At 46.6% G+C, this 288358-nt stretch overlaps 1 protein-coding gene across 1 annotated transcript; it reads right to left on the reverse strand.

Annotated features, from left to right (window-relative positions):
* Positions 1-14361: 14361 nt before the first annotated feature.
* LOC147729549 (sterol 26-hydroxylase, mitochondrial-like) lies at positions 14362-220829 on the reverse strand. Its single transcript, XM_086954442.1, has 9 exons — positions 220457-220829; positions 120213-120403; positions 91453-91652; positions 89235-89432; positions 53187-53350; positions 44867-45033; positions 42465-42546; positions 20767-20967; positions 14362-15180 (listed from the first exon to the last, which is right to left on the reverse strand). The coding sequence occupies exons 1-9, from the start codon at positions 220679-220681 to the stop codon at positions 15055-15057; spliced, it is 1554 nt and encodes a 517-aa protein (XP_086810568.1). The 5' UTR covers positions 220682-220829; the 3' UTR covers positions 14362-15054.
* Positions 220830-288358: the final 67529 nt, after the last annotated feature.

A 288358-nucleotide genomic window follows, 5' to 3' on the forward strand; every position in this document is an offset into this window, starting at 1 on the left:
TGCTGATTTTGGAATTGATTTTGTATTCTTTGTATACTTTGAGGTTTATCCTGAAAGGATTGTATTTGCATTCAAATTTGACTTTTATATAAAACTTTTAAACTTTATCAGTGTAAGTGGTTCTTCAGAGTGGCGTCATTTAATGGGGTTTGTCTAAACCTATGTGGGGGTTGTCTTTTACTCAACGACAGATACTAGCGGTCCAAAAATGATGAATGAGATAAATTATTAAATTGATCATAAATTGATACCAAAATCTCATTCCCCGCAGTTGGTAGCAGAGTAATGATGGTTATCTTCTTGAGGAAGACGACCTAGGCCAGGTTTAGTTTACCCCAAGGTCCCTAGTCATCGACGACCAGAAGAAGAATCCCTGCCGAAGAAGGTGCTGACGGTGCGTCGAGAGAAAAGCAGCAGAATCGGTCGAGAGTGAGTATAAGGGTCATGCGTTGTAAGATTGCGGTGTTTTATGTTGTACCTGTGTTGTAATGTCAAGCGGAGTTGAATGCCTGTAGTGTGATTGAGGGAAGGTTGTGAGCGCGCGCAACCGGATAAAATCTTATGTCCAGAGGGCTTAAGTGGTTCGGGTGTATCGAACACCCAGAGTAATTTGTCTACCATTTAAAGGGGGTCATGAGGTACCATTGATCGCCCGCAGACCGATGATAGGGGGAGCGTTTGAGTGAGTGTATGAGTAAACGCATGCTGGTCGTACGTTTACTGTGTGTAAGTAACCTATCAGTTGAGGCAAGCGTCCGACCGTAAGAGGAAAGACGTCTCGCCAGTTGAGGTAGCAATTACAGTTAGACTGTGGCCGTACAGTCAGAGAAAAGTGATCGCTTGGACGGAAGTAGTCATTTTTCGGCGTATGAATGAAACGCATGTGAGACCGCGAGACGAGTTGAGAAACGAAGGAAACTGCTGTAGAGGGAACAAGTGACGTCAGCGTAGAATCGCGCTGAGATTGGTCGGTTAGCGTAGAACAGCGTTGGGATAGGCAGATTAGTGAGAATCGCACAGGGATTGGTGGTTGTCATCAGGACGTAAATAAGGAAGAGAATTAATAAGAGAAAATCGTAGATCAAAAATGAAGTGCTTTAAGGGTTTAAGAAAAATCTTTAGGAGGAATAGAAGAAACTTATATGCTGGAGAAGAAGCTCCACCAGAAGGCACACCAGCTTATCATATGGCAGTAAATGTCGGTTTACACTCGATATTATGGATTTCCGAGTGGAATAGGCTAACAGAAGGGGAAAAGGAACTGACGTTTCCGAGATTCGGAACGTTTAAACTAGACGTGTTGAACCAACTGAAAGCGGTAATGCTTGCGACAAGACCTCTACTGAGGCCAACACAATTCGAAGCTCTTAGTGCATGGTTTAGAGCGGCACACGAGAAGAGTTTAAAGAGGCGTCAGGAAAGAGTGAGACGATCAGTAAAGGCAGTACAGGATGCCAAATGGGATGAGGAAGCTAAGAAGTGGAGAGTACAAAAGATAGAAGCGGACAAACTGTTCACCATGATAGAAGCCACGGGAGAAAGGAAACCTCTAGAAGAAGAAGATGAGGAAAGCGAGACGGAGGAGGATCTAATAGATAGGCTGTTAACAGATAGACCACCTCCATATAGCGGTGAATCCGCAAGTCCCATATTACAGCAAGGGGACGGAGCTAGATGGGGAGAATATAAATCGATCCCAGTAACAGAATGGGACTCTAACAAAAGTGAGGAAATACCTCAAACTAGTTCCGAACAGAGAGTAGTGGGAAGATTTGTGGTCCAGAAGGTGCCAGAGACGCAAAGCGCAAGGTCGTACCAAATGCCAGACGCTTTACAAGTACCTGTTACCATAGGCCCTATTGTGTCAATCTACAACCCAGAGGGGGTCCAGCAGGAGGAACAGGCACGATGGGACAGGGAAAGGGCAGAGATGGAGAATAGGAATAACACGATGAATCCTCAAAGACAGAGGTTAGCACCAGTGAGTCGGAGTACCCCATTAGATTCCGCAACAGGTCCCTGGATAGAACAAGGGGGTCAAAGAGGATCAATGGATTTGAGGGGACCGAAACCGAAATCCTATAAGGAATTAAGGGAATATCTGAAAGAATGGGATACTGCTGAAGAGGCTCGGAATAAAAGTTTAGACACAGGAGCAGAGTGGAGAGACCAGGATAATAAGATTCTCTCTCATTGTGGAGCTGGCGAAAGCAGCCCGGAGTGGGAGAGAGGGAGTCAAGGAAGCAGAGGAGATACTTGCCCTACTACTAGTGGCAATAGGCAAACGTGCAACGATAGGAGTGCAGGGTGTGGGGAAGTGCCTCGCGTCACCTTTAGTGAGGGAGAACAAAGGACGCAGGAGTACCGAAACACTTTCAGGTGCACACACCATACTCCTGATGAGAATGTGCAACATTGGAATCACGGGAACATGGAGAGTCGCGAAGGGTCTCGCCATGCGTCCGGTGATCAAGAACGGAGTCATGAGAATATAGGGAGTCGCGAAACGTCTCGCCATACATCCGGTGAACACGAAAGAGATCGCGGGAGCATGGAGAGCCATGAAGGTCCTTATCGTTTGTTAAGTGATACCATACAGCAAGCGAGTTACAGTGGTTTAGAACAGCACGGAGGATCCTATCTTGTATCTGGAGAAACCGAATCGAAAAGACGGAATGTAGGGTTGAAGGATGGAGCATTGTTCCACCACACCCCAAGGGAAGATGGAAAGGCTTGGGATTTAGAGAGGTGGGAACAAAGAGATGGAAGAAAGATTCCTCATAACTCACCTGTGCTCAGGCGTAGGGCGCATAGTGGAGGAGAGAGGGATGTAAGAGAACAACCTAGGACTGACGTACTGAGAGCCGAAATAAAAGCAAGACGCATAGATGTAATGAGTTTAAAATCAGACTTAGATGAAATAATTGACGGCACAGTGGCAATCGAGAGGTTAGAGCTGCACGCACCAGATGAGATACTGTTTTTATCCAAAGATGTTACTCGGAAAGCGAGAGCAGCTCATGAAAAGTTATCTGAATTGGCAGAAAGGTACATGATAGACATATCACGAACTAAGGCTTTGCAGGCCAATCATAGGTTGAATTGCACGGATCTAGATTTAGATGAGCGCAGAACGATTGGGCTGAGAGTACACATAAGGGAATTGGTCATGTGTATTAGAATATGGAGAGATCTGGATAGATGGGAGGAAAAATGGTCCAAGAAGGGATCTGTCAGACGGAGTACACTTGTGAAGTCTCAGGATACAGACCTAATGCGAATGGAAGCTTTCCCTTTGCGAGAAATCGCGAACGGAAACTACGTGCATGTACCATGGAGCAGGGGGGATTTAGCGGCATTCACTAATTCCTTCCCGAAGCTTAGAGAAAATCCAGTAGAGTGGTACAAGCAGGTAGAGAGATTCGTGAAGATCTCTAAGGTACTGTGGATCGATTTGAACACATTGTTCGATATCGTGGTACCCGGAGATTTGTGGACGGCATGCAAACTTAGTATTGAATGGCCCACTTGTGAGCCTCAGAGAGATACCCAGACAGGTGGTCCATCAGACAGAGTCATGGAAAAGTACGAAAGGGTAATAACGTGGCTAAAAGAGAAAGTGCCGGTGCAGGACATAGACTGGGTTAAGATAGATCGAACAACTCAGGAGCCTAAAGAGACAGTTCACGAATTCTATGAGAGGTTACTGAAAGCATTCAAACAGTACAGTGGATTAGACGTAATGGATCCTAAAGACATAGGACAGTTTGTGTCAAAGTTTGTTCTCGGATTGAGACCAGACATAAGCCTGATGATTCAACAGCATTTAATCTGTTGGCAGAACAAACCTTTAGATGAGATTCTGAGGTATGCAAGGTACTGTAGCGATGAGATAGACTCGAAGGCAAAGAAGCTCAAGGAAAAGCTAATGTTAGTACAGATGCAAGCAGCTGGAAAGGGTGGACAGCGACAACAGGGAATAGGAACGCAACCAAAGAAACAGAATAATCAGAGCAGAGAAGAGGAAGAAAGACCGAGACCGAGAATGGATATCGCAACACTGAAAAGGACAACCAGGTGTCATCAGTGTAACGAGGTGGGACATTGGAGACGCGAGTGTCCGTATAATATTGAGACAGGGGAATTAGAACAGGAGGAGGAAGAGGTACAGAATAACGTGGTTAAGGGAGCGACAGTCCCGAAGGGAAAGTTTATCAAAGGGGGGACTCAAACTCCTCGAGCCCCGTTTCCTCAACCGCCTCGAATTGCGAATGGAGGGAAAACCTATAGACAAATGCCATTATTCGTAGGAGGAGAAGAATGCTACTACGTTGATCCTCTTACAGGGCAACGAGTGAATAGGGAAGAAGATTGTACCTTAGGAGCAGCCCTGGAAGTAGATCAGAGGGGACCATACGTAGAGGCTGAAGTAGCTGGATGTCCTACGACCTTTTTGGTGGATACGGGAGCCACTAGATCCACATTGAGATCAGCGGTAGTCCCAGGTCTGCCGATATCAGGAGAGATGATTCAGGTGGTAGGAGTCGCAAACAAGAGGATGACGAATCCTCTGACGGAACCAGTGTCAGTAAAGATAGGGAATTACAGTGACGAACATCAGTTTGTGATCTGTGATTCTAGTCCGGTGTGTTTGTTAGGAAGAGATCTGTTGTGTAAACTGAATTGCACAATACATTGCACACCTGAAGGAGTAGAAGTGCAGACCAACGATGAAGATGCCGACTTCAAAGTTGTAAATTCGCAGGAATGCGTGGAACTATATCCTACCTTAACAGTGGAGGAGCTTCCACAAGATTTGAGGGAGAAAGTGTCAGCTGAGGTGTGGGATTTTACTGGAGAAGAAATAGGATTGATCAAGGGGGTAGAACCAGTAAAGATCATGGTAAGACTCAATGCCGAGTATCCAAGAACACCACAATACAAGTTGACACCGGAGACGATTGCCGGAATAAAGCCTGTGATCGAATCCATGATCAAACAGGGAATACTGAAGGAGATCCTGGGTAGTCCATGTAACTCCCCGATTATGGGTTTGCAGAAACCTAGTGGAAAATACAGAATAGTGCAGGATCTTCGAAAGATTAATAATATTGTTGTCTCATGTTGTCCAGTGGTACCGAATCCATCAGTGATATTATTTCAGATACCGTTCCAAGCTGAATGGTTCACCGTGATAGATTTGTGCCAGGCTTTCTTTTCGATACCTTTAGATGAAGATAGCCAGTATCTTTTCGCTTTTAAGCTGGAAGATCGCGTTTTAACATGGTGTCGTATCCCTCAGGGGTATGCAGAAAGCCCATCGATTTTCAACCAGCTTTTAAAGAGAAATCTTGAAAGTCTAGTGCTGCCCAAGAACTCAGTTCTAGTCCAGTACATAGACGACCTCCTAGTTGCGTCAGAGACAGAGGAAGCTTGCAGAGAAGACACCATCACCTTGTTAAATCACTTGGCCGAGAATGGGCACAAGGTGTCACCAAGTAAATTGCAAAATTGTAAGACTGAAGTGCAATACTTGGGCCACAGGATTGAAAAGGGGAAACGGAAGGTGTCTCCAGACAGAATAGAGGCGATTATGAAAATGAACGCGCCTACAACACAAAGAGAGGTCAGGATGTTTCTAGGCATGGTCGGTTATTGTCGACAGTGGATAGCCAACTTTTCACTGAAGGCAAAACCGTTATTACAACTGACGCACAAAGGAGTAAGTGATCCGGTACCATGGGACAAAGATTGTTTGATGGCGTTTTTGCAGCTGAGGGAGGACTTATGTCGCGCCCCGGCTTTGGGAATGCCTGATTACACAAAACCATTTTTGCTTTACTGCTGCGAAAGAGAGGGATGCGCTTTAGCAGTTTTGGCCCAGATTCACGGAGATGCGCGTAGGCCAGTGGCGTACTTTTCGGCTACATTAGATCCAGTAGCCGCAGCGTTGCCCGGATGTCTCAAATCCGTAGCTGCAACGGGTGTCAGCATTGAAAGATCGGAAAGTGTGGTGATGGGACATCAGTTAGTGGTGTACGTACCGCATTCTGTGGAATTGTTAATGACCAGGACTAAGACTCAGCATCTGACGAATAGCAGGCTCACACGCTACGAGCAAGTCATACTGGCTGCCGAGAATGTGACCCTAAAAAGATGCTCCGTCTTTAATCCTGCTACGTTGATGCCACTTCCAAATGAGGTGGATGATGAAAATTGTACAGATCATGACTGCCTTGATGTGACTGAACTATGCACCAAACCGAGACCCGATATCGTAGATGAGCCATTGACTGACCCTGATGAAATTTTCTTTGTTGATGGTTCATGTGTAAGAGACGATATTGGTCAGCTGAGAGCAGCTTATGCAGTTTGCACGATTACCAGAGTTATAGAAGCCGCTTGCCTGGAAGGAGTACACTCCGCTCAGGTAGCTGAAATTGTTGCTTTGACGCGTGCCTGTTTAGCAGGTAACAAAATTCGAGTCACCATATACACCGATAGCCAGTATGGTTTCGGGGTAGTTCACGATTACGGGCAGTTATGGTCTCAAAGAGGTTACATGACCTCCTCGGGTTCTCCCATTAGGAATGGAGAATTCGTGAGACTTTTGTTAGAAGCATTGCAAGGACCGACAGCTATTGCAGTGGTTAAATGCGCAGCGCATACAAAAGGTACAGATTTTGTGTCACAAGGTAACCGCTATGCGGATGAAGTAGCGCGTTACTGCGCAGAGCAAGGATATTCTCACACTGATGTGAAAGTGGGGGGAATTCAAGAAAGAACTGAATTGACAATGTTGTTAGACACTGTAGATACGTGGGATGAGCTAAGGAGTGTTCAGGAGAATGCACCAGATGATGAGAAAAAGGGCTGGGAAACAGCGGGTTGTGTGAAAAGCGAGATGAATTTTTGGGTCTCCGCCGATGGGAGAGCAGTTTTACCAAATGAACTTGTTAGTCCAATGGCAAGGAAATTGCATGGATCAGCACACATAGGGAGAGATGCCATGGTGAGAGTATTCAGACAAACGTGGTTTAACCCTAAGTTTAGAGTAGCGGCAGAAGCAGTATGTCAGCGATGTGCGATCTGTCAGCAACTAAACGTGGGAAAGAGAACACCAGTTACATTGAGTCACATTGGGAGGTCTGGGGGGCCTTTCAATAGAATGCAGCTTGATTTTATAGAAATGCCTCCATGTAACAGACTCAGATACGTTTTAGTGATCGTCTGCATATTTTCTAGATGGGTTGAGGCTTACCCTACACGTAGATGCGATACACTTACAGTAGCAAAACTGTTACTTAGAGAGTTAATACCGAGGTTTGGGGTGCCATCCTCTTTGGAATCGGACAGAGGAACTCATTTCAACAGCGAAGTAGTGAAAATGCTATGTTCAGCTTTGAATATTGATCAGAAGTTACACTGCAGCTATCGACCAGAGGCTTCAGGGATTGTAGAGCAAATCAACAGTACAATCAAGTCCAGACTGGCTAAAGTTTGTTCATCGACATCCCTGAGTTGGCCAGACGCACTTCCAGTGGTTCTTATGAGCATACGTAGCACACCTGATAGGAAAACAGGCCTCTCTCCACATGAAGTGCTAATGGGGAGAGCTATGAGACTGCCATCGGTTCCAACTGCAGCACTAGTGAACATCACAGACGACTTGATCTTGGACTACTGCAAGGGACTATCTGATGCCATTAATTCTGTGTCCCTCCAGGTCCAGGCTGCAGAGGTTCCATCAGCACAAGATTTGTGCCATGACCTAAGTCCGGGAGACTGGGTCCTGGTGAAGAAGCATGTCAGGAAGAACTGCTTAGACGTGCGTTGGCGAGGACCATTTCAAGTCATACTTGTCACGAACACTGCGGTGAAGTGTGGAGGCCTGCCAAATTGGATACACGCTTCACACACCCGAAGAGTGCCAACACCTCTAGAAGAAACAGCTCCTCTCTCGGATGAGAATCCGGCGGAAAACGGAGAAACCACAGAGGGGGAAAGCCAAGCTGTGGAGGTGATCGAAGAGGCTGAGACTGTGTTGGAACAGGTCGACGAAGGTCAGGACACTAGCGAGACCGAAGTCGCCTCAGGAGAAGAAAGTAACTGGGAGACTGAATCGGATACCGAACAAGCTGAGAGTGACCAAGAGACTGGTCCAAGAACAAGGAGCAGAAGAACAAGGAGTGACGAAGCCAGTTGGCCGGAGAGAAAGAAAAGGCCAAGCTCGGAAGAAAAGCAAGAAAGAACTCTTGTCCCGATCGCTGAAGAATCGGATCAGGAGGAAGAAACGACAGACTCAGGAACTGAGAGTCCACGAAGATCGAGAAGGGTACGTGTGCCCTGCAGAAGGTACGCCACCCCAGAGTGGACTTATCTAGCAGATGTCTTGGGGACAGAAATCTGGGAGAGTGAAGAGCGTGAAAGTAATCGATCTCGATCCATTTGTGGCAGTGGAGATATGGATGTTGACGCCTGGACTCGAGACTGAGGGATTACTGACTTTCACACTTCCCATACCCCCATACTTGAGTCGGATTAAGGATTTAGTGTTGAACAGATTACAATTTCCAACATTTGGTCATCAAATATCAGAGGAAGAAGATAAAGTCATTCGTTTTGAATTATTGGAACTTGTTGCAAGAGCTGCAGGTACAAGAATAATTGTTGATACATAAAGACTTTTGTATATAAGTTATAAAGAAGAAGATAACCTAGCGCCGAGTGGAAAGAAGAATAAAATTAGGGATTACATTTAGAGGACGGAGAAGGGTTAGGGTTGTCTGTTGTTAAAAATAAAGAGACACTGTTGCGAAAAAGAGACTTTGTTGATAAAAGAGCACTTTACAAACTGAGAAGAAAACAAGGCAAACTGAGGACTGAACTGAAAAACTTTTTCGCAAAAGAAAGAGTTGCGCTGTTTTTGACAACATGGAGAACGGCAACCCAAACAGAAAAGCTAGATGTATAATAGGTACGCTTATAGCGATAGTAATATTTCTCATAATTACAGTAGTGACAATATCATACATAATAGGACATGAAACCGATAAAGAAATAGCAGATGTAAAACTTGTAACGACTTTGAAACCTGCTCTTGTGGGAAAGAAGGAGGAGAGCAATGTTATACGTGAAAAGACGTTACTAGTAGATGAAGCTCGTAGATTACATGTAGACGAGTCACAGGGAAACTTTAGGTCAAACGCATATGCTAAACTGTTATACGAATATATCGATGCCATGGAGGCCAAGGATTGCTATGTATGTATGCAATTGCCGGCTTCTGTAGATGAGGGCATCAGATATCATCATCTCCCATTGACTTATGGGATAACCTGTAGTTTACTGCTTAGTATATTTTATGGTAGAGAAGGGTTTGAGTACTACTTTTCAAATTATGATTCGGTACTGCCAGAAGTTCCGAATTATAAGCAAATGAATAAGTGGGACTATTACAAAAAGGAGGATAGATTAGCCAAATTCTTCCTTCCTTGGGATACACTAGATACATCATATGCACGCAGAAATAATCTGACTTGCAAAGTGTCAGAAGTTGAGAAAAAGTTCATAGCACAAGTAGATGACCGATACCGAAGGCAGAAGATTCTAAAAATGTCAGGACAGTGGAAAACTGATTGGACCGAAGAAGAGAAGGCACATAAAAAGAAAGGGAGCAATGGTCCAATAGCATTGGATAGAACGCAGAAAGGAAAGTTATGTTTAACTCGAAGCAAGACATATTATGAGAGTGAATTCGTAGGTGAAGTTAATTGTGAGCATGCTTTTAAGTTAGAATATTATACGAAAGATTTTATGAAAGGGATGCAGGCTATTCCTAATGTATATTTTGTATGTGGGAGAAATGCCTATGTAAAACTGCCTGACAATTGGTATGGTTCGTGTTACTTGGCAATTGTCTTCCCCAAAATATATCATGCAAGGGATTTAGCGGTCATAGAAAGAAAGGCTTCGACAAGAACGAAAAGAGAAGTAGGAGATGCAGAAGTAGTAGGAGACGTATTTGGAGCGATGTTTCCTATGTTAGGTTTAATACTTAATGATGTTAAGATCAGGAGACTAGCTACAGTCGTAGATAGATTATCTGCAAGTACTGCAAGGTCATTAATGCTAATAGAAGGTGAGATGCAATCTATTAGAGCAATGGTTCTTCAGAATCGGCTTGCTCTTGATGTAATATTAGCAAAAGAAGGCGGAGTTTGCAAGGCTTTGAAGGTTCAGGAATGTTGTACTTATATTCCTGATAATTCAAAACCACTAGAAAAGGTCATAAGTAACATTACACAGATTCATCAAGAAATCGAAGATTTGACAAAAATAAATGTCTGGGAAAAAGTAGGTAAAGGAGTGGGAAAGGTTGGAAGTTGGTTTGCTAACCTTGGCAAAAGTATAGTGTGGTATATATTAAAACCTGTATTAATAGCATTAATTTGTATAATTACATTGTTAGGATTAGTAAAATTATATAAATGGTATAGGACGAACCGGTTACAAAGATCGATGAGAGAACAAGAAAGGAGATTAGCTGCTTTACAAGATCAACAGTATAAAAGCTTGAGAGCACTTGAAATGAGGAAAAGAGGGAATGATGTAACTAGTTCTGTTTAAAGGTGTTATTCAAATTGCATCTAGTGATGACTCCTAAAAGTCATCAAAGGGGGGAACTGAGAGAGCGCAATTTGAATGGAATATATATCGTAGTCATATTTAGACGCATCTATTATAAACGTAGGAATGAGACGTATATCGTAACATGAAGTTGACGACTATGGCGTAAAAGTTAACAGACGTGACCAAAGTAATATAGGAAATGTATAACTGTATTCACTTTAGAATGTATTAGATTTAGAAGGCCTGTATACTTAATGGGTAAATGTCGAAATGTGTAGAAGTGCTTACGAACAGAAGAACGTGCAAAGTGAAATTCATGTACGTGTGTAACATTAAATGCAGAAACGGCGAGAAATGTAACATGAAGAAATGTGCAAGGAGCATATATAATGAAGTAACAAATGAGAATATAAAGTTATATTCTATGTATGAGATTTATATTCTGTGTGAACTTATTATTATTATTATTATTATTATTATTTTGTCAATTTATAGGGCGCAACAGCTACCCAAGAAGGGTTTCCCGGCGCCTAGACACAGCTAGAAGCGAAAAGACAGAAACGGAGGGAAGTTTATGAGGGATTATTGTTCGTACAGCCAGGTCTTTATAAGCTTTCTGAATCTAAGGTTATTATCTTCCTTCCGAATGCTTGGAGGAAGCGTGTTCCACAGGGACGGTCCAAGATAGGCAAAAGATCTGCCCCCTGATCTTACACGTTTGAACCTAGGTACACAGAACAAGGCTGCTGTCTGGGACCGGAGGTTTCTCTTAGGTGTGTAGAGGCAAGCAAGGGATTGGAGGTATTTTGGGGCTCCTCCTGTTTTTATTTTGAACATGTAGTTCAAGGCCTTGAAGCGAACTCTGTTCTCAATCCTGAGCCAGTGAAGGTCTCGGCGATGGTTCGAGACTCCAGCGTGCCTAGGAATTTTACACAGGAGTCTGACCGCAGCGTTTTGCGCCACTTGTAGTCGTCCAATGACAGATTTATTTGCGCCTAAATATAGGATGTTGCCGTAGTCAAGCCTTGATGTGATAAGGGCATTGACTACGGTCTTTTGAGTTGACATAGGCAACATCCATAGGATTTTCCTCAACCATCTGGTTATGGTGAGACACAATCCAGTAACTTTGCTGGCCTGCTTATCCATGGATAAGGCGTTGTCGAGTACAAAACCCAGATTTCGAGCATGGGATACCGGGGTAGGAAGAGTACCCATCTGTTCTGGCCAATGCACGGGGTTCCAGAGATCTTTGTCTTTTCCCAAAATCAGGATTTCCGTCTTGTCCCCGTTCAGTTTTAACTGGTTTGCTGTCATCCAGTTCAGTATTTTTAGTAATCCTTCCTTGAGTAGTGACGGGGAGTGGGGACAAGAATTAGACAAGGAAAAAATGATTTGGGTGTCGTCAGCGTAGTTCATGAGCGTGAGCCCTAGCTTCCCAACAAGTTCTACCAGTGGTCTGAGGTAGATATTAAAAAACAGAGGGCTCAGAATGGACCCCTGTGGCACTCCATGAGCTGCGGGTAAGGTGTCTGATTCGGCCTGTTCTGATGTGATCTGAAAGGTCCTGTTTGCCAGAAAGGATTTGATCCATTCCAGAGCCTTTCCTCTTATGCCATTAGTGTGAACTTTATACTCTATGTATTAAAAGTATTCTACGTAATTGTATTCTATGTAAGATGTATTCACACATGAGCAAAGTATTTGCTAAAAGCGTTCATATATAAATATATGTTAAAGGTTATACTGTGTAGAAGAAGTTGTAGGAATGTTAGAAGAGTTTAGGTCATTTGTGATTATAACCTGACTAACCAAGGGTTCGCAGGAGCATAGTCCAATGTATGTAATTTAGTGGACTCACAGGAGTCGTGAATAGCTTCACATGAAGGTGCGAGCCGAAGAGTCTAGCATTTGTTAGATTTAAGGTGACAAATGTCGAACGAAGTTTATTGCCTAAACATGAGAGGAGACGATTGGAATTTGAGCTTTGTTTTGAATGACCATTCGCAGGATCTAGTAAGGTCAAGGAATCATGTTGTAAGTTAAAGTCTTGTTTAAGTTCATTTGACTTTTGATCTGAAAGTGTCAATTAAAGTCGCCAACAAGAAGATGAAGATGACATCTAAAGAGAAGGGTCAACCTAACGGACGACGCAAGAGATGAAGCAATGGAAAGAACCAGAAACTGACATCATCGGGGAAAGTCCGTGGTGGGCGTCAAGGGGCGTTCCACCCACACTGTGATTGTGTATTTTAGGGACAGCACCCCGGGGAGAAAGTAGCAATTGAAGATTAGGAACAGCGAGGCGAATTGCTCAGAGCAAAGGCAAGGGTAGATGCCTTGAGCAGATGCGCTGAGAAAGATCAGAGCGCAAGGGAGCAGTAGGCCGAGGACCCTTAGAAGAGCGGATGGGTAGGCAGAGAGGGTACTGCTTCTTAAACTTAAGTTACCTTTAGAGGCTAAGAGAGTTTGAACTTCTTTGGAAGTCAAACTGCTGACACCTTTTTAGGGAAAAAACTTGCGAAATAGGGAAGTCACCTAGTATAGAGTAGGGACAGACTTAACTTGATTATTTTTCTCTTTCTGTAGATGACGCAAAGGAACCACTTCACATCGAAACTTTAAATTGCTGATTTTGGAATTGATTTTGTATTCTTTGTATACTTTGAGGTTTATCCTGAAAGGATTGTATTTGCATTCAAATTTGACTTTTATATAAAACTTTTAAACTTTATCAGTGTAAGTGGTTCTTCAGAGTGGCGTCATTTAATGGGGTTTGTCTAAACCTATGTGGGGGTTGTCTTTTACTCAACGACAGATACTAGCGGTCCAAAAATGATGAATGAGATAAATTATTAAATTGATCATAAATTGATACCAAAATCTCATTCCCCGCACGTCTCTGGCACGAAGCCCCATCTGTCTTTTCATACCCTGCTTTTAGGTTTTATACGTGTCTAATCATTGTTTAATTCTTCAGAATCAACAATTTGCAGAAAAGGCCTTGGCACCTATTCACCAACTAAGGGGCCGATTAGGATGGCGGAAGGATTGCAGGTAGCAACCGCCGGCCCGGCATAGGCAATCCGTCCGCCATCCTCACAGAAAAGGGGGGTCCACGGCGGTCACCTTCGCGACCGGCGGAAAAAGTACATACATATGGTGGCGGTGTCTGCGAGACACCGTCAGCCATATTACAATGCCAGCGGTCCTATGCCTTTCCACGGCGGCATTGCTGCCATGGAAAGGCATACAATATGGAAAGGCATACATCTTTGCTTTGGGGGCTCGTTGCGGGCCCCCAGGGTGAAGGGGGTTGGGGGTGCACATGGGGGGTACCTATGGTACCCCCTTGCGTTTCAAAGTACAACGTGGCAGGCACCGCTCAGTGCCTGTCATGTTGTGCTTTGAAATGCACAACATGCATTTTTAGCATTGCGGCGGGCGGTGCTGAAAGCACCGCCCGCCGCAATGTTAAAAATGCGGGATGCACCCGCCACTGTGGCGGGTGCATCCTAATTCGAGGCACGGGACCTCCGCCCCTGTGGCGGACGGTCCCTTCCTCCGACAGGATGGCGGACGGACTTTGTCCATCCGCCATCCTAATAGACCCCTTACATTCTATGAAACTTTGAATTTTGTTTAAAAACAATAAACGAGAAGCAAACTTATCAGTTTCCATGAAACTTTGGCCATCCTTCAAACAAATCACTAGAGCAAGAGATTTGATTCACATGAAATAAGATGAACATTTATATCTAATAACAAACATATATAATTCAAAAAAGGGAATACCTAAAAGAAATAAACATGATAATCATACCAATAGATGAGCAGTATCCGAGGACCATTCAAAGAGGTCTGAAAGGAAGGTGAGCTATAGCAGACAAGGCTACGGCAGGAACTGAGTGTGTGTATGGATGTATGAGGGAGTAAGCGATGACTGTGTGAGTGATGAGTGAATCACTGAGTCAGTCATTGAAGATGTAAATGAGTAAGTGCATATGGAAGTAGGTTGATGAAATAGTAGGTGTAGTGATTTAGTAAGTATGAAAAAAGACTTTATCAGTGAGTGAATGGTAGTGTGGGTCAGTGAATATGAAGTAGGTTGGTAAGATAGTGAGCAAATAGGTAGGTTTTTGGGTGAGTGACCAATCAAATTGTCTTAGTACACACTACTGCCTTTTTAGGTATATCTGCCTGGAAACAAGCAGTGATTTTCTCAGTAAAGTCTATAGCTGAGTGTAACTTAGAAAATGGAGTAAAGCTAAGATAAACTCCTCAGTTGTGTTTCTGCCTTGGGAATTGGGGGAGGCCGATACATCATCGACGTCTGCCAACAAACAGCTGTACAAGATTGATTTGTCTGATGTAAGGCACCACTGGGTATCAGGAAGATCAAGAGCACGGTGCTGGCAGGGATCAGAGTGATGGAACCCTCTCGATGAACTGCAGGTTAACCGGCCTGTCTGCAGCCAGCACAATGCGTGAGATGTGCTTCACCTCCTCCCCTGTTGGGTCAGGTCCTATTTCAAACATCTGGATTATCTGCAAGGTAAAGACAGGAGGTGTGTTATTACAGAAGGCAGGATAATAGGGCATGCATATGACTGGGTCCACACTGAGGTGGCGTGGTGATACTGCTAATCCATGGGCATCAGGCATTTCTGTGCCAGTGCTCAACAAGAGATATCAGGCGTACTTGTGACAGTGCTCATCCATAGGTATCAGACATACCTGTGACAGTGCTCATCCATTGGTACCAGGCATACCTGTGAGTTAGATATGGGTTATCTAGTTGGCAGAGGTATGCACCTTGTCCAGGTAGGGACAACCACTCTAGTCAGGGTAAGCTAGATGCACACTATATCATAACTTGTGCTCACTTTCTGGTAGCTTGACACAGAGCAGTTCCAACATATCTAAGAGGTAATGTTTAAAGAATTTGTGCAACACAGCTCACCATGACAAAATGAAAGCACCACAAAAAGACTCCACACAGGGTTAAAAGAATATACACTCATTTTATGTGTAAAACAAGACCAAAATGACACAAATCCAATAAGTAAGTTATGAATTTCTAAATTAAATTAAAATATAGTGCTTAAAGTCATAAAGCGCATACCGGGGATATCTGGTTGCGCTAGACCCGGGCAAATCCAAAGTTCAGGCCAAATGCAATGGAGTACAGGCTGGCTATAGACTCACGCAAGTCCAGATGAAAAAGTACCTTGGATGGAAGATGTGTCGACGTCAAATACCTGAAGCGAGGAGCAGAGGAGGTGATGATTCATCGTTGATCCCTTGAATGTAGGTGATGCGTCAGTTCTGATCCGCACAGTTGGTGAGGCTTCATAGATGAACCCCTTTGCGAGCCAGGCGTGCCTCTTCGTCGAGCGTTGCCGTCCATCATCATTGAGGCAGTAAGTCCGAAATAATGTTGTTGTGCAACAACTGCATCGAAAGAGATGCACATGTTCTGATAGGCGCAAAGGTATTGATGCATGGATACTGCTGTGTCAGCATAGAAAAGTCACTTACCAGGTCCCAGGACCAGATAGGCACCACTTGGCAAGGCAGTACTCACAGATGGCAGAGTACAGGTGCTGTTGCGGGGTTGTAGGAAGTCTTTGAACGCCCTGAGACTTCAGAACAGACGGCAAGCCAGCAAGCCCTTTAAGTCACTCTGGGTTCAAGTGAGATGGGTCAAGTCCTTTCCTCAGCAGGGCAGAGAGGAAAGCATGTAGCAAGCAACAGGCAACACATCAGAGCAGTAATGCACTTCTTCCAGAGCAGCAGCCCAGCAGATTCCTTGTAGCAGCAGTTCAGGCTTTCCTGGCAAAGTTCTTCTCAGGTCAGAGAACCAGTACTTATACTCAGTTGTGCCTTTGAAGTGGGGTTGACTTAAAAGAAGGGTCCTTGAAGTGCAAAGTGGTTCTTTCTTCACAGCCCTGGCTTCAAACTGCCAGCAAGGGGTATTCAGCCCTTTGTGTGGGAACAGGACACTGCCTATTCAGGTGTGTCAGCTTCCCACCACCTTATAGTCTGGAGGAGCCATCAGATTGCTGATGAGTAGATAGGCACACCTAGCCTTCATTTGTTTGTGTGTGTTTAGAAGGGAATGCACACACTGTAGCTTGCACACACCCCAAATAGTCTGCAGACACACAGAGTAGTAAGAGCAGAGAAATGTCCACTTTCTAAAAGGGTCTTTTCTTATTATAGTAATGTTAAATCCAATTTTACCAATAACAAGGATTTTTCATTACCCTTCCAAAGACATAAAACATGACTAAACTTCTCGATTCTAATCAGGAATTACAACTTAAAAGTGTATTTAGGACTTCCCAATGTTAACCCATGAGAGGAGTAGGCCTCACAGTAGTGAAGAACGAAATTGGGTGCTGGTCACTAACAGGACAACCAAAACATAAAAGTACAGGACCTACCTTTTACTTACACAGCACCCTCCCGTATGGGCTATCAAGTGCCTACCTTAGAAGTGACTTATGTGTAATAAAAGGGGAGTGTAAGGCTTGGCAAAGGGTTTTAAATGCAGAGTTGAAGTGCTAGTATACTGCACACACAGGCCTTTAGTGGCAGGCTTGAGACAAATTTGGAAGGCTACTTGTGTGGGCGGCACAATCAGAGCTACAGAACCACTGGTAGAATTTAATTTACAGGCCTTGGGTATATGATATAATTTACAATAAATTTCAAAGTAAATTAAATATACCAATAGTGGATAAACCAATGTTTCCATATTAAGGGAAGAAGCACAAGCATTTTAGAGCTGGTCAGCAGTGGCAAAGTGCTCAGAGTCCAAAGTCCAACAAAAAGTATCAGCATAAAAGGACAAGCAGGAAGGTAAAAATGTTGGGGTTGATCCTTCAGAGACGACCATTTTCTAGCACTGTGCCAGTGCTCATCTATGTATTTCAGGCATACCTGTGACAGTGCTCATCTTTGGGTATCGAACACACCTGTGACAGTGCTCAATCAGGGATATCGAGTGCACCTGTAACAGTGCTCAATCAGGGGTATCTTGCGGCTCTACGACAGCAGTCATTCCACAATATCTTGCACAGCTGTGAAAGCACAAAACCAGTGGTAGTTTGCATCCCTGTGAAAATGCTCATCCAGTGATCTCTTGCATAAATGTGATAGCACTCACCCAGGTATCATGCCAAAATATGAAACAATCAAACTGCATTAGTATAGAAAGCAAAACCTTTAACATTACTGACCTCAACCACACAACACCTATATGTGCATTTTGTTTTCACAGAGCCCATGCACATAGAAATGTTGGTAGAACTTCATTATCAGAAGGGGGGGGGAAGCACACTGCCTCACCTCCCAGCACAGCTTATTTGAATATTAGCTGCAGTGTTTCGCCAAAGTTGGTGCAGATAGTGCTGTAAATCTCTAGACATATGTGTTTCTGGATATTATCCATCATCAGTATAGATAAAAAAAACTAATTTCATCAGGGGTTGCTGAAAAAGCTTTTAAACTTGTGGTAAAATATTACAGTTTTGTGACCGGAATTCGATCTCAAAACAGTATAAATAAATAAATAAATACATAACATATTGATTTGGTATTTGGAAGGGACGCCCTAAACATGACCCTTCCAAATACTAATTTGAAAATGCAAAATGTGAATAATATTTTGTACATTTAAAAAAGCATTTTTCCTGTTGCAAATGGACAGGTTCTTTGAATCAGGCTGTTTGTGACCGGAAGAAGGCTTTGTACATATAGGGCCAGATGTCTGATGCTTTTTTGAGGTCACTAATGGCACAATTTTCAGAATCTGGACTTTTGCAACTGCAAAATGCTTTTTTGTATGTACAAATGCCCAAATTCTGATTCTGCAACCTATCACCAAATCGCAAATTGGGTATGCGATTCAGTATTAGGAAATGGCGTGTTCAGGGTGGTCCTTCCTAAAAGCGACTCACAGTGGTATGTGTAAATGTTGTGTGACCAAAATGCGGCCGCAAAACATTCACATTTTACCACTCCGAGTTGGTGGTAACCCATTTGCAAATGAGAAGGGGTCCCCTTCTCCTTTGTGAATGTTGGGACTGCCTAGGCATACAAAATTAAAAGATAACTTTTCAATTTATATTTTGAAATGCGACCCGTTTTTCTTTAAGGAAATCACAGACATGGTCTTTAAGCAATAACAGACATGGTAGTCTCATGACCCAAGCAGGCCACCATCCCTGTGATTTTAGTGATTCACAAAGGGTTGCAAACCGAGACTTACCTCATAAATATTAATGAGGTAGGTAGATTTGCTACACACTGGAAATCGCAAAATTTGTAAAAGACACATTTGTATGTGGGTGTTTGCGATTCCCAAATAGCGAATAACAAAAAAATTTGCTATTTGAGAATCGCAAAGCCAATCCTATGTACGCCTCGCCCCTGAACCTTAGTCTTCTACAAAAGGTCCGACCATGTAACGGGGCTTGGAGAAAGCGCAGACCCAACATAATAGCCGCCGGATATGGGCCCAACATGCACTCATTGTGCTGTCAGCCACAGCCACACAGTCTCACCTGTGCTATTTCTGTACACATTTGATAGAAATACCTGACCACACTTTAGAAAACTAGTATCAGTAAGGAAATAATTACCCCCCAACCACTGATTTTGTGAGGTTATACTGGACAACAAGCAAATTAGACAAATCCTGCCTTGTGGAAAAAGATAACAATATGAGGCATAAGTTTGTGGTTGTGGGACACTTGTGGACTCATGTACATACAGTTTGGTATGTGCGTGATTTCTGCTAAACACAGCACCTACTCTATTCACTATCAGGGGAAATACCATGCTGGCTTCACCTGCAGAAACCTTTCTCTGTTCACCTGTCCTGCACTGGGGCATCGCTCAATGCAAGAAACAACGTCTACCCTATTCAAACCTAGCTGTACATTGTTCCTGTTCAGGCTCCAAAGAAAAGCTATATTCGGAAGCTGTCGGGAGGTGCAAAGTGTGCGACTCTAGGGATTTTGGGAGGAAAGATATGGAAATTTTTACTTTTGCAGCTCTCACAATGGAAGACAAGTAATGAGAGTTTGGATGCTGAGGCTGTGAAGGTGTCCTACAGCAGCCACAAATATTGTTGAGAGATTCTCTGCAGTTCACAGAATCAGGGTGGGGGAATGTAAGATCTACAACTTGTTGAAAGGGAGGCGGGGAAGATTTTCCATTAATGTCACAAAGTGAGGAAGAAGAGGTTATTCTAGAATGTTTTTCTTCTAGCAACCACACCATTTAAAATAAGCAATAGTAATGCCAATAGGTCTGGCTTTAAAGGCATATTGTAATATAGCAATAGCATGGGAATGATATGTATTCGTGTAGAAGCAAAGAACGGTACAATAATATTGGTGTTGGTATAAATTTGCCCTACTCAGATCTGTGCTGCTTCTAAAGAAATACAAGATAACTTTTCTAGTTATCTAAGGCACTTTAATAGCATTACAATGTCATGTCTGTGTCCCTGAAAGTTCAAGCACAGGCAGCTGGAAAAATAAACAAAATGATCACAGCTGTTTGGTGGGCAGGCCCTTGTTCTGCTGAAGCCCACAACTTATTGCCACTTAAAAAAATTACTTCTGACTCCTAACATGTGGGCATCTCCTTTCCCGATGATTCTCATATACTTGTCTGGCGACAGCTGCACTATCAAGACAGACCATAAAAACTATAGCTCGTCAAGTTGCAGTCTTCTGAGCTGACTTACAAACACTGCTAAAAAGCAATGCTCTTAGAAAACATAAAAATGATAGTAATGTCAACAATTGAGGTATCTTTGAATAGTGGCACTGAGACTACTTAAAAATGGCCACTAGCCAGGAAACGCAACATTTCCAATTGCAGCATTCATTTTCAAAAGTCATTGTAGTCGTGTACTCTGGTCCAATTGTTTAAATGTCAGCAAACCACTCCTTAAACTCATATTATGACTGATGCATTCAAGAGACCCTGCCTACTGAACGTGCCAGCTGATGCATCAGATCTTTCTACACAGCCTGATCTCCATCTCATGGTGGACTTGCATTCTCCGTAGAGGCATCACCTTCAAGTGAGGAACAGAAGCCGCCTACTCACCCGCGACAGTGCTAAGTGCATCTCCAGCTCTGCGATTCGACGGCCCACGCAGGCTCGTACCCCATATCCAAAGGGGATGGAGCTGAAGGGATGGTGCTTCATGCCTCCATCTCGCAGCCAGCGCTGGGGCAGGAACCGGTCCGGCTCTGGGAAGTTGAGCTCATCTCTGGAAAGTGCAAAGTGGCACATGACGAAGAGAGTCTGTTGAAAAAGAACAAAATAATGTAAATGTAAATGTGTGTATACTTGTAAAGCGCACTATCACCTAGAAGGTATCTTAGCACTGTATACCGCTGTGGAACCCTTCCTGGCTTTCCATGTGAGATGCCCCTTACTGGGCACCTCCAAGGTGAGGCCAGGCATCCTAGCGCTTTCATGGGCCCTTGTGGAGATTAAGCAAGCTATTGCCCAGAGTTGCAGAGTGGGATCCATGATTAGAGTAGGCACCTAGGCGAGATTTATCGAGTCCGTGGACATTGAGCCCAAGACCCTGCCGCGTCGGGAATTGAACCCTGGTCCCGGGCCAGACCTCTGCCTCAGGGTCTGCCGCTCTAATCGGTGAGCCACACTTTTCCACCATACACTTCTAGAAACGGTGAGGCTACATACACAGACACACTACGTACGGAGCCAATTAAGGGCCTGATAAAGAGTTTGGCAGAGAGTATACAGCACCACAATCTTAAAGAATATCTCATCCACTGTATCCTATGGCATTTGTAATATGGTAGAAGGAATTTGTGAAGGAGTAGTCCATCCACTAAACTTAAATCAGGTGGATGACCTAATTGTTTTAAGCATATAGCCCTGGTTTATTTCAGCAATCTTTCAGGTTTTTTTTTAATAACAGATTCTATTGAGTTTTACGGTACATGACGGGTGGTGCCCGAAGCATATATTTCGGATACAGGTTGTATGGGATCACTGACAAAATATCGATTACACTAATATAGAATTACAAAAATATCGAGGTTAAAATATCGACTACAAAAATATCGAATTCCTATCTACAAACAGCTAAGTACAAAAATATTGAATCAAAAATATTGTTTACAAAATATATAGTTGTTGAAAATATCAATTTTTTTTAAATGTCTTAAAAATAATTTACAATTAATGAAATATTAAAAATAATCAACTAGAGTAAAACAGAGTAAAATTTAAAGCTCTCATTACGATCTTTAAAATTGTCAAACAGGGAAACCCCCCTCTGCTACAAAACCTGACCTGCCCCTATGTTCCTAGCCGTGAGCTGCGCTCCTCCTACCAACTTCTTCTGAAAGTACCCCGAATAAAACGCTGTCGCACTGGAGGTCGCTCCTTCAAGGTCCTGGGACCCAAGCTGTGGAACGCTCTTCCTCTTCACATACGTTCCATAGAGTGCCTCTCGGTCTTCTGTAAGGCAATCAAGACCCTCCTATTTCCAGCCCTCTAGAGTAGCTCCCAGATCCCCCCCCCCTCCCCCCTTACGGTAGGGTGTGTGTTTGTCTATCAGCGCCGGGACGCCCCATTGCTGGGGTAGCTGTTGCGCTTTACCAAACCCAGGATAGAATAGAATAGAATAAAATATACTTAAAAATACTTCAATAACCTTAAAATTATTAAATAATTAATTTAAGTTATAAAAAAACATACCATTTTATTTTTTTAAACATATATATATATATATTAACATAATATTAATTAAAAAAGTACAATATTCCTACCGTAGGATAGCAGGAGGGTAAAATTTACTATTACCTCTCCAGTGAGTGCAACAGTAGGGAAAGCATTGGATAGCGTAGGGGTAAAAATTACTATTCTCACTCCAGAGAGTGCAACAGTAGGGAAAACGCTGGATAGCGTAGGGGTAAAAATTACTATTCCCACTCAAGTGAGTGCAACAGTAGAGAAAGCGTTGGATAGCGTAGGGGTAAAAATTACTATTCTCACTCCAGAGAGTGCAACAGTAGGGAAAACGCTGGATAGCGTAGGGGTAAAAATTACTATTCCCACTCAAGTGAGTGCAACAGTAGAGAAAGCTTTGGATAGCGTAGGGGTAAAAATTACTATTCCCACTCAAGTGAGTGCAACAGTAGAGAAAGCGTTGGATAGCGTAGGGGTAAAAATTACTATTCCCACTCCAGAGAGTTCAACAGTAGGGAAAGCGTTGGATAGCGTAGGGGTTAAAAATACTATTCCCACTCCAAAGAGTGCAACAGTAGGGAAAGCATTGGATAGCGCAGGGGTTAAAATGACTATTCCCACTCCAGAGAGTGCAACAGTAGAGAAAGTAAATATTTAATATATTAATAAAAAGAAATTAAATATCAATACCAATAAAAAATGTATTAAAAGTGATTACCAATTTAATATAATGTAAGAATGAATCAATTAAAAATACAAATACATATTAATTATTAAAATGCATTACCTATCAATACAAATTATTTACCAATTAACAATTGATTAATTAGCAATTAAAAATTAATTAACAAATAATTCACAATAAATACCAATAAATACATTAAAATATTTAATTAATTACAATTAAATTACTTTCCACCCTATTTCCCTATAAACCCACAACCCGCTACGGAAAATAAATGAATACAATTAACATAATTATCAATTAATAAAACGTATTTACCAATTAAAATAATTAATTACCAATTAAAAATTTATTAACAATTAATTCAAAATAAATATCAATAAATAAATTAAAATATTTAATCAATTACAATTAAATTACTTCCCACCCTATTCCCCTATCAACCCACAACCCGCTACAGAAAATACATTAATAAAAATAACATAATTATCAATTAATCAATTAATAAAAATGAATTACCAATTAAAAATTAATTAATTACCAATTAAAAATTAATGAACAATTAATTCAAAATAAATACCAAAAAACTAATTAAATATTTAATTAATCACAATTAAATTACTTCCTACCCTATTCCCCTATAAACACACATATACTAACATAGAAAACACTTAAAAAATCCAAAATTATTAAAATTTCGATATATTTTAATACCTATATTATCTACTTCGATATTTTGACTTTCTATATTTATAAAAATCGATATTAAATTACTTACCTTAAATTCGATATTTTTGTTGACTATATTCTGTCCATTCGATATTCTGTCCATTCTATATTTTTACTTCGATATTAATGTAATTCGATATTTTGAAGTCGATATTTTCTGTAGTTACTGGTTGTATGAGATAGTACCAATTTTATCCAAACAACAATATTGCCTGTGAACAGACAGGCACAATAACTAAACTTGGCACAGGTTACTACATGTTTTACTGAGGGAAAAATGTCAAGGTGTACTTCTGTAGGTGACAGAGCGACTCATCATATCTATCTTGATTTGATTGCCTGGTTTAAGGAGGGTCTGGGGAAGGCAGGGGAGGCATATCTGTGCCGCGGTATATTGCCCAACGAGACCATACTTCCTATGTTTTTGGTACAACGCAATTTCAGCCTGAATACATCTGTCAATGACCTTTCTCTACCCACCTATTGATGGCGGGGAGGTCCCCTTCTATGTTTGGGCAATGTCCCGCTTGGGAAGAGTGAGGCCCAAAAATAGTAATTGTTGTTTGTAGTGATTTCTTCCTATCCCTTCGATACTGTTAAGTAAGAAAAGCTTGGGATCGAATGGAAGTTGCCAGGACAGGACCCGACCCAGACAGGAATGCATTTTATGCCAGAACGGTTGCAGTGCCGCACAGCTCCAGACCGTGCAGTGAGTTCATTTTGTCATGTTTTTCTTTCATTCACTCCAATGTCCTTTAATGAGCCTTTCCATCCCCCCCACACATTGGAAGTGATGTTGAAAACAGGCACAGGAGGTAGGTAGGCTGATCTCTGCACTTTTGTTTCCTTTTGCGTTGTGTTATGTTCACCTTTTCTATGCGCCAGGACGCTCCTTAGCTGGAGCATCTGTGCGCAAAATAAATGATATTAACATAACGTCTTTGGAACTCCCTCCCACGAGATCTTCGTCTGGAACCCCACTACCTCCGTTTCAGGAAACGATTAAAAACACATCTTTTCCCCTAGCCCTTATGCTCCTCCCGTTAACTCAGTCCTCAGTCATGTCTCTTAGGTTCCTCAGCGCTGGGATACTTCCGGGTGACTATGCGCTTTATAAAAATAAATAATAATAATAATAATAATAATAACATAACATAACATCTCCCAATTACATGCAGCATTGAAGGATGACCGGGAGAAGATATCTCTGAGAGCACGGCAGGCAAAAGATAACGACCTACCAACCCTCTAGAAGACCAGAGAGAACCAGAGAGTATGTGTCTTATTCTTGCTGGCAATGCTAGGTTACTACACGTTCCATTCCTACACTGCGGAGCTGAACAGGATGTATCCAAGTAGATCATTGACGTAAGAGACAGGATACCACATTCATACACATGACCTGGACATGCAGGAAAAAGAGTAGCCAGAAAATGTAAATACCCCAAACTTTGAACCAAAGCAAGTGAAGCAAGGGAACCTGGCCCACTCACACTGTAGCTAGGAAAGTGGGGAGGGGGGGCTTACAACGCACCTGCATGCAGGGGCATGTAGGTAGGCCGTGGTGATGAGATTTCAAGATCTGTAAACCATTTGGAGATAGACTACTCTCAAACACTGTCTCTTCTAGGACAATCCCTAAGCCCAAGAAGAAAATAAGGCAGCATTGGTTTGTTGTGTTTGGCTGCTTTTAGAGAAACAAATGATTACAATCTGTGGTTATCCCATAAGCGACCCAAAATTCAGGCAGTGGGCAGGGATTTGTTGGGGTGATCTCTTTATGAGGGAAGGAGGATAAAGGAAATAGGGAAGGATGATACAGAGGCACATAATTTAGAGATATGGAACAATATGATTGACACACTAACAGAATATCCATAGAATGACGTGGTGTCAACTAATCATCAGTAGATACTTCCTGCACAGGAGGATGCAACTCTAGAGCCAGCAGGGTTGGAGCATGCGGCTGAGGCCTGTTGACCCAGAAAAGCCTCAAGGAAGGGTTTTTGTGGGGTGATGGAAGATTTAATGGGATGAACTGTGTACAATGAAGCTATTCATAAGGATGTGAATGAGGTAGAATGCAAAAAAGGCAAATTTTCCACAATTACTAAAAGTATTTACATTCAAAATTATAAAATGACGAAAAACCGGAAAACATAACGGCAGTCGGCTGACTGCAGCGGTGCTCTGCTCCGTCTCGGTCCCTGATGCCTGGTCTTTGCGTTTGCATTTGACTCGCTGAGATATGCGGGTGTTTTGAGCAAGGTTTTGGTATGTTTGTAATACTTTGGTTTTCGGGTCCGTGACAAATCTTGAACCAGGATTTTAGATCGTACCTCGATGTGCTTTGTGCAAGCGGCAAACTACGGAGCTCAGGAGGGAGGGCGCGGCGGCTCCGCGGAGTCGATCAGCTGCAGCAGCAGAGGTGAACGCCCTTCCCGAGGCAAGCCCACACCTGAGCTGCTGCGTTGGGAGCGAGCCGCCCTGGAGCTCCGCAGAACTAGGCGGATTCGAAGTCTCCGCAGGGACTCCCATATAAGCGGTTCCTGCTACAATAGCAAGTCAGCATTTGGAGCTAGTGCATTACCGCCTATAGTTTCTGACGTTTGTTTTGCCCAGCCGCTCACAGGAGCCTCTCATGAGGTCGAAGTTGAGGAAATAGCCGGTGGAAATGAATACCACGTTAAAGAGGTGAAAAACACCAGAAGCTACCGAGAATCCACAAGCTTACCTTTGGCACACATGAGCACTGCAGAGCCCGCTAGGAAGTTAAGAGGTAAGAGCGCAGCTAAGGGCTTGGTGGGGACCAGTATATCTCGTAAAAAGAGAGTTAAAGGCGCGCTGCAAGTTACTGAGGAGGAGGCTGGCAGGGAGGTTTCTGAGTTAGGAAAAAGCCCTCAAAACGGAGCAAAATCACACTCAGATCAGGAATCATCATCTTACCTCTCAACTGAAGTAAAAGCAAAAAGGGGCAGAAAACGCGGCAAGGTGAAACCCCCTACCAATTCCATACCTAAAATCACTCCATCTCTGCGCTCATACTTCAAGGTAGTTCCCCAAGTCCTGAAAATTGAGAAAGAACACCAGCAGTGCAGTAACTCTATCACGAAGCTCAACCCAGGTTCGGAGATCATGACTACCAATGGGCAGGTCTTGTCCCTAGTGGCAGAGGTCGCTTCAGCTAACTCTTTAGACAACCAGCTACAAATGGCTGATATTGGCTCCGCTCATATATTACAACTAGCAGAGAAGCCCTCTACAGAGGGAGATGGAGAGGGATTATTGCCCAAAAACCCAGCAGACCTAGGCATAAAAGACTCTGTTTTGATAGCTGAGGAAACAGTACTACCCTCAGAACCAGTAGATTGCTGCAGTGACCCTATCAGTGACCCTATCAGTGTAACTATCTCGGATAAAACAGTTAACATGGAAGACAATTTTGAAGCTGGAATATTTTCTGAACCCCCTTTGATAACGTCCCAAGAAACAAACGGCGCCGCAGGGTCGTGTCCAGAGACTATCTCTGTAGCTTCGAAACAAGTGATGTTTGCAGCACTATCTGCGGAGATAAAGCAAGGCTTTGCTGAGTCAGCCTCTAACCAGAGGGAGATAAGGAGTTTCTGCGAGTCTCTTGATGAGAGAATAGGTACCTTGTCGGCGAGAACCCAGGCGCTGGAGGAAACTGTGGGGCAAATATCGATGAGGGCCGAGGGTACCGAGGATGACATCACAAGATTAAAAAAAGAAGATCAGGCCCTTTCGGAGAGAATGGAGCTCTTAGAAAACAATGCAAGGCGTAGCAATATACGCATCCTGAATGTTCCTGAAGGAAGCGAAGGCACAGACATCAAGAGCTATTTAATCACTCTTCTAAAAGAAACTTTAAATCTTTCGCACTCTATTGAAGAGCTAGCAACAGACATTCAACGCATACATAGAGATCCTTTTAGACGCAACCCACAGCGGACTAAACCCAGGAAAATCCTTGTAAATTTCCTTGAAGGAGCATATCCTAAATCTAGCACTTAAGCTAAAGTCACAATCATTTAAAGGCTTTAATTTTCAGATTCACTCGGATCTATCCCGGTTCACCCTAGACAAACAGTGGGAGTTGGGCCGTAGGATGGATGCTTTTCGCAAATTAGGTGCTACAGTACAGATGGGTTTCCCCGCATCTCTCAAGATAATGCTAGATAACAAAATGTACAATATTAGATCAGTGCAGGCTGCAGATGAACTTTTACTGTCTTTTGGCAGCAGGAAACAGAGGGAATAGAACTGAGCTGTGTTGAAATATAGCCATAAAAGCACTTTCAACTGTTCTAATGCCTTAATTTATCAACGCCTCCATTAACCGAGTAGGGAGGATAGAATACAGAATAAGAAAACAAAACAGAAAACAAAGGAGTGAAATTGTCATGGGATAAAAAAAAAAAAGGGGGGGGGGAAGAAAGAAAAAGGGAAAAAAATATGATAAAAAAAATTTAAAAAAATACTCGCCCATAAAACATGTAGTTTATCCAAAGGCGAGTCACACTATAAATATAAGAGGCACACAAGGTCGAGACGGGGAAGAGCTAGGGGCACTTACTTCCGGAAACTTCCGGTTGGTGAGTACAGGGTTTTCCCAGGGGAGGAGGGGGGGTGGTCGGGAGGGCACGGGGGGTGGCGGGGCACAATCACACTTCAAATAACGAGCTCCAATCTTTCTATGTAAATACATTTTTGAATATAAGGTTTTTTACTCATCATAAGCAAAACAACATGAACTCTTACAAATTGTCATATAAATTGTCATATAAACTGTCAGTCTCACCAAGTAACCCAGACTCACACTATAATGAGTAGACTCAAAATATTATCCTGGAATGTTAATGGTCTCCGTACCAGGCCTCGTGCTAATAAAATCATGCAATATCTTCGAGATGCCGATGCGGGGATCATTATCCTCCAGGAGACACATTTAATCGATAGCGAGATACTTGAGTTGGTCGGAAGGAATAGATGGATAGAATCCTCGATTTCAACATCACAAGGATCTAATACGGGGGGGGGTCTCGATTCTTTTCAAGAAATCCGTAAGGTTTAAGATAATACAACAGAAAGTGGACTCTGGAGGGAGATGGGCCATTGTAGCAATAGAGTTAGGAGGAATGAAGTTAACACTAGTGGGCTACTATGGCCCAAATATTGACGATCCCTCAGCATTGGAATCCCTATTCAATCACTTGTTAAGATTCCCAGACCCGGTGATCATAGCGGGGGATTTCAATATCACTTTGAACCCACTTCTGGATAAATCCCCTAACAGTAGACAAAAAGTTATCTCTAAATCTAGAAACTGTCTTTTAGGTTTAATGAACCAGTATGGGTATATTGATATCTGGCGGTTTAGAGAGGGTCAAAGGCAAGACTTCTCTTTCAGAAACTCTAAGTATAGACATAAATCTAGAATAGATTTTATTCTTACCAGTAGAGCTTTGGTTGATGACATCACCTCAATACACTACATCCCAATACATCTCTCTGATCATTCAGCAATGGAGCTAGAATTAAAATTGGGTATGGCACCTCCTACAAGAATGTGGTCCTTTGACAGGTCTTTACTCTCATCAATAGAGGATATAGAATTTTTACAGTTAGAAACACGTTACTTCTTCAACACTAACAATGGCACAGCCTCAGCAGGAACTGTATGGGACGCATTTAAATGTACATTAAGAGGCCTCATTAAGAATAAAGTAGCTTATAGAAGAAGACAGTATATAGAGGAAGTAACCTCTATAGAGGATAACATTTTGACAGTTCAGTCTGATATCGACAGAATTGGGTTAATAGATAACCAGGACCTTGCTGTAAAACACGCAGAGTTAGATAGACTAAAGAATGCCTTATCGGCAATTCTAGAGAAACGTATCTTGCAGAGATGGGAGGCAAGTAAGCTCTCACATTTCCAATATGGGGAAGGGGCAGGGAAATTACTTGCCTGGAAAACAAAATCTGACCGGGCCCGAAACAACATTTCCTCTGTTACATCAGTGAGGGGTACCTTTTCCAGGGACAAAGAAATCAGAGAAGTTTTTAGAACTTTCTTTCAATCTATATACCAAGATGACCTTAATGTTACTCAGAATTACATCATGAGTTGGTTGGAAGGTATCTCTTTACCATCTTTAACATCAGAACAGAGCCGCTCCTTGGAAGAGGAAATAAGTATAACAGAGGTAGAGGAGGCTATAAGGGGGGCAAAGGGTGGAAAGGCTGCGGGCACTGATGGTTTGCCATGCGAAATATATAAAAAATTGATCACAGAGGTGTCTCCAGTCCTAGTAACTTTATTTAATCAAATTCTAAGAGACGGCGAATTGCCACCTGAATCATGGGATAATGCTTCTATAACCCTTATCTTGAAGCCTGGCAAACCCTCTTCAGATTGTGGCTCATATCGGCCTATTTCCATTTTAAATGCCGACTAGAAAATCTTTGCCACAATACTGGCCAATCGGTTGGGCCGGGTAGCGCCTGATATTATAGCTCCGAACCAAAAAGGGTTTATAAAAGGGAGACAGCTATGCGAGCTCACCTATGAACTACTAGGCTCCATAGATATTGCTATAAAAGACCCCTTTGTCTGTCCTCACGTTGGATGCTACCAAGGCCTTCGACAGGGTGAATTGGCTTTACCTGTCGGAGGCCTTGAAGAAGTTCAATGTTGGAGATAGATTTCGCAGAGCGATAAATCTGTTATATCGTTGCCCGTCTGCTTCACTTTTGATAAACGGTGGCCTAACGGAGCTATTCAGGGTTACGAGAGGAACTAGACAGGGGTGTCCCCTGTCTCCCCTCCTTTTTGATGTATACATCGAACCCTTTGCCCAAACCTTAAGAGACAATACACTCATTAAACCTTTTATTTTTGGTGGCTGGGATAAAAAGGTGGCACTCTATGCGGATGATATTATGATTTTCACTACAAGCTATGATGAAGCATACCCAGAGATAATCGATCTGGCTCTCAAATTTGGTAAAGTCTCAGGGTATGAGATTAACGCCTTAAAGACAGAGTCAATGTCCTGGAATATTAATACAATGGATAACAACGGGACATCCAAAACTCAATTACGTTACCTGGGGATAAACATAGTCAAAGACATTAACCGCTCACTGTTTTGGGTAAGGTTAACCTGGTGAAGATGAGTATTTTACCGAAAATTTCTTTTTTGTTTAACTCAATTCCACTTTTTTTTTATTCAAAGTCAATCTCAAATCTACAGAGCGCGATTACTAGTTTCATTTGGAATAGCAAGAGCCCTAGAATCTCGTGGAAAAAAATCAGACGTCGTAGGGAGAAGGGAGGGCTGTCTGGACCAGACCTTCAAATCTACGTATGGGCGTTCCAGCTCTCGCACACACGTATGTTGCTTAAAACTCCTACAGCTACAGGGATGGGCCTTTTTTTCTCTACACTATTGGACTGTGAAAGAGTAGACCAATCTGTTTTTTTGTTTAAATTTGGTGACCCTAAATTCTTTAAGAAAATAAAATTGAAAGTCTTACAAGGGATAGCATCTACTTGGTATAAAGTGAGGCAAGCGACCAAAGTGGGTTACTATGCTGGGAAGGCTCCTATATGGAACTTACCCGTTCCCCCTCCATGGACAATGGATGCACTTACCAATCCGCTAATAGAAGCTGGTATTAACAGTTGGGAAGATCTGTTTATGGATGGGTCTTTGCTTCCATGGGACTATTTAATTAACAAAGTAGGGCCAAGTCTGTCGAGATTTAAATATATTCAGATCTCTAGCTGGTCACAGTCATATAAAGAGCAACCAGCATGGATTAGTAAGCTACTTATAGGTGGTCATAGTGATTTGGTTACTTGCCTATTAGATAGCCCGGTGGCAAAGAAAGAAATTTCACGTTGGTATAATAAAATAATTGATGAAATAGATACCAACTTCCACTTACCGACATCATTATGGGCTGAATTAATGCCAGGTATAGATGTGGAGGAGCTCTGGACGGCCTCTTGCTCAACACTCTGGGACTTAGTTAAACCTGCGTGGCTTCGCAGGAACCACCTTTTTACTATACATAGGGCATACTATTCCCCGCATAGGTTAACCAAGTTTTCTCTAACGGGCCCGGTCTTATGCCCAAGATGCGGGTTAATCGCAGCATCAGACATCCATATGTTTTATGAATGTCCAAATCTATCCGCTTATTGGGAAGCTATTAGTAATAAGTTATCACAGTCTTTGGGTGAACATATTTCTATAGACCTCGCTCTTGTCATCTTTGGCCTTAGAAGCAAAGCCCGCAATGCCACAACTAATCTGCTATTTTATGCCATCCTGGCGGCACGAAGGGAGATATGCAGACATTGGAAAGATGCCCAACCACATACAGTGCACGAATGGCGAGCATCACTTCTTCAAATTTCCAAACTCAACCTCGCCAGGGCAGGAAATCCCAGTAGGAGAGCTTTTTGGACTATGCTTGGATAGTAGCAACAAGCCAGGGTTTTTTTTTTCTTTTCCCCCAGGTCCTATGATTAATGTGCGCATTGCCTACCCTTGTTTCCATGACCAAGTGTCATGGTGTTATGGGGGTCTCGGTAACTCGGGCACTATCTACTAAAGTACAGCCTTAAGCAAGATCATGTGTGGCCTGTGTGAATGGTGCTGCTGGGAATTGGTCTTCCTCCCTCCCTAATGAAATCTCCCACCAGCTATATGCTGAGACAGCACAGAACACGACCTAACGCTTTATTGCTTTGTGGCGGTTTTTAGTTTTGATAGATTGGAGCCATGCACGCAAATGAGGATTAAAAAATAAATAAATAAAATTATAAAATGACAAATGAGTATTAGTAACAACTCGATTTCAAATTAAAAAAACAACACTTGTCTCTAGGACTCAATGTGCATTGGTATGTCTGTCGGCATATGGGCATGAGTGTCAATATGACCATGAGTGTGTTGCTATGCGTATGTGACTAGTGATCAAAAGAGAATGGACACTGGTATCCGCAAAAAAACCAATAGTTTTTTGTATCGCAAACCCTCATAGACTTCCTGGGAAATGTCAAAGCGGTATATCTTTTCTCCGCCCCATCGGGAGTCTTGGCATAGTCATCGGGTCTACGATTAACGTGCAAATGCCTGCCTCACCAGAGGCTACTTCTGGTATTCTGCAGAAGTGTCCAGAGATGAAAAAAGGAATTTTTTTAAAAAAGGTAATGGCTAGATCAAAAAAATGAAAAAATTTTAATAAGTGCAAAGAAATAGCCACTCTTAGTAAAAATTCAATGTTGATATGTAAGTAGCTGAGTTATGAGGCTACTATATCTTTCCAAAGGTGTCGACATGTTTCAGCTCTCAGGGCCCACAGGGGTCAGGGGAGCTTTCGTCAGGACAAAAAACAAACATAGAACAAAAAAGAGAGAATCGCTATGTCTAACGCACACCCCTTATGTGTGAGTTACATTACAGAAAAGCTGGAATTTCCAAACTGTAAAGGAAGAAAAAAGCCGACAGATACTACTATCAGATGATGCAGTGGTCAAGCTTAGCAAGCATAAGCACACAGTAATCAAGCATTCATTATTTGCTAGTAAGGACTAACCTAAGTTTTAAGGCTAATCCGTGTTTATTTTAAAAAAAACAGAGAGGGAATAGGAGAAACAAAGAAGGGCTGTATCCTCAACGACGTCAATCCTTACGTTTCCAGTATTAAATACTGGAAACGTTATATTGACGATGTTTTGCTCATATGGGATAAACAGCTTGACCTTATGGCTTTTATGGAATGGCTCAATGGCAGAGACCCGTGGCTGAAATTCACGTATACATCACACAGCAAAACAATTGATTTCCTAGACCTGACCATTTTCTCTGAAAATGGCAAGTTGGAAACGAGGACATTTACAAAACCAACAGCTAAGAATTGCTTACTGTCCTATTACAGCTATCACCCTCGTCCCTTACGGGACAATCTTCCATACAGCCAATTCCTGAGACACAAGCGAAACTGCAGCAAAAAGGAAGATTACAAACAACAAGCGAAAGTACTGTGCCAAAAATTGAGAAAGAGGAACTACACACCGGCCATAATATCAAAATGTGAGAAACGGGCGAAGTACCAACCCAGAGACTGCCTTTTACAAAGTACACCCAAAGAACCAGTCAAAGATCTGGTCACATGTGTTACCACTTTCTGTCCAGCTACTTATGATGTCCAGAGACTCATAAGAAAGAACTGGCAGATCCTAACCTCAGGAACTCTGAAGTGGCCGAAGCCTAGGTTCGCAAACAAGAGAACGAAAAATATCAAAGATGTCCTTGTCCATACAAGACCGAAGAAAACGCCAAATAAACCTACAATGAGAGATGTACATATGATGCCAGTCACCGGACATTATCCGTGTGGCACGTGTGGAGTCTGCAAATTTACCACCTGTACAAAGACATTGCAATTGAATGACGATTTATTATGGACTCAGAGGAGCCATACAAATTGCAACTCCTCACACGTGATATACCTTATCACATGCCCTTGCCAAAAACAATATATCGGCATGACTTGCCGAAAAGTCAAACTCCGGATAGGGGAACACCGGAGCAATGTCAGACTGAAAAAAAGTACAACAAAACTATGTACACATTTTGTGGAAGCAGGTCACACATGTGACGATTTGAAATGGACTGTACTGGAAATGTTACAAGTGAAAGACCACAATGCTGAACAGATCCTTTTCAATAAAGAGCAAAGATGGGTTGACCGTCTGAAAACTGATGAAATAGGAATGAATGATCACATTCCCTGGCACCAACTGTACTCGTGATGTAGAAATGATATAAACTGTATCACATTGTGTTCTCATCCCGCCTAACCATACATAGTGAACACGTAAACATGTGCCTACGTACTAAACTGACAAAATGATTTAATAACATCTAAATGTAATAGAGGCCCTCTCTATATTGCCCGGCCCTAACGACTCAACTATTCGTTAAGCGATAAATTATCATTATTCCCATGATATTTATGAGCTTAAAAAACAATAACCGCATCATGTGGTTCAGTTAGGGTAATCTCTTCGGTCTATCTCATAATTGCCCACCATCTTACTACTGAAATAATAGTCCCTTTTCAGTGCCTATGACCTCGATAAACAAGCGCTGATCACAGACCCGCCCATAACCGGGGGCAGAGTCAGCACAAGGCTCCAGAGACACGCCGCATGGGTAAGAATGGCGTTTACATCATCCGCATCGAGATCCAAGGTAAGACTAGCGCTCACCACTAACGAGAGACGCCTCTGTCTTCCAAAACCAGTACAAATTCCTGCCGCGACCCTGACTCCCCGCTGAAGTCCGACTGCGGACTGCGCAAGGTAACATTTTGGGGCCGTGCATGGGGCGAAATGTAAAACTTGGTCACTGGCTATGAAGCACTTCACGAATGTTTTTTTGAATAAGCACGACTATGAAAACTAACCCGCCATAGGTAGAACCAGTGCCGCATTGATAGCCTGTGATAAATACGTGTAATTTAGAAATATTAGTGCATGCATATGACATACTATTGACGCTTGTCTTGTCAAGGCACGTGGCTGCATTTCTGTAAATGGGCATTAGATGAGTCTTCAACTTTCGTAGTTCGGATTCCTTAAAATTGAGCACGCGAGTTCACGGTGGAAACAACAGTTATATTGTAGTCTTCAGTTTCAAAGATAACACTTCTATTGATAGCTTATAGGTATATCCATTCACTACCAAGAGCTTCCATACCTATTCATTATCGAGTCGGACACGCAACATCATGGGCAGGACCATATGACCACTCCCTGACCAGCCCTTCTTTGTTTCTCCTATTCCCTCTCTGTTTTTTTTTTAAATAAACACGGATTAGCCTTAAAACTTAGGTTAGTCCTTACTAGCAAATAATGAATGCTTGATTACTGTGTGCTTATGCTTGCTAAGCTTGACCACTGCATCATCTGATAGTAGTATCTGTCGGCTTTTTTCTTCCTTTACAGTTTGGAAATTCCAGCTTTTCTGTAATGTAACTCACACATAAGGGGTGTGCGTTAGACATAGCGATTCTCTCTTTTTTGTTCTATGTTTGTTTTTTGTCCTGACGAAAGCTCCCCTGACCCCTGTGGGCCCTGAGAGCTGAAACATGTCGACACCTTTGGAAAGATATAGTAGCCTCATAACTCAGCTACTTACATATCAACATTGAATTTTTACTAAGAGTGGCTATTTCTTTGCACTTATTAAAAAATTTTCATTTTTTTGATCTAGCCATTACCTTTTTTAAAAAAATTCCTTTTTTCATCTCTGGACACTTCTGCAGAATACCAGAAGTAGCCTCGGGTGAGGCAGGCATTTGCACGTTAATCGTAGACCCGATGACTATGCCAAGACTCCTGATGGGGCGGAGAAAAGATATACCGCTTTGACATTTCCCAGGAAGTCTATGAGGGTTTGCGATACAAAAAACTATTGGTTTTTTTGCGGATACCAGTGTCCATTCTCTTTTGATCACTAGTTACTTAGAAAGGGGAAATGAATGGACCCTATTCTTCCTCTTCCCTCCATTTCAATTTTTTCGCTATGCGTATGTGTGCAGATCTTTTTGTATATTTGCATATATACCAATATCTGTCTATTTGTCTGCCCTACCTGTATCCCCTGCATGCCTCTTTTTACTTACCATGCCTCAACATGCACATTGTATGTCTGTCTGCCTGCACCTCTTTGTCTCTGTATTCATTGGTGTCTGTCTCTTTACATCCTGCACATCCTGTGTACATGTCTATATGCCTGCCTGAGTCTCTCTGTGGGTAAGCATGACTAACTGCCCCTATCTTGTATGTGCGTTTGTTTGTGAGTTTCATTGAGCATGCCTGTATGCCTTAATGGCCATATTTGCCTCTCTGTGTGTTTGTTTGCCATTGTATGCTCAAGGGCCTTATGCAGACTGAACAGTAATGTACTAATATAGTGATGCCTTGGTATGAAAGCAAGGATGAGGTTATAGTTTGTGCTGGCTGGAACTGATTTACAATATACAGTAATAGCAAAGAGGAGATGATTTGTTGATAGTAAGATGTTCTATTCAGCTATTTGCAGTGAGCTTAATTTGAAAACAACGATTGCTGCAAAGTATTTTGTGGTGAACCCTATACCTACCACAATTCACTCAAAGATCTAATAATAATGAATATCGCTGCCCCAATGTGGCTTAAAATACATACTTTTTAAACTAATATTTCCAAACATACCCCAACATGAGCCCCAAAGAGTAGTTAGCAGAACATGGGTAAATTATTTGATCTGGTCCTCGTGGCTGTATGTCCAGTTAGAAGGCAACTTTGGCTTTAGAAATGCAGCACAGATAATTACCCTCAATCGCCCACAAACATCGCTTTAGCGAAGGAATGCTCCAGCATGGCTCTAGTGCAGTTTATTTTCTATCCTCAGCAAGCTACACATAAGTGGTTGAGTTATTACACCATTGGAGTCTGCCCCCAGTTCTATTACCCCATAGGAGACTGCTCCCAGTTCTATTACCCCATTGGAGCCTGCCCCCAGTTCTATTACCCCATAGGAGACTGCTCCCAGTTCTATTACCCCATTGGAGCCTGCCCCCAGTTCTATTACCCCATTGGAGCCTGCCCCCAGTTCTATTACCCCGTTGGAGATTGCCCCCAGTTCTATTACCCCATAGGAGCCTGCCCCCAGTTCTATTACCCCATAGGAGACTGCTCCCAGTTCTATTACCCCACTGGAGCCTGCCACCAGTTCGGTTACACCATTGGAGCCTGCTCCCAGTTCTATTGCCCCATAGGAGCCTGCTCCCAGTTCTATTACCCCATTGGAGACTGCCCCCAGTTCTATTACCCCATTAGAGCCTGCCCCTAGTTCTATTACCCCATTGGAGAATGCCCCCAGTTCTATTACCCCCCAGTTCTATTACCCCATTGGAGCCTGTCCCCAGTTCTATTACCCCATTGGAGACTGCCCCCAGTTCTATTACCCCATTTGAGCCTGCCCCCAGTTCTATTACCCCAATGGAGCCTGCTCCCAGTTCTATTAACCCATTGGAGTCTGCCCCCAGTTTTATTACCCCATCAGAGTCTGCTCCCATTTCCATTACCCCATTGGAGTCTGTCCCCAGTTCTATTACCCTATTGGAGCCTGCCCCCAGTTCTATTACCCCAATAGAGCCTGCTCCCAGTTCTATTACCCCATTGGAGTCTATCCCCAGTTCTATTACCCTATTGGAGCCTGCCCCCAGTTCTATTACCCCATTGGAGCCTGTCCCCAGTTCTATTACCCCATTGGAGACTGCCCCCAGTTCCATTACCCCATAGGAGTCTGCCCCTGGTTCTATTACCCCAATGGAGCCTGCTCCCAGTTCTATTACCCCATTGGAGTCTGCCCCAGTTCCATTACCCCATCGGAGTCTGCTCCCAGTTCCATTACCTCATTGGAGCCTGTCCCCAGTTCTATTACCCTATTGTAGCCTGCCTCCAGTTCTATTTCGCATTGGAGTCTTCTCCCAGTTCTATTACCTCATCGGAGCCGGCCCCCTAGTTCTATTACCCCATTGTAGCCTGCTCCCAGATCTATTACCCCATTGGAGTATGCCCCAGTTCTATTACCACATCTGAGTCTGCTCCCGGTTCTATTACCACATCGGAGTCCGCTCCAAGTTCTATTACCCCATTGGAGTCTTCTCCCAGTTCTATTACCCCATTGGAGCCTGTCCCCAGTTCTATTACCCCATTAGAGACTGCCCCCAGTTCTATGACCCCATTGGAGACTGCTCCCAGTTCTATTACCCCATTGGAGCCTGCCCGCAGTTCTATTACTCCATTGGAGCCTGCCCCCAGTTCTATTACCCCATTGGAGCCTGTCTCCAGTTCTATTACCGCATTGGAGTCTTCTCCCACTTCTATTACCCCATTGGAGTCTGCCCCCAGTTCTATTACCCCATTGGAGCCTGCCTCCAGTTCTATTACCGCATTGGAGCCTTCTCCCAGTTCCCAATTCTATTACCCCATTGGATACTGCCCCCAGTTCTATTACCCCATTGAATACTGCCCCCAGTTATATTACCCCATTGGATACTGCCCCCAGTTCCATTACCGCATTGGAGCCTGTCCCCAGTTCTATTACCGCATTGGACTCTTCTCCCAGTTCTATTACCTCATCGGAGCCGGCCCCCTAGTTCTATTACCCCATTGTAGCCTGCTCCCAGTTCTATTACCCCATTGGAGTATGCCCCAGTTCTATTACCACATCTGAGTCTGCTCCCAGTTCTGTTACCACATCGGAGTCTGCTCCCAGTTCTATTACCCCATTGGAGTCTTCTCCCAGTTCTATTACCCCATTGGAGCCTGTCCCCAGTTCTATTACCCCATTGGAGACTGCTCCCAGTTCTATTACCACATTGGAGTCTGCTCCCAGTTCTATTACCCCATTGGAGTCTTCTCCCAGTTCTATTACCCCATTAGAGACTGCTCCCAGTTCTATTACCCCATTGGAGCCTGCCCCCAGTTCTATTACCCCATTGGATCCTTCTACCAGTTCCCAGTTCTATTACCCCATTGGATACTGCCCCCAGTTATATTGCCCCATTGGAGCCTGCCCCCAGTTCTATTACCCAATTGGAGCCTGTCTCCAGTTCTATTACCGCATTGGAGTCTTCTCCCACTTCTATTACCCCATTGGAGTCTGCCCCCAGTTCTATTACCCCATTGGAGCCTGCCTCCAGTTCTATTACCGCATTGGAGCCTTCTCCCAGTTCCCAATTCTATTACCCCATTGGATACTGCCCCCAGTTCTATTACCCCATTGAATACTGCCCCCAGTTATATAACCCCATTGGATACTGCCCCCAGTTCCATTACCGCATTGAGCCTGTCCCCAGTTCTATTACCGCATTGGACTCTTCTCCCAGTTCTATTACCTCATCGGAGCCGGCCCCCAGTTCTATTACCCCATTGGAGCCTTCTCCCAGTTCTATTACCTCATCGGAGCCGGCCCCCTAGTTCTATTACCCCATTGTAGCCTGCTCCCAGTTCTATTACCCCATTGGAGTATGCCCCAGTTCTATTACCACATCTGAGTCTGCTCCCAGTTCTATTACCACATCGGAGTCTGCTCCCATTTCTATTACCCCATTGGAGTCTTCTCCCAGTTCTATTACCCCATTGGAGCCTATCCCCAGTTCTATTACCCCATTAGAGACTGCCCCCAGTTCTATTACCCCATTGGAGCCTGTCCCCAGTTCTATTACCCTATTGGAGCCTGTCCCCAGTTCTATTACCCCATTAGAGACTGCTCCCAGTTCTATTACCACATCGAAGTCTGCTCCCAGTTCTATTACCCCATTAGAGACTGCTCCCATTTCTATTATCCCATTGGAGCCTGCCACCAGTTCTATTACCCCATTGGAAACTGCTCCTAGTTCTATTACCCCATTGGAGCCTTCTCCCAGTTCTATTACCCCTTTGGAGCCTGCCCCCAGTTCTATTACCCCATTGGAAACTGCTCCTAGTTCTATTACCCCATTGGAGCCTTCTCCCAGTTCTATTACCCCTTTGGAGCCTGCCCCCAGTTCTATTACCCCATTGGAAACTGCTCCTAGTTCTATTACCCCATTGGAGCCTTCTCCCAGTTCTATTACCCCATTGGAGCCTGCCCCCAGTTCTATTACCCCATTGGAGACTGCTCCCAGTTCTATTACCACATCGAAGTCTGCTCCCAGTTCTATTACCCCATTAGAGACTGCTCCCATTTTTATTACCCCATTGGAGCCTGCCCCCAGTTCTATTGCCCCATTGGAAACTGCTCCTAGTTCTATTACCCCATTGGAGCCTTCTCCCAGTTCTATTACCCCTTTGGAGCCTGCCCCCAGTTCTATTACCCCATTGGAAACTGCTCCTAGTTCTATTACCCCATTGGAGCCTTCTCCCAGTTCTATTACCCCATTGGAGCCTGCCCCCAGTTCTATTACCCCATTGGAGCCTGTCCCCAGTTCTATTACCCCATTAGAGACTGCCCCAGTTCTATTACCCCATTGGAAACTGCTCCTAGTTCTATTACCCCATTGGAGCCTTCTCCCAGTTCTATTACCCCTTTGGAGCCTGCCCCCAGTTCTATTACCCCATTGGAAACTGCTCCTAGTTCTATTACCCCATTGGAGCCTTCTCCCAGTTCTATTACCCCATTGGAGCCTTCCCCCAGTTCTATTACCCCATTGGAGACTGCTCCCAGTTCTATTACCACATCGAAGTCCGCTCCCAGTTCTATTACCCCATTAGAGACTGCTCCCATTTCTATTACCCCATTGGAGCCTGCTCCAGTTCTATTACCCCATTGGAAACTGCTCCTAGTTCTATTACCCCATTGGAGCCTTCTCCCAGTTCTATTACCCCTTTGGAGCCTGCCCCCAGTTCTATTACCCCATTGGAAACTGCTCCTAGTTCTATTACCCCATTGGAGCCTTCTCCCAGTTCTATTACCCCATTGGAGCCTGCCCCCAGTTCTATTACCCCATTGGAGACTGCTCCCAGTTCTAGTACCACATCGAAGTCTGCTCCCAGTTCTATTACCCCATTAGAGACTGCTCCCATTTCTATTACCCCATTGGAGCCTGCCCCCAGTTCTATTACCCCATTGGAAACTGCTCCTAGTTCTATTACCCCATTGGAGCCTTCTCCCAGTTCTATTACCCCATTGGAGCCTGTCCCCAGTTCTATTACCCCATTAGAGACTGCTCCCAGTTCTATTACCCCATTGGAGCCTGTCCCCAGTTCTATTACCCCATTAGAGACTGCCCCCAGTTCTATTACCCCATTGGAAACTGCTCCAAGTTCTATTACCCCATTGGAGCCTGCCCCCAGTTCTATTACCCCATTAGAGACTGCTCCCATTTCTATTACCCCATTGGAGCCTTCTCCCAGTTCCCAGTTCTATTACCCCATTGGATACTGCCCCCCGTTATACTGCCCCATTGGAGCCTGCGCCTGTTCCAAACCAGTGAAAATTCAAACTAACTCTTTCGGTCTTTCCTGAAGGGTTATTGGTCATCATGATTTGCCAGGATAGTCAGGTGGTGTTTCACCATCTGTCCTGGAGACTTTTTGTAAATTTAGCATCTGTGCTTGTTTTCAGAGGGGGTCGACTCAACACAGAGAGGGCAGCTTTGCGTTTGTTCTTTCACAAGTGTTGCCTTTTAGCAGGCTTTATTAGAAAGCAATTAACATATGATGACCCTATGAGTAAGAGTCGACATTAATTACCCTTAAAGTATCATTGACTGAGTATATTATATTGCTGAGTGCTGCCTATTAGGTCACAGAATCCTTTGGTTGATGTAAAATTGTAGTCCTACTTCCATGTTTGTGGAATGCCCACCCTTTTCCCGAAATATGGGCACCTACCAATTATTAAAAGAAAGTCCCACCAAGTGAGTTAGCCGGCCTGCTGTCCACCAATTCAGAAACCCAACAATGGAAGTGGATCCCTCAGTCACTGAGGAAGATCAGACTCATATCTCTGGACAAGTCCCAGCATCAGTGCTCAGCCCCAGCCCTGAAGCAAGAACGAAAAAACAAATACAGACTCACCTCTTTGGGGAAGTAATAATCTTCAATGACTATATCTGTCTCAATCCCAACCCTCGCATTTGCAGGAACAACAGGATACAACCTAGCCAATAATGAAAATATGATTGATTAGAGAAATGTAAACTCCTTTAGTTTCAAGATGCACTCGCTTGTAAAATGTTTGATTGCATCCATGCCCTCCCACTACCCAACATTGTTCATGCTGCTAAATTCCCTCTAGAAACACTCTCTGAACCGAGATGAAATTTAAATTATATAAAAAAAGAAATGGGTGAGTCTACAGTGATTTCCTGAGCTTTAAGAAGATGACTTCCGAGTAGAGGGATGAAAGAAGCAATGTCTAGAGGGCAGAGCCTTCAGGATGGCATGATCTACCATCCCTGTGTTTGTATCTTGATCTTAAACTAGTAATATGGTATGGTTTTTAAGTGGGTTTGGTGCGTCTTGGGGGGTGGCGGGGGGAGGGTTCTTGTTTTCTTGGTATGTTGTTTTGAAGATTCCTTGGGATTTTTACAATGTACCTGGAGATTCTATCTTATACCATTCCTTTGCACTTTCCCTTTTGGGTTATACCCATCTAGTAGGTTGAAAACTCAATAAAATGTGTTGTTAAAAAAAAGAATAGCAATATGGTCTTGTGCAGCCACGCTTAGTTGTCTGGGTGAATGGAAAGGCGGGAGCAGTTTGGCGAGGCAGGATAGAGCTTGTCCATAAGGGGCCGTGTGCAGGAGTCCTGTTACCCTGAATTCAATCTTCCTTGCATTGGAGCCAATGAGGCATCTTCATAGGGTCAGCCTAATCCACTCCAAGGATGAGACTCCCAGCAATGATTCAGGCCTCTCTGCTGTTTGAAGCAGACTTAAGTAAAGAGACAAGCATAAAATACATTGCATCATCAATTTGATAGATCAGTAGTACAGGCAGGACAGGTTTCTATGGAGTGAAATGTGTTTCCACCGACCTTATTCACTTAAGGATGCATTTTAGGCTTGAGTCAAGAAGTGGACCCAGAATATTGACATTATGGGTTTTATTGGGGTCATGAATGGAAGCCATTGAATGGGAATGCCCTGTTGTTTGTCTGGAGCTAGAGGCCGTATCCTAGTGCTAGAGACGCTGACGAACAGCCAGTTAGGTGCACCCAGGTTTAACATTTTCAAGACATTCTTTGACTTTTAGGAGATTTGCTGGATCTTTGCAGACTCTGATGTGAATCTGTAGATTCTCAGCCTGCTTGTGGTAACCCACATTGCAGCCCTTGAAGATTTCTTCCAGTAGTAGCTTATAGATGTTTAAGAGGGTAGGAGACGCAGCTGACGCCAAGGGGACTACGTTTATTATGAAGAGCTCAGCAGGGTTCAGAAGACCTAGTAGTTTACCTTGTGAGATTTGCAAAGCTTTCTTCATCTGTACATTTTTATTACTTCAGGAAATTTAGGAGCATATCACACCTAAGGGGCAGATCACGATGGCGGACAGTCCGTCCACCATTGTGGTGGTGACCGGGACCGTCCGCAATACATGCAGCAGTTCCTCACACCAAATCAGGATGCGACTGCCACCATGGAGGTCACATTTTGCATTTTAAAATTGCGGCGGGTGCTGCTGACAGCAGCACCCGCTGCGGTGTTAAAATAGCATGTTGTGCCAATTGTTGAAGAAAAGATCTTTAAACAGCTATGCAGTGCAACATCTCAACATAAGCTATTTGGTTAATCAAATAAGATTACTTTGCAAGAAATACTCTTAGCAGACAAATCCAGACTAGTTGGTACTGTGATATTTGACAAATACTATTCCACCAATAGTTGGTGACTGAACTGTTAATGATTGTACTTAAATACTTAGGGCCCGATTCACAGAACTAACTTAAAACAAAATCCTAAATTTACTACCATTTTGGTATTCACAGAAGGCACCTACTCATTTCAGTATTTACAGAAGTTAGGACTCCTAAATTTAGGACTCCTAAACTGAGTAAAATCCTAAATTTAAGAATTTCGGTATTCACAGAAGGCATTTAGGAGTCCTAAGATAGGACTCCTAACTTCTGTGAATACCGAAATGAGTAAGTGTCTTCTGTGAATACCAAAATGGTAGTAAGTTTAGGATTTTGTCTTAAGTTAGTTCTGTGAATCGGGCCCTAAGATCAAGCATTGAAGTCTTCCATTTCTTTTTGAACTGCATTGCAAGCATGTTATTCTATTTCTTCATTAGAAAGATTTGGGAAAGTATTGTGTAACCTGTTTGATACATGTCTGACTTTGTCAACAATATCTCATACACACAGTGCTATTCTAGGAATAATACCCAAATCTACTTGCTTCTCTTTCTGATGGCTCCCAGTTTAAACATGTACTTGCCAAGGACTGTAGTCTATTTTCTTCATACTGAGAGTTTACCGTAATGTCTCTTTAATAACTGCCTTCAGCAGGGGCATTTTGGAAATATCCTCCGCGGTAGGACTTCGGTCACCTGGTACCACACTGACCACCTCCTTGTACAGGTCTTCCTGAATCTCTGGCTCCCTGGCCAGATGGTACAGGGTCCAAGTCAACGTGTTGGAAGTCTAGGGGAAAGGAGCAAAAATTTGAAGTCACAACGTGATCTGCTGCTCTGAGAGTTTATATACTGACATGCATCCTGTACTGAGGACAACACACGGTTAAATGTCACCAAACTTTAAAAATATGAGTTGTTCTCATCAACGTTTGAAAATATCTCAAACTCAGCAGGCCTAATTGTTGCATTGTGCTTTATTTATTTTCATAAGTTCACTTTAAGAGTCTTGTTATTTTCCAAATGTCTTTGTTATGCCAGTTCCCCTCCCTTAGTTCTGGACCATTGTTGCAATCCAAGAATGATCCTCTGGAGGCAGGTCACATTGGTTTTAAGATGAAGTTTATCAGAAGATAATAGTCTCTGTTACAGGTTACAGATGTCATATAAATGAGGGAGAAGTGTGGCACAGCGGCCAGAGCGATCGATCCATGGCGGCAGCTCAGCTCAGCATTGTGTGACTCTGGGCAATAGCTCACTTAATCCCCATGACGGCCCCTAGCGCCTTGACACCCTTAAAGGGCTTATATTGTTGTGCTTTACAAATAGGAATTGTTATTATTATTATTTAAATGCCATTTCATTCCCTACCAATGACTCCTGCTGCTCAGCCCGCTCTCCAACTCTCTATTAAGCATTTGCTCTTTACACTTGGGAGGTTTAACTGCTTCCCTTTCCCATTCCTGATGGTTCAAACATAATACAATCCCCTTCTCTATGTCACTCTCTGAACTACACACACACTTGAGTCACACCGTTTCCTTTGTGGGCCCAGCCTTACTATTGAACAGAGATACTCCTTTCTTCCTCTCACTCCTACAAACACGTGGAAAGTGTCCTTTGCACCTACAATTGTTACACTCTTTTCCTACTGCAGGGCAGTGAGGTGATAAAGCCAAATGGTTGACACTACCACACCTAAAGGAAGTAACACTTTTGTCATGCTGTTTCCCAAATGGAACATTTTTCCGGTCTGCATTGTCCGTCATAGCACACACCTCTTCTGAAGATTTAACACTCTTCACAGCGCTATCTTGCGCAGATTTCATCCAAATTTCTGACTGTTCTATTGCTTTAGCAGTGGCAACTGCGTCTTGTAAATATGGGTCCCCCATAACCCATAGACGTTGTTGTACTTTTTTATTTTTAACATTCACTATAATCTGATCACCAATCATTTCCTCAGTGATAGCTCTAAAACTGCAGTGTAAAGCGAGACCCCGCAACGCCGTCAGAAAATCATCAAATGACTCGCATTCCCGTTGAGCTCTGGTGTAAAACTTAACTCTGTTCAATGCCAAACTAGAGGAAGGCGTCAACCTAAGCTGCATTCATAGCAACACCTCTTCAAATACATCACGCTTCCCTTCTCCCTAAGGAGGGACTGGTGGCAAAGTTCTAAAAACCAAGGGGCCTTCAGACCCTAAGCAATGAAGAAGTATGCCCCTCTACCTCTCCACACCACACAGTTCCCATCCATGGCTTTCATGTACATGAGGAGCTTCACCGTCCACCTTACCCAAGGTAAAGGAACATGCCCTTACATTGTAAAAACTTTGCCGGGGGTTCAAGCTGTATATTTCCACCCACAAATTACAGTAGAACGTGCAAAAATATAGGTAATGACAAGAATAAAGGAGGCTTTAGAAAATGGAAAATAACACTAATAAGCCCATGCCTTTGCCCATGTACAAAGTAAAAGGTCTGCTGTGTACATCAGCGATGAAGTGTACTACAATGTGCACATTCTAAATAACAAATGAGGGGCTTTTATATGCGTCTTAAAAGACTTGTGAAGCGGTAAAAAGTATGTTTCCAGCTCTGTGTATCGAGTGGTGACGAGTAGACACAGTACCTTCTACTTATCGACAGTACAGGAGAGGTACCATTTTTGATTTGGATGTAATTTTCCCAAACCTTTGCATGCATTTTTGGATTTTATGGTGAAGCTGTTAAAGCTCCCAAGTGTAAAGTGCAAGTGCCTAATAGGGAGTTGGAATTTATGGTAGACTTAGTGTCTCCTTGGACTATAATTGCTGAGGAGTATTTCCTACAAAAGTTTGGAGATATTAGAACTGTGGGTCGACCAAACAAATCGGATACTTTGGTTTTGATGGGTCTAATATTGAAATGAGAGGGTTTATGGAAATGGAGGTGATGTTTAAGGGTAGGTCAGCTCATATTACGTTGTATGTTGCTATAAAATGTGTGAATGTTCTTGGTTGGAACGATCAGTGGAAGCTCAGCATTATATTAAATCCTCGTAGTAAAGATCTGTACTGATGGTTGGTGACTCAGAAGATTGTTCTGAGTGTTTTCAGGAAAGGTGGGCAATTACCAAGAGTACTCTCATTGAATAAGCTTAAAAGCTGGGCTCTATCATTGAACCAAAAACTGTGGGGTGTACCCATTAACGTGAGAAAGGAGCTTAGTAGTACTCTTAAAGAGATGTTACTTGGAGGAATTAAGAAGGTAGAGTCTTCTGAATGGGTATCTCCCATAGGTTTGGCCCACAAAGCCGATAAAACTTGGAGATTATGCATCGACCTAAGAGCATTAAATGCAAATATTGTAGTGGACTGCCATCTTCTTCCCAACATCAATGAGGTGGTTAATATGTCGGAGGGGGCAGCAGTGTTTTCAATGCTAGATTTACATTTAGCTTACCACCAAATTGAGCTCAGTGTAGACTCCAGGTCTCTCACTGCCTCATAGTTTATATTAAGAGGATACCATTTGCCCTAGTGTCGGCAGCATCCTTTTTTTCAGAGAGCGGTGTTTCAAATTTTCAAGGGTATGGAATCTTTTGTCAAATGTTTTCAAGTTGACATCTTAATCTTTTCTAAAAACAAGGAAGAACACTTGGAACATCTAAGTCAAGTTTGTATGGAATTGAGTAAGTAGGGTTTGACCTTTAGGGAGGGGAAATGCAAGTTATTGAACGGATCAGAAGACTATCTGGGACACACATTGTCTAAAGAAGGTGTGGTACCGAAGCAGCCATTGGTAGATGTCATTGTCTATGATCCTGCATCTGATAACAAAGAGCAGTTGCTCTCGTTTGCTGGACTCTGTGAGCACTACATCAAGTTTATCAAGGATTTTACAATGAAAATGAAACCGCATAGAGAGCTGACACAGAAGAATGTGGAATTTACATGGGCTGGTTAGGCAGCAGCATGTGTTTCACTTAGTGAAATCTGACACTGTGGGAGCACCCACTCTAAAGCCTTTCTGTATGAACAAAGAATTCATAATTACAGTGGTTGCTAGTCTGCATGGGTTTGGAAGTGTTTTTTCACAGAAGTGTGCATGTGAAGAATGGAATGTGACATTTGCTTCACACACCCTTGGTGAGGCAGAAAGGAAATATGCTGTGATTGAAAAGGAGCTCCTAGCGTGTGTGTGGGCAGTGGAACACTTCCGTAATTATGTGTGAGGCTTACATTTCACTCTTAGGACTGAATACAAACTATTGATGTAGGTCTTGCCTCCTTGCGGGGGAAGAAGTGCCACTGCGCGCATTGCTAGGTTGATGTCTAAGCTTCAGTATTATAACTTAAAAGTTGAGCATGCACATGGGAAGAACATTTTTACAGCAGATTGTTTGACGAAGATTCCATGGGATGGTATGGAGGAAAGCAAAGAAGAAGGGGACATTGAAAATCTTGCCAGTATTGCTGATGTCATGTCTGAAGATTTTAGGGGTATTGATGAGGATATGGGGAAAATTGCAATTCAAGAGGATCTGTTGTTGAAGAAAGCGTTTTTGTGCGTCAAAGAACGTTATCCTAAAGGGTGGGGGATTCCGCCAGAATTCTATACCTATTGAAGAGTTTCTGAGGAGCTGATCACTTTTTGCTGTTAGCTCATGAAGGACATTTAGGAATTTCAGCTGTGAAAAGGTTAATCAGGGCTACTTTTTGGTGGCCAGGTTTAGATAGACTTGTGGACAGAGTAGTGTGAGATTTCAAAGTATGTGCAAACAGTGAAAAGATGCTTAAATTGGTACTGTTGAGTGGCCTGACTTTCCCTGGCAGAAAATAGGTTTTGCTATATTGGGTTCTTCGAATTTTTTGCCACGTGAGAGTAGGTTTGCTACGGTGGTGTTGGATTATCATTCGAAGTGGCCAGAGGTCAAATTTCTGCCTCATGTTACTACCGCTTCAGTGGTTGAATTCTTCTAACAACTCTTTGCAAGGGAAGGTTATTATGAGATTCTTATCACGGACAAAGGTGTAGAATTAAAATTACAAGAGATGAGCAGTTTTCTTAAATTTTGCAACATTTGTAAAGTCACCACCGCACTGTATGAACCTTGTAGTAATGGTCAAGTGGAATGGTTCAACCGTGTGTCGAAGGAGAGTATTTTATGGGCATGTGGTTATGGAGGAGAGTGAAAGGACAAGTTAAGGGAGAAGCTGTGGTCATAGCCCATCACACCCCATACCATCTCAGAGGTTAGTCCATTTAAACTCCTTAAAGGGAGAGATCCTATTTCTAAGCTGTGTCCCTGGAGGTTCCAGAGGAAGCAGAGTAATAAAGTTGCAGAAAAGATGAAGGATGAGGTAGCGTTGAGGGTGGAAGAGAAGCAGGAAACATCCAACATGCTTATGTTTCCAAGTGGAAGACTACATTTACTGATTTTGTTGTGGGAGACTGGGTCAGGATATGCAAACCAGGAGTTTTGTCCAAAAGTGAGTCTATGTTTGATAAAGCTATTAAAGTGGTTAAGGTCAACAGGAACAGTGTGGTCATTCAAGGGTGGAAAGTATGGAATGCTAGGAGGGTGGCTAGGTGTAAAGGTGGAGAAAGCGTGAAATGGTGGGATGATGTCCATGAGAAGGAACCAGTGGAAAATGTCGCTTCAAGGATCAAAATTAGTAGTATGTCAAGAGGACTCCTGGAAAATGTGTTGATTTTGTATAGATTGCAGTCTGCGTGTGGTGTTGTGTCAGTGTTTGTTTTGTAATAGGAGGTGTTTTACATGAAGTGTACATTAGTTATTTTCATAAGTTTACTTTAAGAGCCTTGATATTTTCCAAATGTCTTTGTTATGCCAGTTTCCCTCCCTGGGTCCTAGATCTAGAATGGTAGTGAAAGAGGAGTTTGACTGCATGACTGAAGGTGGGTAGTGTGCTGCTTCTACTATAAAACTTTACAAATGTTTTCTGGATTGGTGAATTAACAACACCAATTCACAAAGATTTGCCTGTGAGTGACTGTGTTTTACTCCGTCTGTGTTGTGAATTACATCTTAACTTCCAGGCCTTATTTACTAATCATTTCAGACAACTACATTACAAATCATAAACGATGCCCTCTGGACCACAGACATACCTGCATCCATTAGGACCTCCACAACCCTGCTCCAATTTAGGAAAGGGCTGAAACTAAATGAAGATGAACTTACCGTTCACCTCAACTCTCAGAATCTAGAATTCTTCCAAACACTTGTTGACTGTATCTTTGCCTTTTACCATGATCAGTGCTACGCAGCCGTTTGGCTAGGTTCACACTATCCACGTACAGACATTTTTTATTCCAGACTTTAGAATGATGCACTCATTATATTCCAAGGAATCAGAATTCATGCATTTGTATTGGCCAGAAATCTCAAAGAAAGGTCAAATAGCATCTGCTAGTCCATGTACTAATAGAGTCCTTTTGAGAGCATTTGTTAATGTCACTGGTAAAATGCAGATGACATTATTGAGTTTTTCTTCTCTTGATTATGTCTTCATATCAATGAGAATGTTGCCACTGGCTCCAGAATGTCTTAGCCAGGTTACCTTTACCTCTCATTCTCACCAACCTTCAATATTGCTCAATTGGCTCCTAGTGTGAAGTGAGTGCACAACGTTCAAAATTGTATTATCAAAAATAATATGTGTGGAAAACAATTACAGAATACAATTCACAGATTTTGACCATGAGTTTGGACACAGCTTTTTGATCATGTTTGTAACTACAAAGATGGTTGGTAGAGGAGTTGATCACTGTCTTGAAAGCCGGGGTGGTTCCACAACCTTCTTTTCCTTCCCTTGTGTGGTAGCTGCTTAAGACACTGTGAGATATTGTCCAAAGGTCTGTATCTTTTAACAACATAATGAAAATTGGTAGCGTCACTAAAAAAAATGATTTTACATTTCTATTAATATCTCACTCTATATTCATTTGTGAATATTGTTATTTATGCACAATCTGCTTCAGCTTGCTTGATGCATAGATTATTAGAATTCAATAGCCCATATGAAATTCAAGCTTATTAGCCGAGAGGGCAGTTTATCTATTGATAGAACTGATACGTGATGATTGACACTGATGGAGCGAGGGTGAAAAAAATATTTTTGTTTACCCCTTCTGAAGTTACTTCCTCATAACAGTAATATGTATTAATCGTGTGGTTTTGAAATTAACCAACATAGAATAGAATGCACACACACACACAAATACACGTGGGATACTAATTTGCTTGTGTTGCGAATCTAATCTACTAATTAGGTGAAATTGTTATGGTAATCTGGTACGCAAATGTCGTAATCTAATGAAAATCTATGTGTATAAGCTTTTTGTATATCTTATTGTGGCAAAAATGATGGAGAATTTAAGTAAACCATCCCTATTTGTGGCTAAAATGCTAGGTAATAACTAACAGGGTAACCTTAGAATGGGGGAGGTAAACAGAAGGGCTATACTTTGAAATTTAACGTTTACTTGTGTTTGTTTCTGTAATAGTTCCCATAAAGGCCCATTAGGCCTAACATGAAAAATGGAAGTTTGCGAGACTCCGAGATTGTCATGATCTACGCATGCGCGACTGTGCTCGAAAGAAGTGCAAGCAGCTTGTGCCTGTACAGCGTGGGTCAAGATCAGCATGGCCTGGATGTTCGGGCAAGTGCCAACATTTTGTATGTCCGCATCGTGAGCATGGGAAATCAGTCTGAAATAACACTTTAAAGGACACAAGTAAAAAAGACTGTTAGAGAACAATTGAGATTTTATTTTTTGTTTATAACGATGACTTGGTGGAAAAATGGACAATGACGAGATGAGGTTATGCTCATCCACCCCTTAATTCGACCAATGAGAATAAGCGAGGACCCTAAAAGTTGTGAATCTTAGATATGTTAGGGTGAAAGTGTATAAAAGAGGACACTTGGAAGTAAGAAAAAAGCTTGCTTTTGATTTTATTTTCACACCACGACATGCTGCCGGACTGACACATTTTTCCTATGGTGCAAAGACTTTGAAATTCTTCTTGACTTTAACTTTTGATGGGTGCGGACTCCGGATGGGAGGTGAACATCAAGAAAGAATAGAGAGGTGGTTTTGGGGAATTATGCTATCTTTACTCTGATGTCCGTGTCCTGAAATCTTGGTAATATTACTTTGACTTATTTTCTAAACTGTTATGCTAATAAATATAAATGTTTGAATGTATTTCTCTTTCTCTCTAGGTTATTGAATGTTTAAATGATTATTAAAATAGAGCGAATAAAGTAAGGTCATGCTAGGAGATTTAATCTCTAAATAAAATTTTAATAAATGGAGAATTAAGCTGGTCTTGTTGTCCATTAGTTAACTTTTCTAGCAGATCCATTGACAACAAATTGTGGGGTGTTTTTATGTTTCTTGAGAATAAAACCATGGTAATATTAGCAAACTACAGATGTATATAGTGTAAAAAAATTTAGTATGAAATAAGACACTCCGCTAGAATCCAGCAGTTCTCCTCTAGTTTTGACTAATCCTTGGAGCAGGGTGAATGTGTGTATAAATGACTTGTGGTGTTATGGGCCCCACTGACGAATAATGTGTGAATAGCTCCTAGGAAGTGTGGTGATGGTTTGCAGGTTTTGTTTGCAGCCGCGCTGGATCAACACCTTGCTGGCATTTAAACTTGATTCAGATGAATGTAGAGGGAGATGTAGTAGTGGAGCACTCGGTTCAGGTGATATCACTTGGAATCGGATAGAATTTCATTCAGCCCAGAGGTCCTCTGATGAAACTGTCTACTAGGGAGCCAGGGAGACTCTAGGCATACACTGTGTGCATCTGCTTGAAGGAAAATCAATCATGGCCAGCATCTCTCAGGGCCTGTGTTATAGAACAGATGCTATCATGGCCATGGCATAGGACCTGAATGTGGGTGATACATACCGTGTCCACTCCAGCCAGAAGTAGTTCAGCCATACTCCCACAAATCTCCTTGAGGGTCAGTTTCCCGCTGGACAGCAGGTAGGTCAGGTATTCAGCTTCTACCTCTTCTCCTCGTGCCAGCCGCTCTTGGAGTCTCTCCATCTTGTCATCTATAAGTTTTTTCCCTGCAAGTTACAAAATAGGGAAGCTGTTCAAATGCTGTCATTTCATATATGGACACCTTCTAAACTAAGGCGCCTGAAAGATCTTTCTAAATGTTAGCTGTTGTGCAACTCAATGACAATGTAGTACGGCCGGCTACATACCATCAAGTTGCAAGTATTACTTAAGCACCTCCTCATATGTTCATGAGGAATCCGGAAATATGTTCAAAAAAAAAGTTGACAGATGTAGTGGAACCAAAACCCCAAAGTTCACTTCAAAGCAGAATCATGGATTTTGCTGCTTCGGAGTAGGCACCAACCCCTCATTCAAGAAGCGCAGAGAAGCAATACAGTGTATGGTCATTGAACTGTTTCACATACCACATACCTGCACCATGCCCAGCGCTACGACCCCTGGCCCCCCTACACCCTGAAGATACACCATTGCCGAGCTCTACATGCTCGACCTTGGACACCACAGCAAACACTGCCACCACGCTGACCCACACTCCACGGTAGGACCTTTCACATGCACCCACTGCCACTTCACCTGCCACTGCACACACACCAGACCACGGACCAGCCCTACCCCATACACACCACGGACACCACCTGAAAAAAAAAAAAAACTTGCTTGTGCCCTAATCAACACCGGCTTACTATGCAAGCATTCCACCGAATTATGGGATCGCATCGCCACTCTCGGACCCGACATCGTCTTCCTCACTGAGACCTGGTTCAAACCCACATCTGCTCCAGACATTGGCACAGCTATCCCCGACATATAAAATTACTCACCAGGACCGCATTAACAAGACGGGAGGAGGAAGAGCCATCATTCTTAAAAAGACCATACAGTGTACCACCACCACCACCGACAATACCACCACCCCCATGGAACCATCAGAGGCACCCTCATATTCTGACCCCCAGGCCTTCTTTACAGTTTCTGCAACACCATTGCAGTCTTCATTGCGGCTCTAGCCATAGACTCCAAGGACTACACCTTCTTCAGTGAAATAAGTTTTGACATGAACGATCCAAATGACAAAAACACTGCACACCTCCTTGACAGTATGAGTAGCCTCAGATTGACCCAGATCATCCAAGACCCTACACACATTGCAGGACACACACTGAACCCAATTTTCAATGTCATAGAACTCACATGGACTGATCACTAAGTATGGGCGAATTTAGCGAATCAGCGGTTCGCGAATTCACGTGAAGTCGCAAACAAATCTACGAATTCGTGAATTTCCCAGCAAAATCGTGGATTTTTTTGCGACTTTGCACCCTACTTAACTGGAGTACTTTCTACTGGCTAATCAGTAAGTGCTACCTCGTTGGGTAAATGTATTGTGCTTTTCCTGCACTACAGCTGAGTAGGGCCAGAAGAGTTGCATCCAGTGACCATGTGTGCTTAACTTTGCCATCGCACCAGAGGGCGCCGGGGTCCCTCGAGTGAGCTGTCCATCATAGTGTGTAAAGGGCGGGAAGATGGTGCGCACCTCTAGTGTGTGGGCGGGCAAACAGGGGGGGGCTTCTTTGCGAGTTCACATGCCTCTTGTATGTATAAAAGGTCAGGCACAGATCAGAGCAGCAGATGGGGAGAAAGAAGCTACTGGTTACAGGAACTGCACGGGGATTGCACTCGTGAAAGTCAAGGATGCAAAGGCCTCGGGGGGCGTGGCCAACACCATGGCGTGCTAAGACGTGAGGCTCCGGAGCTCCCGGCCGGCTGCCTAGAAATCTGACTTTAAAATCACCCAACTCGCCATCTAAATACTGGAATCTGATCGGGGGGCACTCGTGCCCTCCAAGAGTGAAGAATCGAGAGGAATTTCTGTTCGCAGCGCTGTCTACACGGATTTTCGGACATCACTCTGACCGCCAAGCCGAAGGCCAGATGGCGGCCGCGACGCGCGGAGAGCGGCGGAGGAACTGACACCCGACCTCCCCACTCGGAGACCGTGCTCAGCACTCGAGAGAGAGGGCGACACTGACAGGATATCGGTTGCTGAATCCGGACGTCCAAGATCTGGACGCTAGAAAACTCAGAAGAAGATCCTCCCCCTCCCTCCCCCGCCAAGATGGCGACAGCGGAGCCCGCGGGGTGACACGAGTGGCCCGGAGCCTTTCCGGAGGTCCCTGGCCACAGTCCCGAGCACTGCCGCCTGCTACTTGGAGCTCGTAGGCCCGTGGCCTGGTTGTGAGCTCCGGAGGAGGAGCGCCACGGCCCCGACAGTCACCACCTACAGAGCGGCGAAGACCGAGACCCGCGAGGCCCTCGTGACGGTACTCTCAGCCCACCCGGAAGGTGCTATTCCTTTTGACCGGTGGGCCCAACGCAACGTTCCGGCAAAACATGGGCAAGAAGGAGATGCCGCCCAAAGGACCCAAGCAAGGGCCGATGGACAATTTTGCTGCGCCACGTTTGGTGACGGAGGGCCTTCCTGCTGCGCCAGGACCGCGCTCGGATACCGAATTGCTTATGGCAGCCATTCAGGCCTCGTGAACAGATATCCAGGAATCCAGAGCGGCCCTAGAGGTTAAGATTGGCGAGGTATGCTCGGAGGTGACACTTTTAAGACAGGACTTCCGAAATTTGTCCGACAGGGTCATCTCCGCAGAGACGCGGATGGGCGAGGCCGAGGATTCGATCACAACCCTTCGGAAAGATATGGCGGAGCTCAAGGCATCCCATCGCCAACTGCTCTGGAAGGTGGACGACGCCGAAAACAGAGCACGGCGGAACAACCTCCGCTTTGTCGGCTTTAGAGAAGGGATCGAGAAATCGGATATGGTGTCCTGCCTCCACACGTGGCTAATGGAAACCTTCCCAGCTATACAATTTTCGCCCTGTTTCATTATAGAAAGAGCACAGAGGCCGGGGCACTGGACATGCGAGGAAAGGACGTTCGGCCTCCCCAAAAGGTGCGGCAGCGACAGGATCAAGATTTGCCGCTCTACGATCCAATACGCGCTCGGAGGGTGAGGACGAGGAAGGACTTGATAGTCGCACATCTGGAGGCGAAGACGACGAGGATGGAAGTCATTCTGTACATCCGTTGGTGACTGAGATCCGGGTGATGGAACAAGACTTGTCTGGACAACATAGTGCACCCAAATCAGAGACCCAAGACTCCAAGTCTTAAACAATGGTGGCTTTGGTCATAGATACAAGCGAGCCGATGTCCCCTCAGAACACTGGTGAATTTGGAGAATGAAAATTGGCAGCCTGTCTTCGGGAAGCACGCAAGTTGACACGCCTCCCTGTTTTATAAGTTTTACGGTTTTTGGGTGCAGTAAAGGGAGGGTTGGGCAGGTGGGCGACAGGCCTACTCTTATGGAAAGTTATGTCCTGCTCTAGGATAAGACTGGAAGGGGAGGGAGGTGGGGAGGAGGGTGGGGGAAGGGATTCTCAAGTTTGTTTCAGTGGGGGTCCGGGTGGGGACAGTTGGGGGGGGGGGACCATTTCAGTTGGAAAAATGCAGCAACACGCACTGAGCATCCACAGCCCCTGCTCGTGCCAGAGTCTTACCACATGCAACCACCAAGTATTCCAATGGCGAGTACCGTAGGCACCCCACGTGAGGGAGGCAAGAGATTGAACATCCTGACATGGAATGTCAATGGTCTGGGCACCAAGATCAAGAGAGGCCTAGTGAATGCTTACATTAAAAGGGTGGACCTGGACATCATCTTCTTGCAGGAGACACACCTCAAGGGCACACAATGCGCCTTCATTTTTAGAGGTCGATACAGGGTTCTGGCACATGCGGGGTATACATCGGATTCCAGAGGGGTGGCAGTCATCGTAAAAAAGTCCTCACCATTCTGCATCACCCGCACTTGGCTTGACTCTCAAGGAACATACGCTGGAGTTCAGGGCACTTGGAACAGACGCACTTATACACTCATCTCTGTCTATGCACCACCTAAACTACAGTCTCGTACACTCACAGCGCTAGCTAACATACTCTTAGACACAGCTCACACTGTACAAGTGGTGGGAGGCGACTTTAACGATGTTATGGACTCTGGACTCGATATATCTGGAGACACCGCGAGAGGCGAGCACCAGACCACACTATGCAACCAAATATCCATTCTAGGCCTTACAGATATATGGAGGTGGCTCCACCCGACACAGCGAGCCTACTCGTACTACTCTGGGGCACACAGGGTGTTTTTGCGACTCGATTATGTCTTTATGTCCCGCCAGTATTTGGGGGTGGACGTCACTGCTGAATATAGGGCTAGGGGCATATCAAATCACTCACCCTTGTATGTGAGGGTGGGACAGAAGCAGGGTGGGGACACAGGTTCCTGGCGCTTGGCGGCCTGGGATCTGCAAAACCCGACCATACTGAGAGGCATACGAGCGGACATTAAGGTGTATATCGCAAAAAATGAGGGTACTGTAGACTCCAGTGTTACCCTCTGGGAAGCCCTAAAACCAGTACTGAGAGACAGGATAAAGTCCAGACTGGGGGAGGAAAGACGGAATCTCCAGGCAGAGGTCGCTGCCCTAGAACAGACTGTCCTAAAATGGGAAAGGGATTATTTGACCCATAAAAACACCGAGATTCTCCGGAGACTCCTAGATGCCCAGAAACAATATAGGGAACTGATAACCAATGAAGCGAAGACCCAGTCCCTTGCCACCCTCCACAGATTATATGATGTAGGGGATAAGTCAGGTAAACTCTTAGCGTGGCTCAGTAAAAAAGAGCGTGCGGCACGGTGGATAGACAGTATAAATACCACAGATGGCATCCCGGTTAACACCGATGCTGCGATAGCGGAAGCTTTTGCTAATCATTATGAACAGTTCTACGCAGCTCGCGCCCTTGCAACCCAGGAGGAAGCCTTACACTATTTAGACGGCACGGTCCTACCGGTCCTGCCCCCTGAGAATGTGGAGGACCTGGAGGCAGACATAACGGTGGATGACATCACGAACGCCATCGCCAGGCTGAGACCGGGCAAAACCCCTGGCCCTAATGGCTTCCCAGCGGAGCTCTTTAAACGTGCGGCGGATCTCCTGACCCGCCACCTTCGAAGCCTCTTTGCGGATGCCTTCAAGGAGGGAGAGCTCCCGCCAGATCTCGCTCTGGCTACGATCGTCCCAATCTATAAAGAGGGCAAACCACAGGAGGACTGCGCCTCCTATCGGCCCATTTCCCTGCTAAATACGGAAGTGAAACTGTTAGCAACCATCTTGGCGGCCCGCCTAAGAGCGGTCATTACAGGTCTGGTTCATTTAGATCAATCAGGCTTTCTACCGGATAGAGCAACTAAATTGAACCTTAGAAGAACACATAACTGGCTACAAGAGGTGAAGGGGCGTAGTGATCCACATTGGTTCCTTTCCCTAGATGCCGAAAAGGCGTTTGACGCGGTGCACTGGCCCTTCCTGTTTGCGGTGCTCCAAAAGTTTGGTTTTGGGCCAAATTTATTTAAATGGGTACAGCTTCTCTACGCCGCTCCGAGGGTCAGGGTGAGAGAGAACGGGATACTTTCACGTGAGTTCCAGATTCAAAGGGGCACTCGTCAGGGATGCCCCCTGTCCCCCCTCCTCTTTACGCTCACCATTGAGGTGCTAGCAGCCAGGATCCGACAAAACGACAACATCCACGGCTTTGCGAGCAGCGACACCGATTCGGCAACAGAAAAGATCTCGCTTGCTCTACATAACCAGACCAGAAACCTCCGGCCCAGAGCTTTTCTGAGAACTGGAACAGTACGGCGGACAGGCAGGACACAGAATAAACTGGCATAAGTCCGTACTTTATGACCTGGGGACACACAACCAGTGGGGGAGGTTGCCTGAACACCTATTGACGACCTCAGAAGGTTTCCAATACCTCGGGATTTATATCACCGTGAACGCGACCCTCTCGTTCCATAGAAACCTGGAACGGATCATGACTACTGCGGTGGCAGATATGGACAGATGGCGACAGCTCCCTTTAACGCTACTGGGCAGAGCGGCCATGTACAAAATGAACATCCTGCCGAAGTTCCTCTATGCCCTGCAAAACGAGTATTATCCACTACCAGTGACGGTCTTCCACAGGATACATGCGGACCTGAGATCCTTCCTTTGGCTAGGCAAGCATGCCAGGGTGGCTCTGTCCCCACTTCAAATAAATCAGTATAGTGGGGGGATCTCGCTTCCCAACCTAGAGGCCTACTATTGGGCAGAACATCTAACACCAATAAATGATTGGTTACACGCCCCGGCAGACCACCCAACCTACGCTCTGGAGAGAACAAAACTATTACCAAAAAACCTACTGTGCTATCGCTACGGGACCTTCAGAAGGGCGCCCCTCCTCCCGGCCACGTCCATAACACTTACTGCATGGACGAAGGCCACCAGACGCATGGGCTGGGAAAAAAGGCCCACACTGCAAACTCCGTTGTGGCACTGCCAGTGGTTAATGGAACTAAACAAACTGCGAGGTTTCCAAAGGTGGGATGACATTGGCATTTCTACTATAGGGGATGTGATAGCCAAGGGGGAGTTAAAATCTTTCCAAGCTCTTAGATCAGACTTCGGGCTACATACTACACAACATTTCAAATATCTCCAACTACGACACGCTTGGCGAGCCCAATACATCACACTCACAGACATCCCAGAATATGCACCACTGAAGGGGAGACTCCTTCAAGAACAGATAACCGAAAAAGCGCTCTCCATGACATATAAAACGTTAACTAACCATATGCTCGGGGATCTGGCAAAACTCAGGGCTACGTGGGAGGTGGAGGTTGGCGAGATGGAAGACCTGGACTGGGAAATAGTGTTGATGCATCCCTGGGAGGTGGCAATCAAGTCACGTTTAAGGCTTATTCAATTCAATGTACTCCACCGAACTTACTACGATAGATTACGGCTAAGCAAAATGGGGAGGGTGGAGGACCCGCGATGCCTTAGATGTCATCAGGGAGAGGGGGACTTCTACCACACAATATGGACATGCGACATAATACAAACATACTGGACACAAGTATTTAAGGAGCTAGAAGAGGTGCTAGGGGCCTCGATCCCGCAAGATCCCAGGCTGGCACTGCTGGGCATGACTACCGAGGTGGACCTGACCCGCCCACTTCTTACATTTTTAGTGCTTGCATTGGTGGTTGCAAAAAGGGACATCGCAAAACACTGGGGAGCGCCGGAACCTCCAGATCTGGAGGAATGGAGGAGAGGGTTGGATCTGTATAGAGAGACAAGGGAGGGAACGGAAGTGTAATTGCTGCTATTTTATCTTTTGTATATAGGTGTTGAGGATATCCAACTTGTGTTCTTGTTCGTTAGGGGGTGTGGGGGGGGTTCAGCAACAAAAAAGGGAAAAAGCAGATACTCGGAATGCCCGTTGAAAGCCTACATTTATATGTGAAACAGAGCCTACAGTGCTCAATCATGACTCGCCGCCTAACCCTCGGGATGTGGGCTAAATGGCCGTGTATCCTTCTGTTGACTATGAGATGCGATATTTGTGATGTATACCTGAAACACATGATTGATTGTCCGTGGCTTCCTGTGAATCTGCAATAAGAATTAAATTTATAAAAAAAAAAAGGATGCAAAGGCCTCCATCAAGCATCATAGCTAATTTTCGACTGTAGATATGGAGAGAAAGCACACCTGCCCAGCCTCGACAAAGCGCACGATTTTTTGGGGCTGATTAACTTTACCATCGCGCCGAAGGGCGCCGGGGTCCCTGGAGTGAGCTGTCCATCATAGTGGGTAAAGGGCGGGAAGACGGTGCACACCGCTAGTGTGTGGGGTGGGGGCAAATGGAGGGGGGCCTTCTTTGCGAGTTCACATGCCTCTTGTCATGGCAGGCACCGATCAGTGCAGCAGATGGGGAGAAAGAAGCTACTGGTTACAGGAACTGCACGGGGATTGTACTCGTGAAAGTCAAGGATGCAAAGGCCTCCTTCAAGCATCATAGCTAATTTTCGACTGTAGATATGGGGAGAAAGCACACCTGCTCAGCCTCGACAAAGCGCACAATTTTTGGGGCTGATTAACTTTGCCATCGCGCCGAAGGGCACGGGGTCCTTCGAGTGAGCTGTCCATCATAGTGGGTAAAAGGCGGGAAGACGGTGCACACCGCTAGTGTGTGTGGGGGGGGGGCAAACAGGGGGGAGGGGCTTCTTTGCGAGTTCACATGCCTCTTGTGTGTATAAAAGGTCAGGCACCGATCAGAGCAGCAGATGGGGAGAAAGAAGCTACTGGTAACAGGAACTGCACGGGGATTGCACTAGTGAAAGTCAAGGATGCAAAGGCCTCCATCAAGCATCATAGCTAATTTTCGACTGTAGATATGGGGTGAAAGCACACCTGCCCAGCCTCGAAAAAGCGTACAATTTTTGGGGGCTGATTAAGGAGTTACTGAATTTGAACTTCAACTCGGGCACCTGCTTTATCTATATCTGAAAGTGTTTCCTGTTCACGGAGCCTCGTTGTCTACTTGTAACTATTCTCTGACCCTGCTTCGAGGTTTGTAAATGGTTACAAATAAATTAGCTTCAACTTGGGCACCTGCTGTAACCCTGTAAGTGCTTCCTGAGCAAAATCCGTCCCGCTCGTGAATTCGCGGATTTTGCCGTGATTTCTCGCAATTCTCAGATCGCGAAATCGCGGAAAATCCACAAATTCCGCGAGCGGAACTAATTTTCCGCCCATACTTACTGATCACTCCATCATCTACTTCAGCATCTCCAGCCCCCACACCACCATCTCCAAGATGACCAACGCCCCCCACCGGAGGTGAAACAAAATCTCAGAGACCAGCTGGGCCAACGCCCTCAACACCTCCAACCCTGATAACGCCACCAACCTCGAACAGGGAGTGAAAAATTTCAACGCCTGGATCACCAATTGTGCAGATAGGATCATCCCCATCCAGAGCAACAACACCAAGGAACTTTTCAACATCATTAACAGCAGCCAGCGAAAACAACATCACACCCTCACAGGGGCTGTGTGACAACCTCGCCCACTTCTTCCACGACAAGATCGCAACCATATACAGAAACTTTGAACCCCAAACCACACCTACAGACTGTGTCAACAGATATGTTGACCAACATGAACCACACACTGACCACCTGTAATATCCTCTCCACCCAGACACCACCTCCACATGAAATCCATCCACTCGTGAGCTACCACAGATCCATTCCTGCACCACATCTACAACCTCGGAAACCAAAGGATTGGCCAAGAACTCGTCCCCCTACTCAACACCCCCATCACCACAGCAACATTTTCCAATGCCTAGTAACACGCCGAAGTCAGGCCACTACTCAAGAAACCCTCCACCGACTCAAGTGAACTCAAAAACTACCAGCCAATCTCCAAGCTCCTATTACCATTGAAGGTACTTGAAAAGATCAACAACAATCAACTCATGATGCACCTGGAGCAGAACCAGCTACTCGACTCCTCCTAATTCAGCATCCGCAGCAATCACAGCACCAAAACCGCCCAGTTCGCAGCCACTGGTGACATCCGAACCCTCCTCATCTGAGGAGAAACAGCAGCTTTGATCCTCTTCGACCTCTTGGCTGCCTTCGACACTGTATCCGACCACACACTTATTGAAAGCCTCCACTACATCAGCTCCAAGGGGACACACTCAGATCGATCACCTCCTTCCTCACTGGAATAACCCAGAGGATTCACTTCCCACCTTTCACCTTTGAATCTGGAGAGATCACCTGCAGTGTGCCCCGGGGCTCATCCCTCAGCCCCAAGCTCTTCAAATCATATATGACCCTGCTGGCCAATGTCGTCAGATTCCACGGCCTCAACATAATTTCCTATGCAGACGACACCCAACCCATCCTCTCACTCACCGACAACCCCACCACCACCAGAACCAACTTCCATAGTTGAATGACTGAACACAGACAAGACAGAAGTAATGATCTTTGGCAATAGCATCAACACATGAGGCTCATGATTGGGAATCTGCTAAACCTCACCTCATCTCCTGGCATTGGATGCCGCTGGCCGAGAGAATCCAGTTTAAGGCTATGTGCATTGCCCACAAGTCTTTCTCTTCTAGGGCTCCCCAATTCTCTGATTCTCCCTAAAAGAGCATTACGATCCGAGAAGAAACACCTGGCAGCCATACCCTGAGTAAATCGGAGTGGGGGGTGGCTGTTTTCATTCATGGTGGCTAAGGATTGGAATCTGCTACCTGACCACGTTTGGCTCGAGGCTATCTGTCCTTCCGTAAACTCCTGAAGACTCTGTTGTTCCCTTAATTCCTTTGTTGATTTTCGGTTGTCGGCTCTGTCTCTAGCGCTGGGAGGCCTTTGGTAGCCATGCGCTTTATAAGTGTACATTCATTCATTCATTCACATGGCACGATTCCTGGTGGCCATCAGACATAGGACTCGCACCCACTCCCTCCGACCATGCCAGCAACTTTGGAATCATCATTGATAACAAGTTCACCATGAAATCACATATCAACGCCATCTCCTCCACCTGCTTCCTCATTCTATGCATGCCACGTAACATCTTCAAGTGGCTACCCCTACACACGAGACGCACCGTGACACAAGCACTCATCACCAGCAGATTGAACTATGACAATGCCTTCTACGTAGGAATCATGACACACCTTCTACAGAGACTTCAGACCATAAAGAACGCTGCAGCCATACTCCTCCTCAGCCATCCCCGATGAACCCACATAACACCCCACCTCAGGAAACTCCACTGGCTCCCCGTACAGAAGAGATGCCAATTCAAGCTGCTAACCCACGCACTCAAGGCTCTGCACAACCGAGGACACTCCTGCATTAACCACCGCCTGAACTTCCATCAGCCATCGATAAGACTGGGGGCGCTAGAGGGCCCTGGGCAAGATGGCCGCGTTTTAGCGCAGCTCGACCGACTGTAGTGACCTTCCTTAAAGTATCCTGTGAATCCAGCCAGTAATCACTGCTGAAAAGCACAGAAATTGCCAACGATCCGCCGGCGCCATAATATTCGCCGTAAAATATCGACATTTGAAAACTGCAGGTGCTGCAAGCGACGCACCTCTCTGTGGGCCCTGACTCTCAAAATGCCGGCCTAGACATTACAACGGAGCCTGGGACATTCATTGCGGAGGAGCTGGGCGCTGTGCGGCATCGGAGACTGGGGGCCTTGTTGACAGAGGTGCGCCCGTGACTTTTGGGCTGCCCGGGCGTGAGTGGACTACCTGCTGCGCTTCCTCCCGGCTGCCATGCGCGGCTGACCCCCTCGGTGATTGGGCGCCCCTAAACGGTGGGGCGCGCTTCCCCTCTCAGTGTATCCTACCAGCAAAATGTCACATCGCTGTGCCGAACGACCTTGCTGTTGTGCCTGGTGGTGGCGCCTTTGATCTAGCGCAAGTGTGGGCTGCCGATCCAGAGCTACATTGGCCGGGCCTGCCTGGCCAGCCCCTTGAGTGAGTACCGCGGTCTGGGGCCGGCACTCCACTGCCTGCAGCTTTCCTGAATAGCCCACTCTGCCTGGGGACACCTGATTAAGCACTACATGTGAGGAACTATATTATGCCCATACATGGTAGGTGCTGCCGACTCCTCATTGCATCTCACATTGTCGGGTGCTAGAGGATGCTTGCCCCCCGGCCCCTTGGTGTGCCTCATGGTTCATTAGCCTGCAACAACGCTACAGAGGTATACTATCCTGCTGTGAGGCTTGCTTGATGGTGCATGGCGCTACAACTGCCCCAGGCCTTTGGGAGGACTTAGCTGTGGCACTGCTGGCCCAACTGGATGTCCGGTTGTGTCTGTGTGGGCTAGACCACCTCGAGGCCCTACTGGTGACGCTCTTCAACCTCAGTCACTCCGCCGCCTTTAGCTGAGGGTTGTGCCTGCTCTCCATTGCTGTTGACTCTCTCGTGTATATTGCCTCTCCTCTCTTCATGCTTGTACAAGAAGTATATGGACTCCAGTTGCAAGATGGGCAGGACAGAGCGCGGTCAGCCCCGTCTCACTTTTGAGCCTCGTAAATCCAGCAGGTCACAGCAGCGCGCCACCTCTGACTCCGAGGTGGACAGCCCTGCGGACAGTTTGTCAGCCATCGAAAAAATACTTGCTGCAGTCCAAAATAGTCTACAGAGTATAGATGGCAAGATTGATACTCCAAATCTGAGAATGGACCATATGTCAACTAAATTGGACAAACATGCTCTGCATCACGGTGAGGCAGAAACACGCATATCGGACACTGAGGACGACTTGCAGTGTGTGACGGCGAGGGTGGCGATAATGGAGAATGTGCTCGAGGTTATACAGGCCAAGAATGAAAATCTTGAGGCTCGATCGAGGCGCAACAACCTGCCCATTGTGGGGCTGCTGAGTCCACAAACACGGGCCGCCTTGAGACGTACGTAGAGTCCCTCCTGCAGGTGATTTTTGGCACGGAGAAACTGTCACCTGTGTTGATAGTTGAACTTGCTCATCGCTCCCTGGCTGCCCGACGGCCACATGGAGCTTCACCACACCCCATAATCGCGCGTCTCCTCAATTATAGAGACCGAGATGCAGTCCTCCAGATGGCCAGGGAGAAGGGGAGCATTATTCACGAGGGCAACTCTCTGGCTTTTGACCCGGATTTCACCGTGGCGGTGCAGGCGGCAGGTAAAGAATTCCAACCAGCAAAGAAAATATTACTGATAGAAAAGGTACCTTACACAATGCTATATCTGGCCAAACAACGCATTTAACTACATGGCAAGTCTAGAATTTTCACCACGCCAAAATCTGCACTGGACTATGCCAAAACACTAAAGCCCAAACCCAGGGCTTCTTTCAATCAAGACGATAATGACGCCGCTGCAGGCTCACAGTGCACCACGGACTGACACCAATGCTGAACGACTATGGCTCTAACTGAGGATATTGGTGCGGCCCTAGTGCCTGGTGCTCGATCGTGGGCAAGCTTGGCCTTGAATTGCGACCACCTTTCCATTTGTCTGGCGGCCTGAGACTGGACCTGGCAGATGTACATTTTTTAATCGTAACTGTTTTGGGCTCTTTGGTTGTTATTCCTGTTTTGTGGTGACTCCCCTATCATTCGGGACTGGAAAGTGAAATATATATCTCCGGTCACCTCCCGATACATCGTGGAGGTTTGTTGCGCTCCTGCGCTTCCCGAGGGGGTGTACCACATTGTTGATATGACAAGTTTTCTCTTTGCCGGAAACTGTTTGGGGGGTTTTGGGATGGCTTTGGCTGGTTTGGAATGCTGAAGTGGGTGGGGGATTCGGGTGGGTGGGGGATAGGGAATACGGGGCATTGTGGCTGGTAGCAACTGTGTTAAATTGGTACATGTTGGGGGAGGAGCCAAGCCTGCGACCGTGATGGCCGCACTGTAGCTCGGCTCCGTCAACCTTCCTGCCTGAAGCGCATATCCTGCACCTCATCCTGCCCCGAGGAGACTCAATCGACTAAATATGGGAAGGTGAAACTTTGCTGGCACTTACCGTCCGTCCCGGGGGCTCCTGGGTGCCGTGGATCTGGAGTTGTGCTCTTGTTCGTTCCGGAGCTTCCGCGGCGTGCAGGCCGGGGACTCGCCTGCGACGGTCGGCCGGAGTGGTGTGGAGAGGGGTCGGCTGAAGAGGCCGTTGTGCGGTTGTTCCGGTGGCGACTGACCGGGCCCGGTCTGGTGGCCCGAGGGCTCTGTGGCGGGGCGCGGCCCGCCTCCGACGGGGGTAGACCGTAAAGGAGGCTTGTCCCCCCCCTTTGTTGCCTTGTCCGGCCATCTTGAAGCCCTTCGCCCGGATTCGGCGGGCGGCGCCCGTGAGACGGTGGCGCCAGCGACCCCTGCTTTTTGGTGGCCCATCTTTCTGCACCAAGATTGCCATTGCTGGGGTTCGAGGAGACTCTGGTGGGCTTTATTCGAACGCCCGGTCCAGAAGTTAAGGAGCGGAGAGTCCCTGCTGCACTGACAAGATGGCCTCCGGCGCCCCGGGTCCCGGACCTGCTTGGGCGGCGAATCTAGTTTGTCGAACCACACGATGGCTGAGGCTTGTGAGTGTGAGCCCACAATTGGTGATGTCTTGGCCGCCCTATGTTCTTTGCGGGCGGCCATGGCCTTCGACGCTGTTGCGCGAGAGATATCGGTTCTGCCGCCATGCCTGTTGGCCCGTCCCCCATGAGTGCGGCTCGACTGGTGGTGTGTGCTGCTTTGCCCCCCTCGGCTGCTGCGGGGTGCGATGCTGCCGTGCACTTGCGAGATTGTATGTCAGCGGCCCCGAATCTCCAGGAAATTTCAACTGTAGCGAACACGAACGAGGGCCCCACGTTGGGACCCGCCCATGCCGGTCTGGCTGGGGAGCCCGGCAGATGTTTGGTTCGAACTGCTTTAGTGAGTTCCCGCGGCTGCCTTGCAGGGGCTACCTCACTGGTCTGGACGGCGGGGCCGCACCCAATCTGTTTGTTGCTCCTGATGTTGCTACTTGACAGTCTGGTCTGCCGCAGCCACTACTTGCTTTGCTGTCCGAGACTAGGGTCCTCTAGACTGCACCCTTGCCCTGCCTTGTTTCGATCCTGTGTGTACTCCATGCCGAACTGTTTGCTACCTACCACCTTATCACGTACGGAAGCCATGATTAGAAAAGGACAGGGGTGAGACAGAAGTGCTTTGCCGGACTACTGCTTAGTTTACGTGGATGAGGACTACCCGCAGCTGTGACAATGACCGATTTCTTTTCCTGTTCCTGATATTTGAGGTTGTGTCCTTCTCGCTCTGATGTGGTTTTTTAGCTGTGTTATGGCGGGGGGTAGGAGCTGAATGTTCGATTGCAGATCTCCTCTCCCACTGGATCCCTTTCCCCTTTCCCTTTTCTTCTTCTTTTGGTTTGTTGTGTTCTTTTTCTTACTTTCTGATTCTTCTATATTTCGGGTTCTATTTAGGGCGACAGGCACGCTGCTGGGGGGGGTAGGCCGTAGCCTTCTGCAGGGGTGCAGGGTGGTGTGGGAGGGATGGGGTCTTTCCGTTGTTGGTTTTCTTTTTTTCTTTAGTTCTATGGCTCTTTTGTATCCCTTTATCGGGGCGCTGTGTCTGCGCGCATCTTCCATGGAGTGTTAGCGGATAGTGAAGGAGTTGCCTTCCCGCTTCCACGATATTGACTGCACATATAGCATGTCTTACATGACTTGGCCCGATAGCGGGTCCTCCAGTTCTGCGTGCTTTACTCGCCGTGGGTGAGTGCAATGGCGCCGCGTTCTTTCTTTCCCTCTTTCTGACATTCTCTTCTCTACTCTACCCCTCCCCTCTTTCTTTCTTTACTGGGGTTAGTATAGTGGATGGTTATTACGTTGCTGCTCTGATTCTTCTGTTCCGTGCTAGCTCGCACTCAGGCGGTGACGGGTGTGTAGCGGGCCGTGGTGGGAACTGATCTGAAACGGGGCGACCATAAATTGATTCCTGTCAATTGCTGATATTATTTCCATTTATCACAGCCCCTTTGTATTGCTGCTTTACATATAGTCCGCCATGGGAATTTGGATGTCGAAAAGTTGCAATTGATCCTGCTATACTTCCTCTTATATCATAAAATTAACCTTCTTTAATCCTGCTTCTAGCGGTTACATTCGGACTCTTAATGTTTGATTGCTTGCCTGTATACTACTGGGTGACTGCCGGGGAACTTCAATGATGACTCTTGTGCGTTTATAATGTGTCGTGGCCGGCCTGATTGGTTGTAGGCCTGTATTTGTATGCCTCTATTCGCACAATAAAGGTTTTCAAAAAAAATAAAAAATTGGTACATGTTTTGTAATGGTACAGTAATTTTGAAATGTGGTGCGTATCACCTATTGTCTGTGCGCAAACTGGAAGGCCCATGAGAAAATTGTTTGTTTAACATGGAATGTGAGGGGGCTCAACTCTCCCAAACAAATTAGACAGACACTAGCCTACCTTGACCACCACAACATCAAAATTGTATTTCTGCAGGAAACTTACCTCACTTGCAACACTGCAGCACAGATAAGAACCAGATGTGCAGGTTGCCGTCAGGCCTCCTCATGCTCGACCTACGCTAGAGGGGTCCTCACCCTCATCAAGAGAAACTTACCCTTCACAATGATCTGAAGCTGCACAGATGGGGCGGGCAGATACGGGTAAACTAGCGGGGTCGCTCATTACAATGGTGAACATTTATGGTCCATATGTGGAAGACCCGGATTTTTATGAGAGCATTATCTCCATTCTATGGGAATGGCCTGAGGCCACCATACTATCGGGCGGGGACCTGAATACTCATTTAGACCCGAGCAGGGACAAGTCAAGTGTGGTAGCTGGTCACTCTCCTAAGTCTGCAAGAGTTATCAATGAAGGAATGGCAGAACTGGAGCTATCTGATGTATGGCGCCTGTGCAATCCAAATAGTCTGGCAGGTACACATGTGTTTACTGTTCACGCTAGGTGGTCCCGCCTAGATTACTGGCTAATAAGTAACGTCAGTACCACCTGGGTTTTGGATGTGGAAGTGCTTCCCTGAACACTGTCTGATCACAATCCTGTTAGACTCGAATTGCACATTCCACAATCCTTTGCCCAGCAGTTCATGTGGCGATTTTGCAGTGATGCACTGTTAGATCCTCTCTACATGCACACTATACGTGAGGCGATCACACAATACTTTGCATTAACACCTTGGCTGCTCAGGATATTCCTCTGCTGCGCTGGGCCATAATGATAACGGGTGTGGTCATGACGAGCTCAGCTCGTCATGAGCACACGAGCACCGTGCCTCATGACTAGCTGAGCTCGTCATGAGCACCGAAGGGGTTAAATAAGGGATCAGTAGATAGCGCCACCCCTCTCTGGGAGGCCTTCAAGGCCACGATACGTGGGGTGTGTATTAGTACGACCGCAGGCATTCTAAAAGACATACGTGGACAATTATCTCAGACTGAGCGTAGGCTGCAGTGTCTTGAGCGTGACTATGACCGTTCCCCTAGCCTGGCACTCCTCGCCCAAATTCAGGAATCCATCACCGAATATAATAAACTAGCAGGCAATGAAATTTGTTCCCTGTCCAAGCGCCATGTTGCTCGCACATACGGCGAGGGGGCAGACCTGGCCACACACTAGCGATTAAAATCAAAACCAGTGAAAACACACATACTAATACAAGGATAACTGACGACTCTGAGACAGACCACTATTCCACAAGAGACATAGTCTGTCAGTTCCAAGCTGCATACACTGACATGTATACATCAAAAACTGGTGCACAGGCTGCAGAACTCGACGACTATCTCTCCGATTTTGTGCTGGCGTGGCTTTCGGACGGTCACAGAGACTACCTCTGCCAACCTATTACTGAGGACAATATTAAAACTGCGATACAATCCCTTCCAAATAAAAGAACCCTGGTTCCTGATGGACTCACCAGCGAGTTCTATAGTTCTATAAGGAGTACGCAGAGGAATTGACACCCTACCTCCTTGAAATGTATGCTGAGGCATATGATGCGGCTCGCTCCCTGAGACGCTCCGTGAGTCCCTTATTATTACTCTGCTCAAAAAGGATAAACCACCTAATCGGTGTGATTCCTATCCCTCATAAACACGGATGCAAAACTCTTGGCAAGGATACTAGCTACTAGACTCACACCATTGTTGCCCCTTCTAGAGTTACCGAACCAGTCCGGCTTTATACCTGAGAGATCCACGTCGCACAACCTTCGTACGCTTTTTGCAATGTACCACATTCTAAATCCCGATCTTCAGGCTGCGACTGTGATGCTCGATGCTGCCAAAGCCTTCGACTCCATAGAGTGGAGTTATCTTTTTAGTATCCTTGGATGGATGGGTTTTCCATCACTTTTTACTCTTTGGGTAAGACTGTTATACGTCGCCTCTTCGGCAAGGATCCGTATTGAAGGTTTCACCTCAGACCCCATTCCCATTTGCAGAGGGACGAGGCAAGGCTGCCCCCGTTCGCCGCTTCTCTTTCCACTAATATTAGAACCACTCGCTTTTATTATCCAGCAGCGGCATAGAGCAGCAGCGCTGTAATTCGCTCACCGCCCTGTGAGCATCTCGCTGTATGCAGACCATATGCTGCTGTTTGTAAGGCAGCCACAGACTTTTCTATCCACATTGCTTAGAGAATATATCCGCTTTGGCCGTTTCTCTGGGCTCACCATTAACTGGTCTAAGTCACTCGTTGTACCACTCACTGTATCTACCGCTCCTCATGTGCTGGAATTCCCTCTATCGTGGTCAACAGAACCGGTGAAATATCTTGGAGTATGGGTCCATCGCGACCCAGATGTTGTGATTCGACAAAACTATTGCACTGCTGGCACGAAGCTAGAACAGCAAGTAGATAAGTGGATTTGCCTGCCGTTGTCACTTGCCGACCGCATGGCACTTATGAAAATGGTCGTTCTACCCAAATTCCTTTATCTTTTTAATAATATCCCCATAACGCTGCCCACCACATTGTTCAAAACGATTCATACGCTCCTAATTAAGTTGATTTGGGCTGGTAAACAGGCGTGAGTGAGCCTGTCGACCTTTATTTTGGATTATGATAGGGGTGGTTTTAGTGTCCCTGACTTACACCTGTACTACCACTCTGCGCAGGCTCAGTACGCATACTACTGGTACCGTACCCACAATTACATATTGCACGTGGCTGTGGAAGATGGCAACGCTCACCTGGTCTCTTTAAGTTCTATACTTACCCCCACATGCAGAGGTACTCCCCGCTCAGAAATCAACACCATTGACACCACTATCGTTGCTTGGCAGACACTGGGCCGTAGAGCAGGCAAGCTCCCGCTGTACACTCCACTTGTTCTGTTGGCACATCACGCTCTGATCTCGGTCACACAGGAGATGGGCGCTATGTGAACTCTAACCCCCACCGGCATTGATGAAATGCAGGATCTGTTCCCAGACGGCAGCTTTATGCAACCAACAGATCTCAATTATATCCAAAACCAAACACCTCTCTTTATCTTCACTATTCACAGACTTAGGAAGGCACTACAGGTGCACTACCCCACGTTCCCGGCGGAGCCTCCAACACTGCAGCCCCTACATGCTCTGCTTGCCAGCAAGACAATACACAAGTTAGTGACTAAACTATACCGAGCAACACGGGATGACACCACACTCCCACACAATAAGAGTCTGAAGCACTGGAATAAGAAGCTAGACCCACCACTTACACTACAAGACTGGGAATATTGTTGCCAGCTCACCAAATCACTCACATCTAACAGCAATCTGCACATAATCCACTTCAAGTACTTGCATCAAGTCTACCACACACCCTACAAGCACCATAAATGTGGACTTAGAGACCATGATAGGTGTAAGCGATGCAATGTCCTTGGGTGCGGACTTCTGGCACCTGGAGTGGGAATGTGGTGCGGTGGCGGAGTTTTGGAAACCTGTGGTCACCATATTACATGATATGACCAACCTTGCCCTAGAGTGCTCCCCACAGGTTTGTTTGCTGGGTCTGTTTCCATCCCTGCGAGGGGTGCTGTGCAGATTTATCAAAATAGCGCTATTTCTAGCTAAGCGCAGGGTGGCAATGTGTTGGGAGAGTCGAATCCGCACTTCAACCACAGAATGATAAAAGACTTGGTGTATTGTCGTAAAACTTTGGCCTTATATCCTGAAGAATTGCCCGCTACATCTCGACCCAAGGACATTTGGGAACCGTTATCAAACTATTTTAACTCACAGGCCACTGCTGCAGAATCTAACTCTGAGACATAGAATGGCTGTCCAACAGCATATTATCAGCACATGTTACCGCATTTCACTGTCCATCGATTACCGTGCATATATGCATTACTGTACCTTTTTCTGAATGCCGCATTTTTTATGTTTTATTTCTTGTTTGAAACAATTCATAATGCTATGTATGTATATTCCATGCATCACTATCAATAAACTTACACAGAAAAAACATTGATAAGCCTACGCTCTGCCTCCCTTTCACTTACCCATACTCCCTGCATCTACCGAAGCAGAAGCGGAAGACTCTCCCTCTCCCATGTCACACCAAGACCTTCAAATGGATCCCCCCTGAATCCAGAAAGACCATCACCCATACACTCATAACCAGCAGACTGGACTACGGAAACGCCTTCTACGCTGGATTCAACAAATCCCTGCTCTGAAAACTCCAGACCAACCAGAACACCGCTGCCAGACTAGTCCTCAGCATCCCACGACATGACCACATAACCCAGCACCTATGAGACCTCCACTGGCTCCTCGTCGAGAAGAGAGTAACATTCAACCTAATCACTCGCCTACAAATCCCTCCACAACACCGGACCCCAATACCTCAACGAAAGAGTCTCCTTCCACGCACCCAAGAGAATCCTCCGCTCCACCGACCTTACCCTCGCCAAAACTCTGCACATCCACAGAGCCAGAGCGGGTGGAAGAGCCTACTCCTACATCACGACAAAGACCTGGAACAAGCTCCTGCTCAACATCAGATGTTTCCCCACTCTGCACGCCTTCAGAAGAGCCTCAAGACCTGGCTCTTCGGCTGAATCGGAGCAGCATGACCTCCCCCCAGCTCCTTGAGACCCTCATGGGTGAGAAGAACGCTTCAAAAATCCCTGATTGATTGATCGATCGATTGATTGATTGATTGACCTGGAACAGCCTCCCCATGCACTTCCAGACCATCACCTTACTTCTGGAATTCGGAATGGCTCTCAAGACCTGGTTGTTTGACTGAGCCACTGGGGTCCGCAAGCAGCTGGATACCCTAATGGGTGATTAGATGCACTTTATAAATCCTGATTGATTGATACATACCAAATGTGCATCTGTTGTATTGCATAATATCAAACATGAATTACTGTTGATTAAGGCCCAGTCCAGCTAGCATTTCTAGCAGGGTTACAGAGACAAACACATGACCAATGGCTGTGCTCCATCCCACACATGACCAATGGCTGTGCTCCATCCCACTCCCTCTGGGCACAGAAAGGCACGTGCAGGAGGGTACTGCAGGAATGGCTGCCTGCCACAAGGTCATTTTCTTTGTCCTGGGCACCACTACAAGACACTGTGAATGTAGACTGTAGTACTATGCAATGAATTTGCAGCAGGATTTCCAGGTAAAGCCTGAGGACTCACCTGTTCATCTCTATGGAATGTCTGATAGGACATGTGCTGGTTGCGTGCTGAACCACAACCTTTGATCTACTTGTAATGTCATGTTGTGTCACATGAGTGATGGCATCAATGATGCTATTTTAGATCTCATATAAGAAGAAATGTGTGAGTGCATGAGTAGAGCTCTGGAGTGTATATCTAACCAATATTGACCAATGTTGGTGTTTTTACATTTCAAATTGTAACCAGAATATGGTTTCCATGGAAGCTTTTCAGACATTTCTATCATTTATAGGTCTCATTTGAGGAACCTGGGAGCATTTCCTCTATACCATCATGTTATATGATTGGGTATTATGTGTATTGGCCTGACTGGTGACTACTTCCATTGTAAAGCATGAGGCACATTGTACCTATATGTGCGCAGATTTACAACCTGCCAGCACACGGTACCCTTGCAGTGAGCGTGCCTTTAGGGGTGTGCCCCTTTTTGTCCTATTGGGGAATAATATACCAACAAGGGCATTAATACAGGCTTGTCAAATATAGACATGTTTATAAGTTGTGTGTCCTATGTTTTATTTTGTCTTACACAACCCTGACCCGTAAGGATAGGACAACTAATAAGTGGATAAAACCAAACTTCGCTTTTTCTAAGGTTCTGATGAAAGCCCCGCCCCAAAAAGGCCTAACCACAGGGGCTGAAACATTTCAACCCACATTAGTGTAAAAGGACACTTTATCCTCTTTAAACAAACAACCTTTGTCTTTTAACCATATAAAGGCACCAGTCTGTCCTTCAGGTATTTTTTATCTTTAACTAGTAGACCCCATTGAACCCATCCCTGTTTATAGCAAAACACCTTTAGGGTATTTGTAGGTCTGTAAAAAAAAACCTCTGGGTCGCCTCTTTGATGTTTGAGTTCACCCTGGCGGTTATCCGGCATTTGTGTAACAGGATATCAATCGAATGATATAATCCAAGCGTTAATATTGAAAAATTTGATATAAATATGAATAATGATACATTCATGTATAAAAATTAAGTTGCATCTGTGTTGACAAATTCGACCAATTACGAACTCCATGTCAACCCGACTCAGAAATACGTAGCTAGGCAGGCACTAAGACCCAGGCCCGAGGTCACTGATTGACAGGTCACAGGTGGGGTAGCACGTAGCTGGCAGACAAACGCACTAACAGGAAACCCCATATCAATTTCACAGATGGGAGCAGTGACACTACAATGGTCCAGGGAGATTGGTTCCAAGGAAGCACGCATGGCCTGAGGGTTACACACGTTCCCAAAACACCATAAAGTCAGATGTATAGAGTTAGGAACACATAGCCAATCAGGACAGAGCACACACAGTACACTTAGTGATCACACGCTTCCCATGCTGGACATCTGGACATGTTATCCACTGGCTGCCTTGCGTCCATGCAAGGCCGAAGCTCACCTGGATTCGTCATCCAATACATTAATTAACGTATCCTTGGTTCACATTTCTTACCAAAAAAGATCACCAGAACTGTTTTATGGGATTCAATGAATTGTATAAAAACCAATGTCAGATCGATTGTAAGTTGAGGCAGTTCTCAGACCCTAAGCTTGTGGCTGTTCTCCCAGCCACACTGTTTAATTAAACAAATTGTTCCTGTTTTGCTAAACAGCATTTGTCTCCTGTTTTTTCAAGGTATTTCAGGTTCAACAACACAAGGAACTTGTGGTCCAGTTCGCTACTGCCCTGCTGGCAATCATTTTCTGCCTGGCTCCCTGACGAAGGTACTGGACCGCAATCCCCAGAGCCCCTGGTTTGATGGGGACTACGGTTGTTTTTGGCTGTCATTGTTTCCGTGTTTTGCCATTTTTGTAGTTATGTTTTCTGCCCTAATTTCTGATCCGTTGTATTTCACTATTGTCAAATCAGCTATTTAAAAGTATTTTTTGTTGTGGATTCTATTTCTCCTGCCTTTTGCTGCTCCTGTCCTCCCACCTCCCAGCCAACCCCTCCCACCTCCCAGGACTATTTATAGAGGCAGCTGCGCTTCTGCACTGCTGGCACACCTAAGGCAAGCCTGTTTTCGCCCGTCCATGCCTGGACGGTACCCCACTCCAGAGCCCTTGGATCTTCCTCCCCACTAAGTTACACCACCACCGACCTCGGAGCCCTGGACCTTGGACGGACAAGCACCCACTGCTGGTGCACATCTCTGCGTACCACCAAAGGAACATTCTCCTGCCGACCTTACCACCTCACCTTCAGCACTGAAGCCGTCAACAACACCAGAGACACTGCAAACATGACTGCATTCGCCATATTGACAGAGACCACCACAACACAACTCCATCCTACTCTTAGCATGGTCAGTAGGTAAACAGTTCACAAAGATATGTGACTCTATCTCATCCCTCACTCTGGACATCATCTTCCTCACAGAAACCAGCTACACCCAGCCTCCCCACCGGCTACAAGATAACACACCAAGACTGAACCAACAAGCACAGAGGAGAAATTGCCATTATCCATAAGGACACTATCTGCTGCACTACATCCCCAGGTGACCCGACCCCAATTATGGAACAGACAAATTCGAACTCCACACAGATAGGAAAACCACCATCAGAAGCACACTTGCCCACAGACCTCTAGGACCCCCCCCCCCCGCCCCAGTTTCTGCAACAACATCCTGGACATCAACTCCTCTCTAGCAATCAACGAGACACACTACATCTTCCTTGGGGACCTCAATTTCCACCTTGATGACCCCAGGGAAAGCCAACACCACCGACCTCCAGGAAAGCATGAGCAACATCAGCTTCAAGCAGGTTGTCTCTGACCCCTCCCACATCACGGGACACACACTTGACCTCATCTTAACCTCCAGCGACCGTGTCAGATACAACCACGCCACTAAACTCACCAGGACCGACCACTACAGTGTCCACTTCACCGTCGCAGGACGCACCTACTCTGACAATATACCCCCAGATCCACATGTAGAGACTGGAAAAAAGATCAGTGGAACAATGACCTCCACTTCTACCTCCCAAACTCCACACACGACCAAGAACAAGCAGCAAAAAACTGCTCCCAGTGGGTCACAGAATACGCCAACACCATCGCTCCAGTTAAGACAGTCAAAGACCTGGCGAAAAGAGCTAGCTGGTTCACCAAACAACTGCACTCGCCCAAATCTAACTGTAGGCAACTTGAAAAGAAGTGGAACATCAACTAAAAAATGGAAGACCGCACTGCCTTCAGGACTGCACTCAACCAATACCACCGCTGCTTGAAAGAAACCAAAAAGAACATGCTGGCAGACCGCATTGCAGCCAGCACAAACCACAGCAAAGAACTCTTCACCTTCGTGAAGTAGTTCTGCAATCCCACAGCCCCCGAGAACAACATTACTCCCTTCCAGGACCTATGCGACAACTTATTCCATTCTATTGGTCTTGTATAGTGCGTAGCTACCAGGAGGCCTCCCATTGGTAGAACAGTCAGATAGGAGCTAAAAGTTCGTGTTAGCCAGCACCCAGCAGGGCTAATTGTTATATAGCCATGTGTTAATGGCCCTTGCGGAATATAAGTTTGCTGGAGACCAAATGCAGTTCCAAAGTAAGAGTGTTCCAAAGATTCGGGGCCTGACAAGAGAAACAACCTCACTGACTTTTTCCACACGTTCTCAGCCAGCTACAACAACTTCAAACACCAACCCTACACCACTGAAAGCGTCAACCAGTTCACAACTACAAACTCAATCCCCAAATATCTGCTTACCCACTGAAACCCTCTCACCACACAAGAAACAGTCTCCATCATGAACTCCATATACTTTGGAGCACCCACAGACCCATGCCCATGACACATCTTCAACCTCAGAAGCAAGTCAATCAGCAACAAGCTCAGAAAGGTCCTGAACACCTCAATTACTGCGGCCACCTTCCTAGATGACTGGAAATACGCCTAAGTTAGACACCTCCTGGAGAAACCATCATCTGATCCAACCGAACCTAAGAACTACCGGCCCCTCTCTCTACTCCCTTACCCAGCAAAAGACCTCGAGAAAGCGATCAACCAACAACTGACCCAATACTAAGCATGGGCGAATTTTGCGAATCTCGCGTTTGCGAATTTTGCGGATTTGCGAACTCGCAATCCGCAAAATCCGCGAATTCTCGCGAATTTGCGGATTTTTTTTTTTGTGTTCGCACGGGTTTCTGCCAGTTCGCGAGGGTTTTGTACAATTTCGCAAACGCGAACTTACCTGTCGGGTGGCAAGTTTTGCGAACTTTTTGTTTCTACGTGTCCAGCCTGTTTGGGACACTCTTCTTCATCACTGCCACTCTCTGTCACTACTGCCACTCTCTGACTACTCATGCCACCCTCTGGCCCACCCATGCCACCCTCTGTTTCATCACAGCACCCTCTGGTTGTCCAGTCAGTGTACATTATTGTGGCAAAGCAAAGCACACCTTCCCTGCCTCAAGTGACCTGAATTAATTTGGGTCTGATTAATGTGTCACAGAATATTTTTTTAGCTGGCACCTGCTTCTTTAGTGCTTCCTGATTAGTGATCTTTTGCACTTGCTAAGTGCTTTCATTGTTGCAAAATTAGTTACAACACCTGCCCTGCCCCAACTGACAATAATGAATTAGGGGCTGATTAATGGATTTGAACTTCCAGCCTGGCTCCTGCTTGTCTCCCTTAGCTGTAATTCAGGACCTATGTGGCATATGTGTAACTATTCTGAGGTTCAGAGCAGGGTCACGTAATAGTTGCAACTGGCAACTGAACTCTGGAGGGGCCCCTCAGGAAGCACTACAGGAAATGGCTACTAATGATGAGCCTGAACTTTTGAACCTGGTAAGTAGTTTCAGTTTTGCTAAGATCGTATTTCTGCAATTTAGCGCTTATTTGCGGGGCGCGAAGTTGTACTGGGAAGCCGCGAACTCACTCGAACAGTGCGAGCAAGCCATAAAATCCGCTGCTCGCGGATTTGCGGATTTTGCGGGAGATTCGCGAATCTCGCGGATTGCGAATTTACCGAAAATCCGCAAAATCCGCGAGCGAAACGGATTTTCCGCCCATGCTTACCCAATACCAAGAAGACTACAACTACCTGGACCCCACCCAGTCTAGATTTAGAGCTAACCACAGCACAGAGACAGCCCTGATCGCAGCAACCTGCGAAATCAGAGCCCTCCTTGACTGTGGAGAAATGCATACCCTCATCCTCCTAGACCTACCCGCCATAGTGTCCCACCACATCCTGATCAACAGACTTTACCACATATGGATCCAGAGAGACGCCCTCAGAGGGATCACCTTGTACATCACTGGCAGAATCTAGAGGATCTGCCTCCCACTGTTCACTTTAGAGCCCTGGTGGATCATCTGCAGAGTTCCCCAAGGATCATCCCTCAGCCCCACCATCTTCAACACCTACATTACCCCCCTGGCAGACATCATCAGATCACACAGAATCAACATCATCTCCTATGCCAACGACACCCAGCTCATCTTTTCACTGTCAGAAGATCCCTCCACCACCAAAGCCAACTTCCATAGCTGCATGAGGAACATCTTGGACTGGATGAAGGACAACTTGTCTAATACTCAACGTGGAGAAGTTCTTTGGGATCAACACCTCGCCATGGAACAGCACATGGTGGCCCGTGGAACTCGGTTCACCACCCACCCTGACAGACCATGCCCGCAACCTCGGCATCATCTTGGATGGCAAACTATCTATGAAGAAACAAGTCAACGCGATCTCTTCCACCTGCTTCCACACCCTTTGCATGCTCCAAAAACTTACAAGTGGCTCCCAGCCAATACCAGAAGAACCCTTACGTAGGACCTCATCACAAGCAGACTGAAGTATGGAATCATACTTATTCAACACAGCAGTGGAGAGGCAAAGCGTATCTATACTTATTTGTGACTTTAAATGCCATATATTATGGCATTTAAAGTCACAAATAAGTATAGATACGCTTTGCCTCTCCACTGCTGTGTTGAATAAGTTTATATGTTAAGACCATTTCTGGTGGCTGGTCTTAGGAGGTGGGCAAGAGTGGAAATTATGGTGCGCAATTGTTAACTGTTAGTTAGTGCAGCAACAGTGCCTGCCACCCCTTCTGTGTATGGAATCATACTCCACGGTACGCCTCATGCAGAAACTTCCGGTGACACAAAACTCAGCAGCAAGGCTCATCCTCAACCTCCTTAGAAGGACCAACATCACACCCCATTTCAATAAATTAGACTAGCTCCTGATTCAGAAGAGATACAGGTTTAACCGCATCGCTGCGGCGGTTATTTTCGCGCTACGCGGCTTTTTTCTAAAAGCCGCGTTAGATGACGAGCTCAGCTCGTCATCCGCACACGCCCCCCGTGGCTGATGACGAGCTGAGCTCGTCATCAGCATCGAAGGGGTTAAGATGCCTACCCACACGTACAAGGCCCTGAACAACCAAGGTCCTTCATACATCAACAAATATTTGACTTTCCACCAACCAAACAGACATCACCAATCCACCACCTTCTCACTCTCCTTACCCCACATATTCGCCGAACCAACAGGACACTCATTCTCGCACATGGCAGCCAAGGCATGGAACAACCTCTCCCTGCACCTGATGACCGCACCTTCGCTCCAGCTCTTCAGGAAGCAACTCAAGACCTGGGTGTTTGAATTATCACAGCACCACGCAGCAGATAATACTTGTCCAGTGTCTCAAGACCCTCGTGGGTGATTTGCCATGCTTTAAAATTGATTGATTGAGATGGAAGGGAAAAGGAGATTGAAGACAATCAGAGCAATCAAATGCATATAAAGTACTGCAGGGGTGTGTACCTAAACTCGTAGGACAGACACCAGCTATGAGAACTGTTGAAGAGGATCATGTTCAGACTCAACACCCACGCACACAAGGCTCTCCACGAAATGGGCCCGAAGTACCTCAACAACCACCTCACTTTCTACACACCCAACCGCCAGCTACGATCGGCCAGCCTCGCCCTCGCCGCCGTACCACGCATCCGCAGTGCCACCGCTGGAGGAAGATCCTTCTCCTACCTGGCGGCCAAGATATGGAACTCCCTCCCCATCCACCTACGGCTGACCCAGGACCACCTCTCCTTCAGGAAACAACTCAAGACCTGGCTTTTCGAGCAGTAACGGACCCTGAAGCACATACTACCTAGATATCATGACACTCTTAATAGTGGTTCTAATGTGATCCAAAAATGATAATATTTTGCTATATCTTGTGCACCTGTCCAGAACAATGCAGAATATTCTATTCAACTGAGCGGGAGTCAGAAACATGCATTGAATAATGCTATGTTGTATTACTTTAAAGAGGGCATTTTTTTGACACTGTTTTAGGATAGGCCAAAACCCTGCCCAACTACTACTCTGGCATTTCCGTATTAAGGCCACTCTCCCAACTAGATTTTACATAGTCAAAAAATCTGATTTGGTCATTGGTGTCAAAGTTGCACACAATGTAGTGATGGCCTTCCACGAACACTGGTTATGGCGGAGGGAGCTGCAGCCAAGTGACCATGACAATTCTGACCGCCATAATGAATTGGAGTATTTACTACACTGGAATGGGAAATTCCATCCAAAAAGTTTTGAAGGAGAATTAATCACCATCATCATACAGGTTGCCTAGTCCAAAATACCTGCCTGCAATCAGGTGCACCTATTAATGACCAAGACTACTTTGCTGAGTTTGGGAATACTCCACAGAGGTAGACTGGGATAAAAGCCACCTTCATGTTAGTCTTACACAAAACTCTGTGCCAACATCGATCAGGCAACCGTTAGAGGATGTTACCCGTCAAGGTGTGAGACGAGGCAGGGTCATCATAGCAAGGAGCAGCTTGGCTCTATGGGTCTCTCAGACCTGTGCTGTCTCCAATAGAGCACAGTCCACTAACCAGTGAGCCACAGATGGCAATCGGGCAGCTAGATAGTAGTTTCAAAAGTTTGGGACCTCACCCTCCTGAATGCAACATTGAAGTCTTCCCAGGGTGAGTCCCCGTCTCCAGAAATTCCATAGTAGAACGCTGAGGAGTATGTCAAGTTCCATAAAAAAGCTGGCTGAAGGCACACCAGTATTGTGGCAAACAGATAAAGGAAAAGCAGTACAATAACCAATTTAGCTGTGTCAATCATTCTCATAATTGATAACGGCAGCTTTCACCAGAAAGTCATAGATGCTGTACTATTCGAGATTAGAGAGAGACCTAATAAAATTGCCGTCTATTAAATCTGGGCACCAGGGATACTTTCTGACTCCCAAATATTTAAAGACTGTGGTATCCCTTTTCAGAGGTAGTTGAGGTGGACTATCAATAGCTCTGCTTCATGGAGCCCTCAACCGAAACAAGCAGGACTCAGCATAATTAATATAAAACCCCAATACTGCACCTACATTTCTGAGGGCTCAAAGGTTATAGGGTTGGTGGGACTCCGCAACCTAAAGATAAAGTAAAACATATTTGTGTAGAGGGAGATAGAATGATTTGCTCCACCCACTATCACCCCTTGCAGTGGGGCATCAGTCTGAACGGTGCTTTGAATGATTCCATCACCAGAGAGAACAACACAGGAGAAAGGGAGCAGCCCTGGCACACGCCTCTCATTACCCATATCCGCACGGAGATGACCTTGCCGGTCTTAACCGTGGCAGCTGGCTCAGCACATAAACAGCCGACTCATCCCTGTGATCATTGAAGTTCCACACCTCATAGTGTGCAAGACTGCAAAAAGATATTCTAGTCTAATGAGTCAAAGGCTTTCTCCATATCCATTTATGTTAGAGGTTTTATATAGTGCTAGCTAGACCCGGAGTTATCAGAGCGCTTTACATGAGTATCAGACCATAGTTGCAGGTTACACAGTTATTAGAGCCTGGCAAACATAGTTACATGTAAGGTCGAGACAAACAAGACGGACATATACGAAAGGGAAAAAGCAGGCAAGGGGAGAGATTCAGGGGAGGAGGGGTAGGAGAAGGGGAAGTAGAGAATGGAGGAGGGAAAGAGGAGGGGAGGGTGAAAGACACAGCATGGAAAGAGGAGGGGGAGGGTGACGGGACACAAACCAGTAGACGAGTCAAAGCTGCGTCCAAAGTCTGATAAACTATGATCCCAGGGGAAGTGGTATAATTTCCCCATCTCTGTAGCGAGAGGCTCCCTATACGCAGTGGATTCTCTCAGAGGGGTCTCTGAAACTCCAAGGCCTACATACTGGATCCTTCCCCAAAAAGGGGAGAGGTAGTGCTTTGGCAAGGGGTGCCATACCATACCTCAGCTGTGAGTGGCTCCCTTGACGCAGTGGACTCTCTCAGCTGGGACTCCAGAGTATAAATATTGGATCTTTCCCAACAAGGGGAGAAGGAGTGCTTAGTCAAAGGGCACAAAAGGGCAGGGGGCTAGGCGGTGTAGCAGGCAAGGGGAGAGGGGATAGGAGCAAAGGAAGTAGACAAAGAAAGAGAGAGTACTAAATGGGAACAAACAGCATCAGTTTAGGGGACAGACTGTTTTCTCTCTGTGGCCATGAGTTTGCCCCATTTTTAAGGTAAAAGCCTAGCACAGGCCATTCCAGAAGCTTTGCCATCCAGGACATGAAGCACACAGGTAGTAATTTAAATTATTTTTTTCACGATTCACAGAGGTTTATAGTACGCTGCACATCAGCAATCCAGATGTTTTCATATTAAGTTCTTGGGTGCAGAGGATGATGCTCAGTTCGCCATGCTGAGTTCCCCTGTTGTCGGCACCGGTGAGTCTTTGGCGACTGTGATGGTGAAGTAGGAGGAAACTATTATTTTGCTGTTTTTTGGGCAGCATAGACGAGCCCTATATCAGAACCAGTTTCTCTGGTGTTCAGAGTCTCCCCGAACTCAGTGGTGTAGGGACCTAGCACCCTCACCTCTTTTCCACCTACCATTGACCCACTGAGATGCCATTATTAGTCCCTATAGTGTCACTAACCTGAAAGACCCTCAAATGTGTCTGCACAGGGCTCCTAGAAAGCACAAATCCAAATTGAGCAGGATCTACCAAATCTTCAACAACCTGAGCAAACAATTAGCCAATACCTTACCTAGGATTGTGCAATCGGCATTAAAAATAGACCGAGGGTGGTAGGAGTACACCTCCAAGGAGATAAATGTCTGTTTCCGAAGGGGGCTAACAACGCCCCCTAGTGGTGAGGGGGGGCGGTTCGCCAGCCCAGCCTCTAGGTTCATTGCAAGAAGTTCAAATGCTTTTGCCAGAAATTATTTTAAGCAGGAGTAGCTGGCACAACTCATGACAGAGGCCATGTCCTGTGCCAATGTCCACAGGATATATCTATAGGGAGTACCCCATGCCTATTGAAAACTATGAACTGTGGGTCACACTATGACCAGCAAGCACGGAAGGGTACATGGAAGATGGTGTGCCTCAAAAGAACCCCTTTGTTTAAGACATGGCCCTGGGCCCTATGATCTCTGTGAAGGCATACTAACATGTATCCGGGCTCATCCTCTGATCAGGGAACAACCATACAGAGTGCCTCTTACAAGCCTGCTGCGTTCTTTATTAGATCCTCAGCTCCCATTCCAAGAAGCTCTTAACTTCCTCTTGTCATCCAAGCTCACTCTTATGGAACAACTACGTACACATCACATACTCATCTTCACCCTGGAACTCAGTATACTCAGATTCAGCCCCTGGCTGATTCGAAACTTAGGGCCTTATTTATGTGGCCCTACCGGCACTATTGCGCCACCCGAATGCCACTGGCATATTTATAAGGCCATGTAAAGCCCAATTACGTGGCTTTTCATGGCCTTATAAATATGTGCCCCTTTCATACAGAAAACTGCGTGAAAGGGACGATCCATGGGTGTTGCTGGTGGCGTGTCTAGGTATATTCATGCTTTTTTGACACTGCCCTAGATTTACGAGAAATAGTAAATAAGAGGTAGTGCCAAAGACTTTAATCCCCTTTACCTTCATTTCTTCTTGTTTGTTTTTTCCTCTTTCTATGCATGCTGCATTCTGCAGCATGCAAAGAAAGAGGAAAGAGCCTATGTGATTGTTTTTGTGCAGGAAGGTTTCACTTCCTGCTCAAAAATAATCCCCGCAACACAGGCACCCTTGAATGAGTGAATAAATACTTTTATTAGATTTTATTAAAAAATCATAAAAGGGTGGAAAACCACCATACATGAAATGTACATTTTGAAATAAAAACAGATAAGTATAAAACATACAGACGATACCATAAGTGAGTTTCTAGACAGGTAATGCTAAAACTTGTTTGGTTAGTTTTTCTTTTTTTTCCAGTTCAGTTGCTGCGGTTTTCAGGAATTTTGTGGCTCTACAGGACAGTTGGATCGATAGTCCTCCAAGGCATTGGATGACGGCTGCTCTACATGGCCTTATTTGTTCCTTCCTAAAGGCTTCCCAGAGGACCGTTCTTCGGGTCTCTGCCGGGGAGGGGCAGATGTATAGTAAGTGTAGAAAAGACTTGTCCCCTCCTCCACATAAGCGGCATTCCTTAAATTGACATGGGTATTTCCATTCTGGTGTCAGGTCTTGGTGCAAAGGGGCCTGCGTGGGCGCACAGCGGCCCATTTTGCACCGGTGCAGGGGAAAAAGAGGGGAATGCCTTGTATCTAACAGATACGGCACATCCCTGCCCTTTTCTTTTGCCATCGGGCAGCATAGCAGCAAGGCCTGCTGTGCTGCCCTATGGCAAAAACCCATAAATGAGGCCCTTAGTGTCATGAATGCAAGATTGCTAGATAAAAGAAGCATTGACTTAGCCAGTAGGTCTCGCCTTTCGGTCCTACTGCGTTGCAGTGTTTTATAGCCTTGCTGTATCGAATCCCTGATGCTGTGCAGCATGGCTAAAAAGACAAAGTAAAAGAAAGGTGCTATGGCAACGTAATCACAGCAATTATTTTGTAGAGGAGGGCACCACGCATGCATACGTCTACAAAATGACACAATCAGATTCAAAGTAGCGCAAAACAGAGAAAGCAGCACAGAGGACCAGGGATAGGAGGGAAGTGAGCTGGAGGGCCGGGGTGAGACGAAGAGCCTGGATGGGAGATAGCAACATTTAGGGCGGTATGAGGGGAGCTACAAAGAGGGTCTAGGTGACGGAAAGCAACACAGTGGAATGAAATCAACACAGAGGACATGGATGGATGGGGAGAAGAAGAATGGGGAAAGAGAACGAGAGCACGGGTGGAGGAAACTACACGTGCAGAATACATATATACCACTCAGAGATTAGACCGGCCAAATCAGCCTATTGCGCAACTAAGATTGCATCAGCTAAGCGCTCTGGCAAGGCAGTATTTTGGATTGTAGACTCTGTCCGCAGCCACACAAAAGGTTAATCATTCCCAGACTACCTGTGATTCTCTGACACTATCTTAAAGACACGATTATGACTGTACCAACCTCTCTTGATGATCCTATGATGGTACCTTTCCACCGTAGCACTGTCAGTGAAGACCCGCACCTGAGATAACTTTATCGTATTTCAGACCAGGAAATGCTGAAATCACTCAATGAATGTTCCTTGGGGTCACCCAATGATGCATGCCCGCCTCACATTTTAAAAGTTGGTGCTCCTCCTATAGTTTCCTTTCTTTAGACCTTATTAGATTCGTCAGTTGAGTCTGCATCGGGTCCAGCTGCTTGGAAACCGGCCATGGTAACTCCCAATTTAAAAAAAAAACCTAATGCAGATCTGTCAATTACTGCTAATTTCAGGCCCAGAACCTCATTGCCAGCCTTGGCTAAGATGTTGGAATCACATATCTTCTCTCAATTTAACAGATTTTGGAATGCTAATAATCTCATGGCTGCCACAAAATGTTACTCAAGAACAGCTCATAGTACGGAACAATTACTCCTTATGGTTACCATAAAGCCTGAAGCACATTTTAGACAATAACTGCACGGCCGCCCTCATATTATTAGATCTGACTACGGCCTTCAACACCTTTCCCAATAAAATCCTCATTCATCGCTTAGTTTAAACTGCTAATCGTTCCTCAGCCTCACCGATCTTCTTACTTTCGTTATCAGGCGGTGGAGCGGCCTGTTCTCTGCACCAGCAGCCTTTTCCCAGCAGAGGGTCAGGCAGCACTATGCTAGCCTTCACTAGCAGTTATCAATGGAACACTTCAATAAAGTCTTCAACACTAGTATAACTTGGGTGCCCTTTTCAGCTTCTGGCAAAGTCCCTATAAAGAAGCCGTTCTCTTCCTCTTCTAATGTAGGGGACCTTTGTGGCGGCTGCTGCCCTCACAATGACAGTATGATATTCGGGGTGTCATCAGGTGGGGATATTTTACCTGGGCACAACTCCTAGGTTGTGTCAAATGATTGTCCAGTCTGTGGCCATTCCACGCCTTATCGTCTTAGGTGGTTCACCGGGTACGTGTGCGACAGCTCATAGGGAGGGTTGTCTTAGGATTCTGGAGGTACCAACTGTTGTGAAATTGATACTTTGGCATTGGTATGGTAAGGCCTGTCATGTCTGTCTATCTATCTGCATCTGAGTTTTTGCAATTATCTACAGAGCCTACAACAAGTGGAGTCTTAACGTAGTATGATTTTCTTATCAACCTAAAACCCTCACCACAAAGTTGGCAAGCTTCATCTTAGGTCTTTTACTCTTCACCCACGGTTATGCGTGCTACCCTGTGATTGGGTCAAACCAGTCGGGAAGCTCTTAGAAAAGTAATGGCGCTATCTGTTAAAATTGCCATTTGTATACCTAGTAAGAAATTAAACACCTCAGGGTTGGTTATAACTGTTCATGTTGTCTTCGAAACCCTCAAGTCCCAAAGATCTTACGGGCCTAACCTTATGGAAATTCAGAACTACCTGGCACATGATGCACTGAGCTGTCTTATACGGGAGTTGAGGAAGGTTGCAATACCCAACTCCCCTGGGGGCTCTAGCCAAGGGGAAGCCTCATACTAGCACATGGCGCCCTGCTGACAGAGACAAACCCTCAGCACCAATACGCCACATGAATAGCAGAAACTCTGACCTTTAAAAGCAATGTAAACATTGCATACAATACAGAACTCACAAGTAATAGGGATCTTAGATAATTTTGCCTTTGGTTAAATAATAAATGCACTGCTTTACTAATACTTCAAGAGCATCCCATATCTGTGGCAGCGAGCAGCGCATTATACTATAAAGCTAGTTTATAACTTCATCCATTTATAATATATTGGAAGAACTGCTTTGCCTTGTCAAATTAAATGAAGTACAAATTATATAGTATATAATGTATGTTATCACCTGTTTCATCTTGAGGCCCTTAAATAAATAGCTGTTATCCATTTCATTGGTGACAACTTTATCTTCCTCAAAAGACTAAAATGCTGAACTGACCACACCAGGCTCTGAAACCAACCCAGAGGTTTCTGGAACAGGCACTTCAACTATTTAATAACAATGCACTTTTCGATAGCGCGCAATACTAGGTCTAAGTTGACTGCCCTGACGCTGCTGAAAGTCACGGTCGGGGGATCACCATCGATCACTATAGATGGCTATAGGAAGCGTTTAACTCACACCACCATCTTAGCAGCTTGTTTAGTGGATATTTTCTTTGCTTTCTTGCACTTTCTACATGGACCCAAGCCAATCTCCTTACCTTTTGTATCCACATAGCTTGCAGCTTGAGACTTACCAAATGCAAAGATGGTGTCCCAGCTCTCCAGATAGCGTTTCCAGAAGGGCAGGATGTCTCGGGTCCAGGTGGGCAGCAGCATGGTAAAGATAGAGTTCCGCATCATGCGGGCGATGGAGTCGATGAAGTTCTGCGTCTCAGGTGGGATCCGCTCCTCCAGGCAGCCGAGGCGTGTCTCAAACAAGATGGCTGAGATGCCTAGAATGGAGGCAATACATAAGAGAGGAGAGCAGTAGGGGACATTTGTTTTCCTTCATCAGGACATCCCGCTGAAGCAACAACGTGAATTTTAACTCCTGAACACCTTTTTCTGGGTAATTGTGAGCACTACAAACTAACGTTCATTCATATTTTCCATTTGTTTGTTTTTTATTTTTCCATACCAAAAGTAGTACTATTATTTTCTACTTTTCAATTGCAAATCCTACTTTTTAGAGCAATGGCAGCTAATTGTATTTGCAGAATAATAATGCACATTTATTTGCCATTAGCAAGCCTTTCTCTCGTTGCCTGTGTACTTCTTTTTTCCATCTCAGGAAAACCATTGAAAATGAAGCCTCAACTGTGGCGTCTGGAGAAACATCAAATGTAATATTTGAGTTCTCTCCAGGAAGCAATGCTCAGGATGTTTGCATGGAGGGACCGCCGCTGCCCATGTGGACGGTCCCTCTACCTCGGGGTGGTGGACGAACGCAGGTCCGTCCGCCATCCTAATGACCCCCTTAGTTCTTTCATCAGTTTTATGCAGAGGTAAAACCTCATGTTATCCTTTATGCAGAGTTATACTTTGAGGTCGATTAGGGTGTTTCCTTCATTTACTAAGTCTTTCCCTTACTTTTACTTTCTGTAATGACCATCGTCTTGTATAAACCCATGAGGTTTTCACCTGAATCTTGAAAAATGAAAAAGAAAGGAAAATGTTACCTAAAAGAGCAGCCGTTGTGTATCAATTCATCATTCAAAGACCTGGGTATCTAGCTGCAAGAGAGATATCAAGCATTGCAATCTTTTCAGAAATACTTTTAATTTGTCTCTTACTACAGACCAGGTGCAAGTTAGTGTGAAGTTGTGCCTGCTGTGTCAGACAGTTGTCCATCACGCTGGGCTGATGCAATTATGGTACTACGGAGCATATTACCAAGGGCCGGCGATACAATTATTGACGCTTTAGCGTCCGTTTTTCAGGTGCAAAGCGGCGATAATATTGTATTGTTTACAAGTACACGCTAGCGCGTGTTTCCTTAACTTAGCTCCCATTTGTCTCGCATTGCATCGATAATGAGATGCAAAGTAGGCGTGGCTGTGAAAACAACATAGGAAAATATCCCGAAGGCTGCATTGCTATATTAGCAAGGCATAGCGATAATTTAAATCGCGCTAACTCTGCTTTACCTCAGGAATTTAGCGTCTGTTAAATTCCTGACTAAGGCATACCTAACATGGGAGGTGGATTGTGGGGCTAAGGCCACGGAGCCTATCATCAAGCTTATTGCCGTTTTCCATGGAACATTGATCTATCGCCAAAGCGCTAAGCGTTGATAATACAGCGCTATCTTGGCAATATATTCCAGCGATAACCGGCGATAATTAAAAGCGACCTAAGCGCACTGAGTGATAATTATCGCTGGGGCTTGATAATATGCCCCCAAATCTTTACTGCGGGAGGAAATACAGGCACCAACCAACAACTCATAGCTCAAGTCAATTCTGAAAGCATAAGAATAAGATGATTAAGACCCAGACGTGGCTAAATTCGCTTTAGTTGGACTACTTAGCATATAGTAAATAAAATATGCCAAACTTGGTTATACACTCCTACTTGGGCAAACTTTTTTATCAGGCATTTGTCACAGCCAATTGCATACAAACCAAAAATAAATAACCAGGGCTGCATTAAGTACATTTTGATATAGGTACATTTTGGTAATTATGGAAATGTGGTCACAGGCTGAGCCTCCCGCATCAGTTGAATTGTAGTTCGCAAACTCACCTGTATAGGCACATATCCTACTCATACATTGGAAGGATGATATTCCCTTCTCGCTTCTGCGAGTTTCTGCCTAATCTAGTTTCAACTGTTGAAAAATGTGTTGATAAATGTCATGTGCAAGCGTGTGGCATCCACCTTTACCCTTTGGTTTTCTGGTGGACTGGCACAAATGTTCCTCATAGTAAACCAAGCAATGCCAAGCATGGCGATCTGATGTCCAACCCTTACCTTCAAAAGCGAATCTGTAGAGCACGTTGACCATGTCGTCCACCATCACACCTGATGGGCTTCTCTTCCTCACCTCCTGGAGCCGGGTGAGCAGGTCCGTCACCACCTCGTTGATGACCCCGGTGTACCGCATGGCCTCCACAGGCTTCAGCATCCTTTTGTTGAGGACAGTGCGGAGCTGGTGCCATCGCTCGCCTTCTCTGACCCAAAAGGAGAAAAAGTTTGATCCAACCCACCCTGATGGGGAACATCACACACTCCTTATGAAAAGGAACCCACCTCATTAAAAGTACAATCTACCATACAGAGAGTTATGCTGTATTTGCACGGTGTCGTCCAAACACAAATGGGTAAGACCAGCAGAGGCGGTTGTGCATGCATACACATTCACTATTCATGGGATGACACATAAAAGATAGCTCAGTGTGATGAGCGCTTACAATACTGATCAGCATTAAAACTGCAGGTCACAGGCTTGAATACTGAATCTCAGCCTTTCAACCTCCCAATGGAATGGACTTCTTTCTTACTTTCTTATTATTTTTTTGTTGTTGTAAAATTATGACACTAAAACAATCAGGGCAAGCTTTAGGGCAGAGCGACCTGTGCCACCTCACTGGGCGTCGAGCTCGGGGAAGGGGAGCGGTTCTCTGTTTGAAATATCTTAAATGTTTAAAAGCACCTGCTGTGAAGTTCCTTGTGTGTCCAGGAATTTTTCGGCAACAGTAAAAATCACAACATAACTCTGGTGATTAAGAAAACTGCTGAAGACAGAGCTTTGTCTAATGGTGGCTTTGACTCACTATAAAGTTAGGCAGAGAGTTAATGTGCCTGCTGCAATGAATGTCTGCTATGCAGCTCACAGAATTGTATTTTATGAGGATAACTCAGTGGGTTACTGCTTTTGTTACAGAGCTCTTTTTGCTACGCGCACTTCATAAATTACGATCCTAATATAGTACAGTGATCTATGAACTGTCATCTATGAGCTGCATGCAAATTACATTATGTAGGTTATAACATTTTGTTTTTTCACCAGTATTTCATTATTCTATAGTTGCTAAAAAGGGTTTGTATGAGTAGAAATAAATGTAAATTAATAAAAACAACCTCAACCACTGTGGTACATTTTAAATGCTGAGTTTGTGCTTCTCCAGACCAAACACTCTTAAAATACACTGCCTACTAGTATGGATGACATGCGATTCAGACACCTTCTAATCCGCATTGTTTTATGTAACATTTCCTATACACTGATTTATACATGTGTGATTTACTGTCTCTGTATAATGTGTGCAAAGGGAAATGCTCTGACACGCGACACTGGTATAAAACAAATGAAATACATATGAGAGGGGGCTATGGAGATATGAGGGGCACTGTTAGAGGGTGGTAGTGAGGAAATAAGTGGAGAAGGGGGAATCTGAGGGCACCAGCAAAGATATGCTGCACAGGGCACCCCCAGCGCTATAACTGGCCCTGAACCCAATCTAGTTCCAACATACAATTCATCACTGACGAGCATAACTGAGTGACTATAACATTACAACATCTGGGATTATCAGTCTAAGCTTTTAAAGAGACTAGCTCAGGTCCTTGATATGAAAATAATGTTAATTGATGCTGCCCTGTAGTAAATGGAGGCACCAGATATAAAAAGTGCAACACAAAAGCCAAAGGATAATAAACAGGCTCTGAAGAACTGTAATTATCACAAACATTGTAATCTACAGGAAGAAGAGACCAGACGGGACCAAGCCAGGCATCTCAGAAAGGAGAGTTATTCCCTGCATGGGGTGTGAAACATTAAACATACAACAGAAATGGAAAAAATGGACGGCCTTATTTATGAGGATGTGGGACACTTTTGCGCTGTCATTTCTTATGACGCATCAGTGGTGTAAAATGCACCATGTTGCGCCATATTTACAAAGTGACGCATTTAAGCAGATGCTCACTTTGTAAAAGCCTGCGCTACATTATACCTGTGTCAGGTAGAATTAATGCAGAGTGGGCGTTCCCCCATAAAAATCTATTGGATTTCACTGTGCCACTTCTAGGACGCCATTGCGTCAAAATCTTAGGCCAGCCTCACGACATACGTAAGACTGACACAGCCACATATAACAAAGGACTTGCCCATGTTTAATGACGCATTGCTGAAGTCGCGGCACTTTTGAGACACGCTCCAGCAATGCATTATTACTGCGCCTACAGATACGTCAGAAATACTGACGTATCTGGAACCCCTTGCGACATGGAGCGCTGTACATTAAATATGGCGCATTCATCATGTCACAAGGAGGGAGCAGTGAAAACTGTTGCATCGCTGTTTTCACGCAGCGATGCAATACTTTTAATAAATGAGGCCCGGAAAGTAAGAACTGGAAACTGGCAAGGGTAGATTGCAGATTTTCCTTGCCACTTGTATCCCCTGGGTATGCTAGAAAGATGGTATTCAAAAGTACACAAGTGGTTTGGGAAGTATCTGGCTGGGGTGGGTGGTTATATCCATCCGGGTGGCAGTAAGTGAGAGCATAGAGCAGGAGCGGCCCGTGGTTGGAGTGCTGCCGGGCGCTGACGTGATATAGAAAGAAAAGGGTCCCAGAACATAAGGACAAAATTAAGAAAATATGCAGAAAACTTTTCTTGTCATTTTGGGAACACAATGTTATTTAATCACATAGTGTTCAACAACATCTTAATGTACATTACATTTACACAATACTTTTCAAGGTTATAGTGCTCAAAGGTAGGGTGGGGGATGGGGTAGTGAAGTAATTGGAAGTAGTGAAGATTAAGGAATGTGACAAAGGTCAAGCATACGTATTGATATGCAAAGCAAAATTACTGCTGTCTTTCCAGGGGAGCCAGGCGAAAGTATATCAAATGTTGCGTTTATTTACATAGCCATACTTCTATAATTAGCGTTGTAAATCACACTTGTGGTAGAAGTTGGTGAAAGGGTAATAGTCTACGTTTCAACCCAAAAGGTAGTAGGGTCAGTATCCCTTACAAAGCGGGTCTTCTTCAGGACAGGGGGAGGGGATATAGGGCAAGCTTCATGTGAATCAATGGACGAGGTTGTGTTGATTAAAAGGCGCTGTGGGCCTGGGGGGAGTTAGACTCCTCTGACATGTTTAAGATCGGGCTAGGATTTAGAAAACAGTAATTCGTACCGCGTTTGCATGATAATGGGGTAGAAACCTCCGTCAAGGCTCCAAACTGCCGGCGTGTCAACTCCTTATGCTAGAAAGATGGTATTCAAAAGTACACACGTGGTTTTGGAAGTATCTGGCTGGGGGCGGGTGGATAAATCTATTCGGGTGGCAGTAAGTGAGAGCATAGAGCAGGAGTGGCCCATGGTGGGAGTGCTGACGGGCGCTGACGTGGGGCGGGGGATAGTAAACTACAGATTACGGCTGATTAGAGGTAAGTAAACATAGAAATAAATAAAATGAATTTCGTTGCGGGCGATGCATCGCATTTGCCCCTCACGAACAGTGTCTGTCAGGCTGACCTTAGTTCAGCCTGACAGACACTGCTCACTTTCAGTGCAAGCAGCCAGGAGCCAGAAATGGACATTTAGTGCTGGCTCCTGGCTGCCTGAGGTGAACTTTGCTGGGCTGAGCAAGTCACAGCTCCCATGGACATGACATCCTCAGCTCAGCAAAGGTCCCTGAGGCCCTCCCCTCAGAACCAGGGGTAGCGTCACTGATTGCCTTGCAACTGGGTGCTTCAGTTTTAAGCCCTGAAGTGCCCAGGGTTGAGTGTCTGGATTACCTGTGCCGCCGACTGAGTCATCCTCACTAAACCAGCCAGAACGAACACACCTACCAAATGAGCTTACACCACAAAACTCAGCGCTGTGAAATGCAGATGGAAATAACTGGAAAGAAAATGGTGCTCCAGCAGACACAATATTAAGCAAGCCATCTTCAAGTCTGCCACCACCTCCTTAAAACCGCGAAAGAGTCCTGGCACACTGCAGCGAGGCCTGCTCTAACCAGGCCAAGGAACTCTTCGATATCCTCTGAGAGTTCACCTGCCCTTCAGCCACAGAAAACTTGACCCCTCCCTCACAGGAACTCTGCGAACCACTTTCACAACAAGATAGCCACCATATATAAAACTGTTATGCCCCACACTACCAATCTCCTCAGCATCTCCACTCCCTTGAAGACAGCCACTGACCACCCACTCACCACACTGGAGCAACTCAGTACAGCTAACACCAAGGCCTTAATGAACTTCATCCACTAAGGAGCACTTACTGACCTGTGCCCCTATTGCTTTTCCACCTCAGAAGCAACAAGATCAGCCACCGGCTCACCGCCTTCCTCAACTCCACCATCTCTACAGCCACCTTCCCCAACACCTGGAAACACTCAGAGGTCTGACAGCTCCTCAAGAAACCCTCTGCAGACCCCAACAACCTCCAGAACGACCAACTAATCTTGCTGCTCCCATTCCCCACCAAAGTCCTGTAGAAGACCAGCAACCTACAACTCACCAAACAACTGCAGAGATACAACCTTCTCAACTCCTCCCAATCAGCATTCAGAACCACCAACAGCACTGAGGCTGCTCTGATCACTGCGACAGACAACATCTGTACCCTACTCAACAGAGGGAAATCAGCAGCTCTATTGTTTCTTGACTTCTCCACCGCCTTCGACACGGTCTCCCACCACACACTCATCAACTGTCTGCACCAGATCGGCAACAAGGACGACACTCTTAGATGGATGGAATCCTTTCTCATGGGGTGCATACAAGGGATTTACCTCCCTTCCTTTACCTCAGAGCACAAGCACACCATCTGTGGCTTATCCATCAGTCCCACCCTCATCCAACAGTCCCACCCTCTTCAACAGCTACATGATGTCGTTGTTATGTTATGTTATGAGGTATTTGTAGAGGGCGCTGCTACTCCAAGGAGTGTTCCGGCGCTGTCTCAAAATCCTTGACAAAGCAGTGTAAACAGAAACAGCAGACGCCTCCTTACTGTTGGAAGAGCCAGTTTTTTAAGAAGGCGCCTAAAACCAAGAAGGCCATGCACCTGTCTCAAAGACGGAGGCAAGCTGTTCCAAAGCTTCGCGGCTACTACCTGAAAAGAGCGTCCCCCCTTTCGAGACCGAAAGAACCTTGGCACGATTGTCAGGTGCTGTGTCGGAAACCTCAAAGTTCTAGATGCAGTGTAGGACTGAATTTTATTCCTGATGTAGGAAGTTCCAATATTGTGTAAAGCCTTGAAGGCTAGTACCAGGGCTTTAAATGTAACCCTTTTTAGGTCTCGCCTGTCGATGCGCATGCGCATCGAGCAAGCGAGACTATAGGGGCTCATCGACTCTTTATCTAACTGCAAGGAATCGTGGCGATTCCTTGCAGTGCCCGTGACTTTTAAGGTCAATGCGCATGCGCATTAAGCTTATGCGCATGCGCATTGACCTTAAAAGTCACGGGCGCGTGCACGTCCGTGTTTGTTTACCCTTGCCTACTCTCTCTCTCCCCTCTCCGCCCCCGTTCCGCCCCCTCCCCTCCCGCCGTGTCGCATTTCTCCTCCCCCCTCCCCTCTCTTCCCTCCGGCTTTTTTTTTTTTTGGTTTATTTTACTCGTTTATTTTACCCGCTCCGCCCCCTCCCCTTCCCGCCGTGTCGCATTTCTCCTCCCCCCTCCCCTCTTTGCAGTCTCCTTGTGTATCCCACGCTTTGGAGGGGGCCTCTCCGCTGTTGCTCTACCACGCAGTTGTACATCTCCTCTGCAAGTGCAATGGCTGCCAGTCCCAATTAGCCCGGCATCATGCTCATTAGCCAGTGAAGAGGTGAGGAGGGGGGTGTAAGGCTATGGTACTAGCTATGTCACTAGCTATGTCACTCTCCTGCGGTCTCAGTCTCTTCCTCACTAGTACCGAGTGGAAGTGAGCAGCAGTCCGCATGTATGCCTGACGTGCCTCGGGGCTCCTTGTGCCCAATGCAAGATAGTGAATCTCCGCCCCCTGTTTGTTCATCAACGTTCCATGGCCCCAATGCTCGCACCGACCCTCAGATGTTTCGAGGCCTCTCACAGTCCCAGTATGTGCTGCCTTACTCACGGTGGATGTAGTACCTCAATCCGTTGCCCCGATCTATTCCGCAGCCGCGCTTCTCAAAATGGCGCCTTGCAGTCTCAGTCGTCCGACTGCCATGTTGGACCTCGCTGTCTATGCCAGCACCGCTGTCTTGAATATATGGCGTCTCTCGCTGCTGTATTACGTGCACCCCCCCCCCCCCTTGTGTCACCTTGTGCACATGGGAACTCTCTGCCCTACGCCGATGGTCTCTACGTCAATTCCTCCCTACTGTATTGCTGGTCCACTATTTTCTGGTAGTGGCCGCCATGTCTCACCATGAAGGGCACCCCTCCAGGGAGCCGCGCTGTCTCAGAAACATCCGCTCACACAGTCCGGACAGTCAGCCATACCCAGAGTCCTTCCCAGTCTTTCCTTCCACACGTCGTGTGTTTGGGGCATTCCTTCCGATTCTCCGACCCTTTTCTTTCCCAGCGCTCCTCTCCGCTGCGTGCCTCCGGGGGTCTCCAGCACAGCGCTCGGGCGAAAACCGGTTCAGTTACCGTTTCCACAATTCTTGTGCATTCAGCCCCAGACTTTGACTGAGTGCGCTCTGGGCCGTAAGGTACAACATGGCGAGTCTTTAGTATTCAGCACCTTTAGTTATTAGCAGGATAATTGTAGGATATCTGGTCTGGCCATCAGGAGCCTCCCGTATGTGCAGCCATGCTGTTGTGCGGCCTCTAGCGCCCCCCCTGAAAGGTAAAATCTTTCGTAGGATTTTTAAAGGGCGAAAACAAGAGGCAGTAATGCTATTGACTTGATTTGATGGTGAAAGATTGTCATCTAGGATAATTTCAAGGTTTTTGAGTTTTACCAGCTGAGGGCACAGCCCAGCTGTATCCGGCCACCAAGTAGAATTCCGTAGGGAGATATCTCTTCGAAACGTAACCACTTCCGCATTTCTCCTCCCTCCTCCCCCCTCCCCATGCACCCTCAGTGGTGACACGCTCAGGCACTGCATGTGTTTAAAAAAAAAAACTGATTTCCGAGTTGTACTCGAGCATTTGGCAGCCGAGACGGTTTAGCTTTGCCAGTGATTGTAACGCTCAGGCACTGCATGTGTTTAAAAAAAAAAACTGATTTCCGAGTTGTACTCGAGCATTTGGCAGCCGAGACAGTTTAGCTTTGCCAGTGATTGTCTTGCAGTAGTCCTAGGATTCTTCTACATATCCATCTTTGCCTTCCCTGCCACCGCTTTGCTATGCTCTATTTACACAACCCCCCCTAAACACCTGAATGCACCCTATTTTCGTTACCTTCAGCGTCTGACAGCAGCGCGTTTAACGTGTAGCATACTATTGGCATAGTTCCAGTCAAGCCCTTTACATCCCCGCCATCTCTTTGCTATACCCGATTGCAAAATCCCCCCCCCCCTTTCTGAACACCCGAAAGCAGGCTATTTTATTATTATTACCTACAGCGTCTGCCGATGCCTCGGGCAAACTGTGGCGGAATATTGGTACTAGGCACTCACCCCCTCACCCTCACTCACCCTCACTCACCCTCACTCACCCTCACTCACCCTCACTCACCCTCAACCCCTCACTCACCCTCACTCATCCTCACTCACCCTCAACCCCTCACCCTCACCCACCCTCAACCCCTCACCCTAACTCACACTCACCCTCACTCACCCTCACCCTCACTCACCCTCACTCGCCCTCACTCGCCCTCACTCGCCCTCACTCTCACTCACCCTCAGCCCCTCACTCACCGTCACTCTTACTCACCCTCACTCACCCTCACTCACCCTCAACACCTCACTCACCCTCACTCATCCTCACTCACCCTCAAAGCCTCACCCTCACCCACCCGCAAACCCTCACCCTAACTCACACTCAGCCTCACTCAGCCTCACTCACCTTCACCCTCACTCACACTCACTCACCCTCACTCTCACTCAGCCTCAACCCCTCACTCACCCTCAACCCCTCACTCACCCTCACTCACCCTCATTCACCCTCACACACCCTCACCCTCACTCACCCTCAACTCCTCACCCTCACACAGTGCAATAGGTCTCAGAGCATTGGAGTTAGAGCTTTTAGAATTGTTTATGGCTTTTTTCTTTAGCATTGGCTACAGGGAACAAAAATGCTAAAGATTTACAAAAAAAAACCATAAACAATTCTAAATGCACTAACTCTAATGCTGCGAGACCTATTGCATTTCTAATGCTTGTTTCCACTGGGAGCCAGAGCAGGGACTTTAGGCAGGGAGTCATGTGTGTCGTAGAACCGACCCTAAGTATGGCCCTGGCCGCCACATTCTGTACAATCTGTAGGTGGCTTAATAGGTATTCGGGGAGGCCCAGGTATAGCACATTGACATAGTCCAGCCTTGATGTGATCAAGATTGAAACAAGAATGTCCTGAGTACAACTCCACCACGAGTATAAAGAAGTCCAGTCAATCTTCTCTTATGATGATTTTATTCTTCAAGTCAGATAAAATCTTCTTGATAGACAAATGTGAAGCTCTTCAAATCATCCAAGTTAAATCATCCAAAGCCAAAAGCCAACACGTGTTTCGTCAGGGACGATGCCTCTGCATCTCTGACTTCTTCAGGGCTATCAGTAGGTTAATCCAATCCAATAATCACAGCTACTCCAAAGTATAGGAGGAATCTCGCTACATGCAACTTCTATTCAACTCGATTAATATTCAATGTAGAATCCAAGGTAAAGATTAGAATTTCACACGATCTTTAATCAGATGTCCAATGATCGGAGAGTACTCCTCACCGCATTCAACTGGCGTTCATAGTAAGGAAACTTGGGGAGTATTAATTGTATCTTGAGCGCAAGAAAGCTTTGCCACTTTCCGTTTTTCAGTTGATGTGATCAAGGCTTGGACTACAGTCTTCTTATGCAAAATGGGAAGCATGGGGAGAAAGTTCCTCATCGTTTTTAGCAGCCCAAAACAGGTGCCTGCCGCGGTTTGAACCTGGGACTTCATGGACATATCCGCGTCCAGTTTCACCCCAAGGTTTTTTACAGTCATAACTGGGCTTACAGGGGGAGACAAATTTAGGGGCCACCATTGACGCCATTCTTCACCAGGTGTGCGACCAAAGAATATGATTTCAGACTTGTCCGAGTTGCATAACAGCTGATTTTGTTTGAACCAGACAAACTCCTTAGCCAAGCACGTGCTGATATAATTTCCTCTTAACCACTTGTCTTTCTTACAGGTAAACAACAACTGGGTGTCGTTGGCATACGATATAACTTTAGCTCTGTGCTGTTCGGCTATGAGTGCAAGGTGGCCATATAAACATTAAACAGGGTTGGACTTAACACAGAGTCCTGTGGTACTCCTACATTCAATGGAGGGATGGAGGCCGAGAAGGGGGGACCAAACTCTTTGTTGGTGGCTATCCAAAAAGGAGGAGAACCACCTAAGAACCGTGCCCCCAATGCTGCAGTCCTGGAGTCTGCGCAGAAGTAGCTTGTGGGGCACGGTATCGAAAGCTGCCGATAGGTCCGATAGTATCAATACAGCTTTACCTCCTCTGTTGAGAGTCACTGTGATCGTCTTCGAGACTTCCAGAAGTGCTGTCTCCATACTAAAGTTGGCTCTAAACCCTGACTGGCTAAGATGTAAGACCTGGGTAGTCTCTACGATTTCAGTGATGACGACATTGACATACTTCTCTAAAAGCCTTGGAGAAGTAAGGCAGCAGTGATATTGGTCTGTAGTTGTTGGCTACAGATGGGTCCGCTGAGGGTTTTTTTAGAAGCAGGCGGATCCTTCCATGTTTCCAACTGTCTGGCATTAGACCTTGGGATAGGGATAGGTTCAGGACTCCGTTGTCGGCTGGGTTTAATACCTCGGCAATGGATGCTAGAGTTTTAACCGGACAAGGGTCCGCTGGTGAACCAGATTACAATGCCTTCATAATTTTAAGTGAAGTGGCCGTGGGAACGGGAGGAAACTCCAAGAAAGTGTCCTCCAAAACAGGGCAGGTGGGGAAGGACATATCAGAAATTACCGAATCGCCAACCGAAACCTGGATGGTTGTTTATTTTGTTATAAAAGTATTGCGCGATTCGTCCATTCATAGGTGGGGATGAAGTGGCTTTTTATGGCATTAGGGGAAGAAAAGTCCTTTACAATCTTGAACAGGTCCCTGATGCTATTCCCGGCTAGTTTGATTTCAGAGGCCAGAAAATATTTTTTTCCCTCACGAACTTGGACATAGTGGGCTTTCAGTGCCAATTTGTGAGTGGCTTTGCTCAGAGGATCGTAGTTTTTCTTCCAAGAACGTTCAAGACATTTACATGCGCTTTTACTCTTTCTTAGTGCCTCCGTAAACCACGGAGCCGAGGCTCTGCCTTGTTTGGCTACTCGGGTTTTGAGCGGGCTAGTTGCGTCATCCACTCCTGGAGCCATCTATCCAGTGGGAGCACATCATACTCTAGAGTGCCATTTGTGGGAATGGGGTCCTGCCTGAGTGTAGCGGCTAAAGCCTCCAGCGTTAGCTGCTCAAAGGATCGAAAACTACTGGCCTTCTGCTTGCAATGGGACTGCTACCTTCCAGGTGCCTTGCCTATCTTAAAAGGTGAGCAAAAAGTGGTCTGCCCAGGTAATGGGAAGGGGCACAGCTGCTTCAATTTTGGCTGTTGAAAAGATCTAGTCCAGAGTATGGCCCTTTACATGAGTGGGGAGAGAGATGCAAGGAGGCAGATTGAATATACCAAGGGACTCACACAACTTTACGGATTCTGAGTCCGCTAATTAATCTAAATGTATGTTAAAATCCCCTAGCACCAGGCACTGACTGTACTTGGCCGCAATAGGGGAAATAACATGGCCAAGAGATTTCAAAAACTGACCAGCCGGCCCTGGAGGATGGTATATTACCGCCCTAGCAATAGACTGGTGATCGGAAACCGTCATATGGAAACCAGGGCTTTCAGCCCCCTCAAGCTCTGCAATGGGTAGTAGCAAGCAGGGGAGGAAGTTCTTATGTATAATTGCCACACCGCCTCCCCGACCACCGGGTCTGTCCTTCCTCATTATCATATACCCCGGGGGGGATGGCAGTGGTGATGGTAGTGTTAGAGCCTTCATTGAGCGATGTCTCAGAGACAAACATTATATCTGGTTGAGTCTCACTGAGAAGGTCAAAGAGCTGGAGCTCATGTTTTTTTATAGACCTGGTATTCAGAAGTACTGCCTTCAAATGATTCCCCATTACAGCATTTCGAGAGGGGTGAAGGCATTCCATGGGATCACTCCCTCATGAGGTCCCACCCACATCGGGTTTAGGGCGGGTATTGTTCCAATTACAATCACCACAAGAAAGTTGGTCCGAATCCACTGAGAGAGCAAAGAGGGAGCCGCCGCTTGCACTCTTACCCTTCGCTAGTAGGCTTTCTCCACTGTAGCTTACTTGTTTTTATTGATGCGGGCGGGCGTCTCCTGATGAGGCATCGGTGTTGCCGGCGCCGGCCGCCTCCGGGACACGGACGGACGCAGACGGGCGCAGACGGGCTTGCCTTTTGCGTGCAGCGGAGCGCCCGTTGTGCACTAGCGCAGCGTCCCTTTTAATCTCCCCCAGAGTGACAACTAGACCGCACCCCTGGCGAAAATGGTGGCCAGGGAGTGTTTGGTTACAAAAAAAACGGGTTCAAATCCCACCAGCCCTCACAAGTAATTCAAATTCAAAATACAATTCCCCACAGTAAAGTTAAAAAGAGGGTCTAAAAATCAGCCTTCACATGCCGCTAGCAAACATTGTCAGAACTCACATCAACTTAATTTCCTATTTCGACAATATGCTGCTCTTCCCCTCAAAAGGAGCTTGGTATTAAATTTGAACCTAACAGTCCCGATCAAGTTCTTTTGGTGGATCCGTCAGTGGGGGCCAAGGATGTCTGCAGTGATTTTCCAGACATATTCATTGACAAGTTGGGCTTGCTAAAGAATTACCAGCATTGCATTAAACTCAAATCGAAAGCTAGGCCTGTTTCACATAAAGTAAGGCCAATACCTCATATGATGCATGCCCCTTTGAGAGAGAAATTAGACAGATTGTTGGCTTTGGGTGTCATTGAGCCTATTGAAAGCTCACATTAGTTGGCTCCAATAGTTCTTGAAGCTAAAGCATTCAACAAGGATATACAGCTTTGTACAGATCCTAGATATCCCAATGATAACATATGGGTGGCTAGGCCTCCCCTGCCAAGTATGAAATACTTACCTTAATTAGGGCACAAGTTGTTTCAGTGTTTTAGATTTCTCGTCTGCTAATCACCATGTAGAGCTACATCCGGATTCATGCCGTCTCACTTCTTTTATCACACCTGTTGGTGCATTCTAGTACTTATGCATGCCTTTTGGCGTAGAACTAAAGACGGGACAGATAGGAAACAATACAGAACCTCACTTAAGACATATAAGAAATTGATTATGGCAACAAAAGCAGATTTTTACGAAACTCGTATAAGTCAAGCGGGCAATATTCAGAAGGAAACATTTAAAATCTTAACTGAGCTGAGCAAAAAAACAGAAACATCGGAAACAACAATAACTGCCGATAGTTTTCAAAGCTTCTTTCTCGAGAAGGTGGAAACTATCCTTTCTGAGATCAAGACTAGTGCCCTGAAGGGCCCCTGCCCTCACAGGAAGCTCAGTTTTCCCCCGAAGTATATATTTCTAAGTTTCCTGAATTAGACTCTCTAAGCCTTGAGCAGATTATGAAGAACATTAAGTCAGGCTCCCCAGTGGACCCGTGTCCCCCTATGGTCTTTCGTTTGGCGCGCCCTATCCTGGAAAACCACATTATCTCCCTTCTTAACAGCTCAATGGAGACCGGTCAATTACCATCAAGTCTCAAGGAGGCACGTGTGAGGCCTCTGTTAAAAAAGCCTGGAGCCGACCTGGCCATTTAAAAAAACTATAGGCCGATATCCCAACTGCCCTTTCTGTCCAAGATTTTAGAGCAACATGTGCTGAGGTCCCTTTCCTCATTCCTGGAATCACACCATCTTCTCCAGGAGCGTCAGGCGGGATTTTGTGCACATCACAGCACCGAGTTGGTGATGCTCTTGGTGCTGGATGAGCTGAGAGGTATGGCTGACAGTAAGAAACCGAGCGCCCTGATACTTTTAAACCTATTGGCGGCGTTCGATACTGTCAGCCACTCCCTGCTATTGACGATTGGCTGCGTTTGGGATAAGGGGTCAGGTCCATCAGTGGCTCCAATCTTTTTTGACCGGTAGGACCCAGAGGATCCAACTGGGGGATGCCATCTCTAAAGTGGGTATTCTGGAGTGCGGAGTCCCTCAGGGTTCCGCACTATCCCCACTGCTTTTCAACCTGTACCTCCAGCCGTTGATTGACTCTCTAGCTAACATGGGTTGTCGCGTATTTAACTACGCTGACAACACCCAGCTGTTGCTGAGTATTGATAATACAATCCTGGCACAAACTAGTGCCCTGAACATCCTCAGACATACGGTTAGCTGGATGACGGCCAATCTGTTGAAAATAAATCCGGAAAAAACGGAGGTATTGGTGGTCTCCACCCTAGCCTCGCCTTGGAGTGATCTCTACTGGCCCCAGGAACTAGGGCCCTCACCGTCACCGAGTGACAAAGTAAAAAGTCTCGGAATCAAGATTGACAGCGAGTTGTCTATGGCCAGTCAGATCTCCTCAGTAGTAGGGATGTGTACTGGCTTGATCAGACAGCTACGAAAGCTGCCCCTCTCCTTTCCTTTTCCGCACTCCGTATGATAGTCTCTGCCACCATTGTTTCGAGGCTAGATTATGGGAACGCCCTCTATCTAGGCCTACCTAAAATCTTGATTAATAGATTGCAGGTGGTCCTGAATGACGCGGCGCGTCTGATCTTCAAGTTACCTAGAAGATCCCATGCCTCTGCTCTACTACTCAAGTGACACTGGCTCCCCATTGAACAGAGGGTGGAGTTTAAGAGTCTGTGTACAGCCCACAAGGCCATCTATGGGCAAGCTCCTGCGCATATTAAAGAGCGCTTGGAGTTATATACCCCCAAGCGAGTCTTGCGATCCGCCGAATCCCAGCTTTTCGTCTGCCCCCGTTATAAGTTAAAAAACAAAGGCGGCAGGTCTTTCTCGGTTTTGGTTCCGCAGATCTGGAACAATCTACCAGAATCACTTCGGAAAGAAGCAAATCTCCTGCGTTTTAGGAAGTAGTTAAAAACCTTATTATTTAGGGAGGCACTTGATCCAGCTAAATAAATCTTATTACAGGTCCCTGGCTCTCTTCCTTCCTCATGCATTGTTGTTTGCTGTTTGTTTTTAAGCGCCTAGAGACCTGTTGGTGAGTTGGCGCTATAAAAGACCAAGTTAACAATAACAATAACAATTTTGGTTTGGCGTTCGCAACGGCTGCCTTTCAGAGGGTCATGCAACATGTTTTGAGAGACATCCCTGGAACGTTATGTTTCCAAGATGACATTCTCATCTATGACAAAAATATGGATGAACACAACATAATGCTTGTGAAGGTTTTGACAAATCTACGGAAGGCAGGGCTCCCTTTGAAGAAGGATAAATGTCGCATATGGGTGAGGTCTGTGGAATACTTAAGACACACTATATCCCTAGACAGCGCAAAACCTAAGTTGAATATTGTTAAAGTGATTCAGGATAAGGTAGCTACAACCAATATTGAAGATTTTAAATCCTTCTTGGGATTGTCAGAGTACTATTCAAAATGTGAACGGAACTATGCCGGCATTATGGAACCTTGGTGTGGACTACTAAGAACAAAGGTCCCATTCATTTGGAATAAAGAGTGTTAGGATGCTTTTAATTCTCTGAAAGCTAGTATTGTAGCATCTTTATCCCTAGGAGAATTGTGGCTCAATGATTAGAGCGGCAGACCCTGATGCAGAGGTCTAGCCTGGGACCAGGGTTCAATTCCCCGCCTCGGCGGGTCTTGGGCTCAAAATTCCACGGACCTGATAATTCTCGCCTCGGTGCCTATTCCAATCATGGAGTCCCACTCTGCAATTCTGGGCAATAGCTTGCTTAATCTCCACAACGGCCCCCACAACGCTAAGGATGCCTGGCCTCCACCTTGGGGGTTCCCAGTGGATGCCTCACAGGGAAAGCCAGGATGGGTTCCACAGCGGTATTCGTACAAGCGCCTTGAGACCCTTGCGGGTGAGTAGTGCGCTATACAAGTATCACTTTACAACTTTATTTACTAGGTAGATTCTATCCTACCAAATCTACTCTTGTGAACACTGATGCTAGCTACAAGGGGTTGGGTGCTAGTTTGACACAGTGGGTGGATGGAAAAGAACAAGTTGTAGTTTTAGGCTGTAGGACCCTAAAGGGAGCTGAGAAGAACTATTCGATAGTTGAAAACGAGGCCCTAGCATGTTTTTGGGCAGTAAGGCATTTCAGATTTTTTTATAGGGTATACAATTTACTATAAAAACTGACCATAAGATTTTAATGTATGCTTTCACCACCAAGGGGTCTGCTAGAACTACACCCAGGATAGCTAGATGGATCCTGGGGTTGGAAGGGTATAACTTTAAAGTGAAATTTTTGCCAGGGGCGTGGTTGCAGTTTTTTTGTCACATTCTCCTACAGTATTGGACGAAGAAACTGACATTGAGGAAGACAAAGATCTCGTTCTTAAATTGACAAGTTTGAGCAAAGAAGAGTGGGAGGAGTGTTTTAAATCTGACATTGTGATGGGATCACTGAAGGAATACATAAGGAATGGTTGGCTAGTTGTTACAAATAAAGTTTCTGTGCTAGTATCCAAATACTGGGATGTGAGGTTGGAGCTCAGTTCACAGGACAATACTGAGTGTTGAGGTGAGAAAATAATCCCTCCAGAAAAACGAAGGGAGAAAATTTTCAAACTGGCAGATGTGGGCCATTTAGGACGCAGCCTTAAAAAAGAAATACGCTTAGATTACTGGTGGATAACCATGGATACCACGGTTGAGACCAAAGTGAGAGACTGTATGGAATGCAGGATGAGTGAGAAAGTCCACCAAGCCAAGAAGCACCCCTTTCTCCTGTGGAGGTCCTGAATAGCCAGTGGTCTTAATTAGCACTTGACATAATTGGCCCCTAAATCTGAAGATGTAGAATGAACGTTAGATTCATGTGTTGGTGGACTATCATACTTGCTGGGTGATGTTCAAATGTGTACATAAAATCAATGCTAGCTGTCTTATCAAGTTCCTGGAAGAGGTATTTTTGAAGAAAGTATTTCAGATATTTTGGTAACGAACAATGGTGTGCAATTCACCTCGGAACCCATGAAAGAATTTTTGTCTGATCTCAAAATCAAACACCACAAGACTGTGTTGTATTGCCCTCGTGCCAATGGTTTAGTTGAAAGAATGAATCAGACAATTAAAGAGTGTTTGCAAAGGGCAGAAACTTTGGGTACCCCAGCTGTAACTGCCTTACATGACACTTTCTGGGCGTATCGCACCACACCAAACTGTGTTATGGACATTGCTCTTTTCACATCTTTAAAGGGTAGAGTTGCTAAGACCAAGCTATCCACTTCATGGTTAAATAAAAAGGATGTGTGTGCAAAGGACATCTCTATGAGAGTTGCCATGCACCAAGACAAGTACAAAAACAGATATGACCGGACCAAGCATGTGAAACATTCAAACATCCAGGTGGGGGATTGGGTCGGCATAGATTTTCCAAAACCACAGAGGAAAGATGCCACCAGGTATTCTGAGCCCTTCCAAACAGCCAGGGTAGGCAGAAACGTTGTTCATCTAGAGAATGGTCAAACCTGGGTATGGACAAAATTGTTCCACACAGGTCCGCTTGTGTGCCCAAGGTGCACACTGTTTCAGGAAAGGTGGGTATGGATGCAGTTGCTGATGTTCCCAGGAGATCCCAGAGAAAACAAGCATTTACAATGCAACGGTTTCGCCTTTGGAAAAGTTTGAGCTATTGGCATTGTAAATGACAAAATTTGTATTTATGTGTTGGTTTTGAAAACAGATAAATAAATGGCATTGTCATTTACATTGCCAATAGCTCTAACTTTTCCAAAGGCGAAACCGTTGCATTGTAAATGCTTGTTTTGTATTGGGGCTGAGGTGACCAGAGTGACTGCTTTTACATATTGGGGGGTTTTATTCGACGACAGATGCTCCTGGGTCCCCCAGCTCAAAGCCAAAAAGAATGAAGTAGTGAGATCGTCGTCAGCGCTACAGCGATTGGGAGCCAGGCCTTGTGAGGCAATTCTAGCCATTTATGGGACAAAATGTTTGGCTATCGCTACATATGGTGCTGCTATTTGGGGGTACAAGCAATTGAAAGGGGTACAGATGGCTGAAAACAATTTCTTCCACTCCCTTTTGTCTGTCCCTCAATCAACCCCAACTTTCGCTATCCATCAGGAATTGGGGATGGGATATGTGACTGATTTGGTGAGATTAGCTCCCTTGGTCTGTTGTATGAAAACCTGGCTCAACCCAGAACTAATGTTGAACCACCAGGTTTTAAGGGACTGTGTTGTTTTAGATAAAGCCAGTAGTATCCAGTGGCTGTCGTACGTCAAGTGTTTGTTCATTAAACTAGGGTGTCCTGCTATTTATAATGCCCCAGAAGGGATCAAGAAAACTGATCTAAAATGGGTGAAATCGCAGTTCTTGAATATACTGAGGCTGGAACTGGAGGATCAGGTAATAAAAAAACCTTTGGTCAAGGCTCATTATTTAATAATTTATTCGCCATCAATAGAGCCCATCTAAGAATTATGACAAAGCCCTTCCATCGTTGGCTTCTGACCAGGTTTCGCTTTAACCTAATTCACTTCTCTTTGGGCAACTTCCCTGGTTGGTATAAACCAGAAGACATAGCCCTGTGTAACTGTGACAGCTTCTCAACTCAGGACACTATGCACTTTATAATGTATCGTGATTTTTACACAGACATTAGGAAGAGGTTTTTCCGCTCCTGAGAGGAAAGGGCTTTTTACAGGTCAGACCAGCCCTAATGAACCTTCAACTGTTAGATAACACCTGGAATATTTTTTATATAGCCAGTTATCTTGTTGCTGCTGTCCGCCTTAAAAGAAAAAGATTCCTCATGATGATTGTATTATGAATTTCTCTGAATTTTATTGTTCTGTAACGGCTTTTAACTGATATATTCTTTTAGCTTTAATTATTTATATTTCTTGTGTAGAAATTGTATACATTTATATGTCGCCCATTCGTATTGGAAAGAGTACATGGCTGTTTTGTATTGTACTTTTATGATTTTAATGAATCAAATAAAGTGGTTTGACTGACTGACTACACACACTTTTAAGGATAAACAATATAGGATACAGATGAAATCTTAAATTGTAAGACTTTAAAAGTATGAATTTCAGGGTAGATTCGGAAAATGCTGTGGAGAAATTGAACTTTTAGAAGGCAAAATGTGTGTAAAACTGCACTGTGAATGACTGATTAGACTAGACCCGAAAAGAAAGGTCATAATTTGCGAATACTTGTAACTGCATAAGTGAATGATCCAGATTCTGATTGAAAAAATGATAGCTTCATTAAAGGCATGGTAATTCAAATGACTTGTCATCTAAGATGTTATACTGAGCCAGCCATAGATCTTCCTTGCCCTGGTCCAAGGGCAATCCTGTCTTCGAACCAAGGCAACACTCTTTGCAACCTGCCAAATATGACTGCTATTTAAAGCTCCAAAAGACTTATTTGTACCCCAGTTTTATTACAGGTATTTTTTGCTGACTCACATCTAGGAAGCCGTACATACGAGCTTGTCTTCTGAAATTAAAGACAATATTGCTGTTGCATGTTTTGACAAAGATAGTTTCCTTACCAAACTTCAGAAGCAGATGATCAAAATTAGGCCTGCCATCCTGAGTGACCCAGCGCTTCCTGCTTTCCCAGCTATCCGTGAACTTGGCGGAGAAAACACACGGGCGATTAGGAAGGAGGTAAAGTCTAAAAAACATTGAATATGTAAAGGTAACGGGATCATTGATGTAATCTATATGGCGTCTGTCGTAGCATATGCTGTTGCGAGTCTGGTCCAAATTTTGGTAAAAAACGAATGCCTCCTTGTCCATTTTTGGTCCAGTACTAGCCAATAATATTGAACCAAACATTTAAGCAATACATGCTTCCCTGATTTTGCTCAGATTTATATGAAGAACTTTATTAAAGGATTGGTGTCTCAAAAACGTAAACTTGCAGAGTAGCACAAGCGGTAAATAATTGAATAGGTATGCAATTCACCTACAGTTCCTGCATTGACAATACAAATAAAAATAGAAACAAACACTCGCTTCTTGGTGTACTAATTGAAAAATGCAAGTCCTAGCTAGTAGTGTATAAAATGTCTTAAAGCCGCCAGCGTGTTGACCATGTGAACCCTCACGAATCAAGCTCTGCTACTCATCTAAACAAAAATGCAACTTCACATAGCCACGACCACGGAACGTGAGCAATAACGACGTTGACGTTAAAAAGGCTACGAATGTGGAATAAAAAACGACCGGTAAGAAACACAGCACTGAAGACTGCTGTTTCATTTTCCGAAGACGGAATATAAATAAAGATATTTACAATTCTCAATTAAGATAGGAAACATTCTAGAACGGCTCTCGTGTGTGTGTGTGTGGGAGGGGGGTGGGGTGGGGTGACGAAGTGACTTTTTCCGGGTTGTGGTTTATTTTGGTTCCGGTGTAGTAGCATGTACGGGTTCTTCCGGGTAGTCATTTTCTAACCAATCAGAGAACTCCAAGAGCTGCAAATCCATGAAGTCCCTCCTATTACTGTTGTTTGCCTGTCAATTACTAGAAACTAGCTTTCCAATTGCCTCTCCCTGTCTTCGTGTATTGAAGTCGGTTTGGAGTCCTAATCCCGAGACGTTTATAATCGGACGCATACCACAGGCAATCTGATTTTAAGAGTACCCCGGCGGGAGGTAAGGCCCCTGTAAAGAAAACGTCCAACAGAATATCTTTTTTTCTTGAAGCTCAGTTTTCATGTATGAAACACCCAGATCACAATGCAGCAGCAATACACTGCTCCTCTCACTTCCTCCCAGCAACAGCTCTCAGGAATTACAAGCTCAAGTAATAACAGTTCCGAAATTTCTGAGAGCGTGCTGCGAGAAGGGTACATACATGTTTCGAGCTTCAAGCAGAAGATATAAACACAACAGACCGTAGTTCTGTCTGTGCCTCCAATTTGAGTGGCGAGAGAAAACAATTCAGGTCCCGGGCCGGCAGCCAATCACAGCGTGGCCCGGGAATGACGTCACGGGGGTGTCCCGGGCCGGCAGCCAATCGCAGCGCGGCCCGGGACAAAGGGGCGGGGCTTAAAAAAGCACCAGAAACGCCCCCGAATCGCGTTTTCTGGAGAAAGCGCGATTGACAGCCTCTGTCTCCCAATGGCTAGCCTCCATTTATGGAGCTAGCCAATGATAGACAGAGGCGGTCCAAACATCCCTACTGTAGACAATAGTTTTCGATCTGGGAGGGGCTTTGCCCCTCGCCAGGTCGAAACCTAAAAAGGGGAGAGAGGTACTGCTCCTTTTTTAGCCACCCTATCGTGCACACAATATAACCACAAAAAAAATAAAAGGAGGAAACACTTCCACAGTCACTGTCTGTTAATATGTAGCTTACTGCATGGATCCCAACACAATTATGCTTGTGTTGTCTCCCCCTCCCTTTGCTCCATCCCAGGCATCAGGCTGTGCAGGGATGTTGTAGCAGCCCTAGGATGAAGCATGCCACTATTTAGTGGGTGAGGGCATTTTTATAAAGACCCTACGGTTTCCTAGAGAAGGGTTTCATCTCAGACACCGACCTCTTCATCCTTTTCCTTTCTTGTTTGTAGTTATATTTAAAAGGGCTTTACCTATTCTGTGTCTATTGGAAAATGTGTTAGCACATATGGGCCTTACAATCTCTTTGCTTAAACACACATACTAGTTTGTTATGCAAACTACACATAGTGTGCTACCCGCATTTCATGCCAAGTAAAAGGAATTTAAACAGAGCGGAAACGGAGATTAGAAAGGAAACCGACAGGCAGGCACTGCGGAAGAGAACCACTAGAGGGCAGGAGTGTACGGGGATTAAAAGACCACTTCAATAACAGCACACGTGCGAAAAGGAAGACACAATAAGTAACATGAACCAATTGTCTATATATTGCACACCGCTACCGCTAAAGCGCCCTTTGAAGTCATCCAACATTTCTCATTTCGCTTTTGTTATTTTAATTTTCCTCTTTCTCTCGTCCTTTTTCCGCTTTCCTTCATTTTGTTGTTTCTTTTCTTTTCTTGCATGCAATTCGTCCACAGTTCCGTCCACCCATCCATCTTACATCTACCTTTTAACCGCCATACTCTTTTTTTATTTATTACATTGTGTAATAAATTCAAAACCCTCCTGTCCGTCCTTTCTTCGCTCTTTAACCCCACTACAGTCCTCCGTGTCATCTTTTATTTCTTTTCCCTTTGCTGTCTTTTATTTCCTCCTTCTTCTGCAATCTACGCACTTTTCCGTCTCTTCTTTTGTCTTTAATCATACTTTCATTCCTTACTTCCCTTTTAGTTTGTATATCGTTTCCTTTTTCATTCCCTTTCGTTCATGTCCTAAGTTTCCGTTTTCTTTGCCTACATTTCAACCCTCCCTCCCCTCATTTTTTTTCCAATCCCTCCCTCGCTCTTGCAAGCTATTTTAAAAGCCCTACTTCCCCCTTCATTTATCCATCCCTCCTTCCTTCATCCTGTATGTCACGTTCCTTAAAAAGTCCAGAGTCTGCCTTCAAACACGGTACTAGTTCAACCCAAAATCTGAGTGGATGAGTTAGGAAGGCTCCATGCAGGGAATCTCTCCGATGATTGCGCCAGTTCAGTGTCGCATAATATACAAATCCCACTAGCCATCGCCCTCACATCTGACACACGTGTCTTTTTTCCTCTACTGTTTACCTCATTTGAAGCTTTAATTGAGCCGCCCTCTCGCACTCTCTCAAACGCTCTCTTCCAATACGAGCGCCTCCGGAGACGGGTGGCCAGATAGGGTGGGGTGACCTTGGCATCCTATGATGACGTAGTAAGAGGCCTGCTAGTGCCCCGTACTGGACCAGTCACAGAGGGTGCGTATAATTGGAGGTCCCCCTGACACTGATGATGAATGGCCCTTTTAGCTGCAGGTCCTTTGCTTTGATCTGATGGAGAGAAGCCCCCTCGCCAGGCCACATCTCTTGACAGCCTCAAATAGGGCCCCCATGCAGTGAACCTCCTAAAAGCCCCCTTGTCATTTATATTTAATTCTAGCATCTCCACAGAGGTCTCCGTGGCGCCTTTCAGCAAAGCACATTTAATTTCTGCGTGCGTCTGCAGCCGAGGTTCAGATCTGATTGCATAGTAATTAATACACATATTGTTCCCAGGCATAAAAAACACATATTCAAGTGCATTACAGAGGTTTGAACACTGCGCGTACTTTCCGGGTCGATAATAAGACGCTGTATAGAGGAGAACACTGTCAATGTTTGTGTCCATACGTTTTTCTGAGCATGTTCGGCAATTAGTCGAAACGTCATTCTGATAATTTCCGATAATTAGACTCAGTGGTTAATAGCAGCTGTTCCGGGTGACAGGTATTTCCAAGACCACTTGAAAGCTTTTGGCGCAAAGGCAAAACAGGAACACAAAAATACGTTCCAGGCTGAAAATATCAGTCTTCTGTAAAACGTGGGGTAGATTTTCACCTTCCATGACTCCGTTGTCTCTCTGGTGCTTCGTTCGGATTGGGCTTGGCTATACAAACCCGCTGTCAACATTTCGGCTTATGCTCACAAATCATAGAAGTGCGCCCGTCAGACGGGAAGCCAGCTGCGGACAGTGCCAGGAAATTGTGCCGATGCTCCCAGCTGTAGAAACCGCTCAGTTTTCATGTATGAAACACCCAGATCACAATGCAGCAGCAATACACTGCTCCTCTCACTTCCTCACTTCCTCCCAGCAACAGCTCTCAGGAATTACAAGCTCAAGTAATAACAGTTCCGAAATTTCTGAGAGCGTGCTGCGAGAAGGGTACATACATATTTCGAGCTTCAAGCAGAAGATATAAACACAACAGACCGTAGTTCTGTCTGTGCCTCCAGTTTGAGTGGCAAGAGAAAACAAGTCAGGTCCCGGGCCGGCAGCCAATCACAGCGCGGCCCGGGAATGACGTCACGGGGGTGTCCCGGGCCGGCAGCCAATCGCAGCGCGGCCCGGGACAAAGGGGCGGGGCTTAAAAAAAGCACCAGAAACGCCCCCGAATCGCGTTTTCGGGAGAAAGCGCGATTGACAGCCTCTGTCTCCCAATGGCTAGCCTCCATTTATGGAGCTAGCCAACGAGAGGCAGAGGCGGGTCATCGATCATATATAGAACTCAATAGTTTTTTTTGCGAATGCTCACTACGTGAGCATTTGCAGGCAAAACCTAAAAATGACCTCCGGTTTGGCAAAATTATTACAGTATAAGGTGAATTGAATCTAATTCTAAAGTATAAAGTGTATATTCTGGTCCCGCTCCCCCTATTTCTTTTTCTTCCCTCTATCCTTCCCTTTCTCCTCTTCTCAGGCAATCAGCTGCTTATTGTTTACCATTGCTGTGTTTCAGTTTCCCTGTTACCTTTACCTTTGTTTTATTGCTCTCCTGTGTGTCGGAGATGTGTTATAATTATGTATTGGTACATTCCATTGCTCCCCCAATCCTTTCCCAGTTGGTATGTCCTTGGACTGCTGGTTTATGAGAGTTCCACAGTTGTCTGGAGGTGGTGGAGAGATGGAAGAAAGGTTTCTCCTATGTTTTCCAGAGTCTTCTCTTTTGTAACAATTGTATAACTCTGTTGCTCCTACCACTCTGGGCTTTATTACTATTAGCTGGCTTCAGTGTATGGGCAGACATCTCTGCTGTCTCAGAGGCAAAGGATTTAACAATAGCAGTAGCAGACATAGGACTTGATACATTTTTCACTGTCCTGACTCAAAAAGGGGCACTCGTTAGGCTTAAGTTTTGGTACAGCTCATTCAGTGATCTTAGGGGCCGATTAAGATGGTGGGAAGTACGCCGGGCCGGCGGTGAGGACCGCCGGCACGGCAGTGGCAGACTTCCCGCCATCAGCCTGAATATTCCCACTGCCAAATTAGGATGGCAGTGGGAATTGGAAAGGTACCGCGCGGGATGGAAAGACCGTCCGCCGTGGTCCCGTAAGGCGGTCCCTTTCCGCCCGCCTTGCGGAACAAGGTACTATGGGGCAATGGCGGCAGTGCCATGCAGGCACCGCCGTGTGCATTTGCATGCCTGTCTTTTGGGGCAGAGATTCCACTGCAAAAAGACAGGCGGTGAATGCCTTTGGGGCCCGTTGCGGGCCCCCAGGGGGATAAGGGGGGGTGCTGCACGTGGGGGGTACCTATGGTACCCCCTTATATTATGCATGTACAATGTGGCAGGCACCACACGGTGTCTGTCACGTTGTACCTACATTTGCACAACATGCATTTTTAAAAGTACAGGATGCGCCCGCCAGTGTTGCGGGCACATCCCAATTCGTATAGCGGGACCGCCGCACCTATCTTTTGCATCTGCGATAGCGGGCGAACAAAGTCCGCCCACCATCGTAATCGGCCCCTTAGATGGCAATTCCCCTCATGCCTGGACCAATAATTCTCAAGTCCAATGCTGTATACTTCTATTGCGTAGATGTCCACAACACTGGTCTGAAAAAAGGCAACCCTGTTTTTGTTCTGCCATTGGCCAAATTGGGCTCTGTTGCCCTAACGAAATCCTTAGCCTGCACAGATCTCCCTCAGCCTATGACTAATGGGTAAACTCGCCCTTGACACAGTTCTCCCCATAAAACAGTGTTGTCCATGTAAGCGACCGCCAGCCCTATGTTACAATGATGTGTTGAGATCCCAGAGTGGTTGTAAAGTTATGAATAAACTAACCTCACAAAATTAAACTGGAGTTCCGGTCAGCTCTAAAAACTAAAAAAAAGTATTATGCTCCTGAAATTGTTTTGGAAGTTATTCCTAGCTAAAAACAGTGGCGGCCGGTGACTTTTGAAAGTGGTGAGCGTAAAAGTAATTTGTCACTTCCACCTAGAGAGCAAAGCTAGTGACACCAACTGACCCAACAGGGTGTCTGGCTTCTGGCTGAAGAACATTGTCTCCACATTCACCAGGGAGGCAAATGAATGCTTATATGATCAACATTAGCACAAACACAACAATATAACTCAGAACTAGTGGAGGCAAATTGTAAGTGCTAGGTCAAGCAGCATAAAAAGGGAAACATCTAAATATATTTAGCATTTTGTAATAATTCGCATGGTTACTGCTAGCATATGCCAGTCTATGCTATTACTTGCAAATTCACTGTATGCCATTTTGGCTACTGAAATCAGCTGGTAGCAATCGGGTCAAACCCGGTAGGAAAGGGCAGCCTGTGCTGTAAAACAGCAAAATCAGCCGGTGTAATTACAAAAAGAAACTGATCATCTCAAACTATAAAACACATGAATAAATGCCAGCTGTAAGTAAAAAGAAATGGTCATGTTTTGCGTAGCTCTGAAGTTCACATCTGGAGCTCTGAGCTCATTTCTGAGGGCCACGTAAGGAGCATTATGTGTGGTTCTAGGAGCCACACCCAGAGAGTTCTGTGTCCATTTTTAGAGGCCATAGTTACAGTATGGTATGCTGTATGTACAACTTTATTAAGGCCCAGAACATCTGTTTCAAAAGTATCGATTAGGTTTTAATTCGGTTTATTCAGACAATATACCGCCGAATGCAGACTTTCTTAAATGTGCTTCAAACCTAAAAAACCCAGACATTTCTATTGGTGGAGAGAATTGCTAACAAAGAGCTGCACAAAATAGCAATTGAATGCTTATACATTGTTGGAGGCGTTAAAGAATTGCATATCTTCTGAATTTGAATGACGTTGAACTGTAAAGCGCTCTGACACCCAAGTTTTGTTTCTTGTTCGCTCTATAGAAAACACTGAATAACCCAACGGTTGAACGGAGCTCACCCAAATCCTACTCTATATGCATTTTGATAACACATCTAGGGGCAGATGTATCATCCGTTTTTTTAATCGCAAAAGCTGCGATTCGCAAAAGAGCAGCGTTTGCGACTAAAAAAATGGAAAATGCGATGTATGATGAAAATCGCATCGCAAAATTAAGGAATTGCAAGATTTGCGATTCCTTAATTTTGCACAAGCATTTAAGGAATCACAAAAAGTGATTCCTTAAATGCTATGTAAGAAGCAATCAAGTTTTGCGATTCCACCTTAAGAAATCGCAGATTACCACCAACTTCAAGTTGGTGGTAATTTGCGATTTCTTTCACAAATGCATTTTTGGGCATTTTTGAAGGTGCCATATGGCGCACATACATGCCCTTAGGGCATGTATGTGCGCCATATGCGCACACATGTTCATTTCAGGGGTGCATCAGGGTGTCCTTTATTTTGCGCAAGCATTTAAGGAATCGCAAAAAGGGATTCCTTAAATGCTATGTAAGAAGCAATCAAGTTTTGCGATTTCACCTTAAGAAATCGCAAATTACTACCAACTTCAAGTTGGTGGTAATTTGCGATTTCCTTCGCAAATGCATTTTTGGGCATTTGTGAAGCTGCCATATGACGCACACACATGCCCTTAGGGTATGCATGTGCGCCATATGCGCAAACATGTTCATTTCAGGGGTGCATCAGGGTGTCGCAATCTGAGAATAACTTCCCATTCATTCCTATGGGCCTCCTGGGCCATAGAAATGAATGGGAAAGAATTCCTTAATTGCGATTCACAATTTGTTAATCGCAATTAAGGAATATTAAGAAATCGCTAAAAAATTGCGATTTTCTGCATACATCCCATTTTGCAATTCTCAAATAGCAATTTCTAAAAAATCACCATTTGAGAATCGCAAATGAGGGTGTTGATACATCTGCCCCCTAGTTACACTGCTGCGTGGTCAAACATGTCAGACACAAAAATGCTCAGAATAGAGAGGGAAGGGATAGTGAGGATAATGGTGAAGGCTATGAAAGGTCAGGTTATAAGGGTGTTTAGTTTTTCTGTGAGTTCTCTGAATTGATTACCATTTATCAGCTTGAGTCTTAGGGCCCGATTTATACTTTGGCGGATGGATTAACTACCGCCGCCATGGGGGAGTACTTTGCTCCTACCATGGCGAGAGTGCTCTGCCTACCAAAGTTAGAGATGTCCGCCAGCCCAGTGGACATGTCTTGCATTTGGTGGAACCGCCAACACCGCGGTTCCTGTAAATGCATTGAAAGTCAACATGATGGAGGCGTACGTTAAAGTGGCATTGCTTATGTAGGCGGAGGAGATGGAGTCGTCTCTGCCACCTACAAACTGAAGTTCAGCCCGACTCTAAATGAAGCGGGCAGAACATTGCTTTGAGGGAGTGTGTACCCCTTTCCAGTCTAAATTAGGCCCTTAAACCATTTGACTTTTCCAAGTTCAAAATCACTGAAACTCTTTATGTCTCTCACTGGTCAAAAATAGATTGAAATTGATGCCTTTGTTTTTTGACATAATACTATGAAAAAATGTGAAGTGCTGAGGTGACTCCGCAATATCTTCTTTAGACAGTAGCAACCTCGACCCGTACTGTAGGACTTTTGTGTGATGGTGGTTTGTAGACTTGTGTGTGGTTTACCCAGTTGTGATGAAGGTCCAGTTCAATTAATTAATTAATTAATTAATTGCAGGTTTATATAGCGCTAGGATCGACTCCCGGAGGAGTATCTCCGCGCTTCGACCGCTGCGAAACCCTTCCTGGCTTCCCTGAGAGATGGTCCCTTAGTGGGTATCTCCAGGGTGAGACCAGGCATCCCCGGCGGTCTGGTGGGGCCGTTAGTGAAGATGAGGCAAGCTAATGCCCAGAGTTGCCGAGTGTGATCGCTGATCAGAGTGGGCACCGAGGCGAGAGAATTATCGAGTCCGCTGACCCTGGTCCAGAAACCTGCAGTGCCGGGAATCGAACCCTGGTCCCGGGCCGTCCTCTGCTCTCGGGTCTGCCGCCTCTAACCAGTGAGCCACACTACTTCACAATGACCGAAAAGCCATCACTGGGATACAACTGTATTAAAATCTATTGTGCCTCATCCTTTTGTGACTCACTCAAAACGTTGTCATAGGGAATAACAATGGTTTTTGTTTTTAAAATTCATTTTTGGTAATAAATGAAAATATTTTCTGATGCTTTTTGTTTATCTTTTTAAAATATATATTTGTGTAAACATATGTTTGAAATACATTTGTTGTGTTGATTACATACGCTCTGTGCTTCCCTCCTTCTCCATTCTATTGTGTTATTTATAGTTTAGTTTCACCTGATTTGTTATTATTTTAATATTAAAGTACTCCTCCTAGGGATAGCCTTGTTGATTATTTGAAGACCATGAAAGGTGAATGTTTAGGCAAGAGGCAGGCATGACCAGAATGGATGGGGCAGAAAGCTCTAAGACCACAGTCTATGCACCTGTGGGGGTAAGACCCGGCATTCCCTTTCATATCCTTTTAGAAGCAGTAGAGAGATGACTAGCATTATCTGGCATAAAAATCCCACTCTTACTCAGTCAAGGGCCCATAGGCAAACTCTCTCAAGTCCCTGTGTTCTTTCCAGAGGGCCATGTCATTCCTCATGGGGTATTTCCCTTCGTGCCGCAGCACCCACTCCGCAATCTCTGGCGATGCGATGTTCATGTTCTTGTACCGTCCGAATGTGGACTTCCACATGGTCCCGTACATCTTCTTATATACCAGCTGCAAGACACAAGCAAGTCAGTGGAAAATCAATGGCAGAGCCCATATGTCTGATAATGATAACTTTTATACATTTATGCCCACATGCATCATTGAGAATTGCATTCGCAAACGGTGCGAATCGCAATTTTCGGCCGTTTGCGAAAGCAATTCTCAAATTTGGGATGCATCATGCTTTTCGCAATTTTAGGAATCGCAACCATGTTGCGATTTCTAAAATTGCAATTGCATTTAAGATATCGCAATTTGAGATTTCTTAAATGCAATGCATGAACATTTTTAATTTGCGAATTCGCAAATAGGGAGGGGTAAATTAGCATGAAGTTGACCTTCATGCTAATTTGCGAAAAACTTCCAAAAATGCACAAAAATGCATTTTTGAAACTTTCATGTTACACACACACATGTCTTTGGGACATGTGTGTGTGAAACTTGCACTTAAAGTTACATTTCAGGGGTGCAGGGGGGGGTCCTTTGGACCCCCCTCTGCACCCTTGAAAATGCATACACAAATTGCGATTCGCAAAATGCTAATCGCAATTTGTGAATGCCTTCCCATTCATTCCAATGGGCCTCTTGGCCCATAGGAATCAATGGGAAGGGATTCCTTAATTGCGATTCGCAAATTGTGAATCGCAATTAAGGAATTTTTAGAAATCGCAAATAAAAATGCGATTTTTTGATGCATAGCAATTTGCGATTTCTTAATTGCGATTCCTTAATTTTCGCAATTAAGAAATCGCAAATGCTAACTTTGATGCATGTGGCCGTTGGTCATTTCTGTGTGATGTCAATAACAGGTTTTACTATTGCACAGTTTAATGGTACTCAATTTATGAAGCCTGAAGAATGGAATTCTTGGCCACCCGAAAGGTTTCTGAAAATATTGCAACACCCTTTAGAAAAGCAATAAGACATAAAAATAGACAGATTCTAGAATTAAGAACTACTGTTCAGGTATAAAGAGAATATAGCCAAAAACTTCAAATGGTGCCAAAGTAAAGGGTGGGATGTGAGAGTTTACTTTCTGCAGCCGTGGCTGTAATTGACAGTTGTTTCAGTGGCCGCTAGGAGGGCCTGTGGTGCTCCTACTAGTTCAGTGTATGAGTGCAGACTACGTATATGGACTCTTTCAATCTGGTTGTGCTGAGGAGTATACACTAGTGGTGAAGCAGATGGGAACATGTGCTATGATAAATAGTTTCTTCAACTCTGAGAAGGAGGTGTTCCAGGAGATCACAAGCTAACTGGCGAAGAATCAAGTAGAAACTGTGGAATGTGACCAAAGAAGCCTGATTAAATGCTAATTGGTGAAATAGCAAGTCTCAAAAAAATTTGATGAAAAACTAAAGTGTTGTTATCTAAAGCATACATTAAGTGATCCTCAACAACTTATGACTCAATAATTGACCTACACAAAAACCTTGACATTGGATTCCACCAATAGGCATAAAAGTCACAGCTCTTTTTCACAATTGATGCCTTGAAGTGAAGCAGTACACAGAAAGGGTGGAGAGGGCAGTAGCGATCAGTGACACTGCTTAGTGCAGAGAAAGCCTTTGGCGAGGAGTGGAAGACTTCAACTTTAGAAGGCTGAAGGTGTGAGCGTTGGTGCTGTAATGGAAAGTGGAAAGTGGAAAATGATGCTGCAGGGCAGACACACAGCCATAATTCAGATGTGTAGAGTGAATTACAATGTTTTGGAACAGATGAGATAGGGGTATCCATTATCATTTCTTTTTTTGCCATTGCTATAGAGCAACGAGCTTGTTTACAGAGGTAAGCAATGGACAAGAGACAGATATGTAGCTACGATGTGTTGGTTAATGGGGCCAGACCAGTCGAGATTGTCAACCACATCCTGGAGGAAATTGAAACATTTGGAATGATTTTAGGGGTTACAGTAAATTGGGTCAAATGGTACATCCCAGTTATATTTGAAAATCTGTTCCCTCAAAGACTGTAAGAATTTTGCTAAAGACCTATTTGGCATCTAACCCTGGGTACAATACTTAAAACCCAACCCACTTACCAGAGTCCCTTTTAATTTCTTCATTTAAATGCACAATCTAAGTTCAAACCCAGCCTAAACCTCTGTGCTAAAGTTACAGACACACTTTTTGAAAAAAGCTAAAGCACTAGGGGCCAGATGTACTAACGTGTTTTGCGGGCGCAAATAGGTTTTAGACCCATTTGCTACCGCAAAAAACGTGTGGCCCATGTACTAATCCTATTTTGTGAGTCGCAAATCAATTTAACACTCACAAAATAGGATTAGCGACTCGCTATTGGAAAGGGGTGTTCCAAGGGCGTCCCTTCCTTATTGCGACTCCTGAAGCTATATATGACTATGCAAAACAGTTGCAGTTTATCAACCTTCATAAAAGGGTGGTAAACCACTCGCAAATGGCGAGGGGACCCCAGGGAACCCCTTCCCATTTGTGAGTGGCTCTCAAAATATTTTTTAAGGGTAGGCAGTGGTCCCAGGAACCACTGCCTGCCCTTAAAATATGAAACTGAAAAGTTTCATTTTTATTTTTTAAATGCTTCCCGTTTTCCTTTAAGGAAAATGTGCTGCATTTAAAAAAAACTGTTGTATTTCTTTTAAAAAAACGGCATTATTTAAAAGACATGGTGGCCTTCCCTTGCAGTGCCAGACATTCCCAATGGGGTCGAAAATTGTGAAAAACTCATTAATACATGTATGAGGCATGCAATTTGCGACCTCATTGGGAATCGCAAACAGTGTCTCAGACACTTGTGCATTCCAAATTGCGAGTCGCAAATTACGAGTCCCTAATGCGATGCAGTTTGCGACTCACAAATTGGTGGGTCGTGCATCTGGTTCTAGACGTCTTTCTTGATAAAAAAATGAAATCTAGAAACGGGACTAACTGAGCTTGGACTCCTGAATGGTATCAAATCCTTCATCCCAGAAAATCATTTCAAACAAGTGATTCATGCACAGGCTGGACTCCGGGAACTTCTCCTCGCCTCCTCCAACTTGCATTCCAAGCAGCGGCCGGACTGTCCACTGGTGTCTGAAAGAGAGATCAGATCTGTCCCAACCTCATCACACTGGACGGCCTTTCCTTTGAAGCAAAAGGTATTACCATTTAGGCTGCACATTGACATGGCCCTATGTATCTGGGAACTAGTCATTTCAGGACAACTTTATCACTTTCATAGAATCACATCTTTCAAAGTTCAAAACTCTAAGGCAGTTCTTTTGCGAGAGTGGACCAATGGTCTGTGACTTTACTTTTTGTGCTGGAAAATAACAGTGGGCTGTGATACCGCCCTGCGTAATTACCAGTGGCTGAAATAAATGCAAGCATCACTACAACACGTTTTTGTCCACTTCATTGCAACGCCTTAAGTGGCACGGGTATGCCCAGCCAGAGTTAGAAAAGGCTCTAAGCGGGTGTATATCTGACTTAGGGCATCAGAGTTTGAAACAATACCATCCCATTAGACATGTCTACTGTTGTTAGAAACAACTATGGCCCCTGAGACCGAATCTTTGGCCAGGTTTACCCGTGTACGGCTGCCCCCAAGAGTTAAGAGGAAGGGGAAGTGGTCACTCTCATATCTTTTCTCAACCCTCGTGTCAATCAGTGTGGCCTAAGAATAAAGATCTCAGAAAAAGTAGTCCGTATTATTTCAATTAAGGCCCCTTCTGAAAGTAGGGTGCCTCTTTGGATCTGAGGGAGCACAGCATTACAGGTTCTTAGTTGACATGAGAGTGATGTGTCACTACCACAGCTGCACCTGCTGCTGTTTCACTTACCTGCTCTTTTGTTGTCTTATCGAAACCCTCCTTTTCCTTTCAACAACAATGGTTACATGGGATGTAGTGATCCACTTGGTCCACTTAGTCACATGATATCACAATCACGCAGCACGCCCCCGAGGGCTAATGATAAATAAAGGACGCCTGTGTGGGCTCCATATATAGGTGCGGGTAGACCTGATCCACTCTGAAGGACAAATGGATTAAGGCCGTCACCACATGAAGCTCAGCACTAGACTACAAGGCTTCCTGGAGGGAGCAGTGAGATCCAACGCTGCTCATCTGATCAGCTTATTAATGATTAAACTTGGTAATAGCGTTTACCTCATTCTCCCAAAGTAAATTTTAATGGCGAAAGCGGATCAATAATAAAATGTCAAAAGTGGATAAATGAGGCCACAAATTCTCCTACATCACTATAGTCTCAGGAAACTGCCCAAGCTAAAAATAGTGTTCAGAGTCAATGTCAAAATGTCTGCAGCACAAACAAGGGCACCAAGAAATGTCACTTAAAGAAGATCCGGCTTTACACCCATTCGCAAGATCTCAGATGGGAACGAGGGGTTCTGGCGGATTACGAAACGAGGAGAATCCACTGCGGTCATCATTCCAGGCAGACGAAAACAAATCAAGGAACTGATTACGATTTGGTGGATGGGAAACACCATCACACACGTGACGGATATCACGTCCGCCATATTCCAAGTTCCATAGGATATGATGAAATTGTACTGTGTGAAGCGACCTATGAACTAATAGGTTGCATGACAAACTCCCCAATCAGACAGCAAAATAAACTGTATGATGAATATTAATTAGGCAGGTCAATATTTTTGACCATTTCTGATTGGTGGCAAATGCAGGGATGGTGGCCCCAACTGAACAGCCTGCGTCCCGGGCTGCCCATGAGAATTCTCTAAGGGGGGGCGTCCCAAAGCGACACTTCTCCTTTAAGAATTAGATAACATCCACTTGAGGAGTTGAGAAAAGTCATTATGAATTGCAGATAGCAAGACCCCTCCTAAATGTGGTTCGTGATGACTCCAACATACCTTTCGGCAGTCGGGGACGCTTTCATGACCTGCAAAACGGTTTAAACATGTCAAACCCCTCTTTTGTGGTTTTAAACCCAGTGGTTTTGTACATGGTTTCTGCAGACCGCGATCCTGACCGCTCCCTCCTCCCTTCCCTTGTGGGCACCAGAGCTGGCTCCAAACACCCGCAGCTCCTGCATGGACGCACCCATGGGGCAGGCGGGGTGACAGCCAGGCTGTGCAGGCATCAGGCCGCATCAGTGGTGGAATGTGGGGTCGGCCGGAGAGGTGGGATGGTGAGAGGGCTGTGTGATGCAGGCTGAGGTCAGCCCAGCAGCAGGCCTCAGAGAGCTCCATGGAAGCCCCCGAGCACCTGCAGATCAGGCAGCAGCAAAGCACGCGCCCACCAAGCTTCACTCATACTGTGGTAACAACCCCCCTCGGGTTGGCTTTGGTGTGAGCACAGGTTTGACAAATGTCAGTGCCACACACACTGCACAGCAAGAGCAGAGTCATCAGTAGTGCACTCTTCCCTCGCACACATATTAAGAGGGAGAGCGCTGGTAAATCTACTGCAAGCTTCCCTCACGCACATATTAGGAGGTAGAGCGCTGGTAAATCTACTGCACGCTTCCTTCACACACATATTACGAGGTAGAGCGCTGGTAAATCTACTGCAAGCTTCCTTCACACACATATCAAGAGGTGGAGCGTTGGTAAATGTACTGCAAGCTTCCCTCACACACATATTAAGAGGTAGAGCGCTGGTAAATCTACTGCAAGCTTCCTTCACACACATATTAAGAGGTAGAGCGCGGTTAATCTACTGCAAGCTTCCCTCACACACATATTAAGAGGTAGAGCGTTGGTAAATGTACTGCAAGCTTCCCCCACACACATATTAAGAGGTAGAGCGCTGATAAATGTAATGCAAGCTTCCCTCACACACATATTAAGAGGTAGAGCATTTGTAAAAGTACTGCAAGCTTCCCTCACACACATATTAAGAGGTAGAGCGCTGATAAATGTAATGCAAGCTTCCCTCACACACATATTAAGAGGTAGAGCATTTGTAAAAGTACTGCAAGCTTCCCTCACACACATATTGAGAGGTAGAACGTTGGTAAATGTACTGCAAGCTACCCTCACACACATATTAAGAGGTAGAGCGCTTGGAAATCTACTGCAAGCTACCCTTACACACATATTGAGAGGTAGAGCGCTGGTAAATGTGATGCAAGCTTCCCTCACACACATATTAAGAGGTAGAGCGTTGGTAAATGTACTGCAAGCTTCCCTCGCACACATATTAAGAGTTAGAGCGTTGGTAAATGTACTGCAAGCTTCCCCCACACACATACTAAGAGGTAGAGCGCTGGTAAATGTACTGCAAGCTTCCCTCACACACATATTAAGAGGTAGAGCGCTAGTAATGTAGTGCAAGCTACCCTTGCACACATATTAGGAGGTAGAGCGCTGGTAAATGTACTGCAAGTTTCCCTCACACACATATTAAGAGGCAAAGCATTGGTAAATGTACTGCAAGCTTCCCTCACACACATAGTAAGAGGAAGAGCGTTGGTAAATGTACTGCAAGCTTCCCTCATACACATACTAAGAGGTAGAGCACTGGTAAATGTAGTGCAAGCTACCCTCACACACATATTAAGAGGTAGAACGTTGGTAAATGTACTGCAAGCTTCCCTCACACACATATTAAGAGGTAGAGCTCTGGTAAGTGTACTGCAAGCTTCCCTCACACACATACTAAGAGGTAGAGCGCTGGTAAATGTACTGTAAGCTTCCCTCACACACATATTAAGAGGTAGAGAGCTGGTAAATGTAGTGCAAGCTACCCTCACACACATATTAAGAGGTAGAGCGCTGGTAAATGTACTGCAAGTTCCCTCACACACATACTAAGAGGTAGAGCACTGGTAAATGTACTGCAAGCTTCCCTCACACACATACTAAGAGGTAGAGCACTGATAAATGTACTGCAAGCTTCCCTCACACATATACTAAGAGGTAGAGCGTTGGTAAATGTACTGCAAGCTTCCCTCACACACATACTAAGAGGTAGAGCGCAGGTAAATGTACTGCAAGCTACCCTCGCACACATATTAAGAGGTAGAGCGCTGGTAAATGTACTGCAAGCTACCCTCACACACATATTAAGAGGTAGAGCGCTGGTAAATGTACTGCAAGCTACCCTCACACACATATTAAGAGGTAGAGCGTTGGTAAATGTACTGCAAGCTACCCTCACACACATATTAAGAGGTAGAGTGCTGGTAAATGTACTGCAAGCTTCCCTCACACACATATTAAGAGGTAGAGTGCTGGTAAATGTACTGCAAGCTACCCTCACACACATATTAAGAGGTGGAGCGCTGGTAAATGTACTGCAAGCTTCCCTCACACACATACTAAGAGGTAGAGCACTATCTGTATGATTTGACAGGATTACAGTTCTGCTCAGGGAATCTTAATAATATTGGTAAACTTATGCAATTGCCAGCAATTGCTAACTAACAGTGCAGGGTGGTGTCTGTTTAGATTCCCTTTGGATGCATATTAAAATATCAGGAACCAGAATAGAAAAAACCATCAAGATTTTGCGCAGCAGAGACCTCACTGCCCATTTGTAGTTCAAAGTTCAAAGTTAAGTTTATTATGATTTGGCTCTCGTTGAGGGCCACATAAAAAAAATACATACGTATTAACATAGCAATAATACATAAAAGCTACATACGACAACAGGAATAACCACTAATTATCTGCCAGTAATGCAATCATCAGCATCTCCCGGAAGCACATTAATATATATCTAAAAACTCTTTAAAATATTTAAAAATTCTAGAACAGAACATTTCGTTAGGGGGGCAATAGAGTGCATGGAAAAACATTTTTACATTCACAATTCCCAATTGTAAACAAATTGGTACTGCTCAGGGAATCTTAATAATATTGGTAAACTTATGCAATTGCCAGCAATTGCTAACTAACAGTGCAGGGTGGTGTCTGTTTAGATTCCCTTTGGATGCATATTAAAATATCAGGAACCAGAATAGAAAAAACCATCAAGATTTTGCGCAGCAGAGACCTCACTGCCCATTTGTAGAATTCATTAAAGTTCACATTGAACTCTCCCCACTGAGCCCTACAAACAACCTGACCCTCCCACGTCAGAAAAACTGCCCTGCCGGAGAGACCTAAAAACTAACCCGACCGTCTCCGAACCCTACAAACTACCCCGACCACCCACTGAGATTTTAAAAAGTACCCTGACCCCCGCAAAGCAGTAAAAAGTAAATGACCTCCTGAGCTCTAAAAACTACCCTGACCTCCCCTGAGCCCTAAAAACTTCCTCCACCCCTCCACCCCTGAAAACTACCCCAATGCTTCCTGAGCCCTAAACACTACCCTGCCCCCGACACCTAAAAATCACCCCAACCCTCGAGCGCTAAAAACAACCTTGATCTCCCCCTTGAGCCCTAAAAAGTATCCCAACAACCACTAAACCCTAAAAACGACCCGACCCCCACTTAGCCCTAAATCCTCCCTCCCTCTGCCCAAGTCCTGAAAACAACCCCCAACCTCACAGCCTAAAAATAAAACCCTAACCCTTAAAAACGACCCCTATCGCCCAAAACCCAGACCCACTTACCTCACCTCATCCTCTTCCGATCCTTCCCATCCTTCCTGTTCCTGGGCCTACCCATGCCTGCATCTAGGCCACACAAATCAATCAATCAATCATTTAATTTGTAAAGAGCACTACTTACCCATAAGGGTTTCAAGGCGCTGGGGGGGGGGGGGCAGTGCTGCTGCTACTGGGCGAAGAGCCAGGTCTTGAGTTGTCTCCTGAAAGTCAGCAGGTCTTCGGTTTGTCGTAGGTAGAGGGGAGGGTGTTCCAGGTCTTGGCGGCGCGGTGACAGAAGGACCTGCCTCCAGAAGTGGCTCTGTGGATGCGCAGGACAGTGGCCAGGGCATTGTCAGCAGAGCGGAGTTTCTTGTTTGGTACATAGAAGGAGAGTCGACTGTTGAAATAGGCTGGTCCGGTCTTGTGGAGTGGCTTGTGTGCGTGGATCAGGAGTTTGACGGAGATTCTCCTGTCAATGGGGAGCCAGTGCAGGTTCCTCAGTTGGGGGCTGATGTGGTTGTGGCGCGGGACGTCGAGGATCAGGCGTGCAGAGGCGTTTTGGATTATGTGCAGTCTGTTGATGATCTTGGAAGATCTTGCGAAGCATGCGGAGGGTGTTGAAGCAGGTGGAGGAGACTGCTTTGACTTGTTTGGTCATGTTGAGTTTTGAGTCAAGGATGACTCCCAGGTTGCGTGCATGGTCGGTGGGGGCCGGGGGGGTCCCCAGTGATGCGGGCCACCATGAGCCATCCCATGCTGAGGGGTTGGACCCGAGGATGAGGATCTCCGTCTTTTCTGAGTTCAGCTTAAGTCTGCTTTCCTTCATCCAGTCGGCGACTGCCTTCGTTCCCTGGTGGAGGTTGGATTTGGCGGTGAGAGGGTCCTTGGTGAGGGAGAGGATCAGCTGCGTGTCGTCGGCGTAGGAGATTATGTTGAGGTCGTGCTGTCGGGCAATTCGTGCTAGTGGTGCCATGTAGATGTTGAACAGCGTCGGGCTGAGGGAAGATCCTTGTGGGACGCCACAGATGACTCGGAGGCCTCGGACCTGAACAGGGGGAGGCAGACTCTCTGAGTTCTACCGGAGAGGAATGAGGTGGTCCAGTCCAAGGCCTTCTCCCAGATGCCTGCATCTTGGAGTCGTGTGCGTAGTGTGCGGTGGCAGATGGTGTCGAAGGCGGCGGAGAGATCCAGGAGGATGAGGGACACCGTCTCTCCGTTGTCTAGAAGGATCCTGATGTCGTCTATGGTGGTGATGAGGGTGGTCTCGGTGCTGTGGTTGCTGCGGAATCCTGATTGGGAGGGGTCCAGGATGTTTTTGTCTTCGAGGTGACGGGTGAGCTGGGTGTAAACTATCTTCTCGATGACCTTTGCTGGGAACGGAAGGAGGGAGATGGGTCGGAAGTTCTTGAGTTTGCTCGGATCTGCCTTGGGTTTCTTCAGTAGGGCGTTGATTTCTGTGTGCTTTCAGTTCTCAGGGAAGGTGGCGGTCTGGAAGTAGAGGTTGATGATTTTGTGCAGGTGGGGTGCGATGGAATTTTTGGCTTTGTTGAAGATGAGGTGTGGGAGAGGGTGGGAAGGGGATCGGGAGTGGATTGTGCCCACGGTCTTGATTGTGTCCTCGATACTCACGTTGGCCCGGGTTGTCAGGGTGTCGTGGGCGGTGGGGTGCGGTGGGTCCGGTGCGGTGAGGCCTGCAGGGGTCATCCGGGGTTTGAGACTGTCATGGATGTCGGTGATTTTCCGGCGAAAAAAGGTGGCGAGGGAATCGCATAGGGCTTGCTATGGTGGGATGTCGTTGGTGCTGGAGCTGGGGCTGGAGAGTTCCTTCACGATGGTGAAGAGCTCCTTGCTGTTGTGTGCGTCGTTGTTAAGGCGGTCTGTGAAGGAGGTCCTGTTGGTGGTCCTGATGAGGTGGTGGTGGTTGCGGATGGCGTCTTTGTGGGCAGTGCGGCTGTCCGGCATCTTGTAGCTGTGCCATATGTTCTCAAAATTTCCGTCAGGTGCGTTTTGAGTCGAGGAGTTCCGGGGTGAACCAGCTGACTCTTTTGCTGGTGTCTCTGTTGGTGGGTTTTTTCAGCGGGGCTACGGTGTTGGTGCAGTCATCCATCCAGCGTTTGAGGGTGAATGCACCATCATCTGGGTTGGTGGGGTTGGTCGGAGGGTTGAGCGCGAGGCTTGTCTGTAGTTGTTGTTCAGTGACTTTGCCCCAGCAGCGGCGGGGGGTCTGTAGGGTGCGGTGGTGTGTGAGGGATTTTCAAAGGAAGAAGTGGATGCAGTGGTGGTCTGTCCAGGTGAGTTCGGAGCCGTGGCTGAAGGTGATGTAGGGGCTTGAGGAGAAGATGGCATCTAGCGTGTGACCGGCGATGTGGGTCGGCGTCGTGGCGAGCTGTTTCAGTCCGAGGTTGTCGAGGTTGTCGATCAGGGTGGAGGAGTTGTTGTCGTTGTTGTTCTCCAGATGATAGTTCAGGTCTCCGAGGAGGATGTAGTCGGTGGAGGTCAGCGGGTGCCTCTTAGGGTGGTCATGGGGTGGATCTGGAAGTGCATGTGTTCGGCGGTGCTAAGGGTGTCGTTGGTGTTTGTTGAGACCCTGATGGTGTTTTTGTGGACGATGGCGATTTCTCCTCCGGCCCTGTTGGTGCAGTCTCTGCGGGGGATCTTGTACCCGTCTGGGATGGCTATGGCGATGCCTGGCGAGGAGGCTTCGTTCATCCAGGTCTCTGTCAGGAAGGCGACGTCTGGTGATGCGGTGTCGAGTAGGTCCCAGAGTTCGACGGCGTGTTTGTGTGCGGAGTGGGTGTTGATTAGGATGCATCTAAGCTGGTTGTGTTCCATCATGGTGGGCGTCTCGGCGCTTACGAGGCAGGAGAAGCTGCAGTTCAGGCAGGTGAAGGTTCCGTGGGTGTGCTTCGGGGCGGCCTTGCAGCAGGTGTGGGTCCTTCCTGGGTTGAGAGCAACGAGGGTGTTGGCGTCGTAGCGGCGGCAGTCCTCGTGGCTGCTGCGGGGGGGAGGGACTCTGGCTCAGGGCGCGGTCCAGGCACGGACGGGCGCAGACAGGCTGCCTTAGGCGTGCCTTCGGCGCACCAGCGGCGCGGCCGCGCATCGGCTGCCATATATGGGGAGGTGGGGAGGGAGGAGCGGCTTGGAGGCGGGAGGCGAGGGTCGGATGGAGCGAATGGGCATGGAAGGGGCGGGGCTGCAGGGGAAGTAGCGGCGGGGACGGGGGAAAGGAGACAGGCGCGGGGCACAGACTCAGGAAGGGGGCACAGAAGTCAGTACAAGGGGTACCAAATCAAAGGGGCAAAGAAGTCAGAGAGGGCACAGAAGTCAGTCTGTAAAAATAAAAGGGGGCACAGAGGTTGGCGAAGGGTACAGAATTCAAAAGGGGGCACAGAAGCAAAGTGGTGAGGAGTGGGCAGACAGATAAAGGCACACACAACAAGCGGCAACGAACCTAAGGCCACCACTGGCCACCAGGGATGAGGCGTAGGTGGATGCCTGCGGGTGGCGGAGCTGCAGCGGGGGGAGCGACCTACCAGGGAAGGTCAAGGGTCGCATGTGCGTGGTTAAGGCATACGCGTGATTAAGGCAAGCGTGGTTGCACTTGTGGGGAAAAGACACGCGTGGCTTCGACCCTGTTGGAAAGGCTGCTTGCTATTTGGGTCATGCTCCATGCACCGCTTAGGTGCCCAGCACGCAACAGCATCATAAGGCAAACGATGTAACAACATTGATCTGAAAGGTGAATGGAAAATCACTGCCTTAAAGTGTTGTACTGAATTTGAAGTAGTAATCCATCGGGAGGAGACTTGTGGGATGTGCAGCTCCCTCATCATAATCTTTGTACCATTTGCTAGGAGCTTGCTTCCTTCGTCCACCTCAAAGTGTCAGCGAGACAGTGGTGGGATCCCTCATCGACATAGTTTCACCTCCCCAGTGTTATCACTCATTGCCATCAGAATTGATCTGGAAGTCCCACTGCCATCACTAACCAAGATGGAGGTGGCAGCCTTTAAACAAACTTGGAGGGGGGGGAGAGGGCGGGCCCGTGCTGAGTCGTGCCTACAATTTAAGGTGCACACGTTTCATGGGAGCTGTCAAGGTTTTGCCTGCAGGGACAGGTCTAGGCTCGTCTGCCATTAATAATATCTCTGTCTCCAGTCCACCCAATAGGATTTGAAGTAGAAAGCATCCAGCAAGTGCAGTAGGCCCACCCAGATCAGGTCTACTGCTCTGAATCACTGGCCTATGAGAGTACTTTTTCGAGAAGTGTGGCTCAATGGTTAGAGCGGCAGACCCTGATACAGTAGTCTGGCGGGGACCAGGGTTCAATTCCCGCCTCGGCGGGTCTCGGGCTCAATTTCCTCGGACCTGTTAATTCTCGCCACAGTGCCTATTCTGATCATGAGCCCCACTCTGCACCTCTGGGCAATAGCTTGCTTAATTTCTACAACGGCCCCAACAACGCTGAGGATGCCTGGCTTCACCTTGGGGGTGCCCAGGCGTGGGCTCCTCACAGGGGAAGGCCAGGAAGGGTTCCTCTGCGGTATTCGTACAAGCGCCAAGATGCCTCCGGGTAGTCGTGCGCTATATAAGTGCGTAATTATTATTATTATTATTATTATTATTATTATTATTATTATTATTATTATTATTATTTCAGAGAAGGCCGACTATGCTATGACCCGAGCAGAAACCTCCTGAGTGATGCTCAGACAGGCCTCTCTCCTTCACATGTTTCCAAAGCTGCTCCTGCACCAGGCTTCCATTACCTAATGGGGATGTTTGATATTGATAAAGTGTTTGCTATTGCATTGCATTGAAGGCTCTTCATACCCCTGACCAGGCACCGCAGCGCTATGATTTGCATTGTTTCCAGGGACCCTTTCAGGGTGTATGGTTGGAAGGGTGTAGCGTTTTGCATGTCCTATATGGAGGTGTTGGGTGAAATGGTGACATTTACTGATTTGCTCTAACCTTGGTGCAACAATGCACTGTGCATAAGCATAGAGTGATGCACAGAATGTGAGAACAGATGCAGCTGCGCACACTGGTAACGTTTTGTACAGGTCACACTCTGTAAGGGGTAGTTTCTGTCCTGTAACTCCAGTTCTGTAGTAAGGGTATCTCTGTTATAGTCATAATCTAGTGAATAGTCCCGCCCATGTGCGTGGACCCCGGAGCAATCAAAAATAATCTCTTAAATTGTCAAAAAATGCAGAACTGCACAGACACTGAAGAGAGAATTTAAAGACAGATAATGCAGCCTATATCCACAGGCTACACTGTCCAGTACTTCTACTGGAAATTCCACCAAAAATCCACAACAGCACAGCCTGTCCAAATTTCTCCACGGAGAAAAACTTTCCTTTTCCAGCAAAACCCTCTGGAATGATAGAGAGGAAGGAATGGCCAGACAAGCCCCATAGGCTGCCATTATGTGGCTCAAAACAGGATACTGTGCCTTTAAGAGAACCTTCCACAACTCTCTCAGTATCCCAGAATCCACAGCAGGTCCCTCATACTTTCAGTTCTTTTTGAAGGTGTAACACGCCAGACCTGTAGCATTCCGTACATAATATCTTTCTCCACCGGGGAGGAGGGCGGGCGCTTATGACTATAACAGAGATACCCTTACTACAGAACTGGAGTTACAGGACAGAAACTACTCCTTCTGTAGTAGGAGATCTCTGTGTATAGTCATAATCTAGTGAATAGAATGGCAAGCCCATCCCCACACCAAAGCGGTGGTGGAGAGAATAGAATTAACACCACTACTGTGCAAACAGATTTCGCAGCAAAGCCTGCCCAACCTGAGCGTCTGTCCTGGCATCAGTGACCAGACAGTAATGCTTAGCAAAGGTATAGACCGAAGTGGCCACCTTGTTGATTTCTGCAATAGGAACATTACGAAGCAAAGCAGAAGTGGCAGCTTTGCCCCTGGTGGAATGACCCTTAGGTTTACCCCCTAAGGTCTTATTAGCCTTCTGGTAACACAATTGTATACAGGACACAATCCACCTCGAGATGGACTGTTATGAGGTAACAAGACCCGTCCTGACTGATCCTTAATTGATAAACAATTGGTCTGACCTACGACTATCTTTGGTTTTATCCAGATAAAATTTCAACACCCTCCTAACATCCAGGGAATGCAGAGACCTTTCCGCTGGAGATGAAGGATTCTGAAAAACGTAGGTAAAGTTATGGTCTGATTAACATAGAAATCAGAGATAACTTTTGGAAGAAATTTAGGGAGAGTACGCATAACAACCTTAGCAGCATGAAATACAGTATAAGGTTCTTGGCAACACAACGCCTGAATTTCACTCACCCTGCGGGCCGATGTAATGGCCACGAGGAACGCCGCCTTCCAGGACAGGTGCTGGAACAAGGCCTTATGAATAGGTTCGAAAGGCTCCTTTATCAATCTGGACAGCACCACATTCACGTGCCATGAAGGCGAAGGAAGGACAGGAGGGAACACTTTCTTCAAGCCTTCCAAAAAGTACATGATCACAGGGATCTGCAAGTAGAAAGTCTGTGAAGGGCATTTCCTGTAGGCAGTCAGCGCAGCGAGATGGAATAAACATTAAGGCCAGACTGCGCCAAATATAGAAGATACGGAAGGATGACATGTTCCTTACACGTCATTGGATCATAGTCCTTGGACTTGCACCAGATGCAGAATCTCTTCCACTTGTAAGCATAGGAAGTCCTAGTGGAAGGTCGCTTAGCCTCCTTCGGTATGTCCATACAATCTTATGGTAGATTCAAAAGGCCATACTGCACTCTCTCAGGAGCCATGCCACCAAACTCAAAGACGGGAGGTTGGGGTGCACCATCTGCCCCCCGAACTTCGAGAGAAGGTCCGGCCGGCACGTCAGCCGTATGTGAAGAAAGAGAGTCCGGTGAAGCAGGTCCGTGAACCACCACTGCCTGGGCCATTCCGGGTCAATCAGGATCATCCATGCCCTGGACTGGGACAGCTTGATGAGCACCGCCGGAATCAGGGGAATGGGTGGAAAAATGCACAGAAAGCTGTTCAACCAGTTGGTCCATAGCGCATTCCCCAGCGTCCCCTGCTGGTAGTACCTGGAGGTGAAGTCTCTGCATTTGCTGTTTTCGGCGGTGGCGAACAGATCTACGTCTAGAGTCCCCCACCTTGCAAAGACGTCTCCTAGTACTTCGTCGTTTATGACCCATTTGCGGTTTTCCTGAATCAGTCTGTTCAGCGCGTCCGCCTGAACATTCAGCACACCTGGCAGATAAGAAATCCGTTATCGTCACACCTCTGGCTAACAGCCAGTGCCAGATCGTCTGCGCTTCCTGTGACAGTGTGCGTGATCTCGCGCCCCCCTGCTTGTCGAGGTAAAACATCGTGGTCATATTGTCCGTCCGCACAAGCAAGGAGTCGGTCTGGAAGGACAGGTGAAAGGCCTTCCGTGCCAAGTGAATAGCTCTGAATTCCAGGAAACTGATGTGAGACGTGGACTCTGTCGGAGACCATGCTCCCTGGATCTGTAGATGGTTTGAATGCGCTCCTTAGCCCAGGAGAGACGCATCTGTAACGATAGTCCGAGTCGGAAAGTCCCTGTGGAAAGGAACCCCTCTGAGGATATTCTCTGCTGAGCACCACCATCTCAGGGACAGTTGGGCGTGAAGAAACAACTGAATCCGGTCGTCCCAACACCCTTTCTTCTGGTTCCACTGGTCCTCCAAACCGTCCTGTAGCGGCCACATGTGTAGGTGCGCATGCGGAGTAAGAAACATACAAGAGGCTAGATGGAGCAGCTAAGAGAGCCTGAGCCTTCCAAGGGATGGATAAGCATCTCTCCTCCGAGGGAGACACGCTAGCCGACATCGTATTGATGGAGGCTCCCGAGTACTGCAGGCAGGTGTGGAGAAGTGTGGCTCAATGATTTGAGCGTCAGACCCTGATGCAGAGGTCTAGCCCGGGACCAGGGTTCAATTCCCCGCCTCGGCGGGTCTTGGGCTCAAAATTACACGGACCTGATAATTCTCGCCTTGGTGCCTACTCCAATCATAGAGTCCCACTCTGCAACTCTGGGCAATAGCTTGCTTAATCTCCACAACGGCCCCCACAACGCTAAGGATGCCTGGCCCCCACCTTGGGGGTGCCCAGGAGTGTACGCCTCACTGGGAAAGCCAGGATGGGTTCCACAGCGGTATTCGTACAAGCGCCTTGAGACCCTTGCGGGTGAGTAGTGCGCTATACAAGTATCAATTTACATTTACATTACCGGGATCGGGACAGACTTGGACAGATCTATGTGCAACCCCAGACGGTCGAGCAGGACAGTTGTCCTGTTGAAGTGCAATTGTGCTTCTTGGAAGTTGGAGGCTTAGATCAACTAATCGTCCAGGTACGGGTAGATAAACACCTTGTTCTGTCTCAGGTGCGCTGCTATCACAGCCATGCATGTCGAAAAAGTCCTGGGTGTAGACTTCAATTCACACGGTAGTATGGTGTACTGATAGTGATTGGTGCAGACGAGGAAGCACAGGAATTTCCGATGTTTCCAAGGAATGGGCACCTAGAGGTACGCATCCCGCAGGCCTACAGCGCACAGCCATCCTCCTCATTGCAGCTTAGGATAAATCCGGCACAAAGACCGCAACCCTCGGTTTGCGTAACGCAAAAACCAGAATGGGCCTGAAATCGATCTTGTCCTTCTCTAGCACCCGAAAGTCCGTGACTACAGACCTTCCCTTAGAGACCGAGGAACTTATTATCTCCCTGCTTCCCAACAGGGTAACGGCCTCCGCTCGGAACTCGCGCAGCTGGAACTGAGAGTGAACTGGTGGAATTGCTGGAGGAGGGCTGCCAAACGAAGACTGTCAAGACCCGGCCGGCCTTTGTTCGCCGAGGAGCATCAAGTTCTCCCGCATATGCGCACAATATACTTGTGAATTATTAAATGGCGGCCCGGGGCCACAGACAGATTCTGGGAGGAAAAGACACCGCTAGAAAGGGCGGAAGGCCTTAAGCCATTCTCAAAGCCCCAAACCTACAGCCTTCAAAAGTCTCCGATTCAGACTTCATGTGGGCCACTCACTACCCTCATGGCAGCCCAAGGGTTGCCCAAAGAATGGGAGAGTAGGAGCACACCGCTGAGCCGCAGGCTGCAGAGACGTCAGACGAATACAAGTATGGCAACGTAGGACAAATCCACCATACCTGGGGGTCGACAGGAGAGAAAAACTCCACTCCGACACCGATGTTTAGATCTGAAACTATCAGGCCCTTTAGACTATCTCTTGTAAGGCTTCCCTCCTGTCTCTCGGCAGGGGAACCACAAATCGGTGGAGAAACACCCCCACACAGGGGTCTTACCACTACTGCCCAGCAACAGCGGGCCACAGCATGCGGTCTGCATGCTGCCACCCCTGTGACCAAGTCAGGAGTACGGTCGAAGCCAGAACCTCCTGGCAGGTGGTAGTGGACGAAAGTTAAGTACCGCCAACCAGTAAAGAGGAGGAGAGAGCCTCCCCATACTCATGGAAGACGCCTCCCTGGCATCAAGGCACGGGGGGTTCGCAGACTGAGGGGTCAAAGGCCCCTGGGGTGGTGGGTGGGAGAGGGAATCGAAAGAATTCCAAAACATCCCCGGCGGTCACACCAGTGGTGACAGAGCCGGAGGCGACCCAGACGCTAAGTAGGTATGCGAATACTCAAAACTAAGCAAAAGGACCAACGTCCCCCGCTTACACGTGGTAAGTAGCCACAGACTCCCCATCAGAAGGGTTCCTCGACACTGATCAACTGCACGGCATCGTGAGTGGACGTTGCCGGGAACACAAAGTCCCCTCCTACGAAGAGAGGCTCACCACGGAGCGAGGCCTGGAACAAGACCCAGGCGTCAAGTGCCGTCAAGTATTCCGCGGCTGTAACCCATGACGTCGACCTCACTACGACATCACCATCACTAAGACAGTGACTGTCTCTACAACACTGCTGTTCATCTACATCAAGCAGCACTGCACCGAGACGCCGAGCCATCCATAATGGTGACGTCTGGCCTAACGGAAGATAGCGGAGCATAAGCGACCAACGCCCCAAAAGGAGCATCACTGCTCCTCTACGTCGAGCCTCACTGCTCCATGACGTTGAGCCTCACTGCTCCATGACGTCGATCCTCACTGCTCCATGACGTCGAGCCTCACTGCTCCATGACGTCGAGCGTCACTGCTCCATGACGTCGAGCATCACTGCCCCATGACATCGAGCATCACTGCTCCATGACGTCGAGCATCACTGCTCCATGACGTCGAGCAGTCACTGCTCCATGACGTCGAGGATCACTGCTCCATGACGTCGAGCATCACTGCTCCATGACGTCGAGCGTCACTGCTCCATGACGTCGAGCATCACTGCTGCATGACATCGAGGCACTCCATGACGTTGAGGCTCTCCATGACGTCGAGGCACTCCATGACGTCGAGGCACTCCATGACGTCAAAGGCATTCCATGACGTCAAAGGCACTCCATAACGTCGAGGCACTCCATGACATCATGGCACTCCATGACGTCCTCGACGCTGACCGGAACCGCGTCATAGCTCAGACGTGCCCCTACTGGGGAGAACCCCAGAGGTCACAGCATGGGAAGCGGTAGAGGATGCCTTCAAACTCCCCTGCTCCAAACCTGGGAGCCAAAGCCTCCTAGAAAAGAAGTTACAGAGAAGACAGGTGTCAAAAGACACAGGCAAGCACAGAATATAAACTCTGTGAGCTTCAGCTTTGGTCTTTAATTCAGCTGCAGACAAAGCACCTGTCAGACAGAAATAGTACAAAGACAAGAAGACTGCAGAAATTCTGCCAAAAAAAAAACAGCAGAATGTAGATAAAGGCCAAAGACGTCGAGTGAAGCTGCAAAAATCCCAAATTATCACAAACATTGAATAAAAAAAGCTCAAAAAAGAAGAGCTAATGCTCCAGGGTCCTGCTAGCAGGAGCCGGAAAAAAGAACTGAAAGTAAGAGGGACCTGCTGTGCATTCTGGGATACTGAGAGAGTTCTGGAAGGTTCTCTTAAAAGCACAGTATCCTGTTTTGAGCCACATAATGGCAGCCTATGGGGCTTGTCTGGTCATTCCATCCTCTCTAACATTCCAGAGGGTTTTGCTGGAAAAGGAAAGTTTTTCTCTGTGGAGAAATCTGGACAGGCTGTGCTGTTGTGGATTTTTGGTGGAATTTCTAGTAGAAGTACTGGGCAGTGTAGCCTGTGGATATAGGCTGCATTATCTGTCTTTAAATTCTCTCTTAAGTGTCTGTGCAGTTCTGCATTTTTTGACAACTTAAGAGATTATTTTTGATTTCTCCGGGGTCCGCGTACATGGGCGGGACTATTCACTAGATTATGACTATGACTATACACAGAGATCCCCTACTACAGAACTTGTGTTTATGATGCTTTGTGGAATTGCTGCTAGTAGTCAGTTCTCCCTATGTAAGTAAGTACAGAGTCCCAGAGTTGAGATGACTGATGGAAAACCAGGTTCCACCCTTTGTTGACTTTTAGAAGAGAGGTACAATCAGTGATGGAATGTACTTCTAACACGCACATTAAAAAGAAAAAAAAATTAAACATTCATTTCATTTTGGAAGGGCAAGCAGTGGTCCCTGGATGCATGCATGCATTTTTAAAGGGGAAGGGGTCCCCTAGGGACCCCTTCCCATCAGGAGACTCCTTCCCATTTGTGAATGCATTATCACCTACTTGAAGTAGGTGGTAATTTTCAAGTGTTTTGCGACTGCAATTGCAGTGGCAAAACATTGGTACATAGCTCTGCAGTCGCTATTAGGAAGGGAACGCCCCTTCCTAATATCGAGTTGCAAAACAGTATTTTGCAAGTCGCAATTTATTTGCGTGTCACAAAATACTGTTTGTATATGGGCCCATACTTTTTAGTGTGCTCACGCTAAACAGCGTCGTACATCTGGCCCCAGTGCAAAATGTCATCACTCACAGTGAAAGACAACCAATGTATGAAGTTGGTTGACCCATTCTGCATACTGTGGTGGGTAGAATCAAATATGAATTATGCCTGAACAGACGGAATAACCGAAAGCTACATAGATATATATGTACATATGGATGTATATATATATGTGTGTACGTATATATGTATATATCTTTCAATTAGGAATTCTTTTGGAAAACGCGAGATTGGCGAGGCAGCTAAATATGTCTCTTAGTCACACCTAAAAAAGTATGTCAGCCCTGCTAAGAAATACTAGAGCAGGAAGATGGCAATGACTAGAAGCCCTGCTGAGGTCTGCTTCTGCTATCCCATTAAAGATATAGTAGTCGTTTTAGAAGGAAGGCTCCGTGCTGAGATGTGTTGAATTTTCCCTATAAATAAATTGCATCTTTTTTGGGAACTCCATTCCATGTGTTCCCCAAAAAGAACTCCTGTTGAGAATCTTATGTATGTGTCAGTAACAACTACATCTGGCTCTGGCATAGCTAGACCTATGGGGAGTGCACAGGCCAGGGGCCTGCAACTCTGGACACAAATTTGACAACAACACCAAGAAGCTGGAAAGGTGGTAAAAATATGCTTTGTCCGGGCTCTAGGAGAACGCTGGAAGGCTTAGTTTGAGTTGCTAAGAAAATCTTTGAGAAGAACCATGTTTTCAGAGTCTCTGGTACTTTGGTGTACGATGGAAGACTGTCCCACCTCCTGTCTTAGATCTTCCAATGCAGGGCATCTGTAGAAGGGCCAAGGTCGCTTTCAACAACACTCAGGATTGGTACCTATAGAAGCGAGACCTGAGATCCCAAGCTGTCAATGGCCTTATGAGAAACGCACAGGGTCTAGCTATACGCAATATAATGTTGAGGTGACTCATAACTTCGGTGGGAGTCATCTACCACTGTTGAAGGACTCTAGCAACTTCCCTGGAGGACCACCACTTCGACGATCCCAGCGGCAAGCACTTCAGTCGTTACGTTGTATATTGGTTGCCCTGCAGTGTGAAGAGGATTGGTTCTACCAATCCAAGGGAGTTCCTGGTTCATTGTCAAAGGCAGGCAGGCCTCCTAGGTTCTTGAAAAAACAGCTTTAGGATGTGACGACTTTGGTGCAGGGATCGGAGTCAGTGGGCAGGACTGGCTGGTTTAGCGCCATGTCAGTCACATGTCCTCTTCTCCCTGCTCTATGGCTGTTTGATGTCCTTTTTCTTCTTAGGTCTGCAGGATCTAAGGTTCTGGGCCCAGGGATGCCACCTAAATGCAGGATTGATAGAGGAAGTGCCGTGCCAGGTACCAGCTAAGGGGCTGCCTACATTTAGGGTACCTACACCCTAATATGACCACTCCTGTTGGGAAGTGGGCATAACCCTGACCCTGGTTGGCTAATTCTCTCCAAGACAAGAGGAAGGAATTGGAAAAGTGGTCTCCACATCACCTGCCCCATCTTAGGTGTGGTGCTGGCTGAATGTGGGCACACCTCCTAATCTAAATATTTGTACCGCCTGCCCTCCACTAAAAGTGGAGCAGGACAGTCGGTTGGCACCCTCTACTAACTGAAGATGCCTGGTTAAATTTCAAAGGCTGCATAGTCTTTGAAGCTTCCTGTCTTGGAATGCCATTCCGGCCTGGAGGAGGTGTGAAACGCCTTCACCCAAAGCAGGCATTGTTTCTGGCCTCCAAGACTGGAGGTTATAACTCCATGAGGTCGGAAACATGTCTGGTGGCGCCAGGCTGGCTAAGACTAATGAGAAACCACACGCGTGTTTTCAGGGCACCACTCTAAGGTGCGCTCTGTGTGCATTTATTAATACATCTAACACTGGCATCGTTGTCAATTTATTTAGACAAGATGTTTGGTACTAAACATCCTTGGGTACAGTGAAGCCATCATGGTGCTGGGGAACCAGTAGTGGCGGGTGTGCAGCCCATGTACTCTCTATGGCTTCCCTGCGCACTAGTAATATCTAATAATGGACTTACACATTGCAGGGTCATTCCTGCCCATGTAGATATTATCCCACATGGGATATAGTGCACACTGTCTTAGGGCCAGAAGGCCTGCGGCTGACTTACCTATATCTCATGCAGTGTCTGTGGGAATGGCACACAGGGCTGTGTGTCATGTCAACTCTTCACTTTTCTCCGCACCAACCCACGCAGCGTGCAATGGCAGTTTGCATGGTCTTAGTGAGGGAGATCTTAGGGTGGCACAATTGGTGCTACAGCCCTAGTGGAACCTCTACAGTCCCAAAGACCGAGGTACCAGGGGTCCCATTTACTAGGGACTTGCAGGGGTTGCTGAAGTTGTGCCAGTCGTGGTACAGTTTTAGGAAAGAGCTCTGGCACCGGTAATCTGGTTATCAGTGACCCATAACACTTTCATCCAAAATCACATTATGTTCCAGGCAAAAAGTAGCGGCTAACCATGTCAAAAGAGGCACTTTCGTACGAAAAGACATTACCAGTTGGGTTAGTACAATCACAGTGAGTGCAGAACCATTGCTTCTTGGCCTGATAATGATAGTTTTATGTAACTAAAGTCAAAATCAGTACTTCCCAATAAGGCCTGTAACACAGCTTCTCTCTGGCTTCTTTATTTCAGAGCTGCAGTGACTTCAGTAGCAATGATTAAAAGGCTGCTCTATTTTTATTGGCAAATCACAAGTACAAGCTATAGTCACAGCACGAAGGTAAAACATTGAATGGGCATAGTATGGCATGTCTGATGTGAAAGGTGTGTTCAAACAAGAGCTTGCATCATCAAGAGATTGCAACTCTCTGAAGGACATCAAATAGAGTTGCTCTCAAGCCAGAACTTTTCATAACATTTCCCATGCCTGATATATAAGTGACTCAAACTACCCAAACCTTTTCCATCATTTCAGAAGCAATGTCCAATAAGGAAATCTCCAGTTTACTGTCTGGTATAGTCTTTTGTACAGAAGGGCTGGGGCAGAGTCACTCCTACGTCAGTTAGGTATGCCTTACACTTGTCTGAGATTGTTCCAGTTTACAGCCTTTTCAGTGTTACTGGTCTGTTGTGAAATACAGTTTGGTGTGTTTAAGTACCTGCTGCAGAAATGTTTACTTAATTTACAGAAGCCATGAATAATCATGGTGTGTTAGTTTGTTAGGCTAATATGAGCCTACATAGCTTTCCACTTCAAAGATGGGCTGCAGATTAATTTTCATTTAGTATTTGCATAACTTTTTGACCAGGCATCTCTTTTGAATATTGTTTGAGCTGTCATGAAGGCATCTGAGGTTTTAAAAAAACAGGATTATAAATTACCAATACGTATCTACACATCACTGAATAACCTTTTCACTTTTTATATACTGTAATCTAAGGAGAATTAAACCCTTTATAATTTTGATTGTTGTTATTTAAAAAAGAACAGATAGTTGTATGTGTAACAAATACATTTCTGTTGTGATGTCCATTGTATTTGGCCCCATGCAAGTCTAATCATTTGTGGACATTTATATATATACATCTACACTACAAGTGAATTAACAGATCTGTAAATAAAGTGATATGCAGGCATATTAATTTCTCCACCTTCCTTCCGAGAGCCCACCGAATATTAAATGAAGATCCAATTTATCAAGTGAAACCTACTTCGACAGACTACCCTTGCACCCAAACACTCGCCGCACTGCCCATCTGATTTACAGAGTAGTTCGGCTCCATCACTCACCTATTCCTCTTATAGGAGTACCTCAGCGGCAGCCGGCACAGGTAAGCAGTGTGGGGTGGGGTAGGATGCGGCGGGGGGAAGTAGACAGAAGATGTAATAGGTATTATACCACCCCTCCTCTGCCCCAACGCGTTTACCTGTGCCGCCCGCCGCTGGATGGGCCATTGGAGGTTTGGTTTATTGACCGCCTGCCTCATTGGGTCTTGCCCTGATCCAGCGCATGCGCTGGCCTGGCCGAGACATTTAGTAGCTGCTTTTAAAAGTGCTTCTTTTCCGGTGACCAGCTTGCTAGAACGCTGACAAGAGCGCGCGCGCATGCGTGTACTAGCAAGCTTGTGGCCGGCAAGGTAGCACTTGCGGTGACGCGTGTGCGCAACACGCGCGTTTTTTTGTTGTTTTTGCAATCGTGCTAGGCACATTTGCCACGAGCGCGCACACAACTCCCTCTTCTACCCCTCCCCCACCTCGCACGCGGCCAATGAAGCAGCATATGGAATATGGAATATAACCTTTTTCTGTTCATATAGATGTTAGTGAACATAGCAGAGTATTATGAGGCTCAATTTTAGATTTGATTATTTTCTTACACATGTATGGTGTCTGCGGACTTCATACAGAATTATACCTGTTAGAAGTTAAAACACACCATTTTTGTATGCTGTAATTGAAATTCGCATTTATATTTAGAGTTTTCAGATTCTGAGGCATCTCATTTAAAGACTAGGGTCATGCATCTAATGCTGTTACTCTCAAACTGGTCTACTTAATTTTGCCAAAGAGTCTGCATATGAAAGGCACGTTTCTGTATTCTTCATTTACATTTTTGCTAGGAACTGCATCAAGCTTTCCCCTGAGATCTGCTATATTTAGGGGGCCCTACCTCCAAATAAGAGACACTCGTTGTTGCTTTCCTTCTTCTCTCTTCCCTTGATGACTTCTTTGTCTGAGGATCAGTCTCAACAGACAGAGAAGCCAGGTTCTGACTTGTGTTATACAGTTAAGAAACGTTGTTTCAGGTTCATTTGGGATTCACCGTTTTTGGCTAGTGTTCACAGGATCTGCACTATATATGGTTTTTTAACTGAAACATTTGTGAGACTATTTTCCAAACCATGAAACATACAAAAGAAGGGGGAAAACAAGTCTGAAAAAATCAGATTAAAAAATTCCAAATAGATTTCCATTAACCAAAGTGAATAAATGAAGTTCAACCAAGCACAGACTTCATGCAAAGTTTTGAGTTATTATGTTCGGCAGTTATACTGCATTAGGGAGAAAAACTCCTGTAGAACTCCACATTCCCCGACTGAGGGGCACAATTTGAAAAGAACGAGAAGTGTTAGAGGGCGTTGCACCTGAACTCGGTTTTAAATGATGCCTGAGCCTTTAAATGTACTAGGCAAGTAGTTTTCTGTCCTACCTCTACTTACGCAGGAGGTCAGTAACTGTAGACTTTGTTCTCATCTGCTGTTACTCTTATACTATGGGAATACTCTGTTTAGCCCGCCCAAACTTCAACTTAATGGCGTGCAGCCTATTTGAAATTTAACAGCCTAATTGAGACATCACGTGGCGTAATTAAAAATAGCACATCCTGCATTACCCTGGGAGTGTTCAAATGAAACCAGACCTATCGACTATGTTGCACCGACAACAGCTGGCTGGCGAGGCGCTGGTGTCCTTTAAATTTGAATGTGTGGTTTACCGCTCTTTGGATGGAAGTGCCCAATCATTACCCGATAAACGCCTGACCAGATGCTCTCTTTTTTGGCCCTTGTGCTCTAGTCTCCTAGACCTGCTATCTATTGCTCCATTAGACAGCGACTAGCAGGCAATCCGTTTTTGGCTCTTGTCAGAACTTAGTGGAACTCTGCAAAAATAAATCAGAGTTTACGATATTCCTGCAAGCAGATTAACACCTAGCTTTTCTCTCCAATATCTGTCTTTTTAAGATTCATTGTTTCTGGTGTTGTCAAAGAATCCCTCAAGTACATAGAACCCCCTTAGAGCTATAAACAAACAAGCATTGGCATAGCCAATAGGTCTCGCCTTTGGGACCTTATAAATGTTTAGCCATGCAACAGTTAATGTTGTTACAGTAAGGATATTGTGCTGCATAACTAAAGACTCATAAGGTCCCAAAGGCGAGACTTGCCAATGCTTGTTTTGAGTATGGGTCGAATGGCCAAATTTCCCTCTCTCTCTCGCTGTGAAAACCCTGGAGCTAAGGGACAGTGAAAATGTTTAAATGACTCCCACACCACGGGAGGGGGTGGGCTCATACGTATTTCTTTATTGTTTTGTCCTGTTTGATGGAATCCTCAATCAGACTTTTAACACATTGACAGGCACCGCCGTGACAGCTGTTCCTGCCACTGTTAAGAGATGCCGGCCGGGGGGCGTGGCTTGAACGCCGCTTAAGATGGTGGCTTTGTGACGAGAGTCCGCCGACGGACTTCCGAACGAGGCAATTTTCGGCGATTTCTCCTCCTGCACCGCAGCCTTCCAACACTACCTCTTGTGTGGGAACATGAGGTGAGCATCATGACAGGCTCCAAGACCTCTTTAGACGCTTCTATGCCCTGAATTCCATCAAAATCGGCCCGATTTTGCTGCAGCCGCCATTTTGTTTTTCCGTTATAGCGCTAATTCTCAGTTTGTTTGTGCATTTTTACATCAAAAAGGCTTCAATGTTACTCCTTTTGTGGCATTTTTTGTTCTCTTGTTTGGACCCTCACATCAATTGACGCTCCATTGTTTTTTCTTGACTTTTGCATGCCTCTCAGTGTTATGTGCATAACGGTGCCGCCATTTTGTCTCAGGAGGCTCACAGAGCTATTCTTCCTCTCACAAATGTATTTTTTGAATTAATTGATGCTCTTTTGCTTCATTACTGAGGCTCTACTTATTTGATATATGCACTTATCATCTACTTTTACTGAGGTTTTCCGCTTTATTTAAGTGGCCTGTTATTTTCCGATTTCTTCACATTATTTTTATGGGGAAGCTTGGGAACCTTAAGCTTTCCACCTTCACTCATCCTCGTGCTCGTTCAGACTCTGACTCTACTCCACCAGTCATGGAAGACTCAGCGTCACCAAAAGCGGATGCGACCTCTGGAGCTGTTCCAAAAACAAAGTCCTCAAGTAAACTTCCGCAATCTTCATCGACTAAAAGACTCAAAAAAGATCCGCCTTCACCTGGTAACTCATCAAATTCTGCTGCCATGGATCTTATCCTAGAGGAAATTCGAGCTTTGAAACCTTTTATGGCGGCAACTACCAAGACTTTGCAATTTCTACATGACAAATGGTCATCCTTGGAATCCCATGTTTTTCTTGTAGAACAGTCCACAGATTCTCTTCAATCTTCCTGCTCTCGGATTACTACCATGGAAAAGGATATTTCCCTCCTTAAGAGACAGGCAGAGGATTTGAAAACCGTAATCGCAGGAATAATCTCCATCTTTATGGTTTGCCGGAACTTACAGAAGGCTCCAACCCGATGGAATTTTTCCAGTCATTTCTTCCAAGGATTTTGGACCTTCTATCTTCCGCTTCTTTCAATATTCAACGTGCGCACAGACTGGGTCCCAAAGTTTCTACCAAGCCTCGAGGCGTCATTATGTTGTTCTTGCAATATACTGACCTTCTCCAAGTTTTATCAGCTGCCAAAGTTAAAAAGCAGATTATCTGGGAAGGCCATCGTCTATACCTTTCCCAAGATGTGTCCAAAGTAACTGCAGACCGGCGCAAACAATTCCTGCATTTACGACCACAGCTACGTGCCCTCAATGCAAGATATGGCTTGCTTCATCCTTGTCTTTTTAAGGTCACATACAAGGACAAAACCACGACTTTTGAGGAACCTCTTGCTCTGGTGGAATTTATTCGTCGACATGGAGCTGATGTTATGGACACCTCTAGAGCTGTTTAGTTATTGCCCATTTTCTATGTAATCCAATTTGTTCACATATTGTTGGATGTGTTTCAACATCCTATTGTTCTCCCTTATTATTCCTATTTTCCTATATTTTTATCTTATCTTTGTTTATGTCTTATTGTTTATTGCATATGCTCTTTCTTCAGTCATCTCATCGCCTTTTTCCTTTACCTTCACAGAATTACCCCTTCCTTCTCCTCATCCCGACTTTTCATGTAGTCCGTTATCACGTTGTCCTTTTCCGTTGTCCAATGGCGTTTGCTCTTGTTGTTGAAGTCGTCATCCCTTGGCGTCGTCACCCCCCGCTCTTCAATTGTATTGTAAATATGTTTTTTATTGCTCTTCTATGTCTTTTGCTGTCTGCTAATATTCTCTTTCTCTTTCTATTTTTCTCTTCTTCTCTTCTCTTCTTCTATTTTTGCACTTATGTACTTTCGTACTTGGTCTTTTTTCTCAGTTTATCCGCTTTTACTCTCTTCTATCTAGTTGCATCTTTCTTCTCACTTTTTCTTCATTGATTTTTCCGCACACACTTTACTTGTTTCAAAATCTGGGTTGTTACATGGAACGTTAAAGGATTGAATAACCCTATTAAAAGGCAATGGGTTCTGTCTCATCTGGCTAGACTAAAGACGGATGTGGCTCTCTTACAAGAATCACATCTTTCTGAGTCAGAAGCCTTGAAACTTAAACGTTGCTGGGTGGGTCATGTTTATCACTCACCGGCTTTAGGTAAGAAAAATGGAGTTGTTTTACTTTGTCACAAGAAGTTAAATGTTTCCCTTATCTCTCAAGACTGTGATGCTGAAGGTAGATGGGTACTCGTTAAATTATCTATTGATAAAATTCCTGTGGTTATTTTCAATGTATATTCACCTCCCGGTATTGATAAATTGTTTTGGCATATCAGACAAAATTGCTGCGCTTAATGATGATTATGTTATTTTTGGTGGTGACTGCAATCAAATCCTTGACCCCATTTTAGACAGAAACTCTACAGTAAAATTCTCTGCTTCCAAAATGCATTCCCAATTCACTGCTTCGATTCGTGATAATGCTCTTGTCGATAATTGCCGTTTATGTAACCCTAATCTTAGAGAATATAGTTTTTATTCCCCCTCCCATCACTCCCAATCCCGCATTGATCATTTATTTTTGAGTAAATCCTTAGCCCAACTCACCCTTCACTCAGTCATTGGTTCCATTTTGATTTCAGGTCACACTCCCGTTTTTGTAGACATTGACCTCATCCCTTTTCCCCCCCACCCCAGGCGTTGGAGATTTAATAATTCTCTTCTCCTGGACCCCTCCTTTTGTACCAAATTTAAGTCTTTTATTACAGAGTTTTTTTACTTTAATCAATCCCCCGATTCCCCTTTTGTAATGGTGTGGGACTCCTTTAAGGCGGCTGCTAGAGGTTTTATTATCAATTTTGTGTCCCAAAAGAAGAAACAAGCTCAGGCTAAGTCGACTCAACTTTTGGATAATATTACAAAACTTGAATATCTTTATTATCAATCCAACACTGAATCTTCCCTCAAAGAACTTATTGATGCCAAATTTGCTTTTAATAATTTCACCACTACCGCTGCCTCGAACTCATTATTGAAGTGCAACTCTCGATATTATGGCAGTCAAAATAAAATGGGGAAGTTGCTAGCCAACTATCTTAAGATACGGAAAGATAGGCAAAATGTAGAATCTATTAAAGGCCCTAATGGTTTGTCTTTCTTTGAGGATAAAGATATTTTACGTGAATTTGTTTCTTTTTATAAAACTTTATATACTCCTGAAACCTGTCCTGAATCGGCCGACCTTCATTCCTATTTTCACGATATTACCCCCCCCCCCTCCTTCTTCCCACTTTGACTTCTATTCTCTGGAAGCTGATATTACTCTCAAAGAACTCTCCCACTCAGTTTCGTCATTAAGGCTTGGTAAAGCACCTGGCCCTGATGGCTTTACAATTGAATTCTATAACTCTTTTGCTTCCCTTCTTCTTCCAAAATTGCTTACACTTTTTCATTCTTTTTCTGCTTCAGGCTCCTCGCGTGGCTCTTTTCAAGAGGCTTTAATTTGTCTGATACCAAAAGATGACAAGGATCATACTTTGTGTAAGAATTATCGTCCGATATCTTTGGTGAATACTGATTATAAAATTTTCGCTAAAATTTTGGCCCTCAGAATTGATCCCCTTCTCCCTGACTTGATTGGCCCGGAGCAATCAGGCTTCGTCAAAGGACGTCTCTCATCTGATAATTCCTGTGTATTTTTTAATATTTTGAGTAAGGCTTCCTCACTGTCTCTTCCCTTGGCTGCTATCTCTTTAGATGCCGAGAAGGCATTTGACAGAATAGGATGGGATTTTATGTTTCAAGCTCTCCAATGGGCGGGTTTTCCCCCCAAGTTTATTTCTTTTATCTCCTTGCTTTATTCAAGTCCTCACGCTTCAATATTTGTAAACGGCATGGTATCAGATTACTTTCCTTTACAGCGAGGAGTGCGACAAGATTGTCCTTTATCCCCTTTATTGTTTGTGTTAGCTTTAGAACCCTTTCTCATTAATAATAATAATAATAATAATAATAATAATAATAATAAAGACATTTATAAAGCGCCTGGTGACGCCATCTCGGCGTGTCACCGCGCTGCGGAGAAAAGAAAGCGCTCAGCGACAGGAAGCTCCTCTGTTCAAGCTGTGAAGTTAAATGTTATACAGATGGGTCTTAAGAAGTTTTCTGAACTTAGTTTCAGATCCTTCTAGTCTAAGGCTGATCGGGAGTCTGTTCAAGTTGCTGGCGGCCAACAGTCTGAAAGAGCGACCACCCATTTTAGCTCTTTTGACGTGGGGGATTTTTAGTAGACCCGCTCCTACTGAGCGTAATGCTCTAGCTGGCTGGTAATTGTGTGACAGGTCATGAAGATAGGATAGTGCTTTATGCCATACAATTCTGTGGCATATTAAGAGTGCTTTATACATCACTCTCTTTCTGACTGGTAGCCAGTGTAGCGCTGCCAGAGGAGGTTTAGAAGCTGCTCTTTTAGGGAGTCTCAACACTAGACGGGCGGCAGTATTTTGAAGGACTTGCAATCGTCCTAGGTTTTCCTCCGTGGTGCCTAAGAGCAGCACATTACCGTAGTCCATACGGGACGTGACCAGGGCTTGTACCATGGTGCGTTGAGCCTCCAGCGGGAGTAAGTCCAATGTGTGATTGAGGGTTTTCAATATCCCAAAGCACTTTCCCACTAGACGGTTGACGTGGCCTTCATAGGATAGTTTGGGATCAACCCATATTCCTAGGTTCTTTGCCTCCTTACAGGGATTGGGCGTGGGGCCTAAACATGTTGGCCACCAGTCCACTGTCCAGCTAGATTTGCTTCCTCCAATCACCATAACCTCCGTCTTGGATCCATTGAGTTTTAGACAGTGCGAATTCATCCATCCTGCTAAAGCCTGCATACAGGCCTTGAAGTTAGAAGCTGCTGTATCGGGGGCTTGGGACAGGGAAATCAGCAGTTGGGTGTCGTCAGCGTAGGAGACTAACTCCACTCCATACGCTTGCACCACTTCTGCCAAGGGGGCCATGTACAGATTAAACAAACTTGGGCTCAGGGCTGAGCCCTGGGGCACCCCTTGTTCAAGTGCTATGGCAGAGGATTTAAAGGAGCCCCTTTGGACCTGGAAACTTCGGTCAGTAAGGAATGCTTTCAGCCAGCTTAGCGCGGACTCCGTGACCCCTGCTTTGTTTAGACACTGTAGCAAGATGGAATCAGCTACAGTGTCAAACGCCGCACTGAGGCCAAGCATTATCAGTGCCATGGTATGTCCAGAGTCCGCCCCTTGCCGGAGGGTCTCTGTTGCTCTCAACAGGGCCGTCTCCGTGGAGAAACCCGGTCGAAAGCCTGATTGAGAGGGGTGCAGGAGGTTATTATTCTCTAAGTGAGCCATAAGTTGTATGTTGGCCACTTTCTCTGCCACTTTGGCCAGATACGGTAGTAGGGAGATAGGTCTTAAGTTTTCGAGCACTTCAAAGCTAACATTAGGTTTCTTTTTAATGGGAAGAACTACCGCTTTCTTCCAGTCATCCGGTAGAGTTCCGGAGGCAAAAGAGACCTGAAGTACATGCCTGATATAGGGTTCCAGCACCGAGATGCTTTCCCCCAGCACCCGAGGAGGTGCTGGGTCTCGAGGGGAACCAGATTTAATACCCTGACAGATGTTGGTTAGTGTCTCTGGAGGGGGTACCGAAAAGACTCTGAGACAGTTCTCTACCTTACTTGCCCCCACTTTTTCCTCAAAGTCTCGCCCACAAATTATGCCTCCCGAGAAGGTGGCGTAGATATCTTGGACCTTTCCAGCAAAATAGTTGGCTATTCTGTTACATTCCTCGACTGAGTCGTTATCTGAAGTATTAGTATTTACTACTACTGAGATTTCTTTAAAAATTTTAAACAACTCTCTCGAGGAATTTTCTGCCTCCTCAATACGATTTTTATAGTGTGCAGCCTTAGTTCTTCGAAGTTTAATTTTATATTTTCTCTGTGCCTCCTTGTACGGGGTCTTAGTTTGAGGGCAAAAATCTACCCGCCATTTGCGCTCCAGTTTTTTACACTCTGATTTGGCATTCTGCAACTCGGGCGTAAACCAAGGGGCAGACTTTTTATCTCGGCTTCTTGTCTTTGATGTGTACATCGGGGCTGACGCATCTAGAGCATCTAGAATACGCTTCTCCAGATTGCTATTGGCGCTTTCGCAATCTGCGCCTCCTGGTGGACCCCCTAACTCTAGTAGTTGACTAAAGGTGTCTTGTGAAAAGCGCTTCCATTTCCGTTGTGGATAGCTGTTTTTTCCCCTCTGTGAGTATCTGTATGTGGGCAGTGGATTTTAAAAGGGATTAAAAAATGCTCCGACCAGGGAACAGGAATGGGCTGATTCACTCTTACTCCATTCCAGCTACTGAAAACAGGGTCTAATAAGTGTCCATGTATATGGGTGGGGACCTTGTTGTTTAGTACTAGTTGTAGGGCTAGCAATTCTTGCTTTAGGTCTGTCGCTTCCTTGGATAATTCATCCTCCAGGTGGATATTAAAGTCGCCTAATATCAGAAGTCTGCTTTTCCTAATGGCTAAGTGAGATATAGCCTCCACTAAATTTGGTTTAAATTCCTTAAGCTTCCCAGGGGCTCTGTATACAAGGATTCCTGATACAGTGTGTTGGGGTACAAGTTTAAGAGTAAAAAGGCCGGCCTCGCAATTGTCGATTTGCAAGGGCGCTAGAGTACATTCAAGCGGGGCCTTTATAACAATGGCGATTCCTCCGCCCCTCCCGCCTTTCCTGTCTAACCTGATGAGAGAGTAGCCTGGCGGGATAGCTTCGATTATATCAGGGTCCGAGTGTTCCCCAAGCCATGTTTCCGTTCGAAAAAGAACATCCATCCTCTCATCCAAAAGGAGATCCCAAATCTGGTTATTGTGCTTGCTTAATGATCTGCAATTTAACAAGCCTCAGATGACTCTTCCTTTGTCTGCCTCACTAGCTGGTTCTCGTTGGTTTTTAAAGGGGCACATAGGGCAGTTACGCAGCGTTAGTGCTTCCATCGTATGCCAGCATGTTCCCGCATTAGAGGGGCATAGATCTAGCAGATCTTGTCTCCCATAGCGTATGTGGGAAGGCATGGATTGCACAGGGGTTGTGGCCCGAGCCCCGTTCGGCCGCGGTCCGGCGCAGACAGGCTTGACTTAGGCGCAACTTCGGCGCGCCTTCATCGCGCCCGCTGCACGCGTCCTCTTTCCCATACACATTTATAGGGAGGGGAGTGGCAGCTAGAGCGCTGACCTGACCCCACAGAACCCAGAAGTGCTGGACTTCTCCTCGCCCTCCGCAACAAACGCCCAGAATGGATGCGGCGGACCGGGCGGGAGTAGCGAAGGTGAGTGACCCCCGAGCTTTTACTCAGCCCAGAAGTGAAGGCCTTAAGATTAGGAATGATGCTAACATCGCTGGCTTTCAATCGGCTCTAAACAAGTAAAACTCTCAGTTTACGCTGATGATATTCTCCTATATTGTTCTGACCCTCACTCTTCTCTTCCATCTTTTCTACAACAAGTTTCCTCCTTTTCTGCAGTCTCTGGGTATCGTTTGAACATCGACAAATGTGAAATTTTGCCCTTAAACTCTCTCTGCCAAAAACACCTTTTTGAACATTCTGTTTTTTCTTGGCAACCCTTGAAAACTAAATATTTGGGAGTTTGGTTTTCTCCCCGCCTGTCCGACACTCTTAAAATTAATTTTTAATGCATTTCTAAAAAACTGACTACCTCCATTACACGATGGAACCCCTTTTTCTTTCCTGGTGGGGACGTCTTGACTCTATTAAAATGATGTTAGCACCCATTATTTTATATACTATTTCTATGATCCCCATTCACATTCCTTCTCATTATTTTAAGATGATTGACTCCATTCTTTTAAAATTCTTATGGAAAGGAAAACGATCACGCATCGCTATTGCCACCTTAAAGAAGGAGAAATCTCTTGGAGGTATTACATTTCCTGATTTCAAGTCTTATCATAAGGCCTTCTCTTTGAAACAGGGTTCTCGGTGGCTCTCCCCTGATCTTCCCTATTATCCCTGCTCTGGCTTCAAATAGAGTCCTCCTTCCTTGCTCCCTTTGTCTTTTTCGAAATTCTAGCCTTTATCTCTAATATGTTTTCTTTACGTAATCCTGTTATCTCTCATTCTCGTAAGCTTCTTACTCCTTATTTAGCCTCCTCCTACCCTTCTGCCATTTCTACTAATTTGCAACCGATTTGGCATAACAAGCTCATCAAGGTCCGAAACCGTTCAATTTTTTAGAAAACCTGGCATGCTCGTGGCCTTAAATGGATTCCCCAACTTATTTCTTCTAATGCGCCTCTTTCTTTTCCAGATCTTCAGTCGCGTTTTTCTCTTCCCTCTTCTTTTCGCTCTCAATATCTTTCGCTCTACCCTGCTCTCATTCAATATCTTCAATTGCTCCCCCCTACTAGTGACATTCCTACTTCTCTTCGTCCCATTTCCTCCGCGTTGGAGATTACTCCTTCCGCCTCTTTTCTTTATAAGTCCTTTCAGTCTGTGCTGGATAGAGGAAAATCCAAGGTTGAATTGGCTTGGGAAAAGGATCTCATGCAGGACTGGCCCATCCCCTTATGGGATAAAATGTGGTCTAAAATAAATAAACCTCTAGAGCTGCTAATACTACCCAAAATTTATATTTTATTTATAACCGCACTTTATTTACACCGTTAACTTTATCAACTTTTTCCTCTGCCACTCCTGCCACTTGTTGGTCTTGCTCTTGCCCATCTGCAGATTTGAAACACATGTTATTTGATTGCCCACCCATCTCCCATTTTTGGAATCTAGTTTGGAATCAGATTCAAAAGATTTTTAAATTTCACTTTTCCTTCTCACTTATCAATATTTTTCTAGGCTCCCTGTCTCCCATTTATCCTCAACCCTCACAACACAATGCCTTACTGGATCTCTTGATTGCTATTGCTTTTCACCTCATCACCTCTCACTGGAAACAAGCTAATGATGTCACTTTTCGTGCTTGGTGGAATGCAGTTTGCTTCCATCATAGGCTTAATACTCATTTTGTTACTCCCATTTTTCTTGCAGTCAAACGTGATCTTTTATGGCTCCCTCTGACCAATTATTTATCCCTGGTTGCTTCCTCTTCCCATTCTTCCCATAATGCAAATGCCGAAGTTCGTAAGCCACGTGATTTTCTCCCAATGCCTTTTTGCTATTATTATTATAGTTATTACTGAAATTATTATTGAATGTACATTTTTACCTGCTTCCACTCATTTTGTTTTTCATGATCTCTCTATTTATTGTATAATTGCTTACCTTGGCCTCTTTCATGATGCTGTATGATGTTTTTTATTTAATCCTTCACTGTATAAGATGCTTATTAGTTGATTGTAATTTTGATTGTTTTTTCACTTTCTGTCTTTACCTCTCTTACCTTCAATAAATTCAAACTTAAAAAAAAAAAGAGATGCCGGCCGGGCTGGTGCATGCCTCTAAATGTTGAGGACGGGCACTTCATCAGGGCCACGGAGCCCTGGACGAGTGCAGCCCGTCCTCCTCGATTCAAATCAGACGCAAAGTTAGAGTGAGCACTTCCGGTCTGGCCTTGGTTTCATACCTAGGGACCGTGTGGAATTTAATCAAGCCCTTTTGTATGAGTGATTTTGGGGAATTTTGTACTGTGCCTCAAGTGCTAAGTTTAGAAAGTCTGTTCCACTATGTGACGTCAATACAATCTGGGAATCCCGACAGCCTGATGCTCCCTCCACCCACCAGACCAGGCTGTGTGGATTTCAAGGCCATATTGTGCTAAGTTATTTGTTGTAAAACACAAACAATTGAAGGAGGGTCTGAGGGAAATTTAAAGACCTGCCCAGTTCGTATCCCCCTAACTGTAATCCTAACAACAAAAGAACCGGGGGTCTATAACGGAGCTTCAAGTACTCCGAGCTGCTGCAAAACTCCTACATAAGTGAGTTAGGCGCTAATAGAGCTACAAAAGTCTCTATATCAAAATGTGTGCCAGGACAAACCTGTCGAAGAACCTACTGAGATTGTTGGTAAGACCCGTACAGAGATGTGTTGGATTCCCATCAAATGGGTATGTAGATCAAGTGTTCTCATTTGGTCATCCAAAAATGGGGTGGTATGTCTCTTGATCAATGAGACCCATCCATCGCCCTTACTCAATTGGGTCGCACCATCAATCGCTAAGGTACCCATGAACACATGATAAAGATGGGATCGAGTGCAGTGCAAAAATCAAAAGATGTGTGAGTTAAAAACAAGGGGTAAAAGGATCAATAGGCGAAAAACTCTAATGTAATTTGTCCTTTCCCTCAAACAAACAAGAACAATGCAGAGGAAGCAGTCTAAACATATAACTGCATTTACAAGGCCAACATGTTTCAGCCGGTAGGGACAAGATCCCATGGCTTTCTTCAGGGCCAGAGTTCTAAGCATTAGCTACTGCATACATAAAGTGAACGTAACGACAAACTGTAAAAGATATACATAAATAGTCCAAAATCGTGTTCCTCTGTACCAAACGGTGTCTCTTACATCTGTTAACAAGAAACAAGAAGTAAATTGTAGTAAGTCCTATCAAAACAGGAAAGACCTGGCACTGGCTTGTACTAATTAAGCCAATTTATTTTACTAATGTTACTCACCTGAATAGTACAGGGAGTGTACCTCACCTTTCCTGGAACCCAGCTCAGGAAAAAGGAGGCCCCGCTCTCTGAAGGCAAGGAAGGGGTAATGAACGGAAGGGTGGACAGTACTACTCTATCTCTCCCTCCAATACATAATATAGCCCCTATAACAGTCAAGCTTCACAGAGCCACAAAAAATCCTAAGGGTGGAATAAGTCACAGAGCCCATAAAAGTCCCAGGTTCCCAAGATCCATCACTTAATGTAAAAAGCTTTCCTCTAAATATGAGTGTCCTAATTAGGATGGAGCTAAACTGTAGCAGGTTTAGATCTGGGCTAGCAAACGTTTGACAGACCAAGCCTGGTCTCATAGCCCAGAAACATAGGTGAACCAGTCTATGCCACCCCAAAAGAAAAAAAGGCCAAACATAAATCCTAATGAGCCACTAACCTGTCCGGCGTTGTCTCATTGCAGGACCCGAGCTTTGTGGAAGGCAAAAATGGCTGCCCACAGGAAGCTTATAAAGGAGATAGGGGCGGAGTATCACGTACTCTCTAGCGATTGATGGTGCGACCCAATTGAGTAAGGGCGATGGATGGGTCTCATTGATCAAGAGACATACCACCCCATTTTTGGATGACCAAATGAGAACACTTGATCTACATACCTATTTGATGGGAATCCAACACATCTCTGTACGGGTCTTACCAACAATCTCAGTAGGTTCTTCGACAGGTTTGTCCTGGCACACATTTTGATATAGAGACTTTTGTAGCTCTATTAGCGCCTAACTCACTTATGTAGGAGTTTTGCAGCAGCTCGGAGTACTTGAAGCTCCGTTATAGACCCCCGGTTCTTTTGTTGTTAGGATTACAGTTAGGGGGATACGAACTGGGCAAGTCTTTAAATTTCCCTCAGACCCTCCTTCAATTGTTTGTGTTTTACTGTTTAGAGCAGCTGCCAGCTGCGGGTCTTTCTCTTAGACTACACTCTATTGAGGTAGTTCTTTCGCTAGGGACACTGTGTGCTCTAGTCTGCACCACTGAATCTTCTGGGGAGGTATTAGGTTCAGTTTCCTTTGAGTCTAGGGTCACCCACCTTCACTTTGGTCCTTTAGGGCTCTCTACAGATGTACCCTTGGCACACTGTTTGCCTATATGTGAGTTTGAACTAACAAGCAACATCATTAGAGACCACTTTGATGGATCTTTATAAATAGACATCAGCCCGGTCGACTATTTCACGCTTGCAAACACTTGCGCTATGGTTAAATAAAGCACCTTTATTTTTGAACTAGTTCAAATTTCAAACTACAAAGATGGCCGTAATGATGTCATCTTGTAGTTCTTGGGTGAACTACAACACAGTGGATTGTGACATCACTCTGTAGTTCAATCAAATCCCGCGAGAGTACGTGATACTCCGCCCCTATCTCCTTTATAAGCTTCGTGTGGGCAGCCATTTTTGCCTTCCACAAAGCTCGGGTCCTGCAATGAGACAACGCCGGACAGGTTAGTGGCTCATTAGGATTTATGTTTGGCCTTTTTTTCTTTTGGGGTGGCATAGACTGGTTCACCTATGTTTCTGGGATATGAGACCAGGCTTGGTCTGTCAAACTTTTGCTAGCCCAGATCTAAACCTGCTACAGTTTAGCTCCATCCTATTTAGGACACTCATATTTAGAGGAAAGCTTTTTACATTAAGTGATGGATCTTGGGAACCTGGGACTTTTATGGGCTCTGTGACTTATTCCACCCTTAGGATTTTTTGTGGCTCTGTGAAGCTTGACTGTTATAGGGGCTATATTATGTATTGGAGGGAGAGATAGAGTAGTACTGTCCACCCTTCCGTTCATTACCCCTTCCTTGCCTTCACAGAGCGGGGCCTCCTTTTTCCTGAGCTGGGTTCCAGGAAAGGTGAGGTACACTCCCTGTACTATTCAGGTGAGTAACATTAGTAAAATAAATTGGCTTAATTAGTACAAGCCAGTGCCAGGTCTTTCCTGTTTTGATAGGACTTACTACAATTTACTTCTTGTTTCTTGTTAACAGATGTAAGAGACACCGTTTGGTACAGAGGAACACGATTTTGGACTATTTATGTATATCCTTTACAGTTTGTCGTTACGTTCACTTTATGTATGCAGTAGCTAATGCTTAGAACTCTGGCCCTGAAGAAAGCCATGGGATCTTGTCCCTACCGGCTGAAACATGTTGGCCTTGTAAATGCAGTTATATGTTTAGACTGCTTCCTCTGCATTGTTCTTGTTTGTTTGAGGGAAAGGACAAATTACATTAGAGTTTTTCGCCTATTGATCCTTTTACCCCTTGTTTTTAACTCACACATCTTTTGATTTTTGCACTGCACTCAATCCCATCTTTATCATGTGTTCATGGGTACCTTAGCGATTGATGGTGCGACCCAATTGAGTAAGGGCGATGGATGGGTCTCATTGATCAAGAGACATACCACCCCATTTTTGGATGACCAAATGAGAACACTTGATCTACATACCTATTTGATGGGAATCCAACACATCTCTGTACGGGTCTTACCAACAATCTCAGTAGGTTCTTCGACAGGTTTGTCCTGGCACACATTTTGATATAGAGACTTTTGTAGCTCTATTAGCGCCTAACTCACTTATGTAGGAGTTTTGCAGCAGCTCGGAGTACTTGAAGCTCCGTTATAGACCCCCGGTTCTAAGTTATTTGTTCCCTGATGCTGGGGTCTTGTTCCATACCCCCTCCAGCTAGACAAGCAGGACATCTGGGCATTATATTTGACATTCATATTTCAAACACTCTTCAGATCTTTCCAAACTCTCCCGTCTTTACTGCATCACACAGGGAGCTCTGCACACGATTCTTCCTGTGATTTCCTATTGGAAATCAATCAGATAAGCACTTATTTAATCGAAGTTAGACGACGGAAATGTAGTCCTCCGCGGCCTCTCATCTCCGCACTGAAACTAGACAAGTTCTTCACAGGATGCGGCATCACAGGCCCGAGCCTCCCAGGGAAAGCTCATGCTGTGGGTCACCTTGTCTCTCCCCATGGGCTCCCTGTTAAAAAGCACATTTGGATTCAAGCCCTGGGCTTTTCTCATTTTTTTTTAAAACAAACTTTATTGATTGTCGCATGGTATTGACCAATGGTTACAGACATTTCTGTTTGGTATTTCTCGTTTTTACACATCTATTATGTGATAAAGTTACTACTTGATGTGGGTGGAATTGCACCAAGAGTTCAACATTGATATAGTAACAGTGCTTATGTGCCCGCTGTACAAAATAAATATTAACTTATACAGAGCACACAACACATCTATAAACAATAACCCATTCACCCCCGCACCCTCTTTCTGGTCCGTGTGGTCTGCTTGCTGACGTATTAGTTGCGCAGTTGGATAGTGGTTGGTGTCCCGGTTTGCTGTGTGCAGGGGGAGGTTACTCTCTTCTACCCTCAGGTTACACTGCACATTGTGGCACAGAGCACTAGCTATGGTATGACTGGGATAGAGTGTTGCGGATGAAGGTCTACAGCCTTAAAACCTGTGGCCTTCAAACTTTTTGATGTCAATACCCCCTTGTCAAACCTTTTTAGGCAAAGGACCCCCTTCTGATAACATTTTCTAGAAACTAGTTCTTCTCGTCATCACCATATATCGATAACTATAAATTCCCCTGTTATACCTGCCATCTTTTGGCATGTTTCTCAGTTTTTTTCCTTTCTGACCTAGTTTCTGACTTAGCTTTGACTCTGTTTTTGCTGGTTCAGTGTCTCTGCGCACTTCTTCATTGCTGTTCATTATTAAAGTGCAAGTGTTCCTATTATAAATTGTATTATGGATTGGTGTTTCCATGATTTCATGTTTGACTTACTGGTAAGTCCCTAGTAAAGTGCACTGAGGGTGCCAGAACCTGTAAATCAAATGGTGCTAGTGGTCCTGCAATGCTGAATGCGCCCATCACCCAAGCAGCCCTTAAAAGGGTTATCAGACCTGCCACTGCAGTGTCTGCGTGAAGTTTGTAACTGCCATGCCGACCTGGCAAGTGCACCCACTTGCCAAGCCCTAATCTTCACTTTTCTTACATGTAAGTCACCCCTAAGGTAGGCCCAAAGTACCCCTTTGGTGTTATAGGTAAGACATGTACTGGTGTGTGTGACATGTTCTGGTAGTGAATTACAGTGTGTTTCATTTTTCACTATGGAAAGGCTATCTGTCCCAGAGGATAGAATGGGAGTTTACTTATAACATTATATGAGCATATCCAAACCAAAGGTCATTGTGCGTAGGGGTGTAGCCAAAGGTGTAGCTAAAAACAAATAGCCTTAGTTATGAGGAATTGGTGAAGGACAGCACTGCAAGTCTTCTTGCAGCGCTTCCTAATGCCAATGCGAAAGGGCAGGAATAAACTGTAGTTATGAAATACGGTGCAGTCCAGTTCTTTTCTCTTCACAAATTGCTGTCTGGCACCAATGTAGGCAGAATTGTTTTAGTACGGGAAGAGGCACCTTCCTTCACCAAAACAATCCTGAGTGGAGTTTTCCTATTTGTATGAGAGCTGCAGAATGCAGCACACATGGAAAGAGTTAAGAACGAGGAGAAATTAGAACATTTCTCCTCGTTACGCCTCCACTGGAGAGGCATCAGTTTTTGGAGCTGCCCCAGGTTTACATGATTTTGTAAATATGGGGCAGCATCAAAATCCATGGAATACCTCCTTTACGCAGAGTAAAGCAACGCAGTGACTTGCGCTGCTATGTCTTACTGATTGCTCCATATGAGGCAATGCAAAGCCATGCAGGGTGACTTTGCCCCGCCTCATAGGTATGGTTGAGATGGTTGCGCCACCGGAGCATCAAAAAAAGTGATGCTCTGGCGATGCAAACCTCTCATAAATAAGCCTAAAACATTCTTACGTTTTTTAGTTATTTCACCTTCAGGTATCTACATATAAAATAAAGGGCAGTGTAAATGAAAAATAAATAAAATAAGTTATTGATCAGTGGGAAATGAACTGTAGTACATTATAAAACATCTATTAGTTAATGCACTGCAGAGGTCTGTGTGTAACCAGAGACTACCAGAATTAAATCTTGGTTGGTGCAGTGGAGAATAGTAATGTGTATTTTTTGCGCTACAAAGTCACAGCCTGTGAAAGAAAGCACTGTGAATATGCAAGTCAATTTGTTATACTTGCATTACACACAGGGTAATGCTGCAAAACGTGTGAATAGTTTTACAATAAAATTGTGCTTTCAAAATGTAGGTTTTAATAATAACAACAGACCATCGTAATGCAGTTTTTTTTTTTACATAACTGTCCCTTCAACACCTTTTTAGGGGCACAAAGGGCTGTGTAAATGCAGTTAAAATTTAAAGAAAGAACTTCCCAGCCCAGTAGTTAACTCTTTGCACTTCAACTCAAAAAAACACACATCTTTGTCTTCAGAAAGAGCCAGAACAACTCTCAAGCATCCTTTACACTGGCAGATTACCAGCGCATTTGCCTTTCATTCAGGCAAACAGCTGATAACGATCTCAATCAGCCGTCCCAGGACGGCAGACGGGTGTCTTTTTACAGGGACAAGTGAAGCTGGGGAATCTGCGACCCGCTTCCTAGCACTTCAGGACCCCCCTGAGGGTCGCGCTCCACAGTTTGAAGACCTCTGCTCTAGTATGATATCCCACTCCATGAAAATTGGGTGTTTCCGCAGTGCCCCAGCCTCTTCACGTCTAATTGCCGTGCTTTCTGCACTGCCCCATCGAATCAGCTCATCGCTGAAGGTGGATAATGCAGGGGGGTCTAGTAGATTTCCACCTCATCGTTATATTGCATATAGCTAGACCCTGTGCGTTTCTCATAAGGCCATCAACAGCTTGGGATCTTAGTTCCTCAGGTCTCGCTTCTATAGGTACCAATCCTCAGGGTTGTTGAGAGCGACCTTGGCCCTTCTACAGATGCCCTGCATTGGAAGGTCTAAGACAGGAGGTGGGATAGTCTTCCATCGTACACCAAAGTACTAGAGACTCTGAACACCTCCATATACAGCAACTTCGACCCTCAACTAGACCCATTTACTATTGCAACTCAACTTCACATCACAGCTGATGAACGTGGACGGTCAACATCACTCCTGAAATCACTGTTACGGAAAAGGCCATCCACTCCAAGGCTCCGTCTAACCCTTGACCCATCACTCCTTCACCAAAGGACTCCTACAAATCAGTGAAGCACTAACACTCATCCTCAATGCCTGCATCGACTCAGCTGCATTCCTTGGCACCTGGAATCATGCCTTTGTCATGCCCCTGCACAAAAAACCACCCGCTGACCCAGCCACGTTTTCCAACTACAGACCCATCTACCTATTATCATACCAAGCAAAGGTCTTAGAGAAACTTATCAACCGACGCCTCACTGACCACCACAGTAGCCACTAGTTCTTTGATGTTCCCTCAAAAACATCTGAACCGTCTGCAAATTGTTATGAACGATGCTGCTAGATTGATTTTCAAGAAACCTCGGAGAACACATGCTTCTCCTCTATTGCGTGAACTCCACTGGCTACCGGTCAAACAGAGGGTTTTGTTCAAAGGGCTCTGCATTACGCATAAAGTCCTGTATGGAAAGGCACCAAGCTACATCACAGCCCGTCTGGCCCCATACAAACCTGGCAGACGGCTGCGCTCTTCAGATGCTACTTTGCTAACTCAACCGCATTTTAAATCATCCACCCTGGGTGGTCGTGCTTTTTCTAACATCTTCCCAGCTGTCTGGAATAATTTACCTACCGAACTGCGCAAAGAACCCAATGTGTTGCCTTTTCGAAAAAAACTAAAAACAGTGCTTTTTCAGCAAGCATGGGGCGTGCTGTAATTTGATGATCGGCTGCAGAACTTGGTTGGTATATACGTGGTAAAGCGCTTAGAGACCCTGGCGTGATTATGCGCTATATAAATTAAATAAATAAATAAATAAAATGATGCCATGCAGTCTGGATTCAGGCCCAACCTCAGTACAGCAACAGTACTTATTGCTGCCACTGAGGTCATCCTCATGATCCTTAACAGAGGAGACCCGGCAGCCCTCATTCTCCTAGACTCTCTGAAGCATCTGACACAGTCTCACACCCCATCCTCATCCGCCTGCATGAGATTGGCATCCAAGGACTCACTCTCTGCTGGATGTGCCCCTTCTTAACGGATGGAACCTCAGCTGTCAGCCTGGCACCTTACTCCTCAGAAGCCTGCAAACTTCCAATATACAAATGCGCTCAATTTAAACTCCTGACACACACATTCAAGGCACTCCACAAATCAAGCTACAGCTACCTGAACAGTTGCCTCTCCTTTCACCAACTATCCAGACACCTGCACTCTGCAGGACTCCTACTCACCAACATCCCACGCATACACAACACCAGATCAGGAGGACGAGCGTGCTCTTACATCACTACTAAACCATGGAACGACCTCTCACTCCACATCAGAGCCTTCTCCTCTCTTCTTGAATTTCACAAGAAGTTAAAAACTTGCCTTTTAATTAACCTATCTACCATAGGCAGGGGTAGCCACATAGACCTACGCAGCGCCAGGATAACCTGGTGGGCAATAGTGCACTTTATAAATGCACGTAGCATGCCATAACATTAAAAAGGAAGGTTTAGGCCTCGTAAAAAGTGTATTTTTTGTCTGGTCGAAATGGTAGTTTGAAAGTGCACACACAGGCTGCAATGACAGGCCTGATACATGTTTAAAAGGCTATTAAAATGGGGGGCCCAATCAGTGCTGCAGGCCCACTAGCAGCGTTCAACTTACAGCACTGGGTGTATGTAGTTCCGTTTTACTAGGGTAAATTAAATGTGCCAATTGGGTGTAAGCAAATTCTACCAGGTTTAAGGGCGCGGACACAAGCACTGTGGCACTGGTTAGAAGTGGTAAAGTGTGCAGACCCCTAAGGCCGGCAAAAATGAGGTCAGCAAAAACAGGAGGATTAAAGACAAAAAGTTGGGTGGAAACCACGCCAAGAATGTCAGGTCCAACAGTCTTCCTCCTTATTTCGCTGTTTTATATTTTGCCCTCTCACTTACTCTGTATCAAAGGCTGTTGAGGAGAAATAAGCGCAGGTCCCCAAAAATGTTGACCAGTATGCCCCAGCTGCAACCACTAAGAAACATTAACCACTGGGTTTGTCTTTTCTCACGGTCTCTTGAGACACTGCTCATGCTTTGGTCTTTTTAGCATTTTAGCATCTCCACTGCCCTTAAAGCCCTCAAGTGGCTTCCCGTTGAAGGAAGAGTCTCTTACAAGACAGCTTGCATTACGCACAAAGCCCTGCATTTACGCTCCCCACAGTACCTCTCAGATAAACTTCACAAAGCTGGCTGCTCTAGATTATTGAGGAGCTCAAACACCCTTGCTCTTGTCCCTCCTCTTTTATACAAGAAAACCGCACAATCTCGCTCCTTCTCCGGGAAGGCGCCTAATATCTGGAAATCCCTCCCTAAAGATCTTTGTTGCAACCCCTCTTACGTCAGCTTCAAAAAAGACCTCAAACTTCTCCTGCTCAACAAATACTGGGGTCCTCAATCCCTCCCCTGGGCACTCATCCCACCCGACCTCCTACTGTTCTCCTTCCCCTCTCTCATCTTCCTTTGCCCACTATCTCCTCCCACTAGCCTTTCCGATATGACCTGCTTCGTCCCACTTGATATTGCCTTAACCTCCGCCCCTCCTCAGCCTCTCCCCATTCCCATACCCTCCCCCCTTCTTCTCCATCCTTTGCCTCCCAATCTTGGCTAATCTCTCAGGACCTGTTGTAGCCCATTGCAATTCATGTAATTTGATCGTGTAAAACTGGAGTCGTTTTTACTGTCTGGATGGGTTTTGAGTTCTACCTCATTGTAATTCTGTTACATTACAATTACTATCCATGTATAGCCGTATGATATTGCCTTAACCTACCCCCCTCCCTAGCCTCTCCCCATTCTTAACCCTACCTCCATCCTTTCCGTCTCTCTCTAGCCTAATTGCTCGGGATTTGCTGTAGCCCATTGCAATTCGTGTAATTAGATTTTGTAGTATCTAAGCTGTTTTCTACCTTTTGTATTGGTTTGTTAACACTACCTCATTGTAAATTTTGCTAAATTGCAAAGAATACCCATGTAAAGCGCTCTGATACCCTCGGGTCCAGCCAGCGCTATATAAAACATGTTTAAATTTTTAAAAAATTGCTGGTTTATATTTTTCACTGAGGTTATCTCTTCCCCCTCGCCCACTGGGAAGTTTAACTCGTGATTGCCTACAGGAAACAAGGTAGAAAATCAGGAAGTACACTTTATTTTGCATTTCACTAGTCTGCCAAATGCCACAATGACATATGAACCCATTAGCTATTCCCCGCTATTCAGTCGACAATATGTTGCATTGCTGGGCATGCGGTTTTTATTGGTTCAAACCCTCAGCATGCGAAGTACTAATATGGCACAATTGGCAAAAGGTGGTTTTTTTCATGAACTCATGAACTTAAACCAGTTGACTTCTGTGTTTTAACATTTTACAAAGTCATTAGTCGATTGCAAAACATATTATTCGACACATAAAACTAAAGTAAAATCTCCTCACATATTTTGTGAGAGTTGACTTTCATTCACATAATTTATTAAAACAGGCATTGGCAATGCAAAACGTTTTGTCTTTTGTATAGTTAAGTTTAATACTGAGCTTCAGAACACAACAAAGATACACCACGGAGAGCTGTAATACTACTTTTCCTAAAACAATGAAGAAGGGTCAGGTGGCCCTGACAGAAGGAACATCACATGATCCTCTCACTCAATCAAGGCAGTTACAACACAGGCAGCTAACGCGCTTTGAGGCAGTGGTAAGAGATAAACGACTATTGTACACTCTCTGTAAACAGATATAAAATACAAGAAGCATAAATCTTCTGGAATAAACATCGAAGCCTCTAATGGAACTACCAAAGATCCATCGACTCAGTTACGCTGGTGAACCCTTCACTGGATAAGGACTGATTACTAGTCTGGCGGTCTGAGCTCCGCCAGACTCACGGTGTGATCCAGCACCGCCGCACCAGCGAACCGACCACTGCATCACGACTTTGTCGGTCAAACTGCCATGGAGCTGCCGCTGCGGCCAGGGAACCGCCGTTCCCTGGAAGTGGCGTGGCGGTCATGAGGCCGCAATATGCTTTGTGGGACCACCGGGGACCCGCCAAGCATATTTGGAGTTTCCCCTCCGCTGGAGGTTCCACCTCCATAAAAGCCTTGGCGGAGAGAAAGCAGAGGCCAGTGCCTCCTCCGCATAGGGATGCATGCAGGTACAATGTTGTTTCCCCTGTGAGCATGCACCCCATTTTCTGCACTTATTTTCATAGAACAGTGGTCCTTAGGCAAAGAGTGTGAAAAACAAAAATACCATATAGACCTTGAACGGTACTATAACCATTCAGTGTCCAGCCGGACAGAGAAATTTAATGTGCAATATAGTCAAAAAATATTATACATAACGAGCAACAAGAAATATAACGGGACGCAATCCTGCACCCGAAATAGACAAAAGAATGAACAAAACATAAAACATTTAAACAGGAAGGGTTTCAGGCAAAATTCGAGCTTTGGTGGCTTTTGGCTGATCATAAAATAAAGCAAGCCGACCAACACAGTGACCACATTTTTCATATAAATAGCAAAGTAGTGGCACTGTTTCAATTGTCGACGACGTTTAGATCCCAAGCTCTTAGTTTAAAGGGATCATCTTCAGGACTACCAAAATATAATGCATGGGTATTAACACAATCACTATGGGGTAAGGAACAGGAAAAAATGCAGGGGAAACTAACATGAGTTTTTTAGGGTTAGGAAGATGCCACTTTCAGTATGTCCAAAAGAACTAGAGCAGTTTGCTCTAGACAGAAACTGCACTACCTTAATACATTGTGCAGAGTGAAAATTCTAATTTCTGTTGTCTAGTAAAAACGTCAAAACATCATACATCACATGCATCATCAAATTAAATGGTTATCAACTGAAAAAAAAAGTTCATCCGACGTATTCCAATGCTACTTTTATTCAAAAGCACGGTAGCTTCAATTGTTAAATATCCAGGTAACAATAGTTACATGATTTTCAATGGTGAATCCCAATGCAGTTCGGGTGCATACTGCACCCTTCTTCAGGGGAAATCTAAAATACATATAGCGAAATCAATACAATTGTACAATATTAATATATACAATTAGCTGTCATCCGGGAGGGTATTGTACATTCAGGAATCCATGTAAGTAATTAAATTGGCAAGAGGTTGATCAGTGTGAATAGAAGTCATGGCCATGTGAATAAATCCCTAAAAGCGTGAGCAGACAGACAACGATTCCAAAAAAGTCTATGGGGATACCACCATTGCGTGAATCTCCGCAGTGATTTGAACATGCAGTAGACCTAAGGAAAAATACCTGTGAATAACGGTAAACGTGACCAATAACTTGTCAGCCGAAATAGCACTCAGAAACATACTACAATACAAAAACCAAGCATTAAAATCAAACTGAAAACCAAAGAATGGATGATGGGCTAAAAAGCCCCTAATAGATAATCTCACCTATTATACTGAAGGTTGAAGTCAACAACAAGTCAATCATAAGGAAGCCTGCCAAAGCAGGTCAAAGAGTTGCAGCTAGACGCTGAAAAACAAACATATTGTCCACAATCTATCAAAATCGGTTACAGTTACTTCAATGCTACTGTATAAGAGAACACGTTAATATCTTCTCACCTATAACATGTGGGGAAATGTTGAAGTACTGCCTTAATCTGTGCAAAACCGTAAGATGCCGTAAATGCTTTTCCGAGGTTTAAATGTTGAGTAACAGACAAACGCCGTTTAGCTTTCTAGAACTTTGTGGAAAGGGGTTATCCTATTGAAGTTGTAGAGGCATCAGAGAGAAGAACACTTGATATTTCCAGAGAACAACTATTGAAAAAAACTAAAAAAACAGACTTGAAAAGAGAAGTCTATGTATCTACATTTTCCACCAGATCACCAGCGATTAAGAAAATTATTCTTAACCGCTGGGATATTTTACAAACAGAACCGGATTTTAAAGACCTTTTTCGGGATCCCCCCATTTTTGCTTACAAACGTTCTAACAACTTACGGGAGATTCTCAATAGGAAACCCCAAAAATCCATTGACACACATAAAGGGATGCAGAAATGCTACAATTGCTCTCATTGCAATAATGTCATAGATTCGCAAATCTTCCATCCTTGGACAGGAAAACCCATAGCCTTAAGAATCACAGCCAATTGTAACACACAGAATGTTATATACTTGATTTGTTGTCCTTGCTTATTACATTATGTAGGCAAGACAGAAAGAGCACTGAGAATCAGAATGACGGAACACAAGAGCAGGATCAGAAAAAGCATTTTGAGCTCTCCGCTAGCCTCTCATTGGGTGGAGGCAAAGCACACGATAGCCCAGATGAGGTTCACTATTCTGGAGGTAGTGTCACAAAGACAAGACACAGACATGTCCAAATTTATCATACAGAGAGAAACATAATGGACTAAACATTTGAATACACTAGTTCCATTCGGACTCAATGATAAATTGGAGTTATCATGTTCCCTATGACTATTTGGGCACTGTACTTTAACGCGGCAGGCAGGTTGATCCCTGTTATTTTTTTGTAATTACGGGTCCTCTTTTGGCAGACAGGAACTCGGTTCCATTTAATGGATGAGGGCACAGACGAGTAGTACACATGTTAATCGCACATACTTATTCATCTCACATATATTCCCACACAATAGATACATTTTGGCACTGCACCTATATGTTTTACAGTTTTTTAAGTTATCTAGTTTTAGCCTCTTAGTAGGATGTTTACTATTAAGACGCTTTTTGAATGTACATTGACAATTTGGATGCAAAACGTTGTAACATTGAGATTAATTATGGTAAACATTAGGTATTTCATACTCAACCAGAATGATGTATGATTTCGTTTTAGGTATCTTGTGATATATAACACTGGACACCAATGTTACCAGAGTACAATTACAATTGGAATGTTATTACAGAACGTTATTACAGTATCACAGGGCGCTGCCATTTGGTGGCGAGTTTAGCTGAATAAGTCCACACAGAGCGGAAGCTTTTATCTGGTGTTATTTGATCCATCACCATAGTATCACGTTGTTTGCATTTAAATTTAAACTCTGTGGCAACACCTCATGAGCTGTATGTAGTAACGCATTTCGATTTCTTTTACGATTAAGTTAAACGTCTGTCACTGCATTACTATGTTTATTGTACTGGCTATTTCATTTTATTTTGATTCCATTTAATACCACTGCATCGTATGTTGCATATAATAACATGCTTTATTGATAATTGCCTTGAGTTCATTCTTTTTTTCTGCATATGTGTTACACTCAAATTTTAATTCTATGGCAGGACAGGAGGCTCAGATTATGCTTTCTCGATTTCTTTACTACAAACAGCAGCCAACAGGAATACTGTAAAGAAAAAGAAAACTACAAATCCCATGAGCACTTAGGCAACCATAGAGACTACATCCCTATATAAACAACCATAGAGGGCAAGACTTCCTCTTTCTTTGCTGCTTCGCAGCCAGTTAAGTCCTTTAACTATACTTCATTGTATTATTGTTGCATGTTTAAAGGCTTTGTGTACTTGCTTACTTTGCACTGTTGCGCCGCTTCTTTGCCGTCTTCCGACACATTGTCTAATTGTTTCCGGCGCTCGTCTGGACTTTGTAGTCCCGATTGTTGCGGCTTGCTTTGCCGGCTTTGTTCATGGAGAGCGCGGGTTGCCTCTCCTTATACTCGGGCGCTTTGTGCCCCCGTGTTTGTTTGTGGAGTGGGACCGGGGACTCGGGAGGTCGCGCGCTGCAGTCGCGCATCGCACCGCTTCCGGGATTCCAGACGGGCTTCTGCGCATGCGCGTTAGCCCTATTGACGCTCCGTGTCTCTCACGAAGCCCCAACACGCTAGGAGGCGGCGTTTTCCTCACAGCTTCTGCCCACTGCCTGCCGGAGAGTCCCCAGTTTACGCCCTTTCCCCTATTTAGGGTTTGGGCTGGATAATTATTAGAGGCATTGCCTAGAGTGGCTGACATTTGCAAGCCTGTCCCTCCACATTTAATTTGATTTATTTGTTTGGGTGGAGTGTTGCTCTGCCTGGCTGGCTTGCTTGGGGTTGTCACTCCCCCTGACAGGGTCATTTTCTTTGGTGTCTGACCTTTGGTTATTCCTCTGTGGGCATTTTTTCCTCATTGTTCTGCCATTTTTTCAGACATGGCTGGTTACGAGGAATCTGAGGATTACTATTATGATGAGGAACCTGAGGAGTCCTTTGAATATGATTTGGTTGACGCCCTTGACCAGGGGGTGCAACATTCGGTCAATACTGCGCTGGTCCGCGCCATTGGACCATTAAAACGTCATTTGACCGATTATGCTCAACAACAAGGTTGGATACCTTCTTCATCTGGCAAACAATCCTCTAAATCGCCTAAAAACCCTCATAAGTCTGATTTTGTTAAATTGGCTAAGTCCTTATCTGCCTCCACTGTTTCCAAGAAGTCTCGTCTGCCTCCTCCAGACACTGATGATACCTCCTCCTCGTCATCTTCTTCAGGTCCCACTGGTCCTCCCCCTGCTAAAAAATCTAGGAAGGAGCATTTTGTTGACGCCTCTTCCCATCCACCAGTCCTTACCTTCGAGCCTTCTGATATAGTTCACCCTAATTCGAAATCTTGGCTCCCTGCTCCTGAGGTCGCGGAGTACATACAGACACACATTTGTAAGCCTTTTGATCAGGAGGTACGTTCTCGCCTCCGTTTCGAGTGTCCTCGCCCGGAGTTGGCGGACAAACTCTCAGACACTCCAGAGGTTGAACCCACTATTCTTACCTACCTGAAAAAATTCACTAAAGACCCCAAAAAGAGCATTGATAGGTCTTGGCGCCTGTGCCAGGATAAATTGCTGGATCTCCTTGGCCCGCTTACCAAAATTTTAGATTTGGGTTACCAGGCTCAAGGGTCTGCGTCTGGCATCGATCCCGATGAACTGATTGGTTGGGCCCAGCGGGGTATTTGCCGACTGGGGAACGCAAATTGTGCTCTATCCACTGAGCGTCGTCATTCCATTCTGTTAAAGATGGACCCCAGATTGACGGAGTTAGCCTCGTCGGAGTCGGGCCCCTTGCTTAGGGTCTCCTTTTTGGTCAACCCTTCCTTAAGGAGTTGACCAAATTTGTTGCCAACTTTAACGGCCTGGACAAGGCGCAATCTTCACTCCGTAGGGCATTCCGCCTGGTTTGTGGCAGGGCCGGACGTTCCAGGGGGCGTTCGTCCGGCCGTGGTTCTGGCCAGCCACGTGGCCATCAGTCCCAGAAGTGAGGAGGAGGTCAGCATTCGTCCTATTCCGGATCCATGTCTAATTTCTACCCCTCCCGCAAGGTCGTGGACAGGCCAACAAAGGAGGCTATGGCGGAAACCAGGGAGGACGTCAGGACTTCTCCAATGCAGGTGAGATTGATTCCCTACGACAGCGTTGTTCTGGGGGGCAGGGTGCAATATTTTCTTCAAAATTGGTGCACGATCTCCAACGATGCATGGGTGTTACAGACTGTTCAACGGTATCGAATCGAGTTTTACCATCCTCCCCTTCAAAGTCACGTCCCTTCTCCCCTTGTTTTTTCCCAACTAGATCAGGACGTGATCTCCGCAGAAATCGAGTCCCTTCTAGTCAAAGGGGCCATTGTGCGGACATCCCTGCATCCTCAGGGGTTCGTCAGCAATGTCTTCCTGGTGGAGAAGAAGGGGGGAGGCTCTCGCTTAGTGCTCAAGCTCAAGGAGTTCAACAATGGAGTGGTTTATCGCCACTTCAAGATGGAGGGCATCCATCTTCTCAGGAATCTCCTTGGCGAGGTCGACTGGATGGTTCGCCTGGATTTGAAGGACGCTTATTTGTCGGTCCCGATCTTCCAACCTCATCGCCGTTTCCTCCAATTCCAATGGTTGGGAACATGGTTCGAGTACACGGTTCTCCTGTTCGGCCTCACGTCCGCTCCGTGGTGTTTCACGAAGCTTCTGCGGCCGGTAGTGGAGTCGCTGAGGGCACGCGGAGTTCGTCTGATAGTGTATCTCAACGACATGCTCTTGTTGGCTCAGTGCCATTCCCGGTTACAGACCCATTTGTCCTGGACGATCGAGCTCTTACAATCTCTAGGATTTCTAGTGAATCCTCAAAAAATCTCTTTTGCATCCCTCTCAGTCGATAGAGTTCTTGGGCTTCCTGGCCGACTCAATCTCTTGCCAACTGCTCTTGCCTTCCCAGAAGATCAGGTCTATCAAGCGGGAGTTGACATTACTGTTATCCAAACAGAGTGTGTCTTTGAGGTCGATCGCTCGGATTATCGGCCTCTTGGCTTCGTCCATTCAAGCGATCTTTCCGGGGCCCTTACACTATCGGGCCCTTCAACGTCTGAAAATCAGACATTTACAGAAAGGTCTTCGCTATTCCGATCTTGTTCCTCTCTGGACGGACGCCAGGTCGGAGATGATGTGGTGGCTCAACCACATGGAGGCTTGGAACGGGAAAGCCCTGTTCGGGTCTACCCCGGATGTGGTGCTGGAACCGTTTGCCAGTCTTTGGGGCTGGGGAGCCCGGTGCGGGTCCGTGACGACGGGCGGCCGTTGGTCACGGGAAGAACTGAGTCTTCACATCAATTGTCTGGAGCTCCTGGCGGGCTCGTTTGCGATCCGCAGTCTTGCTCCTCAGGCTACCAAGTGTTGCATACTCCTCCGCATGGACAACGTCTCTGTGGTTCGGTATGTGAACAAACTGGGAGGGACGAGGTCGAAACTCTTGGCCGAAATTGCGAAGGACTTCTGCCATTTCTGCCTCCAGAGGAAGATCACTCTTATTGCAGAGTATCGCCCGGGTCGCCAGAATCATGTGGCTGATTGGAACTCTCGCCATCTGCTGGACTTCAGTGATTGGCGGCTTCACCCCAGGGTATTTCGGAGTCTCTCTCGCATTTGGGGTCCGCCTTGGATGGACCTGTTCGCCTCTCGCCTCAATGCCCAATTACCCAAGTTTTACAGCTGGCGTCCGGATCCGGAGGCTCTGGCCACGGACGCGTTTCTTCAGATTTGGCCTCATCATCTCTGCTATGCGTTTCCCCCGTTCGCGATGATTCTGCGGGTTTTGGCTCGGACAAAGCACTTCCAGTCGGAGATCATTCTGATAGCTCCTCTTTGGAGGGCTCAAGCTTGGTTTCCGGATCTTCTGGAGCTGAGTTGTTCGACGCCGTTCCTTCTTCCCCAGAAGTGGAACTTGTTGTTGGACCCTCTGCTCAATCCGCATCCTCTGATTCTGTCCAGTCAGCTCCGGTTGGTTGCGTGGCGAATTTCGGGGAATGCTGGAAAGTCCCAGGCTTATCTGGAGACGCTGCACAATTTATCGGTGAGGCTTGGGCCCCCAACACGCACAAGCGTTATGCATCAGCTTGGCGGCGATGGTGTAGTTGGTGTTCTGAACGGGACTTGGATCCCGCTTCAGCAGATGTTACTTTAGTGGTTAATTTTCTGGCTTCCATTGCCTCTTCTGGTTCTGCCTATAGGACGGTTAATTCCTTTCACTCCGCAGTTTCTGCTGGCCACGATTTTTCGACGGAAAGCCTGTTGGGGAACATCCTTTGGTTTCAAAATTACTTTGTGGCATTCGGCTGAAAAAACCGCCTTGTCCTAAGTATGTTGCTCTTTGGGAAGTCTCCATTGTCTTACGTTTTCTGGAGGCTTGGCCTCCCAATTCCTCTCTGTCTCGAAAACAGCTTTCAGCAAAGTTGACGATGTTACTTTGTTTGGTGTCTTGCAAACGTATTTCGGATGTGCGGGCGTTGGATCTCGCAGGGCGTTCGTTCTCGCCGGACGGGGTGACTTTTACCATTTCCCGGCGCACCAAATGTAATATGTCTTCTGTGACATATCCATCTTTTCCGCAGAATCCGCAATCATGTGTGGTCCAATGCATAAAGGATTATGAGGTAAGTACTGCTCCTTTTCGGCAAAATTTGTCTGGTCAATTGCTAATTGCTTTGCAGAAGCCTTTTAAGCCTGTGGCGCCGGCTACCCTGGCGCGCTGGGTGCATTGGCTTATGTCTGAGGCTGGAATTGATGTCTCCATTTTTGGGGCCCATTCCGCTCGGGAGCCATGGCTTCTAAGGATTTTTCTGTTGGGGTGAGTCTGACAGACATCATGAAGGCCGCAGATTGGTCTTCCGACTCTGTGTATAAAACGTTTTATTTCAAACCCATTGTAGATATTGCTTCTGCTGTGGTGGCTCAGCTTTGAACAAGCATAATCTGAGCCTCCTGTCCTGCCATAGAATTAAAAATTTGCAAACATTCGTGACAAGAATTTTCAATTCTATTAAGGACACGGAGGCGAGGATTATCCCACCCAAATGTATTATACTGCATTGCTTATGTATTTTACCATTGCTATGACATGGCTCTAGAATGTTTTTACCTTCCATGGTACTGGGATGGTGTATTATGGCTCTGATTTTCTTTCAGGCTCTGACCAGAAGTGAGTTTTCATCGCTGCTCTCCTGCCTCGGTTCCAGCATTTTAGATTCTGGCTCTGCAGTGTTTTCCTGCTCCGGTCTCCTGGTCCTTGGTTCGTTGGGATGTCTCCTGTTGGTTGTTTCGCTGTTGCCTTCGTATGTTTCCTTCAGGCTGTTCTTCGGTACCACTTGAATTGACTTTTGACTGATTAACTTTACTGGACAAAGAAAGAGGAAGTATTGCCCTCTATGATTGTTTATATAGGGATGTAGTCTCTATGGTTGCCTAAGTGCTCATGGGATTTGTAGTTTTCACGGTGCACGTGTGCTCATGACGAGCTCAGCTCGTCATGACCACACCCATTTCTATTATGGTCCAGCACAGCAGGGGAATATCTTAAGCAGCCAAGGTGTTAATGTAAGTGGTATTTACCTTATGAGCCAATTCCGGGGAACAAGAATTAGGCTGATCGTACGAGCGGCTTCTATCGTGGAGGGCCAATGTAGGGAGCAAGTGCGGGGATCGGCACAAGTCTCCGAGGAGCTGTGGGTGAAAGGGAGGTCAGGGGTTAAGGAAAGCTTCTAAGCCGGTTTGCAGAGATAAGAACATAGAAGACGAGGGTAACGCGCTTACCAGGGAAACGGTGTCCGATGGTGTGCTAGCGGTTCACGTGCATGGTGGCCGGAACTGTCAATTGCCAAGCCTAGATAAGGGCAAGAAGCGGCCGCCATATTGGGTGTGCGTACAATGGAAACTGAAGAGATACTAGCGTAAGAGATTCTACAAGGGGCGACAGTACTGCGGAGTTGGTTTAGGTGAACTAATTAGTGCCCAAAAAAACGTTTGAGAAAAAAGAGTATAAAAGAAATAAAAGAGAGGAATAAACAGCCAAGAAGTATTAATTACAGTCAACAATGACTATGAGAGATTATTATTAGAAGAATAATGTAGACTGACAGTTAGGGTGGATAAAACGGTGTGAACCACAATTTTGCAGTGTTGCCTCTGAGAATATATATAAAACCTGAATTACAGAATTGCAATATGAAAGGATTAATACATTTGCTGATTCAATTCGTTGGACAGTTCTGTTTAGGTAACAGTTGTTGGGTGGTGGACTGTACACTTTGGAGCAGCAAGGTTGTTTTGGCATCAAAGTTTATAGTAAGGACGTCCAGTCTTCAGTCCTGTTCAGCCCATTCTTGATAGTATCAAACAGGATTATGGATTTCAATCCCTCTCTGTTTAGCAGTTGAGTCATGTTTCCACCTCTCTGTGGAAGTTTCAGTACTTTTAGGATTGTCCACAAGATATCACCCTCGTTGTGGTTGGCCAATGTGAAATGTTCTACCAGAGGTGCATTCAGTGTTTTACACCTGATTCTGCTCCGATGTTGGCATATCCTTGTTTTTATTTTCTGAGTCGTCTGTCCGAAATATAGTTTTGAACATGGACAATGGATGAAATGTATCACACTACAGGTGTTACAGTTTGAAAAGGAACGGCAATTTCAGTAATGTTGTTAACGGTGAAGGATTTGCCTTCCAAGGTAAATTCGCAGACATTACAACCGCCACACTTAGAATGACCAATAACATTTTCTGCACTGCATGGACTTTTGACTCCGTGCCGTGGAGGAACCTTGCTGTGCGGTCCCCTTGCAGTGCCTGTTTTCTAAGGCACTGCAATGGGACAGCCATGCTGCCCACCCACCAGAACACTCGTAATCTGGCGGGTGGGCCGCAGTGAGTTTTGGTGGTGCTGGAGTGCTGCTCACTCCAGGACCGCCAAAGCTCATCATCAGACCAATAGTGTGGTATGCTTCGTCAGTGGGTTCCACATCTAGCCCTGTGAAGCAACTCTTGCACTACACAGTCTCCTAGTTACGGGTTCCCTAGTTTGGATGAGATGCAACTTTATGTTCTACCTTTGTTGAACTGCCAAACCTTTATTACAATGGTGTGTGGGTGAGCTGAAAATGTTTTTTTCCACTTGTGTCTCCTTGCCTCAAGATTAAAACAAGCACTGGTAAAGCCAATAAGTTGCGCCTTTTGGACCTAACGGCTTTCCCAATTCCTTGTAGCTAAGCTATACAGAATCAGCAAGATGCTGTGAAGCATAGAGAAAAGCTTGAAAAAATAAAGGTGCAATGAGGCAGCTGCATCATTTCGTAGGGGTAACCATGCTCATTATGCATGCACACCTACAAAATGATGCCCAGGCCAACATTTTTTATATTTACACATTGGGGTGGATCAGTAAATAAAACAAGCATTTACAATGCAACGGTTTCGCCTTAGAAAAAGTTAGAGCAATTGGCATTGTAAATGACATTTTTATTTATGTGTTGGTTTTGAAAATATATAAATAAATGGCACTGTCATTTACAATGCCAATAGCTTAATCTCTCGCAAATGCCACATTCAAACACACACAGAGTCCCACACACATACATACCTACAGAGCAACACGCAGAGCCACCCACACACACACACACACACACACACACACACACTTCCAGTAGTTGGTGGGCAGCGTGGAGCAGACCAGCACCCAGCCCGACAGGGCAAGCAGTAAGGCCACGATCTCCCCAGCCATGCTGGCATTTCATGCAGATGGCATCATGTTGGGGTGTGCCCGTGTGTCACGGCGCCTGAGTAATGTGCGAATGGTGCCCTCGTAAGGTATGTGGGTTTTTTCTCTCTCTCTCTCTCTCTCTCTCTCTCTCTCTCTCTCTCTCTCTCTCTCTCTCTCAGTGGAGTGTCAGTGCCATGTTTAGCAGCGAGGAGAGTGTGATGAATGCATCACTGTGTCACAATAGCGTGTCTTTTCATTCTTGCCAACATGTGTAAATTCCCCTGGAATTTTTACCTTTGTCCTTGCGAGGCTTTCATATCCTTCGTCGTGTCTGATTTCACGTTGTAGAAATTAATTCTCCATCGCTACTCTTCCCCTGCAGCTTCCCGATTAACCTCTTCCAGGCATCTGTTCTGCCTTATTCTCACATCCCTCTTACACTCACTCAATCCTGTCTCATTTTTCAACCTGCATATTTCCCTTCTACAGTGCTCACAATACCTTGTTTTATCCAGCAATTTTCTTCGCTCTTCTCTTCATTCAGTTTTCCTCCTCTTTTACTTATTGCTAGGCAACTCTCCTTTCGCTTCTGTTGAATACCACCGGCCGGATAGGTATAACTCGCAGGAATAACTCGGAAAAATAATAAAAATGTCTAGAGGTTGGTTCCAGTACATACACGTCATATCCTTCGTCGTGTGTTTATAGAAGTACATTCATTCAAATGTAAGTCTTCAAACGGAGATCTATGAAAAACAGCAATCAGCTCGTACAGGGAAAAAAAATATCTATGGTCGCATAAAACAGCGGTTTACAGTTCACTCTCCCTCCAATCAAGCGTGGGTTTGCCAAGTAATAACCCAGAAGTGACCATGGAGTCACCCAAAGGGTTGTGTTCTGTAGAAGCGTAACTAGTTTTAGATATCCATTGGCAACGATGTCACTTCACTCACGCACCCGGTAGGGAAAACCCACTCAGAGACCGAAGCGCCCGCGTATGTTTTTTGTGGGTACTTAAAACTAGAAAATGTCACTACGTGACTTTTGAGATTTGATCGACTGTGGACATTTTAAAACATCGAATAGACGCCTACGCTTTCAAAAGCCTTAATCAACGATAAATAACTAATTGCGCACACACAAAGCGCATTCTTTAGTGTGAAGGAAATGGCCAAACAAATACTAGAAACTACAGTTTCTTCAACAGTTGAAGTAGTTTGTCGTACAAGACAGCGAGCAAGCGCATTATAAATACCCACGCCCACTTTGTTTTGTAATTTGCCATGTCTACGGCGGTGATTGGTCGAGTTTCACGAGCTAGACGAATTTTGTCGCCTATCGATTGGCTTGGGCTGACTAGGTCATGGGTGATAATCTTGACTGACTCGCTGGACTGGGAACGATGATGAGACGTTACTACACCCCATTGGCCAAAAATGAATGAGAAACTAAATATGGCCAGATCCCTTCCTAAACTCAAGTCAACTAGGAGCCATCTTATTTTTTTTTTGTTGTACTGTTCTGAATCCCGTAAAGTGAATATATTCATGACAATCAAATATTTCTTTATTTGTTTGTTTATATAAATACCGTTAATGCTAGCACACTATAATGGTAGAAAGAAAATCTCAAATACATTTTTATCCTAAAAATGTTTTCACTGGTGATATTGGTAAAACATTTTCAACATATTGTAACAACTTGTCACTAGTCCTATATTTTTTGTCAGGTTCCTGACTTTGCGAGTTTTCTTTACAATATGTAATACGTAAACCCCTTTCCAAGATGGCTATAGCCGTCGCAAGTGTTTGACAGCAGACCAGGCATTTGTCAATCGCTTACCGGCAGGAAAAAGACTGAGCAGTACATTACAACTGCTGGCTATCCACGGCGGCGGCCAGAGTAAGAGATCTAGGAACCAACCTGAAAACACGGGAGCCTAGTGAATTCCAGAAACTGTACGCCGGACCGTAGAAGACAGGCTGCAGGACGGCCAGGATGTCTCCGCATTCTCTGTGCACACTCTGCCTTTTACTCATCTACCTCATTTTCGCGGTGCTTGCAGGGTGAGTGTCATCAGCTGGGGAGGCTGCGTTAGAGAACGCTCTAATGTGGGTTCGGGCAGTCAATCAGTCAAATACCAGCGTCAGTACCATGGCTCCAATGTGTGCATTTAGCCACGAGTCCATTGTCCATATCTCCTAACACGCAAGGAAACGCAGCAATCTGAGATACAAACATTGGCAAAACCAATAGGCCTGGATTTTAGAAGCTAATGTATAAACCATTAGCATTTCAGAGTGAAAGACGTGAAAGAGAACTGACAGAGAGGACTAGTTCTAAGTATTACTCATGTACTTCAATGAAAACACTTCACTGGAGGCTAGAGGAGACATCCAATCAGCGAACAGCAATAAGTGAGATGGGTGCTTCACTGGGTTGTTCCACGATGCGATTGACAAACTCTCAGGCCAATGATTGGAAGAGGCTGGTTGAAGAAATCCAGTGGCTGAAAGGGGGCGGGCAAAAGTCCCTAATGTATATTGCTAGCAATAGGTCGTTGCACAACTGTGCTGTCAAAACCATGACCTAAAAATCACAAATGAAGGTTATTCGTGCCACTAAGAAAAAATATATTTCCGCTACAAACTCCCTCACCCAAAAGATTGTCTTCCGCTAGGCCTATGCTTTAATACATCTAAAATAGTCACATAAGTACTAATGATTTTTACAGACTAAAATGCAAACGTAACTAAAGGGGAAAAAATGAAGACACTAGTGTTTGTCTTTTTGAACTTGATTCTGTCACACGGGTCATCTGCATAACAAACGGATTATTCACATTACAAGAAAAGGGCCCAGCTTCAGTGCACATGAATGCAGCTCAATTCTACAAGGAATCAGCAGCCCAGACAAGTCCGCCCCGGTCCCCAGACAGGCCAGCACGGGTCCCACAGCTCAGTAGGCATGACTGGAGAAGGTCTCTGCAAACACTTTTGCGGGTTCACCAACCACGCGGACACCACAGCTCTCCACTGCGGACAGGGGTACAGAATGACGCCAACACCGCAAATCACAGCGCTCTAAGTGAAGCTCAATCGCTCCTAGAAACCATCTCAGTGAAGAATGCACATTCAAAAAAAGTGTATTTCTTTAACATGTGCGAGCTTTAACATTAATAAGAAACATTATATAACCGAACTTAGAAGTACTTCTTAAAAGGGATAGTTTTATACAACTGGTAGTTTAAACTTGTATGTTTTAAAGTACTTTCATAAACGATAACGAAGAAAAAAACAGTTTGGGGGAAATAAAGTATTTGCTTAAGATCATACAACTGAAGTGGGGAACAGCAATTTATTACTGTTTCTGGTGTTACTTTGTGCAAATCAGCCAGGACATGAGTCTCCGTTTCACTTTCCTTATTAAGGCTTTGTTTTGAACTCTTCGTTCATTTTCTAGTTTTGAAACACAGCGCGAACTCTACCCGAAGGATGAGCGCTTTACATGAGCATTGTTTACATTACACAAGGTCAGCTGCATTGGTTATCCGTACAGGGAGATTACGTGATTTGCCCAGAACAACAGGATGTTGAGCCGACGCCGAGACTCGAACCTGGTCCCCAGTTCACAGTCCTGACAGTAATGCCACATCCTGAGTACAAGGATGAAAGCAAGCAGATGCCACATGAAAGCCCGGCTCGGTGCGGGCTCGAGGTTCCTGCAGGTCCTCGAGCCAGAGCCAGGCTTCAGGCTCTAGCTTTCAGTGGCTCGTCCACCTATTCTGAAAGGCCATCCTAAAAGTCGAACTTGAGTCTTTTTATCCGTTATGCTTGATCTAAAAGTTGTGTTTAGCTTAAAACGTCATTCCTCGGAGCCTCTCCTGTAGAACTACCTGGAAGTCATTTTGGAGCGCTGAGCGCAATTTATCAGAGACAAAAAAGCCACGAGGAATAAAATAACCTCTCCAGAACCGGGAGGTTTTAAAGCTTCTATAGGGTAATATCAACTCCAGGAAAAATAACAACAAAGCAAGCGACAGTGACTAATGGCAACGGAATCAAAATGACTTGATTAATGAGCAGCGCTTCCTAATGCATGTGCGGTGGGCCAGTCACACGGACTCAGAGCTAAGACAAACAGTAAACACATTACACAACTGCAAAGCTGAAGTAAAACAAGTCAGGTCCCGGGCCGGCCAGCCAATTACAGCGCGGCCCGGGAATGACGTCAGGGGGGTGTCCCGGGCCGGCCAGCCAATCACAGCGCGGCCCGGGAATGACGTCACGGGGGTGTCCCGGGCCGGCAGCCAATCGCAGCGCGGCCCGGGACAAAGGGGCGGGGCTTAAAAAAAGCACCAGAAACGCCCCCGAATCGCGTTTTCGTGAGAAAGCGCGATTGACAGCCTCTGCCTCCCAATGGCTAGCCTCCATTTATGGAGCTAGCCAATTGGAAACAGAGGCTGTCCTAACCTCACTACTAAAAACAAAAGATTTCGACTGGGAGGGGCTTCGCCCCTCGCCAAAAGTCGAAACCTAAAAACACCCTAATAGTAGTAGTGCAAAAGGACTTAAAAAGTGGGTGGGCTGGCAGCAAATTGCTGATTGGTCCTCCACAAAAAAAGAGAAAAAGACCAATGGACGTGTTCAGTCATGGGGGAGCCGGGTGGTGCATGAGCATTAGCGAGTGGGAGAGGGCAACAGTAGGGAGCAAGAGGGTGAGCAACGAGGGGGATAAGCACAAATGGGCAAATGCAACATGGAGGGGCGGAATAGAAGCAAATGAGTGAAATAGCGCAACAACAAGCGTGCCGAAGATGGGAGAAGAGAACGACATGAGGAGAACAGCTGGAAAACACATGCACTCTCATGGAGCTCTTACGCAATAAGAAAAATGTAGTTCTTGAATAGTAAGAAGTGGAAGCACGGAATTTAAAAGGCACTGCTCCAGGGGAGGGACAAGGACAGAAGAGGAAGCAGGCCTATATGATGCAACAAATCAAGGTAATCAGAGTGTCAATAAAGCCAGCCAATGGGAAGCAATAGGCAGGCTACACGCCCGCTGTAAGTTCACAACTGGTGTTTCGCAACCAGACAGTCTGCACTGTGTGGCCGGCTGAACCTGAAAACGATTTGCATTGGTGAATCCCACTCTACACATAGAGTCTGGGATATTATCCTGGTTCCAGCACTGCGGCTGCACCTTGTACTTCTTGCCAGAGCAATAGCAGTGGAAACCAAACATTTCGCACAACCATAAAAGGGCATGAGGAATCCAACCTGCAAGAATTGAGAACATACTCAGGGTGTTTGATTGAATGAGAAGCAGAGAACTAAAGCAGCAGAAACAAAATATTGTAAACAATGCAACCTGTTGCTGTCATCGCATCATAAGTTCAACTGAGTTGCAGCAAGTTTAACATATTACAGGCAAATTAAACCTGGTGAACCCCTAACCTTTGCAGAGTAATAATCACTTCTTTTACAGCGTGCACCATAGGTTCTATGTGCTATGTATATAGTCATCACCCACGTCAATACATCTCGCTTCATAGCGATCGTATGTCTGAAAGGGCCTTGGTGGGATTCGAGCCTCGCCCCTCCCCCATCCAGAGGGGGCTGCTATCCCGCTGAGCTCGCCCACGGGATATTAGGAGGAGATGGTGGTAGTTTTCATGTAGATGAAAATCCTCTGAAAAGCGTCACAGTGATGTTTACATTTGGACTCATCGTGGTCCGAACACATTTTTCGAAGGCTTTCTTCCAAGTGGGGTAACTCTCGACTTCGTCACAAACATATGATAGGTTTTGAGCTCTAAAAATATTGATTCTACGACGTCATACTGCTTTGCTGTGGTAACAAGCGAAGCACTATTTTCAGCTTTTGCTTTCATCGACTTTTTGATGAAGCATTTATGGGATGTCTGCCCTTGAGGACGTCTTGTGAGGATAACTATTGTGACGGTGTGGTCTGGCATTTGATTCTCTTTCATGGCTAATGGACATTTCTTTGTTCCCCACTTTTCATTGCCACAGTAACTGAAACCTGAGAGGCCAATGTTAACGTCATTGGGATTCAAAACACTGACAAAGAAGCCTCCATCGACCTCAAGCAGCGAATGGACGCCTCGAAGGGCTCACGAGGCACAAACGGAAACCCGAGAACTGGTGAAACGTGAGATGTTTGTGCCCTGTCAATGGCTCGCGCTCTCTGAACTTTATAGCCGATTGTTCGGTCTGGCAGCAAACTGCACCTGTAGGGCCTGATGAAAATCGAGAAGGAAGACCTTGGGGAGAACAGCGGGGTGGGGTTGATGGAGCAAGCGGCAGAAGTGGCAGCGAGGAGACAAGAAAGAGCACAATGTGCAGGAGGGTAGAGAGAAGCAAGCAAAGGAGACAGCTGGAAACACATGCCCTCCCATAAGGTGTAAAAGCAAAAAGAACCAAGTCGTTCTCTTAAAGCGAGCATAGGAAGAATAGAATCCAGACAGTCAACGAGGTGCTAAACAGGCATATGCTCCATGGGAGGGACAACCAACAAGATGGACAGGCTGAAAGAAGGAAAGCCATTGAACAGAATGCAACAAATAAGAGTGACAGTAAAGCCAACTAATAACATGTAAAGCAGTCGCTGGTCACAGGACATTTTATGAAAGTGTATTCAGTAATCTTTCACCTTTTCATGAGATGGAACAAGAGTAGTGGACACGCCCCTTATTAATAGAGCAAGAGGGCTATGGGCAGAAACTGTGCAAGCTTCCCTTCTTCGATGGGAGCAGCACACGATTTGCCCATCAAAAGACATGCACAGCTCGGGCAGCAGCGGTGCAAGCTTCCCTCTTTCGATGGCAGGTCAGCTAGGGAGCAGCGGAGCAGGCGTCCCACCTTCTAACACAGGTCAGCTAAGGCAGCAGCACACGCTTTGCTCATCACAAGACATGCACAGCTCAGGCAGCAGCAGCATGCAAGCTTCCCTCCTTCGATGGCAAGTCAGCTAGGGCGGCTGCACGTGCTTTGCCCATCACAGGATATGCACAGCTCGGGCACCAGCAGTGGTGCAAGCTTCCCTCCTTCAATGGCAAGTCAGCTAGGGCGTGGGCACATGCCTTGACCATCACAAGACATGCACAGCTGGGGCAGCAGCATGCAAGCTTCCCTCCTTCGATGGCAAGTCAGCTAGGGTGGCAGCACACGCTTTGCCCATCACAAGACATGCACAGCTCGGGCACCAGCGGTGCAAGCTTCCCTCCTTTGATGACAGGTCAGCTAGGGCGGCAGCACGAGCTTTGCCCATCACAAGACATGCACAGCTCGGGCAGCATTGGTGCAAGCTTGCCTCCTTCGATGGCAAGTCAGCTAGGGCGGCAGCACGTGCTTTGCCCATCACAGGATATGCACAGCTCTGGCACCAGCAGCGGTGCAAGCTTCCCTCCTTCAATGGCAGGTCAGTTAGGGCGTTAGCACATGCCTTGACCATCACAAGACATGCACAGCTGGGGCAGCAGCGGTGCAAGCTTCCCTCCTTTGATGGCAGGTCAGCTAGGGTGGCAGCACACGCTTTGCCCATCACAAGACATGCACAGCTCGGGCACCAGCGGTGCAAGCTTCCCTCCTTTGATGACAGGTCAGCTAGGGCGGCAGCACGCGCTTTGCCCATCACAAGGCATGCACAGCTCGGACATCAGCGGTGCAAGCTTCCCTCCTTTGATGACAGGTGAGCTAGGGCGGCAGCACGCGCTTTGCCCATCACAAGACATGCACAGCTCGGGCAGCGTGCAAGCTTCCCTCTTTCGATGGCAGGTCAGCTAGGGTGGCAGCACATGCTTTGCCCATCACAAGACATGCACAGCTCGGGCACCAGCGATGCAAGCTTCCCTCCTTCGATGGCAGGTCAGCTAGGGCGGCAGCACACGCCTTGCCCATCACAGGATATGCACAGCTCTGGCACCAGCAGCGGTGCAAGCTTCCCTCCTTCGATGGTAGGTCAGCTAGGGCAACAGCAGAGCAGGCGTCCCTCCTTCTAACACAGGTCAGCTAAGGCAGCAGCACACGCTTTGCCCATCACAAGACATAAATGTAAATTACGTGCTTATATAGCGCACGACTACCCGGAGGCATCTCGGCGCTTGCTTAGGGAACCCGTCCTGGTATTCCCCTGCGAGATAACCCAACAGGGCATCCAGCAGGGTGAAAGCCAGGCATCCCGCCGCGAGGGGCCGTCGTGGAGATTAAGCAAGCTATTGCCCAGAGCTGCAGAGTGTGAACTCATGATTCAAGTAGGCACCGAAGCGAGAATTATCGAGTCCATGGACATATTGACTCAAGACCCTGCCGAGTCGGGAATTGAACCCTGGTCCCGGGCTGACCCTCTGCTTCAGGGTATGCCTCCTCTAACCAGTGAGCCACACTTCTCCACATACACAGCTCGGGCAGCGTGCAAGCTTCCCTCTTTCGATGGCAGGCCAGCTGGGGTGGCAGGCAGCACATGCTCTGCCCATCACAAGGCATGCACAGCTCGGGCAACAGCAGCTATGCAAGCTTCCCTCCTTCGATGGCAGATCAGCTAGGGCGGCAGCACGTGCTTTGCCCATCACAAGGCATGCACAGCTCGGGCACCAGCGGTGCAAGCTTCCCTCCTTCGATGGCAGATCAGCTAGGGCGGCAGCACGTGCTTTGCCCATCACAAGACATGCACAGCCGGGCAGCAGCGGTGCAAGCTTCCCTCCTTTGATTACAGGTCAGCTAGGGCGGCAGCACGTGCTTTGCCCATCACAAGGCATGCACAGCTCGGACATCAGCGGTGCAAGCTTCCCTCCTTCGATGGCAGGACAGCTAGGACGGCAGCACGTGCTTTGCCCATCACAAGGCATGCACAGCTCGGGCACCAGCGGTGCAAGCTTCCCTCCTTCGATGGCAGATCAGCTAGGGCGGCAGCACGTGCTTTGCCCATCACAAGGCATGCACAGCTCGGACATCAGCGGTGCAAGCTTCCCTCCTTTGATTACAGGTCAGCTAGGGCGGCAGCACGTGCTTTGCCCATCACAAGGCATGCACAGCTCGGACATCAGCGGTGCAAGCTTCCCTCCTTCGATGGCAGGACAGCTAGGACGGCAGCACGTGCTTTGCCCATCACAAGGCATGCACAGCTCGGACATCAGCGGTGCAAGCTTCCCTCCTTCGATGGCAGGACAGCTAGGACGGCAGCACGTGCTTTGCCCATCACAAGGCATGCACAGCTCGGGCACCAGCGGTGCAAGCTTCCCTCCTTTGATTACAGGTCAGCTAGGGCGGCAGCACGTGCTTTGCCCATCACAAGGCATGCACAGCTCGGGCACCAGCGGTGCAAGCTTCCCTCCTTTGATTACAGGTCAGCTAGGGCGGCAGCACGTGCTTTGCCCATCACAAGGCATGCACAGCTCGGGCACCAGCGGTGCAAGCTTCCCTCCTTTGATTACAGGACAGCTAGGACGGCAGCACGTGCTTTGCCCATCACAAGACATGCACAGCTCGGACATCAGCGGTGCAAGCTTCCCTCCTTCGATGGCAGGACAGCTAGGACGGCAGCACGTGCTTTGCCCATCAAAAGACATGCAGAGCTCGGGCAACAGCAGCGATGACGCTGGCCTACCCCCTCACACCCCTTTGCTGTGCGCCTCTGTTTCTTGGCACTTTTCCAGAACGAATGCGGCTTGCTACGTGCTCTTAATTCTAATGTGGCCTCCCAGGGCGGGGGTGAGTCGAGTGCATGTGTTCAGGACCAGGCCCGCCCGTTCTACTGGAAACATACTAGCGCTGCGTGGGGTGATGAGGCGCTGCGTGCAGAATGGCATATTTCCCTTGGTGTTCAGCACGTGATCGAGAAGCCTCGGAGCACAGGGCGGGAGGGGCGGCCCTGTCAGCCTCACAGAGAGCGGGATGTGTATATTTAAGGACTTTTCCTGGAAAACAGAGCCTGCCCTAGTTGCAGAGCGGCAGTTCTAGGAATCCGGCTGTTCTGCCCGGAGCAGGCCCCGCTGCCGGAGAGGGGGGTGTGGGAAGGAGGTGGAAAGGAAGGACAAAATAAAGGAGGTGAGAGATGCCGACAGGATGGTGAGAGCAGGCGGGCAGGAAGACGAATGGAAGAGGGGGGTGGGGGGGGGGGGGGGAGAAAAGTATGGAGCTCAGCTGAGAAGAGACAGGAGCGATGAAGGATAAATGCGGCCCACTGTGAAGGGGGTGAAGGAAAGAGTGTGAGTGGAGGGCAGACAGGGAAGAGAGCGAGATGTGATAAGAATGGAAGGGAAGAGGAAAGACGGAAGGGGCAAAGAGAACGCTGGGATGGGAGAGATGGAAGGAGCGAGAGAAGGAGGGGGGGAGAGCAGTGGAAGAACCAGGAAAGCAGCGAGGGGGGTTAGCTGGTAAAGAGGTGGGAGCAGGGATGCAGGCGAGATGGCAAGAAAGAACGAGAGAGATGAAAGAGGGACCATGGAGAGGCGAAGGAAGAGACACCCAAGAGCAGGGTATAATGCTGGAATGTGAATGATTGTCATCCTTTCGGCCAGTCCCTATTCTGGAGGGGGGGGAGGGGGAAACCGCCCACACTGAGCTGCCCTGGGAACCAACATGTGCCACATTTTGTCACTCAAGTCATGGGAGAGAGGCGAGTTGCGGTGCAAAGGCAGACACCTGGGGACAGACGGTGCGCTGCTCCAGAGGCGCAGCTTCCATTGGTGCAGCAGGTGCAGTGGCACCCAGGTCCAGATCACTGAGAGGCATACAAGAACCGGATTATTTCTGTGTTTCACCGTTCAAACAGCGGCCAGGAGGCCCGCTTCCTTCCTTGCATACAGGCTCACGAGTCACGACACACCGCAGCTCTCACCCATTGAGCCCCACCTGAGCTGGAGGAGAGGTGCCTGTGGTGGCTGGGAGGTGGGGGGGGGGGGGGGGGCGCAGCACAAGAGGGGCCCCACACAAAGCACCTTCAGGGGCAGGTTCAGCTATGGAGCTGCAAACACAGAACGCGGTCTCTGAGTCCTGCCATTAAACGGCCCTGGGTGTGTGGATGAGAACCGTGCTCTGGGGCTGTTCAGGAGGTGCGCCTGGCTGCAGTGCTTACCTCCTCCACCGAGGCTGCTTGAATGTGCTCACATGCTGTCAGACTGGAGCACAGAGGCAGACTGAGGGTTGGCTGAAGATCAAACAGATTTCATGGAGGCTAGAATCTGCACAAAACTACGAGCTCTAGAGACGGGACATTTACCGCAATAATTCGGTTTGTTGACACCGGGTACTGTCTCCTTACCCCAAGGAAACATCTCGACCAGTTCTCTTTTTAGCCACATAGTAAAAGTGTTTATAAACATTTGAAACGCTACAAATATTGCTAAAAAAGAGAGCAGAAACATAAGTTTTTTTTAAAAAAAATGGTTGTGTAGGATTTGGATAAATGGTGGGGGGGGGGGGGGGTGAGGGGTTAAAAACCACATGTCCGGAATTCACAGTTTCCAACTAACCTGCTAGTCCACGACTGAGGTGTCTATGATCCTGATGGCAAGGCCAATAGACAACGCGTTCCTTGTAAATAGGCATTTTGGGGTAAATTACCCTATTGATGTAAACGGTGTTAAATAAGTTTGCAGAGTGAGAAAGGTTTGCAGGAAGGGCCACGTCATCGAGGTTTATGGAAAACATTTGCCTTGTTGGAAGAGGCAAAATGACTCCAAAACGATGGCATGCTCCAGAGGAGTTGAGACTGATGTCTTTTTCTGAGCACTCGGCACTGACTCTGTTTGATGAACAATGGCATTGGCCCCATGTGGCTAGCTGTAATGAGAGGGCTTTAATACCTCAAGAGTTCTGTGCTGAAAGGAATATATGAATATGCCTATATGTCAGTAATGTATACAACATTATCCTACTCTAATATGTCCTGCCAAGCAATCAATAACGAGGCAAAGATTTTCTGAAATCCAAGTAAAATAATATGTTGCCATCTGGGCTCTCCCTTTTAACTACCAACAGGGCTATTTTAAAGTAATTTCTTGCAATCAGGATTCCTCATTTGGCTTCCTGTGGTGCTCTAAAGGCATCTGCCTCCACTGCTTTAATGCAGCCTCCCTCAGGCATTGGTACATTTTAGCAATCCCATCTCTTAAAGAAGGTGTCACTCATATGTAGGATCAGAGCTGAGTAGTCTCACTGTGAGAAGTTGGCCTGGTATATGATGTTCACTATTCTAGTGAGCACCTTGCACCAGTCCAAACAACCCTCCCGGTGATGGTTGTAAAGTCAACCTTATAGACTAGCTATCCTAGTGGTAGCATGGACAAAGCAGTCTTAGGCTAAACTCAAGAGGGCATGTGAAGCCAGCTGTTTTACCATATGTAACCCCTTTAATACCAAATGAAAGGACACCACACAGGATATATATAAAATATATATGTATTTATTTCTAAACAACCCCTCTGAACTCTTTATGAGGTCAAAGGCACAAGCACATAACAAGATACTTAATTATCATACAATAAGTTGCAGAAAATACAGTAGGGTCCTAGGGGCACGCTAAACCATATACTAAAATAGTGGTATAAGAACCACATCACAAACAAAGGATAGGCCTAGGGCCTAGGGAATCGCTGGGGCTACACTGTACTACCAAAGGCTAGGAAGTAGGAGGCCCACGGGAGGCGTGTGCAGAGTCTTTACTCGCACGCAAGTTACCATAGGGTTAGAATGGGAACGAAAGAATTAGAAACTAGTTCTTTTAGGGCACTTCTGACTGGACTCGATGAAATTTACTTGAAACCTAGACACTAGGATAGTCAATACCCACAGGAGCGCCAGAGTACTCACGTTACCTAACCCACAGTAAGCGGGTGCATAATGGTCAGACCATTAGGTAAGTAAAAAATACCAATTAGGAATACGCCAGTTCTATCATGTTTTAAGGTGAAGCACAGGGACTTTACCACTGGTTAGCAGGGTTAAAGTGCACAGAGTTCTAAAGCGAGCAAAAATATAAGGTCAAGCAAAAGGCAAAAAGTATGGGGTGACCATACAGAGAAGGTGGATTTCCTACACCCAAGCAAAGTACTTCTGTGCCCCTCTGTAGCCAGTCTACACTATGAAAAGAAAGAAAATATAAAAAGAGAATACTGTAAAATATAGCTCTCATGACAGGAATAAAACAGGAAAATTCCCTGTTAACTAAAAAAAGTATTGCATGAATGTGTGCTCTCGCGCCTTCACAGACACAGCTTAGGAAGGGAGATAGACAACATTAAATGCCACCTACAAGTGTGTAGAAGCAATTTAGATCCAATAGTGTGATGGATAAAGTAATATAGCATTTTACAGTAGCACAGCATCACATTATTGAAAGACTGCAAAACACATGATAAACTAACGTAACATACCACAATATATCTATAACCTAATACTATAAAATAGCACTACATAACAGACACAAAATCTAAACATATTAAATGCAATCTATGTAAATATAAATATAATAAATGAAATCAATATAAATAACATAAGAAAATAAACTAACAACCTATCTAAACGTGGTTATTATCTAAAACAAATATGCAACTACACCGCAGTACGCACCCATTACTCCCCATAGGTTATCCTTTCCTTCCTCTCTTCATTACTTCATAATTCCTCATCTCATAACCCTTGCCAAACAGCACTCCACCAATGTCTGGCCAAATCATTTACTCCAAACTCACCACTATTACACTATAACCATTCCCAATCCTATTCACCCCTCTACTGCACCATAGTCAACCTCTGCTACCAACTGCCCATCCCCTAATCCCTTCCTCAACTCTACTTCTACCTCCCACAAACTGCATCCACTGTCCTTGCATATATACCCCACAACCACCTCAAAACTCGATTACTACTCTATAGCTCTCTAATGTGAAGCGCTCTGACACCTTCGGGTAAAGTCTCTGCTATATAAAAACGTATAAGAAAAACAACAAAAAAACTATCGCCCACCTCCCAGACCCTCCCTCCATCTGCTCAAATCCATAATCACAGCATACACTTCCTACATACTCCCCATCGCTCCTAACACTAGACACATCTCCTCAAACAATTCCTAATCCTAATCCTAGTTACAAGGGTGGTCAGCACTTTATACTTCATCTGTCATTATCAAATCCATCCCAGTCACCATGAATTTCTGAGACAAACACTAGAAGCAAAAATAAACTGCCTTTGTCACAACACAATCAAAGCTTTGATCAGGTAATCCCTCCAACTCAAAACACACAAAATAAGCTGATATTTCTTCCTTCAACAACAGCTTTCATGGATACAACTTCCAACACAAACATTGCTAAAAAGCACTCATAATTGTCTCACCCAAGACACATCTCATCCTCACACTAATCCTTTACATACTAGAACCCAGTCTCAATCACATTCACTATCAAACACACCAATGGAACAGTGCACCACACCGTATCACACAGCCATCCACTTTCACATGACCTCAATCGTCTAATGTAGAAATGTAAAGTTAGATCCTCAAGCTCCAGGCTCAGGCTCCACCTCCACTCCTGGCCCACACACCTACAACATAACAGGTCCCATTGCTATCTCAACATATCACGATTATCGACTGTAGGAGAGTAGGGTCTGCAATCCTATGATCACCCAGATTTTTTGCTTTTGTTTCACTGGTTTACGACTTTCTCTGGCTGTGGGCCTGCTAATCAGACCCACAGCCTGGCTGTTCTCTTTCTAAATTACGACATGTACCCTAGGTGCATTTACCAATTGGTACTGGGCCACCTTATCAGACCTTGTAACTCAGGGCATAGGTGTACCCAGGGCCGCCAGGAGCTGCAGCATGTATTATGCCACCCCTGGCTGGCCGCCTAAATTTGACACAACTGGCTGCATGACAGCTGGGGCGAAGTCGTGTAATCACCCTTTGCTTTAGATATAGTAGCCCTATATCTAACCATACAATGGACACTTGAGTTCCTATCAGTCACTCCTATGGCAGGCCTTGACAATCCTGGAGGCAGAGTGCATGGGCTCGTGTGAACTAGGCTCTGGCCCGAGCCGAGCCCGGTTGCAGCTTGCGGAACCAAGACCCAATGGCTGTTCCATGATAACGCGTACCCCATCGGTAACTTCGGTGTCGCGTTATCAAGGCATGTCGAGTAAGGTGTCATACGAATCGGGATGCTGCCCTCTCACCAACCCTGGCGACGAGGTTAGCATTCCGCCCTTCTAGAGGGACACGACATGTACGTAACTGTGAACCCCGGTTAAAGTTAACTAAAGCCTCAGCTCCACAAAATGGATGCTGCCACCACAGACACGAGTCTGACCTCCTGCTGCTGGGAGTCCTTCCAGCGGGGAGAGCTTGGACAAAGGGTTTCCTGTCGAGGGCGGTGTTCGCACCGTCCCAGACAGGGTTTGTGTATTCTGGGTAGGTAGGGCTTTTGCGAGAAGGTGACTGCGGAGTGGCACCCCGGTGCTCACTACGCATCTGCCGGTCAGAACCAGTTCCAGGGGCGCCAGCCCTGGCCTGGGGAAAGTCCGGCAGGGGAGAGGGGTGTAACTACCCCCCTTCCTGGTCCCACCCTTAGGGCAGGACCTAGTCATGTACCCACCCCTTTCTTTAGGATAAAGGCCGGAGCGGGGACCCTTCCAAATTAGATCATCTTTGAATCAAGAACTACTTTCTACGAAAGGACACTCAAGACTCTTCTCAAGATTTCTCCCTTGTGACTAAGGAGTAGTCACCCTGCATCAGCGGGCACCATCTAAGAACTCTGCGGTTTGCTGTAAGTCCTTCCTCAAGGAATCCGACGGCCCAGCTCGACGAGAACCGGCTTCCCTGGCACCTCTGACCTCTACCCACGTCATCAGCTCAGCTGTGATCTGTGGGTGCGACGAGACCTCGAGGGACCGGCCATCATCAGAACCTGCACGCTCTTAAACCAGCACGACCATCGAAGCAATTCCCTGGTGAGTGCTCTGGGGTCCGAGAAGCCCCGACCCTGAGCCGCTCCAACACCGAAGTGCAGTCTCCCAGCATCTCCGCGATCTGCGTGGGGCCCTTCTGCTCGCTGCTCAGCACGTTGTCTGGTCACTAGCCGCTGGCTTGTGCCCTTCTGTGACGACATCCGACAATCAACCCTGCTGGTCTGGTTGCTCCAGACTGGCCCTGGCTTCCATCTCTGCGAGAAGCACCCCGGACCCTCCTGGTCCACTCAAGACGCCATCTTAGGCCCACCACGTGGCCCTGAGATTTGCCAAGGCTTGTTGCCCCATCCTGGGCCCAGCGACGCCGACAGCATCATCCTTCGTGGGACAGCTCGCACCTCCACCGTGGTCGCCGACAACGCCTCCTGGTCCGTGAGACTGCAGAGCCTAGCGTCGCCCACTCACCTGGTCGAGGTGACGGCCAACCGGTGCCTTCCTGGTACCCTCTGACTACTGGCTAGTAGTACGAACTTGGTCCCCTCTGCTTTCAGGTATCATCAATCTCTGATCCAGGCTTGGATCTCTACGAACTATTCATCACTGGTCGCCGGCCAGCAACTCCTTTTCTTCCGGCTCCTGGCTCGTCAGCGAAGACCCCGACGCCTGTAAGACTTGTGCAGCCGCAGCCCTCGTGGCTAGGTAACTCGGCATTTCGGTGCCTGCATAGCCTCTTTACTCTAGGGTCCCGAGTCCCTCGCTTCCGACTTGCCTTATCGGGTCCGCCCGAGACCTTAAACTTTCCGTGTCCTCGGACACTTGTTTTAATTGTGCACTTGAAGTATTTTCCTAAGAGATTTGGTTTGTGCTTAGTACCCTGTCCTCATAAAGAGTACAGGGCTGTTGTGATTCTTAATAAATATCCTGTTTATTTTCATAACACTTGTGTGGTGTCCTTTCACTTGGTGTTCAAGGGGTACATGTGTGGTAAACAGCTGGCTTAACGCGCCCTCTCGAGTCTTTAGCCTTAGACTGCTCGTATCCACGCTACTAGGATAGCTGGTCTATAGGTTGACTTACAACCAAACACCATAAGGGTCGTTGGAACGATACATAGCGGTCGCTAGAATAGCGAACGTTGCATATCGGGCCAACTTCTCACATTGGTGAGCAGCGGTTGGGATTTGAGCTTGCTGTTGTTTTACCACACGTATCCTAAGAATATCTTGTTGAAAGATCGCATAAGTACTGTTAGTACATATAACCAAAGCTTAGAATACTCTGAGTTCTACTGAACCAGCTGTTGCAACTCCTCAAGGCTTAGCACACCTTGGTTGCAACTCTTAGCAAGGGAACAGTAGGTAAACACATAGTGTAGGTAGGTGCATCACTTACACCACACTAGAAACAGTATGTCGGACAAAGGAGGAAACTCTGAGTCTCCCCTTGTGTCAGTTGACCCTCCACAGGTCATCCCTTCAAGATATACTGTGCTGAGCTTCAAGGAGTTAAGACAAGTGTGTCACTCCAGGAAGATCAAGCAGGGGTCTAACCCCACCACGTCCTTTCTGATTGGTCTCTTGGAGACTTATGATGCCAGAAAAGCTGAGACCCGTCTTAGCTCTTCTAATCCAGAAGGAGACATGCCTCCCCTCGAGGGAACCAGAGACGATCCTGACCTCATCCACCTCGCAACTGAGAACGAAGATGTGGAGGATGATGAGGATGAGGATCCCTCTGGGGATGAGGCAGATAAGGGACAGGTAGAAGTCGTCAGACTAAGCAGGTCCAACTTAAGCAAACATGATAGCGGTACTGGGGGACCCCTGGGGCCACTATCAGGTCAGCTTAACATTGGGAATGGACGAGCCCGATCTCTGTCAAGAGACTCTGGCAGATCCCTTCAAACCAATGGCTCTCGCAACTCTTCTCAGAGAGGGATGACGTCCCCTCAGCGGAGAGTGTACGAAGCTAAGGAAAGGGCAGCTAATCTGAGGATCGAAAGGGAAGAACTTGCCCTGGCCAAAGAAAGGCTTGCCTTTGCGAGAGAGCAACAGTTAAGTGGGGTAGTCCACACTGGTGGCAGCAATGTACCTAGCAATAGGGAAAAGAGTTTCGATACGAAACACCTTGGTAAGATAGTGCCCCCCTTTAAACAAGGGGACGACATCCACAAATGGATAACTGCTTTGGAGAGGGCCTGCACTGTGCAGGGTGTTCCCCAGAGTCAGTGGGCAGCTATCTTGTGGCTCTCCTTTGAAGGAAAAGGAAGAGACAAGCTCCTCACCACAAGGGTGGAGGACGCTAACGATTACCAAGTCTTGAAAAATACACTCGTTGAAGGGTTCGGCCTAACCACTGAGCAGTACAGGGTGCTGTTCAGGGATACCCAGAAAACGCAGTCTCAAGATTGGTCTGACTTTGTCGATTGTGCCACTAAGGCTTTTGAGGGCTGGTTGCTGGGCAGTAAGGTTACTGATTACAAAGGATTGTATAATTTGATGATGAGAGAACAAATTTTAAACAATTGTCAGAACCAGTTGTTGCATCAGCATCTTGTCGACTCGGATCTGACCTCTCCCCAAGAATTGGGAAAGAAGGCAGACAGATGGGTTCGCACGAGAGTTAAACAGAACCAGGGCCAGAATCAAGGTGGTCAGAAGAAAGCAGACCAGAAGGGTAAAGATTCTAAGGGGGAACAAAATGACCAGAAGTCTTCGACAGGTCCCCAACAACCCAAAGAGGGAGGGGGTCAGGCTCCCCAAAAGAAGAAAGAAGGCCAATCCAAAAGATGGTGCCAGTACTGTAAAAGTAAATCTCACTGGTTTAGTGAGTGCACCAAGAAAGGAGGAGGGCAGACTCCTGCCACTGCAGCCCCTAAGGCACCTGTGCCCCCTAGTACAGTCAGCAGTGGTAGTGCGCCTCCCAAGGGTTTAGTAGGGTTAACCCTGGGTTCTGAGGGGCGTGACAACTTAGTTGGCACACTCACTCAGGCTGTCCTTGTCAGTACAGGGGACGCGGACGTGTCCCCTGACATAAGTCCCAATACCTTGGGCAAATACCGACAGACGCCTTTCATAAATGGAAAGATGGCTCAGGCCTATAGGGACACTTGTGCCAGCGTCACCATGGTGACGCCTAACTTTGTGGACCCTGGACAGATCATGCCAGGTACAGAATTCCTGGTGACCAATGCAAGCAATGTCACTACCAATCACAGTATGGCAATTGTAGCTTTCTCCTGGGGAGGGGTAACTGGCCAAAAGAAGGTTGTAGTTAGTCCAGACCTCCCAGTGGATTGTTTGTTGGGCAATGATTTGGAGTCATCACAATGGTCAGAAGTGGAGCACCGGACTCACATGGAAATGTTAGGTTTGCCAGCACATGTGTTCGCTGTGACCAGGTCACAGGTCAGGAAATGCCCCACTGAACAGGTGTTGGATCCTGGAACAACGGACCAGACACCTCCCAAGAAAAAGAGCAGTAGGGTTAAGGCTGCGCCTTCCCCCTTGCCCCAGGTCGTGGATCAAGTCTCAGAGGAGGCTGACCTACAGGAATTGAGGGAAACTGAGCCGAGAGAGTTCGAACTTGATCGAGTTGAATTCTTGGGTTCAGGGGGACCCTCAAGGGAAGACCTGGGGAAGGATCAGTTAGACTGCCCTTCTCTTGAACCCCTCAGACAGCAGGCTGCTGCTGAGGCTGCTGGGAACGCCACAGGTACCCACAAGGTATACTGGGAAGATGGACTCCTGTACACTGAGTCAAGAGACCCCAAGCCTGGCATGACCAGGAGGCTGGTTGTACCCTTGTCTCAGCGTGGTTTCCTACTTACCTTGGCCCACGAGATTCCCTTAGCAGGTCACTTAGGCCAGACGAAAACGTGGGACCGGCTTGTCTCACACTTTCACTGGCCTCATATGAACGAAGATACCAAGGAGTTTTGCCGCTCCTGTGTCACTTGCCAAGCCAGTGGTAAGTCAGGTGGCACGACAAAGGCCCCCCTTATACCAATGCCTGTGGTGGGGGTGCCCTTTGAACGGGTGGGGATCGACATCGTCGGTCCCATGGAACCACCGACAGCATCAGGGCACAAGTTTATACTGGTGGTAGTGGATCATGCCACCAGGTATCCTGAAGCTATTCCCCTTAGGACCACTACAGCACCTGTTGTGGCAAGAGCCCTAGTTGGAGTATTCTCCAGAGTGGGCTTCCCTAAGGAGGTCGTCTCCGACAGAGGTACAAACTTTATGTCGAGCTACTTAACTGCTATGTGGAAGGAATGTGGTGTCAACTACAAGTTCACTACACCCTATCATCCACAATGCAATGGGCTTGTTGAGAGATTCAACAGGACCCTTAAAGGGATGATTCATGGACTACCTGAAAAGCTTCGGCGTAGATGGGACGTCCTGATCCCCTGCCTCTTGTTCGCCTACAGAGAAGTCCCACAGAAGGGGGTTGGCTACAGCCCTTTTGAACTTTTGTACGGGCATCCTGTAAGAGGACCCCTGTGTTTGGTGAAGGAAGGATGGGAGAGACCTCTCAAAAAGCCTGCAGCCAACATAGTGGACTATGTGCTTGGCCTCCGCTCGCGGATGGCTGAATACATGGAGAAGGCATCTGAAAACCTTAAGGCCAGCCAAGAACTCCAGAAAGCTTGGCATGACCAAAAGGCTGTCTTGACTGTTTACCAGCCCGGACAGAAGGTGTGGGTGTTGGAGCCAGTGGCCCCAGCAGCACTCAAGGACAAATGGTCCGGGCCCTACACCATCCTGGAGAAAAAGGGAGAGGTCACCTACCTGGTCGACCTGGGAACTCCCCGGAGTCCCCACAGGGTGCTTCATGTCAACAGGCTCAAGGCATATGTCGACAGGAAGGACATGAGTTTGCTCATGGCCCTAGATGAGGGACAGGAGGAGGAGAGTGACCCTCTCCCCGACCTGCTCACTCAGAATCCTGACGATGGATCGGTAGATGGTGTTGTCTTTTGTGGCAGCCTCTCCGAACATCAACAGAGAGACTGTAAACAGGTTCTTCAGTCTTTCAGACATATGTTTTCTCTAACACCCAGCCAGACCGATTGGTGCACCCATGAGGTTGACACTGGTGACAGCTTGCCCGTTAAGAGTAAAATCTACCGGCAGCCTGATCACGTTAGAGACTGCATCAAGAGTGAAGTGCAGAAAATGTTGGAGCTGGGAGTCATTGAACCCTCGGACAGCCCTTGGGCTAGTCCCGTGGTTCTAGTGCCGAAACCTCACACCCAGGGTGGTAAGAGAGAGATGAGGTTTTGCGTAGACTACAGGGGTCTCAATGCAGTCACTAAGACTGACGCCCACCCAATACCAAGGGCAGACGAGCTTATCGATAGATTGGCTTCGGCCAACTACTTAAGTACGTTTGACCTGACAGCTGGGTATTGGCAAATCAGGTTAGCTGAGGACGCCAAGCCTAAAACCGCATTTTCAACCCCTGGTGGGCATTATCAGTTCGTGGTGATGCCCTTTGGTCTGAAAAATGCACCTGCCACCTTCCAAAGGTTGGTGAATCAAGTCCTTACTGGGCTGGATGACTTCTGTGCGGCGTATCTTGACGATATTGCTGTCTTTAGCTCCACCTGGGAGGATCACCTGGTCCACCTGCGGAAAGCGTTAGAGGCTCTGCAAGCAGCAGGCCTCACTATCAAGGCCACCAAGTGCCAGATAGGGCAGACACAGGTTGTATACCTGGGCCACCTTGTAGGTGGAGGCCAGGTTCAGCCACTGGAGAGCAAGATACAGTCAATCAGGGACTGGGCTCCTCCAACCACCCAGACTCAGGTTCGAGCTTTCTTGGGCCTGACTGGATACTACCGGAAGTTTGTCAGGAACTATGGTTCCATCGTGACACCATTAAACGAACTGACAAGCAAGAAAATGCCAAAAAAGGTTCAGTGGACAGCGAGCTGTCAAAAAGCATTCGATGACCTAAAGCAGGCCATGTGCACGGCGCCTATCCTCAAGAGTCCGGACTACTCCAAACCATTCATTGTCCAAACAGATGCTTCTGAGTTGGGTGTGGGAGCTGTTCTTTCTCAACTGAATTTTGATGGTCAAGACCAGCCCATTGCTTTTATAAGCAGAAGGCTGACCCCTAGAGAGAAGAATTGGTCAGCTATTGAGAGGGAGGCCTTTGCTGTGGTTTGGGCCCTGAAGAAGCTGAGGCCATACTTGTTTGGCACTCACTTCAAGATTCAGACCGACCATAAGCCCCTCTTGTGGCTAAATCAGATGAAGGGTGAAAACCCCAAACTGCTAAGGTGGTCCATTTCCCTACAGGGGATGGACTTTACAGTGGAACATAGACCTGGTTCTGATCATGGCAATGCCGATGGGCTCTCCAGATATTTCCACTTAGAACAAGAAGACTCACCTGGTCAAGGTTAGCTTATTGTTCCGACGTTTGGGGGGGGGGTCATGTAGGAGAGTAGGGTCTGCAATCCTATGATCACCCAGATTTTTTGCTTTTGTTTCACTGGTTTACGACTTTCTCTGGCTGTGGGCCTGCTAATCAGACCCACAGCCTGGCTGTTCTCTTTCTAAATTACGACATGTACCCTAGGTGCATTTACCAATTGGTACTGGGCCACCTTATCAGACCCTGTAACTCAGGGCATAGGTGTACCCAGGGCCGCCAGGAGCTGCAGCATGTATTATGCCACCCCTGGCTGGCCGCCTAAATTTGACACAACTGGCTGCATGACAGCTGGGGCGAAGTCGTGTAATCACCCTTTGCTTTAGATATAGTAGCCCTATATCTAACCATACAATGGACACTTGAGTTCCTATCAGTCACTCCTATGGCAGGCCTTGACAATCCTGGAGGCAGAGTGCATGGGCTCGTGTGAACTAGGCTCTGGCCCGAGCCGAGCCCGGTTGCAGCTTGCGGAACCAAGACCCAATGGCTGTTCCATGATAACGCGTACCCCATCGGTAACTTCGGTGTCGCGTTATCAAGGCATGTCGAGTAAGGTGTCATACGAATCGGGATGCTGCCCTCTCACCAACCCTGGCGACGAGGTTAGCATTCCGCCCTTCTAGAGGGACACGACATGTACGTAACTGTGAACCCCGGTTAAAGTTAACTAAAGCCTCAGCTCCACAAAATGGATGCTGCCACCACAGACACTAGTCTGACCTCCTGCTGCTGGGAGTCCTTCCAGCGGGGAGAGCTTGGACAAAGGGTTTCCTGTCGAGGGCAGTGTTCGCACCGTCCCAGACAGGGTTTGTGTATTCTGGGTAGGTAGGGCTTTTGCGAGAAGGTGACTGCGGAGTGGCACCCCGGTGCTCACTACGCATCTGCCGGTCAGAACCAGTTCCAGGGGCGCCAGCCCTGGCCTGGGGAAAGTCCGGCAGGGGAGAGGGGTGTAACTACCCCCCTTCCTGGTCCCACCCTTAGGGCAGGACCTAGTCATGTACCCACCCCTTTCTTTAGGATAAAGGCCGGAGCGGGGACCCTTCCAAATTAGATCATCTTTGAATCAAGAACTACTTTCTACGAAAGGACACTCAAGACTCTTCTCAAGATTTCTCCCTTGTGACTAAGGAGTAGTCACCCTGCATCAGCGGGCACCATCTAAGAACTCTGCGGTTTGCTGCAAGTCCTTCCTCAAGGAATCCGACGGCCCAGCTCGACGAGAACCGGCTTCCCTGGCACCTCTGACCTCTACCCACGTCATCAGCTCAGCTGTGATCTGTGGGTGCGACGAGACCTCGAGGGACCGGCCATCATCAGAACCTGCACACTCTTAAACCAGCACGACCATCGAAGCAATTCCCTGGTGAGTGCTCTGGGGTCCGAGAAGCCCCGACCCTGAGCTGCTCCAACACCGAAGTGCAGTCTCCCAGCATCTCCGCGATCTGCGTGGGGCCCTTCTGCTCGCTGCTCAGCACGTTGTCTGGTCACTAGCCGCTGGCTTGTGCCCTTCTGTGACGACATCCGACAATCAACCCTGCTGGTCTGGTTGCTCCAGACTGGCCCTGGCTTCCATCTCTGCGAGAAGCACCCCGGACCCTCCTGGTCCACTCAAGACGCCATCTTAGGCCCACCACGTGGCCCTGAGATTTGCCAAGGCTTGTTGCCCCATCCTGGGCCCAGCGACGCCGACAGCATCATCCTTCGTGGGACAGCTCGCACCTCCACCGTGGTCGCCGACAACGCCTCCTGGTCCGTGAGACTGCAGAGCCTAGCGTCGCCCACTCACCTGGTCGAGGTGACGGCCAACCGGTGCCTTCCTGGTACCCTCTGACTACTGGCTAGTAGTACGAACTTGGTCCCCTCTGCTTTCAGGTATCATCAATCTCTGATCCAGGCTTGGATCTCTACGAACTATTCATCACTGGTCGCCGGCCAGCAACTCCTTTTCTTCCGGCTCCTGGCTCGTCAGCGAAGACCCCGACGCCTGTAAGACTTGTGCAGCCGCAGCCCTCGTGGCTAGGTAACTCGGCATTTCGGTGCCTGCATAGCCTCTTTACTCTAGGGTCCCGAGTCCCTCGCTTCCGACTTGCCTTATCGGGTCCGCCCGAGACCTTAAACTTTCCGTGTCCTCGGACACTTGTTTTAATTGTGCACTTGAAGTATTTTCCTAAGAGATTTGGTTTGTGCTTAGTACCCTGTCCTCATAAAGAGTACAGGGCTGTTGTGATTCTTAATAAATATCCTGTTTATTTTCATAACACTTGTGTGGTGTCCTTTCACTTGGTGTTCAAGGGGTACATGTGTGGTAAACAGCTGGCTTAACGCGCCCTCTCGAGTCTTTAGCCTTAGACTGCTCGTATCCACGCTACTAGGATAGCTGGTCTATAGGTTGACTTACAACCAAACACCATAAGGGTCGTTGGAACGATACATAGCGGTCGCTAGAATAGCGAACGTTGCATATCGGGCCAACTTCTCACATCGACCAACATCTTCTTCCAAGACACACAAAGACTCCTAATCAACCCCCCCCACAAACATCCCACGAAATTTTTACTAGGGCCGGATTTGGATACTGACACACCGCCAGTCGTTCCTCCATGGGGACAGTGAAAATCACTGTCCCCATGACGGAGGCACTGCCCGCCAACCTTACAAATAAGCACCAAGCAAGCAGTCATTCTGGCGGGATACGAGGGGGGACCGGCGACGGATCTCCCAGACCTGGGACTGCGATGGGAACGAGAGGCTTTTCGGTATCTGGGGATTCAGGTGGCCCCGTCGGACACACAGGCACTGGCTCGAAATGTTGGTCAGATACATACGTCTTTGCAGTCCTCAGTAGTCTTCTGGAATACGTTGCCACTCTCCCTTATGGGACGGCTCGCTGTTGCAAAAATGGTGATGCTTCCCAGATTATTATATGTCCTCCAGAACTCGCTCTCCCCTATCCCGCCGCGAATATTTCGTACTATTAATACGCTGCTGACGTCACTGCTTTGGGAGGGTCGACATAGCCGAGTTGCGCTACACACCCTGGTTCGGAGCTGGGAGGAAGGTGGTTTGGAGGCTCCGAGGTTTGATCTGTATTATTATGCAGCACAATTGCTGCCGGCGGCGAGGTGGTTCGCGGAAGCAGACGGGTGAGAGATGCAGCTTTTGGCTGGCAGTGCCGATGAATGGGCACTACAGGTGGCCTTAATGAAGGGGAGGGGGGCGGACGCGACCCTACCATACGTAGTGCGCCACACTGCTGCAGTCTGGCAGAGATGTGTGGAGCGAGTCCTGAAACGGGCCCCTTTTCACAGGGAACTGTCACCCTGGATCTTAGCGCCAGTTGTGGCTATGGAGGAGCATATGTCCTTTAGGGACTGGAGAGATGGGGGCTGCTAAACCCTGGCTGACCTCTATCCGGGCGACTCGTTTGTCACCTACGAGGAAGCTGCGGAAGCCTTTGAGTTGGGGGGGGGGTAATTTATACACTATCGCGGCATTCAGGAGGTGGTTAAGGAGATGTGGCCTCAGTTCCCGGAGGCGCCTCAGACGTCCCATACATTGAACATCATTCTCTCATGTGGCAGGGGCCGTAGGTTGATTTCTCTGCTTTACTCTGCACTGCGCCGGGACACGGAGCCATCGGTCCAGCCTCCGTGGAGCGCGTTGAAAACGGATCTCGGGGAGAACCTGGGGGCCGGGCAGCACAAGCGTATAGGGGGTCTTACACGTAAAGTGTCGTGTAATGCACGATTCAAGCTCACACATTTTAATTTTATGCCCCGCACTTATATGACACCGGTCTCCTTGCAGCACTTCTCGCCAGATAGGGAGGGCACCTGCCCCAGATGTGGAGCCGAGAGGGCTGGGTTCCTACACCTCGCCTGGGAGTGCGCCCTGGTGCCCTGGTAGTTTTTGGTCAGTGGTGGTGGGACGTATAGCCGCTGCTACCGGCCTTGCGATGGATTTGACACCGCTCCACTGCTTGCTGGCGCTGGTTCCCCGGCCTAGGAAAAAGAAAATCCCCTATAAACTACTGCAACTCATGTTGGTTCTAGCGAGGCGGAGAGTAGCCATTACCTGGATGGGGAGGAGGGCCCCGGAGATCTCGACATGGCTGAGGGATGTCCGAGAGTGGTCTCTGGCAGAGGAGACTCATATGCAATGTGCGCGCAGGGATGGGAGACTGCAGGAAGACCTGTTAGCATGGAGAGCAATGTGTGCCGCGGGTCTGTCCCTGAGCGATTCTGATGGGACTAGTACTGAACTGTTTACGCATGAGGGGTCCGGAACTGACGGGGAGGGAAGGGGCAACGGGGATGAGTAGATCTGGGATGTCGTCTGCGCTCGGCCGCAGCCTGACGTTCACTGTCGTTATGTCCTGATTGTAATGTATGGTCCTTTTTTATAACCCTAATGTCAGATTTTTGTCTAGTGATATTGTTTTCCTAATGTGCCTTAATTAGGTCATCGTACTGTATGCAATAGTTCTTATATGATGCCGCAATTGGGGGGGAATGTTTGTGTTCTCTTTATTGCATAACGAAAAAATAAAGTTTTTAAAAAAAAAGCAAGCAGTCATTCATAAAGCATTGGCAGGAACCGCCATCATGGCCAGTCCTGTCAATGCATCTGGCTGTTTGGTGCAGGGCTGTATCAGCATGGCTCAAACCTGCAACAAACAGTATTCTTTTTCTATTTTAAAGAAAAAATCCCAAGACGGTATTTTCTTTTTGAAAATAAAAACAAGTAATGCTCCCTCGCGATGGCGGAGGGGGATTGTTTTGTTCTTACTGTCCCTTCTGGTGGTGCTCAACAGTAAAAAAAATGGCTATATATATCTGCCCATCCTGATTGGGTACGAGCACATGTAGCCATTTCTCCGACCGCCCTTACTCCATTGGGCCACTGGGGACAGAGTATACATACTACCAATATTTAAATCGAGCCCTAAGTCTCTTTGCGCAGGACAGTGACAGCCCAGAAAGCCCCCTGGCCCATAAACATCTCACCCACCCAATGAATTTCATTATCCTCTAAATCACAAGAAGACGAATATCCAAAAACTAATCACAAAACATTTATCATGACCACAAAGAGATACGCAATACTAACCTAGCTCCAATCCACTCTGCCTTTGAAGACACCCCCCATCAGCTAAACTGATTGCTGATCAATGCTCGCTCAATGAACAAACATGATGGGCCTGATTCACAAAAGAAATACACTTTTGAGTAACTTTACTACATTTTGGTAATTACAAACACTGGGAGTAAGTTACTTCTAAAAAAAAACATTTGCAGTGCAATAGGCCTCGTATTAGGAAAGTTTGAGCTATTGGTCTTGTAAATGACACCTTTTTTTATTCATGTGTTGGTTTTGAAAATAGCGAAATTAATAGTTTTGTCATTTACAATGCCAATAGTTATAACTTTTGCAAATGTGACACCTATAGCATTTGTAATGCAATATGTGTTGACTTAGATGTATTGATATTACAAATAACAATGGCTTTTAATTTTTGGAAATAATTAATACTTAAATAAAAGTTATTGAAATTTATAATGACAATGGCTTAACATTTTTGTAAATAACTTTTGTGAAGATTATGTTCAGTGTATTTTATTGTGACGAAAATCCAAGAACAGAAGTGAAATATTAACATCTTTTTGCGACATTTGTAATAAAGCTTGAAACATTGAGAGAACATATTTGAACCAGTTGTTGTTGTTGTTGTGATGCTGTGGTAGTGCATAGTGATGTTGTGGTGCCCCTGAGTGATGCTGTGATGGTGCTGAGTGATGCTGTGGTGATGCGATGGATGGATAGAGTGAGTGCGATAGATACATAGAGTGAGTGCGATAGATAGAGTGAGGGCAATAGATAGATAGAGGGAGGGTGATAGAAAGATAGAGTGAGGGCGATAGATAGATAGATAGATAGATAGATAGATAGATAGATAGATAGATAGATAGATAGATAGATAGAGTGAGGGCGATAGATAGACAGATAGAGTGAGTGAGGGCGATTGATAGATAGAGTGATGGCGATAGATAGAGTGAGTGCGATAGATACATAGAGTGAGTGCAATAGATAGAGGGAGGGTGATAGATAGATAGAGGGAGGGTGATAGAAAGATAGAGTGAGGGCGATAGATAGATAGATAGATAGATAGATAGATAGATAGATAGATAGATAGATAGATAGATAGATAGATAGATAGATAGATAAATAGATAGAGTGATGGCAATAGATAGATAGACAGATAGAGTGAGTGAGGGCGATTGATAGATAGAGTGATGGCGATAGATAGAGTGAGTGTGATAGATAGACTGATAGAGTGAGGGCAATAGATGATAGACAGATAGATAGAGTGAGGGCGATAGATAGAGGGCGATAGATAGATAGAGTGAGGGCAATAGATAGATAGAGTGAGGGCGATAGATAGAGTGAGGGTGATAGATAGATAGAGTGAGGGCGATAGATAGAGTGAGGGCGATAGATGGATAGATAGATAGATAGATAGATAGATAGATAGATAGATAGATAGATAGATAGATAGATAGATAGATAGATAGATAGATAGAGTGAGGGTGATAGATAGACTGAGGGAGATAGATAGATAGATAGATAGATAGATAGATAGATAGATAGATAGATAGATAGATAGATAGATAGATAGATAGATAGATAGATAGATAGAGTGAGGGCGATAGATAGAGTGAGGGCGATAGATAGATAGATTGATAGAGTGAGGGGCGATATAGAGTGAGGGCAATAGATAGATAGAGTGAGGGCGATGGATAGATAGACAGATAGAGTGAGGGCGATAGATAGATAGTGTAATTATGTGGCGTGTAATTATGTGGCACTGAGTGGTATTTGTAGTGTATGTTGCGTTGAGTGCAGTGTAAAATGTAGCATATAATTATGTGGCACTGAGTGGTATTCTGTGGAGTGTGTGTTGCATTCAGTAGAGTGTAATTGTGTGGCGTGTAATTATGTGGCACTGAATGGTATTTGGATAGTATGTTGCATTGAGTGCAGTGTAATTATGTGGCACTGAATGTTATTTGGAGTGTATGTTGCATTGAGTGCAGTGTAATTATGTGGGGTGTAATTATGTGGCACTGAGTGGTATTTGGAGTGTATGTTGCATTGAGTGCAGTGTAATTATGTGGTGTGTAAATATGTGGCACTGAGTGGTTTTTGCAATGTATGTTGCATTGAGTGCAGTGTAATTATGTGGCGTGTAATTATGTGACACTGAGGGGTATTTGGAGTGTATGTTGCATTGAGTGCAGTGTAATTATGTGGCGTGTAATTATGTAGCACTGAGTGGTATTTGGAGTGTATGTTACATTGAGTGCAGACTAATTATGTGGCGTGTAATGTGGTACTGAACAGTATTTGGAGAGTATGTTGCATTGAGTGCAGTGTAATTATGTGGCGTGTAGTTATGTGCACTGAGTGGTATTTGGAGTGTATGTTTCGTTGAGTGCGGTGTAATTATGTAGCATATACTTATATGGCACTGAGTGGTATTGTGTGGAGTGTGTGTTGCATTCAGTAGAGTGTAATTATGTTGTGTGTAATTATGTGGCACTGACTGGTATTTGGAGTGTATGTTGCATTGAGTGCAGTGTAATTATGTTGCATATTACTATGTGGCACTGAGTGGTATTTGGAGTGTATGTTGCATTGAGTGCAGTGTAATTATGTTGCATATAACTATGTGGCACTGAGTGGTATTTGGAGTGTATGTTGCATTGAGTGCAGTGTAATTATGTAGCACATAATTATGTGGGACTGAGTGGTATTGTGTGGACTATGTGTTGCATTCAGTAGATTGTAATTATGTGGCGTGAAATTATGTGGCACTGAGTGGTATTTGGATTGGTGGTGGAGGTGGTGGTTGTGTACGTGGTGGTGGAGGTGGTGGTGGATGTGGTGATGTTGGTGATGGACATGGTGGTGGTGGATGTGGTGGAGGCGGTGCTGGTGGACGCGGTGGTGGTGGATGTGGTGGTGGATGTGGTGGTGGTGGAGGTAGACGTGGTAGTGGTGGACATGGTAGTGGCCTCGTGGTGGACGTGGTGGTGGCCTTGGTGGTGGACATGGTGGTGGGCATGGTGGTGGTGGACATGGTGGTGGACATGGTGGTGGTGGTGGATGTGATGGTGGTGGGTGTGGTGGTGGTGGTGGACATGGTGGTAGTGGACATGGTGTTGGTGGACATAGTGGTGGTGGACATAATGGTGGTGGATGTGGTGGTGGTGCTGGTTGTGGACGTGGTGGTTGTGGAAATGGTGGTGGACATGGTGGTGGTGGACATGGTGGTGGTGGTGGATGTGATGGTGGTGGGTGTGATGGTGGTGGTGGACGTGGTGGTAGTGGACATGGTGGTGGTGGATATTGTGGTGATGGATGTGGTGGTGGATGTGGTGGTGTTGTGGTGGACATGGTGGTGGTGGACGTGGGTGAGGTGGTGGTGGTGGAAATGGTGGTGGTGGAGGTAGTGGTGGTGGAGGTAGTGGTGGTGGTGGCAGACGTGGTGGTGGTTGTGGACGTGGTGGTGGTGGAGGTGGTGTTGGTGGATGTGGTGTTGGTAGTGTTGGTGGGTGGTGGACATGGTGGTGGTGGAGGTGGGTGTGGTGGTGGTGGTTGTGGTAGTGGTGGACATGGTGGTGGTGGACGTAGTGGTGGTGGATGTGGAGCTGGTGGATGTGGTGGACATGGTAGTGGTGGACGTGGAGGTGGTGGATGTTTTGGTGGTGGTGGACGTAGTGGTGGTGGATGTGGTGGTAGACGTGGTGGTGGTGGTGGTGGGTGTGGTAGTGGTGGATGTGGTGGTGGTGGACGTGGTGGTGGTGGATGTGGTGGTTGTAGATATGGTGGTGATAGAATTGGGGGTGATGGACATGGTGGTGGTGGACATGGTAGTGGTGGACGTGGTGGTGGTGGATGTGGTGGTGGTGGATTTGGTGGTAGTGGTGGTGCTGGGTGTGGTGGTGGTGGGGGTGCGCGTGGTGGTGGTGGTGGGCGTGGTGGTGGGCGTGGTGGTGGTGGACATGGTGGTGGTGGGCGTAGTGGTGGTGGACATGGTGGTGGTGGGTGTAGTGGTGGTGGATGTGGTGGTGGTGGACGTGGTGGTGACGTGGTGGTTGTGGACGTGGTGGTGGTGGACGTATGTGGTGGTGGACGTGGTGGAGTTGGACATGGTGGTGGTGGATGTGGTGGTGGTAGTGTTGGTGACCGTTGGTGGTGGTGGTGGACGTGGTGGTGGTGGAGGTGGGTGTGGTGGTGGTGGACATGGTGGTGGTAGACATAGTGGTGGTGGACGACATAGTGGTGGTGGACGTAGTGGTGGTGGATGTGGTGAATGTGGTGGTGGTGGAGGTGGTGGTTGTAGACATGTTAGTTGTGGATGTGGTGGTGGTGGATGTGGTGGTGGACGTGGTGGTGGTAGTGAATGTGGTGGTGGTGGACATGGTGGTGGTGGTGGGCATGGTGGTGGTGGACGTGGTGGTTGTGGACATGGTGGGGATGGACGTAGTGGTGGTGGAGGATGTAGTTGTGGTGGACATGGTGGTGGTGGACGTGGTGGATATGGTGGTGGTGGATGTGGTGGTGGTGGTAGTTGTGGTGGACATGGTGTTGGTGGAGATGGGTGTGGTGGTGGTGGACATGGTGGTGGTGGATGTGATGTGGGTGGACGTGGTGGTGGTGGACATGGTGGTGGTGGACGTAGTGGTGGTGGATGTGGTGGTTCTGGACATGGTGGTGATGGACGTGGTGGTGATGAACATTGTTGGTGGTGGACATGGTGGTGGGGGACATGGTTGTGGTGGACATGGTGGTGGTGGATGTGGTGGTGGATGTGGTGGACGTGGTGGTGGTGGATGTGGTGGTGGTGGTGGATGCGGTGGTGGTGGAAGTGGTGGTGGACGTGGTGGTGGGTGTGGTGGTGGTAGTGGTGGTGGACGTGGTGGTAGTGGATGTAGTGTCGATGGACATGGTGGTGGTGGACGTAGTGGTGGTGTATGTGGTGGTGCTGGGTGTGGTGGTGGTGGGTGTGGAGGTGGTGGTGGATGTGGTGGTGGTGGACATGGTGGTGGTGGGCGTGGTGGTGACGTGGTGGTTGTGGACGTGGTGGTGGTGGTGGACGTGATGGAGGTGGACGTGGTGGTGGTGAATGTGGCAGATATGGTGGTGGTGGATATGGTGGTGTTGGACATGGTGGTGGTGGATGTGGTGGTGGTGGTAGTGGTGGTGGATGTTGGTGGTGGACGTGGTGGTGGTGGATGTGGTGGTGGCGGACATGGTGGTGGTGGACATGGTGGTGGTGGACATAGTGGTGGTGGAAGTAGTGGTGGTGGATGTGGTGTACATGGTGGATGTGGTGGACGTGGTGGTGGTGGATGTGGTGGTGGTAGATTTGGTGGTGTTGGTGGTGGACATGGTGGTGGTGGACGTGGTGGTGGTGGACGTGGTGGATTTGCTGGTGTTGGTGGTGGACATGGTGGTGGTGGTCATGGTGGTGGTGGTGGTAATGGATGTGGTGGTGGTGGATGTGGTGGTGGTGGATGTGGTGGTGGTGGATGTGGTGGTGGTGGACATGGTGGTGGTGGTGGGTGTGGTGGTGTTGGACGTGGTAGTGGTGGACGTGGTAGTGGTGGACATGGTAGTGGTGGACGTGGTAGTGGTGGACGTATTGGTGGACGTGGTGGTGGTGGACATTGGTGTGGTGGATGTGGTGGTTGTGGACGTGGTGGTGGACGTGGGGGACATGGTGGTTGTGGACATGGTGGTGATGGACATAGTGGTGGTGGAGGACGTAGTTGTGGTGGACATGGTGGTGGTGGATGTGGTGGTAGTGGTGGTGGATGTGGTGGTGGTGGAGGTGGGTGTGGTGGTGGTGGACATGGTGGTGGTGGACGTTGTGGACATGGTGGTGGTGGATGTGGTGGTAGTGGTGGTGGTGGTAGTGGTGGACATGGTGGTAGTGGACGTAGTGGTGGTGGATGTGGTGGTTGTGAACATGGGGGTGATGGACGTGGTGGTGATGGACATTGTTGGTGGTGGACATGGTGGTGGTGGACATGGTGGTGGTGGATGTGGTGGTGGATGTGGTGGACATGGTGGTGGTGGACATGGTGGTGGTGGTGGATGTGGTGGTGGTGGATGTGGTGGTGGTGGTAGTAGTGCTGGACGTGGTGGTGGTGGACGTGGTGGTGGTGGATGTGGTGGTGCTGGACATGGTGGTAGTGGATGTAGTGATGGTGGACATGGTGGGGCTGGAGGTAGTGGTGGTGGATGTGGTGATGGTGGTGGTGGACAGGGTGGATGTGGTGGTGGTGGTGGAGGTGGGTGTGGTGGTGGTGGACATGGTGGTGCTGGACGTAGTGGTGGTGGATGTGGTGGTGGTGGATGTGGATGTGGTGATGGTGTATGTGCTGGTGGTGGTGGGTGTGGTGGTGGTGACGTGGTGGTGGTGGATGTGGTGGTTATGGACATGGTGGTGATGGACGTGGCGGTGATGGACATTGTTGGTGGTGGACATGGTGGTGGTGGACGTGGTGGTGGATTGGTGGACATGGTGGTGATGGATGTGGTGGTGGTGGAGTTAGTGGCGGTGGATGAGGTGGTGGTGGTAGTGGTGGTGGACGTAGTGGTGGGGGTGGGTGTGGTGGTGGTGGACGTGGTGGTGGTGGAGGTGGGTGTTGTGGTGGTGGACGTGGTGGTGCTGGACATGGTGGTAGTGGACGTAGTGGTGGTGGACATGGTGGTGGTGGACATAGTGGTGGTGGATGCGGTGGTGGTGGTGGTGGACGTGGTGGTGGTGGTCATGTATGTGGTGGTGGTGGATGTGGTGGACACGGTGGTGGTGGTGGATGTGGTACTGGTGGTGGACGTGGTGGTGGTGGTGCTGGTGGTGCTGGGTGTGGTGGTGGTGGAGGTGGGTGTGATGGACATGGTGGTGGTGGATGTAGTGGTGGTGGACATGGTGGTGGTGGACGTAATGGTGGTGGTGGTGGATGTGGTGGTGGTGGTGGTGGTCGTGGTGGTGGTGGATGTGGTGGTGGTGGATTTGGTGGTGGTGGATGTGGAGGTGGTGGACAGTGGTGGTGGATGTGGTGGTGGTGGACGTGGTGGTGGTGGATGTGGTGGTGGTGGATGTGGTGGTGGTGGTGGAAGAGGTGGTGGACATGGTGGTGGTGGTGCTGGGTGTGGTGGTGGTGGACGTGGTGGTGGTGGAGGTGGGTGTGGTGGTGGTGGACGTAGTGGTGGTGGACATGGTGGTGGTGGATGTGGTGGTGGAGGACGTGGTGGTGGTGGATATGGGGGTGATGGATGTGGTGGTGGTGGTAGTAGTGGTGGACATGGTGGTGGTGGTGGTGGTGGGTGGTGGACGTGGTGGTGGTGGAGGTGGGTGTGATGGTAATCCTGCAGGAGTCTGCCAGCAGGCTGTGCAAAATTCAGCAGCCCCTCTAGGCGTTTTTTAAAATGCACGGACTTCACACAGAATTTGGCATCACGGTATAGTACACAATAAACCATTTCTTAGCACATTATTAAATTAGAAGCTCAAAAGTGCTATTCCGGCATCTCAGCAAGAGTGAATGAACAGCACCATAAACCTCTAAGAAACTAGACCAGAAAGGGTAGGAATGCGAACAGTGTCGTTTCTGTAAGACTTTCCGAAAGAGACCCTAATCAGTACATAACTAAACCTTTCATGTCTATTTTACAAAATCTAGATAGCAAAAGACTGGGATCCAAGATGAAAGCGGAGGTGACACCAAAGTAGCAGGAAGCAACAATATTATTTATGGGCGCATTACCTCAGCTGTTAAATCGGGTGTGATCTTGGGCATGACAGCCTTCAGCGAGCAAAGCCAGAAACGGCGGGGGCGGGGGAGCGGATTCCTCTGAAGTGTTTGAAGTCTGATGTCGGCTGCAAGCAAACCAGCATGAGTGCAGAGAGAGGCAAATGGTGTGCGATGTGCCCGCGCCCGTACACATGCACTGTAGGCAATCTGCATGCAAAAGCCTATGGGAGCATTTTTTAAAGCCCCTACTTAATATCTCGCCAAAGCATTGCTAACGCAATGGCTTAGACGAGACCTAAATACCAATACTAACCCCAGCACTACACATGACCAACCACTCGCACTGCAACACCCTACCATAGACAATCATGCAGGTAGGGGCTTAAACTAGAACCCCATTGGAAATAATGCTAAATTAACTTAAACTATTTAAAACTGTTAATTAATGTTAAAAAATATATAAAAATAGTACATATTTATTATCTAATTATAAAATATTTTAAGAACCTATTTTGAAGTAAAAAATGAATTAACAATACATTTTATAATAAAATAATGAAATTAATTTTAACTAATTCAATACTTCACTTTTAATAAGCAATAATCCACATTAAAAAAAACTCTTTAGGTAAGAATTTTTTTTTCATTCTAGAAAAATATTTTTTATTTAATGTAATATATATTTCCATAAAATAACACTAACTTGCATTAATATTTCACATATTTTTATTTTGAGTTAAATATATTTTTCTAATGTTTTCTTTATGCTTTAGCATAGGGAGAATCCAGAGTTGGGTCGGTGATCTCAGCGTAGTACAATTTAGGGAAGAATAAAAAGTGTATTTAACTCTAAAACAAATATTACCCTATAATATCTAATAATAGCCTTTACTGACACCTTGTACATGCAAATATCAGACCTGACCATAGCCCACTCCAACCTATGCATCCATGGTCTTGTAAATATCTTGTTTGTCAAACCAAAAAAAATTATACTACCAAGCTTTATATTATCAGACTTGCCCACTCATAATTTAATCCAGGTTATCAGTAAACCGACACATATACCAGTCCATCCATTAGAGCGAGAATTCTGCAACTCAAACATTATATCAATTCATGGAAACTCTCTACTCACTGGGACCACTGATCATCTCATTGCTTCCTCACTTAAGATCCTTTAGGGAAGCTCAACTAGTTTATCCCATTCACTAGCTACCTACAATTCTAAAATAAGATGAACATGGATGACTTTAAAATTTTGTCTAGGCACAAGCACACAACGGGAGACAATATACTCTGATAGGAAGCTAGGTGCCTAGATGACCACAGTCTTTGACAAAACAATCCCTCTATAAACATTTTAACGCATCAACCAGGAAAGAAACTCTTGGGTTGCTCGTATTCTAGTTTTGAGAGGATCTGGCTTGGTAGTTTAGGCTGTACTGTCCCTTATGATTTGCATATGGCTTGGTCTTATCTGAAGTGGGATGGTGGGCAAATAAATAATGGACTGGGATGAGGCATTACCAGTGGCTGGCATTAATTCAGGCATTATATCCATCACTTGTTTGTATTCTTCGCAGTTAGGTGGACGGCAAACAAATAAAACTAATATTGGAACCCAAAGACACATCTCAAAGCTGCCAACCAATGGATGCTATAGAGCTATCTTAAACTAAATGCATGGAAAACAAATACTCACTAGTGGGGACTGGAAACGTTGTGATCCACTAACACTCTAGCTGGAAAATATAAGACCACCACCAAAAATATCAAAAGAAAGCTTAGAAAGTGTCATCGACTCTGCACTCCTAATGAATGCCCAAATGGACAGACCAATCAAGAGGGCCTGTTACACTATGAAAACACTCCATCACATTTTTCCATCTTGGATTCCCACAAAATGGTTCAAACAACATCACTCAAAAGTTGGTGTCCCAAAACAGGATTCCGCTCTCAACTCCAGAGGATGCAGAAGTCTGCTGCAAGATTAATTTTAATTTTAAAGATAAGCACACACATATCCCATGCCTTCAAGGCTTTTCAGTGGGTGCCAGTCACAAGAAGATCTCCATTCAAACTAGTATGTCTTACTCACAAACAAAGCACAACAAAGACCCTACAGTTCTCCAGAAAAATATCAACAACACTTTGAACATAGGAACTTACAAGCCAGACTTGCACCACAATTAATCATTTCACCTTAGGAAAAGGAAACAGTTGGTGGCACACATATTTCAATAGGGACTGGCACATTATTGTAATTCCATCCATAATAAAATAAAAGCCACTTATAACCGTCTGGAATGTAGAAGAACGGTTAAGGGCTGGATATTCCTGGCCCTGTCTGTCTGTCTGTCCGTCTATCCATCTATCTTTTGGGGGTTTTGTAAAGCACTCTGCTATAAAATGGAAATGGAAAAATCTTTTTTCTGCTTTTACCTACTTAGGACTGCATGACATCCAACAAGCTTCCTCCCACTAAACTGCATAATGCCTGCAAAAAACATAAAATCCTTTGATGTACAAAACATAACATCCTTTGATGTATGACCATCGAATTTCTATCATCCTCCGCGAGCATAGACTATCATCTCTTTCTTCTCTTAAACCGGTCATCTCTTGCCTGCAATGTAACAGTCTTGTAAGCTTCCTTTACCGTACGTATTCAAGGTAATTCACACTAATTTATTTGCCCCATCCCCGCTAGCACTGCCCTTTGACCCCCTCTGATTCCACCCCAAACAAACTGGAGTAATGCATATAATGGTTTCTTCCAAGAAAACAAGAGTAAACTCACTAACCAAAAACCATGGTATTAACCACTAACCTTGGGTTCTGCGGTGGCATGCTACACCAAGAGGTGCTTCAACCCCAAATCAAAGCACTGTATGCAATTAAGACTCAATAAACTTCACCGTTAACATATAATAGATTAATAAAAAGTGAAAGTAAAAAATAAAAAGATGTAAATATATAATTGATACCAGCGCCTAAACGTTTGTAAAGTTTTGGAATCATGCTCACTGGCAGACTATTCATGTTTAACTGAGTACAGCTGTTTTAGGTTACCATGACGTGTGACGCCAGCATGGGAAGCTCCTAAAATACCCATAACTCCTCCGCTCGCGTCTTCACACATATACCGAAAACGAAACACGTGTAAAATATGACTTTCCTTCGAGCCCCTCAAGCAAACACTTAATTGTGATCACTTTCTGAACGCAAACTAGGAAAAACAAATTACATTTCTGATGAAAAGTGTATTCTGCGAGAAAAAAAAACTTAAAGTGCTTGAGCAATTCATTTTGTCGAACTTGAACCAGGGTCTCTTGAGGTGAAGGGGTCATACTGCAGATTATAGTTTGAACATTAACCCGGGTTCGGTTTTTTGACTTGCATAAATGGCCATAAAGTGTTAAAGCTGCCTTCTGCACACAGTTTCCTGGAAACGTGTCACTGACAAGGGGCTGAAAGTGCAGGCGGCCAGGGGTGGTGCACAGCCTGGGACAGCTGTCAGTGACAAGTTAAAGCACCGTGCAGCCTTAAACCAGTGGGGCTGCCTGCTCTGTGACGCTGTGTTGGCCCCTCTCGGAGGACACACCTGAGAGGCCAGGTGACACACTGTACAGTGCACTCGAGTGAATTACATGTGCACTTTGTGTGGTGGCATCCAAGCGCCATATGTACTGTTTACTGCTCATAAAATGCTGGTCGGAATTTGTGACCAGTAACTGCAATCAGGAAAGATTTTTCCGAACCAAACCAACCTTAGTTGTAATAGGTCGGTTCTTTAAAAAAGTACCTCATGCAAATTAATGAGGCAGGTCACAAATCGCGACCCACTATGAATTGCTGCCATTATAGGGATGCTGTCCTGCAGTGGGCAGCAGACCATCATGTCCGTGATTGTTTTTAAATTAGGAAAACTTTTTTTTTTCAAATGCAGCTCCTTTTTCTTAATGAAAAACGTGCTATGTTTAAAAAAACATTTTTTTCGTTTTGGAAGCTTTTTGTGATAGCAGGCAGTGGTCACGTGCACCACAGCTTGCTCCAAACTTTTTTTTACCTTTCCTTTCAAAAAAGTGAAGAGGTCCCTTGGAGACCCTTCCCTGTTTGGTAATGAGTTGCTACTACTTTTTAGTAATTGGTATAATATTGAATCCCCTGCAAATCTGTATGGGGACCTGATTTGCTTGGAAAAGGACTCTTCTGCCTGTTGGAAGGCATCCAGTCCTTTACAGACTGAGGAAGGGCACACGCTACATGCCCTCACTTGTGATTAGTGACCCAGATCGACAGTGCTGTAGGCATACTGTAAGCACTGGACACTTAAGGCAGACCCAAAGTCACTCTATATTTGCATTTCGCACATTATAGTGTGCAAAACATTTGGTGAGACATTTAAAGCGGTCTTGATTGCCATACATGCCCTGGCACTAACTTGAAATATTTGTTGCGGGGGATGACCACATTGTGCAAAGTCAAAATGTTGTCACTCACAATATGTGCAAAAAGAACAAGGTGATGTCAGTCATTGGCAATCGCTCTAGCAGCATCTCAGTCCATCGTTTTTGCCCACCATGCCACCTCAGTTTTGACCCAGCCATATGCAAATAAATCTTGACCCTGCTCCTCATGGGAACAGCCCAACCCGAACTGCCAGGCCAGGACCTTCCTGACCAGAACACAAGCAGCCCAGGAATGGTTTTGACCATATCAGGGTTCTTCAGCCAGATATAGATTGGTTCCAGTGGCATAGTTAGCCCGGGACCTACGTCTGGGCATACCTGGTGCACTTAGGGCGTCAAATGAAAATATCTTGCTGATAAGCCCCAAATAGGGCAAAACCGGTCCCAGGATGCTTGTTTCCAGTTCGGGGAGGACCGTGCTTGGCAGTTCGGGCTGGACTGTTCCCATGAGAGCAGGGTCAATACTGATTTGCATATGGCTGGGTCCAAACTGAGGTGATATTGTGTGCAAAATAACAATGGCCTTTGTTGCGGCCACAAGCAATTACCAGTGGCTGAAATTAATGTAAGCATTCCATCCATCACTTTTTTGTATACTTTACTGAGTTGCCCTAAGTGGGACGGATATGCCCAGACTTGGGTCCCGTGCACACTGTGTCACTGAAAACAAGCATTTCCTGGCCGATGAGCCCTAACAAGGGCAAAACCAGCCCCAGAATGCTTGTGGGTCTGGACTGTTCCCATTGGAGCAGGGTCATGGCTGAGTCCAAACTGAGGTGGTATGGTGACCAAAAGAATAATGGGTTGGGATGATACCCCGAGCAATTGCCAGTGACTGAGATTAATTCAATGGTTCCATCAATTACTTTCTTGTATACTTGAGTGTCATACACAAGAAGAGCAGCAAATGCCTGGAGTGGACTGACCCACTGACCCATGCACACTGACCCATGCACACTGACCCATGCACACTGACCCATGCACATTGACCCATTCACACTGACCCATTCACACTGACCCATGCACACTGACCCATTCACAATGACCCATGCACATTGACCCATGCACATTGACCCATGCACATTGACCCATGCACATTGACCCATGCACACTGACCCATGCACATTGACCCATGCACATTGACCCATGCACACTGACCCATGCACACTGACCCATTCACACTGACCCATGCACACTGACCCATGCACACTGACCCATGCACATTGACCCATTCACACTGACCCATGCACATTGACCCATGCACATTGACCCATGCACATTGACCCATGCACATTGACCCATTCACACTGACCCATGCTCATTGACCCATGCACATTGACCCATGCACATTGACCCATTCACACTGACCCATGCACATTGACCCATTCACAATGACCCATGCTCATTGACCCATGCACATTGACCCATGCACATTGACCCATTCACACTGACCCATGCACACTGACCCATGCACATTGACCCATGCTGTAGCGGTAGAGGTAAAATATGAATGTCAGCTGAATACACCAATGGAGGAATAGGGCTTGCTGAAAGCCTATATATACATATAGCTTTAGCTGTATAACCAAGACAACTGTTTTCTTTTCTTTTTTTAAAAATAAATATAATAATATATATTTTTTAAAAACTTTTTTTATTATCCTTTTTTAATTTAAAGAAAACAGATGTTTTGTTTATGCAGCTACAAATGTCTCTACACCCACGAGATCTAAAAAAAAAACGTGTCCCTAACAACGACAGAAGTCATATTAGGATGCCCCGGTGACCCGGAACTGACCTGCAGCTCGTGGGTGCGCAGGAGGTAGCCCTTGACGTAGAGCCAGTAGAGGTTCTGCAGGACGGAGGGGCCCGGGAGGTCCTCGTAGCCCTTCAGCCCCTGGCCCCGTGCAGGGACAGTGGCCCCCGCGGGGGTGGCCTTGGCCCTCCGGGGGCAGCAGCAGGCCGTGGGCAGCAGCAGGGTGCGGGGGCCCGCGAGGAGGCGTCGGGTGCACGGGGCGGCCATGGATGCGCGTGCAGGGGCAGTGCCAGGGCGGGCGCCGCTCTGTGCGCTCTGTTCACCGCGCCTGGACTCGGCTCTGCCTCCAGCAGCTCAGCGGCCAGACTCCGCCCGCAGCCACGGACGGGGGCTGGAGGCGCCGCAGGTACGAGGGACTTTGTTTCATCTGCAGCCGCTGCCGGCAAAGCTCCGGGTTTACAGCCAGGCTTTGGAAATTAGATACTCAATGGGAAATGAGCGACGCGCGGATTAAAGTGTTTACGAGATGTGAAAAAAATCAATGATTGGCAAAATGAAGATAAGGAGGAAGGGACTGAACACGAGAAGAAGGCAGATGTGGCGTTAGGGCCAGAGCTGTCGACTTTGAAGCTGGGGAACCAGGTTAAAGCAGGGCACAAGTCCTAAAAAACAGAAGTATGGGTACTAACCAAGTTATGCAGTGTATACAACTATCATCATGGCGCTTGACATCACAGTGCATGCCATTGCACGTGGCATTACAGGAAGCGAGCAGCATCAAACCCATGACCTCACAGGAAGTGACATCCGATCTTGAGAACTCACACATATATTTAGCAGGTCTATCATGAGCACATTTGAGCACATTACAATATTTAACAAATGAGATGTTGCATAGTGGGTTGTGCTAACAAAAATGACACAATCCAGACACAAAATCTGGGCCTCAACATATACATTTATTTTTTAAAACCCTGCCACAAAAAAATTGGTAACAAGGAGAAACTTCACAGTAAATGTGTTCTGGTTAATTGATTGCAAAGTTAGCATTATGAAATAACCTCTTTGGTGCGCATGACAGAATAGTTCCGTCATGCACCTCGATGGGCGTGCAGTCCGTCCTCGCACCAGCCCATGATAGAAGCACTGGCACTTCCCCCATGGGCCGCTCATGTAATCCCCCACCCCCAAAGAGAAATGGCAGTGGAAGGGCTTCTGCACGGCGCATGTCAACATCAAGAGCCTTTTGGATTCCAGCCGTGGGAGGAAAAGGTACGTTTTTCCCATGTGGGGGTCGGGGGTGTTGTTTAGGCATCCACAGAGGCATCGGGGAAGAGGAAATAATTTTTTCCTCTTCCCGATGTCTCTTTGCAGGGCATTCCTGTTGCATGATCGCGCATGGGGTCATGCCCAGAATCACAAGATGTTGCGCGTCCTTGCCGAGTCTCGAACCCGGTTTCCCAGATTTGAGGTCCACCGCTCTAGCCATTAAACCTACTCCCAAAAGGCTTTTTACCATTCGCAAATGGGCTGATTCAGGCTTGATACATCTGGCCCAAAATGCTTACCAGTTTCAACTATTCAGGGCTTACATTGCTGGTCACCAGAACAAAACGATTAAAACTAAACTGTTTCCATGTTTTGAGGACTACAGATCCTCCTTCAATTACAATGTTGGAGTGTGGCTGTGGTCCCCATTGCGCCACTTGGATAATTTGCTGCTCCGCCAGGTGCACCAAGATGCATGGGCACTCACTGCTTTACTCTTTTGCGTGTATAATACATTTATCTTGTGCACTTCGAGAGATTGGTACTCTCCCTTCAAAAATCGGCAAAACAGTGATCCAGAGTTTAATATTCGCAGATGACCTGGGTCTGCAGACGACTACTCTGATATGTCTTCAGCACCTTCTTGATCAATAAAATATCTTTCATTGGGAGAATCACCTTTATTTAACCTGAATTAAACAAAAAATATGTTCTATACGCTGACGAAAAGAAGATTTATGTGGAGGAAATGGTTGTCAACATTGTCAAGTTAATGATAATGATTCTGTACATTTACCTGTCTCACCAGGTTAGTCTCAAAAAGAACCGTGAACATTGTAGCAACAATGAGTTCATTTGTGGCGAAACTTGGTGGGAGGAATATGTCATGCAGTAGTTGAAGTGTTAAAGTCCAATGTTATTACTTTTTATAAAAGCATGATATTTTATAATACTTCAATCAATCAATCAAGAGTACTCGCCCGCTAGGGTCTCAAGGCGCTGGGGGGTGGGGGTGGGGGAGGCTGCTCGAAAAGCCAGGTCTTGAGTTGCTTCCTGAAGGAGAGACGGTCCTGGGTGAGTCGTAGGTGGGTGGGGATGGCCGACCGGTAGGTGAAGGATCTTCCTCCGGTGGTGGTTCTGCGGATATGTTGGACGGTGGTGAGGGCGAGGCTGGCGGAGCGGAGCTGGCGGTTTGGCGTGTAGAACGTGAGGCGGTTGTTGAGGTATTCGGGCCCAAGTCGTGGAGAGCCTTGTGTGAGTGGGTGAGGAGTCTGAATGTGATCCTTTTGCTGACGGGGAGCCAGTGCAGGTCCCTCAGGTGGGCGGAGATGTGGCTGCGTCGGGGGATGTCCAAGACGAGTCGTGCTGAGGCGTTCTGGATGCGCTGGAGTCTTTTCTGTAGTTTGGCGGTGGTCCCAGCGTAGAGGGCGTTTCTGTAGTCCAGACGGCTGGTGACGAGGGCCTGGGTGACCGTTTTCCTGGTTCCAGTGGGGATCCAGCGGAAGATCTTACGGCGCATGCGGAAAGTGTTGAAGCAGGAGGAGGTAACGGCGTTAACTTGCTTGGCCATCGTGAGGGAGGAGTCAAGGATGAAGCCCAGGTTGCGTGCGTGGTCCGTGGGCTTGGGTGGGGGGCCCAGAGCAGGGGGCCACCAGGAGTCATGCCAGGCGGAGATGGATGGGCCGAGGATGAGGACTTCCGTCTTGTCTGAGTTCAGTTTCAGGCGGCTGAGCTTCATCCAGTCTGTGATGTCTTTCATTCTGTACTTCAGGGTAGTGTTTCATTTTAGGCAGATTAAGTAAGAAATTAGATATTTTTACAGTGAATACCATTTGGAAGATGTCAAAGTTTACCTGATCTGCTCTTTAACTACAAGCCTTCCAAGGAGTATGCCTAGAGACCTGCCCCTGGTACAGCTCTCCACGCGAACTTCTGAGAATCTTTATAAAAGGGAAAAAGTACTAAAATTACGATCAAGTTGTGTGGACTATGTGGCCTACTTTTATTCTTGCATCTTGCACATTGTATACATTTTTCCGATTTTATATCACTACAGGATTTATATTTTGCATATTATATTCAGTACAGCCGGAGTCGATACAGTTTCTGCTGCAGAAGACTTCTGTTATAGAAGAGAAACAGGTCTGGAAAATGTATACAACAAGTCTCAAAAGAGCTCAAGAAAGATACTTGTCATGGTCATTAATATTGCTTATAAATAGATTTTAAAGGGTTTACCTACATAATCTGAACATTATGACTGTTGTCTGCAGATTTAATTGCAATCGGTTTGTTAACTGAGGCCATTTTGCTCCACGGCAATACAGTGACTGTGTTTTTTATTATTCGTTATGTTATGTTATATCTGATAGCTGGCCTTCCCCATTTTTATGTTTAATTTGTTTTTATTCATAACCTCTTTAATAGGCAGATAGATATAAAAAAAATTATTTTTATTCAAATTAACATATTCAGGTAGGTACAGCCTTTTACAAATGTCATAAAATTCCCAATAGGACTCACAGCGATATGTCACACCATTATTGTATGTTATTTCCCTCATCAACGACCATGGAGGAGCTTACATTCAAGCTCCCTACGCCATTTTTGCCTCCCCAAACCCCCCCCCGATATCTGAGGGACTGGTGCAAATTCCTCCCCTATGTGTATTCCATTTGCCCCATATCTGGTCCCTTTGTCCTTGGGCACCCTCTCATTAGGTATAGAGTTCTTTCTGTTATCATACAGGAGTCCATATCTCCCTCCCAGTCGCGGAGTATCGGAGTGGTCTGCACCCCCCAGTGTCGTGCTATATTTCGTTTTGCGATAATAAGTCCCAATGTAGCCCATATTCACTCTTTCCGGTTTAGCTCTGTCTCATCCCAAATGTTAAGGAGATACAGTTTTGGTTGTATCTCTACCCTTTTCCCACTGACTCTGGCCACTTCACTCATTACTTCCCCCCAATACAGCTGAATCAGAGGGCAGTCCCAAACTAAATGGTAAAAGAAACCCTCTTGTCCACATTGTCGCTGGCACTGAGTGGTCATTTCCCTCCCCATCTTAACAAGCGTGGTTCTGGAGAGATAAGCTCTATGTAGAATCTTAAATTGAATTAGACGAAATCTCGCTGCAATAGCGGCCTCTCTGGGGGACACGAGGTCCGCCTGCAAGTCTTCATCTTCGAGTTCACCCACATCCCTCTGCCAATGAATCTGAAGTTTCTGGAGGGAGTCCTCTTTTGATAAGTTAAAGATATTGCTTTGCGTTCCATGTAGTCTGTAAGAAGCCTATCTTCTAATGGAGAAGTTTCCGAGGGATTACTCCCCGGAGGGATACCATCTTTAGGGCGTGTTTCACTTGTAGGTATCTGAAGGCTTCACTTGGGGCCATTACGTACTTGGACTGCATCTTCTCAAGGTATGATTCCCCCCCTGCTTCCATATATCCCCAAATGTCGAGATACCTATGAGGTCCCATCTGTCGAAACCTCGAGAGGTGTGGATCCCTCCCAATTTCTCACTGTCCCACAACGGGGTACTTTGCGTCAGGGTGTTGGACCATCCCATCCTTTTGTTTACCTTGTGCCATAGTGTGAACGTATGTGCGGTTTGTCTTGTCGGAGCGCTGCCCTTTGGTTTTGTATACAGTGCTCTAGTATGGCAGATAGATTTTTAATCAACTGTTTCAGTCTAGTTCTAATTTTTATTTTTATTGTAATAGATTTAGGGCTTTATTATGAGTACGATCAGACCACCGCCACACTGCAGGCCTGCCTGCACTATTAAGAGTGTGGCGGTCTGACCGCCACAGGACCGCTGTGTCTGGCGGGGATCCAGGATCCTGCAGCGGTCGCGCAGCAGTTAGGAGCAGGAATATGCTAGCAATGCCGCTGCAGCACCACCAAGCATATTTTGAGTTTCCTGACCACCTCTCTTTTCATGGCGTTAAGCCCGCCATGGAAAGGGTGGTGGAGAAGCAACTAAGGGGGCCCTAACAGGGCCCTCATGCCGCTCCTGGGGCTGGGAGTGCATGCAGGGGTGCACATGTTGTGCCTCCCTGGAATTGCACCCCTGTATATGCACAGTGTGGCATGCATACCACACCATGCAGGAACATGCTGCAGGCACTGTCACTGTGACAGACTGCATGCTAGGCTTTCCTATGAGCCTAACAGCCCACCGCCATGAGACTGCGATTAGCACCACCCGTCCGCCATGGATTACAATCGTAATACAACAGCAGCCTCAGCACAGGTGTGACGGTTCTCCTGCGGACGGCGCGTCAGCTGCACCACTGGAGGAATACTAATCTTGGAATCCGGTCCATAGTTTTCTCTATAAGATAAACTCAGTAAGTTCTGTTCAAGTTCTAGTGCTAGTCGTGTCAGTTAGCGCAGGGCCCTTAGCAGGTCTGGTAAAGACCATGAATCCTGCGAGGCTCACTTGATAGAGGTATAGAGTGTAAAGGAGTCACAACGCTTAGATGTGGCCCTTTCTTAGCACGAGACAGTAGAGGCATTCCAAAAGAATGAAAGATTGTTAAAGTACAGCAGTTAACCTAAAAGTGTTTCTGTGTCTGTCTTGTGCTACTCAACTAAACATTAGATTTCAACACAAACCAGTTTGGTGTTGAGTGTTTCATAAAAGAGAGAACAAGCCTCTTGAAATTGAAGCGAGGAGAGTATTGATGTTTTACCATCATCTGCTCACTGTAGAATGGTCATCTGCAAAGAATTGCCAGTAACTCACAGGGCAGTAAGAGCTGCAGGTTGCGTACTGTGCCACTCCACTCACACGTACAGAGGCATGCATGCATGATGACGACAGCCATGTCATCATCGAGATAATAATTTGAAATCTGGAGTACGCAAGTCCCAGAGTCTACAGTCGCAAATCATGGGCACTGTGGTGTGCTAGACCGCGCCATTCTATCACAACGCAGTGCGTGATGTTAATCGACACCTCTGTAGCAAACTCCTTAGCCCGGGAGCATGTAACAGACCACGCAACTCATGGAGCTCTGGTTTGCATTTCTTTATTCTTCAGCATGCAACCGTTAACTGAACACACTGCGCCACAAATTTGATTAACCACACCCAATTACACCCATCAGATTACGAAATACTTGTAAGGAGTCTGCCAAGGGCCACTAGAGACCTCATACACATAAACACACCACACAACAACCTCCACACTGCCGGGAAGCAGAGCCCTGCCTGTTCTACACTCCTGCACTGACCTGACACCATGCGGCCCGGGCATTCCTTCCATCGGCCTCCCACGGCTCTCCTGTTTCGTCCTCCGGCTTCAAGTTCCAACTTCCCACTGCTTCAAAAGCCGCCCTCGTGACACCATACATCGTTCTACAGTATGAACTGAGTGTCAATGGGAAAGACCTTCCCCTACAGCCTTGATATCTTACCATAGCATTGCTATGGCTTTTCCATTGCTGCTGAAACTACTGAACACAGACCACAGATGCCCATAAGTGAGTCAAGCTGCTGGCTGTTCAAATTGCAGGACATTTTTCTGCGCATTACATATCACTCTTGCTAATTAATTCTCCAGTAAATGCATGTAATGTGGTCCTAGCCTGTATGCCTGAATGCTAGGCAAGTCAACGAGTGTCACATTGTGCCACAGAGCACCACATCAGTGTGTTCTGCCACACAGGTGCCTCTAGTGCTGGTCACCAGTGTTTTCTTGGGCAAACATGGATGGTGGACACTGTCAACTGAGTTGCTCCACAACTGACTGTCCTGTCCCTCTGCAGATGGCTACAAATCAATCTGTGACAACATAAATAGTTGCACTGGTGAGCCCATTGCCACCGGTCAGCGGACCCCCTGCGCCACGACTGGCTGCGAGGCTGTATGGATCGGCCCCTTCAGTAACAGCTTCAATGTCACCAGAGAACCAGACCCAGGAGTAAAGTGGGCCCTACTCCAACACTGAGCAGTTTAAGAAATATTTAAGTTGTTTCAGAACTTTATCGGTAATAGGTAGGAGAATGACTATGATGCAGCTGTTGTAGGAACACTTTGACTCGCAACAAAACCCTGACTACAATTGGTATGTCCTAGGCAAGCACAGCGGAAAGAGGGTGAATCCATACCCTGGTTTTAGACCAGTTTGAGAGAACCTGCCAGCACGTGCAGGGTCAATAATGCTGATAAGGAAGTGTGAGCTCAACTAATTCATCAGTCTACAGGCATCTCATTCTCCATGGACCCCAAAAAGACTTTGAATGGCATTCGTACTCGAATGACAGAGTGTCAATGATTTAATGAACTCTGGCCAGCATTACTTGGAAACAGAAACTCCACACCTATCAAAAGTGAAATGATAGCCATAATAAGCAGACTCAGTGTCATTGACTCTGTCAGCAGAAGGCAAAGCAACACCGGTGAAAAGCCATTGTGGGGTTTCTGTGGAGGCAAATTCCCTCAGGCTGACGACTGTTGAATACATGGTAAAATGTACTCCTCATGTAGGTGACAAACCCACTTCATTACAGTATGTTGAAGGGGGCAAAATGCTGCTTCAACATAAAAGGCATGACCACCATAACTGGGGGTGACTTGAGGCCATATCTCAAGAAACAACAAAATGGTCGAACACCCAAGGCAAAAATAATTCAAGGACATTCCTAAGGACAAGGAAGCTGATGAAGATGAAATATTTTTGATTTCTTTTGTAGAAAACGTGTGTAGGGTCGTTCGTTTGTACTTATCTGTGCCTAGACCAGCCCAGCGCCTGGACTCCTTATTCTCGGCCCTCCTGCCGCTACCATGCTGTGACCCTCTGATTCCTAAAGTTGGCCACTGATCCACACGCTACTGCCTTGCAGCACCACCCAAAGCTGTAGGAGTGTTCTCCTACACATTCTACAAGTTTTCATGCACTTACCTACACCCAACAATTACCACACAGACAGCAACCAACTCTCTGAAATTCACAGAGTCCTGCAACCTCCCACTCCTCACTTCACACTACTCACATGCATCCTTGTCGACACCTGCTCACTCATCATACATGCCTCAGAGATTTGGAACCTGCTGCATGACAATGCCCCTTACCTACTTTTTCTCATGGAAACCTGACTGAAGCCTGCATCTGCAGCTGTCATGCCACAGCCACCCCCCGAATAAAAGATGGCTAGGCAAAACAGACTTCACAAACCCAGAAGCCAAATCATCATCATCCACAAGAACACCATCAGCTGCACCACATCCACAGACATTTCATCCTCTAAAATGGAACACCGGTGGTTCAAGCTCCACGTCACAGTCAACTTCACCCTAAGTGGCACTTTCATAAACAGACCACCGAAACTGCACACCAATTTCACCGACAATATCACAGACTTTGTCCTACTACTTGTTCTCAATGCTAACAATTACATCCTACTCGGAGACCTGGACTTCCACATAGAATACCACACCGACCACAACTCAAGATCACTCATTGAAGACCTTGGATGCCTAGATCTCATCCAACGAGTAAAGGGACCTACCCCCATCGCCATACACATCCTGAACCCTACTTTCACCAACTTTGGCTACATCCAAGTCAACAAGCTCACACCAGTTCCATGAAAAGACCACACCCTTGTTAAGTTCAGCATCCCAGTCCCGGTCTAATGCACATGAACCACCACCAGACCAGCTCACCAAAATTGGAACAGCATCACTGACAAGGACTGGAACACTGCTCTCAACACCAACGGACTCATACACAGCAACAGCTTTACAAAAATCAGCAAACATTTCAACAATTGGGTCATCCCCTGTGTCCAGTCTCTGGGCCACCTCAAACACAACAATGCAACAAGATCTAGACCCCAGGTCAGTTGGTACACAGAGGAACTCAGACTGTTGAAAGGCAACTGCAAACAACTGGAGCAAAAATGGAGAATGAGCCAGGACAATGCAGAGAGGATTATGTTCAAATCTGCCCTGAGACGCTACCACCAAATGACCCGGACCACCAAATGCACGGCATCAAAACCAACAAAAAAAGAAGCAAAGAAATCTTCACCATTGGGAAAGATTTCACCTCAACATTGGCTGCCTCCATCTAGATCAATCCCTCGCAGGACCTCTGCAACAATCTTTCTCAATTCTTGAGCAACAAAATCACCACCATTTACAGCAACTTCAGCCTGCAACTGGACCCGACAGACCTTGCCAAATGCAAGCCTGTCTAAAGAACCAGTGCTAACCACATGGCCTATCATCACACCAGAAAAAACCACTTCCACAATGAAGTCCATCTATTCAGGGACACCATCAGACCCCTACCCTCACCTCACTATGCTTACTCTAACCCCTTCCCTGCGGGGGTAATTCCCCCAGGGTGAGGGGGGTGAGCGCGGTGCCGCGGTGCTCTTGACAAGACCAGCTCGTCATGAGTCACTGTGGAGCTGTGCTCATGACGAGCTGGTCTCGTCACGAACCCGCCCACTGATTAATTTGCCCGCACAGGTGGGGAATCAATCGCACATGGGTGGAGCGGCGCCGTTATGATGAGACTAGCTCGTCATGAGTAACCGTGGGCGGCCAGCTACGCTCCGTCTGCGGAGTGTGCGTAGTTCCGCCTACTCCGCATTTTGCGGAGCTGGCGGAGCCAGGCGGCACTACGCACGCTCCGCAGACGGAGCGTAGCTGGCCGCCACCCGCCTCCCTCCCGCCCTCCCTAAATACTTTAAAATAAAGGAACACAATAATTTTAAAAGCACTTACCTTGCCGCCGCTGGCCGCCGCGTTCCCCGGGGCTCGTTATCTTCCGTCTTCCGTATTTTGCAGTAATGCGCATGCGCGGACGGCCGCGCATGCGCATTTTCACGAGAAAATGCGCATGCGCGGCCGCCCGCGCATGCGCATTACTGCAAAATACGGAAGACGGAAGATAACGAGCCCCGGGGAACGCGGCGGCCAGCGGCGGCAAGGTAAGTGCTTTTAAAATTATTGCGTTCCTTTATTTTAAAGTATTTAGGGAGGGCGGGAGGGAGGCGGGTTGCGGGGCTGCCGGCCAGTGGTTTTGCGGAGTGGGGCTACGCGGAGTGCGGAGGTGGGCGTAGTTTCTCGCCCACTTCGCGTAGCTCCGCGAAGCCCCACTCCGCGAACTCCGCCCAGGGTTAGTCATGAGCACAGCTCCACTGTGACTCATGATGAGCTGGTGTTGTCATGCGCACCAAAGAGGTTAAAGGATGTCACCCATTAGGGCCATGCTCACACCCATTCTGAATGCCTCCACCTCACCTGTGACCTTACCAGATGCTTGGAAACATGCGACTGTCCTCCCATTGCTTAGGAAACCCTCTGCGGGCCCTTCAGGTCTTGCTAACTACAGACCGATCTCACGCTATCATTCCTGGCCAAGGTCTTAAAGAAACTCATCAACAGACACCTCACCGAATACATCAATGACCACTCACTCCTCAACAACATTCAGTCTGGTTTTGGACCCAACCACAGCACAGAAACTGCCCTCATCATTGTCACTGTTGGCATCTGCACAACTTTAGACAGAAGAGTCCTGGTGGCCCTTATCCTCCTGGACTTCACTGCAGCATTTGACAAAGACTCCCACGCCATCCTCATCCAATGCTGACATGACATTGGAATCCAAGGATATACACTCCGATCTGCTCCTTCCTGACTGGAAGGACACAGTCAGTCAGCCTCGCACTGTTTATCTCAGATGCCTGCGACCTCCTCTACGCAGTTCCACAAGGATCCTCCCTGAGCCCAACCCTCTTCAACAGATACATGATCCCTCTACCCTGCATCCATTCTCATGATATTAACGTCCTCTCCTACACTGATGGTCTGCAACTCATTCTCTCCCTCATGGAAAAGACACCCAGTACCCGGATCAAGCTCAATACCTGCATGACTGAAATCGTTCACTAGATGAATATCAACTGTTTAAAACTGAACACCAACAAGACAGAATTCATGATCTTCAGGAAGAGCACATCACCACACAACTCTACCTGGTGGTCAACAGAGCTAGGACTGAAACCCACAGCCCAGCACCCAGACCAAAAACATCGTGATCATCATCGACAGCTAACTTGACATGATCGTCCAAGTAAACGCCTCATGCTCCCATACCCTGAAGATACGGAGGAGGATTTTCAAATGCCTTCCAATCAGCACCCAGAAAACCATCACATACTCCTTGTTCACAAGCAAGCTGGACTATGGGAACACCCTCTATGCAAGGATGAACAAAAGAATCAGCAGAAGGCTGCAGACCAGTCAGAATTTAGCGACCAGAATCACCCTCTACTTCCTATGCCGCACTCACACAACACCTGAAGGAGCTCCACTGCCCCCCTCCCCCTCCATTCACAAACCAGCACAATGCAAACTCCTCACCAACACTTTCAAGGCAATACATAACGCTGTTTCAGCATACGTCAACAATTTCATCTGCTTTCTCAAACATTCCGGACTCGTACTTGCACAAATCCCACACCTACGGAAAACCAGATGCGGCGGTTAAGCCTTCTCCTACATTGCTCCTCTAGCATGTAACTAACGGCCGCAACACATAAGAGCCTCCCCGTCACTTTTTGAATTTCACAATAAGCTGAAGATCTGGCTTTTTGAGTAGCCACAGGAGGCTCTAGGTGTGCCTAAACTTAAACAAGCTCAGCACCAGGATACCCTAACGGGTGATAGTGTGCTTTACAAATCCACATAACATAATAGACAGATTGCCCAAAGAACAGTGACCTTCGACTAAGGGCTAAACCCGAATTTTGAGCTCACCATCACGCAAGGGCGCCTGCAAGCATCAAGGATAAATAACTCCTTCAACTGACGGGGAAACCTAAGCTGACCCTGACTAAACATGCATCTATGTCTGTGGTGTACTGACACCTCAGTCACTAGCAGGAGCACTTGAAAATAGCATATTGCATGAAAAAAACTTGATAAAAGCTAAGGTATTTGTTACAGAGAGTGGCACTGGCACTTTAATGATCAGCGTGTCTGCTGAGAATTTAGGTCTAACTTTTTGGGATTGCAGTGTGAATACCTGGGACATTAATGACATACTAGATGTACCACATGCTACTCTCTGGTCTGTGATCTTTAAAGTTAAAGCCCCTTAAGCAGCAGGATTCAAGCATGAGTGAATCACATTCCACCTGAGGCCATAAGTGGAAGCTGAACTATTGAGACCCAAACAATTGCATGCAGTCGAGAAAACGCCTGATCCCACACACTCCTAGAAGTTCAGGGCAACAAAGTCAAAATAGCCAATGGCAGTTTGCATATGCACTGACCTAGGGCTGCCATGGGCGACACTCATGGTTGAGGACATATTGGTGGACTTGAATGGTGCTAGATGGGAACTCTGGCTAAGGCCAGTTGATTCTTAAGGTGTCAAGTGGATGCATCAAACTCTTCTCCACCCATGCAGGAGTCAGGAGATACACAACTTTCAGCTTTTGTGCAGATTTTCTGCAAGAAGGCAGAAGAAATCAATGGCATCTGATTGCCTTAAACAACTGGTCACTTCCCCTACCCACATCGCAGGTCACACTCTCGACCCCATCTTCACCTCCAGCAACCATGTCTCTTTCAGCCACACTACAGATCTCCTCTGGACTGACCACAGCTGCGTTCACTTCACCTACAACAAGCCGAAACCCACCATCCACCTCCAACCAACTCTACAAAGAAACTGGAACAAAATCACCACAGAGCAGATCTCCACATCACTCCTTCAAACCTCCCCAGCCCTCTCTTCTAACGCCAACGAAGCCGCCTCCAACCTCACCCTTTGGTTATCCAACACCGCCGACACCTTAGCACCACTGAAAAAACGTCAACACAAACTTGGCATCAAGAAGGCCTCATGGTTCAACGACGACCTCAAGAAATCCAAGAAACTGTGCCGCTCCCTTGAAAAGGCCTGGAAAAAAGACCCATCCACCAGCAACAAGGACGCCTTCAAAAGCGCCATCCGTACTCACCACCAACTGATCCGAAAAGCCAAGAAAACAGCATTCAAAGATCGACTTGACAACAACGCCCACAACAGCAAGGAACTTTTCAACATCGTCAAGGAATTTTCCAACCCCTCGGCCAACTCCAACGACATCACCCCCTCTCAAACCCTCTGCGATTCCCTAGCCTCTTTTTTCCACAACAAGATTGCTGACATCCACAACAGCTTTGACAACCAACCCGGAGACCAACCCACCCTACCATCAACTGACCATCTTCCCCCCGTTAACACCCTTAACGCCTGGAACCCAATCTCCACTGAGGACACCATCCGCCTGATGAATTCCATCCACTCTGGATCCCCCACAGACCCATGCCCCCACCACATCTTCAACAAAGCTGACTCCGTCATAGCTCCGCACCTCCGAGACGTCATCAACTGCTCCTTCAACTCCGCTACCTTCCCAGAAGATTGGAAACACGCTGAACTCACCGCCCTTCTGAAAAAACCAACAGCAGACCCCACCGAACTCAAAAACTACCGCCCCATCTCGCTTCTTCCATTCCCGGCCAAAGTCATCGAGAAAGCGGTCAACAACCAGCTCGCCGCCTTCCTCGAAGCCAACAAATCACTTGACCCCTCACAATCCGGCTTCCGAGCCAAACACAGCACTGAGACCGCCCTCATCGCAGCAACAGACGACATTCGAACTCTACTGGACAATGGAGACACAGTCGCCCTCATCCTCCTCGACCTCTCTGCAGCCTTCGACACAGTCTGCCACAACACCCTTTTACAACGCCTCAGAAACATCGGAATCCAAGGAAAGGCACTGGAATGGATCACCTCGTTCCTCACCGGAAGAACCCAGAGAGTCCGCCTCCCACCATTCAAGTCCGAGGCCTCTGAAATCATCTGCGGCGTACCACAAGGATCCTCACTCAGTCCCACCCTCTTCAACGTATACATGAGCCCCCTCGCGGCCATCGCCCGCCAACACAACCTCAACATCATCTCTTACGCGGATGACACTCAACTGATCCTATCTCTCACCAAGGACCCCAGCACCGCTAAAACTAACCTACACGAAGGAATGAAAGAAGTCGCCGAATGGATGAAACAAAGCCGTCTGAAACTGAACTCAGACAAAACAGAAGTCCTCATCTTAGGTAAATCCCCCTCTGCATGGGACGACTCCTGGTGGCCGGAAGCCCTCGGAAATGCACCCATCCCGACAGACCACGCACGGAACCTTGGCGTCATCCTGGATTCTTCACTCTCAATGAACAGACAAGTCAGCGCCGTATCCTCTTCCTGCTTTAACATTCTTCGCATGCTCAGAAAAACATTTCGCTGGATCCCCTCCGAAACAAGGAAAACAGTCACCCACGCTCTAGTCACGAGCCGACTGGACTACGGAAACACCCTCTACGCAGGTACCACCGCTAAACTCCAGAAGAAACTACAACGAATCCAAAACGCCTCAGCCAGACTCATATTAGACATCCCACGCAACGAACACATCTCTGGTCACCTTAAAGACCTCCACTGGCTACCCGTCAATAAGAGGATCACTTTCCGACTGCTTACCCACGCACACAAATCACTCTACGACATCGGACCAGACTGCCTCAACTCTCGACTGTCCTTCTACACCCCCTCCCGCCAACTTCGCTCTTCCAGCCAAGCCTTCGCCACTGTACCTCGCATCAACAAGACCACCATGGGAGGCAGATCCTTCTCATACCTGGCTGCCATAACATGGAACTCACTCCCCGCTTACCTTCGCCTCACCCAGAATCACCTAGCGTTCAGAAAGCAGCTTAAAACGTGGATATTTGACAAATAATCCAACTCCCCTTCCTAAGCGCCTTGAAACCCTCTGGGTATGTAGTGCGCTATATAAATGTTTTGACTTGACTTGACTTGACTTGACTTCTCAAGCAGAACCCTCACCATAACCAAAATGCACTGCTCATGAATTGAGAAACCACAGCCATGAATTGGGGATGTGTACACTTTCACTTGTACTTATATGGCTGTAAATTCAAAATAGTGAGTTATACAAGACTCTCATCAAGTTGTTAAGGGGAACTCCTCTACATCTACCACCCACAATTCGGAGAGGGGTGTTACAGACCAGGTTGGGACCACCCAGCTAACTATAGAACTCGTCACCCAGCACCACGTAAAAATCAGGATGAGCAACAGTCAAAACAAACAGATGCACAACTGATGACACTAAAGCTCTGATAATAACGGAGATCACTCAACTGATGGCCAATGATGACTATCTTACGCTAGTAAAATCAGCTCTGAAATCTAAATTGTGGAAGACATAGCTACCTTGCCACCAAAATAAAGATTCAAACAGACTGAAAATTTTCATCGAACTCTGGAAAGAGCGCAATGAACTGAGTTTATTAGATTAAAATGTACGGCTGAGAGGTGATAAGACAATCACAAAGAGAGATCACCAGCACTGCATGATTCCGCTGATGCACCAGAACAATCATGGTAAGGCAAAAACAAAGAATGGCTTTAGGGAGAAGGTATGGTTTCCAGGTTTGGTGTCCTAGTACAGGAAATTGAAAGAGCTTGTCAACTCTGTCAGGCAATTGAAATAAGAACCTGATGAGCCTGACCTGCTCTCATCATCAGTGAGAATGTCTGATCCATTCCCTGGGCAAAAGTGAGTGCGGACATCTGCCTTCAACCAGATGGACAACCACCATTAGTATTTATTGATGCATAATCAAAATAACCTATGATGGAGATCATGTCTCCCATCGCTTTTCAACATGTCGGGTCTAAACTAGGAAAGCTGTTATCTGTCCACAGGCTGCTAACAATTCTCAAAATAGACAATGGATCTGCATTTTTATTGAATTGAATTTAACGAATATCTAAAAATGCTGCAGATCGCCCATTTTAAGATTATACTCTGGTGTCTGTAGACAAACGGGGAGTCTAGGTGATTCATGTGTAAATTGTACAAACTAGTGGTAGAGCAAAGTGAAAAGTTTGAATGACCAATTTATAACTTTCTGAATTTTTACTGGCACTTTTCCCTACTGCATCACACAATGCACACCAGCCTCTATCCTATTTGGCTGCAGCATCCAGGACACAATCACAGTATCACAGCTCTAGGTATCACAAAAATTAGATCCCGTATTCTGCCAAGACAGAAGATGAAGGAACTATAAACAAACAAGTCAGAGATGAAGGGCAAGCAACTGGGCATCTCCGTTGATAAAAAGAAGTACTTGTTTGGAATAGACACTTTAGAAGGAACGTCGGACCCATCTTTGAGTGTATTTCCTAGGCAGTGATAGCTGTGAAGTTTACAATGATGACTGAAGCGAGAGGACATGAGAAAGTAACAAGGAATGTTTCCTTGGTGAGGAAATAACGCCCCTCTCCCTTACCACCAAGAGTGACGACGGCGACCCCAAATAGGATCAAGGCAACCAGGTACCGGCTAACTCACCATCTAACCCCAAAACTAGAAAGACCTAGAGGCAGGCATTCAGGAGTGTAGTAACACCCACATCAACTTGACCTGAGAAACTATCTAAAGAAAGCCGAACAAGGTATTCGCTGAGGAATATGCCTCTACCTTCAGGTGTGTAACACAGGCCCCCACACCCACCGCAGTGCGGGGGCCCCACGAGCTGCAGGGGGCCGGGCCCCCTCAGCACAGTACTCAGTCCTGAGAGCTCCAGATTAAATCTGGAGTGGGGGCCCCTCTATGTACCTTGCAGGGTGGCCCGTTAAACTTTCATTACGCCACTGTCTACCTTCTCAACGTTTTTGTTGTGTACTATGAAATTCTGAAAATGGCCATGTTGACCAGTTATGAAGCTTTAATGTACAGCTCTATATTGTGGATAGATGTAATCGGTAAGCCAGAATGTATATATAGAAACACATATGCAGGATGATGACTAGACATTAGGGCCTGATTCACAATGAGAATTCTGATAACGGAGATTACGCTGAGTGCGGAGACTCCCCCATGACTGCGGGGCATCCGCCACGAGTGCAGAGACTCCCCCATGACTGCAGGCATCCTCCACGAGTGCGGAGACTCCCCCATGACTGCGGGGCCTCCGCCACGAGTGCAGAGACTCCCCCATGACTGCGGGGCATCCGCCACGAGTGCAGAGACTCCCCCATGACTGCAGGCATCCTCCACGAGTGCGGAGACTCCCCATGACTGCGGGGCCTCCTCCATGAGTGCAGAGACTCCACCATGACTGCGGAGCTTCCTCCACGAGCGCAGAGACTCTCCCATGACTTCAGGGCCTCCGCCACGAGTGCAGAGACTCCCCCATGACTGCGGGGCCTGCTCCACGAGTGCGGAGACTCCCCCATGACTGCGGGGCATCCTCCACGAGTGCATAGACTCCCCCATGACTGCGGAGCTTCCTCCACAATTGCAGAGACTCCCCCATGACTGCGGGGCCTCCACCACGAGTGCAGAAACTCCCCCATGACTGTGGGGCATCTTCCACGAGTGTAGAGACTCCCCCATGACTGCGGGGCCTCCACCACGAGTTCAGAGGCTCCCTCATGACTGCGGGGCCTCCGCCACGAGTACAGAGACTCCCCCATGACTGCGGAGCCTCCTCCACGAGTGCAGAGACTCCCCCATGACTTCAGAGCCTCCGCCACGAGTGCAGAGACTCCCCCATGACTGCGGGGCCTCCTCCATGAGTACAGAGACCTCCCCCATGACTGCGGGGCCTCGGCCACGAGTGCAGAGACTCCCACATGACTGCAGAGCCTCCTCCACGAGTGCAGAGACTCCCCCATGGCTGCGGAGCCTACTCCACAAGTGCAGAGACTCCCCCATGAATTCAAGGCCTTTGCCACGAGGGTGGAGACTGCCCCATGACTGCAGAGCCTCCTCCACGAGTGCAGAGACTCCCCCATGAATTCAAGGCCTCCGCTACGAGGGTGGAGACTGCCGCATGACTGCGGGGCCTCCTCCACAAGTGCGGAGACTCCCCATTGACTCTGGGCCTGCTCTACGAGTGCGGAGTTCCTTTGTGCATCAGGCTGGTTGTCGTAGCACATGGGGTCTAGTTTTGGAAATTATATTTGGGACACTATTTATAGCAGATCCTAGTCCTCACAATGGTATTCGGAAAAACAACCAATCGGTAATGAGAAGAACTTGTAGGTTGGAGCTAAAGTAAGATGGTGGAAGAATGAGCCAGGAGGTGGAATCAAAACTAGACATCCTTGGCATTTAGCAAGCCTGGCCTTCAGCAGCATCAGCGGAAGACGCCTAAGAACAAGTTGGGCCCTTGCACTTTTACCATAAAAATAGGCACTGCTGCACATCATACAATTAACAGACAAATAGTACATTCGGTAGAGCTGATTATGTTTTTCAGGTGTCCCCTTCAATCCATCTGTGACACGCCCACGTGCGCATAAGGTGTCTAATAACCTGTTCAGCCTGTACTTGACATCACTCGTGATGTAATCCTGCAACTCTGACCCAATAATCACCAAGCAACAAAGGAATGGAATAGTCACGCAGTGTTTGTTACTAACTGCATTTTAGCCTCCAGGTATAGCCATAAAACAAACCGCCACATACACAAGCCAGAAAGTAAGGAGTCCACATAGTTTGCATTGTGTTTGAAACATGACTTCCACCCTTGAAGCCTCAGATGACATCCACCTGAATCTCTCATTAACACCTCCCAGAGTCATTCCTTCCACTCTCTATGCTTTATGATTTGTTTATTCTGTTGTTTAGCGCAAACAAGACCCTCTAGTCTATCAGAGCGATTTACAGTTGTAGTACTTATACTCAAACAGAGGGTGGGTTATTGAGGTAAGATACAATAACTGATAAGAAAAGAGTCAGTCGCCAGGTCAGCGGTGTGTTTGTCGTGTAGTTTATTTATTTATTTATTTATTTATTTATTTATTTATGCAGTTTTATATAGCGCGGACTTTACCCGAAGGCGTCAGAGCGCTTTACAATAGGTTCAGGCAGCGCCACCTGATGGTAAATGCCCAGTCAGTGGCAACACTTCAAAATGGATTTTAGGGGAGCAGTGTAAATAGTCGAGTCGGGTTAAGGAGGGCTGATGAAAAGAGAATCGAACACGGGTCAGCGTAGAACTCTTCTTTATACACCCTTCACCACCACAGTTCCAGCCAGCTGGAGTCAGCTGTGGAGTGGTCATAACAAGGCAAGGCATAATCCAATAGGAGCAAAAGAGAGGGGAGGTGGAATGAACCAAGCTGTAGATTATAACACACCTCTTATGCAAGGTAAAGGAAAGAAACAGGAGATGAAGGTAGGGGGAAGGCGGAGAGGGAAAGGAGAGGAATGGAAGAATTAAGTGCAGAGAGACAGAACAACAGGAAATACAATTGCATTGATATATATGAACACAATAAGGCAAAATGAACCCCACAGAGTGGAATGAACGCAACAGTGTTGCATGGGCAAGAGAGGAGTTGCCAAAATCTGAAAATCTTGTTAAGCTTAGTCTTTGACCAACACAGGAAATGTCTTGGCTCTCTGGGAACATGAGGTACATTATCTCCCTTAGCTCCTCCTTGATCCGAATTGGCCCTGCATCCTTTCCCCAGCCTGTGGGGAACAATTCTGTTTACCCCAGATTTGGCTATTCTCAAGATGAACCACATTCTTGCCCACTTTGATCATTTTGATACGTTCCGAAAATCTGGAGACTTCCCTCCTAAGGGGTTTAGGAAGGTCAACACGAACCAAATCTCCTTCCTAAAACACTCAAGACTTGACATGCTTTGTCTGATCATATCTGTTCTTATATTTGACCTGGTGTTCACTCACCCTCCTGGAAATCTTGTTACGGTCCACCACCCACTGACTTTTACTTTTCTAACTTGGAGGGGATAGGCTGGTCTTTGGTGCTCTGCCTTTTAAAGGCATGATTGGAGAGATTCCTGTGATGCTAGTAGGAGTAGAGTGATATGCCCAAATGGTTTCTTGTAAGGCGGATAAAGCAGAGGTGCCGAGAGACTCAGCTCTTTGTAAACATTCCTTAAACATCCGGTTTATCTTCTCTACTAGACCATTAGCGCGGGTACAATACAATGCCGTTTTGTGGTGAACTATGCCTCGATCATCCAAGAATCCTTTCAAGTTTTCAGACGTGAAATGCACCCCATTGTCCGCGACTAAAATATCAGGGATACCTTCCTCAAAAAATTTCTCCTTTAGGAATGCTATAATAGCTTCTGTGTCAGTTTGGTGCACACACTTGAAAACTACCCATCGAGAGTGATAATCTACTAACACCAAGATAAAGCGTTCTTTGAGCATTTTGAGATTAAATGAACCTATAATGTCCAGTGCCAGAATGTACCACGGGTTACTGGGAACCTCTACACAGAAAAGAGGAGGTTTACATGTCTCGTGAATTTTGTCACTCTTGCCACACTCAAAACAACCTCTCACAATGTTCTGTGTCATGGAATCCATGCCTGGCCACCAATAATCCAGGCATACCTTGTTCTTGGTGTAGTTGAGTCCTAGATGACCTATATGGGATAATTCCACAATTTATTCTCTTAACTTTTCAGGAGGGATTATTTTCTCTCCTCTGCAAACCATCCCATCCTGTATATTTAGTTCAAGCCTCACCGCCCAGTATCTGCATAGCGACGCCGGAACCTTGCTTTTGGGTGTGGGCCATCCCTCCCTTATGTATTCTTTAAGGGACTTCATCTCCTCGTCTGCTCCAACACAAGCTTCCCATTCCTCCTTACTAAGACTTGTTAACTGTAAAATGATCTCCCGACACTCTCCATTGTCAGATTCCTCCTCTACATCAACCGGAGAGCGAGATAAATTGTCTGCCACAACATTTTGCGTATCAGGTACATATTGAACCTTAAAGTTGTAACCTAATCCCAATACCCATTTTGCAATCTTAGGAGTGGTCCTGTTCGACCCTTTCATGGTGAAAACAAACATAAGGGGTTTGTGATCCGTTCTTACAGTAAATGGTATCCCCCATAAGAAGAATCTGAAATGTTTAATGGCCCAAAAACAAGCAAGCGCCTCTTTCTCCAATACCGAATAATTACCTTTTGCCCCTTTGAGAGCACGAGAGGTGAATGCCACTACTTGCTCCTTACCCTCCAGAAATTGAGTAAGGCTGGCTCCCAATCCTTTATTGCTGTCATCTGCACACAGGGCCGTGGGTTTGGTGTGGTCAAATCTACCAAGCGATGGTGAAGCCACAATTCCTTCTTTCACTGCCACAAAAGCGCCATTACATTCCTTACTCCAAACATACAGGACCCTGGACTTTAGCAAACTCCATAATGGTACTACAATGCTGGCATATTTACGTACAAATTTAGAGTAATGTTCTGATAGGCCTAGGAAAGACTTGGGATCCTCTACATATGATGGGTGTTAGTATTTTGAATAGCATCTACCAGATCTATTTTGGGTCTGATGCCATCATGTGACATAGTGTGGCCCAGGTACTCTTCCGATCCTATCCCAATGCAACACTTCTCTTTTTTTAAAGTGAGTCCTGCTTTTTCTAAATTGAATAACACACTTCTCAGCCTGACATTCTGCTCCCCTACATCCTTTCCATAGATTAGGATGTCATCTTGGAAGCACAATGTCACATGAAGGTCCCTCAGCACATACTGCATGATTCTTTGGAAGGCAGCCACAGCTGAAGCCAATCCAAATGGCATGTACTGAAACTGGAATGCACCAAGCGGGGTAATAAAAGATGTAAGGTGGCGAGAATCTGGATGGAGCTCTACCTGGTGGTATGTTGCTGAGAGGTCCAGGACACTGAAACAACTGGCTCCATTAATCAATGTGAGGACCTCATGAATTTGTGGCAGTGGGTGTCTAGCCACCCAGATATTTTCATTTAGATCCCTGAGGTCCACACATAGTTCTATGTCCTTTCCCAAAGCTTTAGTGGTGAGAACTATTGGAGCCAACCACTGGGAATTTTCATTGGGTTCAATAACCCCCTAAGCTAGTAGGCGGTCCAGTTCAGTTGCAAACGGTGGGGAATAGGGTTGACCTTATGTGCGACTGGTTTGGCCTTTGATTTAAGTGTGATTGTATGCTAATAATTTCCTAGCAATCATAAATCCTCAGTAAAAACATTGGGGAACTCATTACAAGCCTCCTTCCCTCCAACTGATGGGTCCACAAGTAGGATTTGGTCAGGACTATTAGAGTCCAATTTAATACCCAATTCCTTTTGGTGCTTCCACCCCAGCAAACTAGAAAATTTATGCTTGACATACATTTTCCCAATCGTACTCCTGCCCTTGAACCCAATCTCCATAGTGGTCATTCCCAGTAAGGGTATGGGATCACCATTGTAACCCCCAGGTTGTATGTCAGGGGATTGCAAGATCTCTTGCCAAGAGGAAAATAGTTCAGAATAGCATTTGGCATTGACCAGAGTGTAAGGTGAACATGAGTCGACAAATACTGAAACAGGTTTTTTTATCTAATGTGATATTGCATGAAGGAAAACATGTAAATGTAAATTGATACTTGTATAGCGCACTACTCACCCGCAAGGGTCTCAAGGCGCTTGTACGAATACCGCTGTGGAACCCATCCTGGCTTTCCCTGTGAGGCATCCACTCCTGGGCACCCCCAAGGTGGAGGCCAGGCATCCTCAGCGTTGTGGGGGCCGTTGTGGAGATTAAGCAAGCTATTGCCCAGAGTTGCAGAGTGAGACTCCATGATTGGAATAGGCACTGAGGCGAGAATTATCAGGTCCGTGGAATTTTGAGCCCAAGACCCGCCGAGGCGGGGAATTGAACACTGGTCCCGGGCTAGACCTCTGCATCAGGGTCTGCCGCTCTAACCATTGAGCCACACTGTAGCTTCCTTGCCATCTTGTAGTTGGAACACAAATTTGGTATCAGAGTGTAAGTTGTGCTCAAAAGCTAAGACAGGTTTGTTGCTCTGTTCTTTACAGACCCTTGCCACGTGGCCCCTTTTCCCACACTTGTGACACACAATCGTTCTCGCTGGGCAAGCCACACTAGTCGCTATGTGAGCCGGGCTACCGCACCTGTAGCACTTTGGTTTGACTGTTGAATAGGGAGTGTTACTAATTTTATTCTTGTTATCCTTACCTACATCTTGTTTATTAATAACATTTACATCTGTTGTTTGTCTCCACCATCTTTAATAGCCACAATACAAACGGCAGTATGTTCAATCCCTACCGCAATATCAACTGCTTCCTTGAGATCAGGATTGGCAACCAGAAGTCTCTCCTGGATCTCTGGATTATTGGTGCACCTGACTCGCTGATCCCTGATAAGGGACTCCTGGAGGGACTCAAATTCGTATGTATTGGTTAAAGCCTGAAATGCAGCAATAAAAGGTTTTACCGTCTCGATTTTACCTTTTGCTCTTGAAAATGATATGTGCCTTTCTAATACGTTTTTTTTCTTTCCACAGTGCTTTTCTAACCTGTTCACTGCGGCTTGGTGAATGTTTTCATCTTCCTCACTATCCTCTTCGTCATGACTGGACGTTGATATATTATCATGGGTTTTGCGACCTTCAATACTCAAATTATGAAGTAGTGTGTGTAATTTCCGTAAAGGGGAAACATTTTCTCCATCTATAGCAATAAGCTAGGACTACAACAATCCATAGCACTGTTTCCAAGGCAATACGGTTTCACCCACTTCGTTCAGAAAATAAGGTGGTTGAGACATATTGGCTGAACCCATTGTAATTACAAAACATAGCAAGAATTAACAATGTAAAATTTCTAGAAGCAATGTATACAAGATAATACCAAGATGGGTAAAAGGTAAAAACTTGTAAGGGTTGACAGGAAATCAATTGCACAAAACGGCTGAAAACAGCTTAATACGAACCCCCTTCCTCACAGAATTTCCAAACAAGGGGGTGGTAGGCTAAAGAGACACTAGGTAATAATTTGCAAAATATGTCCCTTAATAAAGAAAAGAACTGACAAGCAGTTAGTCTTATAGATGTGTGAATAGCTGTGCCAGTCAGCGCCATAAGCAGAACAGGCAACATACAAAATGCCGATCTTGATCACAGAATGTCCAGGATTGAAGAACTGTGCCAATCGGCATGGAGAACTGACTGGCAAGGGGCAATGCCCGGTAACTCACCGGTAATATCCATTACTCCGAGTCCTGGTCTCCCTGTCCCATTCCTTACAAGTCAGCAGCTAGTCTGCTCCACAGAAACCTAGTACCTAGCAGAGCTTTTTGCCCCTCCCCCAGTATGGCGTCACCATCATGTGGCAATAAAGGGGGAGGAGCGGCAGAGAAACTTCCTGAGAATACCAAAGAAAAAACCCAGAAATGAAACAATCACCCCAAAACCAAAAAGAGGGAGGGAGGGTAGGGCTCAGGAATGGGACGGGGAGACCAGGACTCGGAGTAATGGATATTACCGGTGAGTAACCGGGCATTACCTCCTCGTCCTATCTCCCCGTCCCATTCCTTACAAGTGAGCCCATAACGAAGCGCACAGTGATTGTAAGAAAAAAACAGACCAAAAAGTGCGAGGAAAACCGGTCCATTTTAGTCAAACAGAAAACAGTACACATCACAAATCATGTACCGCAGACAGGACACGAGCCCCAAAGGCAGCAGAGGCTGCTATCCCCAACCGAAGTTGATAACGGGAAACGAAAGAATGGGGAGAGGCCCATGTGGCAGCATCACAAATGTCCCTCAAGGAGGCCCCTTTGAACATGGCCCAGGAAGATGAAACGCTCCTAGTTCACCGACCCTGAACAGAAGAAGGCAGAGGACAGTGGGCAAAATCGTAAGCAGAAACCACAGTGCTCCCGACCCAACGAGACAACGCGGACAAAGAAGGCTGGAGACCCAGCCCCGAGAGGCCATAGGCGACAAACAACGAATCAACCTTACGGAAACTAGCCGTACGCTCCAAGTAGATACGGAGAGCCCTCAGCACATCCAACGAATGGAGGAGCACCTCCACAGGAGAGGCAGGATCCGGGAAAAACACAGGGAGAACAATAACAGTGCCTGTCCTCAGGCCTGGTCGCCCCCACGCTCCTGTGCTGCTCCTGCCTGCCTGCTGCCGCTTCCTGCCTGCTGCCGCTTCCTGTGTTCCTCGTGCTCGGGCGACCCAGCCGCCGCTGAGCCGCCCGCCCGCCCGCACCAGCTTCTTCCCGCATCTGCCTCCCTGCGGCCCCGCCCCCGCCAGCCCATTCGCCGCCCCGCTCCCGCCAACCAGCTCCTCCGCCCACCCGGCTCCCTACTTATGCTGCCCTCACGCACGCGCAGCGGGCGCGCCGATTGTGCGCTGAAGGCGCGCCAAAGGCCCGTCTGCGCCCGTCCGCGCCGAGTGCCAGAACCCCTGGCCCCCACCGCCGATGCAAGACTACACGACAGACCTACGACGCCGCCACGCACTCAATGCCGGCCGGAACCCTGCCTGCTACCGAGCCACCCCAAGACGCACCAACAGACCCTTCGCCTGCAAAGCCTGCCGTTTCACCTGCTACCGGACCTGCACGCCCCCGCCCCCGCCGAGTCCAACACAAACAGCAACCACCTGAAGTGCATCCTGCTGAACACCCGCTCCGTCCACAGGCACGCCGTGGAACTCTGGGACCTGCTCGACGCGACAGCATCCTCACCGAAACCTGGATGAACGCCTCCTCAGCGCCCGACATCGCCACAGCCATCCCGGACGGATACAAGATGACCCGGAAGGACCGCGTCAACCAGACGGGAGGAGGCATCGCCATCGTACACAAGAACACCATCCGCATCTCGACTAACTCCGACGAAACCTTCTCCGCTGCTGAACACCTGCACTTCCAGATACACACCGACCCCAAGACCACTCTCCGAGGCACTCTCATCTACAGACCACCAGGACCACGCACACAGTTCAGCGAAGACATCGCAGACTTCATCAGCCCGCACGCCCTTCCCTCCGCTGACTACATCCTCCTAGGGGACCTCAACTTCCACCTGGAGAACAACAACGACAGAAACACCACCGCCCTGCTGGACATCCTCGCCAACCTCGGACTCAAGCAACTGGTGAACACCCCACCCACTACGCCGGCCACACGCTTGGCCCCGTCTTCTCATCCAGCAAGCACGTCTCCTTCAGCCACGCCACCAGACTCCACTGGACCGACCACAGCTGCGTCCACTTCAGCTTCAGCAGAACTACGACCCACCACCATCCGCAACGGGTCCCCCGCCGCAGCTGGAGCAAGATCACCGCCGAGCAGCTCACCGCCTCCCTCAGCCAGAACACTCCCACCAGCACAACAAACCCCAACGAAGCAGCCAGCAACCTCACCAAGTGGCTGACCGCCTGCGCCGATGACCTCGCACCACTAAAGAACCCTCCCAGCAGACCCGGCAACAAGAAAACCCCCTGGTTCACCGACGAACTCATGGAATCCAAGAAGAACTGCCGCACCCTCGAGAAAGCCTGGCGGCTCCACCGCACCACAGACAACAGGACCGCCCTCAAGCACGCCACCCGCAAACACCATCAGCTGATCCGCGCCACCAAGAAGACGGCACTCAAAGAACGACTGGACAACAACGCCCACGACAGCAAGGAACTCTTCAGCATCGTCAAAGAGTTCTCCAACCCCAGCGCCGGAATCAACGACATCACTCCCTCGCAAGACCTCTGCGACTCACTCGCCTCGTTCTTCCACCACAATATCGCCGACATACACAGCAGCTTCGACGCACAGATCATGCACCCTACCACCGAACCAACGCCCGCCGCCACCACCACCCTCTGCAACTGGACCCCGATCAGCACCGAAGACACCACCCGCACGATGAACTCCATCCACTCAGGATCACCAACCGACCCGTGCCCACACCACGTCTTCAACAAAGCCGACGCCATCATCGCACCCCATCTCCGAGACACCATCAACTCCTCCTTCCACACCACCACCTTCCAGGAGAGCTGGAAGCACGCCGAGCTGACCGCCCTCCTGAAGAAACCAACGGCGGACCCACCGACCTCAAGAACTACCGTCCCTTCTCGCTCCTTCCTTTTTCGGCCAAAGTCATCGAGAAGACCGTCAACAAACAGCTTGCCGCCTTCCTCGAGACGAACGGATCCCTCGACCCCTCGCAGTCTGGATTTCGGGCCAACCACAGCACAGAGACCGCCCTGATCGCAGCCACCGACGACATCAGAACCCTGATCGACAACGGGGAAACAGCGGCCCTCATCCTCCTGGACCTCTCCGCAGCGTTCGACACGGTCTGGCACCGCACCCTAGTGTAGCGCCTCAGCAACATCGGAATCCGAGAGAAAGCGCTGGAATGGATCATCTCGTTCCTCACCGGAAGAACCCAGAGAGTCCGCCTCCCTCCGTTCAGATCCGAGGTCACCGAAGTCATCTGCGGCGTACCACAAGGATCTTCTCTCAGCCCGACCCTCTTCAACGCCTACATGAGCCCCCTCGCAGCCATCGCACGCCAACACAACCTCAACATCATCTCCTACGCCGACGACACCCAGCTGATCCTCTCCCTCACCAACGAACCCACCACCGCCAGAGCCAACCTACGAGAAGGGATGAAAGATGTCGCCGACTGGATGGGGAACAGCCGCCTTAAACTGAACTCAGACAAGACGGAAGTCCTCATCCTGGGATCATCCCCCTCCGCCTGGGACGACTCCTGGTGGCCCCCGGCCCGGGGCACCGCTCCCAACCAACGGACCACGCACGCAACCTGGGCTTCATCCTGGACTCCTCCCTGTCAATGACCAGACAAGTCAACGCCGTCTCTTCCTCGTGCTTCAACACCCTGCGCATGCTCCGCAAGATCTTCGGATGGATCCCCACCGAAACCAGGAAGACCGTCACCCAGGCACTCGTCACCAGCCGACTGGACTACGGGAACGCCCTCTACGCCTGAACCACAGCCAAACTCCAGAGAAGACTCCAACGCGTCCAGAACGCCTACGCACGACTCATCCTGGACATCCCCCGACACAGCCACATCACCGGACACCTGAGAGACCTGCACTGGCTCCCCGTCAGCAAGAGAATCACGTTCAGACTCCTCACCCATGCACACAAGGCTCTCCACGACCTGGGCCCCAAGTACCTCAACGACCGCATGACCTTCTACACGCCCACCCGCCAGCTACGATCGACCAGCCATGCACTCGTCACCGTACCACGCATCCGCAGAGCCACCGCCGGAGGAAGATCCTTCTCCTACCTGGCAGCCAAGACTTGGAACTCCCTCCCCACCCACCTTCGACGAACCCAAGACCATCTCTCCTTCAGGAAGCACTCAAGACCTGGCTGTTCGAGCAGTAACATACCCCTCTCCCCCAGCGCCTTGAGACCCTCCCGGGTGAGTAGCGTGCTTTATAAATGCCGTGATTGATTGATTGATTGATTGATAACCCCCTGACAGTGAAAATAAGACAACACCTTAGGCAGAAAGAACTGACTCGGGCGGAGAATGACCTTGTCAGCGCAAAAGCACAAAAAGGTGGGAGAAGCCATCAAAGCCCTAATCTCACCAACCCTCCACCCAGAAGCAACGGTCACCAGGAAAAGGACCTTAGCAGAAAGGAACTTCAGGGCCACAGAGTCCAAAGGTTCGAAAGGAGGACCCGTCAAAGCCTGGAGAACCAAAGGGAGAACCCAAGGAAGCACAGGAGAACGGGAAATAGGACGCTGAAGCAAAAAACACTTCAGAAGGTAAGCCACTAACGAGAGACAGAGGACACAGAAGAACCTCAAAATCAAGAACGGCAGCCCACAGCGTCAGCAGGGAAGAAACCGCAAGCCCCAAGACGAAACCAATCCTCAAGAAGTCCAACGCCATCACAGCCTAACAGGAGGCAGAAGAGAGACCCTGCCCAAGGCACCAGGAGGAGAAATTCCTCCAGCGACGGGCATGGGACTCCACGGCGGAAGGGCGCTGAGACAGCTGGAGACATTGTGCAACCTCCACAGAGCAACCCTGATCCAGCAAACTCAACCTCTCAAGTGCCAAACCCCCAGCCGGAGGCGGCGTAGGGAGGCAAACCCGAGAAGAGGAGCCCGCAGAGGGGAGGAACACAGGGGAAACCCCCAAAGTGGGCAAAACAGAAAAGGTCAGCAGAAGGTTAAACCAAGACTGACGAGACCACTCCGGCACCACTAGGAGAACCTCCACCCGATCAAACCGAATCATCCGGAGGACCCGCGGAATCAAGGCAAACGGAGGGAAGGCAAACAGCAGCCTGTCGACCATGGAAATGAGAAAGCATCGGTGGCCCACGCCAACTGAGAGGGAATGATGCAGCAAAACAGAGGAAGAAGGGCGGAACCAGGGCCGGACTGGTGTTTTCGGGCACCGGGCAATCCCCCGGTAGGCTGGAGGGGGTGGGGGCCGGTTTTGGATCAGGGGGCCGGTTTTGTGAGTGAGGGCCGATTTTCGGTCCGACCCGATCGTCACAGCGTCAGTGTGTTTAAGTCACTCACTCACAGAGAGAAGAAGGTGTCGTGTTGTGACTCGGAGTCGTGCCAGAGATTGTGTGAGACTCGTAGACTTCAAGTTCCAAGCAGGCCTGCCCATACTCCTGACAGCACCAGCAAGCCTGATTGACCGGCGGTGTGTTTGCACACTGAAGTGCAACCTAAAAAAAAAAAGCGGAAGCGTTTCAGGAGGGTGGAGGGAGGTGCCTGTGCGCAGCGTGCAGTCATGCCCTGCCTCCTCCGGCGCGTCTGCGCGCCTAGGGTGCAACTCTGATGTTCCAGCCTGCCCATTGCTTTGTGGGCAATTAAAACTGCGCAGTCAGTCTTGCAGCCATCATCACGATGAGAGCCAGCCAGGAGAGGACCGGAGCGGCAGTAATTTAATTATTGTACTGTGGTGCCCGCCCCTGGACGTAGTAGCCCTCTTGTCCTCCTGTGTCTGCCACCAACAGCAGGAGCCGGGCCGACCCGTGACCGTGGTCCGTGACCGTGAGTAAGTGTATTTTTTCCCCCTGGCCGGCCCCCGGCCGTACCGACAATTACTCTTATCATCATCATGAATGACTCATCTTTAATGTCTTCACAAACACTGAAGTTGGCGGCATGCGTCGTGCAGTGGTGGTCACACACCTCTCTTTTCCATGAGGAAAAGCCCCTTCATTGTCCTTCTTCTGCAAATCATGTTAGCATTAAAATCTTTATACTGAGTTTTAGTAGTGGGGCCCTTCCCTATCTTTCAACTGTATGTTTCATGTTTTCCAGGACGTCAAATAGCTTGCAAAAGGATTGGTTTTCCACGTATATTAATTACGGATTGTTTTTCTAGTTTAGGTCAGATTACGAATTTCTTATCACAGTACCTTTTGATTTGTTATTTGGCTTGGCTGTCAGAAAATTAATTTGCCTCGGTGCATTATCTTATTTTGACCAATAATAACTTTTGACACAAATCCTTTAATACCGATTCTAAACACTGTAAATTATCTGTGTTATTGTTACCCAGTCGGCCTCGATGGAATTCGAGCTCGTGACCTGCAGCTCACGGGGTACATCAGCAGCGAAATGTCATATTGCTATGAAACCAAACAAGTCATCCCCTCTGAGGGTGGTATAGTTTCCCCTCTTCTACTGCTGACAGGTGCTGTCCCTTTCCTCGTGCTACTTTAATGGCTTCTGCTGTGGATGACCCCTCAGTTGATTTACTTTTACAAATTCCAGAGTTAAGAGTAAAACTGCTTTTTCAGTCGAAAATAAGGGAGGGGAACGGATTCATATGGCAAATAATGAAAGTGTTCATTTAAATATAAAAGTTGTAACAAAAAGAATGCAAAATGTCAACTGAAAGTAATCCAGTAAAGCAAACTATTTGCTGAAGCGTTGGTGCATACTTTATCTAGAGAGGTCGTCATCATTACTGGAACCTAGAACCACAGTAGCTTCCCCTTAATGGAACTCCGGGAACCATTTTGTACTAGTTAATCAATAAAGCCCAGGCCAGGAAGGTGTCCTGACTGAACAAGGCCCACTTATAGTTCACCTTGTTTCAGGTCCGTTAGAGGGCACTTATTCAAGTGAGAGGGTAGAAGAAACAAGGTAGAGTGGGGATACGTTTAAAAAAGCTTTGATGCGGCAAGTGTTGACTACATCATATGAAATAGTACCTCAATCACGGTATGAGCAAGGGATGGCCACCGTAGGGGCACTAATCAAACCTAAATAATCTCTACTTGGTCCGTGTGCCACAGAAAGAAGAGGAAGGGACTAGTTAGCAAAGCAGAAGGACAATGATACCAACCAATGGTTCCAATTCCATTATTGAACACAAGAGCCTAACAAGGGAGAGGGCATTCACTGACACATGCTATCACATGTTCACGCCGGCAAGACCTAAACAAGCATTTACAATGCAATGGTCGCGTCCTTGTTAAAGTTAGAGCTATTGGCATTGCTCATGACATTATTTTTGTTTTTAAAACATAGAAATAAATGGCATTGTCATTTCCAATGCCAATAGCTTAATCTCTTGCAAATGCGAGACCTATTGCATTTGCACCCACATACACACACAGAGCCACATGCACCCACACACAGAGCCACACGCACCCACACACAGAGCCGCACACACCCACACACAGAGCCACACACAGAGCCACACGCACCCACACACAGAGCCACACACAGAGCCACATGCACCCACACACAGAGTCACACACAGAGCCACACGCACCCACACACACACAGACAGAGCCAGAGCCACACACACACAGAGCCCCCTCCCTCTCTCTATCTCTTTCCATCCCTCTCACCATCTTTCTCTCATTCCACTCCTTCCTCTCTCTCATTCTCTTCCTCTGTTTCTCCCTCTACTTCTCTCTCTCCATTGCTCTTTCTTTCTCGCACCTCCTCTTTCGCCCTCCTTCTCCCTCCCTCCCACTCTTTCCTTCTCTTGCCCTCTCTCTCTCGCTGCGCTCGCCCGCTACGCGCCGGACGGGGGCTGGCTCGCTACGCGACAGACAGGGGCTGGTCTGGCAAAATTTGCCAGGGCTGCTTTCAGTTCCCAGTCCGGCCCTGGGCGGAACCCTCCGAGGCAAAAAGATCCAGCCAAGGACGGCGGAACCTGAGAACAACCAGACTTGGGCACCCGGGAGAGGAACACCAAGCCCAGGTCCATGCGGAAGAGAGCCCCCAGGAACTACAGGGACCGGGAGGGCACCAGGGAGGACTTCCGGCGGTGGAAGAGGAACCCAAAAGAACCCAGGAGAAGACACACCTGGGCCACATCCGACAGAGCCTGATAAAAAGAAGGAGAGACAAACAACCAATCATCCGGAAAGGGAAACACCTGTAGCCCCCTCGAATGAAGAACACCCACCAGAGGGGCCAAGAGCTCGGGGAAAATCCCAAAATATACCACCAGGGGATACGTCTACAGCATTGGGAGGATACGAACCCTGGTCAGTGAAGGCGGGCTCCACCAAGGGTACAAGACTTACCTTCGAGCCACAGCTCCTTGGCAGCAGAAAAGCAACCAGCAGATCCAGGACTGCCAGGAAGCCACCCGAAAGCACCAGAGGCAGGACGGACAGAAGAGACACCATCCGGAATGGACGACGGAGAACGAAGCGATAGACCCGCTTCAGACCCAAAACAGGACGCAGATCCAAAGTATCCTTCTAGGAGACCAGAAAAAGGACAGAATAGCAACCCTCGCTCCTTGCCAGAAGAGGAACCCCCACAACAGCCTCCTACCCCAACAGAAGCCGTACACCCGCCAGCAACGCCTTCCGACGCAGAGGAAGACGGGGCACGGGAGTCAGAATGAAACCCGGAGGGGGAGAAGAGGAAAACTCCAACCAGCAACCCTCCGACTTTATTTCCGTGAGTTTGTGGGTCTGGTTCGGGTGTTCCGAACCCATTCGAATAAGGTCGTCGGAAATAGACGATTTTGGTGTCAGCAGACCGCAAATGACGAGTGTAGCGTTTATGAGCGTTTTCGCATGAATCGATCGATGATAACACTCTGTATTCAAGGATTTAGTTTGAACCTTCGGGTTCCATTTTGTGTACGGCAGCCATTTTGTATGGTTGCCCTCACATAGGCCGAAGACTACGGCCGAACGAGTCCTTGAAACACGTATGTCTTAGCTGACTCTTGAATGACCTGGCCGAACTGACTCCGTGCCCGAGGCTGACCTCGCTGAGCCAGTTCCTTGTTAAGCAGCTGGTTAGATAAAGATCAAAGAGTAGGGCAGGCCCGAGTTTATGGTCCACTGCTCCCACCTTTCTATCTCACTTCCAATCTGCTTCTGTTCCTTCCTTTACAACATAATCACTGATTTGGGTTGAGGGTGTATGATGGGTTTGTCCGGCCTGACTGAACAGGATAATGGAATGTGCTTGGTCATTTCTGGTGGGCTGGGCAACGGAGAATGGGATTGTCGTCATACGCTACTTTCAAACTGTCACTTTTCGATTGGCCAATTTGTAAGAACCCAATGCTAATTTTGAATGTTGTCTGGGGCTTGATTTTTGGCATAAAAGACCATGCTCCGCTCATTGAATTTGTGCAGTCTCTAGCGAACCACCCGTGTGAGCTTCGTAGATCTCTGTTCCTGGTTGCAGCCAATAAACTTTGGTCTTTGACGTCATCAAGAAGTGTCCCGTGTCTCTGTTTGCCAAGACAAGGGAACTCGAAGGCATCGGGCGTTTTCCCTGACGCCGCTGGGTCTTAAAACCGAGTCCTTCAGTTGGCGCCCAACGTAGGGCGACTTCAGCGGTACCGGTCCAAGCCCGAAGATCGTGAGGAGCTTCCTGTGAAAATTCTGGAGGAAGGCCTACCACTTCATCGACCCCTGTATGTCGGCGTGGTCCGAAAGTCTTTGCTGCGAGGTTCCCCGCTTTCCGACGGCTACGAAGGACTGCTGCCCTGACTGTCGCCTTGTCTTGGAGCCTTAGACGATTTTTAGAGTGAGACGATTGACGGGTCTTCTGGTGACGCCATCGACATTTCAGTTAAGTATGAGTGGAGCGTCTCCTAGTCCTTAGTTTGTTTTTGGTATCCCTTTAGTGGATCGCTTTGATTTGGTACCTGCAGGCCCCAAAGCCAAGGGACTCGTGTATTCGCGAGACTATCGTTTTTAGATTTCCCTTGTTGTTTGAAGCTAGACTAGTGAGCAAGATGCCTGGTCTTAGCAGACTTGGAAGGATATTTGGTTGTGGTTGTTCTAAGGATTCCCGGTTAGAGGATTCGTGTACGGTTCCTCCAATTGGAACTCCTACATATGAATTATACGTGAAGCATGGTGTGGGTCATATTAGTTATAATGAGATCTGGGTGAAGTATACGAGGAAAGACGGTGTCCTACAGTGGCCCCGTTACGGTAGTTTTGAAACTGAGATTTTAGATAATCTTGAAGCGAAGCTGTTTAAGAAGAAAGCCCGGCCGGCAATGTTTGACTCTTTCCGCATATGGCGCAAAGAAGCCAAACAGAAAGAAGTTAAATTAGCGAAGAAGGATAAACGAGAACGAGGTATGTCAATGGTACAAGCTGCTGTTGCGTTTAGGGATAATGAGGAAGAGCGAGAGAGCGAAGAGATGCTTAGGGCGAAGAAGTTAGCAGTAGATAGATGCTACCCAGTTTTACCGTCTAAAGAACAGGAAGACAAGAAAGATCTTGCGAAATATCCTTTAATGTTGCTTCTCTTGAGTTCGCCACCCCCTTATGCACAGAGTGCTACGGCACCACCGCCACCAGTTGTGGCTGTGCAACATCCAGTTGTTGTGCCAGCCGTAATTCCTCCACAGCCAGCTCCTCTTCCGTTGGCTACTGTTCCTTTGGCGCAGCCTCCTCAGGGGCCGCCAACCTTGCCTCCCCCTTTGTCTGCTACTCCTACGCCTGTCTGTAATACTCCTTCTGGTCCGACTTTGGATTCTTCTACTATTGTTCCGTCTTCCCTTATTCTTCCATCTTCTCCTTCTACTAGGCAGCGAATGACTGCTGCTTTTTCTGGTTTCCTGACTCCTTTGTTGGGACAATTGGGTATGTCTCCAGTGCATGAGGATAGACAATCACGTAGTCAGTTGCCTTATACAGATGAGCGTGTAGTGTTGGATCACATGGCACGTAGATGGGTTACGTATACCTCCCAGTATGATCTTGAGGGTATTATGGATGTTTTTCGGCAATGGAAAGCACCAAAGCAACGGTACGTCTTTGAGATGATGTGTGTGTTCCTCCATGAACACTGGATGGACGAAGTGGGTAAAGCGCCTGAAGAAATATATCGAGTGCGTTCCAAGTTTGCGAAAGGGACGATTGTGAGTCTTTTCGACATTGAGAGAGCGGTGTCGACGTTGTTGTCGTTTCATAATAATGCTCCTTCCGAAGGATTGTTTGAGCCTGATTCGTCGGTTAGGAGAAAAGCGCATCAATATCCGATGCGTGCGGTTCCTCCGGTATGGAAGGAAGCAGTACAGGCTGATGCTGGATTGGGTATTGTAGCTGCGCCTGCGCAATTTCAGCGAGTATGGGTACATGTTCCTTGGAAGCGCGTTGAAGTTCTAGCGATTAAGCAGACTTTACCTGACCCGCGCAAAAATCCGGCAGATATTATAAAGAGCTCACTCAAACTGTGGGTTCGTGCGTCATGACTTTAGCAGATATAGATATGTTGTTTGGCAATGTTGTTCCACAGCCTATCTCGAATGTGATTTGATATACGGATCATGATAACAAATTGGGTGATACCTGGATTAATATTGTGGCTGCCAATGATAGACAAGTAGGAGGTGCTAAACCTGAAGAACTAATTGCTCAACTGCCTGGTAGGATTATTAATCTCATGAAGACTTTGATGCCTGAAGTGTGTGTGAATTGGGATAAGTTGTCTGCATGTAAACAGAAGAAAGACGAGACTGTGTCTGATTTCTTTACGCGGTTTGAAGAAACTTTTGTAGATCATAGTGGTCAGGATATGGCTACCGAGGGTGGCCAGAGGTTGTTCGTTGACAAATTTGTGCATAATTTGCTTCCCAAGTTGTGCACTAAGTTGAAGGATTCCGAGAGTGCTTGGGCAGTTTCCACGTCAGCACAGATTTTAGCTACAGCCCAGTACTATGAGAATAGGGGCAAAGATGAGTTAGAGAAAGCGGATACGAAGACTAATGAATTGAAGACTAAAGTTCTTCTACAACAAGCTTATCCACCCCGTACTACAGTCAGCGCAATTATCAGCAACCTCAGCAATATTTGAGAAACTCGCAAAGACACGAGTCTTCTCAACAGCGTTTCCTGTATGGGCCTAATCAGTGTGCGTATTGTAAAGAAGAGGGTCATATCAAGAATAGTTGTCCGGTTTTGTTACAGCGCACAGATGGTGCTTCTAGTGTTAGAGGTCGAGGTGTTCAACAAGCGCCTAGAGGTAGAGGTCGCGGACAGAACGTACGTCCTTTGCCTCCACAGAACTCGATGAATAGTTTTGATCAGCAGCAAGGTTCGGCTGGTAGGACAGCACAGTACTGTATGGATGATTACTATGTTGAAGGTGACAAAGTAAATGGTAATGACTGTTAGGACAGCCATGGACAAAGAGAGGGAGTTGTTTCAGTTCCAGTAGATCAGAGTGGACCCTATGTTGAAGTGACTGCATCAGGTGTGTCAGAACCTTTTCTGGTAGATACTGGTGCTACGAAGAGTTCTATTATGCACTCTAAACTCCCTGGCGCACCTTTGTCTGGCTCTGATAATGTTTCTGTAGGTTTTTCTGGCGTCCCCGTTACTAATCCGATTTCTGCTCCATTGTCTCTTTCTGTTGGACCGTGTAAGATCGAAGCACCCCTTCTTTTGACTACCAGTTGTAATGAGAATTTGTTGGGATTATATTTATTGAAAAGATTGTATGCGACACTGTATTGTTCTCCGTTAGGAGTACATCTTACCTTGGGTGAGAGAGTGATCTCTCCGATGTATATATCGAAAGACAGACTTCCACCTGAATTGTCTTCTTTACCAGATTCATTGTGGGCTACTGGTCCGAATGATGTGGGCATAATGGAAATTCCCCCATGTGTTGGGACACTGAAAGTCAATGCTAAGTTACTGCGCATTCCACAGTATCGTATATCGAGTGATGGTGAGCGTGCACTTTTAGCGATTGTTTATGATTTTATCGAAAATGATGTCATTGAGGAAACAAGAGGTAATGTGTTTAATAGTCCTGTTTTGCCTGTTTTGAAGAGAACTGATTCTTCACAGCCTCCTGTATATAGGTTTGTCATCGATCTTCGCGAAGTGAACAAGATTGTTGTTCCACAATTTCCTGTTGTGCCTGATATTACTGCCTTGTTGACTCTGATTCGGGCTACAGCCACATGATTCTCGGTGATTGACTGGAAGAATGCTCTCTTCAGTATCCCGATTGCCATGGAGAGTAGGGATATCTTTGGATTCTCTTTAGGAGGACGTAGTTTCCGCTTTAAGCGCGCTCCTTAAGGCTATTGCGAGAGTCCATCGATCTATAGTCAAGCTTTGAAAACACAACTGGATTTGTTGATTTTCCCTGATGGTGCAGCCCTTATTCAGTACGTTGATGATTTGATAGTGGCCGCTGATACTAAAGAGATTTGTAGGGAGGCCACTTTGTCATTGCTACCCCACTTGTCTGATTGTCATCATAAAGTTTCTCTCTCCAAATTGCAATATTGTCGACAAGAAGTAACCTACTTAGGTCACCTCTTATCGAAGGAGGGAAGGAAACTGACCCCAGAGAGAATTCAAGCTATTGTGAAAATGAGTGTTCCTAAGACACAGAGAGAAGTACGTGCGTTTTTGGGTATTGCGTCGTACTGTAGACAGTGGATTCCTAATTTTTCTGTGTTAGCGAAGCCTTTGATAGCACTTACTGTTAAGGATACTCCAAATCCTATTCCTTGGACTGATGAATGTCAGAAGAGCTTTTCAGAATTACGCAATGCGTTGTGTTCGGCTCCTGTGTTGGGTACCCCCGACTACAGTAAGCCTTTCACATTGTATGTCCACGAGAGAGAGGGATGTGCATTGTCAGTCTTGACTCAGCAGTTTGGCGATAAGCAACGCCCATGTGCTTACTTTTCGTCGACTTTAGATCCTGTAGCTAGAGCGTTGCCGAGTTGCTTGAGAGCCACAGCGGCAGCGGCTGTTTCAATCCGACAGTCTGCTGGTTTAGTTATGGACAACACGTTAGTGGTCATGGTTCCACATGCAGTGGATAGATACCTTGTTGAACCGTACGAAGACACAGCATTTAACTAGTGCTCGGTTGTCAGGTTACGAGTTGAAGTTGTTAGCGAGTCATGTGCACATTAAACGATGCAACACGTTGAATCCAGCTACGTTGTTGCCAATTTCAGTTGAGATAGATAATAGTGAAGAACAGCATGACTGTTTTCTGAGAACTGAAGAAGAAACGAAAGGGAGAATAGACCTTAAAGACACTCCTCTTCCTGAGTGTGATGGTACTTTGTGGGTTGATGGTTCGTGTTTTAAGTTGCCGAATGGTGATACGACTGTGGCTTATGCTGTTACGACTTTGCTTACGATTGTTGAAGCTGCACGTATTCCACATAATTCAGCACAAGCAGCAGAACGGATTGCATTAACAAGAGCATGTGTGTTGGCGAAAGGAAAACGAGTGAATGTGTAAACTGATAGCCAATATGCCTTTGGCGTGGCTCATAGCTTTGGACGTTTGTGGCGTGAACGTGGGTTCCTGACTTCGCATGGGACGAAGATCCAGTATGGACTGTTGGTGAATGAACTTCTTGAATCTCTTACTTTACCATTACAAGTAGCGATTGTCAAATGCAGTGCCCATAAGAAAGTTACGGATGATGTTGGTCGCGGAAATGCGTTTGAAGTTGCGAAAGAAACTGTGAAAAATGTGATGAGTAGAATGTATGTTGCGGGTCCGGCGAGATGGGTTCCAGAGAAGAGTATGTGTGAAGATACGATTGAGAGTGTGAAATCCATTCAAGCTGAAGCTACAGAGAAAGAGTTGAATGAATGGAGAGAAAGCAAGGGTAGATTGGATTCGAATGGTTGTTGGACTGATTTGTCCGAGCATCAAAGATGGTTGTTGCCTAAGCGTATGTGCTTCCGGTTGTTACAATGGCTCATGGAATGGCACATATCAGCGTGAAAGGGATTTGTAAGTTGTTGGCTCCAGTTTGGCAGAACGCGGGAATTCCAAAATGTGCAGAGAACTTGGTTAAGAACTGTATGGTGTGCTTGATGTACAATCCTGGTAAGGGAACTCCAAAACCAGCTGGTCATTTTGCTCCTCCTACGTATCCGTTCGAGGCTTTGCAGCTAGATTTTATCCACATGGAAAGATGCAACAACTTGAAATATGTCTTAGTGGTTGTTTGCTCTTTTTCTAGATGGGTAGAAGCTTATCCCCTTAAGGACAATACTGCCTTGTCCACAGCGAAAGTTTTGATAAAAGAGTTTTTCCCGAGATTTGGAATGCCGAGAATTATCTGGAGTGACAATGGGAGTGAATTTGTGGGTCAAGTCATGAAGAGAGTGTGTGAGGGACTAGGAATCCGGCAGAAATTCCACGCTGCAAATCACCTCCAATCAGCTGGTTTAGTCGAGTGCTATAACGGCACTCTTAAATTAAAATTGGCCAAAATCCAAGCGAGCACTGGTCTACAGTGGCCAGATGCTTTGCCTTCAGTGCTCCTGTCAACAAGAATGACTGTGCATTCGCGAATGGGTCTGAGTCCGTATGAAGTAGTCTTTGGTCGCCCAGCAAATATTTGGGGTGTGCCAAGACCAACTAGATTTAGTGAGATTGAACATCCTGTGTTGCTTGACTACTTACGCGAACTGACGACTAAATTGCGTGTCTTATACCAACAGGTACATGAGAGCCTACCACAAGCTTCTGAAGATCCAGGCCACGCTATTGAACCAGGTTCATGGGTCTTCATCAATAATTTCCAGCGGAATAAGAACGATCAGCCCTGCTGGACAGGACCCTTCCAAGTACTCCTGTCTACACGTTCTGCAATACGAGTACAAGGCAAAAGAAACTGGATCCACGGTGCACACTGTAAGCAAGCACCTTTGCCCTTACCGTACGATAAGGGGGTCCAGGAGGGACTTCCAGACTCTGAAACTGATACTGTTCCACGATTTTTGCAGTTCAGCGATGCTAGTCTGATTGGTATGAACTCTGAGAGACAAAGTGACGATCTTTTACAAGAAGCTGTGCCTCTTTTGAATCGCTTGAACATTACTGAGCCTGATTTGCTGTTTAAAGATCAAGAATTGCCTGGAAGAAGCCACTATAATTTGCGACCGAGAGTCATGGACAAATAAAGCGCAAATAAAGTTTTTATGATTTTTTTCTGTTTGCAGGTTAACTCTCCACCGAGGATCTACTCATTTTTGTTTTTTGAACCGCCATCCGGGTTCAGCTGTAGGGTCGCGGTTGCCGAAAGTCTTTGGAGTGCAAGCCTGAGACACTAGGTCGAGGGTTCTGGTTGACCTAAGGGAGTTGCCCTGGGTTGACAGAGGCATTCCTTAGCATAGAACACCCTACCATCGCGAGCAGCATATTTAGTTTAGGATGGATTTCTTCGAGTTGGAGAGACCTGCACGGACAATGATTTTTAGAAAGAAGTTATGCAAATTGATCACAACGAAACGATTTATAATACCATGTTTATTTTTGCTAATGAGTTTAATGGTATTCATAATTGGTTATGTGACATTCTCTTTTAAAGCAGCGTTTAATCCCACTATGCAACCTACACCTCCACCTACTATTTCTTCTCATTCTTTTTCATTCTTTGCCTGAACATGAGGTAGTTAGACGATTGGAATTTGCCAATAATTCCTTTATTCAACTTTTGCACCAACACCAGTTAGTGATGAATACGACAAACTGTTGGATCTGTGGTTGAATGCCCCATAGGACCGATAAGGGTATTCCGTACTTAGTGTTGCCCTTCAGTTTAAATGGTTCGATTTGGGCTTACAGAACGATGTTTATTTATGCCCATAGTGTTTATCCCCTACGTTCACCGAAAGACAACCCGAAGAATAGTGCTGTTGCAAGAGGCATAGTCGACATGGTTAAAGGGACTAATGCCATTGAAACTATTCCGATAGATGAGAAGCAACCCTATAGTGGATGGGATGTTACTGGATATGGAGTTAGTCTGAGTGTTAACTAGCAAGCGAAGAGTTCTCCACCGATTTGGATAGTGCCCCATCAGGGTTGCTATTGTCTGCAGGGTAATGGCAAGAATCCGAGAGCTCAGTTAGGGAAGAGCGTTTGTACTGATACTTACATATTTACGTCTCAGTCTTCCCCAGCATTTTTTGCTGCTAAGGGTACCTACTTTGTTTGCTACGACAAAGCATATACATGGTTGCCCCCTGATTTTTCGGGAACATGCTTTGTTTCTTTCCTGTTGCCTCCCACTTTTACAGCTGCGGCAGATTACCATAAGACGAGAGTTGCTAGAGGTGTCTTTAGTCAAGAAGACACTGCAGGGCAAGAGTTGGGAGATTTCCTGTTGGCAGAAAAGCCAACGGGAAAAGGAGAAAGTGGTGGCAGCAACGCCGGGAGGGGCACGGGGCCTCGCACCCTCAGGGTCCCCTTGGCCACGACCCCAGCCACAAAAAGGGTCACGAAGCACCCCGAGCAGGAGGCCCAAGAGCACGGTGGCAGGCAAACCCACATCCTCCAGAAGGAGGGCGGACAGGAGCCACAAGCACGCCGCACCATGAGCACATCCATGGGAACCCACAACATGGGAACCCACAAAGGGCAACCCAAGCAGGACCGACCACTGAGAAGAACCAGCCAACCAGGAACGCATCCAGGCGGGACACCACGCTGCAATTGAAGCAGCATAAGCAGCGCTTCGCTTCCAAGCTGAGTGGTCGCTCCCCTGCTGTTGCGGTATCGTTGTGCAGCGCATTCTGGATTCTGATTATTAATTACTGCCTGCTGTGTGCCCTGATTGCCGCTGCGTGCTTTATTCACCGCGCTGCCCATTTGCATAGTGAAATTGCCGATTTGCCCATTTGCTCTGTGAAATTGCCAGCGTGACTTTGTAGCAGTCTTTGTGATCATTTCGCTGCTTTGCTCATTTACATTTTAACTTGCTAGCGTAACTCTGTTGCAGAAATTGCGTTTTCCCCCAAGCCCTCTTGCCGGTCTGACCCCTCCGCCTCCATTTTGTTGTTGTTGTCCTCCTCCTTAGCCCGCCCCGCCTCCCAGCTGAACCGCCCTCGCCCCTCCCCCTCCACTATCCATATATGACAGTAGTTCCCGCGCGCAGCGATCACGCGCAGCGATCGCACCCCATTCGCGCCGAAGGTGCGCCAAAGGTAAGCCCGTCTACGCCCGTCCGCGCCTGGACCGCGCCCAGCGCCAGACCCCCTGCCCCTCGCGCTGCCCAGCCCTCCCGCATTACCTACGATGCCGCACCCCTCCTAGCCCTTAACCCCGGTCGCGCCCCCAACTGCGTCCAAGCAGCTCCTGGACACACCCATGGACCTTTCTCCTGCTACTCCTGCAAATTCAGCGGCACCAACAACTACTCCGCCACGACCACTCCACAGACTCCCGACCCCAACCACCTACAATGCATCCTTCTCAACACCCGCTCGGTCCACAGACACGCCATTGACCTATGGAATCTACTAGACACCATCTCTCCAGACGTCGCCTTCCTAACAGAAACATGGATGAACGCCTCCTCCGCCCCAGACATCACCATTGCCATCCCTGAAGACTATAAGATCACACGCAAGGACCGTACCGGCCACACAGGAGGAGGAATCGCTATCGTCCATAAGAAATCTATCCGCATCTCAACCAGCTCTGACGCCAACCTCGCCAACTCCGAACACCTTCACTTCCAAATCCACATCGACCCCAAGACCACACTCAGAGGCACCCTCCTCTACAGACCACCAGGACCCCGCGCAACATTCAGTGAAGACATCACAGACTTCATCACCCCACACGCGCTCCCCTCCAAAGACTACATCCTTCTGGGAGACCTCAACTTTCACCTTGAAAAGATCAACGACCGCAACACCACCACCCTCCTGGACAACCTCGCCAACCTCGGACTTAAACAACTAGTCACTTCCCCCACCCACATCGCAGGTCACACACTCGACCCCATCTTCTCCTCCAGCAATCATGTCTCCTTCAGCCACACTACGGATCTCCTCTGGACTGACCACAGCTGCGTTCACTTCACCTACAACAAGCCAAAACCCATCAACCACTTCCAACCAACTCGGCAAAGAAACTGGAACAAAATAACCACCGACCAGATCTCCGCATCGCTCCTTCTAAACACCCCAGCCCACTCTTCTAACCCAAACCAAGCCGCCGCCAACCTCACACTATGGCTATCCAACACCGCCGACACCTTAGCACCACTGAAAAAACGTCAAAGCAAACCTGGCAGCAAGAAGGCCTCATGGTTCAACGAGGATCTTAAGAAGTCCAAGAAACTCTGCCGCTCCCTTGAAAAGGCCTGGAAAAAAGACCCAACCACTAGCACCAAGGACGCCTTCAAAAACGCCACCCGCACTCACCACCAACTAATCCAAAAAGCCAAGAAAACAGCATTCAAGGATCGACTTGACAACAACGCCCACAACAGCAAGGAACTTTTCAACATCGTCAAGGAATTTTCCAATCCCTCGGCCAACTCCAACGACATCACCCCCTCTCAAGCCCTCTGCGACTCCCTAGCCTCATTCTTCCACAACAAGATTGCAGACATCCACAACAGCTTCGACAACCAACCCGGAGACCAACCCATCCAACCATTTGCTGAACATCCTCCCCCCGTGAACACCCTTAACGACTGGAACCCAATCTCCACCGAGGACACAATCCGCCTGATGAATTCCATCCACTCAGGATCCCCCACAGACCCATGTCCTCACCACATCTTCAACAAAGCAGACTCCGTCATAGCACCGCACCTCCGAGACGTCATCAACTGCTCCTTCAACTCCGCCTCCTTCCCGGAAGACTGGAAACACGCTGAACTCACCGCCCTTCTGAAAAAGCCCACAGCGGACCCCACCGAACTCAAAAATGACCGCCCTATTCGCTCCTTCCATTCCCAGCCAAAGTCATCGAGAAAGCTGTCAACAACCAGCTCGCCGCTTTCCTCGAATCCAACAAATCACTCGACTCCTCACAATCTGGCTTCCGAGCAAAACACAGCACTGAGACCGCCCTCATCGCTGCAACAGACGACATTCGAACTCTACTGGACAATGGAGACACAGTCGCCCTCATCCTCCTCGACCTCTCTGCAGCATTCGACACAGTCTGCCACAGCACCCTCTTAAAATGCCTCAATAACATCGGAATACAAGGAAAAGCACTTGAATGGATCACCTCGTTCCTCACCGGAAGAACCCAGAGAGTCCGCCTTCCACCATTCAAATCCGAGGCCACTGAAGTCATCTGCGGCGTACCCCAAGGGTCCTCACTCAGCCACACCCTCTTCAACGTATACATGAGCCCCCTCGCGGCCATCGCACGCCAACACAACCTCAACATCATCTCCTACGCAGACGACACTCAACTAATCCTTTCTCTCACCAATGACCCCAGCACAGCCAAAACTAACCTACACGAAGGAATGAAAGAAGTTGCCGAATGGATGAAACAAAGCCGTCTGAAACTGAACTCAGACAAAACAGAAGTCCTCATCTTAGGCACATCCCCCTCTGCATGGGACGACTCTTGGTGGCCGGAAGCCCTTGGAAAAGCACCCATCCCGACAGACCACGCACGGAACCTAGGCGTCATCCTGGATTCTTCACTCTCAATGAACAGACAAGTCAGCGCCGTATCCTCATCCTGCTTCAACATTCTCCGCATGCTCAAAAAAACTTTTCGCTGGATCCCCACCGAAACAAGGAAAACAGTCACCCATGCTCTGGTCACGAGCCGACTGGACTACGGAAACACCCTCTACGCAGGTACTACCGCTAAACTCCAGAAGAAACTCCAACGAATCCAAAACGCCTCAGCCAGGATCATATTAGACATACCGCGCAACGAACACATCTCCGGTCACCTGAAAGACCTCCACTGGCTACCCGTCAATAAGAGAATCACTTTCCGACTGCTAACCCACGCACACAAATCACTCTACGACATCGGACCAGAATGCCTTAACTCACGACTGTCCTTCTACACCCCCTCCCGCCAACTACGTTCTTCCAGCCAAGCCCTCGCCACTGTACCTCGCATCAACAAGACCACCATGGGAGGCAGATCCTACTCATACCTAGCTGCTAAAACATGGAACTCACTCCCCGCTTACCTTCGCCTTACCCAGAACCACCTAGCATTCAGAAAGCAACTTAAAACGTGGATATTTGACAAGTAATCCTCCTCCCCTTTCTAAGCGCCTTGAGACCCTCTGGGTATGTAGTGCGCTATATAAATTATCTGACTTGACTTAACAACCAATGCACCACAGCAACAGAAGGAAGGGCGCCCCCACACAAGAATCATGAGGAAAAGGCTAGCAAGCAAAACGCCAACCAGGACGGAGTGAGAGCGCACACAAATGAACAAGTCAGAGAGCTCCGCACCCTGAACAAATCCACCAACAGCTAGCCGAGCACGGAAGACAGCAGCAACCTCCACATGAAGAAGCAGGCGCAAGGATGCAAAGAGGTGCATGCAGAGAGCACTGTCACACTGCCTGCAGTGTAGGAGGCAAACAAGGCGCTGTACAGTACATCGCGAGAGATGACTGTGCACTGAGACAACCATGTGAGGCTGCAGGTGAAGAGGCAACCAGCGCCACGGCAGCAAGGTAAGAGAGGAGGACACAAAGCAGCCACAAAGGACGGGACCCAAGAAAAAGAGTCCCGCCCGGTAAGGCATAAAGGCCAGAGGCCCTGTCCCCACACGGGAAACAGGGGGCAGACGCTGAAAAAGCGTCCGGCTGCCCCAAAACATCCTCTGGGAGCTGAGCACCCTGCAGGAAACACAGCTGAAAACCCCCTGCCCGCTATAGCAGGGCTCATCGGGACCGGCATCGAGAGGAACGCCCGCTAGAGCAGGCCGAGGAGGCATAAATCACAGGACGCTGTAACCAGGATTCCAACCTGCGCAGGGAAACCCAATTGGCTTTCAAGCGCAACGCCACAACCATATGTCCCAAAAGCAAGCAGCAGGCAAAAAGGAGGCACAGCCGGCCGTTAGAGCGAACTGAGCAGGTGACAGGCCCCCCCCACCCACAAACAAGTACATGAAGGCGGAGCCACAAAGAGCAGGGATCGAACCTCTGGGAGTCACACATGCAACAAAAAGGAAAAAAGGCGGCCGCTAAAGCAGGCCGCCACAAAACCCACAAAACAGAGATAAAACTTATCCCCAAACAGCTCCTGCTGTAGTGTAGTTCCTAGTTTCCCACTAGGCCCTGCGCATTGGAATAACATAAACAGTAGTATCGACTTGGAACTGCTTATATTCCAGGCCTCCACTGACTATGCTAAACTTAATTGGGTTGTGTTACCAACTAGCTCAGAGGTCACTGGAAACTTTCTTCTCTGCATAGGAAGTGATCAGCTTCCTTGGCACAGACAAGAAGGGATTCAGTTTTCCAACAACCGTGCAACATGACAACTTTGCTCCTCAGATCAAGAGTCGATCTCTAGGGTCGTGTGAAACAATAGACATGTATTTCACTCAGTCAGTCTAGTGCAGTTTACTTTCACGAGATGTAGAGAATAGAGAGACGGGCGTTTGTCAATAAAGGGTTAACATTTATTGAACAGTCTTTCTTCTCGTACAAGAGAAATGTATTGCCACAATTGCAATAACTGTTATTATAAAAAGTACGTACAGTAAGATAAGTATTGCGAAATAGAACTGTAAAAGCATTGATATGGTTTCTTAGCCATACAATGGTTTAAAAGTAATAAAACATATATACAGTCATATATACATTAGGCTAACATACTCAACTGGTGCTTCTAACTAAGCCTACCCCAGTGTGCCTGACCTAAGCCTAACACGTGAAAAGGGGAGTAAGTAAGTAGCTTAAGTTAAGTTGGTTTTGCCAAGGTTTGTTTCAAGAATTCTCGTCTAAGGGTTTAGTCAACACCATACCTCTGAATAGAATGATGGAGGATTGGTATCTCCTTCAGGGGTCTCTCTCGATATTCCAGTCACCCGCGAGGGTAAACCGGAAACGCTGTAGCTGGATTTCTCTGCACGAGAAAGGCAGCGGCTCTCTTCAGCGCGTCGAGGAAGGAGGGGGGACAGCGTCCGCGGGCAGCTGGAATCTGCTGGATGTCTTCGCAGAGGACGGCTGTTCAGCTCCTTAAGCGTACTGCACCATAGTTCGCGCTGTAGCGGCGATAATGGTAATCAGCAGCTTCACCACCACAGGATAGCAGGCTGCAGCGACAGAGTGCTAGATTTACCAACACAGGGTCATGCAGGCAGCTGGCATCAGCAACAGGCAACGAACATTGCTTAAGGCAACGTTGGTAATATTTATACCTGACAGGTGCCGGGTTTGACGCAAGTTTGCTGGACATAAGACGTCAATTAAAGATGTCACTAGGAAGTGATAGTTATCAGTTGCTCATTAGAGTTCCATTACTAATCAAAACATAGCAAGCGGGGATTTCCAGGTTTGCTAAGTTTTTATCTTGTTGAAGAACTCGGAGTGTTATCTAGGAATATCAGATAGTGACTGCTGCTCTGTCATTGCACTAATTGGTCGCAAAGGAAGTAGCAGAGAGTCATGCTGGAATGTGGCTCTGTTCGTGTGAGGCCAGAGATGACTTTTCAGAAAATCGCACTTGAAGGGTTATGCCAATATAGGGAATAAAGGGATTTATAGCCGAATAGGGGCATAAGGTCACAGTATCGATCAGGAACCTAGATAAGCACGCAACACCCACTCCACGTTTTCATGTCCATCAAAATCACTAAAACTAAGCAATTAGATGCATGTGTAACATTGCCCACCCCAAAATACATAAATGCATTCGAAATAGGCGTACTTGTAATACATGGAATTTAGGTACTGTACGTTTTTTAAAAGCATAGTAATCATTCAAAAACTTATTGCATATGAAATCATTGAACGATTATGCATAAAGAATTACACATGAAGTATCTCTGACAGAAGAAATGCGAGATAAATCATCACATAAAAATGCATTGTAATAACATGTGTGCTAGAGGCTGGTGTTATGTTGTTATGTCTCTAGATGTGTTTAGAAATAGAAGTGTGAAGCTTCTGTTCTCTAAGAATAGTTTTTACGTTAAGCAAAGAATTGTTCGTGCCAAAAAAGTACAATATTAGAAAAATTGTCCAATTCAAAGAAAATAGATTTCCAAAGCTCCTGGCAGCTTTTGTTGATCAAAACTGAAGGCCGAATCCAGAGTTCATGGGAACACTGTGTGTCAGAAAGCTTCTCAAAAAGTTATTGTTTCTCTGTGGGTGAGAACATCGTATCAGACAGGCTCTCAAAGAATTGGTCTACAAATTCAGGTGATAGTTCAACCAAATTAGATAGCGCTGTAACTTGGCAGGTGTGAGAATGATTGCTGTCATCGAAGGCAGGACCAGCAATGCTCACAGAACGTTGTACCTGGATGATGTTGCTTTTGTCACTCGCTCCACTGTTACCACTTGGCTGTAGTACAGGAGTCTCCACAAATGCCGTCATCAGGATTGGTAGCCGCTGGGGACAACACAATGCGTGAGCCGTTATTGGACTGAGCAAAGTATCGACGTCCATTCGTACTGCTGATGGAAGTGAAAGACAGATGTCCAACACGCATTCATCGCCGCAAAGCATACACCGTAGCACAGGTAAAATGCAATTCTGCCATATCGGTCTGAATGAAAGGAACCAGGTCATGTTTAGATCTCTCAGCCTGGCCAATCCGAGGACGTCAGTTATCCTGTCCCTGTAGCGCATTGCTAGGATTGTTTCTTCCATTCCCATGGGAGCTATGTCTGAGCCGAGGCTTGCCATAACGTAGCAGGAGGGTCAAAAATAGAATCCCTGCAACGAGTCCCAAAAATAATGGTATGCCACCAAAAATGGAGTGCACAAAATTAGGAAAGATTCCCAAAATTGCCTGGAAGGGTGTTAGCAGTCCCGTAAAGACTGTCTTAAATATGCCTGGGATGCTTGTTGCACTAGACATGTTAAGGAGTTTGGCTGAACATTTCTACGAAATGCACGGGGCAATTTGTTGATAAAAGGTCATGGACTTCAGTAGCCGTCCTTGCGACTAGAAGATCATACGTCTCTTTAGATGACGTTATAGGCACTGTTGTCTGTAAAAGCACAGATTTCATTTTGCTTAATGTATCAATTCGTATAGAAAAGAGATTCAGACGAGGCCAGAGGGGAGTCACTATGTCTGGAGGCCCGCTCGGAAACAATGCTTGCATACAACATTTGACCATGGACGTTACTTCTATTAGATAACTTTTCCCTGGCGCGAGGCCACAACACCTGTGATCCGTTCTAAGAATGTAACTCCCGTTTGCGAGTTGCATAAAGAAGGGCTCTATCTGAGTTGCAGGTGTGACTAGCTGGTGGCATGAAAGGTTGTTTGAATTTCCATCACATGCTCCGTGTAAATTAATACCCTGACACAAAAGTATACCGCTTAGTGAGTGTTTACAGTTATCACCACTAAGAAATACATTTTTGTCGCTGTCACTATAGCAAGAATGAGTGTATGGTAATTTCCATTCGGATTTTACATATCCTTTACCCAATTGTTTATACTGGCCAGCAGGTATGTACTCAAGGCCCTTTTTAAATCGGAAAGTTGTTATCGGAATTGTGATAATTCCGTGTATTATCCATTTAATGACAGGACTCTCTGACATTGTCAATGGTAATCTCTCGAGTCTTTCGATGCTCAGGATTGTATAGTCTGCTCCTTTCTGTGCCAAACTGATCTGTTTATCAGTAAGGTTAAAACTGGAAAATAATGACGTTGTGTTGATTAAACGCCAAGGCACATAGCCTGAACGAAGATTTTGCAGCGTCCAGCCTAGTTCTATAATAGAGCGTAATTGAGACTGGCCATGTTGTAACATAAGCAAATCTCTGTCTGTCACATCAAAGGCAGAGGATACAATATTGTCCAACGAATATATTCTGGAAGACAGAGTCGTTAACCCATTGTCTACCACAGAAAGTGATTTCTCCAAATTAATACGATCAATTTCTCGTATTTTCTCAGCAGTTTCAATTTGCTTTACTTTCCAAGCCTCGTTGTAAGCAGCATAGATGCTGGTCGCTATGAAACGCTTTTGACGCTGTTTGCGTGGTCCAAGAATGAAATCGCGCAAATCAGCACCATCTTTTAATAAAGATAAGTGTTGCTTAATTTCAGCCAGTGTGGATGAAGTTAGCCATTCTAGGCAGAGTTTCCCTACACTGTATGTGGTTATAATCCCTGGATGTTGTCTCTGGGAATATCTTGAGTCTAATCTGGTCATTTTTAAACCCTGTGTTTTATTCAGGAATCTATCTTGACAGCTATTTGTGTCTGTAGGCCAGATTAACCACTTTTTCCAATCAGGATGTGTTCTGTTGAAATGTAAAATTTGTGACACGTCTAACTCAATATCTGCAGTTATATTTTCAGGTATTGGCTTTGGTATAGACGGTGTTTTAAGGTCTTTGATCTTAGCTAGGCCAAGACAAGATGTTTGGTGTATTGTGTCATTTAAAAACAACATTTGTTCTGGTATCATGCAGGTTCTAAATAGTGCTTCAATGCCTTGCACCTGCCAATCTTTTGTACCCCAAATTGTTTTCGTTTCAATATTATTTTTCCAATAATCAAAACCAAATGTCATCATTTTGTCATAAAATGCTTCTGAATATATCAATTTAGAATTTGTCAGCATTGTTTTCATTCCTGTTTTATCTAACAGTTTATAATAAAACGTTTCTGCATCACTTGTATTAAACCCTGAAAAATATTTGAATTTCTCAAAAAATGCTTTAGAACTGCTTTTAGGTGGTGTAGAACAATGTTCCCATTGATTATACATAAAAACATTTCTAGGCTGTGCAGATTTATGCAAGTAATGATCCCCATAGTGGGTGTAACAGAATAACTGCTCATAACTAGATGAACCTTGTAAATAATCATGATCTGTGAATCTAGCTGACATTACTAAATCAGACATCATGTCATTAATACTGTTAAAGTCCCAATCATCAGAGAATGTACTTGGTGTCACAAAGTCACTTAAGGAAACCTTTAGTTGATGAGGATACTTCAGGATTTCGACCGGACCATATATCTCATAGTCTGTTTTCTCCCATACTACCCCACCAGGTATTGGAATTGCTGTGACATTTACTGTTGACAGTTCTCTTTTCTTCACGTGGGATGATCTGTGTGGTTTCAGGACTAGGTTGATGTTCTGACTTGCTGTGTCCATTCAATTGTAATAAACTTTCCTAAAATTAAAACTAAAATTAGGCAGAGTAGGAGTATGAATACCCCTGAAATTATCCAATGCTCAATCAACGGTGAATCCAGATATAATTCTTTGATTTGTTGAAGGAGTCCTGTTGTATTTTCTTTAGAATACTTTTTTGTTTCTGGCATCACTTCGGGGTCGTTTAAATCTTCAGAGAAGTTGTCGAAGTTGATGAAATAACCAGAGGCAGTTCTGTCAATTGATGGGATTGTTCTTTCAATCTGTCTCTCGGTAGCACTTTCTGATGCCACATCATTGTAGACTGGTGTTGGATCTTGACGAACTGTTTCAATCTGTGTTTCAAGAGGCACGAGTTCCATGGCATTATTGCATAGTCCTTCATTGTGCACTGCAGGCTGATCGAATGTGATTAGTCTTTCAGTTTGAACCTCTTGGATTGTTGCAAGTTTGGGTATTCTGTTGTTTCTTGGGAGTCCACTGGGCCTACTGTTGATTATAGGCCACATGCTTGTGGTTTTACCAGATCGATAGACACGACTCTGTTCTCCTTTTTACCAGCAAGGGGCGGTAGCACAACTGATCTTGTTCCGGTGACTGCCAAGACAGGTACTGCTTTTCTGTAAGAAGGCCCAAATTCCTTCTTAACCGCGATCTTTTCTCTGACTAGATCCCCAATCTTTGGAATCCAGACAGGCCTTGCTGGGGCTGTTGCGGGTGGTGCCTCGTCAGTGGTACTTGGCTGTTGCTTTAACTTTATGTTGCTTAATGATTTTCTTGTTTCATTCAGTTCCTGTAAAACAGCCAAACGATCCTTTACATCAAAGTGCATTGTTTCTTCTTGTACCACTGACATCTGACTATCGAGGTCCTGAACGCGCATTCTAATTCCGAACAATAGTTCGTATGGGCTGAAACCTTTTAGAGAATTTCTTGGCATGTTGTTAAGACTAGTCTGGACACTTATTAAATGTTTGACCCACCCAGCGCCTGAACCTAATACCTTCGCTGTTATAGATTGCTTTATGTCACGGTTTTTTCTTTCTACCACACTATTCCCTTCGGGATGCGACGGACAAGAATACCGCAACCCAATTCCCATGCTGGCCATGGCCTCCTTATAAGCTCGAGAGCTGAAAGCAGGACCCTGGTCAGAATGGAACGTGGTAATTGCGTATGTGCCGATAAAGACTCGCAAATCTTTTATAACCGTTCAAGCGTCAGCCGAGCGCTGGAGGCCTCATTTTTTAAGTGCTTTTCGTCTTAACTAATTAATAGGACGCAGGTTGGGGTGCAGGCAGCGTTACGCTCTTTCTGACTGGTAGCCGGTAGCAAGGTTCGCTACTGCGATCCCTATTGCAGTTTTCACAGTTGTTTGCATATATTTGGTGTTCTACACTCATTCCCGGCCACCAGTATACTGATTGTAATTCAGTCAGAGAAGCCTTAATTGTTTGGTGTCTCAGACCCAAACCCATATGTGTGTCTGCTATTAAAAATATTCTCCTGTTCGTGTTTGGAATTACTCTGTCCCACACTCCAGGGATTCGAGCAAAAGGAACGGAGTTTGCATCGATTATGTATGCATAATTGAGTGGATAGTTTACGGGTAGTGCTGCACAGTCGCCTTTTACGGTCGTTTTTACTGCCAGCATGGTTTCCCCGTCTATGTACTTATCTGTACGCTTTTTTGTGGCTACGGAAGCCGGGTTAGTTGCTTCCGCGGTGGCTGTATTAGCCAATGAATTCCCTGCAACGTGAACGCCATCACGTTGAAGACTCTGTGCGTGAATCACGTGAGTCTTTTGTAGTTCTTTACATAAAAGAGCTACCTCGTTCCAGAGCTTTTTATGCTTTATTGTGGCACCTGTGTCATCTTTGTAGTCGTTTTCGATCCAACTCTGCAGTTTGTTATTGTAAGAATTGACGCAAAAATGAGAATCGCACACTATAAGTGTGGGGAATTCGCGTTCTGCATTTTCGAGCGCCATCTTTAAACATCTGATTTCAGTTCTTTGAGCCGAACAGTACTTTACTGATTCAGTTTTTGTTATTTTCGGTTTGATTTTACCGCACAGCCAACGACATTTAATGATCGCACATGCTGCATCGTAGGATTTTCTCTCTACGTTGAAATGCTGTACAGAGCTATCTGTATAGATTATACAGGCATATAGTGGGAGAGGCAGAATTTCGATTGGCAGAGGATATTCTTCTTCATACTCTAAATCATTCAGTTCTTCGTATTGCGGGGCGAAATAGTATTTCACGTCTTCCGCTCCTAGAGAATCTATACACTGTATCCATCTCGGATCCAGTGACACTGTAGGCAGGTTTACTGGGCTGAATAGCGCTTCGAAGGCGGATTCCGCTGTGAGGATATTAATCCGTTTGCCGTGTGCTAGTTCTCTTTCATTTGCTAATGCGATTTGCACTGCGTTCACAGTTCTTTCTGTGTGACTGAATGTTTTTTCTGCTTGTGTGTACAAGTGAGATTTAATTGAAATTGGTACCTTTTCTCCCTCATTAGAGGTTAGGTACATGAATCCGCATCTTCCTGGGATGACTCGGATTACAAGATCGATCGTGTTGTCACGTGTATCTAATTTTGTTTTTGCTAACATGTCTGTTTGCAGTGATCTCAAAATTTCTGTATGTTTTTGAGTCCAATTGATTTGTTTTAAATCAGGTTTAATTAGTTCGTAGAGAGGTTTTAACCCTCTCTGCGTAATTTAGGATGTAAGTTCTTCCGAAATTCAGAAAACCTAGAATGGATTGTAAATTCTTCAGCGTTTTTGGAGCTTGGAGTACAGCGCACTTCTCTAAGAAGTTGTCCGCTAGGCTTTTCCCTTCACTTGATAATTCGTACCCTAAAAATAGTACTGTCAGATGGGCAATTCGGGACTTTTTAAAGTTGAATTTGTAACCCTCTGCTGCGAACCCAAGTATAATGGTGTTCACTCTCTTCAAGTGAGTATCCAAGTCGTCATCTGTGAGATAAATATCATCTACGTAAGATAATGCTTCATCATCATAGATTTGTAGTAACTCTGTTACCCTAACTGAGAATAGTCCTGGGCTGTTCTTGAACCCCTGTGGGAGTCGACAGAATTTTTTCTGCGACCCAAATGCGGAGAAAGCGGTCAAATATCTGCTTTCTGGTGCAATGTTTTGACAAAAGAAACCATTAGATATGTCTAATGTCGTTTTATATTTTTTCCTAACTATGTTATTCATTAGGGCTGCACTATGCGAGTTTTGTACTGCAAAAGTTTTGCAACATGTATTAAGGTGTCTGTAGTCCAAAACTAGACGATATGAATTGTCTGGCTTGGAGACAGGAAACAAAGGATTGTTCATTTGAGAGGTGCATGTTTCAATCACCCCCTGGTATTCAAGTTGATCTAAGATCTCCCTGACCTGTTTTTTAGCTTCTTGCTTTATGGGATACTGCCGTTGGGCAGTTGGTTCACTTTTTAGTTGGATTTTGTGAGGAGGTGAATCCTCATCCCATCCTACATGATTTTTATATAATGCAGGTGCCTGGGCCACTGCCCATTTCCTTGCATATGTATATTTTTTGTGAATCGGTATGTGATTCGAGAAGGCAGGCATAATCACTTCTTCGCCACGAGGGCACTCCCTGACAAACTCCGGGGGCCAATCTTTTTCAGCTAACAGAATATCATAGCCTTTTGAGAGCTTATCCCAAAATAGACCCTTAATTTTCCTAGTCTTATCACCCTCCATACGCAATGTTATTTCGTATATTTTATGGGGCTCGCTAAGTCTGGCGTCGGCAGTTTCAACCTGAATGTACTCATTCGTGTCCACTGTCTCCAGATGGCTCATCAAGATCTTGCGCGCTATAATGATTTCTGCTGCACTGTCCAACATTGTCAATGCCCACTCCCCGTTTTTCAACTGTGTCCTCAGTATTCTCGGCATGGTTGATTACTCTAATACTGGCTACCTTCTTTTTAGGAAATTGAGATTTTTTACTCTGAGCAGGTTCCTTGTCTTTGGACTTGGTGTGCTCTCCTGGGTCTGACCGTCCTCTTCTTTCTGAATTCTGTGGAAGAGATCGAGAGGGACGTGTATCAATACTTTGATATCTATCAGGTTTTTTCAGATTATCCCTATTTCTAAGGTTATATCTTTTCTCAGAGGGCTCCCTCTGGGGAGACTGGCGTTCTCGAGTCGGAGTTCTTTCCCTCCGTCGAGGAGACCTTCCTCTGGACTGGAAAACTTTTTCCTTGGGAGTGGATTGTTTATTTCCATCCCAGCTCTTTTTAGGAGTGTTTAAATTATTTTTAATAAATAATTTTTCAGGACTTTCGAGCAGTTGGGGCTTTACTGGTTTCCCACCCAAGCTGTCTCTACCTAATTCTTCATAGCATTTTTCTATGATTTTTGCAAGCTCAACAGGATCTTTTATATCTGTTTCCCTTACCATCTGGCGAATCGCCACAGATGCTGCTTCTCCTTTAATGTTGGCTAATAATATAGCCGAGACCTGCTTGAAGTCTTTCAGTAATTTCATACCTAGATTTAAAGCGGGCTCTGGACCGAATTCATTTTGAATCTGTTTTAGCACTTCTGGTATTACCGCCATAGACGGAACACCGTGTGTTTTTGTATAAATGGAAGCAAAGACTGTACCCCAAGTGTCGCAGTCCTCCACGTGTGGTGCGATTCCCATAGGAAGGCAGATGGTCAAGATTCTGTGTTTCTCAATAGGGGTAGTATCAGGAAATACTGCCTCTATTTGAGTGATTTTCTGTGCTAACCAGAAAGGAATTTGTTCCCGTTTTACGGGTGTTTTACCAAGACATGACTGTATGTTCTGTGGTGTAATTTTATTTGTGTTCCCCTGATGAGGGGTCAGCTGGTGTGAATTAACAGCTGGCTGGACTGTTGCAGTCCGCATTACATATTGGACTAATTGCCTATGTATTTTTATTAATGTGTTTAGCTGTACTAACAGCTCTTCTCTTGACATTCTTGCAATGTCAGGATGTGGTGTGTAGCTGGCTAGAACCGGCCACGTGGCTCCTGGTCTACCTAGAGGACCGAGCCTAGTTATGTGATTATTGTGTTTTAGGGCACCATTAAACCAGAGCAGGTGCTCTTGAAATTTAAGTGGGATTTCAATCTCCTCGAAAGGAGCGTACTCTCCCGGAGGTTCCTCTATTTTGTAATAGTGAAACTCTTGTGTTCTAGCGTTTGCCGCTGGAAAGTTTATCCATGAATAGAATACCTCTGTCTGCCGATACTCGTGAGCCTCTATCACGAAAATTACTGTACCACCTTGAGGTGTCAGTCCGTTTTCTATAAGTTTTAAAGTTATAGATCTTCTTAAGTGAACCGGGATGATAATAGCATCCGGGTCTGCTTGTTCGGGACCTTGCTGAGTCGCGTCTACTGCGGCCCCAGAGGTTCCGTTGTTTTCTACTGACATTTTAAAAATGCAGGTTTGCAGAGTAGGTCTCCAAGGAGACAAAGATTAGGTGCACAATATTTTGGAACACTGTATCCTTCAACGTTGAATAAACCGGAGCTTTACATAGGAATCTCTTCCTACTAAGGTCGGGCGGATTTTAACCTTTCACCCACTCCAGACGTCTATTGGAGTATTTACGGGAGAAAGGGGTCTGTGTGAAATATGCACGACTGAGTTACTCTATAAGTCTTACGTTAGTTTATCGCCTTACCAAACGTTGGGCGCCATGTAGTGTAGTTCCTAGTTTCCCACTAGGCCCTGCGCATTGGAATAACATAAACAGTAGTATCGACTTGGAACTGCTTATATTCCAGGCCTCCACTGACTATGCTAAACTTAATTGGGTTGTGTTACCAACTAGCTCAGAGGTCACTGGAAACTTTCTTCTCTGCATAGGAAGTGATCAGCTTCCTTGGCACAGACAAGAAGGGATTCAGTTTTCCAACAACCGTGCAACATGACAACTTTGCTCCTCAGATCAAGAGTCGATCTCTAGGGTCGTGTGAAACAATAGACATGTATTTCACTCAGTCAGTCTAGTGCAGTTTACTTTCACGAGATGTAGAGAATAGAGAGACGGGCGTTTGTCAATAAAGGGTTAACATTTATTGAACAGTCTTTCTTCTCGTACAAGAGAAATGTATTGCCACAATTGCAATAACTGTTATTATAAAAAGTACGTACAGTAAGATAAGTATTGCGAAATAGAACTGTAAAAGCATTGATATGGTTTCTTAGCCATACAATGGTTTAAAAGTAATAAAACATATATACAGTCATATATACATTAGGCTAACATACTCAACTGGTGCTTCTAACTAAGCCTACCCCAGTGTGCCTGACCTAAGCCTAACACGTGAAAAGGGGAGTAAGTAAGTAGCTTAAGTTAAGTTGGTTTTGCCAAGGTTTGTTTCAAGAATTCTCGTCTAAGGGTTTAGTCAACACCATACCTCTGAATAGAATGATGGAGGATTGGTATCTCCTTCGGGGGTCTCTCTCGATATCCCAGTCACCCGCGAGGGTAAACCGGAAACGCTGTTGCTGGATTTCTCTGCACGAGAAAGGCAGCGGCTCTCTTCAGCGCGTCGAGGAAGGAGGGGGGACAGCGTCCGCGGGCAGCTGGAATCTGCTGGATGTCTTCGCAGAGGACGGCTGTTCAGCTCCTTAAGCGTACTGCACCATAGTTCGCGCTGTAGCGGCGATAATGGTAATCAGCAGCTTCACCACCACAGGATAGCAGGCTGCAGCGACAGAGTGCTAGATTTACCAACACAGGGTCATGCAGGCAGCTGGCATCAGCAACAGGCAACGAACATTGCTTAAGGCAACGTTGGTAATATTTATACCTGACAGGTGCCGGGTTTGACGCAAGTTTGCTGGACATAAGACGTCAATTAAAGATGTCACTAGGAAGTGATAGTTATCAGTTGCTCATTAGAGTTCCATTACTAATCAAAACATAGCAAGCGGGGATTTCCAGGTTTGCTAAGTTTTTATCTTGTTGAAGAACTCGGAGTGTTATCTAGGAATATCAGATAGTGACTGCTGCTCTGTCATTGCACTAATTGGTCGCAAAGGAAGTAGCAGAGAGTCATGCTGGAATGTGGCTCTGTTCGTGTGAGGCCAGAGATGACTTTTCAGAAAATCGCACTTGAACGGTTATGCCAATATAGGGAATAAAGGGATTTATAGCCGAATAGGGGCATAAGGTCACAGTATCGATCAGGAACCTAGATAAGCACGCAACACTGCTAGGACATCAGTAGACGACAAACGCAGAAAAAAAACAGGAAGTTTCTCTGCCTCTCCTCCCCCTTTATTGTCACATTATGGTGACGCCATACTGGGGGAAGGGCAAAAAGCTCTGCTAGGTACTAGGTTTCTGTGGAGCAGAATAGCTGCTCACTTGTAAGGAATGGGACGGGGAGACAGGACGAGGAGATAATATATGTATGAATAACTGTGCCTGTCCGCAAAATAAGGGCTAGCGAATTCCTCTGGCCTCCCCCTCCTCTTTCCATGCTGTGTCTCTCACCCTCCCCTGCTCTTTTCTTCCTTCATTCTCTGTCTACTTCCCCTGCTCCTATCCCCCCTCCCCTGAATCTCTCCCCTTGCGTGCTTTTTCCCCTACTTATTTGTGCTCGTTTATCTCGACCTTACAAGTAACTATCTTGCCAGGCTCTAATAACTGTGTAACCTTCTGTAATGATGTAACCTGCAACTATGCTCTGATGCTCATGTAAAGCGCTCTGATACCCCTTGGTCTAGCCAGCGCTATATAAAACCTTTCAAATAAAAAAGAAAAACATAAATAAACACACAAAAACCCAAGATGCCACGAAAAGTATGTTATGAATGGCTGTGCCTGTCAGCGTTGAAGAATGGCAGACCAATTCCCTTGAGGTCACCAGAATTTGCCGGCGGCCCACAGACAAAGTATGGCTTCAAACAAAGTGCTCCGCCCCCGAGGCACACCTCCCGGATACACACCGAGGGGCGGACAGCTGAAGGAGAGAGGAGTGGCACCGATGAGTTACATTCTGGGCCGACCCACAAGATGGCATAGAGTGAGTGAGTGGGCAATACCATCTCCTTCTCCTGCATCAGTTGGCTTTGCTGCCCCTTACATCCACATTTTGCATCAGTCTGCAGGATAACAATCAGTCTCTGGAGCATCAGACAGTGTGAATGATAAAATGTTGCATCTCTGTGGGTTCAGTGCCCAGAGACAAAGTTGTCCGTATTGCATCCAATGCAATGGTGGAAATGGCCTCACAAGAACCTTTTCAGCGAGACAGAGGCAGGAGAGAGATAGCAGCACAGCCCCGCCCACACACACTGCAAGAAGCCTGCAAGACGTATGTATGCTGCTTGGTACCAGACTTCAGAAGCACTCCCACGGATTAGGGTGACTAACTGGCATTGGTGTAAATTCAGGATGGTGTGTTCTGAGGGTAGCGGGCGACTTATACCCGGACGACATTTTCATTACACTACAAAATATGATAGCGTCCTCTGAACCGACGGCCTCAGAACTACTACTCTACTATCAACTGAGGGCAGCGTGCAAACACAGATACCAAATTTCATAGACCCAAAGGGAGAGGAGGGGGGTAGCCATTATTTTTAAGGATCATCTCACCTGCAGAACCACTGATGCTCAAATTGAGGACTGCGAAAGCTGCCAATTCTCCATTCTATTTCCCCCAGCCCACTCCCTGTCGGGCTTACTGATCTATCGCCCCCCAGGCCCCCCAGGAAAATTCCTTAACGCCCTTATTGAATCAGTCGCACAATTAGCATTCTCTGTCAGCAATTTTCTCATTTTAGGCGATCTCAACTTACATTTGAACGACCCGACAGATCGGATAGCCGTTGACCTTCTCCAAGACCTGTCGTCTCTTAACATCCGACTGGTAAACAATGAACCCACTCATGAGAAGGGACACTTATTGGATCCCGTCCTCACTAATGCGACAGCCATCACTACTAAGCCTCCCTTGATCCTCCCTTGGACAGACCACTTTCTTGTCCCTATTTCCTGGGAAACATCCCTCACCAACCCTCATACCTCTAAAATTCAGACCACTGACAGACGATGGCACAAACTTGCACCTGAGGAATGGGCCGCCGTTCTAGCAGAGTCCACTCCTGAGCTCTCCAGCGATCCAGTTATGGCTGACGGGCAGGTTAATGAATGGATAACCTCCTCCCTTGATGCACTCATCCCTAAAACTTCCTCCCTCAAACATCTCAAAAGAGTAACCTCGGCTCCATGGTACACACCAGAGCTTAAAGCCCTGCGTCAAGAGTGCAAGAGAACGGAACGATCCTGGAGGAAAGTCAAATCAGAAACAAATAAAGAGATCTATACGGCTTCTCTCCTTAATTACAAAACCACCATACGTAAAACCAAAATAGTGTTTTTTCAGGAGAGAATAGAGAAAGCAGTATGTTCCAGCAAGGAATCCTATGCTATCTTAAAAGACCTTCTGAAACCCCCAGCACCCGGACCTAAACATCCCACTGACCCTATAGCTGACCAGACCAAATGCCAACAATTGGCGGATTTCTTTCACGGGAAAATCCTAAAAATCCTCGAGGCGATTCCCTCCGCGATTCCGGGCGAGGAACACGATCTCCCGCAACCGTCAACATCCTGCCGTCTCTCTTCTTGGGGCCAAGTCACGACTGAAGAAGTAGAAGACACGTTAACATCTATAAAAAGCGGCTCACCTAAGGATCCCGCCCCACTCCGAATTCTCAAAAAGGTAGCCTCCACGATCATCCCTCCTATGACTCACTTGATTAACACCTCACTCCAACAGGGAGTTGTACCCCTAAGCTGGAAGGCGGCGGTCATGAAAGCTCTGTTAAAAAAAACCCTCCCTTGACCCCGAAAATCTGGCGAACTATAGGCCCATCTCCCTACTCCCAGGAATCAGCAAGATTGCTGAAAAACTGGTGAACAGAAAACTTTCCCAGTTCCTGGAGGGCAATAACATACTAAAAAGCTCCCAGACGGGCTTTCGCTCAGGGCAGGGCACAGACATCGCCCTCCTAGCAGCGGTTGAAGAGGCCAGAACGCTACTGGACGGAGGAGGATCAGTGGCAGTGATCCTCCTCGACCTAAGCGCGGCCTTCGACACCGTCGACCACCGACTCCTTATCAAAAGACTCAAGGGAGCCGGTGTAGAGGGCCCCGCCTTAGCCTGGCTTACATCTTTCCTGGCTCAAAGGACCTATCAAATCGGGGAGAACAACGCCCGCTCCTCCGAAATTCCCCTCCAATGTGGCGTGCCTCAGGGCTCCTCCCTGAGCCCCACTTTATTTAATATCTATATGTCCACATTGGAGGAGGTCATCATTCCATTCGGAGTGAGTGTCGTCAGTTACGCTGACGACACACAACTGGTTGTGTCACTATCCCACCCCAAACAACAACCAGTAGATCTATTTAATTGCCTTGCGCAGGTCCATCACTGGATGAACGCTTCTGCCCTAAAATTAAATGGGTCAAAAACGGAGGTTCTGCTCCTGGGCCCAAAAGGACTTACACTGTCCCCGAACATTTGGCCAGCCTGCTTGGGCCCTCCTCCAGGACCCAGAGAGGAAGTAAAGAGCCTGGGAGTGTGGCTTGACACCGACCTCTCGTTCAATGTGCAGGCAAAGAAAGTGGCCGGGACCTGCTTTGGACTCCTGAAGTCATTGAGGAAAGTCCTACCCATCCTGCCCCCCAACTCCCAAAAGTTGCTTATTCAAGGGCTAATAATCTCGAGGCTTGATTATAGCAACGTAATATACCTGGGCGCGCCAGAGACGACTCTGAATAAACTGCAAAGAATTCAGAATACCGCGGCCCGTATCCTCACGAATACTCCTGCCAGAGTGTCGGCCAAACCGGCCTTAAAACTCCTCCACTGGCTCCCTATAAGAGAGCGGGTCAAATTCAAGGCCCTGTGTCTGGCCCACAAACTACGACGAAATCAAGGCCCCCCTGCTCTCAAGAAATTCATCGCCCCCTACAAATCCTCAAGACCTCTCCGTTCCGACACCGAAAACCTCATTGTCGCCCCGAAATTTAAGAGAGCCCGATCGGGAGGAAGGCGTTTCTCAGTCCAGACTGCACGCCTTTGGAACACCCTCCCCCGAGCCCTGCGTCTCGAACCTCAATACCTCCGGTTCAGGAAACTGCTTAAAACCCACCTCTTCCCACAGTGAATTACTCCTGGCCTTTATTTTGTTCCTTTGTTCCGCCTTCCCTGTCCTCTTCCTTGTCCTTCCCTTCCTTTCCCCCTCCCTTGGTCCACTGCACTCAGGAGATAGGATTTTTTAGCGCTGGGATACCTCCGGGTGACTACGCGCTCTACAAAAATAAATAATAATAATAATAATAATAATACCCGGTGTTCTCGGAGGCCCCACCATCGCTGGCGGCTCTGGAGGACATACTCTCGAACAACTCCACACACAAATTGATAACGCGCATCTATAGAGCTACACAGAACGCAACACCTGTACCGCACACTGACTCACGGTTGCAATGGGAGGAAGAAGCAGGCGTACATATCACAGAAAAACAATGGACATTTTGCTGCACACAACTTGAACACCTCTCACCCAACTACAGATTGCGACTTATACACTTCAACTACTTACACAGAACATACCGTACCCCCAAACAGCTATTTAAGATGGGTCTGCAGGCGGATGCATCTTGCTGGAGATGTGGCGAGAAAGAGGCTACGTTCTATCATCTGGCCTGGGTGTGTGGACCAATATACAAGTATTGGGAGATGGTCTTCCGTAACATAGGGCAGATAGTGGAAACGCCGATAGACCCTGACCCGTTGGTGGCTCTCCTGGGATTTGTCCTGCAGGTGCCAAATGCATCCTGTAGACTGGTGGCCCTTCTACTGTTACTCGCCAAGCGGCAAATAGCGATACACTGGAAAAGGAGGGCTCCGCCGAAAATATCAAACTGGGTTAAATCTGCAATATATAAGGATCAACTGACTGCCTACTGAGATATGATGCCACTGCGCTCGAGACCGGTGGACATATGGCAACCGTTGGTGGACTGGCTGGCTGGGGCGGTGGGGAATGATAGTGACTGAAAGGTGCGGAATGGGTTAGACTGAGGAATGTGTGTGTGTGAACCACAGTGCGTGACCCGCCACATGGCACACCTGACAAATGTAAATATATTCATGTACATTCATGCGGAATATTGCTCGCTGTTTTACGACACTCGCTTACAGTTATTGTTGGAGGTTCCTAAGTTAGTTTAAAAATAATGAGAACTTGAGCAGGTGTACATCGGAGATCCGTATAATCTAGGGAATGCTACGTGAATAAGCTGCCTGCCTCCGGGTTGTTGGCTGAATAGCAGTGTACACATTGATGAGGATAATAAAGGTTTATGAAAAATTTAAAAAATAAAAATAAAAAATTCAGGACGGTGAGTGTAAAAATTCAGGACAAAAGGTCAAAATTCAGGACACAAATTCAGGACAGGAGGTCAAAATTCAGGACAAAACTTCTAGACAATAGGTAAGTTTTACAGACACATCCGAGGTTGCGTATATAAGTAAGCCCAGCCATTTCCAAGCATATTCAACCATTTGCAAACCTATCCATCATGTATCCTTCCATCTATCATTTCACTCATCCATCCCTTCTTCCATCCTTTCACTCATCCATCCATTATCCTTCCATGCACCCTTTCACCCTATTCATCTATACACTTATCCATCCACTCTTCATACCATCCATCCATTCACTCATCCATCCAGCCATTTATCCTTTCACCAATCCAGCCATCCTTTCACTTACTAATCCTTCCACCCATCCACTCTTTTAGTCATCCATCCATCCTCCCTTTCTCTCTCCATCGACCCTTTCACTTAGCCATCCTTCCTTCCATCCATCCATCCATCCATCCATCCACCCACCCATCCATCTACTCATCCACTCATGAATCCATCCATTGACCCTATCACTCATCCATCTATCATTTCACTCCTTCACACATCTATTCATCCTTTTGTCCATTTACCCTCCATTTCACTCTTCTCATCCATCCTTACACCCACCCTTTCACTCATACGTCCATTCATTCACCCTCGCACTTATCAATCTATCAATCCATCCATCATTTCACTCATCCACCCTCCCACCCACCCATCATCCACCCATCCACTCATCCATCCTTTCACCCACCACCCATCCACTCATCCATCCTTTCACCCACCCACCATCCACCCACCCACTCATTCATCCATCCACTCATCCATCCATCCACCCTTTCACCCACCCACTTATCATCCATCCATCCTTTCACCCACCCACTCATCATCCATCCTTTCACCCACCCACTCTCCATCCATCCGTCCTTTCACCCACCCACTCATCATCCATCCATCCATCCTTCCCCTCATCCATCCTTCATTTCGTACATCCTCCATCCTTCCCCTCATCCATCCATCCTTCCCCTCCATCCATCCATCCTTCCCCTCATCCATCATTCAGCTACTCTTCCACCCAAAATGCCATCCCCCACTGTGATGTACTGTACTTACAGGAGATACTCTAAGAGAACTGATTGAACCAATTGTCCTCCATACTTTGTTAATCAGTGTGAGTGTGATTGTGCCATTTCTTTATTTTATTACATTATAGACTGCATGTTTGAAGAACCGAGGTTTGTTTACAATTTAGTGACAGTAAATAAGCTCTGTGAAGAGAACCACGTGCTGCCTCAGTGTAATCTGGGCCGGTTCTAGGATGTTTGGGGCCCTGGGCAGAAATGGAATGTGTGAGGTCTAAATTGCAGAGACATAACGCATTCAGGGCTGTTTGCATCTGAATAGATGCCCCTGCTCCTGAAGATGCAGCCCCTCCCTCTCAGTCACCTTCAAGCACCTCTTAACAGCTGAAGGTGTGAGGGTTACCACCCCGCTGTGCCTCGCCAATGCTGCTGGGTATCTGAGCTTTGGTACAGCATCGGAGTCAAGAAGGGGCGTGGGGGCAAGCTGTGCCCGGTTAAAATTACGGACAAGTGGCGTCCTTCACGGACAACGGACAGACGGCCGAAATTACGGACTGTCCGTGAAATTTACAGACGGTTGGTCACCCTACCACGGATGACACCTGATGACGCAGTTTTTTTAAAATAAATATTTTTATTAAGCAATGCCCAGTACATCACAACATGACTCGTACATCATTACCAGTGGAGAATCAGTGCTTATTAATTACAATCAATGTTCAATTCTATACATTTCTTGCGTTTCTATTTCCAAGTTATTCTGGTTAAATATTGCTCCCTCTCTACCTGCTCAGTTGTCTAATACCCCAATATTTCTGCCATAGTCCCCATACTTTGTTCCATTTTTGGGGGCAGCCTCTGTTTAGGTATACTGCTTTTACGCCACCGAGCACCAATCCATGTCTTTTTCCCAGTCGCTCCAATGTGGAGTACGACTGGACCCCCATTGCCAGGCTACATTCCTTTTTGCCACTACTGCTGCTATTTTAAGCCATTTTACTGTGAATTTCGCCCATTTATCCTCTCCCGTCGCACATGAAAGCAACCAACGTGGTTCCACTGGGATTTCCAGGTCCTCGACATGTGTCCTCCAGTAGTTATGTACTTTCCTGCAGTCCCAGAGTATGTGGAAAAAGGATCCCACCTCCCTGCATTCCCTTGCACAATATCTGGATACTCCCCTACCCATGTGGTACAATTTGGTCTGAATGCATACGATCTCTGTAAAATCCGCAGTTGGATAAGTCGGAAACAGGTCCTTATATCAACATCCCTTGGGCTCGGGACCGCCTCTTCCAATCCTCGTCCTGAGGATTCCCCTCAGGGGGTGCACCGGATTAGGTGAGTTATATAGAATAATTTTTATATGTTAGGAATATTTCCTTGGCTCTCATGGGGTCGATCAGCAGTCTGTCTTCTAGTTGTGAGCATTCTGGTGGTGCCTCGCCTCCTCTGATATGTCGGCCAAGTGCATGCAAAATGTGTATCTCTCCGAGCTCGCCAGCTCATACTCAGCTGGTAGTGACTCAAATTGTATTAGTTTGTGGCCCTCCAGATGTCACTCAGTTTTTCTATCCCCAGCATTTCCCAATTTTTGAAGCCTGAAAGTGGTGTCCTCCCTGTCAACCTTCCTTCCCATCCTAGATGTTTGGAAGTTTCCCGCCAGGCCCGAACCACCAATTGTGTGTGTGGTGGAAAGTGTTTCTCCCTTCCTCTGCGATAGAGTGCTCTAGATATCCTCTCTGATCCATTGCCCAGTGGTCTCCCCTACAAGCTGGATCATTACAGTCTGCAAAAGCCCAGTCGTTTGTCACCGTCAACTGTGCTGCCCAGTAGTTTTTCCTGATGTCTGGGACCACGGGACCACCCTCATATATCCCCCTTTGTAGTTTACACAGTGCCACTCTTGTTCATCCTCCATCCCACAACAACCTGTGCAGCTCACTTTCAATATCCTGGATCCCGGACCTAGGTATCTGGCAGGGTGTATTCTGCAGAATATAGAGTAGTTTGGGCAACAACATCATTTTAAAAATCTCGGCTCTTCCCATTAGTGATATGGGCAACCTCCTCAGCTATCTATGTTGCTCTTTAGCCGCTGCAGCTGGGGGTTAAGATTATCCTCCGGAAAGTGTCAATTGTTCTGCGATATTCGTATGCCAAGATATGAAAAGTTATGCTTGGGTGTAAGAAGTATTGTTTCGGTTAGTCGTTGGGGCATGCCTTCCTGTAGTGGAAATACCAAGGATTTGTTCCAGTTAATCACGTATCCTGAGTACCTGCCGAACAGTTATAAGATATGCAACACCGTGTGTACAGATCTATACGGGTTGGTCAAATACAGCAGTACATCATCTGCGTACAGAGATATTCTATCTTCCCAGCCTCCTTCTCCCTTGATTCCTGATAGGATCAGATCATTCCTGACCCAGGCTGCCAACGGTTCCAGGGATAGTGCAAAAATCATTGGCGACAGCGGGCATCCCTGTTGCATGCCTTTTCTTCGTGGGAATGGTTGTGAGACTACCTCATTTACCTTCACTCTGGCTGTCGGATCTTGGTATAGTAGTTTTATCCACTCCAAAGCCCAGCCTGTGCAGTGTTTCAAA

Source organism: Lissotriton vulgaris, chromosome 2_1, assembly GCF_964263255.1.
Source record: "Lissotriton vulgaris chromosome 2_1, aLisVul1.2, whole genome shotgun sequence".
NCBI lineage: Eukaryota > Metazoa > Chordata > Amphibia > Caudata > Salamandridae > Lissotriton > Lissotriton vulgaris.

Coding starts and splice junctions, on each gene's coding strand:
- LOC147729549 (XM_086954442.1), bottom strand. CDS start 220,681: ATGGCCGCCCCGTGCACCCGACGCCTCCTCGCGGGCCCCCGCACCCTG. Junction 120,404..220,456: donor TGCGCACCCACGAGCTGCAG/GTCAGTTCCGGG, acceptor TGTGTCTTGCAG/CTGGTATATAAGAAGATGTA. Junction 42,547..44,866: donor GTTATTAAAGAGACATTACG/GTAAACTCTCAG, acceptor ATTATTGGCTAG/GTTGTATCCTGTTGTTCCTG.